Source organism: Sapajus apella, unplaced genomic scaffold, assembly GCF_009761245.1.
Source record: "Sapajus apella isolate SASKATOON/1434 unplaced genomic scaffold, GSC_monkey_1.0 scaffold122, whole genome shotgun sequence".
NCBI classification, from domain to species: domain Eukaryota; kingdom Metazoa; phylum Chordata; class Mammalia; order Primates; family Cebidae; genus Sapajus; species Sapajus apella.
This window is the reverse complement of record NW_022437062.1, coordinates 7,575,837-7,802,301: the sequence shown is the minus strand read 5'-3', so window position 1 is coordinate 7,802,301 and position 226,465 is coordinate 7,575,837. Positions and strand designations below refer to the sequence as shown.

Sequence of the window (226,465 nt, the reverse complement as noted above, 5' to 3'; positions counted from 1 at the left end):
GTACTTTAAGTTCTGGGGTACATGTGCAGATCTTGCAGGATTGTTGCATAGGTACACACATGCCATAGTGGTTTTCTGTCTCCATCCCCCTGTCACTTAAATCAGGCATTTCTCTCGTGTTATCCCTCCCCAACCTCCCCACCCCCCTCTGTCCCTCCCCTAGTCCCCTACCTTCCAACAGACCCCAGTGTGTGACATTGCCTTCCCTGTGCCCATGTGTTCTCATTGTTCAACACCCACTTATGAGAACATGTGGTGTTTGGTTTTCTGTTCTTCTGTCAGTTTGCTGAGAATGATGGTTTTCAGATTCATCCATGTCCCTACAAAGGACATGAACTCATCCTTTTTTGTGGCTGCATAGTATTCCGTGGTGTATATGTGCCATATTTTCTTTGTCCGTTCTATCATTGAATGGCATTTGGGTTGGTTCCAGGTCTTTGCTGTTGTAAACAGTGCTGCAATGAACATATGTGTGCATGTGTCTTTATAATAGAACCTTAGAAAATTTTTAAATAAAACCCCATAGAGGCTGTTCTAAGAACTAAAAGAAGTGCTGCAAAAAGCAACACTAGGATTTGAGGTGACCCTAAAACTGTACTCCCTTTCTTCCTCATGATCAAGTAGGATAAAGACGATATAGAATGTAGTTTGAGTCCGAACGTCACCAGTTTTGATAAAGTTCTTGTCAGAACATGTTGTTTAGGGTGTGAGAGCTGAATTAGCTCCCAGTGCTGAACCCCAGATTAGACTTACCCAGGCATAAGCAGTGCTGGTCCACCATAGACTTTTGGGGCCAGCCTTCATAAAACTTAGTGCTGAGAAGAGCAGGGAAGATCCCACCTGTGCTGCCTGAGGGCAAGAAGGAGAGAAATGTCCACTTTTTCCTTTCAAACTCACCCATCAGATGTCGGGTGAATGTATGTCCATTCACAAGGAAGACAATGTTCAAAAGGGAAGGCTGAGTGACCCTCCCATCTCCCACCCTACCACACTTCTGCCGTTAAAAAGGTAAGGAAATTATAAATTGTTGAGAATGAATAAGTAACATAAACAGTAATAGCAATAAGGACAATGAACTGAATAAAATAAAATTTTTATTTTTCGCCAACCCAGACAACCAATATGTCATAGAATGTTAATGTACCTTGCTGTGAGAATTAAATTAGCTAGCACATATACCACACTTATGGGCCAGGAACAATGGCTCAGGCCTGTAATTCCAGCACTTTGGGAGACTGACGAAGGAGAATGGCTTGAGCCCAGGAGTTTGAGACCAGCCTAGGCAACAAAGGGAGACCCTATCTCTACCAAAACTAAAAAACATGTTTAAAATTAGCTGGCCATGGTGGGATGCACCTTAGTCCTAGCTACTGAGGAGGCTGAGGTGGGAGAATTGCTTGAGCCCAGAGTTTGAGACTGCCGTGAGCTGTGACCCTGTCTCTATAAATAAATGAAGCACTTAGAACATTCCTGTTTCTACTGTTGTCCCCATTATAGTGAGCCATTTAAAGAACAGAACAACCATGTCTCTTCTCCACTCAAAACCCTCCATTGGTTTCTGGTTCTGCTCAGAGTGAAACCTGACTATAGAATGACCTGCAAGGCCCTATCTGATCTGGCTTTCACTGTCTTCCCCATCACATCTCCTGTAACCTTCCTCCCCCTCACTCTACTTCTTTCCAGTCCTCCAAAGAGACAAGCATGTTTCTCCCCAGAGCCGGTGCACTTGTTCTTTCCTCTGTTTGGAATACTTTTCTCCCAAATAGCTTTATAGTTTATTTCCTCCTCATCAAATGTTAGCACCTCAGTATGTCTTGCCTGATCACAGCTCCAACCTGCTCAGCACTCCTCATCCCCTGTTCTTACTTTTTCTCCATAGTATTCAGCATCATCTCAAACTATTTATACACTTCTCTATGGTTTTTTGGTCTGTCACACACACACACACACTCTCTTAAATGTTGCTCCAAAAGAACAGAGATTAGTCCCTTGTTCATGGCTATATCCCCAGACTCTAGAACACTGCTAACACATAGTAGATGCCCAATAAAAGTTTGTGGAATGATTAACAGAATAAATGAAAATGTTGCACAATTTTCTAAAAGTGGGGTCTTCAGTCTGTCTGAGTTCTAAGTCAGCTGGAATGCTTATGAAGCAATACAGATTATAAACCCCACCCCAGCCCTTCTGAATTAAAGGTTGAGCCAGAAAATTTCCATCTACTTGAAGGCATACAAAAGTTTGAGAATGACTGGTCCAGCCCAACCCAATTATTATACAGGAAGAGTATGATGTCAAAGGCTACAGAGCAAGTTTGCAGAAAACAAGAACCACAACTATCATTTCATACTTCTCTGTTGCAAATTATTTTCATTTGCATCATCTAAATGGTGTTATCAGGAAAAACTTAGAAAACGCTAGTCTCTGGAGTTCCTACAGAGAAGCCATGAAAAACTGATATTTCTTCTGTCAAGATCTGAGATAAATAAATGAACAAATTTAGAAATTATTTATTTGTGGCAAAATGAAAAAATTAACCAAAGAAATCTGAGTCATAATTCTGAAAATTATATAAAATTTCCAAGAAAGTATCAGTTTTAATAATGGAATTGTATGTAATTTTTAAAATTTTTATCCCCCTATCTGCACACTGATTATGAAATTATTTTACTCAAAATTTTTACTACATTCTGTGCTAAAGAGCAACAGTTTAAGTGATTGTTATGGAGCTCAACTAGATGTTCTGTTCTAGATGAGCAGTAACGAGACAAGTTTCTGTCCTCATTGAGCAGACACGAGGGAAACAGTCTCAATAAACAAAATTGACAAATGGGACTTAATTAAACCAAAAAGTTTTGTTCAGAAAAAGAAAGAACAAGTAAACAATCAACCTACAGAATGGGAAAAATATTTGCAAACTATGCGTCGAACAAAGGACCAATACCCAGAATCTACAAGGAACTCAAACAACTCAACAATTTAAAAAATAAACAAATAACTTCATTTAAAAGTTTGCAGAGGGCATGAACAGACACTTTTCAAAAGAAGACATACAAGCAGCTAATAAACCTATGAAAAAATGCTCAGCATCACTGATAATCTGAGAAATGCAAATCAAAACCACAACGAGATACTATCTCATGCCAGTCAGAATGGCTATTATAAAACGCCAAAAGAACAACAGATATTGGTGAGGATGTGGAGAAAAGGGAATGCTTACACAATGTTGGTGGGAATGTAGATAAGTAAAACCTTCATGAAAAACAGTGCGGAGATTTCTCAAAGAAGTACAAATAGAACTACCATTCAATCCAGTAATCCCACTACTGGATAACTAGCCAAAGGGTAAGAAATCATTATATCAAAAAGACACTTGCAGCCAGCGCACTGGCTCATGCCTGTAATCCAGGCACTTTGGGAGGCTGAGGTGAGTGGATAGCCTGAGCCCAGGAGTTCAAGACTACCCTGGACGACATGGTGAAACCCCATCTCTACAAAACACACACACACACACACACAAAGTCAGGCATGGTGGCACATGCTTGTAGTCCCACCTACTCAGGAGGCTGAGGTGGGAGAATGGCTTGAGCCTGGGAGGCAGAGGTTGCAGTGAGCCAAGGTCACGCCACTGCACTCCAGTCTGGGTGACAGAGCAAAGCCTTGTCTCAAGAAAAGTCAATTGCACTTGCATGTTTATCACAGCACTATTAACAATATCAACATCTGTTTTTAAAAGCATGTAAAAATAATATTTTTAAATTAAAATAAGGAGATAAGTATATAATTCAAAGGGTTGTCAGTGTTATGTTCTCACTCACAAGTGGGTGTTGAACAATGAAAACACATAGATACGGGGAGGGGAACATCACACACTGGAGCCTGCGGGGTGGGGGCTGGGGACTGGGGAGGAATAGCAGGGGATGAGGGATTGGAGAGGCATAACATTAGGAGAAATACCTAATGTAGATGATGGGGCAATGGATGCAGTAAACCACACTACCATGGCACGTGTATATCTATACAATAAACCTGCATGATCCGCACATGTACCCCAGAACTTAAAGTATAATTAAAAAAAAAAAAAAAAACTAAAAACTGGTAACTGAGATAGAAGGCAATAGGAGGAGAACAGGAAGGAAGGAGAGGTGCTATTTCACATGGGAATAGTCAGGAAGACCTCTCTGAAGTTAAGGCATTTGAGCAAAGACTCAGATAAAATGAGGAAGAAAGCCAAAACATGTTCAAATATCCTAAGTCAGAAGCAAGCATGTTGTGTGTCTGAGGTCAGATGCCCAGGAGCAGACTGAGGTGAGGATAAGAAAATGTTCCCGAGAGAAACTAATAAGGGAGTTGGAGAAACAGAACAGGGAAAAGGAGAAAGCCAAGAAAGGGTGAAATCTCATGCAAAACTGGGCCTCAGCCTGATCCTGCAGGAGACCTCTGGAATGTAGACACTTGCTCAGCATTTAGAGTTTGTCTGAACTGGAGTCAACTGATCTGCTACTGCAATAGCTAAGAATTAGCCAGAAGATATGTAATCTCCCTGGTATTTCCTTTTGTCTCTGCCTAAGCAAAGCAGCTGTAATAGCCTGAGGACAGTCCTCCTAAGAAAGTTGCGGTTTGGGCCATTAAAAAGCACATAGAAATGGCAAAAGAGATCCAAGCAGCAGGAGTACGGTGGCTCATGCCTGTAATCCTAGCACTTTGGGAGCCCGAGGTGGGAAGATGGCTTGAACCCAGAAGTTCGAGACCAGCCTAGACAATATAGTGGACTCCCATCTCTTAAAAAGAAAAGAAAAAGGGGGGGGGGAATAAAGGAAGGCTCTATTTGCAAATAAATACTAGCTAGAAAGCATAAAAAAGACTGAATTAAGAAATTACCCTTTTATAGTCTCAATGTAATCATTGATTCAAGTGAGAATAGCCAAAGGAAGTCTTAAAACTATTAGGTAAAGCAAAGCATAAAATTTGTACACTGAAAACTACAAAACATTAATGAAAGAAATTAAAGAGGACACAAACAAATATCAAGACATTAAATAGTCATGAATAAGAAGACTTAATATGATTAAGTGTCCATACTATCCAAAGCAAACTACAAATTCTATGCAATCTGTATCAAAATTGCAATGGCATTTTTTACAGAAAAAAAAATCCTAAAATTCATATAAAACTACAGAAGACCCTGAATAGCCAAAACAATCTTCAGAAAGAAAAAGTTGAACACCTCACACTTCCTGATTTCAAAACATGTGACAAAACCACAGTAATAAAAACAGTATGGCACTGGCATAAAGACAGACATAGAGACAATGGAGCAGAATAAAAAGCCCAAAAATAAATCCACAAATATACAGTCACCTGATTTTCAACAAGAGAGCCAAGAATACACAATAGGGAAAGAACATTCTGTTCAACTAATGGTGTTGGGAAAACTGAATATCCCCATGCAAACAAATTAGACCGTTATCTTTTATCACATACAAAAATCAACTCGAAACAAATGAAAGACATATATGTTAGATCTGAAACTATAAAACTAGAAGAAAACAGGAGAAAAGCTTCATGACATCGACCTTGGATATGACACTGAAGCGCAGGCAACAAAAGCAAAAATACTAAGTTTGACCACATTCAACTAAAGTTTCTGCATAGCAAATGAAACAGTCAACAAAGAGAAAAGGGAAGCCATGGAATAAGAAAAGAATGCAAATTACATTTAGGGGTTAATGTCCAAAATATATAAGGAACTCCTACAACTCAATAACAAAAAATAAATAAATAAATAAATAAAGACTTGAGGCAAAGCAAGATGGTGAAATAGAAGGCTCCCCAGTTGTTCCTCCCCTCCCCGACCAAGAACACCAATTTAATAACTATCTACACACAACAAAAGGTACCTTCATGAGAACCAAAAATCAGGTAACCACTCACCGTACCTGGTTTTAACTTAGTATCCCTGAAAGAGGCACTAAAAAGATAAGCAAAATAGTTTTAAATCACTAACACTGCCCTTACTCCGTCCCCCAGCAGTGGTAGTATGAGCATTTCTGGGCCCTGGGGAAAGGGAGATTGCAGCAACTGTGAGGCATTTAACTCAGTGCTGCCGTATTATAACAGAAAACAAAATCGGACCAAACTCAGCTGATGTCTGCCCATGGAGGGAGCATCAAAATCAGCCCCAGCCAGGGAAGAATTGTCAATCCCAGTCGTCCAAACTTGAGTTCCTGCAAGCCTCACCACCATGTTCTACAGTGCTTTGGGGCCTTGAACGAACTTGAAAGGTATTCTAGGCCACAAACATTGCAACTCCTAGGCAAGTTCTAGTGTTGAATTGGGCCCAGAGAACCACATACGTGACCTACTGAGACACCAGCCAAGGCGGCTATGGAGTGCTGGCATCACCTCTCCCCTAACCCCAGGATACACAGCTCATAGCTCTAAAAGAGACCCTTTCTCTCCACTGAACAAGAGGAGAGGGAATACTAGGAAGGACTTTTACTTGCATCTTGGATACTAGCTCAGACACAGCAAAATAGGGCACTAGTCAGAGTCATGAAGCCCCCTTTCCAGCCCCTCGCTCTGGGATGACATTTCTAGACACACTATAGGTTGGAAGGGAACTCGCTGCCTTAAAGAGAAGAACCCAGTCCTAGCAGAATTTATCACCTGAAGATGCCTTGGGTCCTGAATAACCAGCAGCAATACCCAGATACCACATTGAGAGCCTTAGGTGAGACTATGAGACTTGCCGGCTTCAGGTGAGACTCGGCACATTCAGTTGTGGTGGCTATGGAGCAAGGCTCCTTCCACTTGAGAAAAGAAAAGGAAAGGTAAGGGGAACTTTGTCTTGCACCTTAGGTACCAACTGGGCCAAAGTGGGGTAGAGCATCAAGCAGGCTCTTAGAGTCCCTAATTCCAGGAATTGGCTCTTGGATGGCATTTCTGGACTTTCCCCTAGGCCAAAGGGGAGCCCACTGCACTGAAATATGAGTCCCAGGCCAGGTAGCATTCACCACAAACTGACAGAGGAGCCCTTGGGCCTTCAAGAAACATTGATGGTAGTCTGGCAGTACTCCCACAGGCCTGAGGTGTTGGTGGCCACGACATGAGGCAACGCTGCCATGGGAAAGTGGAGGGAAAGAGTGGGAAGGACTGCATCTTGTGGTTTGAGTGCCAGTTCAACGGCAGTACAATAGAACAATAGGTAGACTTCTAAGGCTTTTTGGCTCCTGGAGAGCACTTCCGGACATGCCTGGGGTCTGGAGAACTCACCACCCAGAAGGGAAGAACACAGGCATGACTGGCTTTCCCACTTACTGACTGTAGAGCCCCAGAGCCTCAAAGAGCATAGGTCATAGCCAGGAAGTGGTTACAGCAGAACTTGAGTGAGACCCAGTGCTGTGCAGGATTCAGGTCTGACCAAGCACAGTCCTAGGAGTGGTGACCACAGGGCTGCTTGTGTCACTCCACCCTCAACTCCAGGGGAGAGGTGGGGTTAATTAATGGGTACATAAAAAGAGAAAAAATGAATAAAAACTAGTATTTGATAGCACAACAAGTTACTATAGTCAATAATAATTTAATTGTACATTTTTTTAAAAACTAATAGGGTATAATTGGATTGTTTATAACACAAAGGATAAATGTGTGAGGGGATTGATCCTCCATTTTATATGATGTGATTCTTACACATTGCATGCCTGTGGCAGAACATGTCTTGGACCCCATAAATGTATATACCTACTATGTACCCACAAACATTAAAACTTAAAGTGTAAAAGGAATTTCAATAACCCAATTTTAAAATGGGCAACGAATCTGAAAAAAAAATTCCTCCAAACAAGACATATGTGATTGCCGACTTGGGGTATCAAATTGACTGTAATTTTTATTATACTTCTGGGGTACATGTGCAGAATGTACAGGTTTATTACTTAGTTATACATGTGCCATGGTGGTTTGCTGAACCCATCAACCTATCATCTACATTAGATATTTCTCCTAATGCTATCCCTCCCATAGCCCCCTACCCACTGACAGGCCCCAGTGTGTGATGTTCCCCTCCCCGTGTCCATGCATTCTCATTGTTCAACACCCCCTTATGAGTGAGAACATGCAGTGTTTGGCTTTCTGTTCTTGTCTCAGTTTGCTGAGAATGATGGTTTCCAGCTTCAACCATGTGCCTGCAAAGGACATGAACTCAACCTTTTTTATGGCTGCATAATATTCCATGGTGTATATGTGCCACATTTTCTTTATCCAGTCTATCATTGATGGGCATTTGGGTTGGTTCCAAGTATTTGCTATTGTGAACAGTGCCACAATAAACATACGTGTGCAGTCCTTATAATAGAATGACTTAAAATCCTTTGGGTATATGCCCAGTAATGGGATTGCTGGGTCAAATGGTATTTCTAGTTCCAGATCATTGAGGAATCACCACACTGTCTTCCACAATGATTGAACTAATTTGCACTCCCACCAACAGTGTCAAAGTGTTCCTATTTCTCCACATCCTCCCCAGCATCTGTTGTCTCCTGATTTTTTAAAGATCACAATTCTAACTGTCGTGAGATAGCATCTCAATGTGGTTTTGATTTGCATTTCTCTAATGACCAGTAATGATGAGTTGTTGTGTTTTTTTTTAATGTTTGTTGGCTGCATAAATACCTTCTTTTGAGAAGTATAGTATAGTTTGAAGTCAGGTATCGTGATGCCTCCGGCTTTGTTTTGTTTTTGTTTTTTGTTTGTTTGTTTGTCTTTGTTTTTGTTTTTTTGTTTTTTTTTTTTTTTTTTTTTTGCTTAGGATTGTCTTGGCTATGTGGGCTGTTTTTTGGTTCCGTATGAAATTTAAGGTTGTTTTTTCCAATTCTGTGAAGAAAGTCATTGGTAGCTTAATGGGGATAGCATTGAATCTAAATTACTTTGGCTATTTTCACAATACTGATTTTTCCTAACCATGAGCATAGAATGTTTTTCCATGTGTTTGTGTCCTGTCTTACTTCCTTGAGCAGTGGTTTGTAGTTACCCTTGAAGAGGTCCTTCACATCCCTTGTTTGGGAATTCACTCGTGGTTTGACTCTCTATTTGTCTATTACTGGTGTATAGGAATCCTTGTGATTTTTGCACATTTATTTTGTATCCTGAGACTTTGCTAAAGTTGTTTATCAGCTTAAGGAGATTTTGGGCTGAGACCATGGGGTCGTCTATAAATACAATCATGTCATCTGCAAATAGAGACAATGTGTCTTCCTTTTTTCCTAATTGAACACCCTTTATTGCTTTTTCTTGCCTGATTGCCCTGGCCAGAACTTCCAATACTATGTTCAATAGGAGTGGTGAGAGAGGGCGTCCTTGTCTCATGCCAGTTTTCAAAGGGAATGCTTCCAGTTTTTGCCCATTCAGTATGATATTGGCTGTGGGTTTGTCATAAGCAGCTCTTATAATTTTGATATACATTCCACTGACACCTGCTTTATTGAGAGTTTTTTGTTTTTTGGTTTTAAGCGATTTTTTTGAGGTGGACTGCACCACTGCAATCCACTCTGTCGCCCAGGCTGGATTGCAGTGGTGCAATCTTGGCTCACTGCAACCTCCACTCCCCAGGTTCAAGCAATTCTTTACCCCCCAGGTTCAAGCGATTCTCCTGCCTCAGCCTCCTGAGTAGTTGGGACTACAGGTGCTTTCCACCACACCCAGCTAATTTCTTTTGTATTTTTAGTAGAGATGAGGTTTCAACATCTTGGCTGGGCTGGCCTTGAACTCCTGACCTCTTGATCCACCCTCCTCAGCTTCCCAAAGTGCTGGGATTACAGGCGTGAGCCACCCCACATGGCCTATTGAGAGTTTTTAGCATAAAGAGCTGTTGAATTTTGTCAAAGGCCTTCTCTGCATCTATTGAGATAATCATGTTGTTTTTGTCTTTGTTTCTGTTTATGTGATGGATGACTTTTATAGATTTGCCTATGTTCAACCAGCCTTGCATCCCAGGGATGAAGCAAACTTGATCATGATGGAAAAGCTTTATGACATGCTGTTCGATTTGGTCTGCCAGTATTTTGTTGAGGATTTTCACATCAATGTTCAACATGGATATTGGCCTGAAATATTCTTTTTTTGATAAGTCTCTGCCAGGTTTTATTTGGTCTCATAAAATGAGTCAGGGAGGATTACCTCTTTTTGTGTTGCTTAGAATAGCTTCAGAAGGAATGGTACTAGTTCCTCTTCGTACCTCTGTAGAATTCGGCTGTGAAGCCATCTGGTCCTGGACATTTTTTGGTTGACAGGCGATTAATTGCTGCCTCAATTTCAACTTGTTATTGGTCTATTCAGGCATTCAACTTCTTCCTGGTTTAGCCTTGGGAGGGTGTAAATATCCAGGAATTTATCCATTTCTTCTAGATTTACTGGTTTATGTGCATAGAGGTGTTTGTAGTACTCTCTGACGGTAGTTTGTATTTCTGTGGAATCGATGGTAATATCTGCTTTATCATATTTTATTGTATCTATTTGATTCTTCTTTCTTTTCTTCTTTATTAGTCAGTGTAGCAGTATAGCTATTTTGTTGATATTTTCAGAAAACCAGCTCCTGGATTCATTAATTTTTTGAAGGAGTTTTTGTGTCTCTGTCTCTCTCAGTTCTACTCTGATCTTTGTTATTTCTTGTCTTCTACTATCTTTTGAATTTGTTTGATCTTGCTCCTCCAGTTCTTTAATCATGACGTTAGGGTGTTGATTTTAGATCTTTCCTCATTCCTCTTGTGGGCATTTAGTGCTATAAATTTCCCTGTAGACACTGCTTTAAATGTGTTCCAGAGATTTTGATACATTGTGTCTTCATTTTTATTGCTTTCAAAGAACATCTTTATTTCTACCTTCATTTCATTATTTATCCAGTAGTCATTCAGGAACAGGTTGTTCAGTTTCCATGTTGTTGTGTGGTTTTGAGTGAGTTTCTTAATCTTGAGTTCTAATTTAATTGCACTGCGGTCTGAGAGACTGGTTGTTATGATGTCCATTCTTTTGCATTTGCTTAGGAGCATGTTACTTCCACTTATGGGGTCAATTTTAGAATAAGTGTGATGTGGTGCTGAGAAAAATGTATATTCTGTGTATTTGGAGTGGAGAATTCTGTAGATGTCTTTTAGGTCCACTTGATCCAGATCTGAATTCAAGTCCTGGATATCCTGGTTAATTTTCTGATTAACTGATATGTCTAATATTGACAGTGGGTTGTTAAAGTCTCCCACTATTATTGCTTGAGACTCTAAGTCTCTTTGTAGTTCATTAAGAACTTGCTTTATGTATCTGGGTGCTTCTGTATTGGGTGCATATATATTTAAAATAGCACTTCTTGTTGCATTGATGCCTTTACCATTATGTAGTGCCCTTCTTTGTCTCTTTTTATATTTGTTGGTTTAAAGTCTGTTTTATCAGAGAGTAGGATTGCAACCCTTGGGTTTTTGTTTTTTTTTCCTCCATTTGTTTGGTCGATCTTCCTTCATCCCTTTATTTTGAGCCTATGTGTGTCTTTGCATGTGAGATGAATCTCCAGAGTACAGCACACTGATGGATTTGACTCTTTATCCAATTTGCCAGTCTGTGTCTTTTGATTGAGGCAGTTAGCCCATTTACATTTAAGGTTAATATTGTTATGTGTGAATTTGATCCTGCCATTTTGATGCAAACTGGTTATTTTGCCCATTAGTTGATGCAATTTCTTCATAATGTCAATGGTCTTTACAATTCGGTATGTTTTTCCAGTGGCTGTACTGGTTGTTCCTTTCCGTGTTTAGTACTTCCTTCAGGAGCTCTTGTAAAGCAGGCTTCATGTGATGAAATCTCTCAGCAGTTGCTTGTCCATAAAATATTTTATTTCTCCTTCACTTATGAAGCTTAGTTTGGCTGGATATGAAATTCTGGGTTGAAAGTTCTTTTCTTGGAGGATGTTGAATATTGGCCCCCACTCTCTTCTGGCTTGTAGATTTTCTGCTGAGAGATCCACTGTGAGTCTGATAGCCTTCCCTTTGTAGGTAACCCAACCCTTCTCTCTGGCTGCTCTTAGCATTTTTTCCTTCATTTCAACCCTGGTGAATCTGACAATTATGTATCTTTGGATTGCTCTTCTTGAGGAATATCTTTGTGGTGTTCTCTGTATTTCCTGGATTTGAATGTTGGCTTGCCTTGCTAGGTTGGGGAAGTTCTCTTGAATAGTATCCTGAAGAGTATTTTCCAACTTGGTTTCATTCTCCCCATCACTTTCAGGTACACCAATCAAATGTAGATTAGATCTTTTCACATAATTCCATATTTCTTTGAGGCTTTGTTCATTTCTTTTCACTCTTTTTCTCTAATCTTGCCTTCTTACTTTATTTCATTGAGTTGCTCTTCAATCTCTGACATCCTTTCTTCCGCTTGATTGATTCAGCTATTGAACTTGTGTATGCTTCACGAAGTTCTCATGCTGTATTTTTCAGCTTCATCAAGTTGTTTATGTTCTTCTCTATACTGGTTATTCTAGTTAGCATTTCGTCTAACCTTTTTTCAAGGTTCTTAGCTTCCTTGCATTGGGTTAGAACATGCTTTTTTAACTAAGAGAAGTTTGTTATTATCCATCTTCTGAAACTTGCTTCTGTCAATTCGTCAAATTCATTCTCCATCCAGTTTTGTTCCCTTGCTGGTGAGGAGTTGGAGAAGAGCCATTCTGGTTTGGAGATTTCAGCCTTTTTGCACTGGTTTCCTCCCATCTTTGTGGATTTATCTACCTTTGGTCTTTGAAGTTGGTGACCTTTGGATGGGGTCTCTGAGTGGATGTCCTTTCTGTTGATGTTAAAACTATTTCTTTCTGTTTGTTAGTTTTTTTTCTAACAGGCCCCTCGGCTGCAGGTCTGCTGGAGCTTGCTGGAGGTCCACTCCAGACCCAGCTTGCCTGAGAATCACCAGGGTCTGCAGAACAGCAAAGATCGCTGCCTTTTCCCTCCTCTGGTAGTTTTTTCCCAGAAAGGTACTCGCCAGATGTCAGCCAGAGCTCTCCTCTATGAGGTGTCTGTCAGCCCCTGCTGGGAGGTGTCTCCCAGTCAGGATACACAGGGGTCAGGGAGCCACTTGAGGAGGCAGTCTGTCTCTTATCAGAGCTCAAACACTGGGCTGGAAGATCTGTTGCTCACTACAGAGCTGCCAGGAAGGGACATTTAAGTTTGCTGAAGCTGAACCCATGACCACCCTTTTTCCCAGGTACTCTGTCCCAGGAAGGTGGAGGCATTATTTATAAGTCCCTGATGGGCTGCTGCCTTTTTTCAGAGATGCTCTTCCCAACAAGAAGGGAGTCTAATGAAAGTCTACCTGCAGAGGCCTTGCTGAGCTGCTTGGCCTCTACCCAGTTGCTATGTAAACTTCCCAGTGACTTTGTTTACACAGGAAAAGTTAAAACTGTCTACCTGAGCCTCAACAATGGCAGACGCCTCCCCCTCACCCCACACTGAGCTTGAATATCCCAGGTAGAGCTCAGACTACTGTGCTGGCTGCAAGAATATCAAGACAGTGGATCTTAGCTTGCTGGTCTTCCTGGGGGTGGGACCCACCAAGCCAGATCACTTGGCTTACTGACTTCCACCCCCTTTTTCAGGGGAATAAGTGGTTCTATCTTGCTGGTATTCCAGGCACCATTGGGGTATGAGAAAAACCTGGTGCTGCTAAAACAGCCCCAGTTTTGTGCTGAAAACCCAGGACGCTGGTATCATAGGCACCAGAGGGAATCTCCTGATCTGCAGGTGGTGAACACTGGGGGAAAAGCACAGTATCTGAGCCAGAATGCCAGAGTGTCAGGAAAAGTCCCTAATGGCTTCCCTTTGCTAGGACAGGGAGTTCTCTGGCCCCTTGTGCTTTCCAGGTGAAGCGATATCCCACCCTGCTTCAGCTCACCCTCCTTGGGCTGCAAACCCACTGTCTAACCAGTCCCAGTGAGATGAACCTGGTACCTCAGTTGGAAATGTGGAGATCACCTGCCTTTTGCATCGCTCTTGCTGGGAGCTGCACACCGGAGCTATTCCTGTTTGGCCATATTGGCCCAAGTAAAACTTCATTACAAAAAGAAGGGGAAAATAGATATTGGGCAAATATCTAGAGTATAGACCACAAATACAAATACAAAAATCAAGGGAAAACCTGCTCTTTTCTTAGGTAAGGCATGGTTCTTAACTTTGTAGCATGAATGTCTTAGTCTGTTCAGGCCACTATAATAAAGTACTGTAGACTGGATAGCTTATATGCAACAGAATTTTGTTTCTCATAATTCAATTCAGGAGGGTGGGAAGTCCAAGATCAAGGTGCTAGCAGATTTAGTGTCTTTTTGAGGGCTCATTTCCTCATAAATGAACATCTTTTAGTTATGTCCTCACATGGAAGAAGGGACCAGTGACCTCTATCAGACCTCTTTAGTAAGGGCACACCACCATCTCCATGTAATTTTTAAAATGTTTTTGTAGAGATGGGGTCTCACCATGTTACCCAGGCTAGCCTCAAATTCCTGGGCTCAAGTAGTCCTCCTGCCTCAGCCTCCCAAAGGGCAGAAGTTACAGGCATGAGCCACTACACCCAGCCTTGGGCTCTTAAATTTGTGTAACTAGTGTCCTTATACAAAGAGGAGAAGAGACACAGACAGACACTGAGTAAAGATGGCTATGTGAAGACAGAGGCAGAAATTGGAGTGATGCAGCTAAAGACCAAGGAACATCAATGATTGCTGGCAACACCAGAAGCTGGAAAGCAGCAAGGGAAGGATCCTTCCCCAGAACTTGAAAGAGCATGGCCCTCCCAACACCTTAATCTTGCACATCCAGCCTCATGAACGGTGAGACAATAAACCTCCATGGTTTCAAACCACTCAGGTAATGGTATTTTGTTACAGCAGCCCTAAGAAATGAATACAACTTACCTCCTTTTAATAGTATTAGTCACATAAAATTAATACAGTAGTCTTTTTAGACATCAGTCATTGAAAATATTATTAGTCACTTGCAAACATTATTCTGAGGGATTTCGTGGCATAAAAAACGTTAAGCATTCTTGAGAAATGTGTAAAATTTTTCTACATTCAAAAAGAGTCCTCATAAAGTTTGAAAACTTTCAATTGTATTCCCTCCCTTATTTTTCTCCCTCAACTTGATACAATCCAATCAGTTTTTTTGTTTTGTTTTGTTTTGTTTCTGAGATGAAGTCTGCTCTGTCACCTAGGCTGGAGTGCAGTGGCGCAATCTCGGCTCACTGCAACCTCCACCTCCCAGGTTCAAGCGATTCTCCTGCCTCAGCCTCCCAAATATCTGGGATTACAGGCGCCAGCCACCAAGACTGGCTAACTTTGGTATTTTTAGTAGACAGGATTTTGCCATGTTGCCCAGGCTAGTCTCAAACTCCTGACCTCAGGTGATCCACCTACTTTGGCTTCCCAAAGTGCTGGAATTACAGGTATGAGCCACCTCACCTGGCCAATCCAATCAGTTTTTAAATCTTACCTGTTATATCTCAGAAATATTTCCTAAATCCTGTAGTGGGTTGGTTTGTCCAATGGGCAGCAAGTCAATATACTGAGACACAGGAAACTGCAGCAGAGAAACTTTCATAATCACAGGGGAGCCGAACGAGGAGATGGGAAGAAACCTCAAATCTGCCTGCCCAAGCAGCCTGGGGATAGGGACATTAGGGAGTTTAGAGAGGGCTTGAAGTGTGGGGATTGCTGATCAGTGGAAGAGTGAAAAGTTATTTTATGGGATGGAAAGATGAAGAATGCATTCTTAGGCTTCAGTTCCTCTGCGGGAGGTCTTCAAACTGGTTAGTGTCAGGTGTTTTACTGGAATTCTGGATCTGAAAAACATCTTAAGCAATTCCCAAAAGCCCTATGATTCTAACAACCATGATTCTATCTGTAGGAACAGTGAGGATACAAATGGTGAGAATCTAGTTCTACATGACTTTTTCAGTTACAAAGAAGTGGACATAAGTGCAGTCCAATGATTGCTTAAATACAATTATAATCCTGTCCAGGCCCCAGCAGGTAATTCTTGTTAACCCTGTGAGGATGGTTTCAATATGATTCCCTTTTTCATACCCTCACCACTATCTTGAGAATATGCCCTCACTTAACACCTCCCACCTGAACCATAGCAGCACCTCCCAATTCAGCTTTGACTGCGAGTCTCTCCCCACTCATTCTTCATCACAACCAGAGCTTCTGCTGAATACTGCCATGTTTTTGTTTGACCTCTACTTACTACTTCCTAGACATGGGGACAAATACAAATTCAGAAAACTTCAAATGATTTGCAAAATATTCCTCAGCCTCCTTCTCCAGGCTCAACTCCTGCCTTTCTTGTCCCACCAACCCGACCCACATGGGTATGTTCACATCCTCATTAACTTTTTTTTTTTTTTTTGAGATGAAGTCTCACTCTGTAGCCCAAGCTGGAACACAGTGGTGCAATTTCAGCTCACTGCAACCTCTGTCTCCTGGGCTCAAGTGATTCTCATGCCTCAGCCTTCTGAGTAGCTGGGACTGCAGGCACACACCACCATGCCTGGATAATTTTTTGTATTTTAGTAGAGATGGAGTTTCACCATGTTGCCCAGGGTGATCTGGAATGCCTGAGCTCAAAGAATCCACCTGCCTTGACCTCCCAAAGTGCTGGGATTACAGGTATGAGCCACCACGCCCAGCCCTCATTAACTTTCTGTATGCTTCTATTTCTGTTTGATTTGTTTCTCCCCAACTTCTTTGCAAACTGCTACCCATTCATTAAGATCTAACTCAAAAGCCCTTGGGAAAGTCCCTCTTGACTCATCAAAGTCAACAGTGGCTTCTGTTATGTTCTAAGAGTTTTGGGCTACATCAGCATTTCAGTATAGCTCATGTATTTCTGAGCATAAAACAATTAAAAACTCTGAACAAGACAACAATTTTACTTTTATTACTCAAGAATAAGTGCATTTCTTCACAACAGAAGAACAATCTGCATCTTGGACACGGACTCAGTTAGACTATAATGGACACATCCTAGGATGACACCATAATATCTCCTCCTAGTATGCAGCACCACTGTATAATCTATAATCCCTTCCCTTTGGGTTCAGGCAGAGCCTATGACTTGCTCTTAACAGAATAGGCAAAGGTGATGAGATATACCTTCCTTGATTATGTTACATTGTTTGGCAAAGGTGAATGGATTTTACAGATGTAATTAAGGTCCCTAGTTAATTGTTTTCATTTAATCAAAAGAAGTATTAACCTAGATGAGCCTCACATAATCAAGTAAGCCAAAAATAAAATTCTAAACCCCCCAACCAACTGAATGGACCCTCCCCTCAGCCATTCCAAAGTTAACATGAAATACTAGTTCAGGCCATGATGGAAAGGGAGGGGTGTCAGAAATGCTTCATTATACCCACCTCTCTTTGGAATGCAGGCACAGCTAACCAGCATTAACATTAAAACAGAGTTCTTAAGACTAAAAAACAGATTTCCTATAGCAATAAGACACAAATTCCAGCCTTAATCTAATATAGCATCACATGACAGATAAGCCCTAAAAAAAAAAAAATCGAAGTATTTTACCCCAAAATATATTTTTTTGACATATTTTTAAATGGCAAGGCTGTCTCTTATCGGGAAAATCTATATTCTGTAGAGAATTCTTGCTCCTTTCCAGGTCTTTTCCCTGATCCAGGAGAGAATTAACTAAGAGTCTGGCACATTTTTAGGTCTAATAAGAGCTCTGAGGCTTGCATGATAAAACCTTGATTTCCACAACCCCTTATCTTAACCCAGACCTTCCTTTGTATTGATTCCAGGTCTTTAGATAACAAACTTTTTTTTCTTTTTCTCTTCAAAGCTACTGAAAATCAAGATAACAAACTTTTTCAACCAATTATCAGTTAGAAAATTTTTTAATCTGCCTATGACCTGGAAGGTACAACCCTTACCCACTTCAAGTTCTCCCACCTTTCTGGACCAATCCACTGTACATCTTACATGTATTATTTGATATCTTATGTCTCCATAAAATGTATAAAATCAAGCTGTAGCCCAACCATCTTGGGCACATGTTCTCAAAATCTGGAGCTGTGTCATGGGCCATTGTTCACTCATCATTGGCTCAAAATAAATCTCATCAAATATTTTACAGTTTGATTCTTTTTCTCAACACCCTTATAAATGGGGTCTGGAGGTCAGAGATGAAGAAGCCAGACTCTCTGGTTCTTGCATTAAGAGGCAGGCCGACAGCCAGGTGCAGTGATTTATGCCTGTAATCAGAGCACTTTGGGAGCCTGAGGCAGGAGGATCGCTGGAGCCCAGGAGTTTGAGACCAGCCTGAGCAACATAGAGATCTAGTCTCTACAAAATATAAAATAAAATTAAAAAATTAGTTCGACATGGTGGCACACACCTGTAGTCCCAGCTCCTCGGGAGGCTCTGGAACAGGATCACACCACTGGCACTCTAGCCTGGGCAACAAAGTAAGACCTCATCTCAAGAAAAAAGAGAAAAAGCAAGGTACCATTAATTCACAGCCTCAAGGAAACAAATTCTGCTAACCACTAAGGAAGCCTATAAGCAGATGCATCCCTAGTCTGGTCATCAGAAGAGAAGATGGCTTGGCCAGCACCTTGATTTCACCCCGAGCAGTGGACCTGGCTAAGGGTATCTACACTTCTGATCTACAGAAACCAAACATAAATGGGTGCTGTTTTAAGCCACTTATTTTCTGGCAATTTATTACACAGTGTCAAAAGGCAAAATTACAACAAAATTAGTTTAAAGAAAGGCTGAAGAAAGCAGAAGAAGCAAAGAACAAAAAGTGTATTAGTTACCTTTTTTTTTTTTTTTTTTTTTTCCTCTGAGACAGAGTCTAGCTCTGTCATCCAGACTGGAGTACAATGGTGCGATCTCGGCTCACTGCAACCTATGCTTCCCGGGTTCAAGCGATTCTAGTGCTTTACCCTCCCCAAGTAGCTGAGATTACAGGCGTAGTGATGCTAATTTTCATATTTTTAGTAGAGATGGGGTTTCACCTTATTGCCCAAGCTGGTCTTGAACTCTTGACTTCAAATGAGCCACGCGCCTCGGCCTCCCAAAGTGCTGGGATTACAGGCATGCACCACCACTCCCAGCCAGACTATCTTTTTCGTATCTGGATTAAAGCAGAGGTAACTTCACTATAACCCCAATTGAAGATTTTAAACAGGCCTGTTTGGGAAATTGGCTGTTATCTCTTTCTCCTGGTTTCTCAGAAGGTGAGATAGCTTCATTTAGGTTTGATGACATGAAATTTTAGCATGGATGACTCCATTTTGATTGTTAGTCAGGTCTGCTGGGGACAAGCACAGAAACTTAGAAACAATGGCCTCCTGTAATTTTTATTTAACAACAGCAATAGAAAACTAATACACATAACAAAGTCTGTTAGACTGGTGACAAAGATTCTCTCCTGTCAAAAGACAAAATTGCAGCAAATTTAGCCTCAATCTTAATTGTCTTATTTTCATTTCTAAAATCAAACAATACCTCATTCTACAAAGTAGAATGGGTGCTCCCATGAGCTGAGCAGAGGAGGCTAGCTTTATGAACAGAAAAGGGCTGAGGAAATCAAAAAACAGAAAACAAAAAGGAGATTGGTCATTTCAAAGTTACTTTACTTGTAAAGGTTAAGGCAGAGGGGACTTCCTTATCATGGCAGCTAAAACTGACCCATTTGAGAATTTGGCTATTATCTCTCTCCTGATTTCTCAGAAGATGGGATAAGCAACTTCATCTTGGTGATGTGGAATTTCAGCATTTTGGTGTGGTCTATCAGGCCTGGTGAAGGAATATAGTCAAACCAATGACCTCCTGTGAGTTTTATTCACATTCTCTTTACCTAACTCAAGTCGCACTCTTCTGAACTCTTCTCAACCGGGCCCTGACTTTTGGGCTTCTTTGTTTGCCTCCACTTGATCCAGTTTTAGCAAGAGTCCTACTGGGTCAGTTTAGCAGAACTCCCCCACTCTTGGTGTCTGATCAAATTCACTATACCCACCCTCAATTTCTTATCCCCTTGGCCTGCCTTCAGCAAAAATCCTCTTAGGTCACTTTCGCCAGAATTCCCCTTACCCTTGATGTTTCCTTTTAGTAATTTTTTAGCCACCACATCTGGCCTGTTTTATTTAGAATGAGCCATTGTGGCCTTACTTTTTATTCCCCAACTTGAAATATATGAAGGCTTTTGGTCTCCCTGGGATTGGGTGGAGGTGTGAAAGTAGCAAGGGGTTACCTGTACACTGACTTGAGACCAGTTCAATAAAAGTGCACGTTGGCCGGGCACGGTGGCTCAAGCCTGTAATCCCAGCACTTTGGGAGGCCGAGGTGGGTGGATCACAAGGTCAAGAGATCGAGACCATCCTGGTCAACATGGTGAAACCCCGTCTCTACTAAAAAAAAAAATACAAAACATTAGCTGGGCATGGTGGCGCGTGCCTGTAATCCCAGCTACTCAGGAGGCTGAGGCAGAAGAATTGCCTGAACCCGGGAGCGGAGGTTGCGGTGAGCCGAGATCGCGCCATTGCACTCCAGCCTGGGTAGCATGAGTGAAACTCCCTCTCTAAAAAAAAAAAAAAAAAATCGGAAGTGCACATTAAAAATAAATAAAATATTAAAGGCATAAAAATAAAATTATGTGTATGCGTGTATGAATTGCCTTAATTTTAAAAAATGAAATTTTAAAATTATTAGAACTACCTTGGAAAACACAAGATGTACAGAAACCTGCCCTCCTTTAAGTAGTAGATAAAAGAAAGCTATGAAATCTTCTCTAAGAACCTTTAAGAAATTGTCTTAATCTTCTCAGGCTGCTGTGATAAGATACCATTGACTGGGGGGCTTAAAGAACAGAAATTTATTAATCACGTTATAGAGGCTGGGAATTCAAAGATCAAGGTGTCTGCAGATTTGGTGTCTTGGTGAGAGCTGACTTTCTGATTTGTAGACAGCTGTGTTCTCACTGTGTGCTCACATGTCCTTTCCTCCATATGTGCTCATGGAAAGAAAGATTCTCTCTCTCTCTCTCTCTCTCTCTCTCCTTATAAGGGCACTAATCCCATCATGAAGGTCCTACCCCATGACCTAATCTAGACCCAATTATCTCCCAAAGACTCCTCCTTCAAATAGCCATCACATTGGGGTCTAGGGCTTCAACACATGAACTGGGGGGAAGGGAGACACAAACATTCAGTTCATAACAGAAATAAATCTTGGCCTAGTGTGGTGACTCACACCTGTAATCCTAACACTTTGGGAGGCTGAGGCAGGAGGATTGCTTTAGGCCAGGAATTCTAGATCAGTCTGATCAGCATAGTGAGACCCTATTTCTATTTAAAAGAAATGAAAAGTAAGATTAATAGAATTAAAAATTTTTAAAGGACAGGCCATGTGTAGTGGCTTACGCCTGTAATCCCAGCATTTTGGGAGGCCGAGGTAGAATGATCGCTTGAGCCCAGGAGTTCAAGACCAGCCTGGGCAACAAAGCATAACCCTATCTCTATTTAGGAAAAGAAGAAGGTAGGGGAGGAAAAGGAGGTGGGAGGAGGAGGAGGAGGAGGAGGAGGAGGAGGAGTGGTAGGAAGAGGGAGGAGGAGGAAGGGGAGGAGGGGAGGATAAGAGGGAAGAGGAGGAGGAGAGGGAGGATGAAGAGGAGGAGAGGGAGGATGAAGAAGAGGAAAAGGAGGAGAGGAGGAAGAGGAGGGGGAGAAGGAAGAAGGAAGAAGAGGAAGGAGGAAAAGGGAGAAGAGGAGGCGAAGGAGGAGGAGGAGAAGAAGAAAAAGAAAACACTGAGAATGCTGACTGCTCTCTTTGAGGATACAAAGTATGGGAGGTTGGGAGGGAGTCTAGATAGGAGTGACTTTGAGCTTCTGCCTGGTCCCCCTTCCAATAGAAGATTAATGGTATCCAATGATCCAGAATTCCATTGATCTGTCATTGTCTCCATTACCCCTAGGTAACAGTGACTGATAAAGATGCAGGTGTCAGGTGGAGGAGGAACCTGTCTAGCCTGGTGGATATTTTGAAGGGAGTGACAGATACTACCAGAGATTATCAATTTCTCAAGGTTATTCTTTACCTGGGTTGCCCTTCTCAGATTGCCTACAGAAATGCGACCATAATAGTTTGGTGAGGGGCTAGAAAAAGGGGAAATGTGGATGCTTTCATGACTCATTCATAGAAATGACCTTTCTAGTTCATCCTGGATGACTGACACTAGCAAATATTTGATTACCAAAACTCTAGCCTTGTAGCTGGGTTTTCATGGTGCTTACTGAATGCTCTTGAAGGGTACCAAAAAAATTCATTCCGAATTTGACACATTTTGAAATGACTGTTCAGAAGACCTGCAAAGTGGTCTTTTGTGGGGGAAATGTGCATCTGCAGAGACTCTGCATTGACACAGACAGGTTTTCTCTGGTGCTCTCCCTTGTCCAGATCTAGGAAAGATCAAGAGTCTGACATCTTTAAAGGTCTGACAGAAACCTTTACCATCTATTCTTTCTAAAGGCTACTATCTGTGAGATTTCATTTGTTCAACAAGACCATTTTTGCTAGTCAGGCCTCTTCTTCTCCCCTCCCATAACCTGTCTTGCCACCATAACCTGTTTTGCCCAGATGCAGGCCCCATTCTTTCTGTAATCTCTGTAATCTCAAGGTGGTATAAAAGCAACCATTTGGCCATTTCTTTGAGTTTTTATATTTTGTATGACTCCCACACACATGTGCATCAAATAAAATTTGCAGGCCTCTTTTCCCATTAATCTATATCATCGGTTTGTTTTATAGACTCAAATTATCAAACATTCAAGGGAAAAATTTAAACTTCCCTACACTCTCATCTTTCCCTGTCTCCCACCTTATGAACATTATCTTAGTCCTTAAACCTCCTCCTAGGCTGGGCACGGTGGCTCATACCTGTAATCCCAGCATTTTGGGAGGCCGAGGCAGGCAGATCACGAGGTCAGGAGTTCAAGACCAGCCTGGCCAACATGGTGATACCCCATCTCTACTAAAAATACAAAAAAATTAAAATTAGTCGGGCATAGAGGCAGGTGCCTGTAATCCAAGCTGCTTGGGAGGCTGAGCCAGGAGAATCGCTTGAACCCAAGAGGCAGAAGATACAGTGAGTCGAGATTGCGCCATTGCACTCCAGCCTGGGCAACAAGAGTGAAACTCCATCTCTCTCTCTCTCTCTCTCTCTCTCTCTCTCACACACACACACACACACACACACACACACACACACACACCCATCCATCCTTTTCCCTAAAGGCAAGAGAGATTAATAAATTAAGTTGTACTTTCTCGGTTCTGTTGAGAATGTACAAAGCTGAAATCATCTGCTTAGAAAAAAAGTTTGGACTGGACACTGTGGCTCACACCTGTAGTCCCAGCACTTTGGAAGGCCGAAGTGGGAGGATCACTTGAGACCGGGAGTTCAAGACCAGCCTGGGCAACATAGCGAGACCCTATCTTTACAAAAATAAAATTTGGAAATGATGTATTTGTGTTGGGACCTCCTCCGTGTTATATAAAAAAATATCCCAGTGCAGCTCCTACTCTCAGTAGGATGCATGAGCCTTCAACCCTCTCAGCCTGGGCTCAGAAAATTTCCTGGAGCAGATTAATCTGGAGTTTGGTTCAAAGGAGAAGCCAGTGGCGGCAAACACTCTTGGTTATGAGAGGTATCTTTTTCTTTCACTTTCTCCTTCAGCTGCCCTAAATGCCATTCACTGGGCAGAAGAAATAAAGTGAACTTAGAGCAGATTCTTTCCTCAAGCAATGAGACTCTTACCCCTTTTGTCATGGCAATGGATCTCAGAGTCCACCTAATTCCCTGGTCCCGGATCTCACCATGGCCTGAGGCTACAGAGTAGGGTAGCTTGGAGCTTGTGGATGAGGGGAATTACTACTGTGTCCTCTGTGTTCACCCAGAGAGGGACGGAGATCAGAACCACTGCCTCTCGCCAGCGAGGCCTTGTCGGGCTCATGGGAAACACATGGGCCAGTGTACTGGGGGTTCCTGGCGCCTCAGGGATTCAACCAACTTTCACACCAGTAAAGGCGGCCCTGCCTAGCGCAGGCAGGACGCGGAGGTGCAGAGTTGCGGGGCGCCATGCAGCCGCCAGAGGACTCAAGTGCCTCAAGTCCCCGCGCGAGGGCGTTCCCCGGACCGGGAAGGAAAGGTGGTCCGCCTGCGAGGAGGTGCGGACCGGGCCAGGAAGCCCACAGGCAGAGCGGGTTCCCACCTCACCCTCGAGCTGCCGGCGTCCGCACCCGGCCCACCTGTCCCTGCCTGCCCACCAACTCAAGGGCCCCACCCCGATCTGCGCTCGCTGGGTGACCTCGACGCCCGGGCGGGGACCGAGGGCGCTCTGAGCTCCGTGCCAGCTCCCAGACCCACTCCCGCTCCGAAGCTGAGGCCAGGGGTCTCCAGACAGGAACGACAGAGGGGCCGAAGCCCAGGGGCAGCCCGCTCCAGCCCTGGCCGCCGCGGAACAGTGGCCCAAGGGCTGCCGGCGCCGCGGCGAACGCGGAGGAGCAGGGGCGCCCGGGCCCTGGAAGCCCCGCCCCTCGGCCGGCGCCCTGACAACGCGGGCGGGCTGGGCTGCGCCGCCTGCTCCCCGCCTCTCGGCGGCCCGCACCAGGCGGGGCCCGGGCCAGAGCGCTGCCGCTGCTGCAGCAGCAGCTGCTCTGCAGAGTGGTGGCCGGGGCCGGGGCCGGGGTGCCCTCCCTCCCACCTTCTCCCGCCATGAGCCAGGGAAGTCCGGGGGACTGGGTCCCCCTCGATCCCACCCCCGGACCCCCAGCCCCCCCCCAACCCCTTCGTACATGAATTACATCTCTCCCGCCTCCAGAGGGTTAAGGTAATGTGTGGGGAGTGGGCGTCGGGAGGACCCGTGGGGATAGGAAAATGGGGCCGTTTGAGCCCTGGCAAAGGTGGGCTTGGGGATCCTTGAGAAGGAGATGGCTGAGAGGCTTGCTGAGCTGGAGTCCGGGGATGCGCACGTGGGGGCGGCCGGGGGTGGGCAAGGAGTCCTGGAGAGGACGCTGCGGGCTTGGGCTCTAGACAGCTCGAAGGTGTGGAAGAACGGAGTAGGTGGGGATGAAGGGCTGCAGGGGACCCAGGGGTTGGAGAGATGAAGGACGCTGGGGAATGCGGATTACATCCTGCGGAGGCTGACGGCTAGGACGGAGTTAGAGGCTACGGGAAGCCGGGGGTGGGGGCGGGGGCGTGCCGAGTTCTCCTCCGGGGCATGACTTAGACGGAAGGCGTTTCTGGGCCGGGAGCCTGTGACCCTGCGCCCTTCGTACACCCCCTCTTCCCACTCCCTCCAACCCCCCTCCACCCCGCACTGCAGCACCTCCCGGTGGGGGCAGGGAGGCTGAGAAGGGGGTTGGCTACAGGAAGTGTAGGGCCGCGCCAGCCTTGAGACACTGCGAGGTGGTGTGGGGAGGGAGTGTCCAAGGTTTCTGCTGTCATCACCTCCCCAGAGGCAGGCTCCAGGGGCTAGGTTTGTTTACCTGCTCCTTCCCCAAGGCAGCCTATGGAGTCAGCCTGGCTCCCGGCAACCTCTTCCATGCGGAGTGGGGCCGAGCTCTTGTCTCCCGTATCCCCCAGTAGTATGGGATTGCTGTTGGGCAGTACTAGAAACTGACCTCGGGCCTGAAAACTGGACCTCTCCGTATTTACAACCCTCTGCGTACTAGGCCCAAAGTGGAAAGATCTGTGCACCTGGTTTCTGTTGGGCATAGGAGCTATTTATGGAATAAGATGTGGGGGAGGAGGACCTATCTCTAACCTACTGTACATCAAGCACAGCACCCTGCACTTTCTCATGCATTCTTATTAAATCTTCTAAGTGCTAGATGCATTTTATAACATTCGGTTTTATAGGTGGGGTAGGGACCAACTGAGAGATAGGAAAATAAGGCCTTTGATCCCATTAATCTTTTATCCTCTTGCCCTCATTGGTATCTTTAGCCCACCTTGGGTCCCAGTCCTCTCTCCTGTTCCCACACCACCTATCACCTGCAAGGGATGATGGCTGTCTGCTCCTGGGTCTATCCTTTGTGGGAGAGAGATGCTGTGGAGGGAGCATATCCAAGCCCTAAAGTGGCATTCTCTCCCACCCTTTGCAGTTCTGCCTCCTGGGGGCACTGCTGGCCCCCATCCGAGTGCTTCTGGCCTTTATCGTCCTCTTTCTCCTCTGGCCCTTTGCCTGGCTGCAAGTGGCCGGACTTAGTGAGGAGCAGCTTCAGGAGCCAATTACAGGATGGAGGAAGTAAGTGGGAGGTCAGACCCCAGAGACCCTACTTCTCTTCCCTGCTGTCTATTCCCCTCCCTCTTTGAGAAGAAGAAAAGGGAGGATTCTGAAACTATTCTATTTAACTTGGGTGAATGAGTCAGCCAAGCTCAGATCTGGTTCCCAGACCTCACCTGTAAGTAATGCCCTGATGTGTCCCAAAGTGGCTAAAGACCTTGGCCCCTTGGTCACATCCTATTTAAGGGTAAAAGAGAGGTGCCCTACTTCCCCAGTGCCTGAACCTGGGGGCGGGTGAGGGTTAGAACCACTGCTTCCGCTGATACCCAACCTTGCCCTGGTTAGGACTGTGTGCCACAATGGGGTGCTGGGCCTGAGCCGCCTGCTCTTTTTCCTGCTGGGCTTCCTTCGGATTCGCGTTCGGGGCCAGCGAGCGTCTCGCCTTCAAGCCCCTGTCCTTGTTGCTGCCCCACACTCCACTTTCTTTGACCCCATTGTTCTGCTGCCCTGTGACTTACCCAAAGTTGTATCCCGAGCTGAGAACCTTTCCGTTCCTGTCATTGGAGGTGAGAGAGTTCAAACAAACGGGGTCGTGAAGGGGAAGGGTGACAACTCTGGGCAAAGAAAAGTCAGCAATGGAGACACTGGAGAGAAGAACTGGCCTCAAGTGGGAGGGCCTGTTGGCAAATGAAATATAAATTACCACCATTAGTCAACCAGTCTTAGATTTGGAGGGCTGGGACAGAGAGGTATTAGAGGGAGTTCTGGTCAGTTCTCTAAAAGGACGGCTGCTAATAAGGGATTGCCCCAGGGCAAAGAGCTAGCAGAAACTTCTCATACTGCTGAGAGGGTGGAGACTGCAGATGTTACTGCCCCTGGGTAAGAATGAAGTGATTCCTCTTCATATCCTTTCCAAACCCCAGCCCTGCTTCGATTCAACCAAGCCATCCTAGTATCCCGGCATGACCCGGCTTCTCGTCGAAGAGTGGTGGAGGAGGTCCGAAGGCGGGCCACCTCAGGGGGCAAGTGGCCACAGGTGAGTAAGGGTCTCAAGATCATCTCCTCACTTTCCATGTCCTCCTGAAGAGACTTCCCTTTCCTCTCTCCTCAGCCTTCAGCCTTCTTCACCTCGTTCAGCTCTTTTTTTCCCCCCAGGTGCTATTCTTTCCAGAAGGCACTTGTTCCAACAAGAAGGCTTTGCTTAAGTTCAAACCAGGTGAATAAAATGATAGTGGGTGGTGGGCTGTAGGAAAAAGAAGTTCCAGATTTGGGGAGGGACTCGGAAATAACCCAAGAAATGGAAGAGCAGGAGGGATAGGAGAGGAAGGAAGGGAGACCGGGAACCTTCTAGCTAATGCTGATAAGTTGGGGAGTCAGAGAAAAAATTATCAATGAGTGGAGCAAGGCCATAGCTCATTTGAGAACTGTCCCAGACCTCCATACTTCATGCCCTCTAGCTACTTCTGTGTACTAACCTCTGCCTTGTGGGGGTGGGGGTGGAAATGGGATTTAGGAGCCTTCATCGCAGGAGTGCCTGTGCAGCCTGTCCTCATCCGCTACCCCAACAGTCTGGTGAGTCTGAGTCCAAGAAAGAGTGGAAAGGGGGAGCACAAATCCACTCCAAATGGAAATAAGTGTAAACTGTTGGTGCTATGATGGGATGTGCATTGGGGGTGTGACCAGAGGTGGGATCAGGCCCTCTGCTCAAAGGTGATTGGCCAATTCCAGGGGGAAAAAGTAATGCTCTTATGCCCTCACCTGTTTCTCCCATAGGACACCACCAGCTGGGCATGGAGGGGTCCTGGAGTGTGAGTTCTGGTATTTCCAGGGGTGAGGGTGGGGTGCAGGGTCCATCAGAGAATTCCTGCCCGTCTTCCAATCTCCAGACAAGGTGAATGGCCTTCTTCATCTTAGGACCAAGAGAACTCTAAAGGAGATGCCACTTTTACCCTGATCTCCCCATATAATCTGGCAATGCTTAGATTAGCTATCCCACCTAAATTGTGCCTACTGTAATTATGGCTCCTATGCACTTATTTTCCCATGTTTCTGTGATTTTTCTCCCTCGGTTTTCCCTTCTTGAGAATCATCACTATCGGGCATGCCCTTGCCTTTTTCTTCCATTACTCACACCTCCTCTGGCCCACAGTTCTTCCTCTGGCATATCCATGCAGCTCTGCTCTCTTTCCCTACCACATTTCTGGCCCTTCCTTGTATCTCCCAACTGCATATTCACCCAGCTGACTGTATGGCTAGGAGTCCATCCCTATATCAATAGGCAGAACTTTTCCCACTCCCCACCTGGGTTGGGGGAGGGTAGTGGGGTGTGGAAGCCAGGGAAGGAACCCATAGTTAGCGATTGGTGAGCATTGAAATCTCTCTTCTCTTAGACTCAAAGTCCTCTGGCTCACAGCCTCTCAGCCCTGCAGCATTGTGGATGTGGAGGTATGGCCCTCATTGGTGGGGTGGGAGAATGGACATCTCTTACCTCTGAAACCTTGGGAAAGAGGGTGGGAATGGTCATACCTCACTTTGAGGTTCTGATAAGAATTGTGTGTCGGTTTTAGTTCCTTCCTGTGTATCACCCCAGTCCTGAGGAGAGCAAGGACCCCACCCTGTATGCCAACAACGTTCAGAGGGTCATGGCACAGTGAGTGCCCCACAAAGTATTTCCTGGAGCAGTTACACAGGGCAAAGGAACCACAAGGCGGTGGAGGGGGGCGAGGTTTTCAAGCAAAGATTGAGGAGCAGGCTGTGAGAAGGGCTCTTGGACAGCTGAGATGGAGAAGGGGAGATTTAAAGGGGCCTGATCAATTCTTCCAGCCAGTGGGCCAGAGTCAGGAATGAACCCTCAGAAGTTTCTTCTGCTTCCTTCCCCTCCATCCCATTCCTGTTCATCCTGTAGGGCTCTGGGCATTCCAGCCACCGAATGTGAGTTTGTAGGGAGCTTACCTGTGATTGTGGTGGGACGGCTGAAGGTGGCGTTGGAGCCACAGCTCTGGGAACTGGGAAAAGTGCTTCAGAAGACTGGGTAAGTGGTCTTGAAAGTGGGAGTGTGAGCGGTGTCACAGAGAGAGAGAGAGAGAGAATAAGAAGCGGAGAAATGAGGAGGAAGGAAAATCTTAAAAATGAAAAAAACTGGGGAAAAAGATAATGGAGTAAATAAAAGGAAGGGGGGAAGTAAATGGAAGGATATATAATAAGTCAGGTGAAAAAAGTAAGAAGGACTGTTAAGGGACCAACTGAGTACATCTTAGGAAAACAGCAGCTGAACCTGTGCTGGTAGAACTGTTGGTACTGGGGCTAAAGCCCTGCTAGATGGTGTGTCTAGCAGGAAACTGAGACAGCTCTCTGCCTTCAACAATTCCTTTGTAGGCTGTCCCCTGGCTATGTGGACATTGGGGCAGAGCCAGGCCGGAGTCGAATGATCAGCCAGGAAGAGTTTGCCAGGCAGCTACAGCTCTCTGATCCTCAGACGGTGGCTGGTGCCTTTGGCTACTTCCAGCAGGTAAAGGAGCTAGAACACAGAGCAGAGCAGAACCCAGGCTTCCCTCCAGGCTGACATGTTCCTAGTGGCCGTATCAGTCACTCACAGTTTGGAGTCAGTGGATGTTCTAACAGCTGTTAGATGGTCATCCCCTGAGATCCACTGAAGATTCATTTTTTAATCAAGCATCCAGTGCATTGAAAAGCAATGTTATCATCATCATGAGGAGGAACAAGGGAGAAATAATCAGTGAGGACTATAAATTTCTGAAACCACTTTAGAGATTGGCAAAAGTGAGGAATGATAAGACTTTGTGAGACACTGGGTGAGGGTCTTTGAAGAAGAGTCATGAAGGTTACGTGTGAAAATGACACGTAGAAGAAACATCACTGGACAGGTGAGGTGGTAGAGAGCTTGAGACCCAGATGTATCTGCGGGACTTGGCCAGATTCTTTTAAATATTCTATAGCTTCTCTAGAGGAGTTTTCTCAAGATTCTTAGCAAGCCCATGTAGATTTAACCACGTTCCCCGATCAACTTACAAAAGTCCTAAAGGATTCTTAATGCTTACGAACAACCAACAGTGGTCCCAAGGAGCTTTTTGATCGAGATGCAGAATGTGACTCTCAACATCCTCTGAAGGGACAAAGAGTGACCAGGTGTCTAGATTCCTTAGATTGAGACAGACTGTCCCTGAAAAGAGCTTCCTCTATTTGGCCTGTAGCAAAGCAGAAACAAAAATTCAAATGCCATGGTCCCCCATGGAGCTGGAACAGCAGCCATCATCCTTGTGTTTTTCATAAGAAATTATGCCAGTGACTCCCTTTCAATCTGTTGGACCAATTCTTCTACATAGGCCGAGTCAGAGAGAACCAGTTTGTCTAGCCTGGGGACTAGGAGTGCCCTCCGCTGGCATGTCAGAAACTTCATAGTACCTGCAGCATTCCTGAGGGATTCCCTTATAGTCCTAGGATATCCCTTTATGGGAGGGCTTTGTCACCACGTGACCTGGTATAGCTTGAGAAAGCCTATGACCTGAGAGAAATTCCAGGGATCCTAAAGAGTTTGGCGCTCACAGTTCTGAGGGTAGCAGTCACAGGGGTCACCCCATTATCTGCTGAGAAGAGGGGGAGCCAAAATCCAAAGAGCAGGAAGCAGGGTACAGGGTCCCCACATTGCCCTGGTTTCTTTTTCACACCAGGATACCCAGGGTTTGGTGGACTTCCGAGATGTGGCCCTTGCATTAGCAGCTCTGGATGGGGGCAGGAGCCTGGAAGAGCTGACTCGTCTGGCCTTTGAGGTACTGAGGGGTAGAGGGGGTACTTAGTGGCTATGCTCACCCCACTCCAGGAGGCCTGTTCGGTATGCTGTTTCCAGTAGCTTCTAGATAGCAGGCACTTGGTATCCAACCTAGTGCCACACTGCCTAAAACTGCAGAGCCTCAGCCTCTATGTTGAGGCCTAACTGGGAACAAGAAGAAGGAAAAAGCTACAAAGTCTACAGTTCTGCAGAAATGACACTGAGGGTCAGGGAAGGCTTGTGCACCACCCTTTTGGAAGAGGAGGAGACTGTCAGGCCATTCTGTGGGGCAGGGTGAGGCCATGGCATGAGGAGAGAACTTGACTTGCATCCCTTTGTCTCCCAGCTCTTTGCTGAAGAGCAAGCCGAGGGACCCAAACGCCTGCTGTACAAAGACGGCTTCAGCACCATCCTGCACCTGCTGCTGGGTTCACCCCGCCCTGCTGCCACAGCTTTGCATGCTGAGCTCTGCCAGGCAGGATCCAGCCAAGGCCTCTCCCTCTGTGAGTCACTGCCTTCTCAGCCCCACAAAGGCATCTGGGGCAGGCACCAGGGAAAGCACTGGGCTGTGAGGGAACAAGGGTTAGTGGCCAGTGCTGGAGATCAGAACCTATGAGCAGTGAGGCTGGGAGGAACAAGCTAGAAGAAGAGAGGACAAAAACCTGGATTTGAGAAGTTCAACAAAGTAGAGGGACAAGATGTTTTAGCTCTGAGAAAAGGGCAGGGGGATCCTCTTCTCATTCTTAGATCTTTTCACTGTTCCCCATCTCACTCTGATTTGTCCAGGTCAGTTCCAGAACTTCTCCCTCCATGACCCACTCTATGGGAAGCTCTTCAGCACCTACCTGCGCCCCCCACACACCTCTCGAGGCACCTCCCAGACACCAAATGCCTCATCCCCAGGCAGCCCCACTGCCCTGGCCAACGGGACTGTGCAAGCACCCAAGCAGAAGGGAGACTGAGTGCCTCAGCCTCTCACCCCCTCCTCCGCAGGGCAGCGCCAGGGGCCTCCTCTAGGCCTCAGCCCCATCTCTGCTCCTGTTTGAATTTTGTTATTGTTGTTTGGTTTTTTTTGTTTTTTTTATGTTGATTTAATTTTTTGTTTGGTTGATTTTTTTGTAAGAAACTATTTTATATATAAATATAAATCTATATCTATATCTATTAAAAAAAATGAAGTCCAGTCACATTGATGCTATCATTACTTTGGAAGGAGAGGGATGAATGGTTGTAGGACACCCATTGGAAGATCCCAAAGGTTTCCAAGGTTCATCTCTTGGCCACAGTTGGATGAATCTTCCTCACTCTCAGATGGACAGGGCTCTTTCCTGCACAGAAATCTTACTGAGACTCCATATCCTCCCCTCCTGCTGTCATCTCTCTATGTACATTTTAACCGACTTCCTCATGAACCTCTTTTCAGCTCATTCCCTCTTGTTCTGCCCTCATTAGAGATTAAAAAATAGCTTGCTACCATTCTATATTTAATAATCCTACTGAGACTTGATTCCATCACTCCTAGTGGAAGCACAGAGCCGTGTCTGTAAGGAACCAGCCTCCTCCCTGCTGGTCAGACCAGCCACACAGGAGGGTTTCTCTGCCACAAGATGAGTAAGGACACTGAAGTTCTGTCTGTCCAGCCTCTTCTCAAAGAAGAAACAAGGCCCCCTAGAGGTACTTTGTCTGGACACAATTATGTACAATTAGAAAATTAGGCTGGGCACAGTAGTTCATGCCTGTAATCCCAGCATTATGGGAGGTTGGGGCAGGCAGATGGCTTGAGCCCAGAAGTTCAAGACCAGCCTGGGTGACATGGTGAAACCCTGTCTCTACAAAAACAAAAAGAAATAGAAAAATTAGCTGGACATGGTGGTGTACACCTATAGTCCCAGCTACTTGGGAAGCTAAGATGGGAGGATTGTCTAAGCCCAGGAGGTTGTGGCTACAGTCAGCCATGATTGTACCACTGTACTCTGTAGTCCAGGCTATAGAATGGGACCCTGTCTCAAAAAAAGAAGAAAGAAAATTAGATCACTATCTCAGAGATCTAACAGATTAAAAGGCATCTTTCTATCTATAGACTTAAAGGGAGGCAGATAATTATAGGACACCCAGATAAGCCTTCCCAACACCAAGTCCAGGCTTGCGAAGAGGGGATATATAAAGTGATCATTGAGATTCCTCAGTCTGGGGACTTGAGAGCCAGTCTGTTGCCAAGAGGAGGCTGCAGGGAGCCCAGATAAGGCTGGAGACAAGGTAAGATTCATGGATTTGTAGAATCTAAGACTACCCCTACAGCCTTTCTTTATAGCATCTTACCCTATCTAGCAGCAAAGACATGAGTACAGAAAAAGGGCACTTTGATTGCATTTTCCAAAAAAACTTTATTCGTTTTTTTTTTTTCTATATAACTCCTTCCAAAGGTAATTCCCCCTGCAGCCTAGCCAGTCTGACCTCTCCTCTCCATGCTTGCCACTTTTGCAGAACAACAAAACAACATTGGGCTGAGATTCAACATTGGGATTCTCCATCGGTGAGCAGCAGTGGGTGGAATCTACTCTGGGGCACCCACCTTTAGGGACTGGCAAGTGGGGTCAGATGGTCCTGCTGCTCCCTACTGGCTATGACGTCGTTTCTTCCTTCTGCCCACGACGTCGTTTCTTCCTTCTGCCCGTGACAAAACTGTCACGCCGCCTTTTACGAGGCTTTGAGGGTCGAACTACTCCCAGAGCTAGGGGTTTCTCCCCGCGGACCCCAAGTTGAGCTCCTGAGTGGGGTCTCTTTTCAGTAGGGGCTGGACCTCCAACTAGAGCTCGCTTCCCAGACTTGGCAACTGAATTTGGTGGTTTGCTGGAGCCTCTTGCCTCAGAAGAGAGCAGGTGGGATGCTCTCTGCCTGCCCTGACCTCCTGAGGTATGGTGAGGACTGACAGGACGCCCCCTTGGTGAGAGGCTAAGTTTAGAGGCCAAGAGATAAGCAAAGTTGGAGAGTTCCTCATCCTCTTCCTCTGTTTCCTTCCCCTTCTTTTTCCCCTTTCTTTTGGTCCTATCTGCTGACCTATGTGTTTTACTAACAGAAGTTTCTCTCAGAACTATGGCATCCCTGGTTCCCCATCTAGGGGAAGTGCTTCCAAGGCCCTGGTGAGATGTTGCTTTGAGGGTCCCAGTTGTGTAAGACTCCTGACTGTCTTGTAAAGCAGCAAGGTTTTTAGGCTTGGATAGATCAGGATCCACCCCACCTTCTCCTTCAGGGTCATAAGAATGAACATTCAGTGGGCGGGTGTCCTCGCTGACCCTTCGTTGGAGGCCATAGTCATATTTAACATCTAGTATGTTGACCTGTTCTGGAGTTTCCAACAGAGGAGAAAAGGAATTGCCTTTGCTCCCTGCCTCTTGACTGGCTTCAGGCAAGGAGGAGGTATCCTGGGTCCCCATGATAAGGAGATTGCCTTGGCATGTGGCCTGGAGGGTTTCTTTGGCAGACCCCAGTGTGGAACCACCAATTCTGCTTTCCAGCAATGGCAAGCAACCTTCTGCCCACAGATCATTGGGATCCCCTATGGTTTCATGGCTTTGTTCTCGATTTTTTTTGGACCTCGAGGTCAAGCTGTTGGCCCTCAAAGGTCCTGGCAAGCTGCAATAATTTCCCTTTTCTAGGGCAGCTGTTGCAACTGTGCCTCCACAGGGAATCACACTGCTGTCTGTGTCCCCAGGTACTATGGCTTCTCCAGGACCCAGGGAAATGCCCCTGGAGCCCAGTCCCTGGCAGCCTTCCTGATACTCAGTTGCACACTCCTCAACTTGGAAGCTCTCTATGACCTCTTCTATTTGTATGGACAGCTCCAAGCCTGCAGTATCCATCCCACTGCTCAGCCAGAGTCCTGGGCTAACAGAGACTTCGTCCTTGTCCCCAGCTGCCCTAAGGGAAAGATTCTGATCATAACTCTGAGCTGTGGGGGTACCTCTGTCATCTCCCCACATGGCTCCTGAAGAGCCTTCCTGGGGCACTGCCAAAGGCTCCTTCCCTTGAGGAAACACTCCACAAGCCCCCGTTTGTTCTCCTTTCTGCAATCCCAGGATTTGCTTTTCTAACCCTTGTCCTTGCAGAGGAGCCAGCTCTGCAAGTCCAACATCCAAACTGGGAGCGCTCTTGGGCTGGAAGCTTTTCTGCCAGCAAAAGGGCAGAGCCTCTGAAGTCCTATCAGCCACCAGGCAGTGCCCAGGAGACCCAGCACCTCCTAGGTGGCCATCCTGATGTGGAGGTACCTGGTTTATAACCTTCCCAGACCTTCTCCTCTCCATACCCAAGGATCCCAAAGTGCCCTGTGGAGCTGCAAGTTCTGGCTGCAGGTCCCAGCTGCTGGGGGCTGGCAGTGTGTTCCCATCCCTGTGCATCTCTCTGGGGCTATCTAGGGATCTCTCCTGCCCACCATGCACTTCTCTTGCCCGTTTTCCTGAAGAAGAAGTCTTTCCGAGGCGAACGGCGCCCCCAGCCCCCTGAAGCCGAGGTGAGGGCTGAAACCGCCCACCCCCATCTTCATCCTCATCAGAAACAGAAGGACTTGACTCCAGCTGAGCTCCACTGTAACCTGGAGACGCCTCCACATCTTCCTCCTCTTCCAAGGCCAAGAATCGCTTCTGGACCAGCTGGAAGAAAATGGACAAATAATCAGTTCTGCACATGGTTGTGAGAAGAGGTAACTGAATGAGTGGTAAGAGATGGTATTTGGGCAGGGCAAGGAAGGCAAGCAAGTAGTTTAAGCGATGGTAGCAAAGACAGATACTGCAGCTCTTTCCCATCTTCTTGTGCCTTATTCCCATGCTTTGAACCCTTACATTCTCATGTCCTGTGTTTCCAGAGCCCTCTACCCACTTGTTCTGCACCTGAAGCCCAATTCTGAAACTGTTCATCTCTAGAGCCATATTGTCCATGACGGTGTAGGGTTAGATAACATTTTGCAAGCTTCTTGTCCTGATATTCCCTATATCCCATTTTTACCTGGGCAAAAGTGAGTCCTTCTTCTTGCTCTAGCTCCTCAATTAAGGCCAAGGGATCTCTGTGTTTTTCTGGGGACAGCAGATCTGCCAAAAATTGAGGGTGAATGACAGCCTCCACCTGGAGAACAGAAGGAAAAGTGATATGAGTCCTTAAGCCAGTAACCTGTGAGGCAAGGGGCTTTAGAGAAGAAGCCATGAGCTCCCCAGCTGTCCCCTTTTAACTCCCTGGTACTGTTGTAAACTGACTACCACCAACTATACACATTCTCATGATGATGCATGCACACACATTTCTCAGTTACGGAATAAAACCTAATTCCTACTATCTTGGACAAACCCCAAAGCATTAGTTCCTGGGAGCATCCACCCCAAGGATCTGCTAGAAACCAGATGTGCAGGCCCAGCTCACCTTGGAGACAAAGACCTTCTGAGAACACAGCTCGTTGATGTAGCTCAGAAGACCTGGATCTGGATACATCCCTTCCTCTTCCTGCCGCTGCCCTTCTTCCTCTTCCTGTTTTCCATCTGACTCCCCAGTGGCCAAGTGAGTTCCCACCAGCTCTTCCATGATGTCAACATATTCCTGCACAGCTTCTGGTGGGATCTCCTTGGGTGCCTCAGAAACAGGAGGTCTCTGGGGTTTACGCTGACGCCGGCGGGGGGCCCGTGCCTTGGGGGCTGCCTTCTTTGGAATGTATGCTAAGGGAAAAGATGGTCAGGAGAATGAGAAGTGGTACAGAAACCACAGCTTCTGCCTCCAGCTCTGTAAGGCCAGTAATTTGGGTACACTGAAGTGGTTCCAGGCTGGATTGGGCAACCTGAAAAAGTACCAGTCATGGGAAATTTAGGACCTAGAGGTCTAAGAATCACTGTATGAGGAATTTTGGAACCCCTGAAATTCCAAGAAACCACATGATCCAGCTTCCATTTAGGCAGATAAGGTATTATGTGCCTAATTTACAGTCTTGGTGAGAGTAGTTAGTTTACTTGACCAAGATCAATACCTAGTTCAGAACAAAAGGAACCTGAGAACCCAGGCTCCTATGGGGTGGTCTGTTTGAAACATCAAATCCCACTCTCCGGAGGGAAAGTGGCAGAGCCCGGGCCGTGCCTTCTCTAATCTGTGAGTGGCTTCCGTACACCACACTTTGAGCCTTTGGCCCACGGCTCCTATCAAAATTGAGTAGCCTCACCTGGTTGCTGGCAAACCTCAGAGGCCAGGAGCCCTGGAGGATCAAGTTTCAAAGGGGTTGCAGAAGACAGGCCCTGAGACCCTTTCATCAGCTGTGTGTTCTGAATCTGCATCTCCTCAGCCTCAAACTCCATGAACCTGCAGAGGGTGAGAAAAGTGTAGGCAATGCTAAGGAGGAGACCAGACCCATCAGAAACACAGGTGACAGCCAAGCATGGCTAAGAATGGAAGTGCTCTCAATTGGGCAAAGTCTGCCTAAGTCATGTCACCCAGGAGGGTGTTCACAGGTGGCTTAATCATAGTTCTAGGGAAACCTCAGGGAGCTCAGCACATAGTTCCTTCCCCTATAGTTATCACTTAGGAAGCTCAGGAAAATGAATGGCCAGGTTGGGTGGCTCATACCTATAAACCCAACACTTTGCGAGGCTGGGGTGGGTAGATTGCTTGAACTCAAGAGTTCAAGACCAACCTGGGCAAAATGGCAAAAACCCATCTCTACAAAAGATAAAAAAAACAATTAGCCAGGAGTGGTGGCACACATCTAGTCACAGCTACTTGAGGGGGCTGAGGTGGGAAGATCGCTTGATCTCAGGAGGTAAAGGCTGCAGTGAGCCATGACAGTGCCTCTGCACTCTAGCCTGGGCAACAGAGTAAGATCCTGCCTCAAAAAAAACTTTTTTAAAAGTAAAGGAGAAAAGAAAAAAGAAAAATAAAAAAAATAAAGAATGAGGACTGGCATGGTGGCTCATGCCTGTAATCCCAACAATTTGGGAGGCCAAGATCACAAGGTCAGGAGTCCAAGACCAGCCTGGCCAACATAGTGAAACCCCATCTCCACTAAAAATACAAAAAATTAGCCTGGTGTGGTGGGCACCTGTAATCCCAGCTACTCGGGAGGCTTAGGCAGGATAATCACTTGAACCCAGGAGACGGAGGTTGCAGTGAGCCAAGATCGCGCCATTGCACTCCAGCTCAGGCAACAGTGTGAGACTCTGTCTCAAAAAAAAAAAAAAAAAAATCAAGAATGATCTACAGCTTGTAAAGTTCTCTTGGACAGAGCCAGGGCTTTTATTCCTTTTCCATACCTTCCTCACCCAGCTTCATGGATTGTGCACAGCAGTGCTTAATATAGGCTTAATTTAATCAGGCCTATGCAACAGCCTGGTGGGATCTCACGGTGGGATCCTCCTCAAGACCTCATTTGCCGCTGCCTACAACCATAAAGAATTCAAGGCAGTTCCTACCATAAGACAGTGCTGAGACCCCCGAGTCCTGAGACTGGGATGGGGTTCTTGGAAAGGTAAATCTAGGAAGCATGGGTCCAAAAGGTTTGGGGGAAATAAGTGGAAGCCAAACTTAGAAAAAATCGTTCATTTTTCTGGGTTTTTTCATTTTTTAAACCAAAGATATTATAGAGAAATAGAGTAAGAGCCGAGAGACAACTTTGGGCATCCAGGAAACTGGCTTTCCCTGGCTCTTCCAGAACTAGTCCCTCCTAAAGAAGGAAAGGGACTTTCTATGCCACTATTTCCAATGGAGGAGTGCTCTTGAAGTTCTCCATCAATAGCCACTTGCTACCAAGTCAGTGAGAAAAGAACCTGCCTGGTAGAGCGTATTTCCACCTCCTCGTTGCTGGGTCCCTTCAAAATGGAATTTCTATACCTATTGGTGTCCAATCCCACCCTAAGACCTACAATATCAAGACTCCTATACAGATTCAGGATCTGGTGAGGGGGGAGCTTTCAAGGGGAAATCGGATAGAAAAACCCAAGAGTCAAGGTGGTGGAGGAAGCAGGAAGGATCCAGGAAACCCCATCGTAGTCTATACCTCTCCTCTCCTCCCTTTTTTCTTTCTTTTTTTTTTTTTTTTTTTTAATTGAGATGGGGTCTCGCTATGTTGTCCAAGCTGGTCTTGAACTACTGGACCCAAACCACCCTCCCACCTCACCTCTGGAGTAGTGGAGTAGCTGGGACTACAAGCATGCACCCAGCCTAACATCCTTTTTTATTTTTTCCAGAGTCTTGCTCTGTCACCCACACTGGAGTTCAGTGATGTGATCTTGGCTCACTGCAACCTCCACCTCCCAAGTTCAAGCGATTCTCCTGCCTCAGCCTCCACCGTAGCCGAGACTACAGGCATGTGCCACCATGCCCAGCTAATTTTTTTTTTTTTTCAGTAGAGACAGGGTTTCACCATATTAGCCAAGGCTGTTCTCAAACTCCTGACCTCAGGTGATCTGCCCACTCTCCTCCTCCCAATGTGCTGGGATTATAGGCATGAGCCACCTCGCCCAGCCCTAACATCCTTTTTGATAATCACCCAGATACCAACCTCTCCGCCGCCCCTACTGCTCTCAGCCACACAGCCCCCCTCCGGGGAATGAGGGTTCATCAGACTCACTTTTCCGCCATCTCATAAAAGATCATCCGGTCGAAGTTGCTGGTATGCTCCCATTCCTGCACAGCCTTTGGCAGTCCCTCCTCCAGGGTCATAGCGGGATTCAGCCGGGCCAGGGAACGAAGCACTGGGCTAAAACCCCCATTGGGTCAGTCACATTCTAAAAGTGTGCTCCCATCCACCTGCCCTGACACCTGCCTCAGTAACACATCCCCTGCCCCTCATCAAATCTATTGTGCCCCTCAGGCCCTGTCATGCCCCGCTTCTGCTTCGACTTAGAGACATTCAACCTCCCATCCATTTACTTACCATGCTCGCCCCTCTTCCTGTAAAAATTTACAACTAATACAAAATCAAACATAATTCTTCTCCCCACCTTTTAAAATCAACCACAGCTACCACCCCTAATTCTTACAGTGCCATCCTCAATTAATTATTAGAAAGGGAAGATTCTTGTTATTAAATGAACGGGATTTGCTATAAAATAGGTTTAACCTTGTCCAGAGGCTCTTGCATTTTTTTTTAAAAAAAAAGGCATTTGCTAAGCCAAAGGAATCTCTAATTAAAGGTCATGTGGTGTTTTTATTTATTGGTTTTCCAGTCTTCGTTTCCAGATATTCCCCACAGACAGTCAAATGCCAATACTAGACCCCCACTTCTAGAAGGCTCTTGAGCCCTTTCTAATCCAGAAGAAATCAAGAGCCTAGCCTGAAGTAAGGGCTTTCTTTTTGCTTCTCTGACTTCCCTGGGAGTCCTCAGACATTATTGTTCATCAGCATCACCTGGAGAAGCTCATTATAACCAAATTGTAGCTGCCCAGGATCCCACAAGTGAGCATTTTACTGGCTTCCCAGGTTGCTGTGGTCTGGGCTGCCCTTTGTGGAAGACTCTGCCCAGAGCCTCTGAGTATGAAGCACAGCAGGCCAGGACCCAAAGCAAATGGATCCCATGCAAACCTTGAGAGCCCATACTGATTCAAGATTTAGAAATTTAACCTGCCAGGCTCCAAGAGCGAACTCAGACCTGTTGAAAAAGCAGGGAGTCAGGAAAATGCTGTACATCTAGAACTTTGGGGGAACATCTTGATTCATTTGCTCCAAGTTCGGGGTAGAGGGGAGATTCATTTAGGAGGTCAGCCACTGGAAGAACACCATGTCAATTTGTTTAAAGCAATAAATTGTGGTATGTGTTATATAGTGGCTTACACAAAATGCTAAAGGCACAGTGCGGTTGAGAGGGACAGTAGGTCTGGGTGGGAAGAAGAGAATATCCCCCAGCTGAGCAATGACTCTGACTTGTAAACAAAACCAACAGCCTAGGACCCCGGGCTCCTTGGCTAAACGTACATTCCCTCTTAAGCAAGGATGTTTTGACCTTTTGTGAGTTCTTTTCCTCTTCTTGATTGCCTTTTTATGATAATAAAATAGTTACCATTTAATGAAACATTCTCTGTGCCAAGGACTTCACATATATTAACCCATTTAATCTTCTCAGCAACTCTCTGAAGTAAGTATAGTTATCCTCCTTTTTAAAATGAGAAAATTGAGGGCAAAGTTGTTAAATGTCCTGCCCAGGATCACAAATCTAGTGAGTAGTAGAGCCCATGCCCTTCACCACTAAGCAAGCTCTACTCACCACCCTATTTCAACGTGAATTCTCGTGAATAAAATGGGTGGAGGGAGCAACACACACAAAGTCCTTTGCCTGGCCGCACACTGTCCCCCTGCTCCCCAGGGCCCTGAGTCAGGGCCCAGCACTCATCCTGGCCAGTTTGGATAGTTCTGACTCAATGTCAGAAGGTAGTAAAATAGAACGGGGCAACCCTGGCACTTGGAGTGAGAGACCTAAGTTCCAATCACTGGTCCTTGGTTTATGGCAGGAACCCTCTCTGACCTTCAGTCTTCTTATCTGTAAATGAAGATTACCAGAGAAAGGCTTGCCAAAACTCACAGTGTTGTGAAGATCACTTAAGATAGGATACCGGAAAGGTTGTTATAAACTAGATAGTGGGTTAAGGGGCTGATTATTATTAATATGTTTTTCATTCTCAGAGCATCTCCATTGCCCTCATGACCTGCCCTCAAGTATTCCTAAATAGCCTAAACTACTATGTTCACCCCAAAGTTCGCCTTATTTAAAAGCCCTAGAATCAAATCTTGGGTCTCCCCACTTACATAAGAAAACAGGAAAGAGCTTCTGTGTCAGGACTTTGGGATAGGTGCATCCGGGCCAAGGCTTTGTAACGCTGCCATCGACGGAAGTTCTCATAAACGTCCTTGGAAATTTTGGAGCAGCCACCTAGTGATGGCTTGGATAGAGTGGCCACAGTACCTCCTTCCCTCGCGGTCCCATGTGGCCCTGGCCAAGCTTTTTCCAGGGGTACAATGGGAGCCAGTTGAGCAACTGGTGGTGGAGCCTGAGGCAGAAGGCCTGGGGGGCCCTCCTGGCTAACACCAACAGCCTTAGAGGGCAGAATAGTCTTCACATTAGATGCTGTCACAAATTGAGGTGCAGGACCCTCAAGGCCCCCACAGGGAGCGCCCGGGGTAATCCAATTGAGCGCAGTCTGATTAAGGATAAAGTTCTGAGTCTGAGAGGGCTCAGCTGATCCTCCTTCTGTCTTGACTTTGACAATGACTTTGCCAGCCCCAGCCCCAGCCCCACTGAGGCAAGGACCCCCATCCCCTGTCACCAACAGTGAGCTGGGGAAAGCAGAGAGCATCAGAGGGTTGTCTGGAGAGAATACTGAAGGCATGGTGGGCTGTGGAGGTGGCTCCCCAGGTGGGTGGTCTGTCAGGCCAGAAGTCGGTGGGGGAAAGGGAAGTACAGGGAATGGAGACTGGCTGGCACTAGGTTTCATGCTCATATCTGGTCCTGGCAATGGAGATGCTGTTGAGACAAATAAAAAGAAAAAATGGAGTAGCAGAAAAGGAGACCAGAGCTAGCCATCTGAATTCCCCCTTTATTTTTAAATTTTTTTGTAGAGGCAAGGCACGGTAGATCTCGCCTGTAATCCCAGCACTCTGACAGGCCAAGGTGGGAGGATCACCAGGAGTTTGAGATCAGCCTGTGCAACATTGCAAAACCCTGTCTCTACTAAAAACACAAAAATGAGCCAGGTGGGGTGGCATGTTCCTGTAGTCCCAACTACTTGGGGGACTGAGGTGGGAGGATCGCTGGAGCCCAGGAAGTGGAGGCTGCAGTGAGCTGAGATCACACCTCAAAGCAAAACTCTGTCTCAAAAAAAAAAAAAAATTTCTTGTAGAGATGTGGTCTCACTATGTTGCCTAGGCTAGGCTCAAACTCCTGGCCTCAAGTGATCCTCCTGCCTCAGCCTTCCAAAGTGCAGAGATAAAAAGTGTGATCCACCACACCCTGTCTGAGTTCCTCTTGGGACCAGAAGACTCAGAGCACTGATGCTCAACAGATGAAAGAGGGAATATGGATGGGGAACTGTGTAGTCTGCAAATGTCCCCCAAGTGATTTTGATGTCCCTTACCCTTCATTGAGAATGACTGCATTAAAGAAATTGCTTCTAGGGCCTGGCGCAGTAGCTCACACCTGTAATCCCAGCACTTTGGGAGGCTGAGGCGGGCACATCACAAGGTAAGGAGTTTGAGACCAGCCTGACCAACATGGTGAAAACCCGTCTCTGCGAAAAATAAAAAATTAGCTAGGCGTGGTGGCGCGTGCCTGTAATCCCAGCTACTCAGGAGGCTGAAGTGGGAGAATTGCCTGAACCCGGGAAGCAGAGGTTGCAGTGAGCTGAGATCATATTACTGCACTCCAGCCTAGGTGACACAGTGAGACTCCATCTCAAAAAATAAAAAAAATAGTAGAGCCAGGCAAGGTGGCTCATGCCTGTAATCCCAGCACTTTGGGAGGCTGAGGCGGGCAGATCACCTGAGGTCAGGAGTTCAAGACCAGCCTGACCAACATGGAGACACTGTGTCTCTACTAAAAATAGCAAATTAGGCCGGGCGCGGTGGTCCGCGCCTATAATCCCAGCACTTTGGGAGGCCGAGGCAGGTGGATCACAAGGTCAAGAGATCCAGATCATCCTGGTCAACATGGTGAAACCCTGTCTCTACTAAAAATACAAAAATTAACTGGGCATGGTGGTGGCGCGTACCTGTAGTCCCAGCTACTCTCGAGGCTGAGGCAGGAGAATTGCTTGAACCCAGGAGGCAGAGGTTGCGGTGAGCCGAGATCGCGCCATTGCACTCCAGCCTGGGTAACAAGAGCAAAACTCTGTCTCAAAAAAAAAAAAAAAAAAAAAAAAAAACAAATTAGCCAGGCATGGTGGTACGTGCCTGTAATCCCAGCTACTCGGGAGGCTGAGGCAGGAGACTTGCTTGAACCCAGGAGGTGGAGTTTGCGGTGCGCCAAGATCATGCCGTCGCACTCCAGCCTGGGCAACAAGAGCAAAACTCCATCTCAAAAGAAAAAAAAGCAGAACATAACCTGCCTAATTATCCTCCCTCTTACAAAAAATATTCCACTCAACTTCTGCATTCGGACCATGGAACATGAGCAAACTCAGATTCAAACTCATTTCAGCCGCAGAGCAGAGGGCCAAGGGTATGCCACTGGGTATGGAACACAGTGAAAGGGGCCTGAAGGTCTGAGATCCATGAAAGAAAGAAAAACCAAGAGCATCTCAATGAAGCCCCAGCTCTCATCCTGGCTGTAATGACCCACCTCCCTGGCTCAGATGAATCGGGAAAAATTGCTTCCTGAACTCAAAGTGAAGCCACATCTAGGGCTGGAAGGAGCCCTGAGGTTCTGAGCAGAGGCAGTTTATAATACATTCCAGCCTAGTTTTCAGGAAGGCATTTCCCTGCAACAGATAACTACAGATTATCTTTTCCAGCTAAGGCCCTTCCTACCCTACCCTCCCATCCTCCATCCTCCACATACCCTTCCCTTCATAAGCCCAAGCTGGCACGATCCTAGAGCAGGTTTCAGTTGCCTAAAAAAGACAGATGAAGTTGGGCCTTCCCCTTGAAATTTCTCTGTGCCACTCCTAAGACACATGCCTCTGATCCCCTCTCCCACCACAAAAACACATGCTGAAGTATCCCCTATTCAAGAGAATCAAGTTGCTAATTACCATCCATTCTGTATACTTAGCATGTGTCCTCGGAGACACTTTGATCTGCCCTTAAGGAGGTCCTCTTCCTTCCCCGGCCCCCGGTCTTAATGGTACAATCTCCTTCCCTAGCCTCCCCAAGTGTAATACTTTTGATGAGATCTAGCATCTCATATTCCTTTAGGTCAAGCCCAAAGAGCCTGTCCCAAAGGACACAAGCAGGTGTCGGGAATCCTCCCCACCACCTGCAGACTTACCTCCCTCTGAAGCCATCCTCTCAGGTTTGGGCACTAACCATGGCTGTCTGGAAGCCTCTAGAATGAGGCAGTCAGGTCCAGGACCCAGAGTAACCTGGCTCCAGTAGGTGCACAGGGATCCAAGGAAGGGAGGATAAAGATCAGATCAAACAGAACTAGAATATAGAACTCAAGGCATTCTGCTGTGGGGGAGGGGAGAGGGAAAAGTGGGATGAGGGTTGGGGGAGATATTCCATGAGGTTTCTAGTAAGTATGCAAAAACCAGGAATCCCCTTCAAACTACAATTTGGCAACACAATTGAGGTTCACCTCTTTAGGGCTATTTGTAAATTCTTTCCCAGATTCCCAAATATTACAGTTTTATCATTTGGTTCCCTATACTTCAATTCTTCACCAACATATCTCATTTTGTGTCCTTCAATACTAGCCAGTTCTGTAACTGACTTCCTATTAACAGCAGGTTGATAGTAGATCCCTGACTTAATTTAACGATGGCTATATTTTCTGAACTAAATTCAGAGTACATTGGTCTGTATACTTAAGGATCAAGGGAAATAAAGTTTAAAACTAGAATTGTCACTGGGCGCAGTGGCTCACACCTGTAATCCCAGCACTTTGGGAGGCCAAGGCGGGCAGATCACAAGGTCAGGAGTTCGAGACCAACATGGTGAAACCCCGTCTCTACTAAAAATTTTTTAAAAATTAGCCGGGCATGGTGGTATACGCTTGTAGTCCCAGCTACTCGGGAGGCTGTGGCAGGAGAACTGCTTGAACCTGGCAGGTGGAGGTTTCAGTGAGCCGAGATCACGCCACTGCACTCCAGCCTGTGTGACAGAGCAAGACTCCATCTCAAAAAATAAAAAATAGAATTGTCAGATGATCCAAAGTACTCAATTGCTGTGTGCACATCATTTCCTTAGAAAGCTGTCCAGTCTACTACCATAGGCTCTGTACTCCACAAAAGCTTTATCCTTTGCTGAAAAGCCTCACTAAATAAAAAAAAGCTGCCATGCAGTTTAAAATTTCAAGAGCAGAAAGTTCTTCTTTTTGTTAAATTATTTTGATTTAAATTTTTAAAATATAATTTCTCTGCTTAGGTTCCTGTCAACTATTTCAGGCCAGTAACTCCCAGACTGTCCTCTATAGCCACAGCTTCATTCAAACTTGGACTTCCTTCCCTGGGGTTCACAGCATCTTTCTTGCTTCCTCTGAGATAACATTTTTTTTTTTTTTTTTTTTGAGACAGAATCTCACTCTTTTACCTAGGCTGGAGTACAGTGGCGCCATCTTGGCTCACTTAACCTCCACCTACCAGGTCCGATGGATTCTTCTGCCTCAGCCTCCCGAGTAGCTGGGATTACAGGTGCGAGCCACCAAGCCCAGCTAATTTTTTATTTTTAGCAGAGACAAGGTTTCACTACATTGGCCAGGCTGGTCTCAAACTCCTGACCTCGTGATCTGCCAGCCTCAGCCTCCCCAAGTGCTGGGATTACAGGCGTGAGCCCCCATGCTGGGCCTTCTTTTCTAAAGACTCTTTATTAATAAGACCTGAAGGCTGAAATCATCCTTTTTCTTTCTAACAAAATTACCTAGATTTTTTAAAACTTTTAATAGGTAATACATTAGCAAGGTTCAAAAATCAAACTGCAAAATAAAATACATAGGAATAAGTCTGCTTCCCACCCCTTTCTCCTGTAACTAGTATCATCTGCTTCTTGTGAATCCTTGCAGAGATATTTTATGCGACTGCAAGTAAATTACAAACCATATTCTTTTTTTTTTTTCGGAGATGTAGTCTCACTCTGTCGCCCAGGCTGGAGTGCAGTGGCACAATCTCAACTCACTGCAACCTCCGCCTCCTGGGTTCAAGCGATTTTCCTGCTTCAGCCTCCTGAGTAACTGGGATTACCGGAACGCGGCACCACATCCGGCTGATTTTTGTATTTTTAGTAGAGCTGGAGTTTCGCCATGTTGGTCAGGCTGATCTCGAACTCCTGACCTCGTGATCCGCCTGCCTCAGCCTCCCAAAGTGCTGGGATTGCAGGCGTGAACCACCGCGCCCGGCCAAACCATATTCTTAAAAAAATAATAATAAATTGCTGGTTTTTCTGGTTACACAATTAATATATATTCCAATGCTCTTGTCATTATAAATAATTCCGTAATGATCATCTTTATAATAATAATATTTTGGTTATCATTTTCATTTATTTAAACGAGTCCTGTAAGGAGAATTTCTATATTCTTTTAAAAATTATAAAACTCCTAGAAGGTGCACTTTATTACGCTATTATTAGCTACTCACCACTATAAGAAAGAGTGCTGAATCTGCAGTAGAGACCTGAGTTTGAATCTTGGTTTGACTGCTGAAACATACTTCACCAGTTTCATGAGATAACTTTACGCTATTTTCGCTTTACGGAATATTGATACCCGTCATGCATTCTTTACCGCCAACGCTTTGAAATGGAGCAGGGGAACTGGATGTAAAAGAGGGGAGGGAAAAAAACCTCTTTCTTCTCTAGGATAAAGGGGCTCTGAATGCTGGAGCCCTTGTTTCTTCAGGCACTAGAAACTCACTGCTCCTGAAATGGGCGTGTATCTTGAGATAATGACAGCCCTCTATATATCATTGTTCTATCCACATCCATCCCTATCCCCCCCTCTAACGCTGTGTACCTAGCACACAGTGGGCACACTCCACGTGTTTTAGCCTGCAAAGTTGCAAGTGGGGCCCCAAGCCAAGCTCTGCTCTCGTGCGCCCCCTTCTGGCTAGCTGAAAATAAGGCAAAAATTGAGTACACTTTCCGGCGTGCCTGGAGAGACTGACTTCCGGCCCTACAGGAAGGAAATTGACGAACACGTGACGCGGCCGAGCAGACCGAGCTCCGTACCGAATTGGAACCTCTTGCTTAAGAGTGATCATGTTTCTCCAGTATTACCTCAACGAGGAGGGAGATCGGGTCTATACGCTGAAGGTGAGGAGAGAAAACAGGCTGTAAATAGGCATAGCTAGAAGTATAGATGGGAGGAGTGGGTGAGGCCATCCACCGAGTTACCTAGCTGGGTGCGGGGAACCAGAAAGTGCAGAACCGAGGTGAGTAAGAACCGGGAGTGCACGACTAATTTTTTTAATTAAAAAAAAATATGTGGTCAGGCGCTGTGGCTCACTCCTGTACTCCTAGCACTTTGGGGAGGCCGAGGCAGATGAATTGGCTGAGCTCGGGAGTTCAAGACCACCTCGGCAACACGATGAAACCCTGTCTCTACTAAAATACAAAAAATTAGCCTGGCTGGTGTGCAGTCTCAGCTACTCGGAGGCTGAGACAGGAGAATCGCTTGAACCCGGGAGGCGGAGGTTGCAGAGAGCTGAGATAGCGCTGTTGCACTTCAGCCTGAGCGACAGAGCGAGACTCCGTCTCAAAAAAATATGTATGTATAATATATATATTTTATAAATTTTTTAAAAAATCGTATTCATCTCTAGGTAGGTTAGAAGTCACTTTTTCTTTTTCTTTTTCTTTTCTTTCTTTTTTTTTTTTTTTTTGAGGCAGGGATTTGCTTTGTTGCCTAGGCTGTAGGGCAGTGGCGCCATCTAAGCTCACTGGAGCCAATCTTGGCCTCAAACGCTCCTCCTGCCTCAGCCTCCCGAGTAGCTGAGACTACAGGCGTGTGCCACCAAGCCTGGCTAATTTTTGCTTTTGGGTTTTTTTGTTTTTTGGTTTGGTTGGTTTTGTGTGTTTGTTTTTTGTAGAGACGGGGTTTGCCATTTTGCCCAGGCTGGTCTCGAACTTCTGACTTCAAGCGATCCTCCCGCCTCGGATTGCCGAAGTATTGGGATTACAGGCGTGAGCCACCGCACCCGACCTTTTTAAATTTTATGTTTATTTATTTACTTATTTGTACAACTTTTTGAGCTCACCATTGCATCTTAATGTTTTCATGTTTGCTCTTTTTCACACTGTTTCCACCCCATCTCACCACTCCTGAACTGACATACGTTCTCTCTTCCACGAGCAGAAATTTGATCCGATGGGACAACAGACCTGCTCAGCCCATCCTGCTCGGTTCTCCCCAGATGACAAATACTCTCGACACCGAATCACCATCAAGAAACGCTTCAAGGTGCTCATGACCCAGCAACCGCGCCCTGTCCTCTGAAAGTCCGTTAAACTGATGTCTCTTCTGCTGCCTGTTAACCCTCAGAGACTCCATAACCAAACTCTTAAATCTGTGAGCCCTGATGCCTTTTTGCCAGCCATACTCTGTGGCATCCAGTGTCATCACGGCGATTGATCATGCTTGTGTGAGCCTATCATGGTGGCATTACCCGTAAAGGGAGCATGTTTGACCTTTCTCATATTTTAAATTGCTGCGAGATTATTAAAGATAAAATTATTTGAAAGAGCTCTCATTTTGTGAGTTGTTGGAGGAAAGGATTGGCAGTTTTTTTTTTTTTTAAAGGGAGGGAAATGATGGAGGAGCGTACCCCAGAGAATTACACCAATACCACTTGGGAGAAAAACTTCAGTCCTGCTGTAGCAAGAATGGTCATGCATTGTTAGTGATAGGAGGGTATTGGGGAAGAAAGTTTAAGAAAGACTTTCACAGCTGTCAGCATTCACTGAGAAATACCCGTGTTGGCACGTACGTAATTTCTCATCCCTTGAAATGACATTTTGATTTAAAATGGAAGAGTACTTGAAAAAGTAAAGACATTGTAGAGAGAAGACAGTGAATTGAAAGTCAGAAGATCAGTATTTCCTTTTTGTATAACTTTGAGAAAGTTACTTAACCTGTTTAGTCTGATTTTTCTCCTGATTGACTTATCTACAAACTCAGATTGATACAGATTTAGTGGTGGGTCTTTCTCTCTCTCTCTCTTTTTTTTTGAGACAGAGTCTTGCTCTGTTGTCCAGACTGGAGTGCAGTGGTATAATCTTTGCTGACTGCAACCTCTGCTTCCCACATTCAAGTGATTCTCCTGCCTTAGCCACCCAAGTAACTGGGATTTCAGGCACTCGCTATCACGCCAGGCTAATTTTTGTATTTTTAGTGTTAGGGTTTTGCCATGTTGGACAGGCTGGTCTTAAACTCCTGAACTCAAGTGATCCACCCGCCTTGTTCTCCCAAAGCACTGGGATTACAGGCATGAGCCACCATGCCTGGCCTGGGTCTTTCTTAATATATCTACAGTATTTGTCCAAACATTTTGAATAGGAATGCTGTTATGCATATTTACTGCTCCTTTGGAAATATTTCCAGACTTTTAGTTCTCTCCATCAAAGAACTGTCTTCTTACATACACCTAACTGTATATTCTCTTTGGCACCTGGCCACTCTATATAGATCCTAATTTAGATGAGGTATGAGACATTCAAGCAGGAATTTTTTTTTCAAGCCGTTGTTAGGGCTTAAATTTTTAAAAACTAGTGAAGTTTGTTACTACCCAATCTCCTTATTCATGGCTTTTGACATTGGATTTGAATATTTTGCATAGTGCTGCTGATTTTTTTTGGAGCAGGGGGACAGAGCCTCACTATGTGACCCAGGCTGGAGTGCAGTGGCGAGATCTTGGCCCACTGCAACCTCCACCTCCCAGGTCCAAGCAATTCTCCAGCCTCATCCTCCAGGTAGCTGGGGTTACAGGCGTGCGCCACCATGCCCAGCTGATTTTTGTATTTTTAGTAGAGATTAAAGTGCTGGGATTATAGGCATGAGCCACCACGGCAAGCCTAGTGCTGCTGATTTTAAAATTGCTTTGTGGAGTCTGTATTTTAATTCTGCATCCCTTATTTTCTATGATATCAAAAATTCTAGACTCCAGAAGCAGATATAACATAAATTAGCACAGATGTGATTTATGAAGACTGGCCCTGGAAAGACTTTTTTTTTTTTTTTGAGTCAGCATCTCACTGCTGTGGTCCAAACAGGATTGCAGTGATATGATCACAACTCATTGCAGCCTCAACCTCCTGGGATCAAGCCTTCCTCCCTCCCCATTTTAAAATTTTTTATAGAGACGAGGTCTCACTATGTTGCCCAGGCTGGTGTTGCACTCCTGGGCTCAAGTTACCCTCCTGCCTTGGCCTCCCAAAGTGCTGGGATTACAGGTGTGATCTACGGTGACTGCCAGACTGTTTTTCTCGGATCTTGCTATTTGATTATCCCAGCAGAAAAGTTCAGGATAGTTGTGGATTGCTGAGAAGAAAAAAAATCTCTCAACTGGGGTCATAATTAATAGAAGACAGATGATTTTCAAATAATTACTGAAACATATAGGAATGGTGAAATGAGATACTTGTTACCTGTCAAGCAATTTTATTTCTTAGCCTGTTCACTTACTTGTAGGGTTCTTAGCATTAGATCTGAAGGATTCTAAAGAGTTAACTTACAGAATTTGTGAAATGAGATACTTGTTTCTTGTCAAGCAATTTTATTTCTTAGTTTGTTGACTTAGCTTGTTGACTTACAGGATTGGATATAGCATTGGATCTGAAAGATTTTAAAAGGTTATCTTATCCAATTAAGAGGATAATGGTTGCAGAAATATTTCTTAAGCCCCAAAGAAGTCAGTAAGTGAATTTTGCTACCAGTTTTTTAATGTTGGCTGAAATTCTGCCTTTATCTTACAAAAAAAAAAAAAGAATTAGCAGCCGGGGGTGGTGGCTCATGCCTGTATTCCCAGCACTTTGGGAGGTGGAGACAGTTGGATCACAGGTCAGGAGATCAAGACCATCCTGGCCCACATGGTGAAACCCTGTCTCTACTAAAATACAAAAAAAAAAAAAAAATTAGCTGGGCCTCGTGGCGCACACCTGTAGTCCCAGCTACTCGGGAGGCTGAGGCAGGGGAATTGCTTGAACCTGGGAGGCAGAGGTTGCAGTGAGCTGAGATTGCACCACTGTACTCCAGCTCTGGCGAGAGCAAGACTCCGTCTCAAAAAAAAACAAACAAACAAGAATTAGCCTTGCTCCATGCCACCACCTATATAGCTGAAAAGATTTATTCTGGAAATATTTCTAATGAATATAGAGGAGAAAAAGCAAACTGGCATGAATATATCAAGGACTTTTTCCACAAGAGATCATCAGGGGAATGAGCCTTCATTTTGTACCAGAGGCTGTGTCTCCCTGAGAAAATAAAGAGATCCCTTGCATATTAACGTCTGAGACATACACTTACAGGGCTTGTTTAGTTCTCAGAAACAAGAAAAGTCTTAATAGGTATAGTATATTGGAATTAGGAAGGAAAGTCACAAGTTTGAATGAATGGCAGTCTTGAGGAAAAACTTGATTCTGTAGAAGATGGATGAAAGCTGTGAGTCTGAATCAAGAAACACAAACTTTATCAAGTGTCAAGCTTTAGGAGGTTTACACTTTAAATTAGAATTTTTTATTTTGTTAGCAGGATCTTTTTAACCATTTTAACCCTATAATTTATTTATTTATTTTTTTTTGAGACAGAGTTTCACTTTTGTTGCCCAGGCTGGAATGCAATGGTAGGATCTCAGTTCACTGCAACCTCCACCTCTTGGGTTCAAGCGATTCTCCTGCCTCAGCCTCCCACGTAGATGGGATTACAGGCATGTGCCACTATACCCGACTAATTTTGTATTTTTGGTAGAGAGGGGGTTTCTCCATGTTGGTCAGACTGGTCTCGAACTCCCGACCTCAGGTGATTGCCCGCCTGGGCCTCCCAAAGTGTTGGGATTACAGGCATGAGCCACCGTGCCTGATGATCCTTTAATTCTTTCTTTTTTTTTGAGACGGAGTTTCACTCTTGTTACCCAGGCTGGAGTGCTATGGCGCGATCTTGGCTCACCGCAACCTCTGCCTCCTGGGTTCAGGCAATTCTCCTGCTTCAACCTCCTGAGTAGCTGGGATTACAGGCACACGCCACCATGCCCAGCTAATGTTTTGTATTTTTAGTACAGACGGGGTTTCACCATGTTCACCAGGATGGCCTTGATCTCTTGACCTCGTGATTCACCCGCCTCGGCCTCCCAAAGTACTGGGATTACAGGCTTGAGCCACCGCGCCCGGCAGGATCCTTTAATTCTTTAAAGGATTTGGACTTTGTGTGTCATTTGATAAAAGAGAATTTCAGGGAATGCAGTTCCCATTGCTAAACATAACCACTTGTGAGGAACAAAGACCCCAGGCAAAGCCAGGGCCAGTTTCTGGTCCCAGGTGATTGTTAAATTTAGAGGTCTTGGTCAAAGCTATAGGAAATAGCTTTACAAACAAAATGTTGATGAGTCAAAATTTATTGAACACCTCCATTTATACATTAAATAATCACTAAGGAAAAATATTCTAGCGACTGTAAATGAAGTAGTGAAAACATGGAATGGAGTCGAGAAAATATCTCAACGTCGTCTGCTGTGTATTCTTCAGTGGAACTTTCAGTCTGACTAGCATCTGATCAGCATCTATTAAAAGGACAAGAACAGGAAAAAAATTAACGTAGAACAAAGTGTGTTTAGGTTTAAGGTGCAATACTTTTCATTTTATTTTATTTTATTTATTTCGAGACGGAGTTTTCGCTCTTGTCCTCCAGGCTGGAGGACAATGGTGCCATCTCGGCTCACTGCAACCTCTGCCTCCTGGTTCAAGCTATTTTCCTCAGTCTAAGGAGTAGCTGGGATTACAGACACGCGCCACCGTGCCTGGCTAATTTTTGTATTTTGGGTAGAGACCAAAATACAAAATGGTTTTGCCATGCTGGACAGACTGGTCTCAAACTCCTGACCTCAGTGGATCCGTCTGCCTCGGCTTCCCAAAGTGGTAGGATTACAGTCGTGAACCACCGCCCCCGGTCTACTTTATAGTTTTAATTTTTTAACATAAAAATGCCTTATTTGTCGTGCTCGCTTCGGCAGCACATACACTAAAAAAATGCTTTATTTGTATGCAGACCTCCACATAAAAATTACAAGGAGGGTTATTCCTAGGTATGGGAGAGACATTTCTGGTTTATAAATATATCATGAATATTCTCAGAGATACTCATGAAAGAGAAATGGTTCCTAGGGTTCTGAGGGTGAGGAGCCGTGCCCGCCCCTAAGATGCTTCCAGAGTGAGTGTGCAGCACTGCCGGACCAAGAAAGAAAAGGATTTTTTTCTGTTTCACCCGGGTCAGGCAGTGCCCTGGACTACAGTTCCCGTCGTGCCTCTGGTTTCTTGCATTCGGCCCCGCCCGCCCGCCGTGGCCCGCGGCGAGCTCAGGCGCGCTGCGCGCTGCACGCTGTCACCGCGGGCTGCGGAGGCTGGGCGGGGCTTTCGGGCGCCCGCGGGATGGTTCTGCCCTCTCACTGCACCCCCGGGCTTCTCTTCTGAAGGTTCACCTCGAATGAGGAACGAGCGGGGAGGGAAGGGAAGGGCTGCGGCGGCGCGGGCACAGCCCGCCGGGCCCGGGGCTGGGGGAGGCCAGGTCACGTAACTGCTGCTCTGGCGTCGGGCTGGGGAGGGGGCACTAGCCCCACCAGGGCGAGCCCTGCGTGCGCCGCGGCTCGGAAACAGTTACCGGCTAGTAAACAACAGCTGCGCGCGCACCCGCATCAGCTGGCGCTGGGATACCGCACCTGCGACCTCCTTCTCCCTCATCCCGCTGCTCACTCCTGCCCAGTCAGGCCAGCCTGAGCTGCCATCTCCTTCTCTGCTGGGACCCGGTGGAAGAACGGCGAGGGGGTGACCTGCGCTGGGGCCGGGGTAGGAGTGAACGCGCCTCCCGGCAAAGGGGTGGCCCGTTCTGTCACAGGCGGGAGAAACCTAGCGAGCGGACCGTGGCTCAGTGGACTAGCAACGACCTGCCGCGACTCTGAGCTGCAGTCCGAGGTGTCTTGATCCGTTAACCTCCTCCCACACCCCGGGGACCTTTCTGCCAGGAGAAGAGCGGGCGCGCCACCCCCGCAGACTTCTCGGAGACGGGAATCCGCTCAGCCCCTCATCCTCCTCTGCTCACCCTTCTCTCAGTAGTGTGGGTTATTTTTCCCGTTATGCATGCGCACCTTTCCCACCAAAACCAAGTGGATTATCGACCACAAAAACACCGGGTGGCTTTGCACACACCTCCCCCCAGCCAGACCTGTGGGGTATTCACCTGATACACAACAGGTGGCCGGGTGTACATCTTTTTGCAATCTGACTCCACGCTGTAGTTGCCTGATAAAGGTGGGCCTGCACGCACTTTGGTCAACCAGAACCGTGGGACACCCATCAGATAAAGGACTACCTCGACAGGAACCTGGGGGCTGAGGGGAGGGAGGCTTCATCTGCTGCTCTGAGACCATGGCACTGAACCTTTAGCCCTGGACCAGAGAGGATAGCTAGAGAGCTCTTCATTCTGAAGGAAAGAAGTCACACAAGATTGGCATTGTTTTGTCTTTTTGTTTTTTGGTTTTTTTCTCTCAAAAAAAAAATATATATATTCACCTATTGGTGGTGCACTTTCTGGGATTGTCGGCTGGAATTCTGAGTAGAAGGATTCTTAGTTGGGGCTTTTTGTGTGGTGTGAATCAAGGTTATTGAGATGTGTTTTTTCTCAAGTTATCTTTTGTATTATTGCAGTCAGAAGTAGCGTAAGAGGACGATTTTGCGAGGTTCCCCCCGCTTTTTTGTTGTTGTTGTTCGTAAAAAGGAAAAAAAAAAATGCATCCTCCAGAAACCACCACCAAGATGGCTTCAGTTCGGTTCATGGTGACACCGACAAAGATCGATGACATTCCAGGTTTGTCAGACACCAGTCCGGACCTCAGCTCTCGATCTAGTTCCCGAGTAAGATTTAGCTCCCGAGAAAGTGTGCCTGAAACAAGTCGTAGTGAGCCTATGAGTGAGATGTCTGGGGCCACCACTTCGCTGGCAACTGTTGCACTGGATCCACCCAGTGACCGGACTTCTCACCCCCAGGATGTCACCGAGGGTAAGTGGAAACGCAGACCGCAGCATACTTTCATTACTGCCTTCTTTATCCAAGATGACCGTCTATGGATCTGGAAGATCATTTCCCCATTTTTATAATCATCAGAAATCAAGGCTCCTCTTTTTGAGATGCTTAGAAACTCCTTAGAATAATAGCATATGGCTCTTTGCAGTAGTAATTTGATATGTGAGAAGGTGTATGACAAGAAGGAAGGCAAATGTATATTTTAACTTCCTCATTTTTGTCTTCTTGGAGTTGAAATGGGTATTTTGATTAAGGGTAGATATGAAAGAATGTAATCGTTTTTTAGCACAGAGAATCCTAAATTTTAAAATTTAGTGGGTCGGATATGTGTTCTCTAGCCATCATTGGCCATTTCAGTCTGCTTTAAGGCTAAGGCTAATTACATGGAGGAATTATTGATCATACCTTAGTAGCGTTCCTCCGCGACTTCGGATGTGTATTGCAAAATTCTTTTTTGAGATCTGTATTTTTATAGAGACCTTGCCACAAGTAACTAAGCCTACTCAGGGTGATGGTTGGTAGAATTTACGTGCTATTCTGTCAAATGGAGGACTTCTAAAAAGGCTTTTAGGCCCTGATTCCCATATAATTTCTTCTCTCTGAGCTTTAGATGTAATGTCTGTTGAGTGTTTATAGTTAGCATGTAGCACACAAGCCACTCCAGGTTCGTGTTGTCCGCTGCAGACCTTTAGCTTCCTAAATCAGTTGTGTGTGTCAGCTGGCTTGGTTTTATTTGGTGTCGTGGGAAGAGATGATGGAAGAGAGAGCAGAGAGAAAATGGGGAGATCATAACATTTTTTGGACCCTAAAATTTAGAAGTTTGAGACCTGTACTGCTTTATATATTTAGTTTTATGCTGTGTTGTAGCTAGTACAGTCTTTTAGTGATAAAAATTTTCCCTTAAAGACTCTTAAAATGATATTCCACCCAAGTTTGAAAACCATAGCCTCAGCCACTGACTTGTGAAAGTGAGGCTTACTCACCATTTTCCGGTGTCAGAAAATATTGTTCCTTTTAACCTAAAGGGTTCCGGAAACCAGAATGATTTTAGTTCCCTAATTCTGTTTGTGTTTTTAACGTCTGGAGACAAGGTGGATTTGGTGAAGTTTACAGTCCTAGAATTCACTCATCCTTGACTAATCATTATGGAGATGTTATAGGTTGGTTCTCAGACTTTACTGTTTTCAACTTGACAAATTTTATACAGTCATGTACAGTGTATTAAATTACAATATGAAATAAAAATTTATCATTTCCTCTTCCTCCAAATTAATTCCAAATTGTGATTTTATCCTTCATGCTGTATTTAGTTGTGAAATAAACAGGTAAAGACTATACCAGTATTAATTTTTTTAATACATTTCTCATTAGGTAATTTATAGTTTAGTGTTGTTAGGCTTGCGGCTTACATGTTATGGAATTGTATTTTTATTCTTTTAAAAGTGGACTTAGTAACGGGTTAGCCTAGCAGAATAGGATCTTTGCATTTTTTGCAGTCTAGAGTAGTATCCTTTTACACTATCGGGGTAAAAATGGGGACATATCTAAGTGAAGTCTATGTTGTTTACATGGGTTACAGATGTTGAAAGCTTGGTTCTCTATGTGACACATTCCTTACTTAATGTTTAAATACTCTCTGGTACCGAGATGAAAGGGAAATCAATAAATAGGCTGGCCATTAGGGAGCACTTTGCCTTATTCTCGTGGAACTAGTTTTCTACTTTCGCAGTGACCTACCTTTTCTCTCTTTTTTTCTTTTCTCTTTTCTTTTTTTTCTTTCATGATGACTATCATCATGTGGTAAATTTTCCCCACCATTAGAAGAAACCAGTTAGAAACATAATTATTTCACCCTTGGCTTCTCAGTATGTGAAAGCCCTTGTTAGATTTAGGTATAGATCTTCAAAGGATGCTGTTGTGAATAAAGGGTCTAATGTTAATATACATTTCCCTCTAGGCTGGCTTTATTTTTATTTATTTATTTGTTTATTTATTGGGACAGAATATCGCTCTGTCACCCAGGCTGGAGTTCAGTGGCGCAGTCTCGGCTCACTGCCACTCTGCCTCCTAGGTTCAAGCAATTCTCCTGCCTCAGCCTCCTGAGTAGCTTCGATTACAGGCATGTTTTTTTTGTATGCATAGTAGAGATGGGATTTCACCATGTTAGCCAGATGTACTCGATCTCCTGACCTCGTTATCGCCGGCATTGGCCTCCCAAAGTGCTGGGATTACGGGTGTGTGCCACTATGCCCAGCCAGGATGCAGTTGTTTTCTATATTAAAGCCAGCCTAGGCTGGGCACGGTGGCTCATGCTGGTAATCCCAGCACTTTGGGAGGCCTAGGTGGGTGGATCACGAGGTCAGGAGTTTGAGACCAACCTGGCCAATATGGTAAAACCCCGTCTCTATTAAAAATACAAAAATTAGCTGGACATGGTGGTGCACACCTGTAAACTCAGGAGGCTGAGGCAGGAAAATTGCTTGAACCCGGGAGGTGGAGGTTACAGTGAGCCGAGATCGTGCCATTGCACTCCAGCCTGGGTGACAGAGCGAGAGTCTGTCTCAAAAAAAAAGAAAACAATTGCATCTTTTCTACAGTTGACCGTCCTTAAGCTCATAGTGCATTTCACAATTAAGTTTGCTATTTTAGTATTTAGAGTTCTCTGAATTTTTTGACCCTTTTTACATCCTTCTGTGGTTGTGACGTTAGTATGATCCTTTCCCCTGTTCCTCCCATGTTTCTTCCTGTAGAGAAACTTCCCGCCTGAAGTTTCTTGTCATGTCTTTTACTCACATTACAAAAGGTGACACATTAAGTTTTAAATACTTAATTTCAGTGTGTTTTAATTTTTTTTGCTGTTGGCTTTCTGCTATCAAAGTAATTTTTCTTTCATTTTGGTAAGGCTCCATGTGAATGTATAGGACTGTCCAGTTGGTAAAATAAAAAATATTCGCACTGTATTAGCTTATGTATGAAGAATGCCTTAAAGGTACAAAAGAAACTGTTGACAGTGGATGCTTCTGGAAAGTGAGTTATAAAAATAAAGTGGAATTTTCTTTTACCAAAACAAGGGCATGTACAATTTAAAAATATTTATAGTGTGTCACTTTTATAATAGTCTTGAAAAGCACCACATGTTAGAGCTAATGATCTAGACTCTCATTTTCATCAAACCACATTTTAATAAATGAGGAAACTTAAAACCCCAATAGATTAGACTTAAAAAATAACAAAATAAATGAGGAAACTAAGGCTTATAGAGATGGTTATTTGTAGATCATATAGTGGCAAAGCCAACACTGAAGTTCAGGCCTCCTCACTTTTATCCAGCCCTCTTTCTTGCATCATCCTGCCTCTGCTATGATGAACATTTTTTATGTGTGCTATGAAGCATATTTTTAGATGTCATTTGTAGTCCCTAATACTTTTTTTTTTTTTTTTTTTTTTGAGATGGAATCTTGCTCTGTCATCCAGTCTGGAGTGTAGTGGTGCTATTTCAGCTCACTGCAACCTCTGCCTCCCTGGACCAAGTGATTCTCCTGCCTCAGCCTCCCAAGTAGCTAGTATTACAGACATCTGCAACCACACCCAGCTAAATTTTGTATTTTCAGCAGAGATGGGGTTTCACCATGTTGACCAGGCTGGTCTTGAACTCCTGTTCTCAAATGATCTGCCTGCCTTAGCCTCTCAAAGTGGTGGGATTACTGGTGTGAACCACACACCCTGTGTGCAGTCCCTAATACATTTCAACCTTTTATAATTCAACAAATACTCCCTGAGACTCTGATATGTATGAGGCAGTCTGGTATTAATTGTAGGAAATATACAGATAAGATATAGTTTCTGTCTTTGGAGATCTGATGGTATAGTAGTGAAAATGACTAGAGCACTTTATTTATTTCTTCATCAAATATTTGTTACTCTGAGCACTTATTAAGGATAAGGCCCTGTGCTGGCTGTTAAAGATGTTGGGTGTTAAAGACGGAGAAAAGAATCCATTATCTATTCTAAGGAAATGATTATCTATTCTAAGGATAGGATTGCTTTCCCTGTTATGATCTAATAGGGAAAGCAAACATATTTGTATATAAATTATACTGTTGTGTAAGTCCAACAGTAGAATATGCAAAAATACAGCAAAGGAAATGATGAACTGAGATAAAATAGAGACACTAAGAGACGAGAGGACTTGATAAGGTAAAGTGTGTTGAAAGGTGTAGAAAGATTAAAGGCTGGTCAGACGGTTGAATGTTGTTGGAATGAGCAATTTCAGAGGTGGAACATTTCTCATGTAATGTGATCTAGTGTGTAGCCTTGGGAGTGGGTTTCTGAAGTGCAGAGTTGAGGTCTAAGTATAACAACTTTGAGACTGCCTGTTAACCACGTTTTTGTGAGAGATGTTAGAGACACAAAGGTAATTTAGATAAGTCCTTTCTTTTTCTTTTTTTCTTTTTTTTTTTTTTTTTGTGGAGGGAGAAGGTGGGGAAAGGAGGAGGGAGGAGGGTAGGATCAGATAAGTCCTTTCTTTAAGGAGTCATGCCCTTTCTGAAACCTTTTCTGATTGAACCCCATATCCAGATATAATAAACCAGACTCTTTTTGTCCCTATAATGCCTATATCATTTTATTTTGTTTTTATTTATGTATTATCTTTCTCAGCTATCCTGTAGGCTTCTTTAGGACAAGGATACAAAATTACTTACACCTAGTATAATATGTGATATCCCATATACCTTGTGTACAATAAATATATATTGAGTTGAAGATCTTGTATACTTAAAAACAAGAGACAGAATTAAAAATGTATTGTGGTAAAGGCATAATAATGTATGTACTAGTACAGTACTAATTCATCTGGCTGCATAATGAAATGATCTAGAGAGCTTTTTAAAAAATACCTCTAGGCTGGGCATGGTGGCTCATGCCTGTAATCTCAACACTTTGGGAGGCCAAGGTGGGTGGATCACTTGAGGCCAGGAGTTCAAGACCAGCCTGGGTAACATGGTGAAACCCATCTCTAGTAAAAATATGAAAACTTAGCTGGTGTTGCGGTGTGTACTTGTAATCTCAGCTACTCAGGTGGCTGAGGCATGAGAACCTGGGAGGCAGAAGTTGCACTCCAGCCTGGGTGACAGAGTGAGACTCTGTCTCAAATAAATTAATTAATTAATTAAATTAAAAATAAGGCCAGGTGCAGTGACCCACATCTGTAATCCCAGCATTTTAGGAAGTCAAGCCAGGCAGATCACGAGGTCAGGAGATCGAGACCATGCTCACCAACGTGGTGAAACCCTGTCTCTACTAATAATATAAAAATTAGCTGTGTATAGTGGCACATGCCTGTAATCCCAGCTATTCGGGAAGCTGAGGCAGGAGAATCCCTTGAATCAGGGAGTTAGAGGTTACGGTGAGCTGAGCTCTCGCCACTGCGCTCCAGCCTGGTGACAGAGCGAGACTGCATCTCAAAAAAATAAATAAATAAAAATAAATAAATACCTCTATCCTGACAAAACAAACAAAACCCAAGAAAAAAACAACAAAATTCTCATTTTTAGCCACTCACCAAAATAAGTGAATTTTATTTTACTGCCAGTCATAGGTGATTATTACCTTCCTTTTCTTTTTTTTTTTTTTTTTCTTTTTTTTTTGAGATGGAGTTTCAGTCTGTCACCCGGGCTGGAGTGCAATGGGTCAGTCTCCGCTCACTACAACCTCCACCTCCCAGGTTCAAGCAATTCTCCTGCCTCCGCCTCCCCAGTATTTAGGACTACAGGTGCACAGCACCATACACCATACCTGGCTAATTTTTGTGTTTTTAGTGGAGACCGGGTTTCACTATGTTAGTCAAGCTGGACTATTAACTTTCTCTTTAATATAGCTTGTATATTACATGATTGTTGAATACTATCCATGTTTTACTTTGGCATTCTGATAGTGAGCTAGATGACATCATTTAAGGAAGTAATATATTTTATAAAATACATTGATTTGGTACCTTTTTAGCTTGCCTGAAAGCATTCTCTTGATGGATTTTTTTTTTTTTTTTTTTTTTTTTTTTGAGACAGGGTCTCATTCTGTCACCCAGGCTGGACACAGTGTTGTGATCACTGCTCACTACAGCCTCAACTTTCTGAGCTCAAGCAGTTCTCCCACCTCAGCCTCCTGAGTGGCTGGGAACACAGGTGCACACCACCATGCCCAGCTAATTTTTTTGTAGAGACTAGATTTTACTATGTTGTCCAGGCTGGTCTTGAACTCCTGTGTTCAAGCAGTTGGTCCACCTGAGCCTCCCAAAGTGCTAGAACTACAGGTGTGAGCCACCCTGCCTGGCCTTAGATTTTTTTTTTTTTCTTTAAAAAAGGCTTTTCAGGCTGGGTGCAGTGGCTCATGCCTGTAATCCCAGCACTTTGGGAGGCCAAGGTGGGCAGATTACAAGGACAGGAGTTGGAGACCAGCCTGGCCAACATTGTGAAACCCCATCTCTACTAAAAATACAAAAAATTAGCTGGGCATGGTGGCGGGTGCCTGTAATCTCAGCTACTGGGGAGGCTGAGGCAGGAGACTCACTTGAACCCAGGAGGCAGAGGTTGCAGTGAGCCAAGATCGAACCACTACATTCCAGCCCTGGTGTCAGTGAAAGACCCCCACCAAAAAAAAAAAAAAAAAAAAAAAAAAAAAGCTTTTCAGTATCACTTGTCCAAAACATTTTGTTTTGATTTTTAACCTTAACTGTTTTTCCTCTCTTCTCTATACCCCATAGCCAGATTAAACTTTATAATATACTGCTTTACACCACAAGAAGCAATCAGCCAAATCCAGAATATGGGAAGTTTTATTGAATAACTAGATTATTCAACAAATAATTGGAATGGGGTAGAGGAGGAATGATGGGAAGGAAGGGTAAGCTGTTACAGATAAAAAGAGCCATATCAACGAAATGCATTGTGTTAACTTGGTTTGGATTCTGATGTGTAGAAAACAAATGAAAAAAGATTTGCAATAAGTGGGGGGGGCAATTTGAACATGTACATGGTATTAAACTTTATTAAGGAATTATTATTAATTTTATTAGAGATGTATATGACACTGTGGTAATGTAAAGCTCTTACCTGTAAAGATATATATTGATGTATTTACAGGTTGAATGAAATATACTCCAGCTCATTCCACACTCCTCCCCAAAAAAGTTGGGGAGCGATGGACAGAACAAAATTAGCAAATGTTTATAATTTGTTGAAGTAGAGTTAAAGGTAAAAGGTACATTTTACTATTTCTCAGCTTTTATCTTTGAACATGTCTGGAAACTCCTGAGCTCAAGTGATCCTCCCACTTGGGCCTCTTAAAGTGCTAGGATCGCAGGTGTGAGCCAGCATTCCTGGCCAAATTTTTAAAAGATTAAATTACAATTAAAGGATTGTTTTTATTGAGTGTGTCCTAGAATACTGTAGATATTTGATTAGATATCAGTGATTGATACAGTGATTACCTCAACTTCTTATCTTTGATCTTCAGTGGTCTTTCATATGTCATTAGTAAGTCTTTCCATCATGAGCCCCAATTTTTTTTCTTTTCAGTGGCATGTTTCTAGATTCCAGATTCTCTTTGATATTACCTTTACTGGAATGGAATAAACAAATGAAAGAAGGCACTCCTGCAAACCTGGGAAGCTTATGAAAGTCATGTTTTCCCATTTTAAAGCTGTTAGGAGAATGTTTCTAATGCCAACATTTAAGGCAACTTATAATTCTGTAAGCTTTTGAATTATGGCTGCTGCTTCTTTTGCCCTTCATGTCTAACATATACTTCTGGACTACTAAGAACTTTGTGCAAATTCTAAAAAGGCACCCCTTTGTACCCTGAGCCATCATGGCTTCACTGGAGTAGGGCAAGCTGGATTTCAACCCCTTTCTCCTTGCCCTTCTGGCCTAATGCCCTTGTGCACGGTCTATACAGCTGTACCTGGTGAGCTTGTTGATTCAGAATAATGAAGTTACACGTGTTTAAGTTTTTGGTGATGTGTGTTTCTGAGGAGTAGGTATGAATGTTTGGAGTGCTATAGTGTAGGAATTATGTGAGCATTTTATTTTGTGAATGTTAAAACAATGTATTATTTTTATAAAGTTTTATAAGTTTTACAAGTATATGGAAAAACAAGAAGCCATTCTTTGTTTGTTTTTTTCTTCTTTGAGATGGAGTCTCACTGTTTGTCACCCAGGCTGGAGTGCAGCAGTGCAGTCTTGGCTCACTGCAACCTCTGCCTCCTGGGTTCAAGCAATTCTCCTGCCTCAGCCTCATGAGAGCTGGGATTACAGGTGTACACCACCACGCCAGGCTTATTTTTGTATTTTTAGTAGAGATGGGGCTTCACCATGTTGGCCAGGATGGTCTCGAACTCCTGATCTCATGATCCACCTGCCTCGGCCTCCCAAAGTACTGGGATTACAGATGTCAGTCACCACACCTGGCCGCCATTCTCTGTTAAAACCCTGTAGTTAGTGGTTCAGTGTATATTTTATTTTATTTTATTTTTGAGACAGAGTCTAACTGTTACACAGGCTAGAGTCCAGTGTCTATTCAGAGGCACATTCGCAGTACACTGCAGTCTGGAACTCCTGGGCTCAAGCGATCCTCCTGCCTTTGCCTCCCGAGTAGCTGGGAGTACAGGCACGCACCACCACGCCCAGCTAATTTTTGTATTTGCTTTTGGTAGAGATTGGGTTTTGCAACGTTGCCCAGAATGGTCTCTAACTCCTGGGCTCAAGCAAGCTGCCTGCCTCGGCTTCCCAAAGTGCTAGGATTACAGATGTGACCCACCGTACCCGGCCCTGGTGTATTTTTAAGAATTTCAACAATTACATTTGAAGTTACGAGCACAAAACTGCAGAACATACATCATGTACACACTCATACAGCACCTTGCCTTAATGGTAGAAGTTCAAAAGATGATTGGTAGGAAACATCATCACCATATTTGCTCAGCTCTAAGGTGATTACCGTACTTTAACATTTGTGATATTCAGGTGTGTTTTACTTTTGAAGAATATTTAAGTTACTGTTAAAGTGAAATTTATACTTAACAAGATTTCAGAATTAAGTCAATGCTATAAATAAGTCAGAGGACCTATGCAAAAACTGAAATTTTGAAGTTACCTTTGGATGTCTTAACTGAAAAGAAATGTAAAGGCTGAAGATTCTTTCTTCTTAAAATTTCAGTTTTTGCCAGGCACAGTGGTGTGTGCCTGTAGTCCCAGCTACTCAGGAAGCTGAGGTGGGAGGATCACTTGAGCCCAGGAGTCCTGGGGTATAGTGTGCTATGCTGATTGGATGTCTGCACTAAGTTCAGCATCAATATGGTGACCTCCAGGGTGTGGGGGACCACGAGGTTGCCTAAGGAAGGGTGAACCGGCCCAGGTCAGAGACGTAGCAGGTCAAAACTCCCATGCTTATCAGTAGTGGGATTGCACCTGTGAATAGCACTGCACTCCAGCCTGGGCAACATAACGAGACCCTGTCTCTAAAAAAAAAAAAGAAAGAAAAAAGAAAAAAAAATTTAGTTTTTGTAGTTGAAAACTGTAGAAGGCTGGGTATGGTGGCTCACACCTGTAATCCTAGCACTTTGGGAGGCCAAGGCAGGCAGATCACAAGGTTAGGAGATGGAGACCATCCTGGCTAACATGGTGAAACCCCATCTCTACTAAAAATATGAGAAAATTAACCATAGAAGGCCAGACATGGTGGCACGTGCCTGAAGTCCCAACTACTTGGGAGGCTGAGGCAGGAGAATCACTTGAACCCAGGAGGCAGAGGTTGCAGTGAGCCGAGATCGCACCACTCCTCTCTAGCCTGGGTAACAGAGTAAGACTCCCTCTCAAAAAAAAAAAAAAAAAAGGAAGGAAGGAAGGAAAATACAACTATAGAAATAGAATACAAAAGCCACATTGTTAGGAAATTACAGGTACACTTAGGTGTTAATTTTAATTTTAGTCTTTTTTTTTCTTTTCTTTTAAATTTCCTGTTAGCTCAGAGTTGGGTTTCAGTTTTCAGTTTTCTAGCGAAATTAACCAGTGGCAGCTTTTGGTTTGTAGTTTCATTACTGCTTTGCTAAACTTTGTTACATTTGTCACGGCCTTGAGAAATCCATGCAAAATATTCAGTTGATGACATTCATCTGTTTTTTTTTGTTTTTGTTTTTGTTTTTTTGAGACGGAGTTTCACTCTTGTTACCCAGGCTGGAGTGCAATGGCGCGATCTCGGCTCACCGCAACCTCCGCCTTCTGGGTTCAGGCAATTCTCCTGCCTCAGCCTCCTGAGTAGCTGGGATTACAGGCATGCACCACCATGCGCAGCTGATTTTTTGTATTTTTAGTAGAGACGGGGTTTCACCATGTTGACCAGGATGGTCTTGATCTCTTGACCTCGTGATCCACCCGCCTCGGCCTCCCAAAGTGCTGGGATTACAGGCGTGAGCCACCGCGCCCGGCTGACATTCATCTGTTTATAGTCATAACCATTTGGTAAATAACTTTAATTTTTGGCGAAGTGGTACTTGAATTTATCTCATTTTACCAGACAGGTCTACATGTACTTTGAGGTAAAGCTATGTTTTTTATATTGCCAGTTTAAAAAGAGAAGAGAGAACACTAATAAGTTAAAAGCTCTTATATATACATGTACATTTTCACTTTGAGGATCTATGAGAAATTGAATCTTACCAAAATTTACCTTTATTCTATTTTGAGAGCATTTGCATTTACCATATTTAAAGTTGCTTTTTTTTTTTTTTTTTTTTTTTTTTGACAGCCTTTTTCACAACTGGCTAATTTGCATCCTAAGACGCATGCAGAAGATTATGCTTCAGTTGATTTATTTTTTTCTGGTTCAACAGCATACTTCATTTCAAATGAAATTTTAAGAATTGATAGGAATAGAAAAACACTCTTCCCAGCTGGGCATGGTGCCTCACGCCTGTAATCTCAGCACTGTGGGAGACCAAGGTAGGTGGATCATTTGAGGTCAGAAGTTCAAGACCAGCCTGGCCAACATGGTGGAACCCCATCTCTACTAAAAATACAAAAATTAGCCAGGTATGTGGTGGATGCCTGTAATCCCAGTTACTCAGGAGGCTGTAGCAGGAGAATCACTTGAACCCAGGAAGTGGAGGTTGCAGTAAACCGAGGTCGTGCCACTGCATTCCAGCCTGGGCAACAGAGCAAGACTCTGTAAAAAAAAGAAAAAAAGGAAAGACAAACATTCTTTCCTATTAGACTATGAGATCACTTCTTTCTCCTTTTGAAAAATGATCAGTTTGGGTATTTTTTCCTTTTTAAAGTCATTTTCTTCTGTACTAATATGAAATTTTTTTCATCCAAGAGAAACCTGAGGTTGATAAGGTTAAGTAACTTGCCCAAGGTCACACAAGTAATAAATTGAAGAATAATGATTTGAACCCAGGCACATGTAATGCTAAGACCAGCATTTTTGTCATTACACTGCATTTTCTCTGGCATGCTAATAGTAGTTGGCCCTATTGAAACATTTATTAGGATGCAATTGCTAGCCTGGGAAACATAGTAAAACCTCATCTCTACAGAAAAAAAAAAAGTAGCGAAGCATGGTTGTGTGGACCTGTAGTCCCAGCTACTTGGGAGTCTGAGATGGGAGGATTGCTTGAGTTTGAGAGGTCAAGGTTATAGTGAGCTGTGATCATGACACTACACTCTAGCCTGGGTGACAGAGCAAGATCCCTATATCCAAAAAAAAAAAAAAAAAAAATTAATAAAATGGCGTATTCTCTGAATAACTTAGATTCTGTGTTCCTAAAAGGAAATCTAGTATAAGGTTAGGTATTTCATTGTTGTTTACACAAATTATGTGCCTAGAGCAGTGTCGTAGTGCTGAGTTTTATCGACAGTTATTGACCTAGTTACATTAGTCCCTCTGTCCTAATGAAGATTTTGACCCAAGTCTCCGTAGATCTAAAATGGAGTTTTGTTTCAGGGGAGGGAGAAGGCAGTAACTTATAAAAACACTTGTTTTCTGAGAAAAAATTAACAAGGAAATTTTGTTTTGGATTATGTTTTCATTTTCCTTCACATTTTAAGAAATATGTCCTAAGTTTTAACAATATGTTGCTTAATGTGAGTTTTATTTTCTATATACTGTTTTTGTGTTGACTAGAAGTGTCATACATCAGAAGTGAAATTCTCAGTTACTGAATGTCTGTGTTCATACCTGCCAGTGCTACCTCCTTGGTTGTTGATTCTTAGGTCCTATCACACCTAGGCTATAATGACATTGGACTAAGGAGAAAGCTGGCCGCCTTTTATAAAGAGTTGTGATACAGTGAAGAGGTATCAGTGGAAACTGAGTACTCAGGGGCATTTGATAATGCCTGCTTTAGTATTTGGATCAGCAGCCGAAATGGCTGAAGTACCTATCAAATTAGCCATCAACTATCCTACTCCATTTTTTCCTCTAGTGAAGACACAACTTTTAGTTTTCTGAAAAAGTAGATGGGCAGGTGGTGGTGTGTTGTGTTCTCAAGGTTCGTTCTTTGCTTGTAGTGCATTGCACTTATAATCCTAGTTTTATATTGCCTTTGAGTCTATAGTTAATTAGATAATAAGATTGTGAGCTTCTTGGGCAGGAACAGTGTCTTGCTCTCCATTTCATTCCTATTTCTTGGCACATAGTTGGCACTCAAATATTACTGACTAAATGTGTGATCCTTTTGCCCTCAGTTAAAGCATGAGATTTTCCTGAGGCGTTAACTTGGAGAACTCTTTGTCTTCCTTACGTAATCTACAATATGATGAATCCATCAGAAAATAATGTATTTTATATATTTATTATCTTTTAGTTTTAGCCCCCAAATTCATTATGTATTCACCAATGATAACATTTCATAAAAATCCATTTTCATAGACAGTTTCAAGTCGAGATATGGAAGACGTAAGCAGTAAGTCCTTAACATCCCATGATAGTTGGTCTTTACCAAAGTAATTGATTCCTTCAATAATTGTACATAGGAGGCAAAATTTAGAGTTTGATCGTTTTGATATTTTTCACTAATATTTACTGTCTCAGTTGCAGAGGGATAAAAGGGTTTGCTTATTTTCCTTATGATAAATAAGGAAAACGTGTATACATCTTCTACTTACGAATGAGACTGTATCTTTCAGGCTCCAGGTATACTAGTAACCCTAAACGTAAGTGGTGAACTGCTGATTGTCCTGTAAGATGTTTACAGCATTTTCTAACACAGAACTATTCAGAGTGTAGTAAGAGACAGTGCTATTTGTTGCCTGTGAGGAGATAAGTTCAGAAATTGAGTTTTCAGAAACTTGCATAGCAGCTTGATAGAACAAATGTATGTCTGTCAAATCTAACAATAACAAATTGGGGCTTGTATTTGGTATATATTTATTTAGTTTTTCTGTTAATTCATTTTTAATATTTTCTAACAAAATTATTGGCCTGTAATGAATTGGAGATTCAAAGAAAAAAAAGTTCTTTACCAGAGATAAGTTGCAAAGCAGTATTCTAAAACAGTGGTTCCCATCCTTTCATGTTCACCTAACCTTCTAAATGATGCCACACTGGAGGGGGTATGGAGTGTGGGATGTAGAGTGCTGTTTCCCTACCAGTAGCCCTCTGATAGAGAATCCTTATGTTGAAAATAATTTCCCACTGACTTTCCCTTAATTATTCTGATCTTTTCACTAAATCTGACTTAAAAATTTTTTTTAATAAATGGACTGAATAAAACAAAACGCTGGTTATTATGAGTTCTGAGCTATGCTAGTATATCTTAAGATTGCAGTGTCAAAATACTACCCCTGAATAGACTCATTCTTCTGAAGAATGGGCATGCTAACTATTTTTTAGCAGGTATAATATACTGTAGTCACAAATAATGTGTTTTACTGAAACTAATTAGTAACATAAATACAATATGTATAAGATTTGGCCTAACATGTAAAGCACTATAGGAGTAATGCCATTATAAATGCCCCTTTTGCCCTGTACTGACCTTTATATCTTATTACTCTAAAATATCATAATTTTTAAAAGTATAAAAATATAAATATTTCATACCTGTATGAGCCCTGTTTATCATTGAATAATAATTCATCATATGCCATATATTATAGGTTGATTATTTTATTGATGGATACCTGGGCTATTTCCTGCTTGGGTTGTTATGAATAAAGCTGCTGTATGCATATTTGTTTGAATTTTTTGTGGATTTATGCTTTTATTTATCTTCGGTAAAAATACTGAGAAAAGAATTGCTGGGTCTTAGGGTAGGCATATGTTTTTGATTTATAAAAAACTACTGGAACTTTTTCCGAAATGATTGTGCCATTTTATACTCCCCACCAATGTTAATGCTACATCTTTGCCAAAAGTCTTTTTTCTGAGACAGGATCTCACTCTTTCACCTAGGCTGGTGTGCAGTGGCACAGTTAGGGCTCACTGCAGCCTCAACCTCCCAGGCTCAAGCAGTCCTCCTGCCTTAGCTGGGACTACAGGTGTGTAGTAGCACACCTGGCTAAATTTTTCTGAATTTTGGTAGAGAAGGGTTTTCCCCTTGTTAACCAGGCTGATCTCAAACTCCTGAGCTCAAGCAGTCCTTCCATTTCGGCCCCCAAAAATGCTGGTTTTACAGGCCTGAGCCACCATGCCTGAATGCCAACAGTCTTTTAAATCAGCAGTCCCCAACCTTTTTGACACCAGAGACTGGTTTAATGGAAGACAATTTTTCCGCAGACTAAGGCAGGGGACAGGCACGGTTTTGGCATGAAACTGTTCCACCTCAGATCATTAGGCATTAGATTCTCATAAGGAGCACACAGCCTAGATCCCTTGCATGTGCAGTTCGCAATAGGGTTGGTGCTCCTGTGAGAATCTAATGTTGCTGCTGATCTGACAAGAGGCAGAGCTCAGGCGGAAATGCTTGCCTGCCGCTCATCCTCCTGCTGTGTGGCCCAGTTCCTGACAGGCCAGGGACCAGTACCAGTCCATGGCCCAGGGATTGGGGACTCTTGTTTTATATTGTGATTTTAATTTGCATTTCCCTGATGGCCAGGGATTGAGCACTTTTTCAACAGCTTTTTGTGGTTTGTGTATCTTCCTTTGTCAATTGTTTAAATCTTTTGCCCATTTTGTTTGTTTGTCTTCATATTATTGAGGTGTAGGGAATTTTGATATATTCTGGGTGCAGATATCCTTTGTCAAGCATATGTTTTGTGAATAATTTTTCCCAGTCTGTGGCTTGCCTATTCATTTTCTTAATGGTGTCCATTGTATTTTTTCAACATTTTATTATGAAAATTTTCTCTTTTTGAGACAGCTTCACTCTGTCATCAGGCCTAGAGTACAGTGGCGGGATTTCAGCTCATTGCAGCTCCCACCCTCCGGGTTCAAGTAATTCTCCTGCCTCAGCCTCCTGAGTAGCTGGGATTATAGGTGCCTGCCATGGCACCTGGCTAATTTTTGTGTTTTTAGTGAAAATGAGTTTCACCATGTTGGCTGGGCTGGCCTTGAACTCCTGACCTCAAGTAATCCACCCACCTCGGCTTCCCAAAGTGCTGGGCTTACAGTCATGAGCCACCTCGCCCAGCCTATTATGAAAATTTTCAAGCATACAAGAAATTGAAAGACTTTTATAGTGAACACCTGTACACCCACCACCCAGATTCTATCATTAACGTTTTATCATAATTGTCTTTTCATATCTGTGTCCATCTACCTTGTTATATGCATTTTAAGGTAAATTGCAGAATCAGTTTGCTTCCCACAGATACTTTACAATGCATTATTATGAAGTATAAATAATACGAATTTGAATTCAGTCATTGCAACTTTTTTCTTTTAAGGTAAACTTTTCATACAGTGAAGGCAAAGGGGTGTGTGTGTGTGTGTGTGTGTGTTTTAAGATGAGTTTCACTATTGTTGCCCAGGCTGAAGTGCAATGATGCAATCTTGGCTCACCACAACCTCTGCTTCCCAGGTTCAAGCGATTTTCCTGCCTCAGCCTCCCCAAATCTGGGATTACAAACATGTACCACCATGCCTGGCTAATTTTGTATTTTTAGTAGTGACGGGGTTTCTTCATGTTGGTCAGGCTGGTCTTGAACTCCCGACCTCAGGTGATCTGCCTGACTCAGCTTACCAAAGTGCTGGGATTACAGGTGTGAGCCACTGGGCCCAGCAAAGGCACAAGTTTATAGTGAACATTGGCTGAGTTTTGACAGATGCATGCACATGTGGAATCCTAAGCTCCATCAAGATGCAGATTATTACCATCACTCTAGGAAGTTCTTTCAGGCCCAGTCCTAGTTAATCTCTATCTCCATTCTTCCAGATCCAACCATTATCCTGCTTTTTCGGCATCATAGGTTAATTTTGTCTGTTCTAAAACCTTATAAAAGTGGATTCACATATTATGTACTCTTCTGTTTAAAGCATCTTTCACCTAGTATAATGGTTTTGAGATTCATCTATGTTGTTGAACATATTAATAGTTCATTCCTTTTTATTACTGAGTAGTAATTCTTTGTGTGAGTATATCACACTTTATCCATTGTCTTGTGAATGTATACCTAAGATGTTTCCAGTTTTTGGACATTATGTATAAACTGCTGTGAACATTTTTGTACAAGTCCTTTTGTGGAAATATATTTTCTTTTTTTTTTTTTTTTTATTTTTTGAGATAGAGTCTCACTCTCTCGCCCAATCTGGAGTGCAGTGGAGCCGTCTTGCTCCCTGCAACCTCCGCCTCCTGTGTTCAAGCAATTCTCCCTCACCCTCCTGAGCAGCTGGGATTACTACAGGCACCTGCCACCATGCCTGGCTAATTTTTATATTTTTAGTAGAGATGAGGTTTCACCATTTTGGTCAGGTTGGTCTCGAACTCCTGACCTTGTGATCCACCTGCCTGTCTCCCAAAATGTTGGAATTACAGGCATGAGCCACCACGCCTGGCCTTTTTGAGACAGAGTCTCAACTCTGTCACCCAGGCTGGGGTGTAGTGGCGTGATCTCAGCTCACTGCAACCTCCACCTCCCGGGTTCAAGAGATTCACTGGCCTCAGCCTCCAGAGTAGTTGGGATTACAGGCATGAGACACCACGCCTGGCTAATTTTTGTATTTTTGGTAGAGATGGGGTTTGACCTTGTTGGCCAGGCTGGTCTAGGATTACAGGCCTGAGCCACCCCAGCTGCATCTTTCGTATTCCAAGTTGATGTAGGGCCAGTCTTTCTTTAAAGAGAACAGTATAAAAATGAACGGTTCCCGGCCGGGCGCAGTGGCTCATGCCGGTAATCCCAGCACTGTGGGAAGCTGAAGGGGCGCGGATCATTTGAGGTCAGGAGTTTGAGATCAGCCAGACCAACATGGTAAGACTGCCTCTACTAAAAATACAAAAAAAATTTAGCCAGACGTGGTGGCATTTGTCTGTAGTCCCAACTACTCAGTAGGCTGAGGCAGGAGAATCGCTTGAACCTAGGAGGCAGAGGTTGCAGTGAGCCGAGATCGCGCCACTGCACTCCAGCCTGGGTGAAAGAACGAGACTCTGTTCTGTCAAAAAAAAAAAAAAGTGAACTGTTTCCTAATCTTTCTTGTGTGAAATATGAAGGCAAAGGTTGAGATCATGACGTGCACATAAGGATGACAACTTCAGTGAAGGAAACAGAGGAACAAGCAATGGACGGTAGTTCACTGTGAATTCTGTGCAGTCTCCAGCTTTCAGCAGCTCTGGGAAAGCAGGCTAAACTCTTCTTGGGGTTCTTCAGTCTAATAACAATAAGCAAGGGTGGAGTGCTTAATCCTTTTAAGTGATAAACACTGTGGAAGGCGTGTCTTCAAGCGCCCCACTCCCTCAGGCCTGTAGGTCACGTGAGCTTAAAGTACTTCCCGAATCCCAGCCACTGTCTCCTGTAGGCGGGGATCACAGTCTGAAAGGACAGCAAGGAAGAGGTAGGAAGGGAAAACTAATTGGAAGGAAGTTTAAATATAGAAAGAGTAAGGTATTTCTATCTAACTATAACAATGCCTCACTTCACTGTGACTAAGGTGGAGGACCCAGAGGAGGGGGCAGCAGCTTCGATCTCTCAAGAGCTTAGTTTAGCAGATATAAAAACCCGGATTCAGGATTCAGATGAACCAGGTGAGTAAGCAACGTGGGTGCTTTTGGAACCTATAGAATTTTTCATGAAGGAAGAGGTAACTAGAATATCAGGATTCAAAATGCCTTCTTTAGGACAGAAAATACTGTTGTGGTTGAAGTGTTTTTCAGTTACTTGTTTTACTCCCCTGTGTATCTGATAACTTCTCTTACTTTTCTCACACACTGGTTTGTTGTTCCCCACAATGAGTTCTGTGTTCATTACCAACAGGTGAAACTGAATCAGTGGCAATGAGTTTTCAAGCAAAAAGAATGACACAGCAGAAGTCAGTTTATGTGGAATTTAGAATTCACTTTTTCCTCACAGTTTAGATTGTATCTGGAAAAGACTTTAAACCCAACTAAGTGGATAACATTTAAACTCAGCAGTCTATGTAATATTATATAAAGAGGGAGCATGGTTCAGTAGTTTTGTACCGTGGACTTTGACTGTACTTGTGACTTCTCAGGTTATTCAGTATTTTGCCTCAGTTTACCAGCTAAACAGTAATTCAGTAGTGAATGGTCTAAGAATTTTTTAATGGCAGAACGCAAGTCTGTAGAATATAGTCATTATGGTGACTAGCATAGCATCAGCTTAAAAAAGTATTTGATGAATGTGATTATCCCTGTTATTTTCTTTAAGTGGTAACAGTACACACTTGCTACGGGAATTGTTTTGAATTTTTAAACAAGCAATTAAATCTTTGTTAATATTACAGTATTAAATATATTTGTAATTTGAAGCCTCTTATTTTTCAAGTCTGTAAATTGTGAGCAGCTTCTTTGGTTATATGAATTTAGGATAAGGGAATAAGCTGTCAAAATTACTTTTATTTTATTTATGTTTTTTGAGATGAAGTCTTGCTCTGTCACCCAGGCTGGAGTCCAGTGGTGTGATCTCCGCTCACTACAAACTATGCCTCCCAGGTTCGAGCAATTCTTCTGCCTCAGCCTCCCAAGTAGGTGGGATTGCAGGTACCCACCACCATACCGGCTAAATTTTGTATTTTTAGTAGAGACAAGGTTCCATTTTTACCAGGCTGGTCTCAAACTCCTGACCTCAAGTGATCCGCCTGCTTCTGCCTCCCAGAGTGCTTAGATTACAGGTGTGAGCCGCTTCACCTGGCCTCAAAATTACTTTTAATCCCGTGATTCCATGATTCTCACTTCCTTTTTAGCATATAACACATTACGACTCCTTGATGTAAACAGTGGTTGTTTTTTTTCTTTTTTTTCTTTTTTCTTTTTTATTTTTTAAATTTTTATGTGAGAGGGAGTTTCACTCTTTTTGCCTAGGCTGAAGTGCAATGGCATGATCTCAACTCACCGCAACCTCTGCCTCCCAGGTTCAAGTGATCCTCCTGCCTCACCCTCCCAAGTAGCTGGGATTACAAGCATGCGCCACCACACCTGGCTAATTTTGTATTTTTTGTAGAGATGGGGTTTCTCCATGTTGGCCAGGCTGGTCTGGTTTTCTTTTTCTTAAAACCATTCGAGAATTTTTACGAATCTTGTTTGAAGATAGAAACTATTGAGAAAAATGTTCCTTTCATTATTTTCCTTCTAGTGAGAGAATTTTTTAGGGGAATATCAGAAAAAGGGTTTTATTTAAACTCTGTCCCCAAGGTTATTTTCACTTTGCTGAATAGGGTAGTGAAAAGTGGAAAACAAGTTGAACTTACTTTGAACTTGAATGTTATTCTCACAACTCCAGCTCAAAGGAATTATGTTCTTTCTCAGGCCTGTGCGTATTTGTTTATTTACTTATTTTTTAGTTCCAAATATGATAGTAAGGCTTATGTGTATTTGAATCTGCACTTTCTTTGTTGCTTATGTTTGCCGCCCTTAGATTTTAATCCCTTTAGGCTTTTGTTTTTGCTGTTTGTCTTCATTAATTTCATAAGCTGCAAAAAAATGAAGTCCATCTGTACCTCATTTCATTTATTGTTTTTTAAATTTCTTTTCTCCACCACCACTACTATCTTTTATTATTTCATCTTTACTAGTCCCATTATGTTTGCAGAAATTTGCTTTCTTCAGATTATAAGAGAGTGTTAACATCATTTAATCTATTAGCAACTACCTGTAAAGCCATAAAAATTTGATAGTACCCAATTTTGTAATGAGTGACATTATTAGGCTTAATTTATTTTCTTCGGTAGTAATTGCCTTTAACAAGGAAGAAGTGACAGATATAATCTAAAGTAAATTTAATAAGCCTTTTTATTTTGCCATTTTCCATAACAGCCCAGAAAATACTTACTTGAATAAACTGTTGCTTAGCAAGTGAATAACTGCTGGTAATATATTATCTAAATTGCACTTGCCTTTTCTGTAGGGTTAAATTCAAGGGTAGGAAAGAGAGAAATGTATATGAAAACAATGTAAAAGTTGTTTGTTTTTTTAAAACCTAGGAGTAAAATGGTTTTGAAGATACATGATTTTTTGGAGCAGTTGCTTGAAATGCAGTGAGTTTTATCCCCTTGTTCTCCTAAGTAAAAAAAAAAAAAAAAAAAAAACTTGAATCGATAATGGTTTTTTTCACAAGCACTTCCAACACTGGCCAGTTATGTAACCAGTAGCCTTTTTCATTTTCTTCTAGATTTGTATGGAGAGAAAAATATGTATCATCATGTAAATTGAACATATTTGGAAAGTAAATTATCCTTTAAAATGTGTTTTTAAAAGATAAGATTTATTTGAGCTGGACAGGTGAGGAATTTGAGATAAAATAGAAGTGTGAATATATATAATCTAATTTTTTGAAAAAGTACAGGTATACTTTGGAAATATTGTGAGCTTAGTTCAGACCACTGCAATAAAATGAGCCACATTAATTTTTTGTTTGTTTGTTTAGATGGAGTCTTGCTCTATCGCTGGGCTGGGGTGCAGTGGCGTGATCTCAGCTTACTGCAACCTCCACCTCCCGGGTTCACGTGATTCTCCTGCCTCAGCCTCCCAAGTAGCTGGTACTACAGACAAATGCCACCATGCCTGGCTAATTTTTTGTATTTTTGGTAGAGGTGGGGTTTTGCCTTGTTAGCCAAGATGGTCTCAGTCTCCTGACCTTGTGATCCACCCACCTTGGCCTCCCAAAGTGCTAGGATTATAGGCGTAAGCCACCGTGTCCAGCCGTCACATGAATTTTTTACTTCCCACTGCATATAAAAATGATATTTATACTGTACTGTAGTCTGTTAATTGTGCAATAGCACTATGTCTTTAAAAAACATGTACATAGCTTAATTTAAAAATTATTTTTGTTTTTATTTTTTTAAAAATGGGTTTTGCCATGTTACTCAGGCTGGACTCAAACTTTTGGGCTCAAGCACTCTTCCCCTCCTGCCTCAGCTTCCTAAGTAGGTTGGACTATAGGCATGCACTACCATACCCAGCTCTAAAAAAAAATATTTTATTACCAAAAAATACTAATAATCATCTGAGACTTCAGTAAGTGATAATCTTTTTGCTGGTGGAGGTAGAGAGCATTGACTCAATGTTGATGGCAGGTGGGTTGCTGAAGGTTGTGGTAACTGTGGCAGTTTTTCCAAATAACAGTGAAGTTTACTGCATGAATTGACTCTTCATTTCATGTAAGATTTCTCTGTAGCATGCAGTGCTGTTTGATAGCATATTTCCCACAGAACTTCTTTCAAATTTAGAGTCAGTCATCTCAAACCTTGCTGCTTTGTTTATGGAATATTCTAAAATTATTTGTTGTTATTTCAACAGTGTTCACAGCATCTTCATCAGCTGATTTCATGTCAATAAACTACTTTCTTTGCTCAACCATAAGAAGCAACTCCTTATCCATTCAGGTTTTATCACGAAATTGCAGCAATTCAGTCACATCTTCAGGCTCCACTTCTAATTCTAGTTTTCTTGCTGTTTCCACCACATCTGCATTATTTTCTCCATTCAAGTCTCGAACCCTGAAAGTCATCCATGAGGGCTAGGATCAACTTCTTCCCAATGTTATTGTTGATTTCTTTTTCTTTCTTTTCTTTTCTTTTTTTTATTTTTAAGGCTGGTCAAGTGAAGGAGTAGGAGTGAGAGAAGGCACAAAGAAAGCTATAACTGGTTGTGATGAGTTAGTTGTGAAGACCATTTCACTCACCAGCCTAATGTTGATGTTTTTACTTTTTCCCATGAATCACAGACGTTCTTAATGCCATCTAGAATGGCGAATCATTTTTAATGTACTTTGCCCAGATCCATCAGAGGAATCACGATCTATGGCAGCTATAGCTTTATAAAATGTATTTCATAAATAATAAGTCTTGGAAGTTGAAATAATTCCTAAAGGATCCCTAAGCTGTAGATGGACCAAAGATGCTGTTGTTGGTGTTATGCTGGCAGGCATGAACACAACATTGATCTTGTTTATCTCCATCAGAGCTCTTGAGTGACCAGTGCATTGTCAATGAGTAGTAATGTTTTGAAAGAAATCTTTTTTTTTTTTTCCTGAGCTGTAGGTCTTAGCACTGGACTTAAAATACTTAGTAAACCGGCTGGGTGTGGTGGGTCACACTTGTAATCCCAGCACTTTGGGAGACTGAGGCAGGTGGATCACCTGAGGTCAGGAGTTAAAGACCAGCTTGGCCAACATGTTGAAACTCCATCTCTACTGAAAATACAAAACTGGGCATGGTGGCACATACCTGTAATCCCAGCTACTTGGGAGGCTGAGACAGGAGAATCTCTTGAACCTAGAAGGCAGAGGTTGCGGTGAGCCAAGATCGTGCCACTGCACTCCAGCCTGGGCAACAGAGCAAGACTCCTCAAAAAAAAAAAAAAAAAATTTTTTTTTTTTCTTCAGTAAAACATGCTGTAAATGGGTTAGCTGCTATCCAGGCGTTGTTTTTCCACTGAGGATAGACTGTAGAGGTGCACCATTACACCTGGCTTGTTGTATAGTTTTTAAGGGTCTTAGGATTTTCAGAACGGTAAATGAGCATTGGCTTCAACTTAAAGTTACCAGCTGCATTAGTCCCTAACAGTAGAGTCAACATGTCTTTGGAAGTGAGGCATTGTCTTGTCCTTTCTAGCTAGGAAAGTCCTAGATGGCATCTTCTTCCAATATAAGACTGCTTCTTCTACATTGAAAATTTGTTGTTAGTGAAGCCACCTTCATCAGTGATCTTAGCTCAGTCTTCTGGATAACTTGCTACAGCTTCTTTAAAAGCACTTGCTTCTTTACTTTGCATTTTTATGTTTTGGAGATGGCTTCTTTCCTTAAACCTCATGAACCAATTTCTGTTAGCTTCAAACTTTTATTTTGCACCCTCAACTCTTTCAGCCTTGAGAGTTAGGGTCTTATTCTAGATTAGGTTTTTGCTTACAGGAATGTTTTGGCTAATTTGATCTTCCATCCAAACCACTAAAACCTTCTCCATATCAGCAATAAGGTTGTTTAGCTTTCTTATCATTTGTGTGTTCACTGGAATAGCACTTTTAATTTCCTTCAAGAACCTTTCCTTTGCATTCACAACTTTCTGTTTGGTACAAGAGACCTAGATTTTGGCCTGGTGGCTTTTAACATGCTTTCCTCAGTGAGCTTAATCATTTCAAGCTTTTGATTGAAAGTGAGAGGTGTACAACACCTTTTCACTTGAAAACTTAGAGTCCATTGTAGGGTTAACTAGCCTAATTTCAGTATTTTTGTGTCTCAGTGAATAGGGAGGCCCCAAGGAGAGGGAGAGAGACAAGGAAGCAGCCGGTTGGTGAAGTGGTCAGAACACACACAATATTTATGGATTAAGTCTTCTGTGGCATAGTTTATGATACCCCAAAACAATTTGAATAGTAACAGCAATTTTAATAGCACAGATCATCATAAACAGGTATAGTAATAATGAAAAAGTTAGAAATACTTCAAGAATTAACAAAATGTGACAGACACGAAGTGAGCACATGCTTTTGGAAAAATGGCACTAAAAGACTTGCTTGACGTAGGGTTGTCACAAACTTTCAGTTTGCAAACAAAAAACCCCACAGTATCTGTGAAGCACCGTAAAGCAAAGCACAATAAAACAAGGTATGCCTGTGTGTTAGAACCCTGCTTCATTTGGGTTTCGAAGGGAAAAGCAGAAACTGGGACTTTCCTTACCTCTTTCTTGACTGTTTTCTTCCTACCCTTTTTGTTTTCTCAGCAGCCTGTGCACAGAAACAGTACTTAACCTCACACTCTATAATAATCTGTTTACTTGATTCCCTCCCATAGTATACTGATTATAAGCTCCTTGAGGACCTTGTCAGATCATTTTTTATCTTCAGGTCCTAAGGTAAATGTCTGGCACATAATAAGCAACTCCGTGAATAAGACATGCTCTCTGCCTTTTTTATTCACCAAACATATGTTCATTGTAAATATGCCAGGTGCTGTACTTTTTTCCTAAGGCTACAGAAGTATAAGATATATGGGATGATCCCCACTGAAGGAAGGAAGAATGGCTTTAGAGTCAGACTTCACTTTAAATCCTAGTCCTACTAATTATTAGTAGTGATAATTTGTAATAATTATACTTGAGTGACTTTCGCCAAGCTGTTTAACTTCTCAAGGCCTACTTTCCTTCACTGATAAAACAGAGAATAACAGTACCTGCTTTACAGAGTGGCTGTGAGGATTACATGGGATTATGTACCATATATAAAACAATACATATGTGACAGCACTCGGAACTAAGAACTACCTTTTGTGGTTTAATAAGAAAAAAACAGATTTGGATAACAGATGATGGAGAGAATAACAACATTACCTGGAGGGGATCCTGGACAGGTATGGAAGGGACACAATTCTTGTAGGAAGGTTTAGAGGCGATGGTAAACAAAAGGAATACAAAGGAATGAGAGCAGGGTATAGCACTTAGCAATAAAAATTTAGGGCAGTTAGCACATTGGGCATGTGGTAAAGAAATAGATGAGGGAGAGAGGTAGAGTGAGACCATTTATGGAAATGTTAATTTCATTCTCTTCCCTACTCTGGGATAATGGGTGGTTATTGCCTTTCTAGTGGTAATCTGAGCCGTGACTAAGTGACTTGCCTCACGCCACATGGTGAGTAGCAGAGCCAGTGTTCATACTTCTGAATTCTCTACGCTCCCCACTAAACCAAATCCTAGCTTTCTTTTTTTTTTTTTTTGAGACAGAGTTTTGCTCTTGTTACCCAGGTTGGAGTGCAATGGCTCGATCTCGGCTCACTGCAACCTCTGCCTCCTGGGTTCAAGCAATTCTCCTGCCTCAGCCTCCCAACTAGCTGGGACTACAGGGGTGCACCACCATGCCCAGCTAATTTTTGTATTTTTAGTAGAGACGGGGTTTTACCATGTTGATCAGGATGGTCTCAATCTCTTGACCTTGTGATCCACCTGCCTTGGCCTCCCAAAGTGCTGGGATCATAGGCTTGAGCCACTGCGCCCGGCTGCTTTCTACTAATAAGAAAAGGTTACTTTATATCTTAATGTGTCTCAGCCACAGATTTTGATGTAAGCATTATCAAAACTCTGATTCTTAAAAATAGGACCAATATACACACATGCCTGTAATCCCAGCTACTCGACAGGCTGAGGCAGGAGTACCTCTTGAGCTTGGGAAGCGGAGGTTGCAGTGAGCGGAGCTCACACCGCTGCACTCCAGCCTGGGCAGCAGAGTGAGACTCCCTCTCAAAGAGAAAAAGTAGGACCAATATAACAAAGTTTTACGGATTATTGCTTTCACTTAATCAGGCATGAATTCTCTATTCATTCACTTATTTAAATATTTATTCCCACTGCTTCAGTTGGCTAGCCAATAAATATATATATATATATTTATAAAGATTAAAAAAAAACATTATGGTTAGTATTTTTGTGAAATAATTGTTCCATATTTTCTCCCCTGCCCCTCAAACCTTATACTGCCTATATTTTAGGCAGATTTGAAATGATGTACTTGCCTTCACTGGACACAGATTGCAGTTTGGAAGATTTTCCTCCTTTAAAATAAGGTAATTTTTAGAAATGAACCTACAGCACAACAGAGAGAAGAACCCATACTGGTATTGAAGAGCATCTCCAAACAGTAACTCACAAGTAATACAAGTGGTAGGAAAGCAAACTGTGACACAAATTTCTATTAAATGGGGTTTAAATTTTATTGAGAATCCATAGGATGTTAGACTGCTACAACTAAATAATTGTTACCCATGAAAGCTTATGTTCTAAAAAAGGTGATTTGGCTGTGCTTGGTAGCTCATGCCTGTAATGCCAGCACTGTGGGAGGTCAAGGTGGGCAGATCACTTGAGCCCAGGAATTCAACACCAACTTGGACAACATGGTATAACGCTGTCTCTACCGAAAAAAGCACACACATTAGCCGGGCATGGTGGTGTGCGCCTGTAGTCCCAGTAAGTCGGAAGGCTGAGGTGGGAGGATTGCTTGAAACCTGGAGTAGAAGCTGCAGTGAGCCGTAATCGTGCCATTGCACTCTAAGTTGGGCAACAAAGTAGGACCCTGTCTCAAGAAAAAGTAATTATCTCCTTTTATTCACTAACATTTACATAGATTGAAATAGACAACTAAAGAGCTCCTCTGCATCAATAAAAATCTTTTCTATAGTGACAGTCAAAAAGCCTTTTATTTTCTAGTCGTTTTAACAATTCACAGGAGGCTTTTACCAGTCTAACGGAAATTTAGATCTGTATGCTTTAAAGTCTCAGGGTCAAAAAGTTTATCCTTTTTTTTTTTACAGTTGGCTCTGTGGGCATGTTTTCCTGCCTCCCTTCCTAACCCACAGTATCCAACCATTGTCAGAAAGACTAATATCTCTCTGAAATACCTTCCCAATTCTTTTTACTATATCTGAAATCTTAATATAAGAATACAAATTTGATTTCTTTCAGATTTTTACATCTTAAAACTTTTAGATTGTGACCCTTCTTTCTCATATTAATATCTCAGACACTTAAATTTCTTATTTCAATGCTGTTATCACTAGCTGTTTAGAATCTCTCACTTCCAGAATTTTTCTAGCTTAGCATACCAACCCTCTGAACTGCCTGCTACTTTTGTCCCGCAAGAGATACACCAGGTTTCAACTGATTTGATTCTATAAAGATAAAAATTTCTATAAAATATACATATTGCTTAATTTTTAAATTCTACATTGAAAGCAGTATTTAGTTTGGAAATATAAAAACATATTAAGTGTAATTTTAGTGCCTTATAAAATATTCAAAAGAGTTTTAAATTTTAGACTGAATTTAGACATAGGGAATAGGTTAGCAAATTGGTTATAAGCTGATAAATTTAAAGAATTTAGAAGTTCTTGCTTTGGCCAGGCTGCAGAAGAAACAATTTTCCCCAGACGATGTCATCAACATTACAGTAAAAATACTGACTACCATTGTTGAGCATGGTGAGTGGCAGAGCCAGTATTCAAACCAGGCACTTGACAAATAGTGGTTTATTTAATCCTCACAACAATTAGGATACATAACCATTATCATCGTGTTAAAAATGAGGAAAATTAGGTGCCAGAAAATTAGGCAGATTATTTAAGTGACAGATTTGGAATTCAAAATAATTGTGTGTGCTTTTTTCACCACACCACGTTTCTGCTTTAAACATATATGTAATTATTTGTGTTTTCTGAACTAGGCTCTCTATTTTTTCAGTAGTTACTGGTTCTTCTTAAGCTCTATTTTTTCTTCAGAGATTTAACAAAATCCATAGAAGAGGTTAACCGCTTCTTTACCGTTTTGTTTTGGATTGCTTTTTTATTTGGCCTAGAGTATTTCCAAATGTAAAATATTCTTTCAAATGGCTCTAAAAATTGAGAAATCTGAACTTGACTTAATCCAACAATCTTTTTTTTTTTTGAGACAGAGTCTGACTTCTTCGCCTAGGCTTGAGTGCAGCGGGGCGGTCTCTGCTTATTACAAGCTCTGCCTCCAATGTTCAAGCAATTCTCCTGCTTCAGACTCCAGATTAGCTGGGATTATAGACATGCACCACCATACCCGGCTAATTTTCATATTTTTAATAGAGACAGGGTTTCACCATGTTGGCCAGGCTGGTCTTGAACTCCTGACCTCAAGAGATCCACCCGCCTTGATCTTCCAAAATGCTGGGATTACAGGCATGAACCACCGTGTTCAACCCTTAATCCAACAATCTTTAGTAGCTCTCCACTCTTCACACTTCTAGGAAGATGCACAATTATCAGTGAGATAGAAATAAGAGACTTAACAATTCACAGGAGACTTTTACCAGTCTAACTAATGGAAATTTAGATCTGCATGCTTAAAGACTAAGGGTTAGTGATGGAAAAAAAAATGGGCATATGGAGTAAATGAAATAATTGAATTTTAATATCACTTAAGGTATCCAAGGTATTTTTAATGTATTAAGAAAATTCTAGGCCAGGCGCAGTGGCTCAAGCCTGTAATCCCAGCACTTTGGGAGGCCGAGGCGGGTGGATCACGAGGTCAAGAGATCAAGACCATCCTGGTCAACATGGTGAAACCCCGTCTCTACTAAAATACAAAAAATTAGCTGGGCATGGTGGCGTATGCCTGTAATCCCAGCTACCCAGGAGGCTGAGGCAGGAGAATTGCCTGAACCCAGGAGGCGGAGGTTGCGGTGAGCCGAGATCGCGCCATTGCACTCCAGCCTGGGTAACATGAGTGAAACTCTGTCTCAAAAAAAAAAAAAGAAAAAAGAAAATTCTAATATTTAAGTTGAATAAAAACTAAATCCTATTCAGAGAAAAATACTAATATAGGTAGAATATAGACATGGCAAAGATTAAATATGGTGCATAAATAACAAATGATTTTAATGAATTCTAAAGCCTCATATGGCAAATTAGGTCTCATATCTTTTCCTATATCCTTTCCATCAACATGTAACCTTTTGTGACAAAAGATTCTGATGGTTATGTTAGAAATGGTGAATGTGTAGTAAAAACCCTAAAAGTTGTCATCTTCCCCCACCTCATTACCTTTGTTCCTATTTTTTTCTTCATTTGAACTCTCTTCTCTTCTGCTATTTCCTGCCTACAGTAAAAAAATTACATACACCTACATTCAGTTTCATCACTTCAAGACCAAGTTCATACTTATTTCCTCCAAGATAACTTGCCTAAACTTCTATTCCAACTTTGATTATATCATTAATTGGTATTAATACCTGGGCATGGTGACTCATGCCTCTAAGCCCAACACCTTGGGAAATGGAGGCTGTAGACCAGTAGTTCGAAACCAGCCTTAGCAACATAATGAGACCTCATCTCCAATTTTAAAAATAAAATAAAAATGTAAAAAAACAAAAATAATTGGCATTTATCAGCAATAAAAAATTATTGCAGTAGCATTGTAAAAAAATATATATATATATATGTATGTATGTATGTTTTTTGTTTTTTGGCTTTTTTTTTTTTTTTTGAGACAGAGTTTCACTCTTGTTGCCCAGGCTGGAGTGCAATGGCGAGATCTCAGCTCAGTGCAACGTCTACCCCCTAGGTTCAAGCGATTGTCCTGCCTCAGCCTCCCAAGTAGCTGGGATTATAGGCGCCCACCACCATTCCTAGTTAATTTTATATTAGTAGAGACGGGGTGTCACCATGTTAGTCAGGCTGGTCTCAAACTCGTGACCTCAGGTGATTCACCTGCCTCAGCCTCCCAAAGTGCTAGGATTACAGGTGTGAGCCACCTCGCCCCGCCTGTAATTATACTTTTATCTCTTCAACCATATTATGAATTATATGAGGGTCAGACATGGTGTTTTAATATTTTTCTGAAAGTTACATATTTTTATTTTTTATTGTATAAATTTCAAATTCAGAAAAGTTTAGTGAACTTCCTGTTCATTGTCTGTTAACCGTAGGTGTTCTTCTTTATTTTTTAGGTGTTCTTTATATTTAGGGATGTCAACCCCTTTGGGAAATAAATTCCAAATGTTTTTCCCCATCAGTATTTCCTCATCGAGGTGCAGTTGACATAAAGTCAACTGCATGTTTTTAAGGTGCATAGCTTGATGATGAATTTTGACATAGATAATGCCCATGAAATAATTATGATGGATATAGTGAACATTTTCATCACCCACCCCAGAAATTTCTTTGTGCTCTCTATGACCCACTCACCTAATTCCCTGGTCCCTAGGCAACCTCTGATCTGTTTTCTGTCATTAAATTAGTTTACATTTCCTAGAATTTTATATAAATGTACCATACAATATGTACTTTTTTGGTCTGCTTTTATATAACAATTGTTTTTAGAGTTCATCTAGTCAGTATCCTTCAATTTTGACTTCCATTAAGATCTTTCTTATTTCTTAAACTTTTTTCTTCAAAATTTAACACTTAAGGTAGTAGTTTAAAAAATGCAGGCCACAGATGTTTCAACTTTACAGTGGCACTTTAAATTTTTGACTTACGTGCCAAGATTTTAATGCTTTTTGAATTAGTCTGTAAACAGGACTGACTTTTCAGAGAGGGTTCTGGGAAAGTGACTACTTGAATATCTCACTTCCAGCCTGTGTCTGCCATTCTTGAGTGAACTGGCTGCTGGATCTAATGAACAGTTAGGTGCAAGTGAGGCCCCGGGCTCTGTGAGAACTCTGTCAGGGAGAGCTGGTACAAGACTTTTCCTCTAGACAGGAGCCTGGAAAGTCTCAGGATGAGGATAAGAATGACAGATCCAGAAAAGAGCTTGGCTTAGTAGATATTCATGGATTCCTGGAGGGAAGGAGAAAAAGAAAGAGCCAGATGTCTTAGATCTCCCTATCCCAGTGGCTGGCATATGTAAGGAGACCTGAGAGCAGGGAGGCTTCCTCCTGGGCCTCCAAAAGGACTGGTGGCTTGCCTGCTGCAACATTGCCTACTCACAGGGGCAGAGACTGCTTTGCCTTTCCATTTCCTTGAGATACTAATATAGTATCTACCACTTGTGGTCCTCCAACAACTAAATCTAATCCCCCATGAGGTGACAAAGAAACAATCCATCTGGGGAAGCCAGGCAACCTGAAAGAGAAAAACCACTTAGAATGAACAGTATATTGAGTCAGCTAAAGAGAAATGCTGCAGAAGACAGTAACTTGGACATGAAAATAATAATGGGCACATTTAAGAAAGTTTAAGTGAAGTAATAAAAAAAGACTTTATGAAACACAGAATGTGATTTTCCACCTAAATGCTTATTATCACCTGACTCCATTTATGCTCACACACTTTTTTGTTAAACTGTCTCTACTAGAATGTAAGCACCAGGAAAACAGGAACCTTTTTGTATTCACTGCTAATCTGTTGTCAACTCTAATACCTAGAACACTGTCTTACACATAGTATACACCTGATACATAATTATTGAATACAGGGATGAATGAGTATGAACGATTATTGACCTGGAAGATCAAGTAAAAGAAATATTTCAGCCAGGCACGGTGGCTCACACCCGTAATCCCAGCACTTTGGGAGGCTGAGGCAGGCAGATCATGAAGTCATGAGTTTGAGACCAGCCTGGCCAATATGGTGAAACCCCGTCTCGACTAAAAAAAACACAAAAATTAGCCCGGCATGGTGGCACGTGCCTGTAGTCCCAGCTACTCGGGAGGTTGAAGCAGGAGAATCACTTGAACCCAGGAGGCAGAGGTTGCAGTGAGCCGAGATTGTGCCACTGCACTCCAGCCTAGGCGACAGAGCAAGACTCCATCTCAAAAAAAAAAAAAAAAAAGAATATTTCAAAGCATGGAGCCAAACACAAAATAAAAGAAGACTTTCAAAAAGAGACCTAGTGGATCAATTCAGGACATCTAACATGGCTAATACAAGGTCCAGAAGAAGAAAAACGAACAAATGGAGAAGGAATAATTAACAGAAAATTTTTTTCCTGAGTTAAAGACTTCATTGTGCAAAATGAAGTTCTGGGGAAGATCAGTGATGAAAAACACAAACCTAGGGATATCCTGGTAAAAGTTTTGAGCTCCAAGGATTCGTCTTGGAGGCTTCCAGATAGAACAGGTTGCACTTATTAAATATCAGACTGGAATCAGAATTCTAATTCATGACACTGGAAACTAGGGTATGGTAGAAGAGTATTTACAGATTTCTAAGAGAAAAAGACTGCAATCCCAAATGCCCTGTTTCCCTTGAAGATACTTACCCCAGTGAGGGGAAAACATGTTACAGTCATACAGAAGTGTCAAGAATATGTTACCCACTTAACTCCTCTGAGAAAATTCAAGAACGGGTTTTAGCCAGATAACAAGTGACCTAGAACAGAGATCACAAAATGAAAGGGATAGAAATAATGGGACATAACAGACTCTTTGGGAATGTATTATGTAAATGCTAAGTAAGGTTTTAAACCAAGGGATGCATAGTTCAGAGAACAATAATAATTACAATGTGATAAGTAAGTCAGGGCAGAAAACTGTGGAAAGAAAAGGAAGTAAAACTTTCCAGTTAAGGTGAGGAGAGGAAAAAGTGCCAATACACACATGAAAAGATGCTCAACATCATTAGTCATTAGAGAAATACACATCTAGGCCGGGCGCAGTGGCTCAAGCCTGTAATCCCAGCACTTTGGGAGGCCGAGGCGGGTGGATCACGAGGTCAAGAGATCGAGACCATCCTGGTCAACATGGTGAAACCCCGTCTCTACTAAAAATACAAAAAATTAGCTGGGCATGGTGGCACGTGCCTGTAATCCCAGCTACTCAGGAAGCTGAGGCAGGAGAATTGCCTGAACCCAGGAGGCGGAGGTTGCGGTGAGCCGAGATCGCGCCATTGCACTCCAGCCTGGGTAACATGAGTGAAACTCCGTCTCAAAAAAAAAAAAAAAAAAAGAGAAATACACATCTAAACCAAAATGAGATAGAATTTTTTCACAGCCCCCAGGATGGCTATAATCAAAAAGATATCAAGTGTTGGAAAATATGTGAAGTATTGAAACTCATCCACCACTACATTGGTGACAATGTAAAATGGTACAACTATTTTGGAAAACAATTTGACAGTTTCTTAAAAAGTTAAACAGAATTACCATATGTCCCAGCAATTAAGTACATTTCCATACAAAAACTTGTACAGGAATGTTCACAGCAGCGTTATACATAATAGCTAATAAAGAAGAAACAGCCCAAAGGTTCTCCAGCTGACAAGTGAATGATAATGAATGATACAATGTGATATAGCCATATGATGGAATATTATTTGTCAATAAAAAATAAAGTATTGGCTGGGCATGGTGGCTCATGCCTGTAATCCCATCACTTTGGGAGGCCAAGGCAGATGGATCACCTGAAGTCAGGAGTTCGAGACCAGCCTGACCATCATGGGGAAACCCTGTCTCTACTAAAAATACAAAATTAGCCGGTGTGGTGGTGCATGCCTATAATTCCAGCTAGTCAAGAGGCTGACGCAGGAGAATCGTGTGAACCCAGGAGGTGGAGGTTGCGATGAGCAGAGATCACGCCATTGCATTCCAGCCTGGGCAGCAAGAGCAAAACTCCATCTCAAAAATAAATAAATACGTAAATAATTAAATATGTACTGATTCCTGCTATAATAGGTATGAAGCTTGAAAAATGCAAGTTAAGGAATCTAGTTACAAAAATAAAAACCCACATATTGTGTGATTCCATGTATAGGAAATGTCCAAAATAGGTAAATTATATTAGAGACAGAAATTAGATTAATGGTCATTTGGTCTGGATAGGGTCAGGGAGAATGAGATGGGGATTGACCTCTGATGGGTAGAGGGTTTCTGTTAATGGGGAGACCAAAATATAAAGTTAGATTGTGGTGACAGCCACATAAAAGTGTGAGACTATGTTAAGAAACATTGAACTGAACACTTTAAATGAGTGAATTATATGGTATTGTCTTAGTATGTTTCATGCTGCTATGACAGAATACCATAGACTGGGTAATTTATAATGAATTGAAACTTACTGCCTCATGGTTCTGGAGGCTGGAAAGTCCAAGACCAAGGTGCCAGCATCTGCTGAAGGCCTTCTTGCTATATCTTCCCATGGCACAAGGGCAGAGAGGGTGAGAGAGAGAGAGAGAAGGGGACCAAACTCCCTATTTTGTTACAAACACTCCTGAAATTAATGACATTAATCCATTGATGAAGGTGGAGCCCTAATGGCCTAATTACCTCTTAATTAGTCCCCTACCTCCCAATGATGTTGCATTGGAGATTAAATTTTCAAAACATGCTTTTTGGGAAGACATATTCCAACTATGGCAGGTCTGTAGTTTATGTTTTGTTTTGTTTTGTTTTGTTTGAAACAGAGTCTGGCTCTGTCACCCAGGCTGGAGTGCAGTGGTGCGATCTTGGCTCACTGCAACCTCTGCCTCCCGGTTACAAGCAATTCTCCTGTCTCGGCCTCCTGAGTAGCTGGGATTACAGGCAAGCACTACCACGCCCGGCTCATTTTTATATTTGTAATAGAGGCAGGATTTCACCTTGTTGGTCAGGCTGGTCTCAAAATCCTTACCTCAGGTGATCCACCTGCCTTGGCCTCCCAAAGTGCTGGGATTATAGGCATGAGCCACTGTGCCTGGCCAAGATGTATTTTTTTTTTTTTAAAAAAAGGACCTAGTATTAGCCGGGCATGGTAACACCTGTAATCCCAGCACTTTGGGAGGCCGTGGCGGGCGGATCTTGAGGTCAAGAGATTGAGACCATCCTGGCCAACATAGTGAAACCCCGTCTGTACTAAAAATACAAAAATTAGCTGGACGTGACGCGCCTGTGGTACCAGCTACTTGGGAGGCTGAGGCAGAAGAATCGCTTGAACCCCCGAGGCGGAGGTTGCAGTAAGCCGAGATTGCGCCACTGCACTGTAGCCTGGTGAAAGAGCAAGACTCTGTCTCAAAAAAAAAAAAAAAGACCTAGTATTGATAATGCACAGAAGCTTGTCTGAATCTCCAGGGCATTAGGCTAAATGAAAAAAAAAGGCAGTCTCAAAAGTTTATATGCTGTATGATTCCATTTATATTCTTCTAAATTATTGAAGATCATGACACATTTACGATTCAGAATATGTGTGTATACACATAAATCCTAAAAACAATGTTTTTAAAAAATTTGAATATACAGTATATATACTAATAGTTCTAGTTTAATGTCTGGGTTTAAAACTTCAGGTAATGTTATATTCAGTTTACATAAATTACCTTTGACTGTAACATGAAATCAATATAGCCTCTTAAAATATTGGAAATGTTTACAGTAGTCTTTTAGTCCTCCTGATTCCCCCTCCCATTTTTTTTTTTTTTTTTTTTTTTTTTTGGGTAATTTCTCAGTTTCTCACCAGGCTGGAGTGCAGTGGCGACATCTCGGCTCACTGCAACCTCCACCTTCTGGGTTCAAGTGATTTCCCTGCCTCAGCCTCCCAAGTAGCTGGGACTCCAGGTACACACCACTATGGCTAATTAAAAACCTGTGTGTGTGTGTGTGTGTCTGTGTGTCTGTGTGGAGACAGAGTTTTCTGTTTTCCAGGCTGGTCTGGGCTCAAGCAATCCTCTCGGCCTCCCAAAGTGCTGGGATTGCAGACATGAGCCATTGCGCCCACCCACCTCCTTTCATTCTTAATTCTGGCAGCTGTGTTAAGGCTGTGGGGAATAGGGTAGGGGAATCTCACAGCCATGAAAATTGAGACCACCATAAATTCATTTCCAACACAACATTTCCAACAATGTTGTACTGCCAACATTATTTAGACATTCTATGTGATTCTAGTTAGCCTCCTTTCTCATTCCTTACAGAGCCAAAATGCCTAATTAAGACCCCAATCCTCCATTCTCATATAACTAAAACTACTTCACAGAGTAAACTGTATTTCTAATATTATTCTTCACAGGTTCTTACTGGCATCTGTGTTGACACCTATCCTTTACCACCTTCCTTGTTGCCATTCAATACTGATCCATACACCTGTGCTCTGGAACCTTTCTTGCTTCCCAACTTGTGATTTCTACTTTTTTATGGACTCCTTCCCCCTTGATACATTACAATATTGAATCTTTTTGTCACTCTTTCCTTGCCTTTCTCACCGATTTTTGCTCATTTAGTCTTCCAAGTAATTCTCGAATTTGTCCCATTCTCTCCATCTTTGCTGCTACTATCCTAGTCCATTGTTATTTTTTTGTCTAGCCTCCTAAAGGTATCCACTGCTGTAAATACCAGAGGAATTTTTCTCATATGTAAACCTCATTCTATTACCCCCTCATTTAAAACCCTCTAATGTTTCCCCATGCTGACAAACTAAAATCTGTACTGCTTAGCACGTTATACAGGCACCTTCCTGATCTAGAACATCCCAACTTAATAGCTTCCTTATTACTCTTTCATAGATAACTGCACACCAGATATAATGAATGTTCTTGAATGTCTCTATTGCTTTAACACATTTATTCCATCCTCTTGGAGTGTTCTTCAGTTACCTAGCAAACAATCTTCATTTTAAGACTGAGCTCAAATACCACTTCCTCCATAATGGTTCCTGTGATCACTCCAGGGAATGTAATGGAATGCACACACTACCATACTCTTTGTCTACACCTCCAATATAGTACTTTAGTCACTCAGTGCAATCACTTGTCTTACCCTATGTGCTGTAAGCCCCTCAGGGGTAGCTGCTATGCTCTGTTCATCTTTGTGTATCTCCAGTGCCTAGCACATAATCTGACATTTATAGATGCTTAGTAAATATTTGTTGAATTAATATGTTGATTAATTAATACATGGCAGTTTTTATACCCAACAGTTGAAAAAAAAGTTAAACTAAATTATAAAGGGGCTTGAATGCCAAGCTGAAGTTTTTCAAGTTCATCCTATAAGCCAGTGGGTCCAAATAAGTAAACCATAATCTACTTATAAATGTCTACACCATTAGCCTTTGCTACTACCATCCCCACCTTTATCCGTCAGCCTGAGAATTCAAAGTAGGAAAGAAGGTAGAGCCTACAAAGGCAGCCCTTCCCCTCCAAAGGCTTTGAGAGACTCAGATTTGTATCCTACACATGATGTGATTACAAATAAACAAGTGAAAATGATCTTCACAAAATGGTTGAGGTCTCCTGGAAGTGTCACTTGAAAAGCTTTTAAAGTATTTATTTTGTTTAAGCAGTGATGATACTGCTAAAGGCAGAATTTTAAGATTATTATTATGGATGTAGGATTGTTTGAATATGGGAGAATTGGTGGCATTTGAAGCTGAAAAGGATGAGAATCTAAATGATGGTGGTGCAGTAGAATAGACTGGTGTGGAAGCATACTGAAGCCGCAGTTAACTGGATTTGGTGACTAAATATGGATACTGAGGAGGGGAGGGGGAAGAATGAGAGGTTGTAAGTACATGTGCTCACTGCTTCTGTGTACCCACTTTCTCTGTGAATGACAGCATTCTTTTTTATTTTAGGTATATTAAATTCTGATATTTTATCTCGAGAATCTCTCTCCTCCATTTTCCCCCACCCATTGTTCTACTTTTTCATAAGCTAATCATCCTTTTCGATTTAGCTCAGTTATCACCTTGACGACATCCCTGACCACTGCTTTATTTTTGTTCTTTCCTTCTTGGATCCCACAGTGTTTGTACTTACACTGTAATAATTATTGTATTGCTTCATAGTTGTGTATTTTTTCCCTCTGAACTTCTTAAGACCAGAGGGTTGCTGTTTTGATATCCATAGTATCAAAACATGGATATCATGTTTTGTAGTAGCCATTCAGAGTCTTGGTTGAATCCATAATAGTAACTATTACTGCTATCTTAGAGATAGCCTTAGAGATGTTTGCACATGGACAGACTGCAGTAGTTTATTAATGAATGTGCCTGCCTGTCTCTAATATATCTGGCATTTATTTCATTTAGCATTTTGTACTCAAGTTTCCTTACCTAAAATACTTCTTTCATTTTTAAACTTCTACATAGACAATTTCAGTTGTTTTCCATCTCCTTTAGACTTCCCTATTTGCCTTCTAAGACTTTTCCTAAGATGACCCTATCTTTCCAAGCAAATCTTCCCAGACATGTGCTGTATTTATTCCTTGTCTGTGATTTTGAGCCTTCCATGATTTTTAAGGTTTTCAAAAATCATCCTTAAAGTTCACACTGCTTTAATCAATGTTGCACTTCTCCTTTGGACTCTTAACACTACTTCCTGCCAGTGAGATGATCCAAAGACCAAGGCTGAGGCCTGGCTTGACCATGGTTCCCTTGGCTTTATTGGCTACACCACCTTGAGCAAATCATTTCAGCTTTCTCTGAGCTAGTTTCTTCATGAATGTAGAAATAATTCTTCCTCACATGGTTGCTGTGCAGTTTTCATGTGATAATAGTAGAAAATTTTCCTTAAATTCCGTCCGTTAGAGACTACCTTTGTAATCTTTCCATTTTTATAGATCATTTTTACATTGAATATTTTTTTCTTAAATTGAGTCACTGCTTTTATGCTTCCCTTTTAAGAAGTAATGTCATGAAATGAAATACCAGCATGCTTGCCATAAATAGAAGTATAAATTAAAAATAGATACAATATAAGCAATACTAATCTTTTTAGATACTGTTGCCAAGCTTAGGCTCTGACTAAGCCTGTTAAAAAAGATTAGCAATGTTTAAAGAGATTTTAAAAATATTCTAGCACATACATTTAAAAAAATTATATTTGGCAAAGTGCTTCAACTTTTAGTTAGCTGGGTTAATGGCAGGGTGAGGGGAGAAGGTAGAATCACAGTTAAAACTTATCAAGATGTTTAGTAGAAAGTGAACTTAAACATTTGCAGTTAAAATTTCAAAAATTTGATTCTTACAGAGTAATCAAAAGTATACGAATAATACAAGCAAAATAGCTTGGTTACTAAAATATTTTTTTAAATATCAAAATAGAAGCGTATCTACTTTTCTAGGTGGGTGTTCTTTATTTCTTCTTAATTTCTCTGTCCTTCCAGTCCAGATTCTGTGTTGGATTCCATAATCACATGAGCTTTCCTTGACTCTCCGTGTGTTCTGCCATATTCTTGGCAAAAAGGGATGAGGCAGCCTTTTTTTTTTTTTGAGATGGAGTCTCACTCTCACCCAGGCTGGAGTGCAGTGGTGTGATCTCAGCTCATTGCAACCTCCACCACATAGGTTCAAGCGATTCTCCTGCCTCTGCCTCCTGAGTAGCTGGGATTATAGGCATGCACCACCATGACCAGCTAATTTTTATATTTTTAGTAGAAACAGGGTTTCACCATATTGGTAGGCTGATCTTGAACTCCTGACTTCATGATCCGCCTTGGCCCCCCAAAGTGCTGAGATTGCAGGTGTGAGCCACCATGCCCGGCTGGCATGGGGCAGTCTTACCCGGGTAGGTAATGTTTGTGAACTCTGCTGCATTAGCAACACGTAGATTTGGCTGTCTGTGGTCACTGTGTACTTCCATGCTCTAGATACCTACTTTTACTATTTGTAATTATTTTATAAATGCCTAGTGTGATCTTTTACCTTAGATAATTATCTTCCCTGGATAATTAAAAGTTACCTATATTACCATATTCATTCTTATACCTAAATTTTATGAACAACCAGCATAATATAGTAGACAAATCAGAATCCAAATTTAAGCCAGTCTTTGAAATTTACACTCAATTTGCCTTGGATGAACCATTGAGCCTAACCTTGCTTTAACTTTTTATGTTTCCTGTCTGTATCACAGGTTTATCATGAGAGTCAAATGAAATATGTGAAAATATTTTAAAAACTGTAAAATGTTACTGTGTGTAAGATACTATTATTACCATCATTCTTTGTTAGTTTCTTAAGTTGAAATTGACTTTTCAACTAGATTATAAGCTGCTTAAGGTCAGGAAATATCTTATGCTCACTCTTATTCCCCACAGCATCCAACATAGCTTTAGTCATATTTAAAACTTATGGAATTAAATTATTGTTTATTTGAATTGGAGTCATTATTAAAATTGTCCTGGGAATGTAGTACAGACAGGCCTCAACAATTACTGTTATAATTAATTTTATCACAAAATTCCAAACTGTATGTTAATGCATATTTGGTCTACACTATAAATGTATCAATTTTTTTGATATGACTAGTGATTCAAACTATTATTATCACATGACTGTATCATTATAAGCCAATGTGTGTATCACTACCAAGAATTCAAACCACATTACTTTGATATTTTCCTCAGTACTATTGTACTATAAAATGTTTAAAGTTTAGAGTTCCAAGAAATATGCCCAGCTACCTAAATTCTAATTTGTCACCATGACTACATGTGGCATATAATTGTTATTATGTCTCTTGATAATCATTCTGTGACTTACCTCAATTTTCTGTGATGCAATATTATTCCTATTGCATAGATAGTAAATTAAGACTAAAAAGTATTGACTCATTTTCCCAGAGTTACAGGAATAGCATATGGTAGAGCTAGAATCTCACCTGAGCTTTACCTGCTTCCCAATCCTGTGTTGTCTTTTCAATCTACCTCATGTCTGCTCTCTGGGATAGTTGCACAGCTGTCCTACTGGGCTCTCTCTTCACCATCACCCTGGAGATTCCCTTTGCCTTACCTCTAAAATAGAACAGTCATGATAGTACTTACAGCATGGGATGATACTGCTGTAAATGAGATAATTCATGTAAAACATTTAGGTGTCTATCACATACGAACCCTAATAAGTGCGGTTGATAACGCTATTGTCGTTCTGTGTATCAGGAGATTTTTATTGGTCCCAAAACTATTCATGCCACTTGTATTTATTATAAACCCATAATTTAAATGTTACACAAATTGATGTAATATGAATAGGGACAGTAGAGTAATATGAAAAGGGGAAAGTAAAGTTGTGTCTATAAAAACTAAAGTGGTTTATTTACCAAGCCATTAAACACTTATTTAAGGCTGGGCGTGGTGGCTCACACCCGTAATCCCAGCACTTTGGGAGGTGAAGCAAAAGGATAGTTTGAGGCCATAAGTTAGAGACCAGCCTGGGCAATATATTTTGTCTCCACCAAATAAATTAGCCAGATACAGTGATGCACGCTAGTAACTCCTAGCTATGCAGGATTTTGAGGTGGGAAGATTGAGCCCAGGAGTTAAAGATTACAGTAACCTAAGATTGTGTCATTGAACTCCGTCATGAGCAACAGAACAAGACCCTTAAGAAAAAAGTATTTAGGGCCAGGTGCAGTGGCTCATGCCTGTAATCCCAGCACTTTGGGAGGCCGAGGCAGGTGGATCATGAGATCAAAAGTTCGAGACCAGCCTGGCCAACATGGTGAAACGCTGTTTCTATTAAGAATATAAAAATTAGCCAGGCGTGGTGTCACGTGCCTGTAATCCCAGCTATGTGGGAGGCTGAGGCAGGAAAATTGCTTGAACCCAGGAGGCGGAAGTTACAGTGAGCCAGGATCACGCCACTGCACTCCAGACTGGGTGACAGAGCAAGACTGTCTTGGGGGGTAAAAAGGGTATTTAAATTAGCAGTGGACAAGAGACCTGTAAAAGAGTTGGGGGTGGGGGGCTCTGGGAATGACAAAGCTTTGAAAAGAGTATAGATACTGCTTCACAAGTGTCTTTAAACCAAAGGTGGAAATCACAGACTTACATCTTATGAGTGTAATTTACACAAGAAAGAAAGTGAATAAATTCAATCTGCATGCTTTTATGAAATGATTGGTGAATTAATATACTTAAATCTGTATGGTTGTATTGCTTTTATAAAATGATTGGTTAATTAAAATACTTAAAGTATAAGTTAATATACTTTAAGTTGAAATATTAATGTATGAGCTTTTGTGTGTATGTGATTCTCTATTTCAACCAGCTTTTTTAAAATTACCTATTAGTCCAGGCCGGGCATAGTGGCTCACACCTCTAATTCCAACACTTTGGAGGCGAGGCAGGAGGATCGCCTGAGCCCAGGAGTTTGTAGCCAGCCTGAGCAACATAGGGAGACCTTGTCTCTACAAAAAAAAATTTAATTAGCAGGATGTGACAGTACGTGCCTGTACTCCCAGACACTGGGGAGGCTGAGGCCAGAGGATTCCTTGGGCCAAGGAGGTTGAGGCTGCAGTGAGCTGAGACTGTGCCATTACATGCCTGCCTGGCCCATAGAGTGAGACTCTGTCTCAAAAAAATAAAATAGGCCAGGCACAGTGGCTCACACCTGTAATCCCAGCACTTTGGGAGGCTGAGGTGGGTAGATCACCTGAGGTCACGAGTTCAAGACCAGTCTGGCCAACATGGTGAAACCCCATCTCTACTAAAATTAGCTGAGCGTGGTGGTAGGCGCCTGTAGTCCCAGCTACTCAGGAGGCTGAAGGGGAGGAGAATTGCTTGAACCTGGGAGGCGGACTTGCAGTGAGACAAGATCGCACTATTGCACTCCAGCCTGGGAAACGAGCAAAACTAAGTCTCAAAAAAAAAAATACAAAAATTAGTTGGGCGTGGTGGTGGGCACCTGTAATTCCTGGTAGTGGGGAGGCTGAAGCCAGAGAGAATCGCTTGAACCAGGGAGGCAGAGATTGCAGTGATCCAAGATTGTGCCACTGCACTCCAGCCTGAGCAAAAGAGTGAGACCCTCAAAAAATAAATAAATAAAATAAAAAACTATCAGTCCTGACAGCAATGGATAGAATTAGTTTTACTACATTTTACTCATTTCCCTGTTTTACCTCATTGCTATGTCCTTAAAGCCATATCAGAACTCAAGATTTTCAAAAAACAAGTATCTTGCTTTGACATTTGCTTTGTTTTGCTTCCTCATTGTCTTTTTTCAAGCAAATTGTTACAAATAATTTCTGTAGCCGCACTAGGCGTCACCATATTTAAGCTTTATGATTTGTCCTCTGCTGAAGCACAGTGTGAGCACATATTATCTTCTGAATTAGGAGATAAGGTTGCTGGAGAATTAATGCACATAGGGAAATTTTAAAAATGGAAAATAGTGCTCTCATTTTAGACTTATGAATGCTATTAATGAAGACCATAATATATTTGTCAAACGCCTAAGGAGTCAAATACATTTTTTTAAATTGTGGCTTAAAAAATAGTTTAAGGCCGGGCACAGTGACTCATGCCTGTAATCCCAGCACTTTGGGAGGCCGAGGTGGGCAGATCACTTGAGATCAGGAGTTTGAGACCAGTCTGGACAATATGGTGAAACCCCATTTCTACTAAAAATACAAAAAAATTAGTTGGGCATGTGGCAAGCGCCTGTAATCCCAGCTACTTGGGACGCTGAGGTGGGAGACGCTATTGAACCCAGGAGGCAGAGGTTGCATTGAGCTGAGATCATGCCACCACACTTCAGCCTGGGCATCACAGCAAGACCGTCTCAAAAAAAAAAAAAAAAAAAAAGCACAAAACTCAGCATCTTAATCATTTTTAAATATGTAGTTCAATAGTGTTGAGCATTGTTGTGCAGATCTCCAGAACTTTTTCATTTTGCAAAACTGAAATTCTATACCTAATGAACAACTCTCCGTTTTCCACTCCCTGCCACTTCCTGTTAACCACCATTCTGTTTTCTGTTTCTATTAATTTGACTACTTTAGATAACTAATACAAGTGAAACCGTATGGTATTTGCCTTTGTATGATTAACTTATTTCATTTAGTGTATTGCTCTCAAGATTCCTCCATGTTGTAGCATGTGTCTGAATTTCCTTCCTTTTGAAAGGCTGAATAATATTCCATTGTATATATATAGCATGTTTTGTTTTTTCATCCATCAATGAACGTTTGGATTACTTGCACCTCTTTAAATGAATTCCTACTTACTAGTGTTTTGGTGGGTACATGGAGACCTCACACCTAATTAAAAAACCCATCCCACTGGTTTTTCATTACACAGGATTCCCTACTAAGCTGGCTTGGAAAAAAACCCATCATAAGCACTGTGCCTTTAATTTAGATTCCTTGCTCTTCTGTCAGTCTCCTACAATTCAGTAAATGACATCCCTGTTCATCTAATTGCTGTGGAAATACCTTTGACCCTTTTCTTTCTCTACTGCCCTATAGCCAGTCATCAGCATGCCAATCTGGTCGATCCCTCTTTTGAAGCATACCTAGGCTAGTCAACGTACCCAACATCTGACCACTTCTCATTACCTCCAGTACTTCTGATCTGATCCATACTACCGTTATCTTTTCTTGGACCATTGTAAAAGCCTCTTGACTTTTCTCTGTTTCTTATCTTGCTTCCTGCAATCTATTCAATCTAGATTATAGCTGTTGGGATCATGTTAAAACAGAAATCAAAACCTTTCAATGGCTTCTTATCTCATAGTAAAAATGAAAGTCCTGATTATATCCTACAAGGCCTCACATGATCTGTGTTTCGTTCTCCAACGTCTGTATCCATCTCTTATTCCATACCCTGTCATTTTTAACTTGCTTATTCTGTCTGATAATCTGGTCTCCTTGCTGCTGTTCATCAAACATGTCAACACACACCTGCTTTGCTTTGCACTAACTGTTCTTCCTGTAGATATTTGTATGTTAGATATCTTACTTCAGTTTTCTGCTCAAATGTCACATTATCTGAGAGGCCTTTTCAGACTGAGTATCTAAATGTGCACACAAACCACTCTCCCACTAGTCCTCTGTATTCTCTTACTCAGCTTTTTTGTTTGTTTTATAACTTACTTGTCTTGACATAGATTACTTGTTGTTGGTCTTTTCTCCACTAAAATGTAAAGTCCTTGTTGGCAGGGATTTTGTTACTACATTTCTAGTAATTAGAAAAATGTTTCACATGTAGAAGATGCTAAGAAAATACTTACTGAATACATGAATGAAAGAACTACAGATTTGAAAGTAACATGGGCTGGGTGCCGTGGCTCACGCCTATAATCCCAGTACTTCGGGAGGCTGAGGCAGGTGGATCATGAGGTCAGGAGTTCAAGACCAGCCTGGCCAAGATGGTGAAACCCCATCTCTACTAAAAATACAAAAATTATCCAGGCATGGTGGCGGGCACCTGTAATCCCAGCTACTTGGGAAGCTGAGCCAGGAGAATCGCTTGAACCCAGGAGGTGGAGTTTGCAGTGAGCCAAGATTCTGCCACTGCACTCTAGCCTGGGCGACAGAGCAAAACTCTGAAGAAAAAAAAAAAAGTAACATGAACATAACATTTGAAGATGAGTCCGTGAGCTCTCTTTCCAGAAGATATCAACCTGTCTACCTCCATCAACTTCACTACAGTCATTATTATGTCTTTCTGTGATTTCTTTAGTAAACTTCTAATTGGTTTCCACATTTCTATTCTTTGTCTCCCCTACAATCTATTCTCAAACCAGCAGCCTGCATTTAAAAAAAAAATTATGCTGGCCAGGTATGGTGGCTCACACCTGTAATCCTAGTCCTGGGAGGCTGAGCCAGGACGATCACTTGAGCCCAGGAGTATGAGGCCGAGACCAGCATGAGCAACATAGGGAGATCCTGTCTCCACAAAAAAATTAAAAAATTAACTGGGTGTAGTGGCACATGCCTGTGACCCCAGCTACTAAGAGGCTGAGGTGGGAAGATCACTTGAGCCTAGGAGGTTGAGGCTGTAGTGAGCCATGATTGCACCGCTGCACTACAGCTTGGATGTCAAAATAATAATAATAATAATAATGCTTCAAAAAGAATGCTAACTTTTCAATCATTTTACATCATCTTCAGAGTAAAATTCACATCCTTACTATAATGTGTAAGACTACAAGATGTAACACCTACCAAATTTGCCCCCTTTAAAAAAAAAAAAACAACACTTACTATGCTTTAGCTACATTAATATTTCCTAAATATACCAAGTTTATTCCCATCTTAGTGTCTTTTCACAGCTATGCCTCTGCCCTGATCAGTCTTTTCAGGATCCTTATATGTCTGGTCCCTTTTCGTGCCAGTTGAGACCTTATGAGGGTTACCTCCTCAGAAAGATCTTCACATTCCACCCAACCAAAAATAGCCTCTATAATTACCCTTCTTTATTTTCTTTATAACACTATAAGCTGAAATTAACTTGATCATTAATTTTATTTTCTTATTGATGTTCCCATATCTGCATGACAAAAGGAAGTTTTTCTTATTTCTTGTTCCATCCCTAGCACATAGAGAAATGACTGGGACTTTATTAATCACTCAGGTATTTCAACAGAAGAATGGTTGAATGAATGAAGTTTTGTAGTAGTTATCTCAGGCAGTTGGTAAAACTGCAGAATCTCAGCCTCCTCCCATAAAATTGAGTCATTAGTGTTAGTTATGTGACCCAGAAGTATGTAATTTAACACATACCTCATGATTGTTTTAACCAGGCAAATTTTGAATATTTAATGGAAATAGTGCTGAGTGAATGAATGAGTGAGTGGGTGATCATAGCTCATTGCAGCCTTGAACTTCTGGGCTCTCATATCTTCTCACCCCAGCCTCCTGAGTAGCTGGGACGACAGACACACACCACCACACCCAGCTAATTTTATTTCTTTTTAAGAGATGGGGTCTTGCTGTGTTGCCCAGACTGGCCTCAAATTCCTGGCCTCAAATGATCCTCTAGCCTCAGCTTCCTGAGTAGCTGTGATTACAGACTTGAAGCACTGTGCCCAGCCAGGGAGTTATCTTTTAACCTTAATATATTGATAGGAATTAGTTCAACATTTCCCTAAGTGTGTATCATAGGACACTAATTATACAAGATATTTGATACAAAATGAATTATCTTTTTCGATGTATTTGGGAATGCTGAATATTCTTCTTTTGGAGATTACCTAAGCAGTCATTAGCATATTGAAGAGTATGAGAAATTACACTTTAGAGCAGTCTACTTATCTATTAAATAGATTTGCCAAGTCTACTTTTAATCCCTGCTCCAAACCATTTCTCACCAAATTCCTATTAATATATTAAGGAATATGCACTTATGCACTAAGGAATACACATTGTACATGAATACAGTCTGTGGTTCCATGCTACTATAACAGCTTATTCTGTTCGTAGTTAACTGTCTACACAAACCACTTATGTAGCAGATGGTATGGACTAAAGTATGCATTTTAGCCTGATGATCTTTTGGGATTTTTTTTGGCATATGTAGGCTCTATATCTTTTTAAAACTATATTCTTATTACATTAAAAATTAAAGATTTTTGTTTATGAGGTAGGATAGAAACATAATTAACTTTTTGTATGCGCTTGTTTACATGGCCATCTCATTGCTTACTTTGCCTAAAATTGCCTACTGTTTTTTTTACTTATTTATTTATTTGAGACAGAGTCTTGCTCTGTTGCCAGGCTAGAGTGTAGTAGTGCGATCTCTGCCCACTACGACCTCCGCCTCCTGGGATCAAGAGATTATCCTGCCTCAGCCTCCTGAGTAGTTAGGACTACACACACACCACCATGCCCACCCAATTTTTGTATTTTTGGTAGAGATGGGGTTTCACCATGTTAGCCAGGATGGTCTCGATCTCCTGACCATGTGATCCGCCCACCTCGGCCTCCCAAAGTGTTGGGATTACAGGCGTGAGCCACTGTGCCCGGCCTACTCCATTTATTTAAACCTCATTAATCTTATGTTAGTTTTTCCAGATCTATCTAGTTCATTGCTATAGATTTAGAATCTATTATGTAAAGAGGATGGGCTTTTCAGATTTTGTCTTATTTCAACATGTTTTCCCACCAAGATGAGAGCTTACCCATATAGAGAGGCAGAATCTAATAAATGTGAATGTTAGAGTAATTGTCTTTGGTTCTATCTTTTTTAATATATGTATTAATATATAGTGCTCAGATCAGTGTAATTAGTATATCTATTGTCTCAGTCATTTATCATTACTTTGTATTAGAAACATTCAGTATCCTCCTCCTAGCTACTTGAGGCTAATATATTATTGTTAACTGTAGTCATCCTTCAATGGTATAGAATACTAGACTTATTCTTCCTATCTAGCTATAGTTTTTGTAACCTTTAACAAATTTCTCCCTATACCCCTACCCTCTACCCATCCCCCTGTTCTCTGCCCATCCCCCTGCCCTTCTTACCCTCAAGTATCCTCTGTTCTAGTTTTTACTTCTATGATTTTCAACTTTTTGTTTTTTGACTCTCACATATGAGTGACACATGTAGTGTTTCACTTTCTGTTCCTGACTTACTTCACTTAACATAATATCCTTCAGTTCCTTCCATATTGCTATGAATGGTAGGATTTTATTCTTTTTTAGAGCTGAATAATATTCCATTGTGTATAAATACCACATTTTCTCTATCCATTCATCTGTTTTTGGACACCCAGGTTGAGTCCATATCTTGGCTGTTGTGAATAGTGCTGCAATAAACATGCGGTGCAGGTGCCTCTTTGATATACTAATTTCCCTTCCTTTGTATAAATGCTCATTAATGGGTTTGCTGGATCATATGATAGTCTAGTTGTAGTTTTTTTTAGTATTCTCCATACCGTTCTCCATAGTGACTATACTAGTTTACATCCCCAAATTTGGTTCCACCTTTAACTTAGTTTAATTCTGAGCTGGAATAGTTTCTTTTGATGATGATGATGCTTTGTTTTTTAAAAAAAGAAAACTTGCAGTTGACCAGGCGAGGTGGCTCACACATGTAATCCGAGCATGTTGGGAGGCCAAGGTGGGTAGATCACCTGAGGCCAGAAGTTTGAGACCAGCCTGGCCAACATGGTGAAACCCCACCTCTACTAAAAATACAAAAAATTAGCCAAGTGTAATGGCACATGCCTGTAATCCCACCTACTTGGGAGGCTAAGGGAGGAGGATCGCTTGAACCCGGGAAGCAGAGGTTCCAGTGAGCCGAGATCACACCATTGCACTCCAGCCTGGGTGACAGGAGCGAAATTCCATCTCCAAAAAAAAAAAACTTGGAGTGAAGAAAGTTAGAAATGCCTTGTGTTAAAACTAGTCATTTCAGGTGTTTGTTTTCCTGAAATAGCTTTTGTAATATGTCTAGATAATATAGCCAGTAGCATAATTGCCTTAATCCTGATATATATGTGCTTGATCATACCTACTTCTTTGTCTAAAGAACTGGGCAACAGTTTTCACTGTTGGTGTGTTATTTAATTATATTACTGATTCTATATTTAATAAAGACTAAAAACCTGTGTTTTAGTTACAAGATACCAGCTAGCCTTTATTTGCTTCAAATTATCTACCAATGATGGTAAATGAAGTAATTCTCAAAGGAAATTTTGCTCAAAATAGTGTTAAAGACTGTTGCTGTTGGCAAACTAAGGAAAATAATAAAGCTCTTCAGAAAAATTTTACAGAGGGTTTTGCAAATGAGTACTACCCACAATCATTTCAGTTTGTCTCCATTCTCCCAGGTGCATGTCAGGAAACTAAAATCTTCATTCTTCACTATTTACCTGAGATAAGTTAAATATATTGAGCAAGTACCTATTTGTAAAACTACCGTATCATTACTGTTACAAGGAAATATTTTCCATTTATTTTTCTGATGCATCTACCTATTGTTAATAAGTATATAGTTTTTTCTATTTTTTATTTGATCTATCATTTTGACTTATAGAGTATCTCTGGCTTTTTATTATAACCTGTTTGTATTTTTGTCCTAAGAGTGGCTTAATTTATGAAGGCCATCAAAGGGTAAAAATAGTCACTTTATTGGCACATAGTTCCTATTACAGGAAATAATTTGGTTAAAATAAATGTCATTTTGAGTAATCTTTAGGACAACTCCCAGTCTTAGGCAAACTTGGGTGTGCCCTCACCTATGACATAGTCAGAAAAAGTAAATGGGGGAGTTTAGACACACAACAGTTGAAAGGTGCCCAGACATATCTCAGAGCAGTGTTAACATGATGACTACACAATTTGGATTGCAAACCCAGAAACACCCTTCAGGTTAAATCCACTGAACAATTGTAATTTTTACAGACAAAACTAGTTTCATTCTAGTAGGTTCATTGGCCTGTATACTCCCAGATTTGCCTTTGTTTTAGTTTTAGTTGTTTTTTTTTTTTTTGAGATGGAGTCATGCTCAGTTGCCCAGGCTGGAGTGCTGTGGTGTGATCTTGACTCACTGCAGCCTCCACCTCCTGGGTTCAAGGAGTTCTCTGCCTCAGCCTCCTGAGTAGCTGGGATTACAGGTGCCCGCTATCACGCCCAGCTAATTTTTTTGTATTTTTAGTAGAGACAGGGTTTTATCATATTGGCCAGGCTGGTCTTGAACTCCTGAACTTGTGTTCCACCTGCCTCGGCCTCCCAAAGTGCTGAGATTACAGGTGTGAGACACCATGCCCAGCCTTGTTTTAGTTTGTATATATGTTAATAAAAGATTGGCAGGTTCTTGGAGGTTAGTCTTCAGATTATCAAGTAAGTCTCAAGAATTGCCCATAATTTTTTAATTATAATAAATGAAAAATAAAAATCTAAGTTGAACTTGTAGGGAACTACACAGACTTGTTTCTACTCATCTGAAGTATAGGAGGGTGTTCAAAGGAAGACTCCTGGCTTGTCTCGAAAGTACACATGCATCATGTATGGCAGCTTAGAAGGCGAGAAAGTATATTATACAGCAGAGCAAGTTAATTCTTCTTTTTTTTTTTTTTTTTTTTCTTGGGACGGAGTTTCGCTCTTGTTACCCAGGCTGGAGTGCAATGGCGCGACCTCGGCTCACTGCAACCTCCGCCTCCTGGGTTCAGGCAATTCTCCTGCCTCAACCTCCTGAGTAGCTGGGATTACGGGCAAGCGCCACCATGCCTAGCTAATTTTTTGTATTTTTAGTAGAGACGGGGTTTCACTATGTTGACCAGAATGGTCTCGATCTCTTGACCTTGTGATCCACCCGCCTCGGCCTCCCAAAGTGCTGGGATTACAGGCTTGAGCCACCGCGCCCGGCTTAGCTGAGCATGGTGGCATGCGGGTTTAAGCTTTGCTCTTCTTGCCCAGTGTGGAGTGCAATGGCATGATCTCAGCTCACTGCAACCTCTGCTTCCTGGGTTCAAGCCATTCTCCTGCCTTAGCCTCTGGAGTAGCTGAGATTACAGGCGCATGCCACCATGCTCAGCTAATTTTTGTATTTTCAGTAGAAACAGGGTTCCACCATGTTGGTCAGGATGCTCTCAATCCCCTGACCTGAGATGATCCACCGGCCTTGGCCTCCCAAAGTGCGGGATTACAGGCGTGAGCTGCCACACCCAGCTGAGTTAATTCTTTCTAAAGGAAAAGTCATTTATATTTTCCTCTTTAAAACCATACCTAGTCTGCCAGAGCTATCTGAGATGTTTTTCTATTTCTCTTTATAGGACATATTCCCTGGCAATTCCAAATAACTTGTTTTAAACTGTCATACCTTGTTTTAGAAAAAGAAAGTTAGAATTACAGAATATTGAGAAGCAAGAACATAAGTTCTCAAAGTATCAAGACTATAAACTTTTTCTTGGGGCAGTAACGTGTTGTGTCTTTAGCCACTGATAAACTCAGGCATTCATTTTTTATTTTATTTATTTATTTATTTATTTTTTGAGACAGTCTCTCACTCTGTCCCCCAGGCTGGAATGCAGTGGCACAATCTTGGCTCACTGCAACCTCCGCCTCCCAGGTTCAAGCAGTCCTCCTGCCTCAGCACCCCCTAGTAGCTGGGATTACAGGCACGCGCCACCATGCCCGGCTATTTTTTGTACTTTTAGTAGAGACAAGGTTTAACCATGTTGGCCGGTCTGGTTTTGAACTCCTGACTTCAGATGATCCACCCGCCTCGGCCTCCCAAAGTGCTAGGATTACAGGCATGAACCACTGTACTTGGCCTAGTTTTTTAGAACTATAAACATTAAAATATGAGGTTCTCAACTTTTTCTGTTCCTGCACACCTGAGAGATACAAGGTATTCATATTAGTGACTATAGCTGGGAATCAGAATCTTGAAGGAGGGGTGTTGGTATGATTAAAGAGAAAAATAGATGATGTGATAACCCTTACCCAACTTATCCTCTAGAGTCACTGGAGTAGATTTAGATGATGACCAAGGTTCTTCTAGTTCTAAAATTCTATTCTTTCCATGCCACCTACATGCCTGCTTCTCCACAACGATAGGGCCCAATTTTTCCTAAGAGAGAGTGTGACAGCAATCTAATAAACCAACTTACTACAGAACTGTTATTCCTACTTTGTCTTATGTGCAAGAACAACATATATACATGTGGCAGGGGGCAGGGGGAAAGATAAGGTCTCGCCCTGTCACCCCGGCTGGAGTGCAGTGGCGTCATCATAGCTCGCTGCAGCCTCTAACTCTTGGGCTCAAGGGAACCTCTTGCCTTAGCCTCCTGAGTAGCTGGGACTACAGGTGCATGCACCACTATGCCTACCTAATTTTTAAAATGTTTTGTAGAGATGCAGTCTCACTATGTTGTTCAGGCTGGTCTCAAACTCAGACCTCGTGATCCTCCCGCCTCACCTCCCCAAAATGCTGAGATTACAGGCAGGAGCCACTGCATCCAACCCCAGTATCCATTATTTAGATGGGAAGTAAGATAAGTTTAAAGTAAAAACTGGGAATTCACTTGCTGGTATGTTTGGGGAAAATATTCCAGAATAGGAGCATTTCAAATTTTTCTTTTTCAAACAAAATTAAGGAAAAAAATCCCCTGAAAATAAAATTTTAAATGTTCAAATAGCATTTAAAACTTTTGTGGCAGAAATCAGGTTTCTACCTTACTTCCTTAATTAAAGTATGTAGCGTATACTCCAGTATACATCAGAAGCTGAAATTTGTTAAGTATTCTGATTGTTTCTTTCTGTCTGGAATGCTTGAAGTGTTAAATTTAATTAAGTGATATATAAAACATATGGACTATGGAAGATATTTGAATTTTGTGTAAAACAGCAATAATAGGATATAAAAATATCTGAGATTTATTGTTAGACAAAATCACAGGTACTTTTATGTAATCTGTTGCATACATCATAACTAGAAAATACTAAAGTTCAGTTAGAGGTTAGTGAAAATAAAGGGTTAACTTTTTCCCCATTGTTCACATACCGTTGGTCTAAAATTATTTTTATTACCCCAGACACATTCAAGGAAGCCAGAATCCTCAGCATCTCAAGAGATTTAGTCTTTGAGGAAAGTGGAGCTTACTCTTTTCTGTTTTTAGCTCTTAGTGCTTTTCAAAGCTTTAAAATAAGCGAGTGGTTGACTGTTAAATGGTGATTGTCCTTGTCTCTTGCATTAGGAGCTTGGCTTATTGCCACTAATTTTATTTCAGATTACTAAAGAAATTGATATTTATGAAAGCAAATTTAGTCAGTGTATCTTAAAGTCAAACTAGAACATATCTGCTAATAGCAATGTGTTTTATTTATGTCTTGACTTTGAGCTGCTGTAGCCATAAGTTTTTTTGTGTCATTAAAATGTTCATTTGTCATTAAAAATGTAACTCATGTCACAACCCTGAATCATCCTCCTACTTTATGAAACTGTTGCTTGGTTAAATTTGTGTGATTATTATTTTTTTAATTTACTTTTTATTGTGGCAAAATATATACAATACAGAAGTTACCATTTTAACCATGTTTAAGTGTACAAATCAGTGGCATTAATTATATTCACAGTGTTGTACACCCATTACCACTATCTGTTTCCAAAATTTCTCATCACCTCAAACAGAAACTCTGTATTCTTTAAGCAATAACATTCCATACCCTCTTCCACCTGGCGCCTGGTCACCTCTAATCTACTTTCCATCTTCATAAATTTGCCCTTCCTCAACATTTTATATAAATTGAATCATATATTCATCTTTTTATGTCTGATTTGTTTACCTTAGCATAATGTTTTCAAGGTTTATCTGTGTCATCACATGTATCAGAATTTCATTACTTTTTATAGCTGAACAATATTCTATTGTAGGTATGTATTACATTTTGTTGATTCATTCATCTGTGGGAGTATACTTGGTAACCTTTTGGCTATTGTGAATAATTTCACCATAAACTTTGTGGTAAAGTATCTGTTTGAGTTCCTGTTTTCAATTATTTTGGAAGTATAATTAGGAGTGCAATTGCTGATGGTGATTATGTTTAACTTTTTGAGGAATGTGATCATTCTTTACACTAGTTCATTTTGTTTTTTATTATCTTCACATCAATATTTCATAAGTTTTTTTCATTTTTTGCTTATTTCCTTGGTTGACTTTTGTTGCTGATTTTAAAGAAATTATTTGTTTTGATCATTCATTTTTTTCTTTTCTTTTCAATTGTTTGTTTTTCAGACCTGAGTCAGAACTCCATCACAGGGGAACACAGCCAGCTGTTAGGTATAGTATTACTGTGGGGATTGACTCTCTCCAAAGTCACCCTTAACTCCTTCGTTCTAACAGACATTATTCCCTTCTCTGATTCTGTTTTCTGTTCCCTCCTTTCCTACTTTCCACTCCACAACTTTTTTCCTGCTGTTTCTATTCCCACCTTGGTAAGTTTTAGGAAACTACTTCTATAACTGATTACTAAGACTCAGTTAAATTAAAAGTAATTTTGCATAGTCTGCGGTTAAAAAAATCTAAGAACTAGAACTTTTTTTTTTCAAGATAATTTAGCAAGAAGATATTATAATACCTTATAATATCTCCAACTTTGCAGCTAATTTTCCCGTTTTGTTACTTTTCTTGGCCTTTTGATCACCATTTTGATTATTAAAAAGTACTTTATAAACAGCATGGCCTTAAGCAGTCCTTAGAATTTGTTGTTCCAGTTCCTTATCTATGAAACACGTTATGGAAGTGAATTTACTTCCTCTGGTTATCACTTCTTTAACCTTCAGTAAACGTGTAATTTGACAAGAATTTTTGTTTTGTTTGTTTGAGATGGAGTCTTGCTCTGTTGCCAGGCTGGAGTGCAGTGGCACAATCTTGGCTTACTGCAACCTCTGCCTCCTGGGTCCAAATGATTCTCCTGCCTCAGTCTCCCAAGTAGCTAGGATTACAAGTGTGGGCGACCATGCCCAGCTAATTTTTGTATTTTTAGTAGAGACAGGGTTTCACCATGTGGGCCAGGATGGTCTCGATCTCCTGACCTCATAATCCGCCCACCTTGGCCTCTCAAAGTGCTGGGATTACAGGTGTGAGCCACTGCGCCCAGCCATGACAAGAATTTCACAAGACCTCAGGATTGATAAATTCTCAGAATATAAAAAGAAACGTACTCTGATGAGGCATTCATCCCATATAAAAGGTATATATAAGCAAAGTAAAAGTCCTTTGAAGTATCTCTTCTTACCACCTCACTTCCACCTCTTATAAGTAGTTGCTGTTGACAGTTTCTTGGGAATTCTTTTAGAAGTTTTTAATTATAAATTTTTATGTTATATATCATTATCTTTTTTTCGTTTATATATCAATGGTGTTATAGTAAATAGACTGTTCTGCTACACAGACTGCTTCTTTTTACTTAACATTTTACCTTGGACATCTTATATCAGTCTGTAAAGATCTGTTTCAAGGGCCAGGCACAGTGGCTCACGCCTGTAATCCCAGCACTTCAGGAGGCCAAGGCAGACAGATCACCTGAGGTCAGGAGTTCGAGACCAGCCTGACCAACGTGGAGGAAAACCCGTTTCTACTAAAAATACAAAAATTTGCCGAGCGTGGTAACACATGCCTGTAATCTCAGCTACTTAGGAGGCTGAGACAGGAGAATCACGTGAACCCAGGAGGCAGAGGTTTTGGTGAGCCAAGGTCACGCCATTTCACTCCAGCCTGGGCAATAAAAGCAAAACTCCCATCTCAAAAAAAAAAAAAAAAAAAAAGATCTGCTTCATTCCTTTGTGGTGGAAGAGTATTTTATTGTGCTCCTACACTATAATTTTATTCAGCCAGTTTCCTACTCATGAGCATTTATTTCCAAGTATGTTACTGTTATACGTTATGTTGCAGTCAATGTCTTGTACTTATAGTCCTGCAATCTTAATGCCAGTATATATGTAGGGTAAATTCCTAATAGTGGAATTCCTTACTCAAAAGATACATACATTTTTTAAAAGATATATCAGCTTAAACTGTCACCAGTGTATACTTGACTCCCTATAATTTAAAAAAATAGGTATTATTAATCTAAAATAGTTTTTTTACCTAAAAGGTAAAAATGGCATCTCTAGTTTTTTATTTATACTTCCTTCAGTATATGTGAGGTTAATTAATTTTTAGTGTATTATTTAGTATATTAACACTCGTGTGTGTATGTGTATGCTTTGATTCAAGGCTTATTTTGATCACTGCAGAGCTCTTAGCTATTTAAATACATGTAAAGCAGCTATGGAAAAACAAGCTATCAAAAAGTCCAAAGTAGGGAAAGTAGAGAATTTGTTAAATAAGCTGGGATACTTGTTTTTTGCTCTTTCTATGTTAAAGACTTAGAATAGTTCTTGACTTATTGAGACTGTAGCCCTCATTCCTTTAGTGAATTTATGTGCTAGAACAGTACGTGACATCCTAGGCACTCAATAAATATTTGTTAAGTAAATGATTTGACATAAATATAGAAATCTAATCACTAAGGTCCTGGCCGTGTGATGTTAAAATATTTTTTTTTTTTTGAGACAGATTCTCGCTCTGTCATGCAGGCTGGAGTGCAGTGGCATGATCTCAGCTCACTGCAACCACTGCCTGTCAGGTACAAGCAATTCTCCTGTCTCAGCCTTCCAAGTAGCTGGGAGTACAGGCACCTGCCGCCACACCCAGCTAATTTTTGTATTTTTAGTAGAGACGGGGTTTTACCACATTGGTCAGTCTGGTCTCAAACTCCTGACCTCACGTGATCCACACACCTCAGCCTCCCAAAGTGCCGGGATTACAGGCGTGAGCCACCATGCCTGGCCACTTTTTTATACTTTTATATTGTATAGTTGCTTTACGTTGTTCAAAAATAGTCTTCTGTATATAAAAATTTTATATTTGGATCAGGGATGATTAAGCTTTTATTGAAAAATTTTGCCAGACCATGGGAAGAACATCTTTCCTCTAAACTATGAGAGTGCTTCTATCCCTGATACATACGTGACAGCAGAGATGCTTGAGAATAGTTTATTATCATCAAGAACACATGCACAGTGGAGGCAGCTTAGCTGATAAAATGGACAGTCAAAAGTTGATACAGTTCCAGTATTACCAAGCTGGATTTGGGTCCCAACTAACCACCTGCAATAAAGGATACATGGGGAATTGTAGGCAAAAAGAAATAGCTTTGATTGTGAATGAAGAGTTATCTTAGTCATTTTTAGCCAAAAAATTCTAATAGTGTTTTCAAAGAGACTACTTTAAACATTAATCTTATTTGGCAGCCTACAGTTGCATTCAATTTTTAGCCTACTTGAGGATTTATCCAGTCTTTTGGCCAGATTCTCAGGTTAGTCCATCCTGCCACCCGGAGTTCTCTCTCCTGGGTTCATGGAGTCAGATCATATTTTCCTTTTTTTTTCATGCTCTGAAGAACTATCATCTTCTGTTTTCTGTCCTAAGTATCTTTGTCTTAGCTATAGCCTCAAAATCTTTAAAAGGCTGGTTTATTGAAAGAAATTTATGAGTTTGCAAAAGAGTGAAAGGTGTTTTTTTGTTGAATTTTCTAACCATCCGATAAGTTACTCAGAAAAGGCATTATAAGCTTGAATATTCAAGCTTATATGCTTGATTATTCAAATTCCTAATAGTGGAATTCCTTATATAATGCTTGAATGTTCAAGCTTATAATGCCTTTTCTGAGTGACTTATCAGATGGTTAGAAAATAACATCCAGCTCTCCCTAAAAACCTTGTTTAGAGTAATTTGGTCTGGTAGGTGAAAAACTGGTTCAATTGCCTTGACAGCTTAATTGAATTTGTAATAACATCTTTCAGACCTTTCCTGTTGAATTGGATATATAGTAGCACTTTCCAGGCCTTCTAAATGTATTTACTGTCAACAGGGCACTGTTATTTTAATGTTTCCACTGACTCATCAGGTCTCTTGCAAAACTTAGGGTCAGGCTAAGGAGATATATAGGAGAATAAAACTGCTATTGTAATAATGAATCAAGCTGTACACCTGTGATTTCTGAACTTTGTGTGTGTGTGTCTGTGTAGCTTTCTACTTAACAATTTTTTAGAAGGCTAGCAAGCAAACAAGCCTTGGGTCCAGGAATTATTAGAAGTTTTATCAGACAGCCTAGGAAAAATAATTCTAGTCTTCTGCAGTCAATCTCTCATGGAATAGAAAACCAAATAACCACTACCTCAGTTTTGAGACTTTTGCAGCCTTAATACCAAAACTTCAGAACGGCAATATGAGATTCAAAAAAAAAAATAGTATAGACCAACCTTACTTAGGATCATATCTACAATCCTGAACAAAATATTTGCAATCTGAATCAAGCAACATATTTTTTTTTAATTACTCCCATCGTCAAGTTTGGTTTCTGCTAGAAATACATGGTTGGTTTAATATTGAAAGTCAATTTATATAATATACTATATTTACCAATTAAAAGAAAAACATTGTATAATCATCTTAATAGATGTTAAAAAAGCATTTGCTTTGAAACATACCTGATATGGTTTGGCTGTGTCTCCACCCAAATCTCATCTTGACTTGTAATTCCCATAATCCCCACTTTTTGTGGGAGGTAACTGAATCATGGAGACAGTTTGTGAGTGAGTCTTACGAGATCTGATCGTTTTATAAGTGTCGGGCATTTCCCCTGCTTGCACTCATTCTTTCTCCTGCTGCACTATGATTTTAAGTCTTCTGAGGCTTCCCCAAGCCATGCTGAACTTCGAGTCATAAACCTCTTTTCTTTTTTTTTGTGGGGCGTGGAGGGTGGGACAGAGTCTTACTCTGTCACCCAGGCTGGAGTGCAGTGGCATGATCTTGGCTTACTGCCACCTCTGCCTCCCAGGTTCAAGTGATTCTCTTTCCTCAGTCTCCCAAGTAGCTGGGCTTACAGGCACCCACCACCACACCCAGCTAATTTTTGTGTTTTCAATGGAGATGGGGTTTCACTGTGTTGGCCCGTCTAGTCTCAAACTCTGGGCCTCGAGTTGTCTGCCTGCCTTGTCCTCCCAAAGTGCTGGGATTAGAGATGTGAGCCACTGTACTCAGCCAAACCTCTTTTCTTTATAAATTACTCAGTCTCAAGTATTTCTTCATAGCAGCATGAGAAAGGACTAATATACAAAAAACCCAATGTTTAAGTTCACAATTTCATGATGATAATTTCAAAAACTAGCCAGACACAATGGCTCACGCCTATAGTCCCCACACTTCAGGAGGCTGAGGAGGGAGATAGGATTGCTTGAGGCCAGGGGTTCAAGATCAGACTAGGCAACATTGCAAGAACCCATCTCTACAAAAAAGCAAAAAATAATTAGCTGGGCGTGTTGGCACACACCTATAGTCCTAGCTACTCTGGAGGCTGCATTAAGTTGTGATGCTGCCACTGCACTCCTCCAGCCTGGGCAACAGAGTGATACCCTGGTCTCATAGAAAAAAAAAAAAAACCCACAACTAATTGGTTACCATTGAAGTATTTTGTGAACCAATTATTCTGAGAACTGATCAGTAAAGGGAAAGAACTAAGTATTTTACCTGTTTTTAACTGAACCACTTGGTAACCAAATAGTAGATTAAAGGAAATGTCTCTATATAGAGGTAATGCAGCTAACAAATGAAGGAACCATAATAGAATGAGAATATTACCTTTTGGCAACCTCTCATAAATTAATGGAGCTAGGCATTACTCATCAACAATTGCTAATATCTCAAAAGGAAAGACAACCAGATGACAATGACAGGTACCTACTGGCAGATCATAATACCACTGTGAAGTAGTTTTCCTCCCTACCCTCCTAAAGTACTGAATGTGATTAAGCTTTTAGATCCAGCTACCAATTTATAGGAATTACAAAAAACAGAACAGGTTAAACAGCATTATGTGGATGCCATCATCAAAACCCAGACCATCAGAAACTCTCTAGGACAAATAGCATGGTTTCCTTAACAAATAAATTGCAAAACAAAGTATAAAATAAAAAACATAATTTACAGCATTTGGACAAGCTTTCAGATTCACATAGTAACATAGTACAAACCCAAACCTGTGCCAAGGGAAATTAAGTACCATTACTGCCCTCCTGCCTAGCTCAGACCAGAAAAGGCCATTTGACAAGATTAGGAAGCTAAAGGAGTAATTGAGATTTATCTGGGGCCCAAATTATAGTATAAGAGATTTATCTGGGGCCCAAATTATAGTATAATTGACAAAAGCAACATTGTAGAAGTAATAACGTTATAACAATAAGGTGTTTATAAAGAGTAAGACCTTTGGTATACCTTTTTCTGTTTACAAAAAAAAAATATGCCATACAAAACAGAAATCTGAAATCTTGAATAGATCTGTCTTAACAGTTTTCATTTGAATTATGCGTTGGAGCACCAGTAAGTTTCCCAAAAATATCAGCATTATTGAGATAGTAAAATGAGAAAAAGAAATGGAACAGTGTCTGGGCACCAGTGGCTCACACCTGTAATCCCAGCACTTTGGGAGGCTGAGGCAGGTGGATCACCTGAGGTCAGGAGTTCCAGACCAGCCTGGCCAACATGGCGAAACCCCATCTCTACTAAAAATACAAAAAATGAGCCCAGAATGGTGGCGGGCACCTGTAATCCCAGCTACTTGGGAGGCTGAGGCAAGAGAATCACTTGAACCCAAGAGGCGGAGGTTGCAGTGTGCTGAGATTGCGCCACTTTGCACTCCAATCTGGGCAACAGAATGAGACTCCGTCTCAAAAAAATAAAAAAGGAAGAAACCATAATAGTAATCTGATAGATGATGTAATGCAAAGCGTTACTGAGGCCAGTCTCAGTAAGGATCCTTCAAAGGACTCATTTTAGGATTCTGGATAATCATAAAAGAGCCCTGGAATATGGATTTGGTTCTTAGTTCCTGCAGAGTAAAGATTATTTGCTATTCAGAAACTAGAAGTTCCTTTCCATCTGGTATCTCCTGGGTACACAATAGTGACCCAGACTTTTGAAGCCTGAACTCTAAAGCACTATGGTTTCCCACCAAGGTATTCAAGCCAAGAAGTAATCTATGCCTTTCTATATAACCACTTCTAATTTCATACCTTTTGGGATAACCCACTTGATGAAAGCTTTATGTCTTGCGTTGGAAACCCTTGACCTTTCATGACTGTCCACACAACCCATGATTGACCAGGAACTCTATGGGAGCCTCCCATTGCACAACACTACCACAAGTAGACCATGAGTACAAGGCATATTGGAGGCATCATTGGTCTCCTAAAATGTAGGTAAAAATCTCCAGGAATGTTCTTCCACCTTCCAAAAAAAAGTAAGCAAGCAAAGGAAGGTGGGCCAGAAACAGCCAGGATCTGGACTGTCTGATGATTATCACGAATAAAATTGTCATAAAAGTTATGTTGATTTCACCTGAAACTTGAGACTAGAGAAGTTCGAACATAGAGGTACCAGGGATGCAGCAGGGGGAGCCAGAGCTGCTAGGAGGTGGCTTGGACAGCAGGTAGCAGAATGGGACAGGATTGTCCTCATGCAGATTTTCATAACAGCATCTTTGTAAAGTTATTGAACAGTAGAGAGGTAGTATGTTGACAACCCTCAAGATAAATGACATGGTACTGAGTCTGGGATACAAAATTCTATTAAATGTTCAAATCAGTAGAGGATGCAGTCATGAAGATGAGCAAACTCCTCAAGAATGAAAGGCTGTTTAAAGAGAAGGAAAATAAATGGAACTTCCAGAATAGAAAAAACATTTATTGATATAAAAAATTAAATGGTAGCTTAGTAGTAGGTAAATAATGTAAACAAAAAGAACTGCGTCTTAATGAAACTGCAGAATAAGAAAAGATCTTGAAAGCAGCCATAGAGAAAAGACAGTTCATCAAAGGAACAACAGAATGACAGAAAAATTCTCAATAGCAAAGTACAAAGCCACAAATGCAAACCAGAAAACACAAATAAATGTACATAAAAATTTTGTAGAGACAAGTCACAGTGTTGCTCATGCTGGTCTCAAACTCTTGACCTCAAGCAGTCTTCCAGCCGTGGCCTCCCAAAGTGCCGGGATTATAGGAGAGAGCCACTGTGCCCAGCCTAAAGACATTTCTGACAGTCACTACTGGAGGTGCTACTGGCATCTAATCAGGCCAGGGATGCTCTTAAATATTCTACATATTCTGCAGTGCACAGGACAGTTCCCCACAAGAAGTAATTATTTGCTCTAAAATTCCGTAGTTCTTGGTTTGAGAAACAGAAAGGAGTTCTAAGGAAGGTACCTCAAGAAAAAATAAAATGATCCTAGAAGACTAGTAGTCTGAAGTGTAACAAAGGGTAGTGAATAAATGAGCTAGTAAACTTGTACCTTAACCTAAATCAGTGTTGTCTCTATAAAACAACTCTTAATATTTATGGAGTTTTTTTTTTTAAACGGAGACTACTGGGAACATTGGACACCAACATTGGGTAAGTCAGGAAGAGAAAGTTGGAACTGAAGTATTAGAAAGTCATTGTGTTCAGGAGGCTGTCAAGCAATTGTTTTAACTTACTTAACAATTTAAGTAAAATATATACCTGTAGTAAAATGTCAAGGGTCATCGCTAAAAGAACAGAAATGGAGGATGGAAACTAGAGGGGAAAATGGTATTAGGGAAAAACAAACCAAAATATCCAAAGAGTGAGAGAGACAGGGGATGAGAATGAATCATAGAGAAAGAACAAATAAAAAGATGGTGGAACCCTGTCTAAATATATTAATCACTAAGGTTGATTGACTAAACTTGGTAGTTCAAAAGACAGATTGCCAGACTTTTAAAAATCCAACCCAAACAAATAGATGATAAACTTATGTGGCTTAAAATGCCAATAAATTCGGAGGTAATTTGATAAGAAAAAAATAATTACTAAACAACGGATGTATGTTTAAAATTGTGCCAGCCAGGCACGGTAGCTCACATCTGTAATCTCGGCACTTTGGGAGGCTGAGGCAGGCTAATGGCATGAGTCCAGGATTAAACCTTTTTTTATTATGTGGTTACCTTCTAATCCCTAATAAAATTTACAAACAAATGTATCTGATATTAATAAAATTATATTAGCTTTCATTTCGTTAGTGTTTCCCTGATAGCTCTTTCCTTAATATTTTCCTAATGTTCGGCTTTTGTATGTCCTTATGTTTCTTATAAATAATATATGTCTTGATTTTGTTGTTTAATCCAGTCTTGTCAATCTTTATCTTTTAAATTTAGTCTATATACATATATTACAGGTATTATTGATATACTTGGACCATTCTGCCATCCTAAATTATTTGTCCCACTTTTTCTGCTTCTTTATATCTCTTCTTAAAAAAAAAAAAAAAAAAAAGCTATCTATATTACCCCTGCCTCCCAAATGAACATTAGCACACTGTCACATTACTTTCTCCTTTGCTCCAACCACATTGTGTTATTTCAATCAGAAAAGGCGGGTCTATTCAATAAATGTATTTGGAAGAACTATCCATTAACTAACTTACATGATGTGGCTCTTTTCTGTCTTTCTATATATGCTCTCTTTTCGTCACTCTCCTTTAGCTATGTTGTCCTTTCTGCTTTATGAATCTACTAAATTTTTTTCTGCTTTAAGATCTTTTAAAATTGCTATATTTCCTCTGTCTGAAATGTAGACTTTTCCTTATTATCCTATGCCAGGAGTGTGCTGCAGCCAGCTCATATCAGCTCACAAGAGCCAGTTATGCAAATCTCTTCCCAAAACCATGTTCATTGTCTTACATTAGTAGTTTGAAATTGGCCATGCATGAATACTTATACCACAGAAATTATCAGGTATTCCAAGTCAGGGGTTTAAAGCCTTTAGAGGTTGCTTATCAACACGCCAGTGGCCTTATATGAATTTGTCATTCCCCTCCCTAGTCACAGTCTCTCCCAATACCTATTTCATTTTCTTCCTTGAATTTACACTTCTTCAAATTCTTTAATTTTATTTTATTTTATTTTATTTTATTTTTGAGGTGGGGTTCCACTCTTGTTGCCCTGGCTGGAGTGCAATGGTGTGATCTCGGCTTACTGCAAACTCTGCCCCCCATGTTCAAGCAATTCTCCTGCCTCACCCTCCCGAGTAGCTGGGATTACAGGCATGGGTCACCATGCCCAGCTAATTTTGTATGTTCAATAGAGATGGGGTTTCTCCATGTAGATCAGGCTGATCTCGAACTCTGACCTTAGGTGATCTGTCCACCTTAGCCTCCCAAAGTGCTGGGATTACAGGTGTGAGCCACCATGCCTGGCATTTCCTGAAATTCTTTTTGGGTTTGTTTTTATTTTGTCCTGTTTTTTGTTGCTGCTATTGTTGTTTTTACTTATTTTTTATCTTCTGTAACTTCAGTGTATGCACAACGAAGGCAGTGTCTTTAACTGCCATGTCTACCGCTATACCCTTGGGACCTAGAACAGTACCCAATACATCCTAGGAATTTAATAAATAATAGTTGAATAAATTGAATAAATGAATTACTCAGAAGTGGTGATAATTTTAAGCTATGCTCTTTAAAATTTTCTATTCTGGAGCCATTAGAAAGAGGAAAAGAATTATATTTTTCTTTCTTTTTATAACTTTTTATTACTGAAAATATCAAAGGTACGGAAAAGCAGGATAGCATAATAAACTGCTATGAATGCATCATCCAGCTTCAACAGTGTTACAAATCTGTTTTCAAGACCCTACCTAATTTTTCCCTGGACTGTTTTAAAGAAAATTCCAGGCATCATATGATTTTACCTGCCCTTTATAAAAAATAAGTGATAATTTTCGCTTATTTTTTATTGTTTTAAAAATGCCTTTTTACGTTTGATTTGTTGAGTTAGGATCCTAACAGTGTTCACACTTTGCAATTAGTTGATATGTCTTTTAAGTCTCTTTTATGTATAAAAGTTCACCTTTTAAGTTTATGCCATTTATTTGCTGGAAAAAGTCAGATCATCTTGTAAAATTTCTCACATTCTGAATTTGGTGATTATATCCTTGTGATGTTTAACATGTTCCCCCTTTGTGTTTTCTTTAAAGTGATAGATTTTGAGGCTTGATTAGATTCAATTTCCCTTCTTCTGGCAAGAATATATCATAGCTTGTACAGTGTATTTTTCATTGTATTACAGGAGAGTGTGTTGTCCTACCTTCAGAGATGTTAAAGCTGATTAGCAGGCTCCAGATCACCCTGATTCGTCCATTGTAAAGTTCTGCCTCAGCCTTTCACCTAATGGTTTTAACAACCATTAATGATCATTGCCTAAATCCATTATTTCATTAGTGACTTTTTTTTCTAATTCTGTCATTCCATCTATGGAAGGATGAAATTTTCTTTTAATTAGTGGTTACCCTGAAATGCAGTTGGCACAAGAAAGGCAAGATGATTGCTTTCCATTTATTTTTTTCTGTTTATTATTTTTCAGAGGCATGTGTTGTTTCCTTAACAACCCCACAAAGGTGACTAATTTTTCAAAATATCATTTTGGGTGTTTCATAAATTTGCATTTCAATCCATCACATTATATATTTTTAGTATTTATATTATTCCATTTTTGGGCATTGGGAACCCCTTCAGTTTGGCTCTGTACCCTTTGATGTGACCCAGTAATTTTGATAGTTTATTGACTGTTTCTCAGGCCCATCCTTATACGTTTAAGGTCATAGGGTTTTTAATTCTTTAATTTTTATATTGATATTTATTTCCCAAGTATTGAAAATGTTAGTTTTTAATAGTATTTATGTTATTTATTTTTCTCTTCACTCTTGCCAGACTCTGTAATTATATAACTTTTACATAATAATGAAACAAAGTTAAGGAAGTACTCAAATAACACAGTCTGCTGTCTTACGGACCTAGTCTCTTTTTTTTCCTCAGCTCTTTCACTGAATTTCTGTCAGATGCCTCTTTTAACTTTAAGGGTTTGTACAAAAATAATAGTTAAATAACATAATATAACGTTTTTCTTTTTTCAACATTTTTCTCCCCCAGACTGGGTCTCACCCTGTTGCCCAGGCTGGAGTGCGGTGGATCAGTCATGGCTCACTTGCAACCTTGTACTCCTGGGATCAAGGGATCCTCCTGCCTCAGCCTCCTGAGTAGCGAGAACTACAAGCACACACCACCATGCCCTGCTAGTTTTTAAAATTTTTTTGTAGAGGTAGGGTCTCAATGTTGCCCAGGCTGATCCAGAACTCTTGGACACTAGAATCCTCCCACCTGGGCCTCCCAAAGTTCTAGGATTACAAGCATGAGCCACCATGCCTGCCCTATTTTTTTCAACTTTTATTTTGGATTTAGAGGGTACATGTACAGGTTTGTTATATGTGTATATTGCATGATGCCGAGGAATGCGGTATGTGCAGTCCTTTCACCTAGGTAGTAAGCATAGTGACACAGGATTTTTCTTCGTCTTTTTAAGACAAACTCTCACTCTGTAGCCCAGGCTGGCATGCAGTGGCTAGATCTCAGCTCATTGCAACCTCCAGTTCCCAGGTACAAGCAGTTCTTCTGCCTCAGTCTCCCAAATAGCTGGGACCACAGGCACGCCCCACCACACCTGGCTAATTTTTGTATTTTCAGTAGGGAGGGGGTTTCACCATGTTGGCCAGGCTGGTCTCGAACTCTTGACCTCAAGTGATCCACCCACTTTGGCCTCCCAAAGTGCTGGGATTACAGGCGTGAGCTACTGCGCCCAGCCAACACAGGATTTTTTTTGGCCACTTTGCGAGCCAGAGACCTGCGGCCAGTAGCATTCATGCACAGGCCTTGCTCAGGCCCAAGCTCACCAGAAGAAACGCCCAGTCTATTCAGCCTATTGGGCTGTGCCTGGCTTGCGCTCCAGTGCAGATCCTGCAGCCATTTCAACTGCACACTCAGACCCTGGTGGGAGTTGGGCGGTGAGCGAGCAAGCGCAGAGTCTGGCCGGCTGCTCCAAGCACTGAGGCAGGAGCAGGCTCTATGTGGGGCTTGTTGCTGGACCAGGGACAGGAGCAGGCTCCATGTGGGGCTTGTTGCTGGACCAGGCGTGTCACACTGATGGGAACACCGTGGCGCCCAAATAGGGGTGCCCGCAACCCTGAACCTCAGAGGGGCTGTTGCAGTGTGTTAATTGTGCTTTTAGTCCCGCCATCTGCAGCCGAATGGACAGCGAGTTCTTTCAGTGTCATCGCCTCACTCTGGTGTTGGTTTCCGTTGCGTGGGGTAGCTGCCCTCCACTGGCAGAGCGTGGAGGGCCACAGTATTACAGCCTTCTTTGTACCTGTGTTAGGTAGGTCCTGAGTTATTGTCCCCCATCCAAGAAGAATGAGGTTGTGCTGATGATCAAAGGGTAGGGAGGGCAGAGAAGAATTTTGTTGAATGACAAGAAACGGTTCTTAAGGGAGAGGACATGCAAGGGTGGTCTCTCTCTCTCTCTCATTGGGGCTGGGTCCAGGAGTTTATGGGCTCAGAGTGGGAGAGTGTATGCTGATTGGTTTGTGAGTATGCAAAAAAAGGCTAAAACAAAGTCGCCACTCAAAGGGGCATGATAATGTAAAAAAACCAATTAGGGAAAGGTAGATATCAAGTAAAATAGGTGACAGGTGGGGAATCAATCAGAGGAAAGTGTGACAAACAGGAAGAGAAGTTCTCAATCCAGTCTGTGGATTTATCCAGGACTTGTAGCTAGGCTTTAAATTGTCTTTCCCTTGAAGGTTGGGTTTTCCCTAGGGATCTACCCCATCTGCCTAGGCATCTAACTCCCTCTTGATGCTATCAATAGTACCTGATAGGTAGTTTTTCAGCCCTTTCCTCCTGTCTTCCCTGCCCCCTCTGTAATTCCCAGTGTCTGTTTTTCCCATCTTTATGTCCATGTGTACTCAATGTTTAGCTCCCACTTAGAAGTGAGAACATGAAATATTTGGTTTTCTGTTACACATTAATTTGCTTTGGATAATGGACCCCAGCTGCAGCGATGTTACTGCAGAGGATATGATTTTGTTCTTTTTTTTTTTTATGGGGCTTCATCATATTCCATCGTGTACATTTTATTTATCCAATTTACCACTGATGGGCACCCTGGATTGAACCTTGTCTTTGTTATTGTGAGTAGTGCTATAATGAACTACAAGTGCATGTGTCTTTCTGGTAGAATGATTTATTTTCCTTTGGGTATATACCCAGTAATGGGATTGCTGGGTGGAATGGTGGTTCTAAGTTCTTTGAAAAATCTTCAAATTGCTTTCCATAGTGGCTGAACTAATTTACATTCCCACCAACAGTGTATAAGCGTTTCTTTTTATATGCAGCCTTGCTAACATCTGTTATTTTCGACTTTTTAATCATTGCCATTATGACTGGTGTGAAATGTTTATCACTAAAATCAGAGACATGCAAATCAAAAACTTCATATAATTTATAAAAGGTTAGACAGCTATGAAGGCAGAGGGCTTCTACTGTCATTGTCAGCAGCAATAGTGTGTAAAGGAAACCACATCTAGCACTGTGTTGAGTAGATACTCAATATTTTTTTTTCTCCTAAATGTAGGTGACTTTAAGAGTAGTCTCGGCTGGGCGCGGTGGCTCAAGCCTGTAATCCCAGCACTTTGGGAGGCCGAGGCGGGTGGATCACGAGGTCAAGAGATCAAGACCATCCTGGTCAACACGGTGAAACCCCGTCTCTACTAAAAATACAAAAAATTAGCTGGGCATGGTGGTGTGTGCCTGTAATCCCAGCTACTCAGGAGGCTGAGGCAGGAGAATTGCCTGAACCCAGGAGGCGGAGGTTGCAGTGAGCTGAGATTGTGCCACTGCAGTCCAGCCTGGGCAACGGAGTGAGACTCTGTCTCAAAAAAAAAAAAAGAGTAGAGTCTCAATGGGCTGGGCTGGAATTCCAAAAGAGTAGTGTCTCCAAAGAATTCCAAAAGAATAATTCCTAAGGAAAGGAATTACTCCCACATGTTTAATTCTTAGAATTTATTTTTGTTCCTGCTGGAGAGGGGGCCATATTCTCCAAGCAATGCTGGTTGAGTTCTACTCTCTAAGATGAAATTTGAATATGAAAATGGGTTATATTAATAAGGAAGAAATATACAGTTATCTGATGCTAACTTGATCTACTTCTTTTTCTCCCAGATGATGGACATAAGAAAGCTCGAAACGCTTACCTGAATAATTCCAATTATGAAGAAGGAGATGAATATTTTGATAAAAATTTGGCACTCTTTGAGGTAATATTTGGGAGAAAACTGTGGACTGAGACTTTAGGAACAGAGATCTCATGATAGCCATTTTTTTTACATCATTTGGTTTTAAAATTGTACAAGCTGGATAATTTAATAACTAATGTTAAAAGAAAATATCATAATTATTGTAACTTGTAGTTAATTTTGTCTGTGTAATCTAATTATAGTGAGTAAATATCAAATTGTTACGTAGTAAAGAAGAGGAGTTTGACTTCTTGGACATATGGATAACCTTGCAATCTAATTCAGCTGTGATTTAAATGTTTTTATTAGAATAATCTTTCTTCTAAGTATAAATCAGTGTATTTCTCCACCCTTTGTCTGGAAAGACTATCATTTGCCTTAGAACTAACTAAACAAAATTACTGTAGGAAGCAGGCTGCCAAATTAGCAGGACCTGCTTGTCTTTTTTTATGTCAAATAATAATTGTATATATTTATGAATTACAGTGTGATATCTTGATATTTGTATACATTGTGGAATGATTAAATCAAGCTGATTAGCATATCTAGCACCTTGGATACTTATCATTTTTGTGGTAAAAATACTTGAATTTGACTTTCTTAGCAATTTTGAAATATACAATATATTATTATTAACTGTAGTCACTATGCTGTGCAATAGATCTCAAAAACGTATTTCTCCTAACTGAAACTTTAGACTCTGTGACTAACCTCTCCCCATTCCCCTACATACATCCCAAGCGTCTGATAACCACCATTCTGCTCTTTACTGCGAGTTCTACTTTTTAGATCCCACATGTAAAGTGAGATCATGTGATATTTATCTTTATGTGCCTGGCTTATTTCACTTTACATAATGAAGAGGACCTGTATATCTTATCTGAGTAAGACAACATGGACTCTGTGGCCAGACTCCACAACCTGTGGCCAGGTTGTTGAAAGGAGCTTGGTTTATTTCAGCACTACCTTTGCCTGGCTTTTGACAATAAGTGCCACTTCTCTATGTACCTCTTTTTGGTTTGTTTCTGAGACAGGGTCTTGCTCTGTCACCCACTCTGGAGTGCAGTGGCATGATCACAGATTGACCTTCTGGGCTCAAGGGAGCCTTCTACCTCAGCCTCCCTAGTAGCTTGGACTACAGGCATATATCACCACACCTGGCAGATTGCTAAAATCTTTTGCAGAGATAGAATCTCAGTATGTTGCCCAGGCTGGTCTTGAATGCCTGGGCTCAAGTGATCCTTCTGTCATGCCCTCCCAAAGCATTGGGATAGCAGGTGTGAGCCACCATGCCCAACTCAATTTTCCTTTTTTTTTTTTTTTTTTTTTGAGATGGAGTCTCACTCTGTCACCCAGGCTGGAGTGCAATGGCACAGTCTTGGCTCACTGCAACCTCTGCCTCCCAGGTTCAAGCCAACTCTCCTGCGTCAGCCTCCCGAGTAGCTGGGATTACAGGTGTGCGCCACCACACCCGGCTGATTTTTTGTATTTTTGGTAGAGACGGGGTTTTGCCATGTTGGCCAGACTAGTCTCGAACTCCTGACCTCAGGTGATCCACCCACCTCAGCCTCCCAAAGTGCTGGGGTTTCAGACGTGAGCCACCACGCCTGGCCACTTATTTTTTAAATAGCACTCTTTCTCATCTTCCTTCAAGCAGAGGTCTGAAATCAATATTTACTTCAGTCACAAAAGTTTTTCCTCAACCTGTCCCTACTTGTTGCCATAAGTAATAACTATAAATGTTAATAGCCAAAAAATGGGAGGTTCTATAACTAAGGATCATATTATTAATGTTCTTTACTAGGTTACTGTGATTTTGTTTTTACTAAAGTTACATAGCTACTAGAAAGAATGTAAGGTTTTGTTTGTTTTGTTTTTTGAGACAGGGCTCACTCTATTGCCCAGGCTAGTGTTCAGTGGCATGATCACAGCTCACTGTAACCTTAACTTCTGGGCCCTAGTAGCTAGGATTACAGGCATGTGCTATCATGTCTGGCTAATTTTTTAAGAAATTTTTTGTAGAGATTGAGGTCTTGAACTCCTGGCCTCAAGTAGTCCTTCCCCCTCAGCCTCCCAAACTGCTGGGATTACAAGCATGAGCTAGTAGTGCACCCAACCAGTAATGAAAGTTTTTATATAAGAATTTTATGAGTGGAAAACATCATGGAGGTTCCTCAGAAAATTAAAAATAAAATTAACCGTATGATCCAACAATTTCACTACTGGGCATATATCCAAATAAAATGAAATCAGAATGTCATTGATATTTTCACTCTCGTGTTTATGGCAGCATTATTGATAAAAACCAAAATATGTAATCAACCTGTGTCTATCAGTTAATGAATAAAGAAGATGTGATATATAGAGACAGTGGAATCTTATTCAGCCATAAAAAGAGTGAATGCTATCGTTTGTGAGGGCATAGATGAACCTGCAGGACATTGTTAATTGAAATAAGGCAGGCACAGAGAGACAAATACCATGGGAACTCACATGTGGAATCCAAAAATTCAAACTCTTAGAAGCAGAGAGCACAGAATAGAAGTTTCCATGAGGGAGGGAGAGAATGGGGGATGTTAGTCATAGGGCACAAAGTTTCAGTTAGGAGGAATAAATTTTTGAGATCTATTATATAGCTGGTGACTATAATTAATAATAATGTATATTTGAAATTGCTAAAACAGTAGATTTTAAATGGTGTCAGCACAAGATAATTTGAGGTGATGGATATGTTAATTAGGTTGGTTTAATCATTCCACAATGTGTACATATATTGAAGCATCACATTGTACAACATAAATATATGCATTTTTTGTCAAATAATTTTATAGAGACTCATGTTGCCCTGATTGTGTGATTGTCTAATGTGGGGAAGGGGGAGAATAAAGTCTCATTGGTAAATTTTTTTAAAATGTTTACCTGTGAAATATTTTTTTTTTTACTTTGAAGTTTTCTGGTAGCAAGATTTGACAGTTATGTTCAGTGTTCTTTGTAACTTATTTCTTCCGTGTCACTGGCTTTATAGGAAGAAATGGACACCAGACCGAAGGTGTCTTCTCTCCTCAACCGTATGGCCAATTACACTAATCTGACTCAAGGAGCAAAGGAACATGAAGAGGCAGAAAACATCACTGAAGGGAAGAAGAAGCCCACCAAGGTGAGGCCTCAGAATATCGAGGACTGCATAAAAAGAGCCCTGTATATAAGAAACAAGGAAATACCTAAGGCAGCATTCTGTGTTCAGTAGCTATTTATTAAATGTTTGATAGGTGCCTGGAACTGTTCTGAGCACCAGGGTCATAGCACAAACAAAACATACGATGCAGTCTAAATTCTAATGTGGGGATAACAGTCCTTAATGTTTTAACTGCCAAAATATATAACATATTAAGTGTTGATAAATGCTTTAACAGAAATTTAAACGGAGCAAAGAGACTGAAATTGGCAAGGGAACCAGAGTGGAGAGGGGTTGCTACTTTGATAGGTTGGACAGGAAAGCCTTTCTGACAAGGTGGTATTTGAGGAGAGATCTAGCTGTGAGGGAGTGAGCTATGTGGGAAAAGACCATTCAGGGAGACGGAATAGCTTTTCAAGAGAATTGTGTCCATACCCATCTGCTGATGCCATCTGTCTGTTGTGAAGTTGTTGGGTTTTTTAAAGACCAAACATTAGTTTGTCTCAAAATGAAAATATAAGACATTCAGTTTACCATTCTGGTTGTTCAGCTCTTTGAAAAAGGGATAAAATGGCCCTCAAACCTTCATTTTACGATCTATTTTATTTACCAATTACTGTGAAGAATTTATGCCAAATTCTGAAGAAATTCCATCAAGTCCTTATTCTTTTTAAATGAAAAAAGCCAATAGCTTTGTAAAACAAAATTTTAAATTGTTGTGGAAGCACATAAAAGTTCATTTGTGGCCAAATGCCTATGTAATAAAAACCTGTGGAAACTTTACAAAGTTAAAATGTATAGCTTTAGGAATAATGAAAGTATGGTGATAAACACTTGAAAGATGGAGACTTTATATGTGCCCTTTTGAAGATATTGATTAAACTTATGATCTCTGCTGTGAGACTAATATGGTAATTAGGGAGCAAGTTATTATATAAGAGATTGAAAACCTGTCTTTAGGATAACTGTTTAATTTTTTGTCAATGTCTTTCTTTCTAGACCCCCCAAATGGGTACCTTCATGGGTGTCTACCTCCCATGTCTACAAAATATTTTTGGAGTGATCCTTTTTTTACGCCTTACATGGGTGGTGGGCACAGCTGGAGTTCTTCAGGCTTTTGCAATTGTCCTTATCTGCTGCTGCTGTGTAAGTATTGCACTGGCACCTGGAGATCACCTGAATGTTGCAGGTTCTCAAGAGTAGATGAACACGACCTCTTTGGGAATAAAACAGAGAATACTAGGGAAGGATTCATGATCTCAACAGAAGAAATTATTCTGATATTAAAATCAAAAGGATTTTCATTCATTTAGTGCCTATTAGTTACTGCTTGCTGTCCATTACATGATATACTAGAAATTACAAAGCAAGACTTCAAATGGAAATAGAAGATGAAGGTCCTGTCTTCAAAGAATTCAGAATCAGAACCATTTGAGCTTGATAGCACCAAAGTTGTGACAGAAAGTGTGTTAGAAAATGTGATGTATTACTCCAGTATATATTGAGAAACAAGACAGGTTACTGGGGATGTGAGGGGTAATTGTTATTTTTATTTTGTTTTGAAGTCTCTTCCCTTTTCCCTTCCTTAAGAATTCAGATGTTCTTTCCAGGTCTTCTCTCTACTCTACTGAGAACATTTGTGTCTTCCCTTAATTTAAACTTCTCCTATTCATGTATCCCAGCCACAACGATGAATTTTACAGGTTTCTGCTGTCCTCTTTTACCACTATGACCATTTTACTCTACCATTATATTATGCCCAGCTGATGGGTATACAGCTGATGAGCAAAACAGGTTAAGCAGGCACAGTTCATATATTTAGTAACTTAAAACTAGTGGTACCACCTTTTTTTTAAGTTTCTCAGGGTTAAAACCTTAAGGCTATGTTTGCCTTCTGAATTGCTTTTCACATCTAATCAGCTACCAAAGCTAACCTATTCTCTTTCTGAAATCTTTTACACTCAGCCCTTTTTATTCACACTACCACCTCTGTAGTTTTTAACTCTCACTGAACTACTGTGGTAGCCGGCCAACCAATCACTCAGCCTCCAGCTACTCCTATCTGCAGTCCATTCTGTACTGTGCTTACCAGGTAATGTTTTTTAAATGCAGTTCCTATGTGCTCAGAAGCCTTCAGGGGTTCCCTTCCTTACTGAATATTGTTCTTGGTATTGTGTTTAGTCTTTAGTCAGGTTCTAACCTATTTTCTGCGTTCTCTAGTTACTTCTTTTGAGTATACTATGCTGTATTTCCTGTGTAACTAGGAAATCCAGAGTAAGATTAGCAGTTGTTTTTGTTTTGTTTTGTTTTGTTTTGAGACAGTTTCACTCTTGTTGCCCAGGCTGAAGTGCAATGGCACCATCTCAGCTTACTGCAACCTCCACCTCCTGGGTTCAAGCAATTCTCCTGCCTCAGCCTCGTGAGTAGCTGGGATTACAGGCATGCGCCACCATACCTGGCTAATTTTGTATTTTTTAGTAGAGACAGGATTTCTCCATGTTGGTCAAGCTGGTCTCGAACTCCTGACCTCAGGTGATCTGCCCGCCTAGGCCTCCCAAAGTGCTGGGATTACAGGCATAAGCACCGCAACTGGCCAGAGGAGATTAGCAGTTCTTAATAACACCTGACCTACTGATGTGGGAGCATTTTGACAGAATCCTCCAGATATTAATGGTATGACTAGTGCAATGAAGTGAACCATATCATCTTATTTCCATATCATTAGGTATAACTGTCCATAAAAGGAGATGGAGTTAAATGTTTGCCAAGTGGTCTTGGAACACCAGTGGAGAAGTAGTATAGAAATGTTATCTTTGCACAGTAACAATGCTCTCCTTTCCCTTTCCCCGCAGACTATATTGACTGCTATCTCCATGAGTGCCATTGCCACTAATGGAGTGGTGCCAGGTTAGTAGGCCAAGGTTGTATTTCAGGATTTATCAGTGTTGACTCTGTGTTTATGCTATAAAGCAAGAGGTACAAACTTCTGAGGAAAAGAGTACTATTTAGTTTGTTCTGTGCTGCAACAGACTAATGGTCTATAGCACATAGACATACTACCACTTGACTTTAAGATGCCTTTTAAAAAAATCTATTTTTTAAACTAGAATGTGTTAATTTCAGTCATATTCTTAGCTTGTATTAGTTAGAAAAATGTGTGTGTCTGTGTGTGTGTGTGTGTGTGTGTGTGTGTGTGTGTGTGTATTTAGAGACAAAGTCTCAGTCTGTTACCCAGGCTGGAGTGCAGTGACACAATCAGCTCACACAACCTCCAATTCCTGGGCTTAAGCTACCCTCCCATTTTAGCCTCCTAAGGAGCTGGAACTAAAGGTGTATACCACTATGCCCAGCTTTTTTTTTTTTTTTTTTTTTTTTTTTTTAATTTTGAGACAGAGTTTCACTCTTGTTGCCTAGGCTGGAATGCAATGGCGCGATCTTGGCTCACTGCAACCTCTACCTCCTGGGTTCAAGCAATTCTCCTGCCTCGGCCTCCTGAGTAGCTGGAATTACAGGAGCCTGCAAAAACACCTGGTTAATTTTGTATTTTTAGTAGAGACAGGGTTTCCTCCATGTTGATTAGGCCGGTCTCAAACTCCTGACCTCCGGTGATCCACCTGCCTTGGCCTCCAAAGTGCTGGGATTACAGGCATGAGCCATTGTGCCCTGTTTTTGTTTTGGTTTGTTTAATTTTTTGTAAAGATAACTTCTCACTGTGTTGCCCAGTCTGGCCTCAAGCAGGCCTCTCGCTTCATCCTCCCAAAGTGCTATGATTAGAGGTGTGAGCCTCCACACCCAGCCAGATGTATTTTATTGGGCCATCTCAAGTCATAGTAAATATTCTCTAATTTATTTCTAAGTAATGCTGGCAAACTGTATTGCTTCACATGGCTCATTACATTAGATGTGCAGTATATCCGACAATAACCCTGTCATCTTTTACTTCCCACAAGCAAGTCTTTTTATCACATTCAGGGTTTATAGAAGCCTGAAACGTTTAGCCTTCCTGTATATTTTTATTCTTATTTATGATTTGATCACATTCCTCTTACTAATACACACTCTTTCTCCTATTCATCTTCTATTTTGTCTTTTAGCTGGGGGCTCATACTTTATGATTTCCCGAGCACTGGGCCCAGAATTTGGCGGGGCTGTTGGCCTCTGTTTTTATCTTGGTACCACATTTGCAGCAGCCATGTACATTCTTGGTGCCATTGAAATCTTTCTGGTAAGTAATGACTTCATTGTGGTGTATAATGTAGCAGAAATATTGATTTGGGTTTATTCTTTGATATGAAAGCTTCTGAGAGATTGGCTGTAGGAATAAATCAGGTGATTGACTGCCCACCTGAATTGGCTTCTTACTGTGAATATGAGGTTAAAAGGTTGAAATTCCCTTTGCCTGTTCCTTCTTCTCTACCTGATTGCCACCACTCTGCCACCTCATCGAAGAGGGTCAAGCCTTGGAGGCAAGACTTGCGCCAATGGGGAAAAAGTAAAATAAATTTTATCATTTTTGATATCTTCTTCCCTATGAAATAAAATATTTCTCATTTCTCTACTCACTGAGACATATTGTTTACTATTTAAAGTAGTGACAGCAGAATCAGAGTTAAAGATGATTATTATATTTATTTTATATAACCTTATAAATAAAATTATTAGTTTATCCCTTTCTATTAGGAAATGTAGCTATTCAGAACAGCATGTAGACCAAACATATATATATATACCATGACATCCCATTCTGTAGGCATTTCAGATCCTATTAGAAACTAGGCTAATTCTCTAGTCATTTTCTGTCTCAGCTTTGCTTTCTTTTGTAAAAGTAGATGCAAACAACTACAGCCTTTTTTACTTGTTTTGGAATAACCTAATTTTGTACTTTTTTTAACCTAACAGGTATATATCGTTCCCCGGGCTGCCATCTTTCGCAGTGATGATGCACTCAAGGAAGCAGCAGCCATGCTAAATAACATGCGTGTCTATGGCACAGCTTTCTTGGTCCTTATGGTATTAGTGGTATTTATCGGCGTACGCTATGTGAACAAGTTTGCCTCACTTTTTCTGGCCTGTGTCATTGTGTCCATCTTGGCCATCTATGCTGGAGCCATCAAGTCTTCCTTTGCCCCTCCACACTTCCCGTACGTGTCTGTCTCTCTGCCTAACCATCCTTATTGGGTAGTAATGGAAAGTATCTGGTGGTATGATAATTCCAAGTCAGAATTTCATGGAGTCTCTCTGAGATTTTCCCCTTTGGATAAGCCCAGTTACACTTCCTTCCTTGTCTAGGCAGGAAGCCTCCCAGCAAACTATGTCCTGTTCATCCTTTTTCTTACGTAGAACTAGTAGCTATAACAATCATTTAGGTACAGATACTAGGTTTTTTTCTCCCTGATAATTGTACATAATCTTTTTTATTATACATGTTTTGAACTATTGGTATTTAAATGTTGGATTTCTTTTACTAATGAAAAATCAAGGGAATCAAAGGAAACCTAAAATGTTTAATAAAATAAAAGGAAATATTAATAATTTGCATGTGTCTCTATATGTATGTAATATTAACTCTAATACAACTGCCTTTTTTCATCTTTTTTTAAACATTTGTATATATTTATGAGGGTACAAGTATAATTTTGTTACATGTACATATTGTGAGTGGTGAAGTCAGGGCTTTTATTTTTTATTCATTTATTTTTGAGATGGAGTCTCACTCTGTTGCTCAGGCTGGAGTGCGGTGGCATGATCCCAGCTCACTGCAACCTCTCCCTTCTGGGTTCAAGTAGTTTTCCCACCTCAGCCTCCCAGGTAGCTGAGATTATAGGCATGTGCCACCACACCCAGCAATTTTTTTTTCTTTGTAGAGACAAGATTTCACCATGTTGGTCTGGCTGGTTTCGAACTCCTAACCTCAGGTGATCTACCATCACGTGAGCCTGGCCTTTTTTTTTTTTTTTTTGGGACAGTCTCGCTCTGCCGCTAATGCTGGAGTGTACAGTGGCACTATGTGGCTCACTGCAACCTCTACCTCTCGGGTTCAGGTGATTCTCCAGTCTCAGCCTCCTGAGTAGCTGGGACCACAGACACAGGCCACCGTGTCTGGCTAATTTTTGAATTTTTAGTAGAGATAGTGTTTTACCATGTTGGCCAGTCTGGTCTGGGACTCCTGACCTCAAGTGATCTGCCCACCTCAGCCTCTCAAAGTGCTGGGATTACAGGTGTAAGCCACTGCACCCAGCCCAAGTCAGGGCTTTTATCTACTACCCAAATAATGTACTTTGTACCCATTAAGTACTCTCTTATCATCCACCTCCCCCTTCAACTCCATAGTGCAAATACCTTAAAGTATGTTTTTTGAAGTAGTAATGGATTTGTGCAGATCTGTGACTCATAGGCCCACTTTTCCCTTTGACTAGTGGCATAGGGACTAGCTGGCACTGAGTGTTATTTGTAGTCTTGTTACAGGATTATCTTGAAAAGTCATCTGGATTATCTGAGGATCAAGCTCATTGGTCCTATGTTGATTTAACCAGATTACAGAAAAAGAGATTTTTCAAGACAAAAAGACAGGTCCATTGAGGCTTAATGACTTACCTCAGAGTTAATAAATGGCAGAGCAAGAAGGTGAACTGTGATTTTATGACTCCCCATTCATTATTTCTTTTATGCCATGCTATATGATGGCAGAAGTAGATTCCATGTTAAACTTTTAATCTGCTTGTCTAGGGACTGTAATATAGCTGAAGGTCCTTTTTAGAGTCATAAAAGTTCTAAAGTTGACAGTCTGGCTGTATCTCAACTTGGGAAATTCCATTTTGCCTCAAGTTCACCTTTGAGGCTTCTCTTCTTCTTTGATCAGTACACAGTCATAATGCGTGGCATTTTCTTTGAGATATTCCAGCAAAACAAGACAGATCTAGAAGAATACATGAAACAAGGCTGAGAAATGTTGAGAGTTGTTGAAGCTGAGTAGTAGGTACATGGTTCATAATAATATATGCAATCATTTTGCAAATTTTAAATGTCTCTTTGTTGAATCTGAGAGGTATTTTAACTATGGGTGTATTATTCCTTTGTTTATATTTGTGTCTCTGGGTTAAAGAAAAAAATAAAACCCGCAGTTAATATTTGTGTTATAGTTACCCTCACTCCCACTGGGTCTAGGCAGAAGTTCAAAAACAGTTTTCTCTTAGGCCATCGAGGGATTTGCCTTTTAATTCTGGCCAAGCTGTTTTCCTTGCAAAGTAGTCAGAAGATTCCACTTTTAGCATAACATTTTCAAGGTGTTTTTATGAATGTCAGGCTTTTCTAGGCCAAAAAAAGAGGAGTACCTTTTTCTTTATAAGAACAACAAAAGGACTTCAGTATTCTTTTAGACCTAACAATTTTAGCCAAAAATTTTGGAAGATGAATCAGCATAATGTCTTCAGGCAGTTCTTCAGTTTGAGTTCTGTCACTGCCACCTGCCACCTATGACCTTGGACACAGAACTATATTTCCCTAACATTCAGTTAACTCCCTAACTTCCTGAACTTCAATAACTTCATCTACAACATAGAAATTCTAATACATCGTGATGTTGCTGTAAGGATTAAATTGGCAGAAAATGTTAAGTCACCACTCACAGTGCTGAAATAAATTATAAATAAATAAACATTAGTTTCTTTCCTACCTTTGATAGTAGAAGCTCTTGGAGATGAGGTTCTTGTTTCCTTTACTAACCTGTTTACTTTTTTTTTTTTTAATGTATTTTTTTTCCCTACTTGATCTCTCTCCCTATTTCTTTTCACTTAGGGTCTGCATGCTGGGTAACCGCACCCTTTCATCAAGACACATTGATGTTTGCTCTAAGACCAAGGAAATTAACAACATGACAGTCCCATCAAAGTTATGGAGATTCTTTTGTAACTCGAGTCAATTTTTCAATGCCACCTGTGATGAATACTTTGTTCACAATAATGTCACTTCAATCCAGGGCATTCCTGGATTGGCTAGTGGTATCATTACAGGTAAGTTAGGGAGTTATTGGACAAGGTTTTTACTGTTTTCTGAGGAAAATAGGCCTTGTCATCTTAGATTCTTCTACTGTCCATAAAGATTCGCTGCCATGGTGCTACTTGCCTTCTTAAGCACGCCACACGGCTCTTAATTCAACATATTTCTGTTTTTCCATTAGTAAAGCTGTCCTTATTTAGGACTCCTTTACAGAGTGGTATCTGCTAACATGCACTTCCATTTCAGAGCAGAGTTGAGCAAATCACTTTCTAACCTTCGGATAAAATATTCTGTGTCTTGTAAAATTGCCAATGTTCTTCCTGCACTGACAGAATAGAACTGTTTGAATGTCCACACCCACATGTATCTTCCTTAGTTAAATTCCTGAAACATTCCTTAAGTGACTTCTATCATAAATGTTTGGTCTGGAAATTCTTTGCCCAAAAGTAAGTTTACATTAAGGTAATAGAAACAGCATTGATGACTAATAAAAAATATTAATGGGATTTGTGGGGCATTTAGTTTTACTCTGTTTAACTTTTACTGGTTTGCATTAGTAAAGTTAAACTGCATTTATATGTACCAAATCATTTTGTCAAATTATATTTAAACTAGATAAGAAAGAGCACTATATTTTTATTTTTGTGTGTTTTATTGTGCAATATGTGTGTGTATATGTGCTCATGTAGAAGCAGACACACCTTTAGAAACTGTATAAATGAGGAACTTGATTTTGAATGTTGTTTCGGTAGAAAATTATCTGATTATCTTCTTTCCATACTGTTGCTGCTTAAATTCCCATTTTTCCCACTCTAGAGAATCTTTGGAGTAATTATCTGCCCAAGGGAGAGATCATTGAAAAGCCATCAGCCAAATCTTCTGATGTCTTAGGCAGCTTAAACCATGAATATGTTCTTGTTGACATCACCACCTCCTTCACGCTTCTAGTGGGAATCTTCTTTCCCTCTGTTACAGGTAAGCACATGAGCTGTTGTCTATTTTAGAAGCTGTCAGACCCAGGAAGTGATTTTTCTCAGGGGAGCAGAATTCTCATGGTTCCTAGATTTGCTTCTAGTCTTTGCTATCAGTATCAGTATCAAAGTATCCAAGAAGTTAACTTGATTTTTTCCCCTTATCTCTAAAGGTATCATGGCTGGATCAAACAGATCTGGAGATCTGAAAGATGCTCAGAAGTCTATTCCCATTGGTACTATCCTTGCCATCCTGACCACCTCCTTTGTCTGTATCCTTTTATGGATCTGGTCTGAGTCTTAGTCATAGGAACGTAACTAGATGATCAGTATTTTTATCCTGGTAACAAAGATACCTGCTTTCTATCACTTCACTTCTTGCCAGATAATCTGTCGACCTCATATAGAAAATTCAAAAAAGAATTTATAGGAGTATTTAGCAACTCATTTTACTGACAGAAGAAATATTCTGAGTGTCTACTTTCTATCTCATGTTAGAAGGTAAACAGTTTCCTTGACTCTCAATATGGTAGATTTAAGCAACGTTGTCCTTTTTGGTGCATGTATTGAAGGGGTTGTTCTCAGAGACAAGTGAGTAATTAATCTCTTTGTAACAATTCTGTGTCTGTCTGCCATGACTTCTGATCGTTCCACATAGCTCCAAGACAGTTACAAACTCAACACAGCCAGGCACTGTGGCCCCTGCTATAATCCCAGCACTTAGGGAGGCCAAGGCGGGTGGATTGCTTGAGCTCAGGAGTTTAAAACCAGCCTGAGCAATGTGGCAAAACCCTGTCTCTACAAAAAGCACAAAAATTAGCTAGGTGTGGTGGTGTGCACCTGCAGTCCCAGTTACCTGCGGGGCTGAGGTGGGAGGATCACTTAAGCCTGGGAAGGCAAAACTGTAGTGACCTAAGATCACACCACTGCACTCCAGTGTAGGTGACAAAGTGAGACCCTTTCTCAAAAAAATAACCCAACCTGAGCTATCATTTATGACTAACAATAAGAAAATATATGTATGTAGTTCCCAAAGAGGCGAGTATTTTCTAGTAAATATGTGAGACAGTTATAGTTCTTCAAAAACGCAGTGAATTTGTCTGAATAATGACTTCCCTGTACATGAAGAACTGTTCAGAAACGAGACCAAAAGTAAGAGCAAGTAAAAAAAATTTCAAGTGTCTCTAGCATCTCTTCTATGAGAGATAAGTATCTAATTGTGTTTGGCATTCTAAATAAAAGCCTGAAACTTACTTTCTTCATCTTCTGTTCTTTTCTCTTGTCTTCTTTTCTGCTTATTTATTTAGAGACAAGGCCTTGCCCTATTGCCCAGGCTAGAGTGCAATGGTGCAAGCATAGCTCCCTAGAGCCTCAAACTCCTGGCATCAAGCAGTCCTCCCTTTTCAGCTTCCCAAGTAGCTGGGACCACACCTAGCTAGTTTTTTGTTTGTTTGTTTGTTTGTAAAGATGGTGCCTCACTATTTAGTCCAGGCTGGTCTGAAACTCCTGGGCTCAAGCAGTCCTCCCGCCTTAGCCTCCCAAAGTGCTAGGCTTATAGACATGAGCCACCATCCTCAGCCCTTTCTCCTATTCTTTTTTTAAAATTGCCCACACTACACAGATCTGTCTCCTATTCTTTGTCCACATCACTCATTTTGTACAGGCCTTCAGAATTTTTGCCTATGTTATTGTAATAATCTCCTTTTTAGTTCTACCCTCTAATCCTTCCTCCACACTGCCACCAGAATGGCTTTTCTAAAACACAAAATTGAACATAAAAACCTCCCTGCTGCAGCACCTGCCAATGCCTCTTAAAATCCATCACTGGCTGGGTGTGGTGGCTCATGCCTGTAATCTCAGCACTTTGGGAGGCTGAGGCAGGCATATCATGAGGTCAAAAGCTTGAGACCATCCTAGCCAACATGCTGAAATCCTGTCTCTATAGTAAAATACAAAAATTAGCTGGGCGTGGTGGCACATGCCTGTAGTCCCAGCTACTCAAGAGGCTGAGGCAGGAGAATTGCTTGAACCCGGGAGGCAGAGGTTGCAGTGAGCCGAGGTCACGCCACTGCACTCCAGCCTGGTGACTTACCAAGGCTCTGATTCAAAAAAAAAAAAAAATCCATCACTGTGATCTGGCCCTCTCTACCTCTTATCTCCTGCCATTCCCTCATAAATTCCCTAACTTAGAGTTTAATATGTCTTGTTATATCTCCACTTGTATACACATTAGTCTTTGTTGTTTCCTTTGCTTAGAATAGGTTACTCCCACTTAGCTGGCTCATATTCATCCTCTAAGAGACTAGGCTAAGGGTCTTTCCTCCTGTAAAGCTTTCCCATACTCACCCAAACAGAGGTAAACACTCCTCCCTTTGTTCAGCCACTCTATTTGAATATACTATTTTATGGTATTTATGATGCTATATTGTAGCTACTTGTTTTCATATCACTCTACCTACACATTGAGCTCTTTGAGGACTCAAAGCCTAATAGATGCAATATAAATATTGTTGACAAAAATAAACAGCACAGTGTATATATGTATGTAACACAGTATATATGTGTGGGTGTATGTATGTATGTATGTAGTATAGTATATCACCATACCCTTGTAATAGGAAATTCATGGAGCTTTCGTAAGTTACACGATAAAATAAAAATTATTATTGAGACTGTAAATTAGAGTATCATTTTGGAAAACTATTGGTTATTATCTCCTAAAGAAGAACATCCACTTACCTATGACTCAGCATTTCCTCTCTAGATATATCTAATAGAAATGCTTACACATATGCATCAAGAATAATTAACAAGATTTTTCACAGTAGTGTTTTTTTGTTTTTGTTTTTGACTGCTTCATTTTCCCTTTGTAAGTATTATTCTTAATAGCCAAAACCTGGAAATAATCAAAATGTCCATCACTAGTAGAATGATTAAATTATATATTCATGTAATAGAAAACCATATAGCAATCAAAGTAAGTCATAGCAATATATACCCACCCCCCCAAAAAAATTCACAAGCAATGCTAAGTGAAGAAAACCAAACATAAAAGTATGTACTGTATATCATTTATATAAAATTTTAAAATGGTAAAACTACATAGTATTCAAAGTCAGCGGGCTGGGTATGGTGGCTCATGCCTGTAATCCCAGCACTTTAGGAGGCTGAGGCTAGAAAAGTGCTTGATGTCAGGAGTTCCAGACCAGCCTACGCAACATAGCAAGACCTTGTCACTACAGAAAGTAAAAAATTAGCTGGGCCTGTTGGCATATGCCTGTAGTGCAGCTACTGGGGAGGCTGAGGCAGAAAGATCAAGTTGAGCCCAGGAGGTCAAGGCTACAGTGAGCCATAATCACAGCACTACAGTCCAGCCTTAGTGACAAAGCAAGACCCTGTCTCAAAAAACAAACAAACAAAAAAAAGATCAGGAGAGTAAATAGTGGAGAGGAAGAAAGAGCTTATCATTGGGAATGGGCATAAGAGAGAATTTTGGGTACTGGCAGTGTTCTGTTTCTTGACCTGCATGGAACATAGGTGTTTGCTTTGTGGAAATCTTCAGATGTACATTTGTTGTTTTTTGCACATTACTTTTTGTGTGCTTACTAAAAATTGTTAAAACAAGTAATAAAACTGATGCCATCTTTTTTTTTTTTTTTTTTTTTTTTTTGAGACGGAGTTTCGCTCTTGTTACCCAGGCTGGAGTGCAATGGCGCAATCTCGGCTCACCGCAACCTCCGCCTCCTGGGTTCAGGCAATTCTCCTGCCTCAGCCTCCTGAGTAGCTGGGACTACAGGCACGCGCCACCATACCCAGCTAATTTTTTGTAGTTTTAGTAGAGACGGGGTTTCACCATGTTGACCAGGATGGTCTTGATCTCTTGACCTCGTGATCCACCCGCCTCGGCCTCCCAAAGTGCTGGGATTACAGGCTTGAGCCACCGCGCCCGGCCGATGCCATCTTTCACCCATCAAATTAGCAGTGATCAGGCTGGGCGTGGTGGCTCATGCTTGTAATCCCCGCACTTTGGGAGGCCGAGACGGGTGGATCACCTGAGGTCGGGAGTTCAAGACCAGCCTGACCAACATGGTGAAACCCCATCTCAAAAAAAGTTAGCAGTGATCTTAATATTTTTATTTTAATACATAAGACTGGTATGGAGTGTGCATGTGCCATAAGACTTGAGTACTATTATTCAAATCACTACAAATTTTTATTCATAGCTTTTTATGACACAGAAAAATGCTTATGTTTTAATAATACAGAATTATAGGTGCAGTGAGATCTCAGTTTTTCTAAAAAGCAGATATTTTTGATACTCTGAAGGGGAAAGTTACACCTGAAGCTTAGCTTATTTTCTAGCCCCATATGTATTTTTTTCCTAATATAGGTAAATTTTGATCAAATTTGGCTTTTGATCAAATCTGGCTATCTTTATATTTCATAATATTATTTGCCTCATTTTTGATTCTCTAAAACTTATAAATGGAAAAAAAAGAAAAATGAGCGGGCCAGATGCTGTGTCTCACACCTGTATTCCTAGCACTTTGGGTGGCCAAGGCAGGTGAATCACTTGAGGTCAAGAATTTGAGACCAGCGTGGGCAACATGGTGAAACCCTGTCTCTACTGAAAGTACAAAAATTAGCTGAGTGTGGTGGTGCACACCTGTAATCTCAGATGTTAGGGAAGCTGAGGCAGGAGAATCACTTGAACTTGGAGATGGACTTTGGAGTGAGCCAAGATTGCGCCACTGCACTCCAGCCTGAGTGATAGAGTGAGACAAAAAAAGAAAAAAAAATGAGGGGGTAAATGTCTCTCTAGTATTTCAGTCTAAAGTTATTTCCAGATTAAATTTCCCCACTCGTGTTTCCTTTCCAGATTTGGGGATGCTGTGAAAGGTAATTTGGTGGTGGGCACCTTATCTTGGCCATCCCCATGGGTGATTGTTATTGGCTCCTTCTTTTCAACGTGTGGGGCTGGACTTCAGAGCCTCACAGGTGCACCAAGGCTGCTACAAGCTATTGCTAAGGATAACATCATACCATTTCTAAGAGTAAGTGACCTTTTTAAATGCCCTCTTCTTTTTTTCCCAGCTTTAATGAGAAACAGTATGGTCTTCATGGGCTTAGAAATTACTAGATCATAAATGTAGGGACATGGGTTTTTAGCACAAGACCCTCTAAATTCCACGCATAAGTTTACGTGTGAGTCTGTAATGGTGTTTAAAAGATATCACAGTTGTAACGCTGTTATCTTCCACATGTCTGAAACCGTAGGCTGGAGGAATCAGAGAGCATTGACTCAGTGCTCCTATGCCTGATATTTCCTTTCTGTGTACAGGTTTTTGGCCACAGCAAAGCCAATGGGGAACCTACCTGGGCTTTACTTCTAACTGCTGCCATTGCAGAGCTTGGAATACTTATTGCCTCCCTGGATCTTGTGGCCCCAATTCTTTCCATGTAAGAACCAATGCTTCTCTTCAGTTTTTCTTGTTTAAATGATAAAGAATACATGTTTATTTCCATTAGTCATATAACAGTAGTGACAAGAGTGGGCTAACAACGGATGTAACTTCACTTAAATAAAAATCATTTCTGAGAACTTTCAAGTAGCACTGACTTTTGTAAGTTATTAGGTTTTTGCCTACCTATTTAACTTGAGTTCTTTGGCTTCATTTCTAATTCATTATCAGTTGGTTGTAGCTTTTATGACCACTGTTAGTTTTTTTATTTATTCACCTGTGACTTACTGATGGCTTACTACTTACTACTGATGGCACTGTCTAATATGGTACTCTGGGAATACAAAGATGGATAAGACGATCTTATGGCACTGATAATGGATAAGGAAACCAATAATCCATATATAGTGTGATGAGTGCCATGCTAAAGGTGAACACTGAGTACCACAGGAACACCAAAGCAAGACATCTAAACAGACGGAAATGCAAGAAAGATTTTGTGGAGGAAGTGATACTTGTATCTTGAAGAATGACTGGTTATTTGCTAAGAAAACAAGGGATGACAGCCATTCCAGGCAGAGAATGTGTCTAAAGGAATTAAGGAATGATATAAGGTAGCACATCCGGAGAACTGGAAGTAGTTTGGCTAGAGGGGAGGGTGCATGTTGAGGGAGAAGCAGAATAGAGCAGTAAGTAGACCAGATCACAGAGGACCTGGAAGTAGTGGGTAATCTTTGAGAAGAAAATGATAATGCTTTAGGATGATCAGTCTGGTATAAAAGATGGATTCGAAGGAGGCTAGAATTGAGCTGGGAATGCTAATTGGAAAGAAGATATGAGAGCCTGAGCTAAGGTGATTAGTAATAGAGATGAAAAGGAAGAGAAGCAGCTTAGAGATTTTTAAGTAGAATCCATAGGACTTGGTTAGTGAATTTGGAACAAGGGTAAGGAAGACGAAATGTGGATTATCCTAAGAACAACTGGGTAAAGAGTGGTTGTGTCACTGAGAGAACAGAGAAGGATTAGCAGGTTTGTGGGGAGAGGTTTAAGTTTCTCTGCTTCCTATTTAATCAGGGGTTAGTTGTCTAGAAACAGGCGTCAATACAGCAAAGGTCTCCAGTTACTTAACCCTCAAAGAATCATCTTCCAGTAATAATCATTCCTCTTTTTTTATTCTTCAGGTTTTTTCTCATGTGTTACCTCTTTGTAAACTTGGCATGTGCCTTGCAAACATTACTTCGAACACCCAACTGGAGACCCCGATTCCGCTACTACCATTGGTAAGTCTGCTTCTTCTCTTCTTTTTACTCACATTTGAAGAGAACCCATCTTTGAACTAGAAAACTAGGAGAGTCTGGCTTCTTGATAAAATTTTTTTCTTTGTCAGCCATTTTATACAGTTTCAACTTTGAATTCTAAACTGAATCCTCACCTCCCATCCTGTTTTCCTGTATCACTTCATAATAACTTATAACACCCAATAAGAATAGAGTAAAAGCACAGAATAAGTATTTCCAGCCTGCTATAAATTTCAGGTTAAAACATCCTTCTCTTGCATATTTATTTTCCTGTTTGTCCCTTACGGCTACGGAGTCAGATGATCTAAGTTCCAATCTCAGCTCTACTGTGTCCTACTTTTGTACCCTTCAGCAAAGCACATAACCATGCAAAATTTAATTTAATTTGTTTGTAAAATGGGACTAATAAATCTAAAGTGCTTATCATAGTGCCTGGTACATTTACTATGAGAGCTCTGCTCTCAACGAACTGTTGCTGCTGTTGCTATTGTAGTTAAGTCTCCCCAGTCCTGAAGGGGTCATCATGAAAGTTTTTTGGCTATCATCCCATCTCTTTCCTCTCATAGCTAAGTGCTCATTAATTATGTCCTGTATGTACCTGTTGCTACATTCTTCTTTGCTGACTTTCTCCTTGTTCCCTTTCTGACTTCACTTACCAATGGTGGGCTGTGATGTAACCTTTACTGGGCAAAAATTTAAATCTTCTACTGATTTTTAATGCCTCTAATGCCCTTTGTAGCTTTAACTTTAGTTCAAAGTTCTTTATGCGGCTGGGTGCAGTGGTTCACACCTGTAATCCCAGCACTTTGGGAGGCCAAGGCAGGCAGATCACCTGAGATCGGGAGTTTGAGACCAGCCTGACCAACATGGAGAAACTTTGTCTCTACTAAAAATACAAAATTAGTCTGGCATGGTGGTGCATTCCTGTAATCCCAGCTACTCAGGAAGCTGAGGCAGGAGAATCACTTGAACCATCGCATGAACCCAAGAGGTGGAGATTGTGGTGAGCCGAGATTGTGCCATTGCACTCCAGCCTGGACAACAAGAGTAAAACTCCATCTCAAAAAAAAAAATTCTTTATGAACTTTTTTTGTTGCTATCTTGCTTCTATTTTTCTCTTTCTCTTTGCCTTATATTTTCATTACATCCTAGTTTTCTCCAGATTAACTCTCCTGTTCATTCTTTAAAATTCATCATAGAGCTAGGAAGTTCATTCTGTACACAGAAAACCTTCAGTAAATGTAGTTGTCTACCTAATTTGTGTGATCAAAACAAGTAATTCTTTATTGTCTGCCAGGTTTCTCTTATGTACCGTCCAAAAATAATAGCAAATTTTTCTTAGTGAGTTCTGCAGTTATGCTAATAAATATTTATAAAATTTTAGAAACGTTTACATGAAAATTTTTTAAAAGATCCTAGAGTTATTAACATTTCTGACTGTCTGTCCATCCCTGCTTTGCCACGTAAGTATTAATTGTCCTCAGAACTACAGATGACTTTCATAGTGTTCTGTTATTTATGTTTTTCCAGCAGTTGGAAACATCTTCTAATGCAAAGTACAGTTTGGGGTTTAGTGCCCATCTACTGACTGTTTCATGATAAGACAACCATAGAATTGAGAATAAGCATTTAGAAACTTTTGTGGCAGTTTGACATTGCTGCAGCATCCAGGCATGTGATAATTAAGAATTCATTTTTATTGCATTTTATAAAAGTTCTATTTATAATAGTTTCAAAGTTTTTAATAATCCCTCACTAGAGATATTTGGAGAAGCACCTCTAACATAGGCTTCTTTTTCAGCTACTTTAAAAAATACTTTTTGGTATTTGTTTTGTTTTTAATTTTTTAGGGCCCTTTCTTTCATGGGAATGAGTATCTGTCTGGCTCTGATGTTCATTTCTTCCTGGTATTATGCCATTGTAGCCATGGTAATAGCTGGTATGATCTACAAGTACATTGAGTACCAAGGGTGAGTGTGGATTTAATCTTGATCACAGCTAAAAGTAGCAAGACTAGCTAGTTTGGTTAGAGCCAGCTCAGTGAAAATACATTAAGGACTCAGGTAATTTCATTTTGTTCATAACTATATTTTGTACCCCTAATTCTCTAACCATCTTACCGATGCAAACTTTCATCACAAGGGAAATCCATTGAGAAGGTATGAATGGATCAGTGGAAAATTGCAAAGGACCTATCCAAATAATGATTCATACTAAACGAAGTACAACACAAATATAAATATTTTTACTCATCTTTTCAGTCAAGGGATTGTCTCTGAAATGAAAAAGAAATTAGTTCTGAACAACTTTGTAACTACTAAGACTTACTAACAACTTTCAAAAATGAGGACTAAATAACATTCAGAAGATTACATTGAACTTTCCCTTCTCTGCATTATTTTCAAAGTAACTTAACTTCCAGGTCTGTTATAATTTTCTAATCTAAATTGCTGTTTTACATTATTGCTTTTAAAGAATTACATAGAAGGACTGAATGAGTGACCCCTTCAGGCTTTATGCTGAACTGTTTATGCCTGCAGTCTGTTGGTGCAGGGTGCTGTTTGTTGATCTGCCTACAGCAGGTTCATTATGTTAGTAAAGAACATTTTATCATTAATCTGGGTTTTAATCTTCTACCTTGCACATATGTGATTTTTAGATTCAGAAAAAAAAAAACATTATTCTTTAAAATTATGCTTACTATAGTTTAAATTTGCCTCTGCTCTTTTCTTTTTCTCACAGAGCTGAGAAAGAATGGGGTGATGGTATCCGGGGGCTGTCCCTCAGTGCAGCCCGGTTTGCTTTGCTTCGGTTGGAGGAAGGACCTCCACACACTAAAAACTGGAGGTAAAGAAATCAACACTAGCAGTATTTGGCACATAGTTAACACACAAAAATATGTGCTTTGTTGATTACAGGATAAGAAAACCTTGTGGCTCAAGAAATTGGTATAATGGACCGGTTTTGAACTATTGTAAATCTTTAATTTTTTATTCCCTTTTCTTCATGTCATTTATGATCAAGATTTCTACAATTTATTATTCTTCCTTGAAGACTGATCAACTTGAGATAGTACTGGGAACATTCAAAATAATACTCTCATCCTGTCATTTCCTGTGATCTCTTCCTTCTGTCAAGTTACCTGTTTTATACAGATCTCCTGAATTAAAGGGTGGCGTCTGTCATTCTGTTCCCCAAACCCAAAATGTTTTCTCCTCCCCTCCAACCCCCACCAACCTCTTCACAGGCCTCAGTTGCTTGTATTACTGAAACTAGATGAAGACTTACATGTCAAGCATCCTCGCCTCCTCACCTTTGCCTCACAGCTCAAAGCAGGAAAAGGTCTTACTATTGTGGGCTCTGTCATCGTGGGGAACTTCCTAGAGAACTATGGTGAAGCTTTAGCTGCTGAGCAGGTAAGAGTCAGACTTTGGATGTATTGGAACTCGGTTTACAGAGCTTTGTGATGCTAAGTAGTAAGACCTCAAACTTCTACTTGAATCTTGTTCCTGAGTGATCTAGGAGGTTTCTCACTTAGTGCTGACCTTCGGATACTTTCTCCCAAGTAATAAAGATGAGCCAGAAAATAGTTATTCTTTCTTCCCATTTAAAACATTACTAGATTATAAGATTATTAAGTCTAAACATTATTTTCAAATACACTCCAAACATTAATCTCAGCACTGAGAATAGTCATGTAAATAAATTGATTGCTTGAATTTTGGAGAGGATTCCTCTCAATCTTGTGACAACAAGGAATACTGACCAAATTTTCTTCTCTTTATTAATCTATGTGGTATCATGAGTAAGATTCCTTTGCTACTTCTGGTTAGCTGTTCTGAACACTAAAGTTCTTTAACAAGGAAGTTGTTTTCACTCTAATACTTACTATATATGATAGAACTAATCCTATTGCTTTTGAAATGCCATTGTGTTCAATGGCATTCATTTTGGAATGCTCATGAAATCCTAAACACTAGAAATGCTGAGGAAACATTAGTCCAGAATAATGCTAAAAATTAATAAAAGGTACACAGGATTGAAAATCAGGATAGCCTAGTTCTTAGTCATATCACTAATTTAATCCGTGCCTTTGTGAAAATCATTCCATTTTCCACACCATTATTCCCTTCCTTTTCCCACCAAGAGGGTGGAGTAAGTGTAAATGAGATATCTCCAAATTGGCTTGACTAAATACAGGAATAGTAATGCAACTACTAGTGTCATAAATAATCACCATTAAAATGTCAAAAAGCATATGGGAATGGGAGAAGCAAAAAAGAAAACATACCTGAAAAAATTTTAAAGTGAAACTGAGTCATCATATTGAATTTCTGGTAAGATGAGTCAGGGCATGACTGGGGCTGAGGCAGGAAGAAGATCGTGTTCACGCTAGTGAATCACCCTGGTCAATTGAGAATGTTGAATAATCACTTTATAGAGATCCCTGTTCCCAGTTTTTTGGTATGGTACAAAGGAACAAAAGCAGAAAAAGGAAAAGGCACAGAAACTCCCTGTAGACAACCAGCTACAGAGGTAAAAATATGTAGTAAGCACTTAGAAAGTGAAAAAGACAAAAGATCATGAAATTCCTTTGGGATAATTTTAACTTTTTGGACTTTTCTGTAGGCGATATAGTTTTATGCAGACTTTGGAAACAGGTGGGGGATATAAGATGGAGAAGGAATAATGGGTTAAAAGGTCGAGAGTGAAGCAGTTCAGTGTTGTGCTCCTGTGTCTCTTTCAGACCATAAAGCACCTAATGGAGGCAGAGAAGGTAAAAGGATTCTGCCAGCTGGTGGTGGCCGCCAAACTGAGAGAGGGCATTTCCCACCTCATCCAGTCATGTGGCCTTGGGGGCATGAAGCACAACACAGTGGTGATGGGCTGGCCTAATGGCTGGCGTCAAAGCGAAGATGCCCGCGCTTGGAAGACTTTCATTGGTACCAACCATTTCTCATACAAACCTAAGGGCCTAAGTCAAGGGGATATAGTTAAATCTGTGTCACCTCAGCCTCTTAAAATAGATGCTATTCCATTGCTGAAGCGTAGTCTTATATGGCAACCCAAAACACTGCCAGTAGTAACACCCAGATTCTGCCCATCCCCTTCAGCTTCACATTATGTTCATGAATTACTTATTTCTGTCAGGTCTTGTGCTAGAAATTATCTCCATATTGCCATGTTTTCATATGTGATTTTCTATATTGATGTCCTCACAGGAATTGGAAGGATTGTTCTTCAGCATCATAATCTCCCAAATTCACATATCCCCCCTTAGAAATGTAGTAATCAGAATATACCTAGTAACACAAATTATGGTTCTCAGTCTAATTGTTAGCTACTCAGATTTTTCACAATGATTTCTGTTACTTAATGAGATATAACCTACTAAGTAGATAGGACCCCTTGCTCAAATAAGTGTAAAAAGAGCATTTGCTTGCCTTCCTGATGCAATCGGAAGCAATGCAAGCCTAAGGAGTCTTCTCTGCTTATTCTTTTTTCTCCCTAGGCACAGTTCGAGTGACAACTGCTGCCCATCTCGCACTGCTGGTGGCTAAAAACATCTCCTTCTTTCCCAGCAATGTGGAACAATTTTCTGAAGGCAACATTGATGTGTGGTGGATTGTGCATGATGGGGGGATGCTCATGCTACTACCATTCCTACTGAAACAGCACAAGGTATTTTAGACACCTTTTTTTTCCACAAAAGTCTTTCTCCCTTCTGTCCTGGTTCACTGGACAGATTCTTCCTTTGATTATATAGTGTCGGGGCTTAGAATCAGAAGAGCTAGAAGTTATTCTGGGCTCTCCAGTGATTCCAATTTCAACCTTAAGAGAAATCATTGTCTTTGTATTTGAAACCTGCCTATCGTTTGTATATTGCACACATATACATGCCCATTCTGTGGTAAGACTAAACTGAAATTTAAAATAGTAAATATTATAGTCTGCATGTTGTCATCAATGTACTATCAGAATAAAGCACCCTATTAATGTATCATGAGCCATCTTTTCTTTTGCCAGTGTTTTCTTGTTATGAAATTAAGGACTCCTTAAAAGTGTATTAAATGTGGTGTTTAGTCAATCTTTTGCCCTAATACAATAACATAGCAAGTAGGAAGCTAGGAGCAAATACCCTCATACTATATATAGCAAGGTTCTTCTAGACCACAATGTCTCTTAGGAAGTAACTTTTTTTGCCTCCTTGCTCTAATTTTCCATATACGTATGTCTCTCTCTAAGGTGTGGCGAAAGTGCAGCATACGGATCTTCACAGTAGCCCAACTAGAAGACAACAGTATCCAGATGAAGAAGGACCTAGCCACCTTCCTGTATCACTTGCGCATTGAGGCGGAGGTAGAAGTGGTGGAGATGGTGAGAAAGCTGAGTTTGAGATACAAGAGGTTCATTCCCCCATTCCTCTCCCTGTCTTCCTTGAATCTTTTCTGGTTTGGGAAATTATTCAGCTCTAAATGTGGATTAATCTCCTAGTGCCATAAAAAACAAAACAAAACAAAAAAAACCCCTAATTTGTTGACCTAAGTAGGATGTATATATGATGCATATTTGATGTTGCTTTTTGGTTTTGCATTCTTGTTTATTACACAGCCCTGATATTTCTGCCAGATTCTCATCTGCTTAATATAGTTGCATGAAATTTTAATTCATATATTCAGCTTAAAATCACACATGGCTTTAAAAAAAAATCGAACAGTATTAAAAAGACTAGAGTTTGTGTTTTGTGTTTCAAGGCAACACGTGTATTGGTTAGATCATGAAAAAGATTCTCAGGGCCTCTGGATTTTATCAGCAACCACAAAAACATTATGTAGCTCAATGACTAAACGAAACAGGGGTGAAACTTAGGTTAATATTGTGAGGCTTTCCCTGGCTTAATTTAGTGACTGGAAATAAAAATGTGTGGTTCATCCTTCTTTCTCCTTTGTGCTTTTTGCCCCCTTTGTGTGATGTCTATGGCAGCATGACAGTGACATATCAGCTTATACTTATGAGCGCACTTTGATGATGGAGCAGAGGTCCCAGATGCTCCGGCACATGCGGCTATCCAAAACAGAGCGAGACAGAGAGGTGAGACCTTACTGCATCAATCCAGTCCTGGCTCTCTAAAGTCTGTCACTGAAAAGGATGATACTGTATTGTTTTTGCAGGATGACAAATTCTTTCCTTCTCACTCTGTCAGTTATTCCACTATAACCCCATTATTACTTCAAAATAACTGAAGATGAAGCATGAGAGAAAATTTGGTAGAATAACTTGTGTTGGACCTTCCTCAGGCACAGTTGGTGAAAGATCGAAACTCAATGCTACGATTGACCAGCATTGGCTCTGATGAGGATGAAGAGACAGAAACCTATCAGGAGAAGGTACACATGACTTGGACAAAAGACAAGTACATGGCATCCCGGGGGCAAAAAGCCAAGTCAATGGAAGGATTTCAGGACCTGCTTAACATGCGTCCGTAAGTTTTCCCACTCCCAAGTTTGTCGTGAAATATAATAACCTAATCAGTGGCACAATTTGTGACTTTGCCTGGATACACAGGATAGAGTCTGTTCATTTCACCCCGAATCTAGCCACCTCATTATTGCTTGCCTGTTCCTACTGGCTCCCAATGAACAGTGTACGCAAGCTAACCATCCTCACTATCCACATAGTTCACTTCCATACTGTGTTCTTAGTATAAAATAAGCGAACAGAGAATGAGGAAACCCAGATATTAATATCATAAGGAAATCATTTTAGGCCAGGAACAGTGGCTTATGCCTATAACCCTAGCACTCTGGGAGGCAGAGGTAGGCAGATCACCTGAGGTCAGGAATTTGAGACCAGCCTGGCCAATATGGTAAAACGCTGTCTCTACTAAAAATACTAAAAAAGTTAGCCAGGCATGGTGGTGGGTGCCTGTAATCCCAGCTACTCGGGAGGCTGAGGCAGGAGAATCGCTTAAACCCAGGAGGTAGAGGTTGCAGTGAGCCGAGATCACGCCATTTTACTCCAGCTTGGGCAACGAGTGAAACTCCCTCTCAAAAAAAAAAAAAGAAAAATCATTTTATCAGATTATCCATAGTCAAATGAAAAAGCTCTGGATATCAAGTTTTTAAGGTTGACTGTATAGCTAGTTTTCTTTTTACCTTAACAATCTTAATTTCTTCCCCACTCAGAGACCAGTCCAATGTGAGGCGGATGCATACAGCAGTTAAACTCAATGAGGTTATAGTTAACAAGTCCCATGAAGCAAAGCTGGTTTTATTGAATATGCCAGGGCCACCACGAAACCCCGAGGGTGATGAAAACTGTATCCTTTCCAAGAGTGGGACTTCCAGTAGGGAAAATCTCCTTAGCCTCTTTATGAGATGAGGTAACGAGGTAACTATAAAAAGTTATTGTCTATGCCCCCACTTTCCCTCTTTAAGGAAGACTTAAAAGTCTTAGGTAAGAATTTTTACAAGTTAATTCTTTTAGGGGAGTTGGGGCAAATATAATTCAGTTCTAGAAGACTTTTTAGATGGTGTATTTGCAACATGACAGCTAATATTCAGTGTATAAAACCCTTCCTCACAATCCTACAGAAAGCATATCCACATCCTTTCTCCTTTTCAGGCTCTACTCGCTTTGCAAAACCTTTTTATTTTGGATAAAGTTAGGGAAGATGCTGAGATAGACCCTCCTTTAACTCAGGGGAAAAAAGAGATATGGATTCTTCATCATACCTTCATCCCAGGACTTCTGGCATGAGGGAAACTGTTCAGCACTGCAACCACATAGATTAGCTTATTCCCACCAGTATCATTTTTAAAAAAGAGGTTTAGGCCAGGCGTGGTGGCTCATGCCTATAATCCCAGCACTTGGGAGGCCAAGGCAGGTGGACCAACTGAGGTCACGAGTTCGAGACTAGCCTGGCCAACATGGTGAAACCCCGTCTCTACTGAAAATACAAAAATTAGCTGGATGTGGTGGCGGGTGCCTATAATCCCAGCTACTCAGGAGGCTGAGGCAGGAGAATCGCTTGAACCTGGGAGGCGGAGGTTGTAGTGAGCTGAGATCACACCATTGCGCTTCAACATACGCAACAAGAGCGAAACTCCCTCTCAAAAAAAAAAAAAAAAGAAAGACAAAAAGGAAAGAAAGAAAAAAAGGTCTTTAAAAAAAAAAAAAGACAAATTGAACTGGCAGAAAAATCTGACTTGAGCAGCTTCACTTAGAAATTACCTGGGTTCGGAGGCGGAGGTTGCGGTGAGCCGAGATGGCGCCATTGCACTCCAGCCTGGGTAACAAGAGCGAAACTCCGTCTCAAAAAAAAAAAAAAAAAAAAAAGAAATTACTTGGGTTCTCTCTAGGAATCTTGTTAGCTGCCCTATTGTGGCTTTTTTTCTTCTTTCATCATTTTTATCTTATTTAGAATAACATTTGTAGGTTTTCCCATTTTTTAAATAACATTTAGAAAATAACAAACCAGGAGTCTTGTATTATGTATGCACCTGGATCCCTGGTTACTTCACAGGGTTAATTTCAATACAAAGTTCAGACTTTTCTGAATATATAATTAAGCAGCTAATTTTATAGCTCTATGATCAGGTAACTTCAGATTATGATGCCAGGTTGTAAGTTTGTACTTTTCTTTTGCCTGTCTCCTTGACAAGTTCTGAAGACATGGAGTTCCTAGAGGTGCTTACCGAGGGACTAGAGCGAGTCCTGCTTGTCCGGGGTGGTGGCAGTGAAGTGATCACCATTTATTCATAATCTACTCTGAATGACTGTGCTTGGCCTGTTTTCTTAAAAAGACCTACATCCTCCATGGAAGTGCCAGCTCATTACTACCACTCCCACTCAACTAGAAGCCTGTGTTGTATACGCATCACACTGAACTCTTGATGAGCTGAGCTTCAAGTACCTGTGTTAAAGAGCTCCCATCTGATCTACAGTCCTTACAGAAAAAGCAAGTACTCCCTCAACATCAGAACAATGTTCAAGTCTTAGGAGCCACGTCTGACCAGTCAAAGGCAAGTTAGAATTAACAAGCTGAGCCAATAAATGAATTGGTAAAAGGGATGCTAGAAATTCAACTGAAGAAAAAAAGTCAAGTACATATTCGACATTAAAGATGAATCTCAGAAGCCATGGTTCAATGATGGCACTGTGGGGATGACCACCAGACACAGCTTCATCTTACTGAAGAATTTATGGTCAAGTATATGTGGACCTATTATCCTTGGCAAGCCAAGATGCGAACATTTTTTAGCTCTATTTCTTTAGTATACCCACTGCTCTAATTTTATATTAGGATACTAATGTACAAAACTTGAAACACAGCTGCAGCCTCTACTTCTTCATAAATATTTCCCCCAAAAACCAGATTTAAGTATCCATACTGTGTCAGTGTATACTTCAACTGTGTCTCTTAGCTCAGAACCTGTTCTGTGGTTGTAACACAGGCAGTTGCCATGGAAATTGTTTTTGGTAAGGTAAAAATTATTTCTTTCAGGTTCCTTTCAAATGGCCAAACTAAGAGAAGTCCAAAAGGAGGCTATTAACATTTACTGCAATAGTCTTTGTTTCTTTATACAACATGGACAAAACATACAAGCTGTTATCTAAGAAGTGCAGGTCATGATGCACATTAACCAACAGGTTCTACTTCCCCCTGCTCCACCCACCGCCCTCCCCCATGCCTTTTTTTATGCCCTCTTATTAAGCATAGGTCAGAAAATCTTAAGGAACAAATTCTAGGAAAACTGGCTAAAAATCCTTCCCTGAAAGCACTAGACTATCTTTTAAAGGGCACATCTAGCAATGGAATTGGAAGTTCTAGAGCCATACTCTTTCCTTGGTACCAGTTACTGAGTGGCTACTCTCCTTATCTACTTTACTAAAATGGCATTCAGATTGGCATTGGCCTGTTCAAGAAATTTTACTTTCACTAAGAAATCTGTTGCCTCATCTACAAAGCCGTAGTTAAGACTTAAGACATTCAACTTAATGCCAAGTATAAGCATTTTCCCCTTTTTCTTTCAATTTTATCCTTCATTTTGACTACAGAAAGTTGGCTCTGAACTAAGAAATTAACCAAGCCAACAGTCTTCTATTTGTTTTGTTTTCAGAAAGTTCAGGCTGGGTGCTATGGCTCACACCTGTAATCCCAGCACTTTTGGAGGCTGAGGCAGGTGAATCACTTGAGATCAGGAGTTCAAGACCAGCCTGGCTGACATGGTGAAACCCTGTGTCTATTAAAAATACAAAAATTAGCCAGGTTTGGTGGCACACACCTGTAATCCCAGCTACCACAGGAGGCTGAGGCAGGAGAATCTTTTTAACCCAGGAGGCGGAGGTTGCAGTGAGCCAGGATTGCACTACTGCACTCTAGGATGGGCAACAGAGCAATAGTTCATCTCAAAAAGAAAAAAGAAAGTTCAGTGTGCCAAGGAAATACTTGTGCAAGCTCAGCTTTTTATTTACTTATTTACTGATCACACAACATCTGGCTTACAAGCATAGGGAAACTGGCTGGCTGAGCAGTAATTTCAAGTATGTGAAATCTTCATTTCTTTTACATACTAGGTATTTAGACAAACTTTTCTTGCCTGTATTCATGGCTGTTTTTGAATTTCAATTTATTAGTCACAAGTAGTGCCACTCGTTTGATTACTCAGTAGGACATGAAGCAAGCTGACCTGAGTGTCACAGATTATTCATTTGACCTGTAAGTAAAGAGAAAACTCTTCACTGTAGCTTAAGAAATTGAGTAATTTTGATTTGTTCCCTTTGCTCTTTCTTCAACCTCCAGGCACACTCAGGATGGCAAAGCAAATAGGATCTTAAGTCTTTTTTTCTGTTCCCCCCTGCAGATGATAGCATTTTTTATAACTCCCACTGCAACACTCCATTGCTTAGTTGCTTGTAACAGTAGTGAGTCAGGTCCCGCAGGATTTAGTATCTTTTTTTTTGAGACAGTTTTGTTCCTATTGCCCAGGTTGGAGTGCAATGGAGCGATCTCAGCTCACTGTAACCTCCAATTCCCAGGTTCAAGTGATTCTCCTACCACAGCCTCCTGAGTAGATGGGATTACAGGCATGCGCCACCACACCTGGCTAATTTTGTATTTTTAGCAGAGATGGGGTTTCTCCATGTTGATCAGGCTGGTCTCAAACTCCCGACCTCAGGTGGTCTGCCTGCCTTGGCCTCCCAGAGTGCTGGCGTGAGCCACTGTGCCTGGCCAGGATCCAGTATCTTAAAGACCCGTACTGTAAAGGTCAGCCTGCCTAGGAATTCCCCCACATTTACACACACCCCTGGCCAAAGTGGTATTTTTGTTTCCACGTAGAACAAAGTATGGGCAGACAATAAAAGTTAGTTTTAGAAGTGCTGTTTGTGGTTGGAGCTCTGTAAAAATCTTTTAAAGGGATAAGGGAATTAGTGGCCATTAATGTAGCCACTACTCAAAATCACTGTTACATGGAAAAATGGTTATTAGGCCAGATGTACACTAATCTCTGTCTAGAGCATTTCATGTCTGTATGTGTTGCTATGGTGTCTCCAAAGTCTTTCATCTCTCTTAATCACTGCAAATAAAGCAATACTGAAAACTTGAGAATGCACCTTAGGGGAAAGGGCTGTTTCAAGAGAAAAGACAAAGGAAATACCTGCCTTTTGAATAAGATCAAGCTTTTGAGTCTTACCTATGACTTTACCAGGGCAGATTAGAAATTCACATCCTCCTACTGCTGACCCTCTGCCTTTAATAGCTATCTTAAAAGCTTAAGTCTGAACTGCAGCATCTGCTTGACAGGTGCCAGCTTCCTCTCGGCAGGGGTAAGATCACTATATGTATCTTCTGTTGCCTCAGATTCCTGTGGCCCCAAGGATCCCACCAATCCTCATTCCCCCCAAACATGTTAACATGAAATCCCTTATTGTGGGTATTAAAACAACAGTTAGACTGTATGCATGTTTATGTGCTCTTTTGTTCTGGTTTATTTTTCTTTTCATCATGTATAAGCTGAATCCAGCATTATTTTCTTACATCTTCCATAAGTGTCTCCCAACAGAATTTTTATGATGTCCCAGCTTGTATTAAATAGAAGTGAAATATTAAGGAAAATAGATTTAAGGGAACTTGTGCAACTTTTTTTATGCATTGTTCTCAACCATTTAATTTATTGAAAGGATATGCTGCTACACTTCATGATTTAGCAGCAGTTATTCTCTTGTTTACATAGAGTTATGATTTTATTTGTTGTTTTGCTCTGTACTGGAAACATAAATAAAGTTTTCTACATTATTTTCAGTCAGGGGTTCTGGTATAGTTTCTTTGTGTTTATAGTAATATGCACATTGTCCTTCTAGGACCTGTCACCCCACCATGGAGAAAAGAGCTTTGTGGTTCTTTTTAACATGAGTGATGATTTTAAGAGTATGCTGAGAAGCCACTGGGCTTAAAGAAGGATGTAAAGACCCAAATACATAGGCAGCAGCTGTTGCTTTCTCAGGTTCACAAAAGCAGTCCTCCACCACTGAACTCCATTCTCTGAAAGAAGAAAGGATAAATAGGTGAGTGGCAAATTAGTGTTAAAAATAACTTCCTGATTCAATTACTTAATACTTTAACCACAAGCTCTATTTTGCCTATTTTTAAAAAAGAACTTCCAGGACAGGCGCAGTAGCTAATCTTAACACTTCGGGAGGCTAAGGCGGGGGCAGATCGCTTGAGCCCAGGATTTCAAGAACAGTCTTGGCAACATGGTGAAACCATGTCTCTACAAAAAATACAAAAATTAGCCGGGCGTGGGGTTGCGCACCTGTAGTCCCAGCTACTTGGGAGGGTGAGTACTTGAGCCTGGAGGTCAAGGCTACAGTGAGCCATGATTACACCGCTGCACTCCAGCCTGGGCAAAAGGGCAAGACCTTGTTTCAAAATAGTAACTTAAAAACTCCTAATGGCTCTTATTTTTTAAGAAACTCTAGGCCAGGCGTGGTGGCTCATGGCTATAATCCTAGCACTTTGGGAGGCCGAGGCAAGCGGATCACTTGAGGTCAGGAGTTTGAAATTAGCCTGGCCAACAAGATGAAACCCCATCTGTACTAAAAAATACAAAAAAATCTGGGCATGGTGGCAGGCACCTGTAATCCCAGCTAATTGGAAGGCTGAGGCAGGAGAATTGCTTAAACCTGGGGGGCAGAGGTTGTAGTGAGCCAAGATCGCACCACTGCACTCCAGCCTGGGCAACAGAGGGAGACTCCATCTCAAAAAAAAAAAAAAAAAAAAAAAAAAAAGAAACTCTAATACCAACTCTAATTTCCCCACCATCAAGTAAGTCAGCTATTCACTGTATACTACAACCACCCAGAATTCAGCTTTTCTTTTGCCTTACCTCAGGGGGCTCAATGAAAGCTAACCAATCTGATGCATGTGTAGGCAACAGTCCCATGGACTGGCACTTGTAAACAGCCAATGCCAAACCCATCAGGTTTCCAATGAGATACACCAAACCCTGAAGAAACTTCTGGCTTGAACTCTCTAACATCTTGAAAGCTGTTGGGGTAACAGAAGATGTCAAAACCAAAAGAACTCTTTCCCCCAATATGAATCAAGCCAACCATATATTAAAATCACACAGACCCATAGTAAGACAGCAAAGAGGACCATTAAAGGCAAAAAGAAAATCGTGGTAAGCACTATATTCCCCTCCATGCCACCACCATTACCCCACCACTCTATATGCCTGTTAGCCAAAAACTGTCCTTAAGAATTTGCCTTTAATTCCTTTTTTTTTCTTTTGAGATGGAGTCTCACTTTATCACCCAGGCTGGCATGCAGTGGTGTGATCTCGGCTCACTGCAACCTCCGTTTCCAAGGTTCAAGTGATTCTCCTGTCTCAGCCTCCCAAGTAGCTGGGATTACAGGCGTATGCCACCACGCCCAGCTGATTTTTGCGTTTTTAGTACAGATGGGGTTCCACTGTGTTGGCCAGGCTGGTATCAAACTCCTGACCTCAGACGATCTACCCACCTCGGCCTCCCAAAGTTGCTGGGATTACAGATGTGAGCCACCACACCTGGCCTGCCTTTAATTCTTAAAACTTATGGAAGGGTTATTGTTTCAAGAATACTTACTGGCTGAAATGGCCATAAGTGCCTGAATGGGTCGCCAGGCCATCATACACACCATCATAGTAGGAAAGATGGAGATGGTATTGCCTGCCATGTACATGATGAAGAGGTTCATGGGAATCTGTTTAAGGGGACCCAAGGCGATGTCCCAACAGCGCTGAAACAAACACAATTTTAACCCTCTGATCAACACCCTCAGATTTGCATGACATTAACAAACTTAACCCACTGACATATATGTAACACTGCACTCAACAACTGCAGAATTCACATTCTTTTCAAACACAGGATATTTATAAAAACTGACCACTTGCTGAACCATGAACAAAATGTCAATCTCAAAGAATGTATATTGTATAAAACATATTCTTTGACTATAATGCAATTAGATTAGAAACAATTTTATAGTAACTAGAAAAATCTCATGTTTGGAATTAACAATCATACATGAATCAATGAAATTATAATGGAAAATGGAATTATAGCAAAAATACCACATTTTGAAACTTGGGGAACACAGGTAGAGCTCTTGAGAAATTTGTAACTTTAAATACATACTATTTGGTTGGTACAAAAGTAATTGCAGTTTTTGCCATTAAAAGTAATGGCAGTCTGGCCAGGCGTGGTGGCTCATGCCTGTAATCCCAGCACTTTGGGAGGCCAAGGCGAGTGGATCACCTGAGGTCAGGAGTTCAAGACCAGCCTGGCCAAGGTGGTGAAACCCCATCTCTACTAAAAATAAGAAAAAATTAGAAGAAATAAAAAACAAAACAAAAATACATATATATATGAAAAAATTAGTTAGGCATGGTGGTGGGTTCCTGTAATCCCAGCTACTTGGGAGGCTGAGGCAAGAGAATTGCTTGAACCAAGGAGGCAGAGGTTGCAGTGAACCAAGGTCATGCCATTGCACTCCAGCTTGGGTAATAAGAGCAAAACTCTGTCTCAAAAAAAAAAAAAAAAAAAAGTAATGGCAGTCTAAAAAAAAGCATCTATTTCAAAAAACCAAAAAAAAAAAAAAAAAAAGGATTTTTGAAAAGATTAATAAAATCCATACTGGTCATGGCTACAGTGACCTATAAAAATAAATGAAAATAATTTTTAAAAAGTCAGTCCAGGCATGGTGGCTTACACCTGTAATCTCATCATTTTGGGAGGCCAAAGCAGGTGGATCACGAGGTCAGGAGTTAAAGACCAGCCTGCAAACATAGTGAAACCCTGTCTCTACTAAAAAATACAAAAAATTAGCTGGGCGTGGTGGACAGTTGTAATTCCAGCTACTTGGGAGGCTGAGGCAAGAGAATCACTTGAACCAGGGAGGCAGAGGTTGAAGTGAGTCAAGGACATTGCACTCCAGCCCGGACTACAGTGCGAGACTCCGACTCAAAAAAAAAAAAAAAAAAAAAAAAGTCAATACTGGTAAGCCTGATGAAGAAAGGAGACAAATATTCAACATCAGGAATGAAAAAAGGCCCATCACAGATCTTGCATATAGGGAAGCGATCATATTATCAACAACTTTATGTGGATACATTTGAAATTTTAGGAAATGGGTAAGTTCCTAGAAAAAATATAACAAAATGACACGAGAAATTAGAAATATAAATAGTCCCAGGCTGGACACAGTGGCTTATGCCTATAATCCCAGCACTTTGGGAGGCAGAGGCAAGTGAATCACCTGAGATCAGGAGTTCAAGACCAGCCTGACCAACATGGCAAAACCCCATCTCTACTAAAAATACAAAACAGCTAGGCATGGTAGCGCGTGCCTGTAATCCCGGCTACTAGGGGGTGCTGAGCCAGGAGGATCACTTGAACCTGGGAGGTGGAGGCTATAGTGAGCCGAGATTGTGCCACCACACTCCAACCTGGGCAACAAAGTAAGATTCTGTCTCAAAAATTATATATAAATAGAAAAAGAACTATAAATAGCCCCTATAACTGTCAAATAAATTACAGTTAAGCCCAGATGGCTTCCCTTGGCAAATTCTACTTAACATTTAAGGAAAAAATAAAGTTAGGCTGGGTGTGGCCAAGGTGGGTAGATTGTGTGAGCTGAGGAATTTGAGACCACCCTGGGCAACATGGTGAAACCCTATCTCTACAAAAAATACAAAAAATCTGCCCAATGTGGTAGAGTATGCCTGTAATCCCAGCTGCTTGGAGGCTGAGGAAGGAGGATCCCATGAGCCCAGGAGATAGGGGCTGCAGTAAGGTGAGATTGTGCCACTGTACTCTAACCTGAGTGACAAAGTGAGACCCTGTCTCCAAAAAAAGAAAAAAGAGAGCTAATCTTACATAAACTCTTTAAGAGAATTAAAAAATGCACATTCCACAACTAATTACATGGGGCCTCATAAATACCATAACCTGACAAGGACATTAAGGGAAAAGTTTATGAGCCGATATTACTCATGATTCTAAATGAAAAAATCCTAAACAAAATATTAACAAAGTAAATCTAGCTATATTAGAAACATTATCATATATATAAATGATATGTGGAAATATAAAGTAAGTAAACAGGACAGGAATTGCCATGAGGGTAGGCTTCACTAAGAAGCTAACATATGAGAGACCTAAAGGAGAGAAGCAAATCATACAAGTACCTGGGGAGGAGCATTTCAGAAGGAGGGAAGAACAAGTATAAAAAGCCTGCAATGGGAGTTTGTATGGCATCTTTAAAGAGCAGCAAGAAGGCTATTGTGACTACCGTGGACTCGGCAAAGGGGAAAATGGTAGAAGTTGTTAAAGATATTACAAGGAGCTTGATCAATGCAGACTTATGTAGACATTATAAAAACGGGCTGTTATGCTGAATGAATGTAGAGCTACAGGAGGGTTTTTTGTAGGAATGACTTATGTTTTAAAAGTATCATTCTAACTGCTGTGCTGGGAATAGACTACAGGGGGCAAATGGCAAGCGCAGTTAGTTACAAGTCTATTGCAGAAGGACACAAAGAGGAATCTTTTGGAAATGAAAGATAAGTTATTTTAAGATGGTGGTTTCATGGGGGTATACCACTGTGAAAGCACATCAGATCCTATCCTTTAAACTAGTGGTTCTCAAATGAGGGCAGTTTGCCTCCTGAGAGACATATGATAATGTTGGAGACATTTCTAGTGTCACAACTAGGCAGGGACACTACTGGCATATAATGGGTAGAGGCCAAGGATGCTGCTAAACATCCCACAGTGCAAGTACAGTACCCCATAGCAAATAATTATCCAGCCCAAAATGTTAATAGTGCCAAGGCTGAAAAAAACATGCTTTAATTGAATGTGGTTGTACATAAACTATACCCCAAAATAACTGACTTTTTTAAAAGTCTACTGCAGAAATCTAGATCGTTGCTTGGGTCGGGATGAGAGGTGAACACAGTAAGTAGTAGTAGATAAAGTCAACAGAATATCCTGACAGTTGGATATGTGGTGTAAGGGAACTAGAGTAGAAAAAAAGATCACTTCAACTGGAAGATGTTGCCACCAAAAGATCGTTTTCAACCTACTTTCTTATATGTTATGTTCCAAACATCTTTTATTTTTCAAACTATTAAGCACTTTTGTAGCTGATATATAAACTACCGAAATACCAGTCTCAAGCAGTTTAGTTTCCAAATATTCAAGATAAGGGCTATCTACAGTAATTTCACCTGGGAGAAGAGGATGGGTATATGAGTCAGGAGTGGCCCAAGGACTACGGTAACATCTATACCTCTGTACCTTCTCCACCAGGATCCGGTCTGTCTCTTGCACGCTGGTATCAGGCACTTGCTTGTCCAAGTAACCGACTGGGTAGAGTGAGTCTCCCTGGCCACTGCCCCGGTCACTTCGACCCCTAAAAAACCAAACCAAGAAACTAAAGCTGCAACCTCTCGACACTTCATATACCACATTTCCTGATCTACCAATCATAGGAATAAAGACGTTCAGATGCATCTACTCAGATTAGACCAAGCTCTCTCGTGTGTTCCTCAGTCCCTTATCAGGAGGACTGACGTAAACATTCTTTGGGCAGAGAAACCTCCACGGCAGAAAAACCGATACCTCCCCAGGTGATGTCTGTATGCCACCCATCTTTTTCAGAGTTATGACTGAGGGCTCGGGTCTCATTACTCTGGTGCTGTTCTGGGATGAAGAGTGACGTACACTTGCCCAAGTGCCTCACCTGCTGCCTCCTCCAGGCCCGCTTAGCTCAATGGCCCACTTGAAGCGCCGGCCTCGGTTAGCCACCAGGCCCCCCTGGGCCGTCATGGCAACAGCTGCGTTCTATACAGCACTGATGCTTCTCACTCAAAAACCTCCGCAACAGGCCCACCTGCGTTCTCTCCTTTGTCTCACTCCGTAAATGCACTTCCGGCGCGTGAATACAGACGTCATTTCCGCCCCTGAAATTGGCGGTGTTGCCGGTTGTGGAGTCCGTGTTTGGATTTAGAAAAGCTGGGAGGAGAGAAAAGCAGGCAAGACTTAGTGCTTCCTAAAGCCATTTTCGCGCGCTCCCTACTTTTTGAATATGCGTGTTATGTTTTCCTGGACCTCTGAGGTGCGCTTTATGGGGCTGAAGGAAAGCCTATACCGACAGCGTTAAGAATTGGTGGGCGGATCACCTGAGGTCAGGAGTTCGAGACCTGTCGGGCCTATATGGTGAAACCCCATCTCTGGTAAAAATACAAAACATTAGCCAAGCCTGAGTGGCGGGAGCCTGTAATCCCAGCTACTCAGTAGGCTGAGGCAGGAGAATCGGTTGAACTCAGGAGGCTGAGGCAGGAGAATCGCTGGAACTCGGGAGGCGGAGGTTGCAGTGAGATGAGACCTCGCCATTGCTCTCCAGCCTGGGCAACAGGAGTGAAACTCCGTCTCAGGGGAAAAAAAAAAAAAAGGCAGCAGCAGCCGAGAAAAGCTTCTTAACCTCCTACCCGCTCCCTGGAAGGAAAGATTCAAGTCCTGTGTTTAAACCCTAGTTTGACCTTGAACGAGTTACTTAGTAGTTTCTGAGTATTGAATGTCCACTGTGTCCCAGGAGCTTTGTTTATTTCATTTCACTTGCACAGTAACCTTGCGAGGTAAACAGTTCTAACCCCATTCTGCACAAAGGCAAGGAGACGTAATGAGCATGGAAAGGAACATGGGCTCGGTATTCAGATAGCCTGCGTTTGTTATTGTTTGTTTTGGTTTTGTTTTCTGAGACAGGGTTTCACTCTGTTGCCGAGGCTGTATTGCAGTGGCGCTATCATGGCTCACTGGAGCCTGGACTTTCCAGCTCAAGCGATCTTCCCACTTCCACTTGAGTGTTCCGAGGAGCTAGGACCACAGGACGCACCACCACGCCCAACCTTTTATTTGTTTATTTATTTTTTCGAGACAGGCTTTTGCTCTGTTGCCCAGGCTGTTCTCAAACTCTTGGTCTCAAGTGATCCTCCCGCCTTGGCCTCCCAAAATGTTGAGTTTACCGGCGTGACCCACTGCACCCAGCAGATGGCCTACTCTTGAATCCTGGTTTCACCACTGAATAATTGTATGACCTTGGGCAAGTTAAATCAATTGTGTTTCGGCCTCCTCATGTGAAAGTTGGATAATCTACCTACTTTCAAGGCTTGTGAGATTAGTGCTCAACACATATGTGGTGTTTTTAATGATGTGTCACAGGATTACCAAATCATTCACACCACTGATGGTTTTTAATGATGTGTTGTTAAATAATGTATGTCATTCTTTGAAATGTTTGGGTTTTGTATTGAATAGTGTACCTTTTTCATAGTTTAACCTATTATTGGACATTTCAGTTGTTTCCTGATTTCCTTCCTTTTATAACCAGTGTTGCAGTAAACATATCTGTTTGTCTTTCCTTATTTCCTTAAGTCATAGTCCTAGAAGTGGAATTGCTGGATCAAAGAGTATGCATGTTTTCAAAGAATTTTCATTTTAAATGCCCACCAGGGGTCAGGCATGGTGGTTCACACCTGTCATCCCAGAACTTTGGGAGGCTGAGGCGTGAGATTGCTTTAGCTCAGGAGTTCAAGACCAGCCTGGGCAACATAGTGAGACCTTGTCTCTGCAAACAACAACAACAAAAATTAAAATGCCCTCTAGGAAAATTGGCACCATTTACATTTCATCATCTTTATAATTGTTTTAAATTGTGAGTTTAAAATGGTACTGTATTTTTTTTAATTTGTATTTCTTTGACTCCAAGTTAATTGATATGGCTGGAGTTGGGGGGAGGGAGATGCTGTGAGAGGTAAGGTTGAAAAATGCTTCCTTGGCCAACTAAAATGTTGGGACTCTTGACAATGATGGTGATGTAGAGAGAAGGTTTCCGCCTCCACTTTGTTTTCTGATTCTAAAAATATCTGTTCATAGCAAACTGGTTAAACAAGGCAGAAATGGAAGTCTTTTGCCCCTCCAATCCTTCCTAAAATGTGTATCTATCTGATTGTAGGAAGACCTAACTTACAGATTGCGTTTTTGTTCCTTTCTACTTTTCGCCTTTACCACGTTCTCTCTGATGAGCCTTATATTCATCTCAAGCTTCTGACCCTATTGGACATTCCTCTTTATTGCATTATGTTCTTCATAATAGCACTTGCCACATTGCAGTTTGTTTGTTAAAGTCCCCTGAGCACTTATTTCTACCCCTCTATAGACTACCCCAAATCCCTTGAGGTCAGAAGCTATATATTATCTTTGAGCCTATTTCATAGAACATAGAAAGTATTAAATAAATGTTTAGTGAATGTGAGTAGATGAAATGGAAAGTAAACACCAAAATGTGAATGTACTATAAATACACTTATGTAAAATAAAACATAGAAAGGGATATACATTGTACTGGGTCAATTATTTTCATGCAATTTTGTCTTAATTTTCAAGATACTCTTCTTATTCCTTTTTTTTTTTTATTTTTTTTTTCTTTTTTTTTTGCAACTCACTCTGTCACCCAGGCTGGAATGCAGTGACATGATCGGGTTCAGTGCAACTTCAGCCTCCCGGGTTCAAGCAGTTTTCCTGTCTCAGCCTCCTGAGTAGCTGGAATTACAGGTGCCTGGCACCATGCCCTGCTAATTTTTCTATTTTTAGTAGAGATAGGGTTTCACCATGTTGACCAGGCTGGTCTCAAACTCCTGACCTCAGGTGATCCACCCACCTCGGCCTCCCAAAGTGCTAGGATTACAGGCATGAGCCACCACACATGGCCTTTTTATTATATTTTAATAAATTTTTTTAACTTACTACTTGTTTGAGACAGGGTCTCACTATGTTGCCCAGGCTTGTCTTGAACTCCTGGGCTAAGCAGTCATCCTGCCTTGGCCTCCCAAAGTGCTGGGATTACAGGCATGAGCCTATACCTGGCCCCTGCTTTAATAAGTTTCAAATGAACATTTTTCATTAAGTTTATCATTGGAATCATATATTCTTTCTACTTAAATACTCCGCTACTTGCTATAAAAATTAGTAAACTATAACCTAAATTAAAGTTGCTTTCGGCCGGGCGCAGTGGCTCAGGCCTGTAATCCCAGCACTTTAGAAGGCCAGGGTGGGTGGATCACGAGGTCAGGAGTTCAAGACCAGCCTGGCCAAGATGGTGAAACTCCGCCTCTACTAAAAATACAAAAAATTGGGCTTGGTGACGGGCGCCTGTAATCCCAGCTACTTGGGAGGCTGAGGTACAGAATTGCTCGAACCCAGGAGGTGGAGGTTGCAGTGAGCTGAGATAGTGCCACAGCACCCTAGCCTAGGTGACAGAGCAAGATTCTGTCTAAAAAATAAATAAGTTGCTTTGCCCTCAGTGGGGTACTCTGGATCATTTATTTCTTTATCCTAGGAATCCTCATGGTATAATTTGTGAAACTCTGTTTCAAAAAATGAAACATCAGGACTAGGCTGAGGATGGTTCGAAGATTAAATAAATTTAAGAAATTCTACATACTATATTCTGCACACACACTCAAGAGATTCTTAGTGCAATTAATATAACATATGAAAATAACAAGAAATAGTTTAGTAAACAATTTCCTATAATTTTCTTTCCCAATCTACTTGAGTAAGGAACCTGTTTTTTGTTTTTTGGGTTTTTTTCTTAATACATTTGTTAACATCCAATAGAATTAGTGTTCCACAGAATAATATGGTGAGGGCAACTGCTCTATATACATGCTAGAATTCTTCAGGAGAAAGATGAAGGTTTTGCCTATAAAGCTTTGCTTGTTATTTTTAAAATATTCAAAGATCATTAGAAATAATAGGTTATTAATGGAAATGGAGCTTTGAGTTGAAATTAAAGTTTTAAGGATTCAAGTTTTTGCACAAATTTTGTTTTGCAAGGAAAAGAAAACTAGTATAAGATTTTCCAGGCCTGGTGTGGTGGCTCATACCTGTAATTCTTGTGCTTTGGAAGGCTCAGGTGGGCAGATCACTTGAGCCCAGGAGTTTGAGATCACCTTGAGCAACATAGTGAAATCCTGTCTCTACAAAAAATAGAAAAATTAGCCAGGCATGCTGGCTTGCATCTGTAGTCCCAGCTACTTGGGAGGCTTAGGTGGGAGAATCACTGGAGCCCAGGAGGTCAAGGCTGCAGTGAGCTGAGATCTTGCGGCTGCACTCCAGCCTGAGAAACCTGGATTCTAATCCTGACTCCAAATGAACTACATGATTCACTTTGAATTAGGGTCTCTTGACTTTAATTTCTTCATCTGTAAAACAAGGGATTTATACTAAATGATTTCTAAGGGTGCCTTCTAGTTCTAAAGTGTATCATACTTGTTTTTTAAAAAAACATATAATGCATACTATTCTTTCCATGCATATACACCTGGAAAAAAAGACTCAAGTCATAGACACATAAAGGAGTAACAGGATTTCAAATAATTTCTTTAAATTGTGCCTTACTGTAGTTTTCGTAGGTCTCAGCATTGTGCAGATACTACTTTTGTAGTTAGAAAAACATAAATATTATTAATTATAACATGACATGATTCTAAACCCAGAAGTGTAATGGTTCTCTGTTGTGGATACATATGAGAATCAACTTGAGAGCTCTTAAAAATATTGATGCCTGCCCGGTGCAGTGGCTCACTCCAGTAATCCCAGCACTTTGGGAGGCTGAAGAGGGTGGATCACCTGAGGTCAGGAGTTTGAGACCAGCCTGACCAACATGGAGAAACCCCATCTCTACTAAAAATACAAAATTAGCCGGGCACAGTGGTGCATGCCTGTAATCCCAGCTACTCAGGAGGCTGAGGGAGAATTGCTTGAACCGGGAGGTGGAGGTTGCAGTAAGCCAAGATCAAGCCTTTGCACTCCAGCCTGGGCAACAACAGCAAAACTCCATCCCTCCCCAAAAAATGAAATTGATTCCTGGACCACACCTTTAGTGATTCTGATTCATTTGCTTTGGATGAGGCCTGGGCATCAGTATTTCCTGTGGCTCTCAAGGTGATTCTGCTGTGCAGTGAGGATTGAGAACAGCTAGTCTATAGCACTTGTTGCTCTACAATAACAAGGATTGAATTTACACAGCATAATCTAAGCAGACAATCAGATTTTAAGAATCTTCTTGTGGCCAGGCCTGGTGGCTCAGGGCTGTAATCCCAGCACCTTGGGAGGCCAAGGTGGGCAGATGATGGTCAGGAGATCGAGACCATCATGGCCAATGTGGTGAACCCCGTCTCTACTAAAATACAGAAAAATTTGCCGGGCATGTGGTACGCACCTGTAGTTCCAGCTACCGGGAGGCTGAGGCGGGCAACTGCTTGAACCTAGGAGGTGGAGGTTGCAGTGAGCCGAGATGGCACCACTGCACTCCAGCCTGGCAACAGAGCAAGACTCTGTCTCAAAAAAAAAAAAAAAAAAAAAGAACCTTCTTATATGCATCCCACTGAACTAAACCTGAATTGGAAAGTGATGGAATGTTGAAGTCATAAAATAAATATTAAAACTTTCCTTACTTTGTGCCTTTGAGAAAATATGATTTTAACTAAAGAAAGTATAAAAAAGCAAACCACAGTTCTGTAACTCACTTGAGTTACCTTGTTTGACTTTTTATAATTTGTGCCACCTACACAGTTTTTGTGTTTTTGTATTTCATCCTTTACCTCTTTCTAGGAGCCAAAGAAGCTATTTCATGCCATTCTTCTCTGAACAGTTGTATTTGGATTGAAACTGAACAAGACAATTTTTTATTCAAACAACTAGATTTGCAAGAATGGATCCCTCTGGGTGGTAGAGTTGGGGGTGGGGGTGGTGGAGCTTTTATAGATATGTCTTAAGTTCTTGGCCTGTACCATTTCACAATATCTATATAATAATTCTATTTGGCCATCCTTCCTGGGACAACCAGTTTGCCCAGTGTGCTCTAAAAGCTCCTAAGATCCTTCACAGCTTCAAAAAAAATCAGCTTCCGTTGCAAAGCCCAGTTACTTGTCTTATTTTAACACTACTATCATTACCTTCTAAAAAGACCACTTTAAAAGTATTTCATTCATGACACAATTTACTGTTTATCAGTTGTGTGATCTAAAGACAAAACGTTTTTTAATCCATTTGACTGTTTGCATTTCAAACCCTTTTAGTGAAAAAATATTTTGTGTAGGATCTTACCTTGCTAGTTACTGTTGAGGTACCACGTCATTTTGACACAGATTATTTTTTTTTTCAATTTCTGTTTCTTGGCTCTGCAGTGTCATGAAATGCCTTTGTCAGCAGTGACATAAACTAGTACTGTGGTGCTGGGAGACGTTAGTAATACCATTCTTCCTTAGCAGTTACCTTTTCTTCATTTCAGGAGGCCTATTGTCCAGTTCACATTTTAACAAGTTCCCATTTTAGCAGCTTCCCTCCAGCACTTGCTTAGGAAGTTGGAAGGGTTGCCATTCCCACAGATCTCATTAATGGATAAGAATGACAACCATACATGAGTCATAATGATACATTACTAATGGCCTAACAGGTCTCTCCAAGCTTAGTTACTCTGGATTCATTTCAGTGATTAATTTCAGCTATCATGAAAGTGGGCTGAACCACCAAAAAAGGTTCTTTGGGACATTTTTTCCTATGTGAATTTTAAAAGGCTTCAATCAGTTTAGATATAATGCATTGTTTTGTAACCTGCGGGGGGTTTTTTTGTTTGTTTATTTGTTTTGTTTGAGATGGGGTTTTGCTCTTGTTGCTCAGGCTGGAGTGCAATGGCTTGATCTGGGCTCACTGCAACCTTCGCCTCCCAGGTTCAAGCAACTCTCCTGCCTCAGCCTCCTGAATAGCTGGGATTACAGGCATCTGCCACTATGCCCGGCTAATTTTTTGTATTTTTAGTAGAGACAGGGTTTTACATGGTGGCCCGGCTGGTCTTGAACTCCTGACCTCAGGTGATCCACCTGCTTCAGCCTCCCAAAGTGCTGGGATTACAGGCGTGAGCCACCACACCCGGTCATAACCTGTGTCATTTAAAGGAGGATTGTTATGGACTGATTGTGTCTTCCCAGAAATCATATGGCATGATCCTAATCCTCTATGGGATGGTGTTTAGAGATAGGGCCTTTGGGAAGTAATTAGAGTTAAATGAGTTAATGTGGGTGGATTTCTCATGATAGCATTGCCCTTATAAGACACCCAAGAGCTGTCTGCCACCTCCCTACCCTCATCCTTACCCCTACAATGTGAGAACACAGGGAAAAAGTGACCCGAACCAGGGAACTGAACCTTGATTTGTTAGCAACTGGGCCACACAGCAGGAGATGAGCAGCAGGCCAGGGAGCATTACTGCCTGAGCTCTGCCTCCTGTGAGATCAAGGGGGGCATTAGATTCCCCTAGGAGCTCGAACCCTATTATGAACTGAGCACGCGAGGGATCTAGGTTGTATGTTCCTTATGTCTTAATGCCTGATGATCTGAGATGAAACAGTTTCATCCTGAAACCACACCCCTGCCCAACTCCCATTTGTGGAAAAATTGTCTTCCACAAAATTGGTCCTTGGTGCCAAAAATGTTGGAGACCACTGGTTTAAAGCACCCAGTATTTTGTTCTGGCAACCCATCAGAATAATACAAGGATAAAATGAAATTCAGAAGAGTTGGAGAACAATAGGTATCTTTTAGTATTTGAAAGACAAATAAAGCCATTCCATAAAACATGTACATAAATGTAGAATTGTTTAATTTGCTTATTAGGTAAATAGGAATGTACTAAACACTGTCCATTGACTTACTTTTTTCACTTAATCTATTTTGAATATCTTCCATGTGTATCATGCAGATCTACTTTATTCTTTTTCAAGGCTACAGAATGTAGATGTGAGATAATATAATTAGTCCCAAATTGATAGACGTTCAGGTTGTTCCCATTTTTCACCATTACAAAAAATATTGCTGTGAACATCCTTGGGTAGTTTTCAACACATATCTGTAGGAGAGTGATACAATTAGGATTGCTTCCCACAGTTTATACAGTTAAATTATTGATGGGTTCAAATAGCTGTCTAAAATATACTAATTTACAGTTCTAAGGGTTTACTAATTATTTCTATAGGCTTTCAGTGATTTGAATAATTTCCTCCGAAATTCATATCTACCCAGAGTCTCAAATCTGATCTTTGGAATTAAGGTCTTTGCTGATACATTGGTTAAGATGAGGTCATACTGGATTACAGTGAATTCTAAATCTGATAACTAGCATCCTTATATGAAGAGAGGTCACATAGACACATAGGGAAGAAGGCCATGTGATGGATGGAGACAGAGATTGGAATGATGCAGGCATAAGCCAAGGAAGCCAGGAAGAAGAGACAAAGGATTTTTCACTGCAGCCTTCAGGGGGCGCATGGTCCTGTTCTGAAGGCTAGATTTTCACTGCAGCCTCAGAGGGCGCATGGTCCTTTTCTGAAGGCTAGATTTTTGACTTCTCACATCCAGAACTGACAGAATATACTTTTGTTGGTTTAAGCTATTCAGTTTGTGGTATTTTGTCACAGCAACCCTAAGAAACAAATACAACTGTTTCTAAAAGAGACTCTGTTCAGATGTATTGTGTTAGCTTGAGGAGAAAATGATAATAAAATAATAACAAGTAAAATACTGCCATAATTGCAGAATTAATTCCTAAACTTTAAAACATTTACATGAAAAGTTTTACTTAATTTCCTAATTGTAATGATTGGTTTCTTTAATAAAGTGATTTTAAAAAGTAACTTTAAAAGCAATATATTTATTATGTAAATGAGAAATACAAATAGGCAACGAAGATGATAACCAACAAATCCTATCATGCCACAAAAACCTTTTATGAGCATTTTGATTTAGATGTTTCCAGACTTTAAAAATTAATATTTAGACTTAATACTGTATACTGTTTTATAACATGCTAGTTGACGAAGAGCCATATTCTTTTTAGAAAAGCACAGGAAAAAGGATGAGTAAATTTTTATTTTAATTTTTTAAAAATGTTTCTTGGGCCGGGCACGGTGGCTCAAGCCTGTAATCCCAGCACTTTGGGAGGCCGAGGCGGGTGGATCACGAGGTCAAGAGATCGAGACCATCCTGGTCAACATGGTGACACCCCGTCTCTACTAAAAATACAAAAAATTAGCTGGGCATGGTGGCACGTGCCTGTAATCTCAGCTACTCAGGAGGCTGAGGCAGGAGAATTGCCTGAACCCAGGAGGCGGAGGTTGCGGTGAGCCGAGATCGCACCATTGCACTCCAGCCTGGGTAACAAGAGCAAGACTCTGTCTCAAAAAAAAAAAAAAAAAATGTTTCTTGTAGCTCTGCTGGGTTTTCAGGCCTGTTGCTTTCATCCTGCCCTGATCATGAGGCACCATGCCTAATCCAGCTTCCACACTCCTCCCCTCCCAGCCTGCTGCTGGAGCCACACCCCATTCCCCAGGACCTGGACTAGTCCTGACACTCGTCTTAGATAAGAATAATTCTTAATGCAGAGAAGGATACCAAAAAAAAAAAAAATTCTTAATAATATTTGTGTCTACAGCCATACCACCCTGAACACGCCCAATCTCATCTGATCTCAGAAGCTAAGCAGGGTCGGGCCTGGTTAGTACTTGGATGGGAGACCACCTTGGAATACCGGGTGCTGTAGGCTTTTTTAATTTTTATTTTTATAAAAAAATAATATTTCTGTTCTCCCATTTAAAGGATTAAGCGTTCAGCTAAGCTTAGGTAACACTGCATGTATCTTTCTTTAAAAATTGTCAACAAATGTTAGTATTTTAAAGATGGAGAAGTGCTACAGTAAAGGAATATTTGTTTACTTCAGCAGTTACCAAATTCTGTGGCCAAGGAAACCACCTTCTTTTTCTTCATTTTTGAACCCATCAACATCTTTTAGAACTGATGTTTTGAAGAACACAGAGCTAATTTGGGGAAGTAACTCAAGCCAGTTTAGGTTCAGACTCAATTGTGTTCCTGCAAGAGTGGTTCTGCCTTTGTGTCCAGCTCCAAGAAATGTCTTAGTAATCTTTCTAGTGTTCCTGTCTCTTGAGGCTAGGAAGCTAGCCTCTTAGCTTTGCCCTTTTAAGTCTTCTTCCCAAGGACTTTCTGCTTCTGATGATTGTTGCCCTGCTAACTGCTAGTGCACTTCATTTCCTGCCTGCCTGCTCGCCAGCAGCTCCTCTGTACTTCACCTCTTATGGGGTCCTGGTTATACCAAACACTTCCCCATCCCACACCACCTCCACTAGCAACTGCCTACATAATTGGATTTGTTTTGCATATGATCAGACTTTTCTTTTTTTTGGGGGGCGGGGGGGGACGGAGTTTCGCTCTTGTTAACCAGGCTGGAGTGCAATGGTGCGATCTCGGCTCACTGCAACCTCCGCCTCCTGTGTTCAGGCAATTCTCCTGCCTCAGCCTCCTGAGTAGCTGGGATTACAGGCACGCGCCACCATGCCCAGCTAATTTTTTGCATTTTTAGTAGAGACAGGGTTTCACCGTGCTGACCAGGATGGTCTCAATCTCTTGACCTCGTGATCCACCCCCCTCGGCCTCCCAAAGTGCTGGGATTACAGGCTTGAGCCACCGCGCCCGGCCCAGACTTTTCAAATATCCTGTTCTGATTACCAGGCCATCTGGTATCACAGTGAGTCTGTCCCCTGCCTCCTGACCCCACCCCCAAGATTGACACTTAACCCCCTCCCCTTCCCTGACCCCCAGATAGTCTAATTCCAGGACTTTCCTTTTCCAAGGCAGCAGTCGACCATACTGTATTCTTCTTTATCTTGGAAAAATCACTAAAACAGGTTAATTAGGGGGGGCAGGTGTTTTTCAGAGAGAGACACAATCACTTCTCTAGGCATTGCTGTAGATGTTTTATGTAGGTCATCCCATTTCCCAACAGCACCTGAGAGGACAGTGTTATTATTCCCATCGCACATTAAGGTAAAAATGGTGTAGAAAGGGCCCAAAGGCAGCAATCTAGGCTTTAGATAGAGATGAGCCTTGCTCCAAAACATAACATGCTGCCTCCACCACCTTCCATCTGGTGGCAGTGTAGCCTAATTGCAGGAAATGTACTTGCAGGAGGAGAGAGATGGTTTCTTGAGATTCAGATTTAAGTCTATAAATATAAAATATTATCAACTCATAAATGTTTTTGGCTTACCTGCTTCTCAGTTGTAGAGTTATCTTTTTCTTTTTTTTCTTTTCTTTTTTTTTTTTTTTTTTTTTTAGACGGGGTTTGGCTCCTTACCCAGGCTGGAGTGCAATGGCGCGATCTCGGCTCACCGCAACCTCCGCCTCCTGGGTTCAGGCAATTCTCCTGCCTCAGCCTCCTGAGTAGCTGGGACTACAGACACGCGCCACCATGCCCAGCTGATTTTTTGTATTTTTAGTAGAGACGGGGTTTCACCGTGTTGACCAGGATGGTCTCGATCTCTTGACCTCGTGATCCACCCGCCTCGGCCTCCCAAAGTGCTGGGATTACAGGCGTGAGCCACCGCGCCCGGCCTCAGTTGTAGAGTTATAATAGAGGGCTGTAGATGTATCAGAAACAAGCTATCTTAAAAATAGGATCCTCTATTACTCAACACCTCCCCACCACCCACACTTGACACCGCAAAAAACACTACCAGGGTTTTGTTTTTGCTTATGTTGTTGTTTGCTTACTGCTTCTGCCACCAAGCGGGGCATCAGTGTTATGGTGGTGTTTGAAACAATCATAAATCTTGTAAGCTGGGAGTGGAATGTGTTCATTTCCACTGCTCCTGCCTTATCTGAAATGTTTCCTACTGCCATTACTTCCTTCCACAGCCTGCAAAGGAAGGTAGGGAAAGGAGGAGCAGAAAAAGAGGGATTGATTTCTTATTTTGACTGCCAAAGTCAACTGCCTAGAATTTTCCAAAGGTGCTGAGGCTGAGCAGTGGATGTCATTACTTGTGGAGTCGATGAGCTGTTGCTGTCTTTTAGGTCCCTTCAGGCATTGTCCTCTGTCGGGCTCAGCATCAGTCTCAGTCAAGGAGAATGATACAGAGTGCAGTAAATGCTATGGCTCCTTGGACCCTGGACTGAACTACACTTTTATACCTAATGTTCTTGCCATCAGTCTCCTCCCTACCCCTAGCCATCCAGCGGCCTGGTGACAAATCAGCCCTTCTTGTTGTTGGTGCTTAAGAGACAGGGTCTTACTCTCTTGCTGGAATGCAGTGGTGTAATCATAGCTTACTGTAATAATCTTGAGCTCCTTGGCTCAAGTGATCCTCCTACCTCAGCCTCTCAGGTAGCTAGGACTACAGGTGTGCGCCACCATGCCTATTTTTTTAAATTTTTGTAGAAATGAAGTATTGCTATGTTGCCCAAGCTGGTCTCAAACTCCTGGCCTTAGCCTCCCAAACAGATCAATCCTCCTAAAGCACTGACATAACTCAGCCATTCCCCTGCTCAACTGTCTTTGCTGTCCCCTTTACCTTCAAACACCTTTGCTTGATAATTCCAGGTCTTCACAACCTATCAGGTACCTACATACCTTTTCAATCTTCACTCCTGTGACACTTCCAAGCACCTTTCCCTCCACTCAAATCAGAATAGACTGCAGTGCCAGAACTTGCCTTGCATTTCCCCCTCTCTGTCTGGAACACCCTGTCTGTCAAAATCCTTTCCAGCTTATCAGGCCCAGCTCCATCATCCCTCCCTTGCTTGCCATCAAGCAGTGTAAACAGGACTGCATGGCAGCCCTTTTCTCATGTGGGTCACTCTACACACTGTCCTTGAATGATTCTGCACCCCAAAGAGAGGGGCATGTGAGGCAGGAAGGCTAACTTAGCTGCTTGTTCTCTTCAGAAGGAAGGAATGAAGGAATGGCCAGAGGAGTCGACTGCCTTGGAGATTGCCCACTGTGAAGGCTATCAGTGCACCACCTTTTTGTATACAAGCACTGATGTAGGGGTGTTTTTTAATGTATGGGCTGTACTTTTTTTTTTAAGAAAGCAAAGTCTATTGAGCCCCAATGGGGAAAAATTCAACTTTATTGATAGGAAAACTATCAATGAAGAAATTTGCCCTGCATTTTCATCACTAAAATGTAGTATTTGCATATATTCCAAAAGTAGCAAAATGCAAAGGCAGTTTTCCTTATTTTTATGTTAAATTATGAGATGTGGAGGCCTGGGCTGCCCATCACTGCCATAAGCTTTATAACTTGGCCCTGGATATTAACCTGCCTGAGATCCTGTGCCCCAACAAGCTCCAGAAATGAGAATATTGAGGTTCTCCTCTGGCCTCTGTTGTGTTAGCTGAGGTTCTTCTGTGTTAACACAGCAGATTCCCTGAGTTTCAGGACTGCATTATTTGTGTTACCTCTTCATTTAGCCTCCCTTGAGGATAAGGATCATACGGTACACTCTTTTTACCCTCTTCTTCCGATGAGAGACCAGCACAGTGTCTTTTGCATAGTGGGTCATCAAGAAATTCCTGTTTATGATGATGAAGAAATGACTTGAAAGAAAGTAACTTCACCCATGTGTGTTGAGTTTTTATTTTCTTTAAAACAACACACCTACTTAGTGGAAGTCATATTCAGGAAATACTCCTCATTGTACATCCATGGAAACAAGGGCTCCAGCTTCGTTTAGTCACCTAGCTGGACTCTCTCAACAGTACCACCTGCTAACAGATGTGGCCCCACACATAGGCATGTGCCTGCTTATGCTTGGTGCAGTCGAGAAGCTCTCAAAGGTGTTGCTTATGCAAAATATCCTAAAGCTATTTTCCCACAGCCCAAAAGCCCTGCCTCAGTTTTCACCATTACTTATTATTAATTTTTTACTAAGTAAGGACTCTGTTACTAGGGAGGAAAAACACATAAGGTTATAACAACCTGATGACATCTTAGTTCTGACCAGTTTATCCGACAGGCTTCCGACTGCTCGGAACTCCCACAGCATTTAGGAGATACCTTTTATCACTGCAGTGTATTGGAATGGTCTCTTTTCCTGTTTCTCCAAGCCATTGTGAGCTGCTTGAGGCCATTTCCAGCACCAGGCAAAATTTTCCTGGCACATGGCGGGCCTTCAAAAATACTGCTAAACTGGACTTAAGCAGCCTGCTCCCTAGGCAAGCCTTGTAGAGTTCCGAAATGAGTGCCTGAAAAAGCAAGCGAGGGATGTAGTCTTGTGGTGAGGAAGTGTTCCATCAAATGCCCTGCTTGGTTGGCTTCTGTAAGGGGTGAGAGGACCACCATAGGCAAACTTGCTCCTGTCACAGCTTGGCTAACCTAGACCAGTGGCTTATCTATGAAGGTGAGCAGCCTGGTTCTAATGAAAACAATTGCCCTCAGTAATTAAAAGTTAATTATCAAGAGACCCAACCGTAACGTCATAATCTAATTTAGTGTTCCTCATCCCAGGAAGACTGAACCGGCTTCCTGAGGACAGGTTCTGCATCGTGTACATTGCTTGTGTTCTTAAGAGTTTAGCACAAAGTTTGGTACATAACAGGAACTGAAGAAATGATGACTAACAAACATGTAGTGCTTACCATATGCCGGCACTCCTCTAAGCATTTTATATGTATTAATTCATTTAATCTTCAGAACACTAAGACACAGATACTATTGTTATTATCCCCACTTTACAGAAGGGGAAAGCAAAGCACTTAGGAGTTTATGTGACTTGCTCAAGGTCACAGTTCCACACTCCATGCTTTTAGAAACTATGCCTTAGTGTGTTTATTATCATTTTTATTTTTATAAAGACAGAGGGCGGAGGTGGGGGGCTCAGGGGCAGTTGTCACCATGTCGTCCAGCCTGGTCTTGAACTCCGAGGCTCAAGCGAACCTCCTGATTTGGCCTCCCAAAGTGCTGGGATTACAGGTGTGAGCCAATGTGCCCAGACCCTTAGTGTATTTAAATAGGTGTGAATGAATAAATCTCCCGGAACCATAACTTTATAGGAAATTGTTTGCACCTCCTGGTAAACCACTAAGGCAAGGTCTGCCCCGCTAAGTTGTCCCCAGTGCAGGGTCCGTCATTCGTTGACTTTTACCCAGCTGCAGTTCCTATCGCAATATTACTTGTCGCGCGATAACTAGGCTGCCCTGCGTAGCTCTGGCCACCAGGAGGCACTGTAGCCACACGTCTTTTTCCCTCCGGCGCTTCGCGACCCCCAGAGGGGCGGAGCCAACGTTGGGCGGAGCCCGCCAGACGGCCACAGCGCCAGCTATCCCGGCGGGCCTCGCGCGCGGCCGCTTTTGAATGGCCCTGAGTGGGACTCGGCCCAGAAGCCGAGGGACACTCTAGGCGGCCGGGCACGGATGTGCAGCGCCCGGGCTGGACTGAGCCACTGCGGTACCATGAGGCGCCGGTAAGTTGCTGCCGAGCCGGGGCGAGCCCCGCGCCCGCAGCTCCCCTGCCCTGGCAGGGCTTCTCCAGCCGGGCTTGACCGCGCCCGGGGCCCACCTACAGGCCCCGCGGCGGCCTCTGCTCGGCCGGGCTCGCGGCGGCTCTGCCAGGGTCGTGGGGCGGGGCGGCAAGGCTGGGGCGGAGTCCCTCTGCCGGCCGCGGCGGGGACGGTCGGGTGGCTGGGGCGGGGGGCTTCCGAGGGGCTTCAGGGGCCTGGCCCGGGAGAGGCGTGGACGCAACCTGCTGTCACTTATTTATATTCGGGTGGAGTCGACAGCTGCACCCGGAGAAGGGGAAGGACAGAACGAGTGTGGGGCGAACTGTTTTAAGGACAGGTTTTGCGCACAGCGCCTAGGCCCGGCCCAGGCATTTCCTTATTTTCTGACGGGTTCTCGGATTCCTGACAGATGAGCTTTTGTTTCGCGGGACAAAAACTTGACATAACTGCATAAGAATTGCTGGTTACAACTTTAAAAACCTTATTGTATTTTTCTGAAAAGTCGTTCTGTAACAGTATCTAGGCTTTTACTACGCTCTTAAATTGCTTAAATGTGGAGATAACAAAGAGCTGGTTTGTTTTCTTGTGGCTTATGAAGTTCCTTGAGAACAGAGGTACCTAGGTCAGTTTGTTTGCTAATTTAAAAAAAAAGTAAGAGAAATTAGTTCTTTAATAATCATCAGTTCAGCACTTTGGAGAATTATGAGAAACTAGTCCACCTAATAGCTGACACCTGCTGGTTTTTTGGAGTTTCTTTGGATAACCAGCTACAGACTTGAATTGAAACATCATCCATTGAGGCTTTTCTTTGGCTAATAACTAATATTAGCCAATAAGAATATTAGCCAGTGTGATAATAATGATGGGCAATATTTATTTTGTGCTTTCTATGCACTAGGCACTGTATTAAGAGCTTTGCTTTGGGACAGATACTGTTATCCCCATTTTGACAGGAAACTAAAGCACAGGGAATTTTAGTATTGTAACTTGTACCGTATAGGGTTACAGAGCTAATATAATTAACACCCAAGCAGGCTGGCTCCATGCTTTTAACTCTGCTGCCCTACTACGTCCTTTTTCTGTGGCTCCTTTTAGTTTACAAAGCGCTTTCATATCATGTACTTCAACTTTGGAGACCCGAGTGTGCTTTTGTGTACACATACATTCATTCACACACCATTCATTTACTTTTTCTGCTCTTGTTGATTATACTTAAGGTTTGTGCCTGAGCAACATGGCTATTTTAAGATAAATGAAGTTAATAAGTTTTATGTGTGTGTTCTGATTTGTATTTTGAATTTCTTTTTGTCCTTTGCTGAAAGTTTTGGAAGTGTTAGTTTCAGCAACTTATGTATTACTTAAAAATAAAAAAACTATGTGTTAAATCATCCCTAAAACTTACTGAGTGGTTATTCTGTACTTGAAATGGTTATAGTTAACTAATAGCTCCTTTACAAGGAATAAAGTTCAAAAGCAAAATGACTTCATAAGAAATCAGCAGCTTACACTTACTTATAGCAGAGCTTTTAAATGCCATTAGTCAGTTACAAAGCTTTTGATTGCTTGTATGCCCAAAAGGGTAGTAGACCCAATTGGCTATACAAAAGAAATGTGCCGCAAGAATGACACTGTGGACTTTGGGGAATTGGTAGAAAGAGGGTGGGAGTGGGATGAGGGATAAAAGACTTTATTTTGGGTACAGTGTTCACTGCTTGGGTAATGGATGCACCAGAACCTCAGAAATCACCACTGAAGAATTGTTTCATGTGCCCAAACACTACCTGATCCCCAAAAACCTACTGAAATAAAAAATAATATAATTTAATAAAATAAGAAATATGCCAGGGCACCCAACCACAGGGAGATTAATCTAGTTTGGGATATGAGATTAGACAACAGAGTGTATATGACACTCTTCATTAGTACAATGGATAAATGCAGAACTGAACTGAGTAAAGCTGCTGCGAAGAACCAACAGTTGCAGGATTTACGTAGGGCACTGAATACAAGGGTAGATTATGGGGACTAGGCACGGTTGGTAATCCCAACACTTTGGGAGGCCAGTACAGGAGGATCCTGGAAGCCAGGAGTTTGAGAGCAGCCTAAGCAACATAGCAAGACCACATCTCTACAAAAAACCTACAATATTTTGCCAGGCATGATGGCATGTACCTGTAGTCCCAGCTACTTGGGAGGCTGGGGCGGGAGGATCACTTAAGTTCAAGAGATTGAGGCTACAGTGAGCTGAGATTTTGCCACTGCACTTCAATGCAGCACCAAGACCCCATCTGTAAATAAGTAAATAAGGGTTGATGGGCTGGGCGAGGTGGCTCATGCCTGTAATCCCAGAACTTTGGGAGGCTGAGGTGGGCGGATTACTGTAGGTCAAGAGTTCAAGACCAGCCTGACCAGATCACTTGAAGTCAGGAGCTCAAGACCAGCCTGGCCAACATGCCGAAACCTCATCTCTACTAAAAATACAAAAGTTAGCTGGGCATGGTGGCATGCACCTGAAATCCCAGCTAACGCAGGTGGCTGAGACACAAGAATCACTTGAACCTGGGAGGTGGAGGTTACAGGCTAGAGTGCACTGACACAATCTTTGCTTAATGCAACCTCTGCCTCTCGGGTTCAGGTGATTCTCCTGCCTTAGCCTCCCAAGTAGCTGGGACTACAGGCGTACACCACCAAGCCCAGCTAATTTTTGTATTTTTATTAGAGATGGGGTTTCGCCATGTAGGCCGGGCTGGTCTCGAACTCCTGACCTCAGGTGATCCACCCACTCTGGCCTCCCAAAGTGCAGAGATTACAGGCATGAGTCACCATGCTTGACCTGTTAATATTTTAATGTGATGATTTCTTTCAAGTCTTTTTTTATGCTGATAACTATTTTTATAAAACTGGAATTATGCCCTTTTCTCCCTGTGAGATTTTTTTGACTCAGCACATCATGTATATTTTCCATTCTTTAAAAATTTTTTTTGCTTTATTTACACAGATAATGAGAAAAAAATGCTCTTTTTAATGGTAATAGTATTTTTTGTGTGTGTTCTTTTGAAATTGGGAATTTTGCTTTGTATTCCAAAGAGACATTTTGAAGGGAGAAATATTGGAACATAATAATTGATTTTTTTTTTTTTTTGAGACGGAGCCTTGCCCTGTCACCCACGATGGAGTGCAATGGCGAAATCTCTGCTCACTGCAACCTCTGCCTCCCAGGTTCAAGCAATTCTCCTGCCTCAGCCTCCTGAGTAGCTGGGATTACAGGCATATGCCACCACACCCAGCTAATTTTTTTTTTTTTTTTTTGAGACAGAGTCTCACCCCATCACCGGGCGTCAGGCTGGAGTGCAGTGGTGCGACCTAGGCTTACTGCAACCTCCACCTCCCGGGTTCAAGCAATTCTCCTGCCTCAACCTCCCGAGTAGCTGGAACTACAGGCATGCACCACCATGTCCAGCTAATTTTTTTGTATTTTTAGTAGAGATGGAATTTCACCACGTTGGCCAGGATGGTCTCGATCTCTTGACCTCCTGATCAACCCACCTCAGCCTCCAAAAGTGCTGGGATAATTTTTGTATTTTTAGTTAGAGATGCAGTTTCACCATGTTGGCCAGGATGGTCTCGATCTCTTGACCTCGTGATCTGCCTGCCTCGGCCTCCCAAAGTGCTGAGATTACAAGTGTGAGCCACCGTACCCAGCCAATAATTGATTACTAAAAACAGTGGAGGTAAAAGTCTATGGTGTCTCCAAGGTTTTTTTATCTGGGAGGCGAAAGAATGGTGGAACCGCTGAAATAAGTTGGGATTCTCATGATAGTTTTTTTTGTAAACTGCTATTCACAGACACATAATGAGGTTTGAATGAAGACTCTTGCTGTCTCTCATTTATATTCTTCCTAAAACTCCTAAAATTTATCTTCCTTGATTTTTTTCTTGCTTTCTTTCTTTTTTTTTGAGACAAGGTCTCACACTGTCACCCAGGCTAGAGTGCAGTGGTGCAATCTCTGCTCACTGCAGCCTCCACCTCCCAGGCTCAGGCAATTCTCCCGCCTTAGCCTCCCGATGAGTAGCTGGGATTATAGGCACCCGTCACCTCACCTGGCTAATTTTTGTACTTTTAGTAGAGACAGGGTCTCACCATATTGGCCAGGCTGGTCTTGAACTCCTAACCTCAGATGATCCGCCCACCTCAGCCTTCCAAAGTGCTGGTATTACAGGTGTGAGCCATCCTGCCTGGCCTCAATTCTTTCTTAGCAAGCCGCCTCCTCTCCCCTTTTTTGGAAAGATTTTTCAAAATATTTTTTTCTATTAGAATACTAAATAAGGCGCCGGGCTCGGTGGCTCATGCGTGTAATCCCAGCACTTTGGGAGGCTGGCCGGGGTGGGCAGATCACCTGAGGTTGGGAGTTTGAGACCAGACTGACCAACATGGAGAAACCTCATCTGTACTAAAAATACAAAATTAGCCAGGCATGGTGGCGCATGCCTGTAATTCCACCTACTTGGGAGGCTGAGGCAGGAGAATCACTTGAACCCGGGAGGCCAAGGTTGCGGTGAGCCAAAATCACGCCATTGTACTTCAGCCTGGGCAACAAGAGCAAAACTCCGTGTCAAAAAAAAAAAAAAGTACTAAATAAGGCTTAAATTTGGTCATGAATCTTCACTTTGAAAGATTAAAGGATTCATTTTTTTTTTTTTAATGTATTAGATTGCTACAGTTTTTTTGTTTTTTGTTCTTTTTTGAGACAGAGTTTCATTCTTGTTGCACAGGCTAGAGGGCAGTGGCGTGACCTCAGCTCACTGCAACCTCCGCCCTCTGGATTCAAGCGATTCTCCTGCCTCAGCCTCCCAAGTAGCTGGGTTTACAGGCATGTGCCACCATACTTGGCTAATTTTGTATTTTTAGTAGAGATGGGGTTTCACGATGTTGGTCAGGCTGGTCTTGAACTCCTGACATCAGATAATCTGCCTACCTCTGCATCCCAGAGTGCTGGGATTACAGGCATAAGGTACCTCGCCCAGCCAGATTGCTACAGTTTTACAAGGAAGAGGTGAGCAGAACTCTTTTATCAAGGGAGTAGGAATTATCTTTAAAAATTCCTGTCTAGATCAGGCACAGTGGCTCACACCTGTAATCCTAGCACTTTGGGAGGCCAATGGTAGGAGAAAAGCTTGAGCCCAGAAGCTTGAGACCAGCCTGGGCAACATAGCAAGACCCCATCTCTACAAAACATTTTAAAATTAGGCAAGTGTAGTGGCATGTGGCTGTAGTCCCAACTCCCTGGGAGGCTGAAATGGAAGGATTCCTTGAGTCCAAAAGTTGGAGGCTGCAGTGATCCACGATCATCTCACTGCACTCCAGCCTGAGTGACAGAGCAAGACCTTGTCTCAGGAAAAAAAAAAAAAATTCTTCTTTAGTTAACAAGATGCATCATAACATTACCCTAGTCAATATTATATTCATATTTTCACAATCATTATACTTGTTGATCTATATTGGTTAATTTTGTGCTTTGTGAAAAATGTATTTAGGAATGTAAATTTTTTTTTTTTATTAAACACCTTAAACCTAATACAAATGGTACTTTTACTGGAGCATACACTTTTTTAAATTGTACAGGGTATAATTTGACTTTTCTTTGCCAGGTTCAAATGCTGTGTTTACTATTTTTTCCTCATCTGTAATTATTTTTTCACTATCAGCTTAATACCCTGTAACTTTAGAGACTTTTGCATTAAATTTACCATTCTTGTTCTTGGGGCATGATGAGGGTAGAAATGAGAGAAAAGGTATTCTGAAAGGACTCCCTTTTTGGCTTCCTGTAACCACCCCTCTCTCCTTCAGTTTTATATACTGTCTGAAATTTTTTGTGTCTTGAGCAAATCACCCAGAAACCTACCACCTATGTATGAATCATGAGATGCTGGTTCTAGCATCTCATCTGCTCACTAGTATATGTACAGCTTGATGTTATAATGGGAAAGGCACTATTACTGTAAGTCACTGCTCTAAGCCTATTAATAACTGAGTGTTGGCGGGCAAGTCACTTAATCTCATCTGAAATTATCTCCAAGGTCCTTTATAACTCTGAGAATCTATAAAATAGTTACTTTTTGAGGAGAGTTACCTGGGAAGGAGGGAGACCTGTGGGGATGAGGCCTCTGGATAGTCTTTTACATCTTAGTGTGATTAATCATAGATTATTTCTTCTAAAGACATTTTTTTTTTTTTTTGAAGATGGGCTTTCACCATATTGGTCAGGCTGGTCTCAAACTCTTGACTTCAGGTGATCCGCCCGCCTCAGCCTCCCAAAGTGCTGGGATTACAGGCGTGAGCCACCGTACCCGGCTAAAGGCATTTTTAAAACCTACTTCCACAAGATAGCATTGAGGAAGAAATCTTAGGATGGAATTTAAATGCCAATAGAATATAACCTTCAGACTGGGCACAGTGGCTCATGCCTGTAATTCCAGCACTTTGGGAAGTGGAGGCAGACGGATCACCTGAGGTCAAGAGTTCGAGACCAGCCTGACCAACATGGTGAAATGCCGTATCTACGAAAAATACCAAAAATCAGCCGGGCGTAGTGGCAGGTGCCTGTAAATCCCAGCTGCTCAGGAAGCTGAGACTGAAGAAGGCTTGAACTTGTGAAGCAGAGATTGTAGTGAGCCGAGATCGCACCATTGCACTCCAGCCTGGGCAACAAGAGCGAAACTCGGTCTCAAAAAAAAAAAAAAAAAAAAAAAAAAAAAAAAAAAGAGGAATATAAGCTTCAGTACAGCAGGGATTTTTGTTTTGTCCACTGATGTTTCCCTAGTGACTAGAACAGTAATTAGCCTGTAACATGCACTTTATATTTGTTGAATGAGTGAAGAAATGAAGAAATGGGTTGTTGGGGAAAGACAAGCTTGTTGGAATACTGCACAGATGCTCTGAGTACCTTGAAGGAATTCAAAATACAAACCAATCCAAGTACAACCCATTATTTCTACAATATAAAAATACCACCTAGCAGTAGAAAGCATCTGTTCACTTGCCTTTTAGAAATACTAAGTGATTACTGCCCTGGCTGCCCCTGAAACTCACAGAGTACGGTTTTGGCCATCACTAGATGCTTACATACCAGCTTAGTTCAGTATGCATTTTACTCTTATTTGCAAAAACCTATGTCCTAGCCATTCCCTGTGCCATTTAATATAACCAATAACAGTACATTTATTTTTATAGCAAAAATGAATTCTATATATTGATTAAAATTTGGGCCTTCATCCATGGAGGATTCATGGCACAGCAGTTAAAAGTTGGCACTCGGGCCGGGCGCAGTGGCTCAAGCCTGTAATCCCAGCACTTTGGGAGGCCGAGGCGGGTGGATCACGAGGTCAAGAGATCGAGACCATCCTGGTCAACATGGTGAAACCCCGTCTCTACTAAAAATACAAAACATTAGCTGGGCATGGTGGCGTGTGCCTGTAATCCCAGCTACTCAGGAGGCTGAGGCAGGAGAATTGCCTGAACCCAGGAGACGGAGGTTGCGGTGAGCCGAGATCGCGCCATTGCACTCCAGCCTGGGTAACAAGAGCGAAACTCCGTCTCAAAAAAAAAAAAAAAGTTGGCACTCTTCACCTTCCTGTTCCAGTCATCCTAATTCCAGAACTGCCATATAAATAATAATCAAGAATATTTTTTCATCATATAATTCATATACAGAGTTTCTCAGTAAGTCTATTTGTCTACAAGATAAAGTCCAAATTCCTGACCTAGTTAGCAATCAGAGACATCTGCATTTTAGCCAACGTACCTTTCTATTATTTTCCCTTACAGTGGCCTGGACTCAATAGTTACTTAATTATTGAATAGTTGGTATCAAAAATAAGGAAACAAAAAGCAGTTATTCTTGCCTAGAAAGTATCTTTTCAGATGAAGAAAGTCTGGCAGATGGTTTATTAAGCCTGTATAGGGTGGCTTTCCTTATTTGAGTGAATTATCTATTTAGTGAAAAATAGCATTAGAGACAAGAATTCCTTAAAATTCCAGATAAACAGTTTTTTCTCTCCTTGTTGACAGACCCGTTGGAAACTAGGTAATACACTCTGCCCTCAGCTTCCAGGGTTCTCTATGTGGAAGCCATGAATACGGAACACTGACTAGGGGACATGAATATCCACAAATTTTGGTAACTGAGGTGGTCCTAGAACCAGTCCTACTCAGACACTGAGGGACAATTGTATTCAGAAGGAAATTAAATATGTGTATCTAGTGACATCAGTTTACATCACATATAACCACTCAGTGGGACTCACTGAATCATTCTGTGCCACAGCACAGAATTTCATCAGTCTGGATGGAATAGGTGGTTTTGCAGTAACAAACAGCACCCAAATCTCAGTGGCTTATTTCAGAGGTTTCTTCTTCCTCAGTTCATGTTACACGTGACCTTTCTGGGTCTGTGCTCCTAGTTTTCCTTGTTCAGCATTGTGGACAGGAGAGCCTTAACTTTCTGGACTGTTGTTGGTTACCTGTTGCTGGTTAGTAATGGGAGTGAATCACACACACTGGCTCTTAATGGCTTCTTTTATAATTCATTGGCCAGAGCAAGTCACATGACCGTGCCTGACTTCAAGATGATAGGGAAGCATAAACCTATCTTGTCTAAGAGGAGAGCTGGAATGTCATGGTGCAGTTTTAATGCTGGCCACGGTTGGGCACTCTCACATTTACATCTTTGAGTATTTTGTTTCCTCTCCTGGCTGACCATTTTGTTTTACTTCTATGGATTCACTGTGTAGTTGACACAGTTTCTCTTTAGATATGCTCCTTCGTTCATCAGCTATTAGCATCCATTATTAATAGATACCAGGCCATGCGTGGTGGCTGAAGCCTGTAATCCCAGCACTTTGGGAGGCCGAGGCAGGCAGATCACAAGGTCAGGAGATGGAGACCATCCTGGCCAGTATGGTGAAACCCCATCTCTACTAAAATACAAAAAATGAAGGGGATGTGGTGGCACACACCTGTAGTCCCAGCTACTCATGGAATCGCTTGAACCTGGGAGGCAGAGGTTGCTGTGAGCCGAGATTGCGCCACTGCACTCCAGCCTGGCGACAGAGCAAGACTCCATCTAAAAAAAATAAATAAATAATTTAAAAAAAAAAGAATAGGTGTGTCTATTCTAGGTACAATGAACATAGTTCCTTCTCTCATGGAGCTCATAGTCTAGTGAGTGACAGGTCATGGACAATAAGTGCATAAGTGAATTTCCAGGTGGTGATAAATGCGCTGGGGGAAAAAGTTACAGGGTACTGCTATTGAGAAAAATACAAGGTACTTCATAGCAGTATAGCACTTCATGCTATGAAGTGAGGGTGGGGTTATTCTTGACTGAGTGGTGAGTGCACATGGGAGGAATATTTTAAGCAGAAAGAATGGCTCAGCCACAAAATGGAAATAAGTTTGAAATGTTGAAGGACAGAAGGCCAGTGTGGCTGGAGCATTTAGGAAGATATTATAGTCTAAAGCAGTTGGTGGTTTGCTATAGAATGGTGGTAATGGAAATGGAAAGAAATGGACAGTTTGGGAATATATTAGAAAGGCAAAGTCAATGAATTGGATGTAGGTTATTAAGAAAAAAAGAAATCATGGATGAATCCTTTATTTCAGGCTTGAGAAATCAGGAGGATGATGCTTCTGTTTACTGACTTTGCGACTGTTGGGAGGAGCAGATTTGAAAGGGGGCATATTAAGGGTTCCATTTTTAATATGTTAAGTTCAAAGATAGATGACTGTTAGATATCCATGTGGAGTTGACTAGTAGGCAGTTGGAGATTTGAATACAGAGTTTAGGTGAAACATGAGAGATTTTTCTTTTTTAATGAAAGTTAATATGTTAATTTTTGTTACAGTTAAGTCTTGGACCTAGGAGTCATATTTTCTTGAGCCTGCATATGATTCCTCTGTTGGAGAAAAAAGTGTTCCCTAAGAGAAAGGAGGCATTTTCAAACCTTAATACACGTTCTGATTTCAGCTCAGGAGATGTTATGGTGACCAGCCACTATAACTGATAGGGATACAGTACATTTCTCACAAGTTTTGGAACATAAGAAAAGCTTAAGAACCATTGTTACAAAAGGATTTTGAATGTCTCTAGCATCATTTTTGTTGATTTCTTTATTTAATTCTTAAAGGATGATCTACCCTTTCTCCCAAGGCTTAGGGTATACTTAACCCTGTTGACCTCTGGTACTGTAGAAATTAGGCACAAGTGTCATAGGGTAGTAACATTAATCCAAATCATGAAGATAGAGTTTTAGAATTAGTTTATATTAGCTCATCTTTTTGGGAGTTGAATACTATTTTATTGGCATATCCTTTCATATATAGAGAGTCTGTCTGTTTTGAGAGTATCAGAAATACCTTTAGTAGGCAAACAAGGGTCAAAAATGATCCTTAAAGTGACAATGTTTTATGTATGTATACAGTCATCCTTCGTTATCTATGGGCGATTGGTTCCAGGACCTCCCAATGACACAAAAATCCAAGGATGCTCAAATCCCTGATAGCAAATGGTTTAGTATTTCCACGTAATCTTTGCACATCCTCCCATATACCTTAAATAATTTCTAAATTATTTGTAATATCTAGTACAATGTAAATGCTATGTAAATAGTTGTTTTATTGTATTATTGGGGGAATAGTGACAAGAAAAATAAGTCTACATATTCAGTACAGATGTACTTTTTTCTAAAGATTTTTGATTGGGAATTGGTTGAATCCACAGATGCAGAACCCACAGATATAGAGAGCCGATTACACATATTTTTCTGTTTCTGAGTCCAAGAAGAAAAAACGGAATCGAGTATTTTTTCCTCCCTGTTGAATATTTCCAGAAATACTGGGTTATTCTAACAGGAAAGTGAATTGGAATTTGACAAATTCACCAAAACATGTTAGAATAATTATAATCATCTATTTCTGGGCCTAAGAAGCCCTGAGTCTTCCCAGAGATTCAGGTGTGTATACAGCCATTTAAGAAAATATGTCTATGTTATTACTAATACATTATAATTAAGTTAAAATATACTTACACAATATACAAAATTCAAAAGGCCCAAAAGGAAAGTCTTCTCACTTCACCCCTCACCCCCAGCCACACATATCCTCTCAGTAGAAGTGACCTTTGTCCTCAGTTTCTCTTGTATCCTTCAAACAATGTTTAGTGAATATACAGTATTCCCTCACAGACTCACACTTTTTAACCTAAGTGGTAATATAGTGTTTTGCTACCTTACTTTTTTCTCCCCACTTTACAGTATAAGGCATAGTTAGGTTTTTTAAAAAGCCTATAGGTTTGCAACTATGCATGGTGGTAAACATCTACCTAGTTCTCTAACTTTATTTTCCCGTTATTAGTTCCAGTTCCCTAATGTAGTATACTCAGTGGACTTGATTAAAACTGAGGAAGAGTCCAGGCGCTGTGGCTCATGGCTGTAATCCCAGCACTTTGGGAAGCTGAGGCAGACAGATCATCAGGTCAGGAAATCGAGACCATCCTGGCCAACATGGTGAAACCCTTCTCTACTAAAATACAAAAATTAGCTGGGCGTGGTGGTGTGCATCTGTAGTCCCAGCTACTCAGCAGGTGAAGGCAGGGGAATCGCTTGAACCTAGGAGGTGGAGGTTGCAGTGAGGCGAGATTGCACTACTGCACTCCAGCCTAGCAACAGAGCAAGACATCCTCAAAAAAAAAAAAAAAAAAAAACTGAGGGAGATGTAGTAGGAAAGCTAATTCCTACTTGGCATCTCTTTTGTAATTTTTATTTCAAGGTATCTCAGTCATAAGAGAGTTGGAATTCAGTTTGATCTAAATTGACTGAAATGATATATTTTAGTTTGTACCCACAGAATCTCCAGACATCTGTCTTTATTTTCATGCTTGATCTGCTTTCCCAAGTTTGACATTTCTCAAGTCAGATTTCTGTGGAAGACTGAATTAAGAGAAAGTGGTGTGATGAATCATCATTCAGGAAATACTAAACGTTGAGATAACAACTTTGAGTTGTTCTGAGTATGGAATCAGGATGAGGGGACTTAATATTTAATAGTATCAGCTGGGCGCGGTGGCTCACGCCTATAATCCCAGCACTTTGGGAGGCTGAGACGGGTGGATCATGAGGTCAAGAGATCGAGACCATCCTGGTCAACATGGTGAAACCCCGTCTCTACTAAAAATAATACAAAAATTAGCTGGGCATAGTGGTGCATGCCTGTAGTCCCAGCTACTCGGGAGGCTGAGGCAGGAGAACCTCTTGAACCCAGGAGGCGGAGGTTGCGGTGAGCCGAGATTGCGCCATTGCACTCCAGCCTGGGTAACAAAAAAAGCGAAACTCTGTCTCAAAAAAAAAAAAATTAAAAAAAATAAAAAAAATAAAATAATAATATCCGGCTCTGTTAATTTGGTAAATTTATTTTTTTTTTTTTTTTTTTTGAGACAAAGTCTTGCCTTTTTTTAAAAATTTATTTATTTATTTTATTTTTAGTAGAGACAGGGTTTCACTATGTTGGCCAGGCTGGTCTCAAACCCCTTATCTTGTGATCTGCCCGTCTCAGTCTCCCAAAGTGCTGGCATTACAGGCATGAGCCACCATGCCCATCCAGTAAATGTATTTTCTTAATAGGAATAAACCTAACAAGTGTACTAGACAATCCTGGTAACCTGATGGGACATCCTTTTGCTGGACCGTGCGTAAGTACCACTGCCTGTATTTACCTCTGTTTCTCTTTATTCTTCTTGCAGTGTTCACTTCCTCCCCGAGTCCATGCCCCATTTAACTGATAATTCTTTCAACATGGTAACCTTCGATAAGATGAAATGGGATTAAATGGGTGCACAACGAAACTAGTCAGGTCAACAGAAAGTATCATTGCTCTACCCATATAATAGTTTCTCATACTTTATAAAAAGTACAGATTAACATACCATTTACCTTGTTAGTTTTTGACTGCAAGTCTTTGTTGCCCTTGTCAGTCCCTCTTTCCAATTCTCAGCCAAATATACCTAGAAAAGGAATTTCACATTTATGGAACTATGTAATCTTTCTTTGAATCTGGTTTAAACATTAAACTATGGGTTTTTTTTTTTTCTTTGTGATAAACTCTACCTGCTGTACACTGGGTCACATGATAGGGTTAGTGAAAAGCATTTTTTTGGAACACTGTTGTAGTAGTTATGGAAATAAGTTTTACACATTGATCAAAATGTAGAGAAACACTTACTGAGATAACTGAGCAAGTCCTACTGGACCAGAAGGTGTTACTTTCTGTAAAATGACTCTCTAATTATCTTTGCTTTAAACCGCTATCTACTATTTCGTAGTTTAACTTCAAGAGCAGTTGTTGTTTGTTTTTGCTGAGCTCTTAGATAAATCCTCAGGGATATTTCAGTGCTTGACATATTGTATAATTGCTTGACTATTTCTCCCACTAGAAACTATGGGACGATGGTTAGAATTTCACAGCAGGAAAGGTTGGGAAGTTTAAGAGCCTGAATAGGAGTGAGGTAGGAAAGTACTACATCCTATGATATAGCTGTATATAACACAAAAATTCTACCTTAGAATGGTTTAGGTGAATGAATTTTATAATTTTACAATTATTTTATGCTCCTTTACATAGCTTAAGAATTTGTGTGTTGCAAGGCTTAAGAAGCTTTAATTTATCGGTCCTGTTAGCATACTGTCCTCTTTTGTGTCAAGAAAAGAAAATTGGCTGGGCGCAGTGGCTCACACCTGTAATCCCAGCACTTTGGGAGGCCGAGGTGAGTGGATTACCTGAGATCAGGAGTTCGAGACCAGCCTGGCCAACAAGGGAAAACCCTGTCTCTACTAAAAATTAAAAAAATTAATTGGGTGTGTTGGCACATGCCTGTAATCCCAGCTACTAGGGAGGCTGAGGCAGGAGAATGACTTGAACCTGGGAGATGGACGTTGCAGTGAGCCGAGATCACGCCACTGCACTCCAGCCTAGGAAACAGAGCAAGACTCCATCTCAAAAACAAAACAAAACAAAAACAACTTATTCTTTTATTTAAAATGTATTATTTTTTACTGTTAACAATTGATAAAGAAAAATAAGCCAAAGAAAATGATTCAGTCTTAACCTTATAGAAAAATAAACAGAAAAAAGGAATATAATACTATTTAGAAAGCGGCGTTACATTATCCTTTCAGCCTTCTTTTCTCTGTGCTACATTTGCACGTACAGAAACATACAACAAATTTAGACATTGATATTAAAGTTTGCCGACACCACAAATCATATTTCTTACACCAAAGGCAACTGGCCTCATAGGTGAAGTTCGTGTATAACTGAATAATAGCTAACATTTAGAGAGTGATTTACAGACATTGAGGCAAGTGGATTATTTAATCCTCACAGCATTATTCTGAAATAAGAGGTTAGGTAACTTGCCTAAGATTGTATACAACTAATAGGTTAAAACAGCACTAAAATCCAAGAAGTCTGACTCTAGGACTTATATTTCTCTGTCACACCGTACTGCCTAGTCTTTTCAGTTTAAAATATATCATTTCCATTAAGTTAATTGTAATGCTTTGGGTAGTCTGGACAAAAGCATATGTCTGAAAAACTGTATATCCAATAAGGTGTAGATTAGAAAGCTAAACATAAATGAAGTAAAACTGTAACAGTTTAGGATTTTGTACTGATAATGTATCAAGTTCTTGAGTCACTTTAAACCCAAACTACAAATTATAAATTTATAAATTATAAATCATCTTTAGATTTCTTTCTTTCTTTTTTTTTTGCGATGGAGTCTCATTCTGTCACCCAGGTTGCAGTGCAGTGGCACAATCTTGGCTCACTACAGTGACACAGTCTTGGCTTATTGTAGCCTCTGCCTCCTGGGGTCAAGTGATTCTTCTGTGTCAGCCTCTAAAGTAGCTGGGATTACAGGCATCTGTCACCAAGCCTGGCAGGTTTTTATATTTTTAATAGAGACTGGGTTTCGCCTTGTTGGCCAGGTTGGTCTCGAACTCCTGACCTCAAGAGATCTGCCCACCTTGGCCTCCTAAAGTGCTGGGATTACAGGTGTAAGCCACCGTGCCTGGCCATTAAAAAAATTTTTTTTTTAGATGGAGTCTTGCTCAGCTGCTTAGACTGGAGTACAGTGGCGCATTCTCAGCTCAGTGCAACCCCTGCCTCTCAGATTCAAGAGATTCTCCAGCCTCAGCCTCCTGAGTAGCTGGGATTACAGGCCTTGTTCTCAAACTTCTTACTTCAGGTGATACACCTGCCTCAGCCCCCTAAAGTGCTGGGATTACAGGCATGAGCCACTGCACCCAGCCATTTTAAAATTATTTTATTTTATTCTTGAGACAGATTCTCTGTCTGTTGTCCAGGCTGGAGTGCTGTGGTGCAGTCTCGACTCAACTGCAGCCTCTGCCTCCCAGGTTAAAGTGATTCTCCTGCCTTAGTCTCCCAAGCAACTGGGATTACAGGTGGGTGCCACCATGCCCCGCTAATTTTTGTATTTTTACTGGAGACAGGGTTTCACTGTGTTGGCCAGGCAGGTCTTGAACTCCTAACCTCAGGTGATCCACCCCCTTGGCCTCTCAGAGTGCTCAGATTATAGGCGGGAGCCATCATGCCGGCTGATTTTTAGATTTTAAATTGAAATGTTTAAGATACATATGTAACATCTTTTTTTAATGAATATTTTTTTTTCTTTGAAGCCAGAATGTGCTTACCCCTTTCCACTTTTTATTATTTTGAGACACATTTTAGACAAGCATGCACACATAGTTTAAAAAATCAGATACACATTGATTTATCATATATAGCAAGTAGGGTAAAGATTTATAAATCAAATGTTCATAAATCACAGTTACTTTTAGAACCCTAAATTTATTTCCATTTATTATCAATTTCCATGTTGTCATAACTATTTTGTATATTCCACAAAATAGAATTGCTTTTGAAGAATGCAGTGTGGTTTGGAATATTCCCAATACATACTCATTTGAAAGTTAAAAAAAATTTTTTTTAATTTGTTTTTTGTTTGTTTTGAGATAAAGTCTCACTCTTTTGCCCAGGCTGGAGTGCAGTCAAGGGATCTTGGCTCACTGCAACCTCCACCTCCTGGGTTCAAGCAGTTGTCCTGCCTCAGCCTCCTGAGTAGGTGGGATTATGGGATACAAGTGCAGTTTTGCTACATTGATATAGCGCATGTGGTGAAGTCAGGAGGTTCAGTGAATTGATCATTAGAACAACATATGTTTTACCCAATAAGCGACCTTTCGTCATCTACCTTTCTCCCACCCCTACCTCTCTGAGTCTCCATTCTCTATCATTCCATGCTGCTTTCAAATGTACACATTATTAGAAGTGAGAATATGTAGTATTTGTCTTTGTGTCTGAGTTGTTTCCCTTGAGATAATGGCCTTCAGTTCCATCTGTGTTGCTACAAAAGACATTAATTTCATTCTTTTTTAAGGCTGAATAGTATTCCATATTGTATATATGCCACATTTTCTTTATCCAGTCCTCTGTTGATAGACACAGGTTGATTCCATATCTTTCCTATTACAAAGAGTGCTGCAATAAACATATGATTGCAGGTGTTTTGGGATATAATGATTTATTTTCCTTTGGGTAGATACCCAGTAGTGGGATTGCAGGATCATATGGTAGTTCTATTTCTAGTTCTTTGAGAAATCTCCATGCTATTTTCCATAGAGGTTGTACTAATTTACATTCCCACCAGTAGTATATGAGTTCGTTTTCTCCACATCCTTGTCATCTGTTATTTTTTGTCTTTTTAATACTAGCCATTCTGATTAGTGTAAGATGATATTTCATTGTAGTTTTAATTTGCATTTCTATGATTAGTGATATTGAACGTTTGTTCACACGCTTCTTGGCCATTTGTCTTCTTTTGAAGAATGTCTATTCATGTCCTTACCCTGTTTTTTAATGGGATTATTTGGGGGGTTTTGTTCAATTGTCTGATTGAGTTTCTTGTAAATTCTGGATATCAGTCCACTGTCAGATGTATAGTTTGTGGATAATGTCTGTTCACTTTGTTGGGTATGCAGAGGCTCTCCCTTCCCAACCCCCACTCCACAAGGTCCTGCTCTGTTGTCTAGGCTGGAGTGCAGTGGCACAATCTCAGCGTAACTGCAGCTTCCACCTCCCAGGCTTAAGCTGTGCTCCCACCTCAGCCTCCCAAGTAGCTGGGACTACAGGCATGTGCCACCATGCTCATGTAGTCTTGTTTTTGTTTTTGTTTTTGTTTTTTTGAGTCTGAGTCTCGTGCTCTGTCAACCAGGCGGGAGTGTAGTGGTGTGATCTCAGCTCACTGCAACCTCCGCCTCCCGGATTCAAGTGATTCTCCTGTCTCAGCTTTCTGAGTAGCTGGGATTACAGGTACATGCCACCATGCCTAACTAATTTTTGTATTTTTAGTAGAGGCAGGGTTTCATCTTGTGGGTCAGGCTGGTCTCAAACTCCTGAGTTCATGATCCACCCGCTTTGTCCTCCCAAAGTGCTGGGATTATAGGTGTGAGCCACCTCACTTGGCTCTAATGTAATTTTTTAAGTTTTTTTTTTTTTTTTTTTTTTTTTCCTTATAGAGACAGGGTTTCACTACATTGCCCAGGCTCAAGTGCTAATTCCCACTTGGCCTTTCAAAGCACTAGAATTACAGGTATGACCCATCGTGCCTGGCCCTAAATCATATTTTCAAAAAAATACTTTAATGTGTAGGAAAACATAATATGAATGACAAAATGCAGTATATAAAACTAAACTGCAGGCTAGACACCGTGGTTCACACCTATAATCTCAGCACTTTGAGGAAGCTGAGGAGGGCGGATCATGAGGTCAGGAGTTCGAGACCAGCCTGGCCAATATGGTGAAATCCTGTCTCTACTGAAAATACAAAAATTAGCTTGGCATGGTAACGTGCACTTGTAGTCCCAGCTACTCGGTAGGCTGAGGCAGAAGAATCACTTGAACCCAGGAGGCAGAGGTTGCAGTGAGCCAAGATCACGCCACTGCACTCCAGCCTGGGTGACAAAGTGAGACTCCATCTCAAAAAACAAAAACAAAAATAAATTAACTGCATGGGAGGAAAAGTGGTTGAATAACTGGTTATTTTACTGTTTTGTTTTGTTTTGTTTGAGATAGGGTCTCTCTCTTTCACCCACGCTGAAATGCAGTGGTGCAATTTTACCTCGCTGCTGCCTTGACCTCCTGGGCTCAAGTGATCCTCCTGCCTCAGCATCCTGAGTAGCTGGGACTACAGGTGCATACCACTATGCCTGGCTAATTTTTACATGTTTTGTAGAGACAGGGTTTCACCGTGTTGCCCAGGCTGGTCCCAAACTCTTGGGCTCAAGCGATCCAACTGCCTTTGTCTCACAAATTGCTGAGATTATAGGAATAAGTTAGCATGGCCAGCCTACTGGTGATATTTTTATTTTATTGACTGGTTGAGACAGAGTCTTGCTCTGTTTCCCAGGCTGGAGTGCAGTGGCCCCATCTCTGCTCACTGCAACCTCTTGTCTCCCAGGTTCAAATATTTCTTGTGCCTCAGGCTCCCAAATAGCTGGGATTACAGATGTGTGCTACCACACCTGCCTAATTTTTGTATTTTTAGTAGAGATGGGGTTTGCCATATTGGCCAGGCTGGTTTCAAACACCTGGCCTCAAGTGATCTGCCTGCCTCAGCCTTACAAAGTGCTGAGATTACAGGCATGAGCCACTGCACCTGGCCTTAAGTTATTTTTAAAGTAAGCAATACTTATATGAGATGCAAAATTTGCTATAAAGAGGGCATAAAGTAAAAATGTTAACTACTGTTGTTCTCCAGGTTCACCTTTCCGGAAGCATTCAGTGATTGTTGGGGGATATTCTAAAATGAGAGAGATTATTTTTTCCATATTTATTTCTGATTTTTTCTTCTTCTATGCAACCTTCTCCCTGTACCCAAATCCAGGAGTGTGGAGTGAGAAGGAGGAATAGCATGTAGTCTTTCTACACACATCTGTTTTTGTTTGTCTCTTCCCCCTGGCTGGACTTTCATATTACTCTTACTGAGACAAAGTTGATTGCATGTACAGTCATTAAAGAGAACACCATGCTCTAGGCCTAAAAGCAAGAGACATGCCATTTTTTCTGTATCATTGCAGAACATTGCTATAAATGTGTACGTCTCCCATAAATTGGCTTCGTTCACTGAAATAGTCTAGTATCCTATTTCTTGTAACTTTTGAGATTTTTTTTTTTTTTTTAAACGGAATCTCACTTTGTCGCCCAGGCTGGAGTGCAGTGGTGCCATCTCTGCCCACTGCAACCTCCGCCTCTTGCATTCAAGCACTTTTCCTGCCTCGGCCTCCGCAGTAGCTGGGATTACAGGCATGTGCCACCATGCCTGGCTACGCTTTTTTTTTTTTTTTTTTTTCGTTTTTTGAGACAGAGTTTCACTCTGTCACCCAGGCTGGAGTGCAGTGGCGCAATCTCAGCTCACTACAACCTCCGCCTCCTATGTTCAAGCAATTCTCTTGCCTCAGCCTCCTGAGTAGCTGGGATTACAGGCACATGCCACCGTGCCCAGCTAATTTTTGTGTTTTTATTAGAGACGGGGTTTCAACATCTTGGCCAGGCTGGTCTCGAACTCCTGACCTCGTGATCCACCCCCTTTGGCCTCCCAATGTGCTGGGATTACAGGCGTGAGCCACTGCACCAGGCCTAAGTTTTTGTATTTTTAGTAGGGATAGGGATTCACCATGTTAATCAGGATGGTCTTGATCTCCTGACCTCATGATCCGCCTGCCTCGGACTCCCAAAGTGCTGGGATTACAGGTGAGAACCACCATGCCTGGCCGAATTTTTAATCATGTAAAAAAGCAGTGAGGGTAGTAGAATGAAATTTCCAATTACGCAGCTTCATCAATTATCAACATATCTTACTTCATTGATACTCCCTATTCTATGCAAATATAATCTAATTTTATCTGTAGGAGGGATTTCTAAAACACTCTAGACAACAACAACAAAACGCATAACCACACTACCGTTCAACTAAAAATAATTAACAGTGATTAATAACAATTCCTTACTCTCATACACTGCTGATCAGCATGTAAAATAGTATAACGACTCTAAAAAATTTTGGACAATTTTCTTTAAAACTTCAACATACACCTACCATAAAACCCAGCCATTTCACTTCTGGGTATTTACCCATGAGAAGTGAAAGCATATATTCATACAAGTGTACATGATTTATAGTCATTTTACTAACAGTGAAAAATTGAAACAACCCAAACGTCCATCAGTAGGTGAAAAACAAATTGTGGTACAGCCACATAATAGAACACTGGTTAACAATAAAAAGGAATAGACTGTTACTACATGAATGCAACAGCATGGATGATTCCCACATTAGTTATGCTAGTATATGATTTATATGAAATTTTTGAAAATGCAAAGTAATCTATAGTGACAGAAATGCATTCAAATGGTTGGGGAGGGATATACATTTCAAGTTTTGTTTTTTCTTAAACTAGGATCTAAGCAACATCCAAACATTGTATTTAGTTGATATAGTCCTTAAGTGTTTCTTAATATATAGGTTCATCCTCTTATTTTCTTGGGAAGCATTTGTTGAGAACACTGAGTCATCTATCCCAAAGAAAGTTTTCTGGATTTTTCTAATTGCATCCTCATGGTTGCATTAACAGGTTCCTGTGTCTTCTGTATTTCCGTTAAACTACTAGTTGGTAACAAGCAGTTGAAGCTTAATTATGTTTAGGTTAGATTTTTTTTTGGCAAGAATATCCATTAGTAGTGTTGTTAATATTTCCTGTTGTATTATATCAGGAGGCATATAATGTCTGGTTGTCTCTGTTTTTGATGCTGAAATTGGTTGGTGTCTTGGATGTTGTCAACCTGATTTATCCATTGTAAAGTTCCGCATCACCTTCTGTAACTGTTTTTTGCTTTCTATTCATGCTCAAATTGAGGAACCATTTCTGGAGAACTGGAAATTTGAAAATGTGGAAATCTCTGGATTCTGAGTTTTGAGTATAGAAGAATTTTACTATATTTGCTTAACTAGACAGCTTTCCTGTATTTCATGTTTACAATTTCCTGCTTGTCTTTGGGACTACTGTGCCTACTGTGACCTGATATGTCTTCTGGAATGCTTCATTGCCTCTTAAATTAGATGAAATACTTCTGCGTTTTTAGTAAACTGTATCTATTTCTCTTTTATAGCACTCATTATTCATATTTATTGGCTTCTTTGTCATTCATCCCCACTAGGTTGTAAGCTTCTTAGAAATAAGAATGTACTTCTTATTCATCTCTTGGTACATGTAGTGCTAAATCAATACAGGTTGGATTGAATACATACACGTTTAATTGTTTAAGAAATGAACCCTAAAATACCAGTACTGAAACATACAAAGGTAACATTTAATTTTCTCTTTTGAACAAAATTTGTATGTAATATTAGTAAGAGATAATAAAACATTTTTGTTTACTGTATAAGTAAACTGCAGGGAACAAAACAGAGGGAAGAGACAAATGTAGTTAGCTTTGTGCCATCTTTATTAAGTCTTATTGTTTGGCAAACTGTCTCCTCTCTATCAAAGAGTAAACGTTTTTGTTTTTTCATTTTGGTTAAATGAATGACTATTTTATAGTGACCTCTGATCATATTTTGTGATATCAAGTGTTTTAAACCTTTGATATTTGACAGACTTTGAAAGCCAAATTTCAAGTTCTAAGTTCAGTCTTTTTGCCTCAAACTTTTTTTGGATATTGGGTTCTCTGAAGTCCAAGAGAGATTTATTAGGCTTATTTGGTGTTAGATTTATACAAGGAGGCATTATCAAATGGGAGGTGGTGTTTAACTTTCTTTGGGTTATTTTTATATACATGTGGTATTAGTATGTGTTCCAGGGCCAGGCACAGTGGCTCACGCCTGTAATCCTAGCACTTTGGGAGACCAAGGCGGGCAGATCCCCTGAGGTCAGGAGTTTGAGACCAGCCTGACCAGCATGGAGAAACCCTGGCTCTACTAAAAATACAAAATTAGCCAGGCATGGTGGTACATGCCTGTAATCCCAGCTACTCAGGAGGTTGAGGCAGGAGAATCACTTGAACCTGAGAGTGTAGGTTGTGATTAGCTGAGATTGTGCCAGTGCACTCCAGCCTGGGCAACAAGAGCGAAACTCTTGTTGTATCTCCAAAAAAACAAAAACAAAAAGTGTTCCAGGTTGTATGAAATTCCTAAAATTTGATGTCTTAATTATTATTAGTATGTCAGTAATGACTTCTGTGTTACATTTTTGCATGCCGCAGAAGTAACCAAATGTCCTTGTCAGTTGTGCCTGTCCTGAGATTTTTGTCATCCACAATTGTTTTGCTTTGATTCATTTCAAAAAGCAGCTTACAGTCAACTATAATCCAGGACATACTTCTTTGGGAGTTCATGAAAAGGACTTGAATGCAGGCATCTGATAATTTTGGAAATTGTGTCATGATACTAGAGAGAAAACTTCCAGGACTAACTAAAAGGCTGATGCCTTCATAAAAATTACTAATCCAGTATGAAGTAGAGCAGGAGTTGCTTGCATGGGCAGAACTAATGGAGAACTGAAATAATTTTGTATGGTTTTTTGTTGGAAACACTGCTGATTCTTTTTGTTTGGATTTTCAGAGTCTAGAGAACTTTTCCATCCCCATCTTTTGAGACAGAGTCTCACTTTGTTGCCCAGGTTGGAGTACAGTAGCACCATCTTGGCTCACTGCAACCCCCACCTCTCAGGTTCAAGCAATTCTCATGCTTCAGCCTCCCAAGTAGCTGGGATTACAGGCACGTGCCATCACGCCTGGCTAATTTTTGTATTTTTAGTACAGATGGGGTTTCATCATGTTGCCTAGGCTGATATCGAACTCCTGGCCTCAGCTGATCTGCCTGCCTCAGCCTCCCAAAGTGCTGGGATTACAGACATGAGCCACCGCACCCAGCTCACTTGAGCTAATTATAAGCTTTAACAGCTGAATAGAGTATACAGAATTTGAGGTGTATTTCTGTCTGCCCAGTTTCTCCAGAATTCATAAATTATTTGTGATTTTTTTTTTTTTTTTTTGAGATGGTGTCTTGTTCTATCGCCTGTGCTCAGTACAGTGGCATGATATTGGGTCACTGCAACCTCCACCTCCCAGGTTCAAGCGATTGTCTTGCCTCAACCTACTGAGTAGCTGGGATTATAGGTATCTGCCACCACGCCTGGCTAATTTTTGTATTTTCAGTATATATGGGGTTTCACCATATTGGCCAGGCTGGTCTCAAACTCCTGCCCTCAAGTAATCCGCCTGCGTTGGCCTCCCAAAGTGCTGGGATTATAGGCGTGAGTCACCGTGCCTGGACTGTTTGTGAATATTCTTGATTCGTGGCAATGTGGTTGTTTGCATAAGTTCAGTAAGAATCTGTTTTCTTATATTATGGGACACCGATGGAGGGACTGGGTATTTTTCCAGGGCTTTGACTGAAATGGCGTTGTGATAGGTTCCAACAAAACCATTTTAGGAGAGCCTATGTAGACAATGAGTTTTGCTGTACTTTGTGTGGGCAATCAGGCCAAGTATAGTTGGACTGAAGCTTATTTTACAGGTAGCATGGTTCTACTGTGATTTATCTTTGGTGGAAGTAGGGGACTGGAGAGAGAAACATTGTATTTCAGAGGAAAACTATAGTATTGCAATGATTAACCTTTGATTCCTGGGTGGCCATGTTGTCACAGGATCTCTGGGGTATCAATTTTTCTGGCCAGAAACCTCTGTGGCTATAGTGCCTTTGCCCAAGTTCTTGTCCTGTGTCCAGGAAGAATGAGGTGCACAGACAAATGAAGGGTACAAGAAGAGTTTTATTTAGTGTTAGAGCTCAGAGGAGTGGGTAGCTCTTCTCTGTAGGCGGGTCATCCAGTTGTGTTCAGCTCTTAGCAGAGAGGAGGCCCTAGAGATGGTGGCTCCTCTCCACAGACAAGTCACTCTGACATTTCTGCAGGTCTCTGAAGGTCTCAGTAGAGAGGGTAGTTCCTCTCTTCTGCTTGGTCATCTCTGCAGCTTTCAGCGGAGTGGGTACTCCTCTCTGCAGCTGGTGATCCCATCTTCTCCAGCCAACAGCAGAGAAGATACTCCACTCTACAGCTGGTCATCCTCTCCTGTCATCTCTGTGTCATCTTTGTCCTCTGGCATCCTCTGCCCTGATCTGCCTGAGCCCAAGGCTTTTATGAACCTCACAGGGAAGGAAGTGCATGCCAGTTGGTCCATGGGCTGCTGTGGGTGGGCCTGGAAGAGGTACCATGAGTCCCCATTCTAGTCCTCAGGACTGGCAACTTACCCTCCTTTCTTCAGGTCCTCCCTGGCCTGAGGATGGGAGGCCCCACACCTTTCCACTCAGGACTCTGTCTGCCTCCTGCTGCCATTCATGGCCCTGCAGCTTGGCCCCAACCCTGCACCCAGATCAGATCGGGCAGTGGGAGCAGAGAGAGGCCAGGCAGAGGGAGCAGACACCCTTGAACCTGCAGGGTTGGTAGGGGGTATTCTTCCTAGGGGTACCTACAGGTGTAGGCTGCAGAGACGCCCGGGTCCTGCACCTGGGAGGGCAGCCACAACTGCATAGGGGACCTCTCATCCTGCCAACTTGGAAGAGGCAGGGCTCCCACCTGTCTCCAGCTCCTGCCTGCTTCCTGGAACGGGAAGCCCAGGCCTGCAGCTATGGGTGTGGTGGCTACAGCTGCCCAGGAAGGCAGATCCTGCCTCTTCCCAGCTCCCCAAAGAGCACGGGGAGGCCGAGATCCACAGCTGCAGTTTGGTCAGCTGTAGTCTGCTTTGGCGGGGCTCCTGCTTGCTCAGTAAAGCAGGACCCGGGTCTGCAGCTACAGTGGCATGAGGAGCTCCTGTCCCAACTCGGAAGGGGCCGGCTCCCACTGGCAGCCCAACTGCGCTTCCCTGCAGCAGCGGCATGATGGCAGCAACCACGGCCATCAGCGTGGCCACTCATGGTATCAGGTTGCCAACAATGCCCCTTCTCAGCATGAAGCAGCCAGAAAGATCAGTGACCAGACTCTCCATAACTGAGGAACTGATAAATAGAAAGGGGTATACTGAAATGGCCCAATTGTCCCATAGAACTGATGTTTATGGTTTATTTGAATAAACATAAAAATTGACCCTCTCAGTCTTAAAACTTTGAGAAAATAACTCTTGTCTTATGTGCATACCTTTCTCAGGACACCAATCAGCAAGCCTCTCAGATAGTATCGTGGAACTAAAACTTACTAGATCATACCATCTGGACAATGAGACACCAGACCCCTTATCTGTCCTGATTGCCACCTGTTTCTTATTGACCAGCTCTTCTCTCTCACCCCTCCCTAATACCTGTTTTCCTGCAAGTAGACATTTCTTCCCTGCTATATAAACCCCTGATTTTAGTTGGTCAGAGAGTTGGATTTAAGGCTTATCTGACATTTCCTCAGTTGCAGCACCTGATTAAAGCCTTCTTCCCTGGCAGTACTCATTGTCTCAGTGATTGGCTTTCTGTATGCCAAGTAGCAGGACCTAGACCAAACCTCTGGTGTTCTGGTAACAGTACTTTGAGTGTGGTGATACTCATTTGTTCACTAGAAAATATATATGTATGAGTATACATTTATATTTAATAATAATTGATTTGCAGTTTACATTGCATACATAAATGTATGAAATGTAGTTGCTGCCCAAGAGAAGTTTTGCAGTCTATTTGGCAAGAGGAGACCCACCTGGATCAGTTATTGCCCAGTCATATCTTACCTTTAGGCCTTCAATTATTTGTAGATTGTTAAAAGTCTTAGACTGTGCAATATTAACTAAGTACAGAAAGAGAGAGTGAAAGAAGAAATCAACAAAGACAGGGATCAAGAAGTGCTTCAGAGGCCAGGCATGGTGGCTGCTGCTTGTAATCCCAGCATTTTGGGAGGCCAAGGCAGGCGGATCTCTTGCACCCAGGAGTTTGAGAACAGCCTGGGCAACATGGCGAAACCTCATCTCTACAAAAAATACAAAAATTAGCTGGGCATGGTGGCACGTACCCGTAATCCCAGCTACTTGGGAAGGTGAGGTGGCAGGATCACTTGAGTCTGGGAAGTCAAGGCTGCAATGAGCCATGATCATGCCATGGCATTCCAGCCTGGGCACAGAGTGAGACCCTGTCTCAAAGAAGTGTTTCAAGGAGGAATATTTGAACTCAGACATCGAGAGACGCTATGATGAAGTAGAAAGGAAGGAAGGAAGAAGTTGTAGGGAGAAGAAACATTTTGTTTTAATCAAATGAAACATTAAGAGAGACAGGAAGTATTAATAGCAAAAGCTACAGATAGTTACAATGAGTTTCGATTTTTGTTGTTGTTGAGACAGAGTCTTACTCTTGCCCAGGCTGGAGTGCAATGGCATGATCTCGGCTCACAGTAGTGATCTCGGCTCACTGGTTCCTACCCTCCCAGGTTCAAGTGATTCTACTGTCACAGTTTCCCGAGTAGCTGGGACTACAGGCACCCACCACTATACCCAGCTAATTTTTGTGTTTTTAGTAGAGACGGGGATTTTACCATGTTGGCCAGGCTAGCCTTGAACTCCTGACCTCACTTGATCCACTTGCCTCGGCCTCCCAGAGTACTGGAATTACGGACATGAGCCACCATGCCCAGCAGAGTTTAGGAGTTTCTACCTTTTTTCCTTTCCTTCCTATAAAAGATTTAATGTGGTTAGTTTTTTAAGTTTTGCTGCCTTCTCATAAATTGAATCCCTTGATCTCTGTGTGGCTTTCCAATATTAGTACTCTGCCAAACTTTGCGTACCACTTTGAAATCACTTTGCACATCAAAATATTCTCTCAAATTTTGAGTTTGGTCATTAACTTATTTATTCTTCTTTCTCTTTATTCTAGTTTCCTCCTCTATTAAAAAATAATTTTATTGTCTGCAGATTTTTCTCATTCTTTTGGAGTGAGGCAAGGTAAATACATAAACATCTTTACTTTCATAGATTTAAAAAAGTGAGACTTGGCTGTTTCCAAGGTTACAGAGCTAGTTACGTAGGAAAGCTAGGAATTTGAACATGGATCCGTTTGATCTAATCTTTTTTTTTTTTTTTTTTTTTTTTTTAAATATGGAACGCTTCACGAATTTGCATGTCATCCTTGCGCAGGGGCCATGCTAATCTTCTCTGTATCGTTCCAATTTTAGTATATGTGCTGCCGAAGTGAGCACTAACCTAATCTTTTTAGCTGCACCAGCCTTTAAGATTTTGAATGAGTCTTTAATTTTTTACCTGGTTTTTAAGTTGGGATACTTACCTGCATAATGAGTAGAAAGCTTTCCAGAGAGCTGGGAGGGACAGAAGGAGCCTGGAGGCCTTTGCAACTTAAGTTTTAACTCCCATTGGCCTCTGAGTAAGAGCACTTACTCTGCATCATTGCATGCAAAGGGTACTGAGGGCATCCCCAGTAAGCAGGGTCAGACCCAGCCCACATAGCTGAGAGGAGAAACAGAAAACCAGTAGGGTTGGCCTTGGTAGTCACCTGTCAAAACAAAAATTCCAGATACTGAGAGGAATGTTTCTGGCACCTCCAGAATTGAAGAGTAACCAGTTTTCTGGAGAAAAAGGAATGGCTGTGGGCCAAGGGGCACCATATTTCTCAGCTCTGTCAAGCAAATGCCAAGTGTCCAAGGAGTCTAGTGAAAAACCATGGATAGCATGTGCTCTGTGCCCCAATTTCTTTTAAGTCAGATTATTGAGATATCTTTTCCATGAGTTTTGGCAGTTGTGTAATCACTACCACAGTCAAAATACAGAACATGTCCCTCTCCTCAAAATGTTTCCTCTTATCCTTTTGTAGCCAGCTTCCTTCCTTTTCTCTGGCAGTCACTGATATTTTTCTTTATGCATATATTTGCCATTTCTAGAATGTCATGAAAATGAAGTTGTGTAATATGTAGTATTTTGAATCTGGCATCTTTCACTTCGTATAATGCATTTGAGACTTATCCATGTTGTCGTGTTTGTTAGTAGTTCATTCTTTTTTGTTGGTGAGTAGTTGTTCATTTCTATAGAAGAAAAGTCATGATTAAATCAGTCTAGAAAAGTAAACATTTACCTCAGGTGGGGTGAATATACATCCCAGTATGCCCGGACTGATCTGATTTATGCCTGTTGTCCAAGCATAATTTTTAATGGTAACTTCTTTCACTCTCAAAAGTGTCCTAGTTTGGATGATAAATTCTGTGATCACTCTAAACGAGGGCATACCAAGATGTGATTATATTTCACTTGCTTTACAGTGCTGTCAGATTTGCCTTCCAGAACACCATAGTTGTATATATTTATATTTCTTTTTTTTTTGAGACAGAGTTTCACTCTCGTTACCCAGGCTGGAGTGCAATGGCGCGATCTCGGCTCACCGCAACCTCCGCCTCCTGGGTTCAGGCAATTCTCCTGCCTCAACCTCCTGAGTAGCTGGGATTACAGGCACACGCCACCATTCCCAGCTAATGTTTTGTATTTTTAGTAGAGACGGGGTTTCACCATGTTGACCAGGATGGTCTCGATCTCTTGACCTCGTGATCCACCCGCCTCGGCCTCCCAAAGTGCTGGGATTACAGGCTTGAGCCACCGCGCCCGGCCTATATTTATATTTCTTATAAATATTATTGCTATTAATAGCAGTAGTAACTTAGTATAATCTCATTTTGATTTTCACAGCAATATTCCCATTTTGCATTTGAGAGAACAGATTTAGAATAAAATAAATGACCTTCCAAAAATCATGAGCTAGAAAGTGATAAAAACTGCATCATCTGTTTAATACATTCAGCCCTTAATCTCTCATATTAATTGGGAGGCATTACAGTATATTGGTTACGAACATATGTAATGGAGACAGAATACCTGATTCCAGTGCACTCTTCACCTTATTTTGTTGTTTAATCTCTGGCAAATTATTTAAGCTTTTCATGCCTTTATTTTCTTATCTATAGAAAGAGGATAATATGTCTACAGTGCCTACACCTGGAATATGGTAAATTTTTGGTAAAGTCTGGCTGTTATTTTTAATGATACTGTTAAATAACACGATTATAGTTGAACCTTTCCCCAGGCAAAACCCTTTTTCCTCCCTGTCCCAATAAAAAAAAAAAAAAAAAAAAAAGCTGAAATATTTGGTGTTTTCTTTCTTCTAACTTAAAAAACTAATTATTTATGTAATGTCTAATTATGAAGACTTTCATTATTTAAGAGGTGAAAGATTAATATGATCTGAAGAGAAATGAGAGTATGTCTGTGATATTTAGATGAATAGTTTAGTCTTGGTGTGGTAAATGAATTCCAAAAACTATATCTCTTAGAAATCTACATTTTTCAAATTTTATATATATCTGTTAAAAATAAGATAGGAGCACTTTGGGAGGCCGAGGCGGGTGGATCACGAGGTCAAGAGATCGAGACCATCCTGGTCAACATGGTGAAACCCCGTCTCTACTAAAAAAAATACAAAAATTAGCTGGGCATAGTGGTGCGTGCCTGTAGTCCCAGCTACTCGGGAGGCTGAGGCAGGAGAATTGCCTGAACCCGGGAGGCGGAGGTTGCGGTGAGCCGAGATCGCGCCATTGCACTCCAGCCTGGGTAACAAGAGCGAAACTCTGTCTCAAAAAAATAAATAAATAAATAAATAAAATAAATAAGATAGGATGTTGGCTAAGTTTGGGAATCATGGAATAATATTGTGCCAGCTTCTTAGAGCCTTTTTTTTTTTTTTTTTTTTTTTTGGACGGGGCTTTGCTCTTTTTTCCCCCGGTGGGGGGGAAAGGGGGGGTTTCCGGCTCCCCCCAACCTCCGCCTCCCGGGTTCGGGCAATTCTCCTGCCTCAGCCTCCCGAGTAGCTGGGATTACAGGCACGCACCACCATGCCCAGCTGAATTTTTGTATTTTTAGTAGAGATGGGGTTTCACCATGTTGACCAGGATGGTCTCGATCTCTTGACCTCGTGATCCACCCACCTCGGCCTCCCAAAGTGCTGGGATTATAGGCGTGAGCCACCGCGCCCGGTGAGCCTTTTTAATATATTTAATTTCCGGGAAACAGTTAAACATACAGCATATCCAAACGTACTTAAATAGAATAAAGCATCCATTAAAATTCTTGGGAAATTCCGGGGTAGTATTTTACCATGAACACTTTAGGTAATGATTGTGTAGGATGATTTGCAAGGACCAGAAGACCAGTGGCAGGAAAATCAAATAATTGTTATGGTGATTGAGGCTTGAAGTTATCAGGCAGAAAAAAGATCTGAATGGATCTGTGCAATATTTTGCAGGAAGGTTTTTTTGTGTTGTGTTGTGTTGTGTTGTGTTGTGTTGTGTTGTGTGTTGTTTTTTGGAAACAGATCTCATTATGTTGCCTGGGCTGATATTGAACTCCTGGATTGCGCAAGCAGTCCTCCTGCCTCAGCCTCCCAAAGTGCCGGGATTACAGGCATGAGCCACTGTGCCCTGCCTGTAGGAAGATTTGAAAAGACTTAGTGATTTGTTAGAAAGAAGGAGAAAGGAGTCAAAATAACTCCCATGTTTCCAGTCAAAGAGAAGTTTGCCCGTCATTTCAAATGTGATAGCTAGGAAGGGCAGCAAGTTGGTCTGACATTGAAGAGATTTGTTTTAGATGTGTTGACTTGGACCTAGCAGTGGCTGACCAGCGGCCAGATACAAAGAAGTTAAGGAAGACCTGGGTCAGGAGAAATAACTGAAGCCATGAAAGTGTATTTCCTTAGTTTTAGTAGAGACAGGAGTTGCTGGAGGAAAAGGAACCAGAAAAATGGTAAGGCAATGAGGAGAGTCTAGACACCTGTGTCATATGTACAGAAAGAGTCAGGGAAGGGCAATGAAGTGACAAAAGAGCTAAATGGTGATGAAGAATGAGCAGTGTCAGTAGAGTTGGCTTGGCTGACTTTGATGAGCATCATCAGTGCTATAAAGGTTCCTATATATAGGTTTAATTTAAGATGCATTTTGTTTTTTAGATGAGAGAGCAAAATCAAAGCAAGATTACAAAGAGTTAAAGAGAAAATGGAAGCTAAAAAGCACTCCTTGTAGAAATTTGGCAGGAAAGGGAAGCAGAGAAAGAATATAGGAGTTGATAGGGGAAATCTGATCTTGTTTGAAAGCAGAAGGGAGGAATAAGTTCAAAGGGAGAAATCAAAGATTTTTTAAAAGGGTGTGTGGGAGCAAAGTACAAACTGAGGTGAGAAAGCAAGAATTGAGAAAATTAGATGAAGTTGTCCTAATTTTGGAAAAGTTAAAATACATTCTTCTTTTGAAATTCTACCTCCATATATTGGCATTTCCACGCTGTTTGCTTGTTTACTATAAGGGAGTTATACGTTTAAGCCATGTTTTATAAGACAGTGATCTCATTAAGTTAAAAGTATTTACTTCTTCAGATTATAAAAATAATTCATGTTCGTTGTAGAAAATAGAAAAACATGTTAAGTAATGGGGGGGAAAACACCCATAATCCCACCAGCAATAAACAATTTCTGTTAATGTTTTGATAGACCTTTTTTGAATGGACAGATCTTACCTATATCTCTTTTGAAAAACCAGGATCATACTGTTACACCTGAGCAAGTCAAGGAATGCGCCACACTCTGAGATTGAATTATGAGTCCTTTATTTTAGATTGAATTATGAGTCCTTTATTTTAGCTGGTGACCAAGAGATGGCTAACACCCAAAATTCTCTCGACCCCGAAGTGTTAGGGAGTTTTTTATACCCTAGTTTGAAAAGGGAGGGGGGAACCTAGCTGAAGCAATTTTTTCACAGAAGCAGAGTAAGCAAAAAAGTTAAAAGGTAAACTAGTACGTGAGAAATAATACAGTACCAAGTGCAAGGGCTAGAGCTTCATAAAAAGACATACAACTTATAGATATGGGGGCTCTGGGCACTCGATAGCACCTGCATTCCCGTGCTCTGCTGGTACCACTTAACTCAGCCTTTTATCAGCAAATGCACTCCTGGATGTGCCTGGTGTCATCCTGCGCCATCTACATACTACAGTTACTAATAATGAGGGGAATAACTAAAATGAAGAAGCTAAGATGGAGTCTGTCCTGCTCAAGAAGCTAACAAGAACCCTGAACAGCCCTCTGCTAAGAGAAAGAGAGTCAGTTTAAGCTAACAAAAAGCAGGTTATCACAATACTATGCATTTAGTTTTCTGTTCTGCTTTTTAAAATACTATTGTTAGCCAGTAGTGGAGGCCAAAGTGGGAGAATCCCTTGAACCCAGGAGTTGGAGGCTGGCCTGGCCAACATATGAGACTATGTCTGTTAAAAAACAAACAAACGAGAAACACCATTGCTGTGGTTTCAAAGTACACTCCAGAGTTCATGTGTTAGAAACTTAATCCCCTATAAAACAGTGTTTGAGAGATGGGACCTTTAAGAGGTGATTAGGTTATAAGGGCTCTGTCATGATTGGCTTAATATTTTTATCACAGGAGCAGGTTCATATTGTGAAAGTGGGTTTCTTGTAAAAGTAACTTTGGCCCTCTTGCTTTTTGTCGTGCCCACTTGTCCTTCCACCTTCCACCATGGGTTGATGAAGCAAAAAGTCCCTTGCTAGATAAGGGCCCCTCAGTCTTGGAGTTCCTAACCTTCATAACTATACAAAATAAACCTCTGTTCTTTATAAATTACCCAGTCTCAGCTATTCTATTACAGTAGTGCAAAATGAACTAAGACAACCATTATTTTTGAATTTTTCTCCACTTCACAAAACAGTCTTTGAAAATAGTGTTTTTAACATTTCATTGTAAGGACCAATCCCATTCAGATCAGCCTTGGCTTTCTCAGATCCGTTCTTATCACCTTGTTTTTTAACCTGATCTGTATTGCATTATGAAACATCAGAACTACAGATAATACTACGGTTATTGAAAAATACTGCACATACTGAGAGTCTGGCAACTGAATTTAGGAGGAAGGAATCAGTATGTACAGGCCCTAAGGATTATCCCAGAAAAATCTTATGTTTACATTCTCTTCCTCTTTCCTTCACTGAAATTCTTGAAGAAAAGAATTTATGTTCATCTTTCCCTTTGATTTTTTTGCATGGTAGCTGCTTCATGGGAAAAATTATGATAATTTTTTTATGTGATCCATAAATCTCCTGGTAGGCCTTAGAAAACAGGAAAAAGGTTAGCTATGTTAGATGAAGGAAAGATGGTAGATAGCTCATAGCTTATGTTCATCTGTCCACCTGTTGTTATCTCCTCAGAAAAATTAGTACTCTCATCTTATTTGGCTTGAATAAGCCTTTTATTGAGGATTGAAAATGTTTATGCTAGTTGAAAACAAATTGGGTTGAATTAATGAAAATAGAAATGTGGCTGAATGGTATGGATTCTACATCCTGGGATCTGCTATTAACTGTCTTTGGGTTAGTTACTTGACATCTCTGAGTTAAAACAAATAGCTAAAGCTTTACGTTCTAAAACTCTTTTATGTCTTATGTATTGTATTACTATAGTGGTTGTAAACTGTTTTCAACCTCAAGATTCTTGAGAGATGACCACATATATCCTTTGCCATAGTGGGAGCGACTGTGTAATAGTGACTGAAGGAGAAAGTTTCTTTGTACACAACCATGCTTTGATTTTCAAGAGGAGGAATGAAATTGCCTCATGAAATTACAGAGTTAAATACAATGTAAATGATAAAATATTGTAGTATATTAATTGAAAAAGCTTAACTTGATCTTGAGCTGTAACATGTTATTACAAACAAAAGTCTAGACATGTTCCATTCCTGTATGATGAATTTTTCTCATTATTGTAAGTAAATGCAGAATATGTCAACATTTAGAGCTGTTTAATCTTTTTTTATTGAGACAGAATTTTGCTCGTGTCGCTCAGGTTGGAGTACAGTGGCTCACTGCAACCTCTGCCTCCCAGGTTCAAGTGATTCTCCTGCCTCAGCCTCCCAAGTAGCTGGGATTACAGTCTTGTGCCACCATGCTCAGCTAATTTTGTATTTTTAGTAGAGAGGGGTTTCACCATGTTGGTCAGGCTGGTCTCGAACTCCTGACCTCAAGTGATCCAACTGCCTCTGCCTCCCAAAGTGCTGGGATTACAGGCGTGAGCCACAGCACCCAGCCTAGAGCTGTTAAATCTTTTGATTTGGCAGCCATTGTAGTAGATTTTATAAGATCCCTTTTCATTTTTCTGGTAGGTGATAGCTACTATGTAAAGAGAATTTATCCCTCCAATTCCTTCTACATGCTTCTGTTTTTCTATCTTCTCAAGATAATACCCTTAGCAAACACTATTATGTTTATTTAAGAAAATATGCACTATATGTTCAGGATAGTTATATACAGTTAGTATATTGGCCCCTTCTTAATCTTTTATTCTCTTAAGACCTTATTTCTTTGGTTCCTTTTTTTTTTTTTTTTTTTTTTCATTTAAAGGCTATCATTTCCAGTTTCTTTAATCACTGTCTTCACCCCTTAATACCATTTCAGATTGTTCACTTTTTTGTATATTATCAAATAGCGATTTGAAAGCACATAGAGGACTGAACCATTGCTTTAAACTAGTTTCAGTTGCATTGTCAAATGCTCTTGGTGGAAAAGGAATAATCCTATATTGTTGCTCCAAGAAAGGTGCCATCAAATACATGAGATATGAAACAAAACAGAATTTGTAGTGTATAAATTCTTTGCAATGAGACTTTACCATTATAGTTTTGATTTCCTTCGTTCTTTTTAAAGCTTTATTGAAGTATAATTTATATACCATAAAATTCACCTGTTTTAAATGCACATACAAAAATGTAGTTTACTGATTGTAAGTATATTGTAAGTATACACAGAATTGTGCAATTGTCAACCCCAATATAATGTTAGAACATTTCCATCATCCCAGAAAAAAACCTTGTGCCTATCTATATATACAATTATTACCACTCCTATCCTAGCCTAACATAACTACGAATCTGCTTTCTACCTCTATAAATATTATTTTTACAGACATTTTCATTTAAATTGAATCAAGTAATATATGGTCTTTTATGTTTGGCTTCTTTCACTTAGCACACTACTCACACATGTTGTAGATGTATTGGTACTTCATTCTATTTTGGGAGGGGGGAGGGGGATGAGGTTTCATTCCTGTCACCCAGGCTGGAGAGTGCAATGGTGCAATCTGGGCTCACTGCAACCTCCGCCTCCCAGGTTAAAGTGATTCTCCTGCTTCAGCCTACCAAGTAGCTGGGATTATAGGCATGTGCCACCACTCCCAGCTTTTTTTTTTTTTTTTTTTTTTTTTTTTTTTTTTTTTCTATTTTTAGTCAAGACGGGGTTTCACCATGTTGGCCAGGCTGGTTTCAAACTCGTGACCTCAGGTGATCTGCCTGCCTTGGCCTCTCAAAGTGTTGGGATTACAGGCGTGAGCCACCACACCTGGCCACCACTCCTTTTTGTTGCTGAATAATATTTCATACAGATTTACCACATTTCATTTATTCAGCAGTTGATAGACATTTGGGTTGTTTTTTGCTTTTTGACTGTTCTGAATAATGTTATAACATTTGCATACATATCTTTGTGGGGACATTATGTTTTTGTTTCTTTTTGATTTTTATGTAGAAGTAGAGTTGCTGGGTCATATGATAAATCTGTATTTAATATTTTAAGAGCTGGGTGCCGTGGCTTACACCTGTAATCCCAGCACTTTGGGAGGCCGAGGTGGGCGAATCATGAGGTCAGGAGTTTGAGACCAACCTGACCAACATGGTGAAATCTCATCTCTACTAAAGATACAAAAATTAGCTGGGCATGGTAACACACATCTGTAATCCCAGCTACTCAGGAGGCTGAGGCAAGAGAACCAGGGAGGTGGAGTTTGCAGCAAGCTGAGATCATGCCACTGCACTCCAGCCTGAGCAACAAAGTGAGACTTGGTCTCAAAAAAAAAAAAAAATTAAGAAACTGCTATGTTATTTTCCAAAGTTTGAATGTATTTTTATATTCCCTTAGTAATGCATGAGAGATCCAGTTCTTCCACATCTTTCTCAACATTGTTACTGTCTTTTTTAATGTAGCCATTGTACTGATTATGAAGTATTATCTCATTGCTTGTGCAACAGGTTTACAAGTAGTTTTGACTTGCATTTTATAATGACTAATGATGTAAAATCCTTCATTCTTAAGTTTTAGAAAATTATTTTAGCCTATGAAGAAATAAACATGTTTGCCACATGAAAGAGGAGCAGACTATCCATAATTATATGTTTTCATCTAGAGGAAAAAATAACTGTATAGATTTTTTAAAAGCACATACAGGTTGAGTATTCCAAATCTAAGAATCCAAATCTGAAATGGTCCAAAATCCAAGGCTTTTTGAGCACTGAAACTTCTTGAGCGCCCAAAGGGAATGCTTATTGAAGCATCTGGAATTTGGGATTTGGGATGTGTAACCAGTATATAATGTACATATTTCAAAATCTGAAAAAAATGAAAGCTCCAAAACACTTCTGGTTCCAAGCATTTCAGGATTTCAGGTAAGGGATACTCAGCCTTGTATGTACACACACATACACACACACACACACACACAGACACACACACACACACACACACATACGTATTTGGTTGAGTATCCCTGTATGTACATATATATGTGTATATATGTACATATATATATACACACACACACACACACACACACACGTGTGTATTGCTTATTTTATATTTGTATTATATTATTTTTATTATAATGAAATCTTAGTATGTTCCCCTGGCTGGTCTTGAACTCTTTCACTCAAGCAATCCTCCTACCTTGTCAGCCTACTAAAGTGCTGGGATTACAGGGGTGAGCCACTGCACCTGGCCTGCTTTTAAAAAGTTAATATTTGTGGCCAGGTACAGTGGCTCACACCTATAATACTAGCACTTTGGGAGGCCAAGGTGGGTAGATCACTTGAAGTTAGGAGCTCAAGACCAGCGTAGCCAACATAGTAAAACCCCATCTCAACTAGAAATAGAAAAATTAACCAGGTGTGGTGGCGGGCACCTGTAGTCCCACTGAGGCAGGAGAATTGCTTGATCAAGGGAGGCGGAGATTACAGCAAGCGGAGGTTACAGCAAGCCGAGATTGCACCGCTGCACTCTAGCCCAGGTGACAGAGCAAATTAAGGGGAAAAAAAAAAGTTAATATTTGCATGATACATATATTTCCCTTCCTTTCACTTTCTACATGCCTATATCATTATTTTTGAAGTGAGTTTCTTGTGGACAGCAAATAGTTAGGTCATGCTTCTAAATTTACTCTGTCAATCTCTGCCTTCTAATTAAATGACTTTTAGACCATTTACATATAATGCAGTTATCAGTATGTCAGAGCTTACGCTTAAGTCTGTCACTTTATTTTTTGTTTTCTATTCTCCGTTATTTGGTTTCCCTGGTTTTGTTTGTTAATTTTGTTTGTTTGCCTTTCTCCAGGTTACTTAAACACATTTCTTATTCCATTTTGATTTATCTGTAGTGTTGTTGAGTATAATTCTTGATACTGCTTTTTCAGTGATAGCTCTACTTATTGCATTGTACATACATAACACAATCTACTGATGTGGTCATTTTATCAGTTTGAGTGAAATGTAGAAATCTTACTTCTTTTTATGTCCCTTTCACCACTTATCCTATAAAAGTTTTAGTTTGTTTACTGTGTTTTGAACAACATCAGATAGGGTTATAATTTTTACTTCAGTAATTAAACATAATTTGGAAAACTCAAGAATGAAAGCCTATTGCGTTTTTCTATATTTTTGCACCATTTTCTATCTCCCTGCTATTCTAAGATTCCTTCTTTCATCATTTATTTGTTTGTTTTGTTTGGCTAAAGAGAACTTCCTGTAATCATCGTTTTAGGGTAGATCTGCTGGTAACAAATTCTCTTAATTTTCTTTCATTTGAGATTGTCATAGTTTTCATTACTGAAGGCTATCTTTTCTGCACATAGGAATCTGGGTGGACAGTTGTTTTCTTATAGCACTCGAAAACTTTGCCATTCCTTCTAACTCTTCCCCACTTGTATTCATTTCCTCTCTAATGAACACCAGGTATTTATTATAAATTTACTCTGCTAATGCACTCTGATGTAGATCAGTTTTCCGCTTCTTCTGGTACACAGCTTTCATCTTGGGATCTTCTTTCATAATCATCCTGGGAAATTCCTTCCATATATCCTATTGGATTTCCATTTCTTATCTTTCTTTTTTTTTTTTTTTTTTTTTTTTTGGTTTATCCTTCTCTTACTGCTTACTGTGAATAAATTTTTGGGAACTTTGCATATCTGAAGATACCTTTCTCCTACCCTCACACTTGATTGATGATTTGGCTGGATACGAAATTTTAGGTTACCTGAGAATTTTGAAGGCTTTGCTCTATATCTGTCATTTTTACATGACCACGTTTGGATTTTAGGATTTATTTTTTTATTTTATTTGTTTGTATATTTTTACCTTCTCTAGCTTCCCTAATGCTCTGAAATTTAACAATGATGTGCCTTGTAGGTCTGTTTTCATCCATTAAGATACTCTTTTCATCAAGAAATTCATGTCCGTCAACCTTGTACAGTTTTCTTAAATTATCTATTTGATTTGATTTCTCTTTTACTCTCCTGTACTCTTTCTAAAATTCTCTTTATTTGGATGCTGGTCCCTCTAAGCCAGGCTTGTGATTTTTTTTCTTTTGTTCCTGTGTTCTGGGAGATAGCTTAAGGTTTCTCTTCCAACTTCTGTTGAGTATTTTGCTATCTTTACTATTTTTAATTTTTAGGAGTATTCTTGTTGAGGTTTTTTTGGTCTCACTTTGTTTTGTGGATGCAATTATTCTTTCAAAGATTTTTTAAAAGTTAGGTTTATCGACCAGGCACAGTAGCTCACACCTGTAATCACAGCACTTTGGGAGTGATTACAAAGTGAAATCCTGTGTCTACTTAAAAAATACAAAACCCTGTCTCTACTTAAAAAATACAAAAATTAGCCAGGCGTGGTGGCATGCACCAGTAATCCCGGCTATCTGGGAGGCTGAGGCAGGAGAATTGCTTGAACCCAGGAGACGGAGGTTGCAGTGAGCTGAGATCGCACTACTGGACTCCAGCCTCAGCAACAGAGCAAGACTCTGTCTCAAAAAGAAAAGATTTACTGAAGTACAATTTACAATAAAAATCTACCCGTTTTCGTGTATGGCTCTGTTAGTTTTGATAATTAGGTAACCACCACCTTAGTTGACAAACAGAATCGTTCTTTGGAAACTGACCACCATTGATGTTAGTATTTTAGGGGGAAGTAAGCGTGTGTGTGTGTGTGTGTGTGTGTGTGTGTGTGTGTGTGTGTGTGTTTCCTATAGGGCTGGTCAGAGTTTCTAAGGAAATATCCGTTGCACTCTAAGCCTGGTTGCAAGCCTCTGTGAGGCAAGTGGTAGAAACAAGGCAAGTGGCAGTCTCAGCATTTAGTATGTAAACTTTCACTTGATCTCCCTTTTCAGAGTATGTTCCTAGGCTAGGTGTGGTGGCTCACACCTGTAATCCCAACACTTGGGCAGGCTGAGGTGCATAAATCACTTGAGGTCAGGAGTTCGAGACCAGCCTGGCCAATATGTTGAAACCCTGTCTCTAGTAAAAATACAAAAATTGGCCAGACATGGTGACAGGAGCCTGTAATCCCAGCTACTCAGGCTGAGGCGGGTGAATCGTTTGAACCCAGGAGGTGGAGGTTGCAGTGAGCCAAGATGGCGCCACTGGACTTCAGCCTGGGCAATAGAGTGAGACTCCATTTCAAAAAAAAAAAAAAAAAAAAAGAAGAAGAATATGTTCCTCCCGAGGACTCTGTTTTACATTTTCTACAGAATAAAACTCCAGTTTTTTTTCCTGGAATGGGGAAGATAATCTAGTAAGTCAACTGTGTCTTAAATGGATATTCAGTCTATCTAGTTGTTCTTAGGATTACTTTATTCTCTACTTCTTGATGCCCTTGGTATTGCCAGTTCCTTAACTTTTGGGGGATTCTGCATTTCACTTTCCTCATTGCAGATTTAGGATCTGGCTTTCTCAGATATGCCAAGTCAGTTACCACATTGATTGACTGATTGAGTTGGAGTCTTGCTGTGTCACTCAGTCTGGGATTACAGGTGCCTGCCACCACACCGTGTTAATTTTGTATTTTCAGTAGAGATGGGGTTTTGCCATGTTGGCCAGGCTGGTCTCGAACTGCTGACCTCAGGTGATATGCCCGCCTCGGCCTCCCACATTGCTGGGATTATAGGTGTGAGCCTTTGCACTTAACCCAGTTACCACTTTTAGCTTTGCAGTTTCCAAAATGTTGTTGCCATCACCTGATCTTCTTTGTCCTCATGGGTTTTATGTCTTTACAAACCTTTTGTCGTCATTTTAATGGAGTTTTAGGGAAGGTTAGAGGTAATTGCATGTGTTCAATCCATTATCTTTTTAACTAAAAGTCCCTTTTGGGGGGGGGGGGGGAAAAAGCTTACATTGTAGCCTTGTGGACAAGATCCTTTATGATCTAACTTCTCTCTGGCCTCATTTCTCATTCTATGGCAAGTGGCCCCCAGCCTAAGCTCCAGCCACAGGTATCTACTTAAGAGATTGCCAAACAAACCATGTTGCTTCATGCCTTTCAGTTCTGCACATGCTATTTTCTCAGGGTGCAGTTTCTCCTTTAAGACACTTCTTGGTTAAACTTTGCTGATTTGTCTGGATGTCCTTCTGTCAAGGTACTTACTATATTATTGCAGTTATTTATCTGCTTTTCAAAATATCTCACTCTATAGGTTTCTTAACCTGGGGTACATGTGGAAGTGTTGTGCATTGATTAGCTGTAAGAAATCTTAGAAAATGCTGAAATTATTTGTAAAATTTTGTGTATATGTTCATATTTTTGGAGAATTCAGAATATGCATCAGAAATACTTGTGTAGCTTTTTAAAAATCTAATTGCTTTGGGTTCAATTGCAGAGAGACGTACTGAGTTATTGTCTCTTAAGTTTAGGCCTACAAAAATGCGTTTTTAAAAAGTCTCCTAAATGATTCTCTAGAACAGGATCTCTGAGCATCATCTACATTAATACCAGGGCCTGGCATTTAGTAGATGTTTAAAAAAAGAATAAGGGAGGAACTTATGTTCAGGGCATGACCTAAAATTTCCAGTGTGAAACCAGAGTGCAAGTGAGAAAATCACAAATTTCCTCTGTTATATAAATTAAGTCATAGCATTTATTTCCATCACTACCTCCTCTTTAGACCCTCTTTAGATATAATTAATAAAATAGGAGAGCACAGATTGTTTTTTCCAAAGGTAGAAGAGAGCTTTGGAGAGCTGTCTGTAAAAATTAAATAAGAATTTAAGGATTAGCCATAGGACAAGATAGCTGTATGGAGTCCAATTTTGGTTCCTTTTGTTGCTTCGGGTTGTATTTGACCCAGTGATTTGATTGCACAGTTTTAGGTTTCTGTACATTTGGATGTCATAGATAGCACAATTGTTTAGACCTGATTTCATAACCTGTGCATTTAATAAATGGCTAGTGACATGGAAAATGGAGAGACTGATGTGTTGCTTAGGCAAAAAAAAAAAAAAAAAAAAATACAGTATTATTTTAACTGGTTCCAACTAAAGAATGAGGTTAGGCTGGGCACGGTGGCAAATGCCTGTAATCTCAGCTCTTAGGAAAGCAGAGGCAGGAAGACAACTTGAGCCTAGGAGTTTCAGACCTGCCTGGGCAGTGTAGTGAGACCCAATTCTTCACAAAAGGAAAAAAAAAAGACAAAAAATAAAGTGTAAAAATGTGTAGATTAAAGTGATGTCCTCTGCCTTTTTTATATAGCATGGTGCTGTTACTGTATGTTTTTATGTATGTTAAAAGGATCAGGCTCAGGCCGGACACGGTGGCTCACACCTGTAATCCCAGACCTTTGGGAGGCTGAGGCAGGCGGATCACAAGGTCAGGAGTTTGAGATCAGCCTGGCCAACACAGTGAAACTCTGTATCTACTGAAAATTCAAAAATTAGCCAGGTATGGTAGCACGTGCCTATAGTCCCAGCTACATGGGAGACTGAGGTAGGAAAATCACTTGAACTCAGGAGGCGGAGGTTGCAGTGAGCTGAGACCATGCCATTGCACTCCAGCCTGGGTAACAGAGTGCGATTCTGTCTTAAAAAAAAAAAATGATTGGCTCTTTATGCTTTTTTAATTTTCTATTTTATTTTATTGTCTAGGTACTTAAGAGATTATGGCATCGGAAACCCACAATGTTAAAAAACGGAACTTTTGTAATAAGATTGAGGATCATTTCATTGATCTTCCTAGAAAAAAGATCTCTAATTTCACTAATAAGAACATGAAGGAGGTAAGTCCATGGTTTCCAGAAAACAGGTAAGACAATTTAAACTGTCAGGTCTCTAGATATCTCTAGTTGAATTGTGTAAACAATGGGAGGATAATAATTCTGCTTAATCTCCCAGAATTAAGTTGAATTGGTGAAGTATAACCATGATATTTCTTTATTTTTTTTTTTTTGGGTCTTAACCATTATATTTCTATAAGCTCTAAAAAGTTTTTAGTCAGGCTGGGCGTGGTGGCTTATGCCTGTAATCCCAGTGCTTTGGGAGGCCGAGGCAGGTGAATCACGAGGCCAGGAGTTTGAGACCAGCCTGACCAACATGGTGAAACCCTGTCTCCACTAAAAATACAAAAATGAGCTGAGTGTGGTGGTGGGTGCCTGTAATCCCAGCTACTCAGGAGGCTGAGGCAGGAAAATTGCTTGAATCCAGGAGGCGGAGGTTGCAGTGAGCCAAGATCGTGCCATTGCACTCCAGCCTGGGCGACAGAGTGAGACTCTGTTTCAAAAAAACAAAAAAAAAATTAGCTGAGTGTGGTGGTCGGCCTCTGTAATCCCAGTCACTTGGGAAGCTGAGGGAAGAGAATTCACTTGAACCTGGGAGGCAGAGGTTGCAGTGAGCTTAGATCACGCCATCACACTCCAGCCTCGGTGACGAGAGCAAAACTCCATCTCAAAAAAAAAAAAAGTTTTTAGTTAGTATACTGTTTTGATATGATGTAATTTAAATATTTTAGTTTAAGAGGAATTTCAGAGGTGCTTCTGTTTACTACTGTAAGGTTCATTAGCACTACTATACTTTCTTTTAAACCACATTCAGGCCAGGCTTGGTGGCTCATGCCTATAATCCCAGCACTTTGGAAGACTGAGGCAGGAGGATTGCTTGAGCCCAGGAATTCAAGCCCAGCCTGGGCAACATAGTGAGACTCCATCTCTATCAAAAAAAAATACATATGTATGTTTTTCAAGATGGAGTTTCGCTCTTGTTGCCCAGGCTGGAGTGCAGTGGTGTGATCTCGGCTCACTGCAGCCTCTGCCTCACGGGTTCAGGTGATTCTCCTGCCTCAGCCTCCTGAGTAGCTGGGATTACAGGCATGCACCACCACACCTAGCTAGTTTTATGTTTTTAGTAGAGACAGGGTTTCTCCATGTTGGCCAGGCTAGTCTCAAACTCCCAACCTCAGGTGATCTCCTTGCCTTGGCCTCCCAAAGTGCTGGGGTTACAGGCATCAGCCACTGTGCCTGGCCAAAAATAAATAAATAAATAAATAAATAAATATATTTATTTATTTTAATTACATATATATATATGTATATATGTAATTTATATATGTATATGTATATATGTAATTTATATATATATAAATAAAATTAACTGGGTGTGGTAGCCTGCATCTGTAGTCCTAGCCACTGGGGAGGCTGAGGTAGGAAGATTACTTGAGCTCAGGGCATTGAGACTGCAGTGAGCTATGTTCACACCACTGCACTTCATTCTGGGTGATAAAGGGAGATCCTGTCTCTAAAATAACAACAGAAACAACAACAAAAGAGATTAAAATTTAACTCACTTATTAAGCATCCTGTAAGTTGCAGTATAATTTGTGACTAGCAGTGTGGAAAATAGGGAGATGGATATTGTATTAGTCAGTTTTCATTCTGCTGATAAAAACATACCTGAGACTGGGTTATTTCTAAAAAAAGAGATTTAATGGACTCACAGTTCCACGTGGCTGGAAAAGCCTCACAATCATGTCAGAAGGCGAAAAGCACATGTTACATGGCAGCAGACAAGAGAATGAGAACCAAGCAGAAGGGGTTTCCCCTTATAAAACCATCAGATCTCGTGAGACTTAGTCACTACCATGAGAACAGTACTGGGGAAACCGCCCCAATGATTCAATTATCTCCCACTGGGTCCCTCCCACAACACGTGGGAATTATGGGAACTACAATTCAAGATGCAGTTTGGGTGGGGACACAGCCAAACCATATCAGATACGTTGCTTTGCCAAAAATAACTACTTATGATGTTATTGTGTGTTGATTTAGACTACAAAATTAGAATAGAAAAAGCATTAATCTGAAAAACTTACCTGTTGAATTTTAGATTTGTTAATATGAATCACAAAATTTACATAACTATTAAAGGACTTAAATATGCCTCAACTGTAAAGTACAGTGAGTTCTGAGTTCCCCTCCAGAGGCCAGTATGTCAGTATATTTAGCTTCCTTATTCTTTGTTCTTTTTTTTTTTTTGAGACTGAGTTTCGCTCTTGTTACCCAGGCTGGAGTGCAATGGCGTGATCTTGGCTCACCGCAACTTCCGCCTCCTGGGTTCAAGCAATTCTCCTGTCTCAGCCTCCCGAGTAGCTGGGACTACAGGCGTGCACCACCATACCCAGCTAATTTTTGTATTTTTAGTAGAGACGGGGTTTCACCAAGTTGACCAGGATGGTCTCGATCTCTTGACCTTGTGATCCACCCGCCTCGGCCTCCCAAAGTGCTGGGATTATAGGCATGAGCCACCGCGCCCGGCCCTCTTTCTTCTTCATTTTAAAGTTTAACATCCTCAGCCAGATGCTGTGGCTCACACCTGTAATCCCAGCATTTTGGGAGGCCAAGGCGGGTAGATCACAAGGTAAAGTGATAAGACCATCCTGGCCAACACAGTGAAATCCCATCTCTACTAAAAATACAAAAAATTAGCTGGGCATGGTGACGTACATCTGTAATCCCAGCTACATGGGAGGCTGAGGCAGGAGAATCACTTGAACCCAGGAAGTGGAGATTGTAGGGAGCCAAGATCTCACCACTGCGCACCAGCCTAGGTAACAGAGCCAGACTCTTATCTCAAAAAGAAAAAAGGAAAAGAAAAAAAATGTTTAACTTCCTCTTTCTTTACACATCCTTGCCCCTAGTTTCAGTAAACAACCCCCTTCTGGCATGTATACTCACATATTTAGAGTCCTTAGTCATCCTTAGTCACCTGCTCTGTCCTTAGTCATCCTTAGTCACCTGCTCTGTAACCACCCTTCCCATTGAAACTGCTCACCCCGCCACTCCAGCTCATACTCCTGCTTTCTTTAAAGTAGCCGATTGGAATTAGCTTAGACTGTTCGGTCCAACCCTAGCCAGTAGGGGAATGACACAGCAGTAGGAACTAGCTGCATTAGGGGTAAGAAACCCTTCCCCTTCCTTGCCCGGTGTGCTCTTGTGACCACACCAGGTGTGAGTGGCACCCTTGGGCAGAAGTAAATTGCCTTGTTGAGAAAGCTTTTTGTTGGAGTGCTGATTCTTCTTTGAGGCACCAAGCATTTGTTTCTAACATCAACTGTCTACTTTCATTTTTCAGGTTAAGAAATCTCCAAAACAGTTGGCTGCTTACATAAATAGGTAAGAGTTTCTTTAAAGTTTGTGGGAAACAACAAATATGAAAGCTGGGTAAGGATGATCCAGCTTTTTCTTTTTCCTTTTTCCTTTTTCCTAAGGATGACCAAAGGGAAAAAATAAGTATTCTCTTTTATCATAATAATAATTAACTTATTGTCAAACAGCTGCACTAATAAACACATCAATATTATCTCTGCTCCTTACAACAGTCCTACTCTATAGATATCATTACCCCTAACAGTTGATGAGAAAACTTAAGATCAGCGAAGTTAAGTGATTTGTTCAGAATCATATAGCTAGAAAGTGGTAAGAATGACATTCATTTCTCAGATCCCCCTAACTCTAAAGGCACTTTCTACAAAACTACTGGTTCTCAAAGTGTGATTTGAGGACTTGGAGGTCCCTGAGGACCATTCATTTTTCATAGCAATACCAAGACATTGACTCTTCATTTTCATTCTCTTGTTTGAGGGTACAGTATAAGTTTTCAAGAAGCTATATGCCATTTGATATCACAGTAGACTGAATGGAGAAGCAGATATGAAAACCCAGCTGTCTTTTGTTAAACCACATATTAGAGGTATATAAAAATGTAAAACAGTGCCATCCTTCTCAGTTTTTAAAAAATTATTTTAGAGAAAACGGGGTTTTAGTAAAATATTTTATGTTAATATGCAATTAGTCTGTTTTTTGAATGAATTAAGAAATTCTAAAATTTGTTTTAGTTTTTACACCGTAAATATCAACAGGTAGTATTCACATAAAAAATTATTTTGGCCAGGCATGGTGGCTTATGCCTGTAATCCCAGCACTTTGGGAGGCCGAGGCCAGTGGATCATGAGGTCAAGAGATTGAGACCATCCTTGCCAACATGATGAAACCCTGTCTCTACTAAATATACAAATATTAGCTGGACGTGGTGGTACACATCTATAGTCCCAGCTAGTCAGGAGGCTGAGGTGGGAGAATCACTTGAACCTGGGAGGCAGAGGTTGCAGTGAACTGAGATCGCACCACTGCACTCCATCCTGGCAAGACTCCGTCTCAAAAAAATATATCTATTACTTTGAGTTATTAATAATTTTTAAGAGTGCAAAGCATCCTGACACTAAAACATTTAAGAACCACTGTATTAAACCATGAGGTTTGTTGTATTGTGTTCTGCGTTACTCAAGTAAATTAATATACTTCAGCTTAATTAAAATAAACTTTTTTTTTTTTTTTTTTTTTTTTTTTTTTTTTTTTTTTTTTTT

General features: G+C 41.2%; 6 protein-coding genes, 3 long non-coding RNA genes and 2 other non-coding genes across 23 annotated transcripts in view; 5 read left to right on the top strand and 6 right to left on the bottom strand.

The window, feature by feature from the left end:
* Positions 1–10,661, bottom strand: part of LOC116538799 — a 16,481-nt gene extending 5,820 nt beyond the window's left edge. Inside the window, exon 1 of the long non-coding RNA XR_004263784.1 lies at positions 10,648–10,661. This is a non-coding gene — a long non-coding RNA (uncharacterized LOC116538799). The remainder of the gene's footprint in view (positions 1–10,647) is intronic.
* Positions 10,662–24,803: 14,142 nt separating this feature from the next.
* On the top strand, positions 24,804–32,304 carry LPCAT4 (lysophosphatidylcholine acyltransferase 4). Its single transcript, XM_032261270.1, is given in 15 exon segments — positions 24,804–24,878; positions 24,880–24,933; positions 26,210–26,352; positions 26,677–26,897; positions 27,255–27,367; positions 27,487–27,547; positions 27,845–27,903; positions 28,105–28,139; positions 28,722–28,776; positions 28,899–28,981; positions 29,237–29,362; positions 29,707–29,839; positions 31,020–31,118; positions 31,464–31,620; positions 31,904–32,304. Coding segments are annotated over 15 exon segments (1,575 nt in total). The 5' UTR covers positions 24,804–24,818; the 3' UTR covers positions 32,080–32,304.
* Positions 32,305–33,493: 1,189 nt separating this feature from the next.
* Positions 33,494–45,069, bottom strand: NUTM1 (NUT midline carcinoma family member 1). The gene is made up of 5 exons (XM_032261269.1): positions 45,054–45,069; positions 41,889–42,593; positions 36,524–36,705; positions 36,116–36,232; positions 33,494–35,763 (listed from the first exon to the last, which is right to left on the bottom strand). Exons 1-5 carry the CDS (start codon positions 45,067–45,069, stop codon positions 33,739–33,741), a joined length of 3,045 nt encoding a protein of 1,014 aa, XP_032117160.1. The 3' UTR covers positions 33,494–33,738.
* A 2,806-nt stretch (positions 45,070–47,875) lies between these two features.
* Positions 47,876–49,467, top strand: NOP10 (NOP10 ribonucleoprotein). The gene is made up of 2 exons (XM_032261268.1): positions 47,876–48,031; positions 49,074–49,467. The coding sequence occupies exons 1-2, from the start codon at positions 47,978–47,980 to the stop codon at positions 49,212–49,214; spliced, it is 195 nt and encodes a 64-aa protein (XP_032117159.1). The 5' UTR covers positions 47,876–47,977; the 3' UTR covers positions 49,215–49,467.
* Positions 49,468–54,299: 4,832 nt separating this feature from the next.
* On the top strand, positions 54,300–154,716 carry SLC12A6 (solute carrier family 12 member 6). 8 transcript variants are annotated; one of them, XR_004263769.1, is made up of 25 exons: positions 54,300–55,976; positions 110,419–110,463; positions 125,351–125,445; positions 128,450–128,581; positions 129,599–129,745; positions 131,452–131,506; positions 132,694–132,824; positions 133,499–133,740; positions 136,394–136,608; positions 137,411–137,569; positions 137,739–137,837; positions 138,099–138,156; positions 142,445–142,619; positions 142,907–143,025; positions 144,209–144,307; positions 146,176–146,295; positions 147,068–147,172; positions 147,573–147,741; positions 149,073–149,268; positions 149,908–150,007; positions 150,572–150,732; positions 151,310–151,417; positions 151,624–151,808; positions 152,512–152,645; positions 153,999–154,714. XR_004263769.1 is itself a non-coding variant. In XM_032261256.1 (25 exons), exons 1-25 carry the CDS (start codon positions 55,706–55,708, stop codon positions 153,940–153,942), a joined length of 3,378 nt encoding a protein of 1,125 aa, XP_032117147.1. In that variant the 5' UTR covers positions 54,300–55,705; the 3' UTR covers positions 153,943–153,957. The 8 variants fall into 8 exon arrangements, 6 of the variants coding, with proteins under 6 accessions (XP_032117147.1, XP_032117146.1, XP_032117150.1 ...); XM_032261256.1 differs by lacking the exon at positions 153,999–154,714 and adding an exon at positions 153,926–153,957 and having other exon boundaries at positions 149,838–150,007; positions 150,572–150,703; XM_032261254.1 differs by having other exon boundaries at positions 55,530–55,976; positions 149,838–150,007; positions 150,572–150,703; positions 153,999–154,716.
* On the bottom strand, positions 78,912–97,722 carry LOC116538736. Its single transcript, XR_004263771.1, has 3 exons — positions 97,712–97,722; positions 94,156–94,160; positions 78,912–79,186 (listed from the first exon to the last, which is right to left on the bottom strand). It is a non-coding gene; the product is annotated as an uncharacterized LOC116538736 (long non-coding RNA).
* LOC116538735 lies at positions 153,500–154,001 on the bottom strand. The gene is made up of 2 exons (XR_004263770.1): positions 153,673–154,001; positions 153,500–153,559 (listed from the first exon to the last, which is right to left on the bottom strand). It is a non-coding gene; the product is annotated as an uncharacterized LOC116538735 (long non-coding RNA).
* A 154-nt stretch (positions 154,717–154,870) lies between the features above and the next one.
* Positions 154,871–163,834, bottom strand: EMC4 (ER membrane protein complex subunit 4). 6 transcript variants are annotated; one of them, XM_032261263.1, is made up of 5 exons: positions 163,623–163,822; positions 163,178–163,292; positions 159,458–159,611; positions 158,716–158,876; positions 154,871–156,186 (listed from the first exon to the last, which is right to left on the bottom strand). In XM_032261263.1, exons 1-5 carry the CDS (start codon positions 163,706–163,708, stop codon positions 156,163–156,165), a joined length of 540 nt encoding a protein of 179 aa, XP_032117154.1. In that variant the 5' UTR covers positions 163,709–163,822; the 3' UTR covers positions 154,871–156,162. The 6 variants fall into 6 exon arrangements, with proteins under 6 accessions (XP_032117154.1, XP_032117153.1, XP_032117156.1 ...); XM_032261262.1 differs by lacking the exon at positions 154,871–156,186 and adding an exon at positions 157,289–157,871 and having other exon boundaries at positions 163,623–163,819; XM_032261264.1 differs by lacking the exon at positions 154,871–156,186 and adding an exon at positions 157,470–157,871 and having other exon boundaries at positions 163,773–163,834.
* Positions 163,835–173,421: 9,587 nt separating this feature from the next.
* Positions 173,422–173,540, top strand: LOC116538814. The gene has a single exon (XR_004263788.1). It is a non-coding gene; the product is annotated as a 5S ribosomal RNA (ribosomal RNA).
* Positions 173,541–179,107: 5,567 nt separating this feature from the next.
* KATNBL1 (katanin regulatory subunit B1 like 1) overlaps positions 179,108–226,465 on the top strand; it is a 60,269-nt gene continuing 12,911 nt past the window's right edge. The window contains exons 1-3 of the mRNA XM_032261261.1: positions 179,108–179,250; positions 221,701–221,831; positions 225,175–225,215. Of these exons, the coding sequence (XP_032117152.1) occupies positions 221,715–221,831; positions 225,175–225,215 (158 nt within the window). The 5' untranslated portion in view covers positions 179,108–179,250; positions 221,701–221,714. The remainder of the gene's footprint in view (positions 179,251–221,700; positions 221,832–225,174; positions 225,216–226,465) is intronic.
* LOC116538818 lies at positions 206,522–206,628 on the bottom strand. The gene has a single exon (XR_004263791.1). It is a non-coding gene; the product is annotated as a U6 spliceosomal RNA (small nuclear RNA).

Excerpts from the sequence above, each read along its gene's own strand:
- NUTM1 (XM_032261269.1), bottom strand. Across the intron at positions 36,706-41,888 it reads TGACACAGAAGCTCTTTCCT|CTGTGCAGGAATATGTTGAC; the intron begins GTTTTCTTATGT and ends TCCCACCAGAAG. Across the intron at positions 35,764-36,115 it reads AAGGACTCACTTTTGCCCAG|CTGGTCCAGAAGCGATTCTT; the intron begins GTAAAAATGGGA and ends ATTTTCTTCCAG.
- NOP10 (XM_032261268.1), top strand. The coding sequence starts at position 47,978 with ATGTTTCTCCAGTATTACCTCAACGAGGAGGGAGATCGGGTCTATACG. Across the intron at positions 48,032-49,073 it reads ATCGGGTCTATACGCTGAAG|AAATTTGATCCGATGGGACA; the intron begins GTGAGGAGAGAA and ends TTCCACGAGCAG.
- SLC12A6 (XM_032261254.1), top strand. The coding sequence starts at position 55,706 with ATGCATCCTCCAGAAACCACCACCAAGATGGCTTCAGTTCGGTTCATG. Across the intron at positions 128,582-129,598 it reads GGAAGAAGAAGCCCACCAAG|ACCCCCCAAATGGGTACCTT; the intron begins GTGAGGCCTCAG and ends CTTTCTTTCTAG. Across the intron at positions 151,418-151,623 it reads AAACAGAGCGAGACAGAGAG|GCACAGTTGGTGAAAGATCG; the intron begins GTGAGACCTTAC and ends GACCTTCCTCAG.
- EMC4 (XM_032261262.1), bottom strand. The coding sequence starts at position 163,708 with ATGACGGCCCAGGGGGGCCTGGTGGCTAACCGAGGCCGGCGCTTCAAG. Across the intron at positions 163,293-163,622 it reads GGGCCTGGAGGAGGCAGCAG|GGGTCGAAGTGACCGGGGCA; the intron begins GTGAGGCACTTG and ends TTGGTTTTTTAG. Across the intron at positions 159,612-163,177 it reads ACCGGATCCTGGTGGAGAAG|CGCTGTTGGGACATCGCCTT; the intron begins GTACAGAGGTAT and ends TGTTTGTTTCAG.